Source organism: Podarcis liolepis, assembly GCF_965112155.1.
Source record: "Podarcis liolepis genome assembly, chromosome: 9".
NCBI classification, from domain to species: domain Eukaryota; kingdom Metazoa; phylum Chordata; class Lepidosauria; order Squamata; family Lacertidae; genus Podarcis; species Podarcis liolepis.
Window position 1 is genome coordinate 59,906,655 of NC_139564.1, and position 288,358 is coordinate 60,195,012.

The window sequence follows — 288,358 nt, forward strand, 5'->3', positions numbered from 1 at the left end:
AATTCGAGCTCTCATATTCCACTTTAGGCATCATACTAGCGTAGGTGATAGTTAATATCAATTTACAAAACATATTTTGCAGATGTTCCTCAAACAGCCACAGAACGTATCAGGCCAGCGATATAAACTGCATGAGAAGAGATCGTTTAAACATTTCCAAACATTTTGGAAAAGCCATAAAATAGCAAGCGCTATAAAACCAGAGCTCATCCTAAATCATCCCAGTAAACATGAACAGAAGAGCATTTTGCCAGCATTCCACATTTCTTGAAACGCGATGTCAAAAGTTTAAAGTTTCATCAAGGTTAATGAGTAGTTCACTCTTATAAATTTCCTAAAACAATTTTGCAATAGTCTTGATAGAAATCCCAGCAGATCTCAAATGACAAAACAATTTGTCGCTTTCAAGGGGGGAAGCAGAATACTTCCATTTGCAAACGAACCTCATGGCAAACGCAAAGGCTTCATTTCGAAACCTCCAATTAAAACCAAATTATGCATTTTTCATATTCACTCTGAAATATTACAGTTTTTATAACTCACCTCATGTTTCCCAAGGCATTGCCTGTAAATACACAAGAACAAAATAAAGGAAATAAAGAAATATAAGGTCAAACAATTTGAATACCATTCCCTCAATTAATCAACCAACTGAAATTCATTGGCCAATTAGAAGCTGCAAGTATGGCCATCAGAATGTGGCCATTTGTTACAATGTCAATTGAAAGAAAAGATGTGTTTTCTTCTAACAGTGAGCAATAGCTTTTACAGCACTAAGTAAATTGTACGTAGTGATGGTTGACCCAGTTACATTCATAACTGGGCTCCCCACTCCAACCCCAAAAAACCCCTGGAAGGTGGTCTCTCGATAACCAAGTATGAGCTCCCAGTTATGTCACTGGAAGCACAACAGGGTCTTATTTCACACCCAAACTCATTACATGGTGGCAGGCTCCAGTGTTGTAATTTCCTCTCCTCTTCCCAACTCCCTCAGGTGCAAGTACATCTGAGAAATTTAGAAAATTCTTGTTTATTTACTTAGTCTACTTGTCCCTGGCATGCTACATAGACAGATGAAGGGGGGGGGGCTGACACAGTATGGTTTAAAGGCAAAGGAGGCCACCATGATGCTGTAGCTAAGCAGATCCAACTCTGGTCAGTATCTGGATGAGTGACCATCTGGGAACCACATGCGGGCTCCCTTGGGATATCTAACGGAAGAAAGGTACGATAAATGTAATAAAAATATATCTATTGTAGCTATCAGACAGATAAGCGAGCTGTTGGAGTGGTACTCTCTTTTGTTTAGTGAATAGGAAACTCTCAGATATACTTTGTGTGTATAAATATGCAACAAATGCAATTCACAGGTTGTGGGCAAAGTCCAGTAATGCTGAACTTTGCACACAACTTAGGCACTCTCAGACAGGCACAATCCACTGGGACATTCTTCTGCGCAAGCTCCACCAAGTTAACACGTACTCTGCTGGATTACCGTGAGCAAATTTTGCAGCTGACAGCCAAACATGTACAGTCGTACCTTGGAAGAAGAACAAAATCCATTCCAGAAGTCTGTTCAACTTCCAAAACTTTTGGAAACCAAAATGTGGCTTCCGATTGGCTGCAGGAAGCTGCCCCATTGGACATTTGGCTTCCAAAAATAGTTTGCAAACCAGAACAGTCACTTCCGGGTTTGTGGCATTTGGAAGCCAAAACGTTCGAGAACTAAGCTATTTGAAAACCAAGGTACAGTGGTGCCCCGCAAGACGAATGCCTCGCAAGACGGAAAACTCGCTAGACGAAAAGGTTTTCTGTTTTGGAGGTGCTTCGCAAAACGAATTTCCTATGGGCTTGCTTTGCAAGACGACGATGTCTTGCGAGTTCCTGCTGGTTTTTTCCCCTTTCCCCCCCTTTTTCTAAGCCGCTAAGCCGCTTATCAGCTGATCCGATCAGCAGATAAGCTGCTAAAAGCCGCTAATAGCGCTAATCCGTCAATGGGCTTGCTTCGCAAGACGAAAAAACCGCTAGACAAAGAGAATCACAGAACGGATTCTTTTCGTCTTGCGAGGCACCACTGTATGACTGTACTAGACTGCGGATCTCCAACTGTTTAGTCTTTTCAACTGATCTGGCTTTACCTCTGGAAATAGCTTTAAAGAAAATGCATAACAGTAAGTCACAGCACAGGGCCATGCCACCCGAACACATAGAAATATGTCATTTCAAAGCATATTTTCATACTCACGTTGGAATAGGGACTTGACATGGAGGGCAAGGCAATGCTGTCTGAATAAATGTAGGCTCAGCTGACTGTTCCCAAGGGCCTGCTGGCTGATGCTGGGATGAAATAAATTTGTTGTTATACAGCACATATTATAAAAGCTAACCATGCCTATAAAAGCTAACCATGGTCTAGGGTTACTCCTACCCCCAATCTCAATCCTTTACTTATTAGAACTCAACGCACCACAACCATTAAAGTCGTGAAAACCAATCACCAGTTCTTAATGTCAGCAGTAGGGCTGTGTCAGGCAGTAAATAAGCAGATCAAACAAAAGGAGCATTCTTACCAGTTAGTTTCTTTAACAATCACAGCAAGAGACAAAGGAATGCATCTGTCTCCAGAAATGGCGTTGCTCCCAGTTAAGGTTCACCCCCTCCGTCCCCATTTTTCTACATCATTCCTACATCTGGTAATCTGAGCTTGTTGCCTCTGTGCTCTCTGTTCTATCACTCTCAAAGCCCATCTAGTCTTAGGCAAAGGGGGGGGTCAGGAAAGCTGTCCAAGGACACTGAATCTGCCAGCTGTCCCTCTCCTGGTGTTTCCTCTTCTAGCTGTTCCTCACCCAGGTTTTTCCCTCTGGACTATGCCCCTCTGCAAACCACTGTTCTAAATCAATACTGTCCTCCTGCCCTTGGGAAGGTTCAGAAAGGGGGGGGGGGCTCCCACAATTCCTCCTCAGTCTAGCCCCTGATAGGCTGTCACTTTTGGAGGGGTTCCAGCAACATCTCAAGTGGGAAGATTATATGGAAAGGAATAATCACAGAATCATAGAGTTGGAAGGGACAGCAAGGATCATCTAGTCCAAGCCCCTTGCAATGCAGGAATCTTTTGCCCAACGTGGGGCTTGAACCTCTGACCCTGAGATTAACAGTCTCTTGCTCTACCAGCTGAGCTATACCAACTGACTGATTCCTGTGGAACCAGCACACTTCTCCCTGAAAGTGGTGACACTGCTACGGGGAGCAATCACATTGTTCTCTCACCGAACCAGTCTGTTTTACAAGTGCTTCATCATGGCAAGGAGCAGGGCAGGAGTGACCACACTTCTCAAAGGTTTTCTTGCAGGGCTGGCGGCAAGGAGGACAAGGGCCGAAGTGGCAGCTGTGTTTCTCTCGAGCAGCATGATGGCAGGTAGGTGGCTGCCTAAAATGAAAACAGGAACTGTCAATAATTGCTACAAAAACTGGTTTACAGTCATTTATTTAACAAAACAACTTACTAGAACAAAAGAGCTCTAAGTGGTTCACAATAGTCATATACACAGCTGCTTGCTTTGTGTATCCCTTTTCCAAACGTGTTATGCTCCAGTCATGATGGAATGAAAAGATATATAAGCATATCACTAACCATATTATCTCCAGAGAAAACCAAATTTTAAAAAATGGTTTTGTAACATTCATAATCAAGTAACCTCACTATGAAAATAACTCGTTTCTAAAGGGAGAAAAATAACTAATTTCTGGCTTAGGAGGCAGTAGCATCCAGAACAGCAGCAGGAGAACGAATCTTAGAGAACCGGAGAGGCTATAGCAGGGACTAGGTGAAACCTAGCCTACGTGGTAAACAGCAGCCAGCAAAGAAACTCTCTCCTCTGACAATGGCGATCGTATTTCACTACAGATTACTTAAAGAAAACAAATGAAAATAAAAGAAAGCAACAGACAAAACACACCGCTTCTCAATTGTTTTAAAATGAAAACAGTTATATTTAGCAAGCTTTAAACTTACAACCATATTTTCAACTAAGTGTAGGATTTGTTGGGACAGATTCAAACATGCTTGGTAGCTTGCCCACTCTATTAAATAACATGAGCTGGAGCATCCAGTCAAGGATGCACTTTTAATGTATGGATGCCAAGTCTGTGAGAGGGTAGCTCTTATTGAGTCTTTACTACAGTTATGAAGAGGACTTCTCCCAGATACTAATAAAGCCCTCTCTCAGAAGCAGTACAAAGTTCATTTCGGGGCTTGCTTTTGACAGCTTGGATTATATTAGCATCAAACAGTTCAAATTGATGGTTTCCCTATTGCTATAGGCATGTTCTCTTATGTAGTTTTGGTGTGGCTTTAGCGTTGACACTATAGCCACATAAAGTTCTGCTCCAAGAGAATGCTTGAATTTGGACAAATAATCACAATCATAATAATTTCATTATTTATATGCCATCCATCTGACTGGGTTGCTCCAGCCACTCTGGGCGGCTCCCAACAAAATATTAAAAACACAATAAAGCATCAACCATTAAAAACTTCCCTGAACAGGGCTGCCTTCAGATGTCTTCTGAAAGTTAAATAGCTGCTTATCTCCTTGACATCGGATGGAAGGGCGTTCCACAGGGAGGGCGCCACTACCGAGAAGGCCCTCTGCCTGGTTCCCTGTAGCTTAAAGTCTCACAGTGAGGAAACAGTCAAGAAGACGCTCCTTCAAGTATACAAGGCCGAGGCCACCTAGGGCTCTAAAGGTCAATACCAAAACTTTGAATTGTGCTCGTAAACAAACTGGGAGCCAATGTAGATTCTTTACACTGGTGGTTTTTCAGAGCTGGAATGAATAAGGTGCCCTGGAACTTTAGGGGTGCTGCTATTACTACAGGAATAATTCAGCTTTGGGACTAACAGCCTTACTTGTGTAGCTACCATACCACTTCCTGCTCAACCTGTATAACTGTAAATAAGCATATTATTATGAAAGCTTTGAATTCAATTGCTCCCTCTCCACTACAAAGGAAGCCGACCTTGACACCCCATCGTCCACCCCACTGTGCTGCAAGATACTAAGAGAAGCTTGCTTCAAGTTCTACTGCTCTTGTAAAACTATTTGGAACTCAAAGCAGCACCTTCCTATGGCAACACCAGCCTTTGAAACGCCTCTCAAGAGTTGCACGTTGCAGTCTTACAGTGCACTGCATACTTCTTTCAAAACACTCAACTGTATTAATGTAGCTCCACCTGCTGAGAAGCCAATAATGTCAAAAGACCTAGTTACGCCATTACAGAATTAAACTGTTTCCAACACTAGTTTCAACAGCTAGGGGACTTTCAAAGCGGTTTGCGGTATCACACGGTGGTCTGATATTCAGGGGGAGTAAAAAATTATTTGCATTAGATTGCTATTTAATACTAACCTGCATGGCTCCTTGCACTTAGGAGCCTTGGTGGTACGTTCTCTACCACATGGCACTTTGAGAGCAGTTTTGCCGCAATTGCACTTCACATCTACAGTCTCGGGACATGGATAGCAGCTACCTACAATGCAGACAAGCAATACAAGTAGCCAACCTTGGAAAAACTTAACACATTTTTAGATGCAATCTACAACAGCAAAACTACTTTGCAATTAATTACCTGGATCCAAATAAGAAGTTATCCATTTAGTACAATTAAAATTAACAATGGTATTATGAATTCAGGAGGCATCGGTCTGGACAAACTCCACCCAGAGAACATGCTACTTATGTTCCCCGAATCTGTTTTGAATGTCAAAAGAGTTAACGCCTTTCTCTACTTTCTGAAAGGTCAGAAGTGAACATCAGATTTCTGACATTTATAAGAAGCCATTTTTTTAAAAAAGAAAAGAAATTACACTGCAAGGATGCAAACATTTCCCTTGCCCACACAAAGGCTCAACATTTGTATTTGAGTATGTCGGAACAAATATGAATATCCTTTCATAATATGAAAAATATGGAGTGGGTAGAACTGTTAAAGCATATATAGCAAATAAAAAGAATTTTTTATCACACTTTAGACAGAGGTGGACAACTTATTCATCCCCAAACAGTTCAAGTGCTCAAGAAGCCAAAGAGTAACAACTGATTATTTAATTCAAGGTATAATTTCTACCACCATGACTAGTGCTAATCAACACATTACACTCTGTTTTTATGAAAAAAACATTAATGTCCTGGATTGGACGCTCAAATATATATATAGGTTCAGAAATGCTATGATTTGAACAACATTAAAGCTATTGGCTGTAATCAGAGATTACAATATTCCTTTTTATAACAATTACCAACAAAGACCCAACTACATAAAGTTTAAAGTACCATTCAGGATGAAAGACTACAAGCAAGATTGCCTGCTCAGTCCTACCTCTGTGGCACACCGAAGGACACTTGTGATTCCGACATCCTAAAGTTCGTCCACATGCTTGATCACACGGTGGGCAATTTCCAGAACAACACTGAAACACACACGCAAGTGTTTTGAAGTACAGAAACTTTAGCTAAAGTGGCAAGCCTATGAATTACTTGGGAGTGAGCCCCAATGAGTAAGCACACAAAGTGTAAGAAAACCATTAACGGTTTGTTTTTAAAATGATAAAGTGTCAAAGAAAAATAAACATGTTGAGATGTCCCTTTCTTAAGGAAGCGCCTTCAGAATATCCTTTGCCATTTTAAAGCATTTCAGCAGTTTCACGCAGGAAGATGGAGTGTTTGTCCATTTGAAAGCAGGGATAACAATTTTCTGACAAGAAACTGATAGGGGAGTCCCAAGTAAGGGCAGGTGGCAAGCAGAAGCTAAAAGCATAAAGCTGGATAGTCCAAATCTTGCCTGGGCTAATAACTAGCTAGTCATTGTTTCCCAGCTGTTTTTGGACTACAATTCCCATCATCCCTAGCTAGCAACACCAGTGGTCAGAGATGATGGGAATCGTAGTCTGAAAACAGCTGAAGTCCCAAGTTTGGGAAACACTGAGCCAGATGGTTTTGAGCTACTATTATTTCAACTCGAGCTCCATAACTTCATTATGGTGGAAACACTGAGTTACATCACAAGAGTGTTGCAAATATTACCAAGGTGATTCATGTCAAGAACCTCAACAATCTGAGGGCTAAGTATTTTTGTTAAGCATTTTGTTTGACCTGTGTACCGTATTTTTCGCCCCATAAGACGCACCGGCCCATAAGACGCACCTAGATTTTAGGGGGGGAAATAAGGGGAAAAAAATTTATTTCCCCCCCCGGGTGCGCTGCGCTAATCCAGAAGCTTGGGGCAAGCTGAGGTCAGCGCGCCCCAAGCTTCTGCGTGCCGGCAAGCAGTCCGCTGCCGCCCCAAGCCTCCCGCACCCGGCAGGAGGTCCCGCTGGGTGCGGGAGGCTTGGGGCGGCAGCGGACTGCTTGCGCGCACCTAGAAGCTTGGGGCGTGCTGAGCTCAGCACGCCCCAAGCTTCTGCATGCCGGCAAGCAGTCCGCTGCCGCCCCAAGCCTCGCGCACCCGGCGGGACCTCCTGCCGGGTGCGGGAGGCTTGGGGCGGCAGCGGACTGCTTGCCGGCATGCAGAAGCTTGGGGCCAGCTGAGCTCAGCCCGCCCCAAGCTTCTAGGTGCGCGCAAGCAGTCCGCTGCCGCCCCAAGCCTCGCGCACCCGGTGGGACCTCCTGCCGGGTGCGCGAGGCTTGCAGACACTCGCCCGAAGCAGGGGGAGCCCTCCAGAGGGCTCCCCGTGCTTCGGGCGACAGGCTGCCGCCCCAAGCCTCGCGCACCCGGTGGGACCTCCTGCCGGGCGCGCGAGGCTTGCAGGCATTCGCCCCATAAGACGCACCCCGATTTCCCCTTCATTTTTGGAGGGGAAAAAGTGCGTCTTATGGGGCGAAAAATACGGTATATTGTACAGTGGTACCTCAGGTTAAGAATTTAATTCGTTCGGGAGGTCTGTTCTTAACCTGAAACTGTTCTTAACCTGAAGTACCACTTTAGCTAATGGGGCCTCCTGCTGCTGCTGCACCGCTGCTGTGCGATTTCTGTTCTCATCCTGAAGCAAAGTTCTTAACCCGAGGTACTATTTCTGGGTTAGCTGAGTTTGTAACCTGAAGCGTCTGTAACCTGAAGCGTCTGTAACCCGAGGTACCACTGTATTCCAAAAAGACCTCACAGATTCTACATGCAGATCTACTAATCTGCTTCAACAATTCTACCTCACTAGCACCTACAGTACCTTCAAACAGGGGATTTTCAGTCTCAGCGCCATCACCTCCTGCTTGCTTTTGAAAAACCTCTTTAGTTTCGCCCTAACACAAAGCTATATACAGCTGAATCTCTCTTAACTGTTTCACCACATTTCTTTCTATTCTTGGCCCAAACTGAAGACTTTGCTATTTTATAGCACCTACAACTAAGCACCTGTTTTAGCACGGTTTTGATGAAACTGCAATTATATTTTGCATGTTACCTTGAATACATTTGAGTTAATCAGCTTCCTTTCTACCTCTAAAAACAGTTCTTCTTCAAAAACCTGTAATCTCAGACACATAAAAGACAAGGGGAGGGACAAGCTAACAAAGCTCAGTAAAACGGTTCATCTGAAAAAGGTTGGGAGTAAAAAAAAAAAGAGGAAAAAATGAAGACAACTCTTAAATACAACAAGGACAAGACAGAGTTAAGGACCAATGAGAGACCAGTGTTAAATGTTTTCTTGTGAGCCATCCAGAGAGCACTATCATGGAGAAGGATACAAATATTGTAAATGAAATAAATGAGTAAGGAAAATGCTCCAGGGAAAGGAGATGGGAATAAATGGAATATAAAAAGCAATGGTCCAGCAAATAAAGCTTTCCAGCACCAACTACTTCACCCTTCAAGTTTCTCCTGTATATTGGATTATTGGATTTGAACTACTAAATTCATTCAGTACTTAGAAAGAACATACTTCTCTTCTTCATTACTCCCCACCCCCTTGTTCCTTTAAGCTTTTGAAAGCTATTTCATCTCCGCCTGAAGATCATACGTATCAGAGAACTAGTATATTTCTTTTCTCTGACTGCTCCAACAAGCTAGTCCAATAAGAATCGCTACTGCCACCTTCTGCAGGTATTTCACAGTGTAGGTGTTGTAAGAGCATCAGTTTTGAATTAGACCATTCTTAAATACAGTGGGACCTTGGGTTACTTGTGCTTCAGGTTACAGACTCCGCTAACCCAGAAATAGGACCTCGGGTTAAGAACTTTGCTTCAGGATGAGAACAGAAATTGTGCTCCGGCGGTGCGGCAGCAGTGGGAAGCCCCATTGGCTAAAGTGGTGCTTCAGGTTAAGAACCGTTTCAGGTTAAGAACGGACCTCCAGAACGAATAAAGTACTTAACCCGAGGTACCACTGTAACCTGATTTCTTTCTCTGTGAGTGGAACGGCAATACAGAAGAACGAAGAAATCCAATATATGTGGGGGATTTTCCCCTCCATAAAAGAACAGCAAAACAGCCATCACAGGCCACGATCGCAAGTAATGCTAAGCCAAACCACGATTTGATGTGTGCTCCCAAGCAGGAGATGACAACCCTTTTGTTCCTTCCCTGTCCATTTAGCTCAACGCAGCATGGCAGCTAAGCCAAGGTTTGGCTTAGCAGTTGTCCGAACCTGAGCTAGGTGTTATACGCTCGAGCCTCCATAAGCATGAGTTACAGCTAAGGTTTGTTACTGTCTACAACTCATGGTTAAGGAGGAAAGAGCTTAACCACAAGTGCGGGTTTGGACAATGTGCTAAGTCAAACCTTGACTTAGCTGCTGAACTGAGTCCAAAGGACTACAGTGGTAAAGGTAAAGGTAAAGGGACCCCTGACCATTAGGTCCAGTTGTGGCCGACTCTGGGGTTGCGGTGCTCATCTCACTTTATTGGCCGAGGGAGCCGGCGTACAGCTTCCGGGTCATGTGGCCAGTATGACTAAGCTGCTTCTGGAGAACCAGAGCAGCGCATGGAAATGCCGTTTACCTTCCCGCCAGAGCAGTACCTATTTATCTACTTGCACTTTGACGTGCTTTAGAACTTCTAGGTTGGCAGGAGCAGGGACCGAGCAACAGGAGCTCACCCCGTCGCGGGGATTCGAACCGCCAACCTTCTGATCGGCAAGTCCTAGGCTCTGTGGTTTAACCCACAGCGCCACCTGTGTCCTTAAGTCAAACCTTGACTTAGCTGCTGAACTGAGTCCAAAGGACCACAGTGGTACCTCAGGTTAAGTACTTAATTCGTTCTGGAGGTCCGTTCTTAATCTGAAACTGTTCTTAACCTGAAGCATCACTTTAGCTAATGGGGCCTCCCACTGCTGCCGCGCCGCCGAAGCACAATTTCTGTTCTCATCCTGAAGCAAAGTTCTTAACCCGAGGTACTCTTTCTGGGTTAGTGGAGTCTGTAACCTGAAGCGTATGTAACCCAAGGTACCACTGTACAGCGCAATGAAGCTGGTGCAAGCTCCTCTCTTGAGCCAGTATGTTTGCCTGGTCTCAGTAAGCCAAAGTTTGCACTTAGCGTGATGTACAAGCCAGGCCACTGCAAGCTGAAAACCGCTGTGGCTTTCTCAGCTGCTCCCACATGCTTACAGGCTGTGTGTCTCAGAAACAGAAGCATTTTTGGAAGTTGAACCAAACTTTTCCAAATAACTCTAGCTATGAAAGGATGGTGATGCATCCTCAATACCTACTCACCTTCCTCTTGCACTGGTGTTTTTGACAGTCCCGGATTTTGGCACACTTTGTTTCACAAAGGTATGGCTTATGGCAGGGCATCTGTTTTGTATGCTTTCCACAGTGGCACTGCTTTTCAACTTCCTGTTAAGATACACATGGAGGAAAACTAAAGCTAGGAGTTGTATGTTCAGCATGTTAAAATTATTTCCATAGCAAAAAAATGAATAGAACTCATCACAGATTAGAATTCCCGGGGGGGGGGGGGAGTAGCATATAAAAGAATTCAATGGTGGAAATGCATAGAAGAGTCTAGCATGCTGTGTGACAAGAGGCCGGAAAGAAACTCTTTCACAGGCTTGAGCTTCTGGGAATAACTAGGAATAACTAGAATCAAAAAGATGGGGCACGTCCTCATAGAAACAACAACTTAATTTGACCTGACCTCAGGAAAACTGTTTACCTTCTCATCTGCTTGTATGAACTAGGCCTAAGAAGAGACAGTAGAAAATGCAGAAGGAAAGAAACATGAGATGGTTGGGAAGGCCACCATTTTCAGAAGAGGAAGAAACTGTAGTTTAGAATATGCCTTTTCAAGCAAGTAGCAGCCAAAATGATGATACAAGCCTATACCATCAGAAAAAGGAAACTTAAGAGGTAGAGGAGCAAGCAGAGGTTGAAATTAGGGGCAGCAGCTACCAGTGGGCCTGCAGAACATGGAATCTCGCCATGTCCTCTTAGAACTATCCAAGCGGATGACAGACTTTGGGAAAGTTTACCTTTACTGCCTCGGTTGTTACAATCATCAAGCTTATTCTGAAGGACACTCTTCAATGGGATTGTTTAAGGCAAGGACATTTTGAATCCTCACAACAAAAAGCAGATAAGCCTATAAAAACAGGCCACATTGAAGCATGTTCCCACACATAAATCCAAGGCAATACAGGAACTTTATCTATTCCCTAGATTTGAAGGACAGAAGCTAGGGGATGTGGTAGCTTGTTTTTTGGTTGAGGACACAAAGCAGAGGACAGCTAAAAGAAGAAATATGTCTTTATTTTCTCTGCCTCAAGGAAGCTCATTGGAGATAAAGTTCTTCAGAAGTCCTGAAATAATGAAAAGTTATTCAAAAACATGTGACTGAACTGGAAGTGAAATGCTAACCTGTCTACAGATTTCACAGGGACCTCGGTGGCAGCGCTGGGAACATCTATGAATCCCACAGTCAAGAGCTTTGTCACAACTGTCTCCACATGTAGGCACATCCTCCGTACATGGTAAAGAAAATTCTAAGTCAAAACAAAACAGCAAACCTTCTGTCATTTATTATACACAACTGAAAAATGAAAGCTGCATTTTAGTGTCTCATTTCATGAAAAAGAAGGCTTTATGTCAAGAAAAGGAGTTACAGTTTTTATATAATGGGCCCAATTTAATTAAGCTAGGCGGGTCTTGTGTCTAACCTCATTCTGGGCAAACTTTAAATTTAACAAAAGTCTGCTATTGTATTACTTTGACTTGTATTTGAATGCAGTTTAGATTTTAGGAAGCTTAGCTATATTGGTGAACTGGATGCATGCTAGATGGGCAGAAAAGAAACACATTCTTACTTGACTTTCCACATGGACAACTCCTTTTGCCAGATCGGGGACACTCTCCACAAGAGCCAGCATGACAAATCTGTTCACAGGCATGATAACCACAAGGCAATGTTTTGCCACACACCTGTTGGGAAAACACATACAGCACATGCAAGTGAGGAATTTAACAAAGCAATGAAATACAAAAATCCAATGGAATGCAAGAAAGAAAAAGGTGATTGCTCCCTGAATTCCATATTAATAAAAAGGAATAGGTGAACTCTTCCTGAACCATATTGTTATAAGAATTAAACATCTTTTGGAGCAAAGCTTTGTTCAAGTTACATCAGCCTTATTCAGCAAGAAAAGATGACAAGCAATTACAGACTGGCCATATTCCAGCAGCATGCTAAGCCACAATTTAGTGCAATGTGTATGTGTCAGCTGTGAGTGTGCAAGTTCACTCTTCCTTCCTATGTGGCTGGAAGGAGTTTGGAAGCTTTTACTTAACCACAGTTTGTAGTTTCATCAGAACCAACAAACTCTGGAATAAATCAGCTTGGAGGCATGGAAGCTTCCGAACTCAAAGTTCATTGAGCCTCATCCCAGTTTCTTCTGGTCACACCAAACTATGGTTTAGTGCAGGCATGTCCGAAGTCCAGCCCGGGGGCCAAATCCAGCCCCCTGGTTGATTTAATCCGCCCCCCCCAAGCAATTCTGAGAAATGAATCTGTTGCGGCCCCGGAGCGCCTGCTGTTTGATTTGTACTGCCCAGGAGCCAATGCATCAATGGAGAGCTGCCCCCCCCCCAAAGGAATAAGTCCACCAATGACTTTAATCCTTAAAAAAAGCTCTGCAACTTTGGGCAAAATCCTTTTAAAAAGCTCAACAACTTTGTTCACTTCATCAAATCTGGCCCTCTTTGAAAAGGTTTGGACACCACTGGTTTAGTATGATTTTTTTAGTATGATGTTTGGCCACTAGGGAAATTTTTCTGTGACGTTACATTTTAATCACAGAGCAACGAAAGTTGGCTATTTTGCAAAAAAATAAATGAATGATGCAGCTTTCGTATTTCACTAGTGAAGCTCTCATCATTGTAACAGCTCAGGGAGGGAACTGTAGACTGCAGATGTAAAATGCATCTCAGCTCTACAGGCAGAAAACCGCACTGTACACACAGCCCTTTGCAGAGGCAAGACTGTTCACTGCCATGGACTGTATGACCAAAATTATTTATTTAATATTCAACAAAAGTAATACAGCACAAAGATATAAACTAAAACTTTCAAACTCTCAGGGGGGGAAAGCCTACAAGGAGCCGTCCTCTTGTTTTGTAACAAGTGCGGCAAAAAGGAAAATTTCTGCAGGTGAAGCTCGCTATGCCAAGGCCGAGAGAAGCTGAACGTGCTGAAATTTCCCCGTCCTCCTTCATGTGTAACCATGCCACAAAGGAGACAACAGAAAAAGAGAGAGATGTTTATTTTCGCATTTTTATGCCATAAAACGAGGAGGTCTAGGCCCTCAAAGGGGCTTTGAGACGTATAAATATTGGGTTACATCCAATGGCGTCCCCCTGCTGACAGAAGGCTCTTTGATTCAGTGGATACTTCAGTCAGTCAGCATAACAGGGAGGGAGGTCATTTTCACCAATTCCTTTCCCCTCAGCAGCTGCAGATCACCGTCCACAACTCTTGAACAGAACTGGGTTCATGTGTGGGAAGCTGCAGAGGGGGAGGAAGATCAACAAAGAAGATGATGCTTCTTCGTGTGCTGATGACGGAAGCCTCCACTGGATCAAGTAGTGCTCCGTCAACAAGAGGGCACTGCTGAATGCAACCAAATGTATTTTGTAATAACCACTGCGTCAAACGCACGCTAAACGAGGAATTATTGGGCTCTCTTGTGAAACCTTTTATTCATAGCCACTTGCATAAAATGTGGCCACAGACTCTAGTCTACAAGCTATGGCATGGATCCAGAACTGTTCCACAGAGGGTCACAGAGGGCAGCCTCCCAATTTCTCCTTCCCAACGAAGAAGTACCCTACACCATCTGAAGTAATCCCCATTCCCTGAGGAATAGGGTTCTCAAGGGGTGGGGGTGGGATGGACAAGGAGCTGGTGAGGAAGGGCCAGGAAAGCTCCAGCACATAGCATGGATACCTTTGGGATCCACATGTAGCAGCACTTGCAACCACAGCAACACAAAGTGGCTGCAGCCTGTAATCCCAGCTGAGTTGCAAGCTGCTGGTAGGTCTGCTGCTAACCATAAAGGTAAAGAGGTAAAGAGACCCCTGACCGTTAGGTCCAGTCACAAATGACTCTGGGGTTGCGGTGCTCATCTCGCTTTATTGGCCGAGGGAGCCGGCGTACAGCTTCCAGGTCATGCGGCCAGCATGACTAAGTCGCTTCTGGCGAACCAAAGCAGCGCATGGAAATGCCGTTTACCTTCCCGCCGGAGCGGTACCCATTTATCTACTTGCACTTTGACATGTTTTTGAACTGCTAGGTTGGCAGGAACAGGGACCGAGCAACGGGAGCTCACCCCATCCCGGGGATTCGAACTGCTGACCTTCCAATCGGCAAGCCCTAGGCTCTGTGGTTTAGACCACATACAGTCATGTTAAAAAGGAAGAAGGTGCTCTTTGAACTCTGTGGTTTTACCTATCAGGACGTAATAACATCCATCTGCTCCTTAGCAGGTCTTAAAATAAGGTAAATACAACCTCTGCTGAACAACAACACATGGTGTATTACACCGCGTCATGATTTATTTAACATAAAGCCAAAATGGAGAAGCCATGTGTGAAAAACTAAGCACACCCTACTGCTTCCGTAGAAATTAAGAGGCTCAGTGGGCAGACAGGTGCTGCAAAACAAATTTCCTTGCTTAATTGTATAAAGTGGGACCAAAATTGCTGTTTTTCCAAATGATGCCATTAATCCCTTATGCTTCTTCATGTTAACACATAAGATTTCTTGCTAGAGGTTGGGGCAGGGGACAGAGTCAATGCTGGTAACACCTGCCACCCTTCTTATATAATGAAACCCTATATCTGATGACAAAGAATGGCAACATTTAAGGATACTTACCCGATCACACTGCCATACAGGACTTGCACAAAGCCTCTCTGCTACTTGCCTACCGCAGATGCAAGCTTGTTTACTGACTCTTGGACAGGGCTCGCATTCTCCTAAAGGTAAGGCAGAGTTAAATATTAGAATACAACTTGGACAGAGATTGTTTTAATTTCTTCACCCACTGGGGAGAAGGACAGGGCGCGGGCGGGAGTGTTAGAAGTAACACCCAACACAGAAGTAACATCCAACACAGAAACATCTACCTGGATGACAAGGTTTCTCACAGTTGTGCTGTCCACAAGGCAGCTTTCGCCCACAGGGCAGCTGACATGACCACTCTTTGGTACTGCATCTTCGTGGCACAGGCTTAACCTTCTTGCAGTAGCAGGTTATTGTGACCATCTTTGGACAAGGCGGGCAAGGACCTAGAAATAAGAAAAAGAAAGGTTATCACAGATATGATATTCCAGCATAGAACATCCGAGTTGTCAAGTCAGAATCAACAGGGACTGGGGAGACCTTGATTCGAATCCCCTCTCTGTCCTGAAATTTGCTGGTTAACTTAGGGCAGCCTAAGCCACCTCACAAAGCTATTGAGATGATGCCATGAAAAATTCATGTGCGAGATTGTATTATATTGTGTTTAGTATGTCAGCTATACAGTAACTACTGGCTAGTATCCCAAAGTTTTCACTTATTGGCAACTTTTTAACGTGCTACCTGATGTAAAAAATCAGTTCACTCTCACATAACAATATTAGTAACCATATTACATTTTTAAATCTGCACTGTCCTAGGCTTTTAATTACAGCGATACCTTGGTTCTGGAACAGCTTAGTTCCCGAATGTTTTGGCTCACGAACACCGCAAACCTGGAAGTTGCTGTTCCGGTTTGCAAACTATTTTTGGAAGCCGAACGTCTGACGGGGCATCCACAGCTTCCGATTGGCTGCAGGAGCTTCCTGCAGCCAATCAGAAGCCACACTTGGGTTTCCAAACATTTTGGAAGTTGAATGGACTTCCAGAACAGATTCCATTCGACTTCCAGGGTATGACTGTATAGCTTACGTACAGCTACATTAACATCACATACCTGGGTGACAAAGTAGCAGGCACCTGTGTCCACAGGGAGGCTTGAAGTCTCTTTCACATACTTGGCCACAGGAATGTGGAACTAGCCAGGGATCAAGTGGCGGGTCCTCTACCTTTCTGCAGTAGCAGTAGTAGCGAGTGGGAGTCTCCGATCGCTTGTACTCAAATCTGCACTTTGGACTGAAAGATCAGAGGAAAATTCACAGAGACTTTGGTAAAGTTCAGCTGAAGTATATGACTTTACTGCAACCGCAACAGTGATGCAGCCACAATTATGGATGCTAAATGCTGATTCAAAGCCCAATGTTTACCAACAATACAAAAAACAACAACAAAAAACCGTGACACTATAACATCAGCCATTAGCAACTGAAATAGATTTATTTATTTATTTACAGGATTTTTTACAGTGCCTTTCAAAAAAGTGTTTCCAGGAAATTTACAGAGATGCATGTAAAAACATAATATTAAAAATACAGGTTCCATCCAACTGTATTCTTAAATGAATAGCTCAGTCAGTAGAGCATGAGACTCTTAATCTCAGGGTCATGGGTCTGAGAGCCACGTTGTGCAAAAGATTGCTGCATAGCAGTGGCTTGGACTAGATGACCAAGTCCAACTCTACACTTCTATGATCCTAAGTCAAAGCAGCATTAAATAGAGAAAACAGTTTAAGCAGCCCCAGAGAATAAAAGTATTTACCTGTTGCCTGTTGCCAAAAAGATACCAGCACCAGGTGAACCTCTCTGGGGAAAGAGTTCTACAGAGAAGGCACCGCAATCAAAAATACATTTTCCCTGGCTGCCTCACTTAGCAGATAGTCTTAGTTCATGGAAGCTTGACATGGAAGCAGGTGTCCCTTCAGGTAGCTAGGTAGGGCTCTCAAAAGTGAAGCCCTTGAGTTGTGTTTTGCAACAGACTGGAAGCCAATGGAGTTCTTTCAAAATCTATGAGATGTTTTCCCAGCAACTGGTCCTTGTTCCTACCAGAGCAGCTCTATTCTGGACCGAAAACCTAGTTTCTACCGTCTTCAAGAGCAGTCCCATATAACGATAGTCTGACAATAAAGTTACCAACCCACGGATGATAGTTGTCAGGCTCTCTCTATCCCAAAGAGGTTGCCTAAGCTGGTGAAAAGCACTCTGCACCACTAAGGTCACTTGGGCCTCCAGTGATATAACAGGATGCAGAGATATCCATCCCACAGGGAGGAAGCCAAACACTATTTCTTCAAAAATTAAAAATAAACCACCCACTCAAAAGAACTGCTGTCTTGTTCAGTGTATGGACTTCCATCCATATTGTACGCAAATAAGACTTTTTGTGAAACTTCAACTAACATTATGATTTCAACTGTGCACTGAATGAAGAGGTTAGAGATCAAAATTCTCACAGGGAAATTTCACATTTCCACTCTACTGCTGCTGTGCAACTGCTTAACCCTAAGCACCACTCAAAAAAACAAAACAGGGTCACATTTGCCATTAAACAAGGCTAGAGGAGAAAAGAATTGAGGTCAAAACTCAAGGGAAGATCAAAAGGGCAAATTATACCAACCAGAGTAGCAAAGAGAAGGAAGAAATTAGGCTTTCTGTCCTCAGACATTATTTTATTTTTGGTTATGTTATGTTTCAACAGGAGCATTTCCCCAGCTTTAAAGCTGTATATACTAAAAGTTCTTGAAACAGAGAACTTTCATCTGAGCAAATGGTGTGGGATTCAACTGATTTACAATGTTTTAAGTTCACCCATTACTACTTAAACGTGTTTAACTTTAGTTGGCTGTGCTCACAGAGCAGCCAAGTCATCCGTCACGGAGATGGTATTTTCATGCACACAACACCAACGTACCCTGGGATTGCTAAAGATACTTAAATGCAAAGGAATTTTTTCATTAAATGCAACATTAGCGCACACATTTTACAGCTGTCTGGCTCTTCTTTTAAGTACTGTTTTCCCACCACATAAAGGAGCTTTCAAAATAAAACCGTAAAAGCCTACCAAGGCCATGGATAATCCCTCTTTCCGAAATCATCATCTGTCAATGGAGAAGATATTAGAAAAAGGCTATCCTTAGCCCACTTCTGTATGCAAGGCATGTGAAATATGCAGAAACATCCAGAACAACTCCAGACCTAGAAGGCAGATAAAGATGTTTCAAAGGCCTTTCCAAGTAAACATGCTGATTTGGCGTATAAAATTCAACACACATATGCAACAATCCTCCTCTCCCACTGCCGCAAAAAAACTAAGGTGAATATTGGGTTTTATTTATTGTGCTATGTCCTGATGTAGATCTTGTTATCAGGCTGTGTAAAGCAGCATTTTATTTATTAAAAAAAAATTGTTAGCGTATTTACATGAATCGAATGCTCCGTTGAATCTAATGTGCACCCTAATTTTCGCAATGTAATTTGGCCAAAAAAGGTGCATATTACATTCAAATAAATACGGTATTTGAATACAGGGTATGTTATAGAGTTTAAACAAATGGAGCACAGACTTATTAGTAGTTTTAAAAAAATGTGGTCAAAGCATGACAGACACAATTTCACAATTTCTGTATTTCACAACAATCCACACTATAGTTTACCAAGACCACGTGGCCATACTGACTCCTGGAGAGCATCTTGAGCCCACCGTGTTCATCAGAGTGTTGGTGCTGACATTTAAAGCCCTAAATGGCCTCGGTCCTGTATATGTGAAGGGGCATCTCCACCCCCATCATTCAGCCTGGACAGTGAGTTCCAGCTCCAAGGGCCTTCTAGTGGTTCCCTCACTACGAGAAGTGAGGTTACAGGAACCAGGCAGAGTGCCTTGCACCTTCTGGAATGCACGCCCCCAGGTGTCAAGGAGATAAATAACTATACAACTTTTAGAAGACATCTGAAGGCAGCTTTCTATAGGGAAGTTTTAAATATTTGATGTTTTATTATGCTTTTGTATTTGTTGGAAGCTGCCCAGAGTCGCTGGGGTTACCCAGTCAGGTGGACAGGGTACAAATAATATAATTATTAATGATGATTATTATTAAGCATAGTGCAATGAAGCAGATAAGCCAAGGTTTGGCTTAGTGCGTCATCCAAACACAGGACTCTCCTCCTTAGACATTAACCAGAGGACAAACCTTGGGTACAGGCAGTGGTTAAGGAGGAAAGACTTTAACCATGATCCTAGGTTCAGACAACACACTAAGCCAATCTTGCACTGCACTAAAAAGACCAGGAGAGGAGCCTTTCTGGGAGCCAACATATTCTCACAGTCCTGGTAAGCCATAGTTTGCTTTACTGTGATGTGCAAACAAGCTCAGAGTGCAAGAAAGGTAAGTATCTCTTCTCCCATCTGTCCTTCAAAGAAGTCACTCTTCCTTGGACCTGACCCCTTTCAAAGTATGCTTGTCTTGGCTAGGATCCATCCCATTCCGAGCAAGAGCGCACAAGTGAGAGAGTGCTGAAGGCCAGAGCTTGACTGATGATTTCAACACGTGGCAATTTTAGTATCAGAAGTGGTAATTTCAATTGTACCACTAGCTCTTACTGTGGTTTTTTAGGTGGGGGAGGGGGGATGTGTTGATGATTCCCTAAATAAATGTAACGGGATGCAGAGAACAGGTTGGATTTCTGCAGCTGGACCCAATTCAGGCAGTCAAAGTAATAAAACAAAATTACTTTTTCATGCCCAGCCACAATACAAATGTCTGAAAAATGAGAGGCTTTTGATCACTTTCTGAAGCTATCAACGTCATTTTGAAAGGAATTCCAAAGATGAAATGACAGCGCAGTCGAAAGCATACTTCTTTATATGCCCTCTCTAACCGAAGAGCAAATGCATTCCAACTAAACAGCAAATGTTGAAGAAGTGGTAATGTTACAATACTCTATAGTGTAAGATGCTTACCGCTTGGTTTCTCTTAATTGAAGCAATACATATCAAGCACGTCATTGCCCCAGACTGAAAAGCATCATTCATGTACTGCCTTGTGCGTTCCAGTTCACTTGCATCTCCATCTTTGAACAAGACAGGAAGACAATTTTGTTTTTTGTACAAAGCAGTAGTCAGTACTATTTTATCCTAATGTTAGAGGACCAGTGCCAAAGGATAAATCAAAAGCTTATTTGTGAAGCTGTTTATTTCCATGTAAAACAAAATGCCACGCTAACATTTACTGATGGTCTGAAATGGAAACCATACATGAATCAAGGCCATACCTCTCTAAACCCCAAAATATAATGATTACTAAGAGACTAATGTCTGTGGCAAGACTGTTTCGTAATCAGGGGACTATCAAAGAGTAGGTCCTTTTCAAAGTTTCAGTCACCCAAATCTCCAGTGAATCTCAACTCACAGGCTGAATGATACAGGGAGAAGGGCTCCCTCTGTTAACTAGGTCCCAAGCCATTTAGGCTTGAATTAGGCTTGGTAGTGAATAGGCAACCAGTGCAGATCTTTTAAGAACAGTGTTATATGGTCTCCTACAGCAGCTGTATTTACTGTTGAACATTACTTTTGTGACAGATTGAGCTATATTTCTGAGCATACATACATACATACATACTGTATGGTTCCTATAATATAAACATTCATTAATGTGTTACTACTCCAATTATAGAAATCATTATCTGAATAATAATCTCAGTGTAGTGATAGGTAGGTCTTTATAAGGCAAGGGCATGTGAAAGAAAGAAATAAGAGCTTTACCAGTTTGATTTGTATAAGTGGTAAATGTCTTGGCCAATATTTTTCCATGTTTTCCTTTGATATCTTCATCTTCTTCTTCAGAGGAGGAACTAAATTGATCCTCAACAAGCTTTCTAGCTGCAGCTTGGTTAGCCTTCTTAATTTCATCAAATTTTTTCTGAGAGGTTAGCTCTGTTACGGGAACAAATTTTAAACAGAGTTTAAAATGTGACAGCATCTTTCAGAAAAATAAATGCAACTAATAAAAACTCTGTTTAAATATCTAACCAACAAGGCAAATATTAGATGCTTTAAAAAGATTATTTTTTTTTACAAAGGCCACACCCTAGCACGGTTTCGATTATCTTCTGGCATTCTTGGAAGGGGCACATGACTCTTCACAGCTGGTTTCAGTATTTTCTTGAAACACAGCCTATACTTCCCTGGTTCTTACTGCATAAGCAATGTATACAAGTTCATTTACACCTGCACTTCTGTTGCAAAGGTGAAGAAGGCATACAATGGCTTGTATCTAAGGGCCCAACTTATAGTTACACATAAATGTGCATAATCAAACCCTTAACAACTTTCTTTCCTGCTTCAGAAGGGGCCATTTTGGAGCAAAGCAGCAGTGGAAGGGAATGCCTAAGTCTTCATACATCCATTGGCTGCATCTCCAAACAGCTGCTTCTATTCTCCAGTGTGGGGATTCCACATCCATACATTTAAAGGTCATTGCTTCCCCCCAATAATTCTGGGAACTGTCGTTTTAAGGGTGCTGGGACTTCTAGCTTTGTGAGGGGTAAACTACAGTTCCAGGCTTCTTTTGGGGGAAGTCAATGAACGTCATGTAAGCATATTTGCATAAAATACTTGTCTAGTTTTCAAATATGTTCAGCGATGTCAAGCACAGCAACAATATTGCAAATGACCTAAATGTTCAATAATTACAGCAACAGCCACACAAATCAGGCATGCTCCCAGTTCTCAGCTCCAATGTATCAAATACCGTATTTTTCGTTCTATAACACGCACCCGACCATAACACGCACGCAGTTTTTAGAGGAGGAAAATCCGTAGGCATGCCACCCATAGGCATTCCCTCCATAACACGCACAGACATTTCCCCTTACTTTTTAGGAGGAAAAAAGTGAGTGTTATGGTGCAAAAAATACGGTAACTGAGCTGGCTTTGGAAAACTGATTGCTTTTAGTGAAGGGCTGGTGCCTTTTTATTGTAATTATGTTTTTAATGCATTTTATATTTGCCTTAATTCTACCAAAGCTTAATTGCTCATTGTTTTTAATGATTTCCCACCCAACAGTTTTCAACTGCTCTTATTGTAAGCTGCCTCCAGTCCCTGTTAGGGAGAAAGGCAGGGTATAAAACATTAACCTTAATACGGATAAAAACATGTTAAGAACTTAAGAGAGTCCGCCTTAAATAAAAATGGTCCCTATTATGAACTGGTTTGTATCCTAATGAAGATAGAATCATAGAGTTGGAAGAGACCACAAGGGCCATCGAGTCCAACCCCCTGCCAAGCAGGAAGATATACATACAGTACCTATACTTCGAACAAGATTTCAGCTTCTGCTCAGGGCGATTAGAAGCTATGCAAGGGTGTACGTAAGCCTCCTCTCCCACCATACCAAGAAGCATATATATATATATATATATATATATATATATATACACACACACACACACACACACACACACAGTGTAAAATAATAAATTAAATGCACTCATTCTTGAAGCAGCTGCAGGGAGCTGCATTCTTGCTCTCCCTTCAATACATTTTATTTCATTTTATTTTATTTTAAAAAACACCTCCTCATGCCTTTCCTATTTCACCTGGGCCCCAAGTGGAGTATGAGGGGTTCCCCCCGCTACGGTAGGTGTTTGAGGTTGTGAAAATACTCACCGCGGGCTCCTGAGGTGTTATTACTACAAGCCCCGGCGGCCGGGGAGGCGCCTCCCCTTCCCCTTCCCCGACCGCCAGGTCCGCTGCCTGCAGGGACCCCGCCGGCTCCGGCTCTCCCCCTTCCCCTTCCCCGGCCGCCCTGGCGCCAAGCCGCCTCCATCCTTCTTCCTCCACCTCCTCCCTCCCCGCCACAAGGCCCGTCGCTCGCTCGGAGCCGGGACGGAGCAGCCCGTCGCCGCCCGCCCGCTTCCAGAGGATGAGGCGCAGCAGCTGGGAGGATCCAGGTGTAGCCGACGTAGCGTTTCCTCGGCAGTTCACGGCGTGCCGGCGCCTAAACTACAACTCCCAGCATCCCTCGCGGCAGAGAATCGGAAGTGGGAAGGGCAAACACCGGAACCGTGGTGTGGCAGGACTCCGCCCCCCCTCTTTCTGTGCGGCGCATAAAGAACCGACGGCCTCCGAAGTGACCCACGGAGTACAGCACCCAGAATGCATCAGAAGGAGCGCCGTCGAGCGCTTTCGTTTTGCGCAATTATATATATATATATATATATATAATTTATAATTATACATATAGTAATATATTTTTAATTTAATATTATTATTATTCCACGCCCATCTGGTATTTAGACCCCGCCTGTTTCCCCCCGACAGGGAACTGTGCAAGGTCTCATTCGCCTGGGCTCAGACAGTTCAGTGTTTTTCCTGCAGGGTCACTTTGATCTATACAAATTTAATACATAATAAAAGTATTTCTCCACAACTAGGCGTTTGGCTGATTAACATTCTATGTTTTTTTAAATGTGTTTGTGGGAGGGGGAAGTTATTGGTTTGTTTTTTATGAAGGGCAGTAGACAAATTATTATTATTATTATTTGGCCATTAGTTACTACAGCTAAGTTTTGTTCCAGATTTGCTCAGCGAAATGTTACTGGGAGTTTATGCTCTCTGGACTCCCCAGCCCACCCCTCTGGTTTGTGTTACTTAGCAAAACCACTTGACATTAATCACATTCAGACAATCAATATGCATGTCGGGCTTCTTCAGAATAAAAAAAGTCCCATTTCAAAAGAAGTTGAAAAGCAACATGCAGAGGGAAAGGTTTTGAGGACAGTTGGAAAAAACTTTTTTAGGTGTGCATACACATACTTCAAGAGTGCTGTTTTCAGATTTCAGCCGTCTCTCCCAAGGACTGAAAAAAGCAAGCAAATCCCTCAAGCCCCATTTTTAAAATGAGGTGACCTAATCCAGACTGTAGCTAAACTGATATTTGCTTCTCTAAACACAAAATGCCAGTGTACTACAAAGAATAAACACTAATTGTTGCAGTACAAGTTCTTTTTTCTGTGTAAACCAAGAGTTAATAATTTTTTCCTCCTATTTTTGGGATGCCTAGATAGACCAGCGACAGCACAAATATTAAATATCCACAACATGTTTTGCCAAAATAGAATGAGACATGGAAAGTGCTTATCAAGAGGTTGCAGAACACTAAGGGCTGCTGAGAGATTACATCACCTCCCTGCATCAAGGTCACCTACCAAGAGACGATCAGCTTGGTCCAAACTACTGACCAGAGGGACCCCGGAAGCAGTGGCACCTACACAGCTTCCCAACCACAGTCCAAGGAAAGAACAGGGTAAAAAAACCCACATGACCTTTATATGAATTTCCAGATCAAGACTGCTGAATGGAAAGCCTTGCTTTATTAGCAGACTGACAGAACAGTGCTGCATTTTGAAATGCACATGTTCCAAAATATACCTCTTCCTGCTGCCATTTACAAACTGATGTCTTTCTTCCACCTTATCCATTTTTTACGGAGTCAGTCTTGCTACCTTTGGGCAGGGCTTATGCCTTTATTTTAATCTACTGTACCTAGGCAGTCTAGAAATAATTTAGCTATATGTTTAAAACTGTTGATAATCACAGAATATGAGGTATTTGGGTAAGAATTTACAGCTGCATCTCAAGAAACCCCTTTAGGCACATGATCCTCAGAGGTTATTTGTAGCTTGTCAATACAAACAGTAAAGTTTTTCACAAGGATTTAATTAAATATTTTATTAAACACTGTGGAATTTTATCGCATCACATTCTCCCGATAACTTGTAACTGACTGTTTATAATTACTGCTAATCTTCTGGGCTGTTGCTAAAAAACAAAGACGTTCTATCAGAGGTGACTTTGTTCTGAGTGGAAAGTGAAACAAACTTATCATCTGTAAATCAAAATGACTGCTGAGGAGTCCAGCCAACTATCTTGATACTAGGTGCATTGTACAGGGCACAATATAAAATGTAATCATGCAATACAACTGTACAAAATGATTCCTGTTCAAATTAACCTAAAATTTGATCCATTGGGATTTTAGCATATTTATCATCTAGATCAAGTGATATTTTCTGAAGTCACACTTATAACAGATAAAATGTAAATTATTGAAAATACCCTTCATGCTTGGCTTAAAAAGAAAATCAGAGAAGATTAACAGATTCAATGTTCAATGAAGCCTCCTTAATTTGTCTTTTATTAGACTCTTTATTACAGATTCGGCAGTGCTTACAATACCTACGATTCTACTCTTTTCATTCTTCAGTTTCTTCTAAATTTGATAAATCAAAATCCATAGGCGCTTTCATGATGCTCTCAAGTTGTGTTAGCCTTATTTTCAGTTTTTGCTGTGCAGCACCATATTCAGCCAGAAGTCTAGCAAACCTTGTTTGTAAACAGTCAAGCATTACTTCTATGTGGTTGACCTTTTCCTCGATATCTTCAGGATCTATTCCTGCGTTTGCAACATCTAAATCCAGCAGTCCATCTTTCATAAGGACTTGCTTTCCCTTCTCTTCCAGCAAGGCCTTTGCATCTGGGTATTCTGTTAAAGCCTCCATTAGGTCATCTTTAGACAGACAAAACAAATCTGAATAACCAATGCTTCTAATGTTAGCTGTTCTCCGATTTCCAGCTTTGCTACCTTTAATGTTAAGAATGCTAATCTCCCCAAAGTAGCTGCCATCACTTAGGACCACATATTGAGTAACTCCATCATCAGCAACCACCGCAAGTTTCCCTTCTTTGATGATGTACATTTCTCGCCCAATGTCACCTTTCCGACAGATATAATCTCCAGGACTGTACACCTGAGGCTGTAGTTTTAAGACTAGCTCAACCAGTAAGCCAGCTTCACAATCTGCAAAAATCTGGACTTTCTTTAAAGTTTCCAGATGAACATTGATGGCAATTTCTGCTCGTAATTTATCTGGGAGATACTTCAAGACTTTTCTTTCATCTACTGCCTTCTTATTTGTCCACAAATAATCAAACCACTTGATAACTCTGTTTTCTAAGTCTTTGCTCACATTCCGAAACTGCATGTACTGTTTTATAGCATCAATCCTTGCTTGAAATTCTTCCCTGGCAGCATTCATGTTGGAGATCATAGAACCAATATTACCAACAATGGTAGCAAAAATTAATATACCAACTAAGAAGTCAACAATGACAAAGAAATACTCAGCATCTTTCACAGGAGGTGGTGTTTCACCAATAGTTGTCAAGGTCAGTGTTGACCAGTAAAGGCTGTAAAGATACTTTCTAGCCAGCCGGCCAAATTCAGGATGGCTAATATTGGGATAGACCCATGTGTCTGTTCCAAAGCCTATGGCTTTGGAGATTGAAAAATACATACATGCATTCCAGTGGATAATAATTATAATATACATGACAAGATTTGAAATTCTGAATATATTTGGGTAACTTGTTCTTGTTTCTGTTTGCTGGAAGAATTCAAACATACGTGATATTCTAAGTAATCTGTTTATTCGTATTTCTGGGTAGTTCAAGCCTAACCTGAAGTAAAGTAGATCAGTTGGAATGATGGAAAGTACATCTAATTTAAATTGTACAGTTCCCTTATATTTTTTCTTGAGTTTAAGTTCTTCTTTCACCAACAAACCTTGTTCCAGGTAACCTAAAATAAAATGCAGAAATAACTTTGTGATACAATTTTGTTTTATTTTTACTGACATGGCAAAGGGCAAATATATATGATAATTTAGTAACTCCTTGGTAAACCAGTTAACTGTATTATCCTGCTAAGTGCTGAGAATTTTATCATACAGTATTTCCAGTTCCACACCAAATCAGGAATCTAGAAGCAGGTAAATGACAGAATTTGCTAAATGGACACCTGTATTCACCCACCCCCCAATGTTTTCATAATACTGTGAACTCCAATGGAACCATAACTGGGTGAAAATTCTGAACTATTCTGTTTTTCCTGTCACCAATACTACAGTGGTACCTTGGGTTACAGATGCTTCAGGTTACAGATGCTTCAGGTTACAAACTCCGCTAACCCAGAAATAGTATCTCGGGTTAAGAACTTTGCTTCAGGATGAGAACAGAAATTGCATGGTGGCAGTGCAGCGGCAGTGGGAGACCCCATTAGCTAAAGTGGTACCTCAGGTTAAGAACAGTTTCAAGTTAAGAACGGACCTCCAGGACGTTTTAAGTTCTTAACCCGAGGTACCACTGTATCAATGGGACGTGGGTGGCGCTGTGGGTTAAAGCACAGAGCCTAGGACTTGCCGATCAGAAGGTCGGCAGTTTGAATCCCCGCGACGGGGTGAGCTCCCGTTGCTCAGTCCCTGCTCCTGCCAACCTAGCAGTTCAAAAGCACGTCAAAGTGCAAGTAGATAAATAGGTACCGCTCCGGCGGGAAGGTAAATGGCGTTTCCATGTGCCGCTCTGGTTCGCCAGAAGCGGCTTAGTCATGCTGGCCACATGACCCGGAAGCTGTACGCCGACTCCCTTGGCCAATAAAGTGAGATGAGCGCCGCAACCCCAGAGTCGGCCATAACTGGACCTAATGGTCAGGGGTCCCTTTACCTTTACCACTATATCAAGGTGTGCAGAATAATTGCTTAGGAGATGAGATGGCAAACTTAGTGCCCCTTCGTTTATCTTTACAAACATTCTGAGGACGGTCAAGCAGAAGAAAGGAGCTGGTTCAAATGGAATGCTCCTGGTCCAACCCTGCAGTAGATGGAACAGGAAGTAGTGACAAGTTCAAGTGCTCTACCCCTCCTCTCCTCACTTCTCCAGATGGCAGAAGAAACTCATTGGGTTTGGAAAACCTCACAGTTTTTCCATGACACGCAGATCACGAAATTGTGGGCACTGCTTGATTACTCGTTTATTGAGAGTTCATCCTGCTCATCAAAGCATGTGATATCCCACACTTTCCAGTGCATGTTTGCTTCATCGGTGGTGACCAACCACTGGCTGAGCCAGGAATCAGCTGGCTGAGCTAGAGATCCCCTGCATTCTAAGCAGCTGCTGTTAAGAATTTACTAGGGCTGCTTGATTTTATTTGATTGTTACATTTCACCTTTGGTGGTTTAAACTATTGTTTGACCACACAGTCATTTTAATCACTTAAGCCTTAAAAGCAGACTATACATTTTCTAAAACAAATAAGGTGGTACTCCTATCCTGCCTTAATACGCATTGTCACTTATTAATGAGAGCAACCAAAATATCATTCTTCCAATAAATGCTATATAAAGGGTCTGGTGACTTCTGTTTCAGTGTATCTGAAGAAGTGTGCATGCACATGAAAGTTCATACCAATAACAAACTTAGTGGGTCTCTAAGGTGCTACTGGAAGGATTTTTTTTAATTTTGTTTCGACTATGGCAGACCAACACAGCTACCTGCCTGTATCTAGAACTATATAAAGAGACCGCCTTGAATTGGCTGGATAAGGCAATGTGGGATGTTACTATCAGAATATGATACATCATACTTTTTACATACTTTTTAAGATGGGCCATTTTCCACATAGACACTTTCAATGTCCTGCACAACCCTCCCTAAAGAAAGCTTACTAGGTTACCTTGTCTTTGCTATTCATTTTAACAAGGTAGTATAACATAAAAAGTTACTGACCATATGATTTATCAGAGCATACCCTTACCTGTCCTTGTACGTACAAACATGTCAGCAACATAGAGAATGTCTGATATATAGTCAAAAATGAACCACATCTCTAGATGGTTGCTTTGAAGTTCATCAAAGCAGGCTCTGAGTAAGAAAGGAAACAGAATTTCAAATTTAGAATTTGAAAGTAAGCATTTTGGCAATGCAGGTCTTAAACTAGGGATAACGAACCTGTGCCGTCCCTCACCCCAATGTTGTTGAATTGCAACTTTCAAAATTCCCCAGCCAGCATGGCCCAGCATAAGGGATGATGGAAACTGTTGGCCAACAACATCTGGAGGGCCACAGTTTCCCTACCTCTGTCCTACACAAAAGAACAAAGGGCATTCAGGTGATCTATAGAAATCTACTTCCATCAGTATTAGACAATTCAATGGGACTGTGGGAAGACTCTCAGTTTATATTTCCCATGATTTGTACACAATGAGTGACCTTTTTACTTCACTCTTGTCCGGTGTTAAGTGCTTGTATATATTCCACTACAAACCCATACCATGCCAATGCAAAAGAACGCTTTCCCAAAGTTTACGATGTTTTGCTCATTTGTGGTCTGAGCTTCTAGGGGAAATGGCAAAATGAAGCCAAAAATCAAATGAATCCCAACATTGGTTAAAATAATAGAAATGTCTCCCAACACAGGTCAAAGTATCTGTGAGAACTAGCGTATTCTTTGTATCTTGATCTGCTTGCTCATCAGGTTTAAAATAACCAGATTATGATATGCTGATGGAATGGATGACAGAGCAATCGCATCATCTTTTCGCCATCCGCCTGACTCAAATAAAAATTCTCTCATCCCATATGCAGCTGAGGTGAAATCAAATTTAGGGCAACAATCATTACACAAAGAAGCTCTGCATCTAAATTTATCACAATATGGTTCAGCAAATCATCAACATTTGTATACATTTTCCGAATGTCCAAAGCTCTTTGCTTACATTATATCTGCAATCATTACAGACAAGTAAGCACTGCTTTCTCCACACTGCAATAAGTGAGGGGAGAAATGGCACCGATGTTTATTGTGGTCTGCCTAAGTTTCAAGTCGGATGTAACATTTTGAGCTGAGGACTTCCTTGTTCACAGCTCAGATTAGCCAAGCACATTAGTTAGCTGCTGAACCATCTAATGGGTTTCCCCTTTAGACACTGCAGAATTGTTTTACTGTTGAAAGGGTCTTGCTTCCTTTCATTTCTCCGTTTAAGATAAAGCAAAATACCTAATATAGATCAATACGCAGCAGTGCTGTGTCGTTTTAAAGTACCTAGCAATGATCATTATCCAATTGTACATGACAGGCAGAGTGATGCAAAACAGCCAGTTGTAATACAAGTTTCCCGAGGGATCAATAACAAATACCTCTTTCTTCTCCCTAAACAGCAAGCAGAAGGAAATTAATATATTAAGAAGCAAGCGGTACATAACAGCCATAATAAATGAAAGCCAACAGCATTTTCCTGTTGATTTTAAGGAGTTTACTGAAACATATGCTGCAGTCTAGTACACACTTCTCTGAGAGTAAATGCCATCAAACCTAATAGGACTTACTCCTGAGTAGACGGGCATAACTACACTATTAAAAAGTACTTAACTTTGGATGGATCATCATGCTTTCTCCAAATCTGGGGTGGCAAATCTTTTTCAGACCAACGGTCAGATTGTTTAGTGGGCAAATGTCTTGGGCTGGCTGGATGTCGAGGAATGGTGAGGGGGCACCAGCTGGTGAACCCCCAGAGAAAGCAGGCGCAGAGCCAGGGGATTGGTGGTGGGACAACAATGCGTTGTCAGAGGGAGAAGAGGGAGCGGACTGGGAGGAGGAGGTGCTGGAAGCTAAAGAGGCAACAGGGTCAAGTGAAAATAGTATGGTAACTTCCTATGATAGCCCATAAGCCTGCCGTCGGCCTAGCCTACATCTTCCTGGATAGCAAGGGGAGCTGACACATTTCCTTCCAGATGTTGTGAACTACAAGTCTCACCAGTTCCAACCAGTATGACCAACAGTCATGGATGATGGGTGTTATAGTCCACAGCATCTGAAGGGTACCCTATTGGCTACCTATGCTTATATAGTAGTGTCACTAGTGCACTGTGAGGAACAGCCAAGTGAAAATTATAACGTATTTTCAGCCCTGAAAAACACTTACTCCTCTTCCTTATTTTTCTTCTCAGCTTTATCTTTCTGTCTCTCTTGGCTGTCCTTATTTTCCTTGGCCACTGTGTCCTTTTCTTTTTCCTTTTCGCCATCAGATTTGCTGAAAGATTGATGGAAATGATATGACTTTTACAATAAAAGTAGAACCATCCCTTCAGAAAAGTCTTATTACATATCGCAGTGCATATTTAATTCTCTTATGGGTTTTTTTCCGTTTCATTGTACCAAAGAAACACCTTTACAATCAATTGTGGAATACATATTAAAAACTGATATTGCCACTATTATTGTAACGGGGGGAGGGGAAATAGGTGTGTTGTTGGCATATAGGAGATTTGCTGCTGCAACCATATTAAAAAGTAACATTTATTTTTTGGCTGGGTGGAGTGTGGGGAGACAACAAAACTATCAGGCTCGCCTAGTTGCCATGTAGGTTTCAGTTTATACTCAACGATGGCCAATTTCTCAACATTAAAAAATATATAATATTTAGCCATTCTTTAGATCTGTCTCCAGGTGTTTCACTTGGCATTCTCTTGGCCTAGTAAAGACATTTCTTGTTACACTCTGATGAGTTCCACTATACTAACCAGCAATAATGGCTGAAGCAAATGGGCAAGGCAGAACCCTGTAAATACAAATGCTATTCCTCCCTCAAGACTGGTGTTACCAGCAACTGAGGACAAGATTTGCTCCTTCTGTAGGCAGGTGTCATGTATACGGTTCTCCCAATGGTCTCTTTCAACCTATGGCAAATTATACTGTACATTGGTACCTCGGGTTAAGTACTTAATTCGTTCTGGAGGTCTGTTCTTAACCTGAAACTGTTCTTAACCTGAAGCACCACTTTAGCTAATGGGGTCTCTTGCTGCCGCCGCTGCGCCGCCGCTGCACGATTTCTGTTCTCATCCTGAAGCAAAGTTCTTAACCTGAAGCACTATTTCTGGGTTGGCGGGGTCTGTAACCTGAAGCGTATGTAACCTGAAGCATATGTAACCCGAGGTACCACTGTACTGTACTCTATAAAGCAGCAGTCGGCAGCATTTATCCAGCTGTCCTGCAGATGGCAGCAAGGTCTCAGCTGTTTTTAACAACTAGTGCTCTGCACTGGTATAAAAATTAAAAACACCTTCCATCTACGCAGCTATGCGAAAAAGCAAAGGTAATTTGTTTATGAAAAGCTATATGCTTTATTGTGTCTATCCAAATCCATTAAAATCAACCAAAATTTGCCATTTACTTCGATGGGATGGAAATTCTATTGTTTTCAAGGGAATTTTCAATCTACATAATTGGATGTAGGTAGATGTTTATGGTGGGGTCAGTGGTCCTCACGCATGGAAGTTCTTTTGCAGCATTCACACAATGCGGCTATCTAAATGCCAGCACATATTCGCCCCCCCCCCCAAAGTTTAACCCAGACTTTCCATTTCTGGAGGAAATCCAATTACATAAAGCCTGACGACAACAACCCATTTATGATATATCAGCACGCCATTTGCAACACGCAATCCTTCTCAGTGTTGGATTGGGGAAGGGACTTAGCTCAGTATCAGAACACCTGATTGCATGCAGTAGGTCCCAGTGTGGTGTAGTGGTTAGAGCGTCGGACTAGGACTTGGAAAGCCAGGGTTCAAATCCCCGCTCTGCCCATAAAGCTCACTGACATTGGGCCAGTCACTGCCTCTCAGCCTAATCTACCTCACAGGGTTGTGGGGATAAAATGGAGAGGAGTTTAGGGATTTTAAAAAAATAGCTTTATAAACAGTGTGTCTTTGTTTCTCAATCTGACCCTTTTACAGGGTTTTGCATGTAATTGTGGTATTTTATGCATTGTGACTTGCAGTTACTTTTATCGATCATAGTTTAGTAATTATTTATTGTCATTGCTAAGAGCGAATTTCTGCTCAATTGTTATTTGCTGATGTTTGGAGAGTTAAATTTATTGTGTAGTACTATATTCTCATAGACTGTTGCTTTACTTGATTTAAGTCGTTCCATTTTAAAGGTACATTGTATTCTGATTTTTTGTATTGGATCAGATTATTGTAAGGTGTGTGTTGCATATTTTGTTGCTGTAAACTGCCTTATTCATAGTAATACAGAAAGGAGGTATACAAATTAAAAGGGAAATTGGGGGGGGGAATGAAACCTATGTACTGCCACCTTGAGCTCCTTGGGGTGGGATATAAATAAAATAAGTAAGCAAGCAAACAAACAAACAAACAAACAAACAAACAGGTTCAGCCCCCAGTCTCTCCACATAAATCTGGGGGAGACCTTGGCCTGGAATCCTGAAAAGCCTCTGCTAGTAAGGTAAAAAAGTTAAAGGACCCCTGGATGGTTAAGTCCAGTCAAATACTATTGTGGGGTTGTGGTGCTCATCTTGCTTTTAGGCTGAGGGAGCCGGCGTTTGTCCACAGACAACTTTCTGGGTCATGTGGCCAGCATGACAAAACTGCTTCTGGCGCAACGGGACACTGTGACAGAAACCAGAGCGCATGGAAATGCCGTTTACCTTCCTGCCACAGTGGTACTAATTTATCTACTCGCACTAGCCTACTTTTGAACTGCTACGTAGGTTGGCAGGAGCTGGGACCAAACAACGGGAGCTCACCCCATTGTGGGGATTCGAACCGCCGACCTCATCAGCAAGTCAAAAAGGCTCAGTGGTTTATACCACAGTGCCACCCGCATCCTCTCTGCTAGTGAATGCAGTGGTACCTCGGGTTACATACGCTTCAGGTTACATACGCTTCAGGTTACAGACTTCGCTAACCCAGAAATAGTACCTCGGGTTAAGAACTTTGCTTCAGGATAAGAACAGAAATTGTGTTCCGGCGGCACAGCAGCAGCAGGAGGCCCCATTAGCTAAAGTGGTGCTTCAGGTTAAGAACAGTTTCAGGTTAAGACCACTGTATACATCTGAGGAAGATGTACTGATTCCGTCTAAGGCAGTTTCCCAAGTTCTTATTGGTGTTGTGTCGACGAGTCACAAAACTAAAGAGCGTTTTCAGCAATCATACAGTCACAATTAAAGGATGTTCGATATATAAGGTGGCATGGCATGGCCTAGCCAAATAAAATACAAAGTTCAGCTGACGTTAAACCTTTATAAGCCTTCCTAATTTCAATTGCTGGATTGGGCCCCATGTAAGAAAGGCTGCAATTCTAAACTCACTAGGAAGTATATTTCACTGAACGTAATGGGACTTAGTGGCTAAATATGTTTTGGATTGCATTGCTTATAGGTAAGTACACATTTATCTAAAGTGCGACAGTAAAATGTGATAGCAATATTAGTGAAGGACTTAGTGGAGGATCTGCAGATCCTCCACAAAAAAATTAAAAACCAGTCAACTGGTTCACACTACTCACCTGCTTTCACTATTTCCCACTCCTTTCGTACTTTCGTTTTCGCCCTGGATAGGCAAGCTGTGAACATCTGAATGTGAGTGGTGGGTTTTGATCGCCTCTTTGGTCTTTGTGGTCATAATTGAAAGGTATTATCTGGGAGGGGACTGCAAAATGGATCCAAGATTGAAATTCAGACATTAAAACAAAGCTTGATTTTAATCTGCATTGGCAAGATCCAGAGAAAAGAAACCATGTCTCATTGATTTCAAACACCCTCCCCTTAAAACCAATGGGATTTAAAAGAGTTTGTGAGGTTGCATCATGACTGGTTTATTTAGAGTGAATAACAGAAAAATAATCAGAAAATAGAAAGAAAAGGGACTTATGTGTATGATCCAGCCAAATCTGAGCACACATAAATCCTATTGATTGCTATAGTTTAGTGAAATACATGCTTAACTCTCCCTCAACCCCTGAAATCAGGGGGATGTAGACAATTAGGAGTAACACCCTTAATAGGGATTAAGCCCCATGTTGGAAACTGTGCTTTTGTTTACTTGGATCAAACCAATTTGATCACTGATCTGGTTTCTCTACAACTAATCATCATGCATCTTGAAAAGAAAACAGCAATTTCTCACAGTATAGGCATAGTGATTGCTTCACAATGTTCAACAGCCTCAGAGAGGGCTTTTTTGTGTGTGTGTTTTGCATGATATATTGCAAAATAAACGCACATTGTTTCTTATTTTGTAATGCATAGTTTGCGCGTGTTCCTTCCAGGAAGTTGCCAACTTCAGCAAAACGGCATTTCAATATTGCCCACTCCTTAAATTCCATGTAGCATTCCCAGGCAAACTTACATCGACTAATAACCCACCACCACTTTCATTTGTGACTTTTAAACAAAACTGAGAAATGTAAATATCACATACCAACCTCATTCTATTCATTCCATGTGCTGCAGTAAATCCTGAACGGTAATGAAATTCTTCGCTTTCTAAAGAAAGTGTTTATCTAGAACAAAACGAAGAGGAGGGGAAGGAGGGAATAAATTAACTCTAGTGAAGAGGATGCCAGCAATATAGTTGCAATAAGATGGTATTACAGCGCCTGCGTGTGCTCACCTTGGAAACGTAATCTGCTGTTCTGTGTAATGAAGGCAATCCCTTAAATCGCCTCACTCTAGCAGCCATAGCCATAATGAAAATCCAAAATGAAGCTGGGAACAAATTACCCTTTTGAAGTGCAATACGTACTTTCAAAATATGCAATATACTGTATTTTTCCGTGTATAAGATGTCCCCATGTATAAGACGCCCCCTAATTTGGGGGACTCCAAATTAAGAAAACACCCCTCAGCACGACCCATGTATAAGACGAGCCCCAATTTTAAACCTAATTTTTTGGTTTAAAAAAAACATAGTCGTATACACGGAAAAATATGGTAAGTAGCAACATTCCAAGGGCAGAACACAAACACCTGGTAAAACATATTTGACCCCATTGTTGATTGAGATTTTGAGCTAGAAAAAAACGATAAGCACCTTTATTTATAGCTGTCACTCACCACACCACCCCCCAGGCACTCTGTATGTCTAGCAGTTGTGTCAGGCAGAAATTCAACACGTTCAGGTGTTTTCCCATCAGTAGTAGGAAAGTAAACTCCACCTGCAGATTTCTGTATGCCATACAATTTTCAGGGACACAGAGGATTTTAACCAGTGCTATTCCAACTTGGAGCAGACCCACTGAAATTAATTACCATTTTATTAATTGCCCATTAGTTTCATTGGGTCTACTCTGAGCAGGATTAGCACTGGCTACAAACCATAGTGTCCATCAAGAAAATGATAACAACCTAGCATCAGCTTAGGAATATTAATATTAATAATATGAATATTACGCATGGGCATTGAGAAAGACTAAGGTTCTTAGGATGGTCTCGAGTGACAGCTATCATCCATCTCTGGGTATCATATCAGTTCCAATTTGTGCTTCAATGGTCAATAAGGGCACAGAACAGTAAGGATACAAAATAGGACTTTCCCCACTTGGTTCTGTTGGATATTCTCTCATCATTTGTTCCAGAAACAGAGAAGAACAGAGAAGAAGTTTCAAAAAGAAGCAGAAGGCTGATTGTTTTGTCTGTGCAAGGACACTTTCTGTGGGAACTGTTCTTTGGACATGCGCAATATGACAGGAAGTACTGATAACAATGGTTCTGTGTAACTTGTTGTAACTTGTTGTCTCTTGCTTGCGTCTTGTGGTGAGGGGAGCAGAGAGAGTGTCTTGGACTCTTGTTAGACTCTCAGCCTGCCTTGACCATGGCAGTGGTGAATGTCCGTATATATTTGCTACCAATATGCTATTATGTCCATCAAGTAAATCCCTACACTTGACTGAATCTGTGTGTACCTTCAACCCTGAAGATGCTTCCAAGGAAGAAGATATGTTGAGATGTAACTCTACTGAGTATGGATACTGGCACACACACGCAGCGAAAGTGATGCTGAACCCAGTCCTTCTAAATCATCCATCAGAGGTTGATGGATTGACCCAACAGGTTCAACCACCCTTTGGGACACTCTATCCAGGAAACAGAGGCCAGCCCATACCTTGTTTAGCTTCCACCGGCAGCTAAAGACTTATTCTCCAAGGTATCTGTAAGTTAGTGCTGTTTTATATTATGTTTTCCTATCATTGTTATTTGGCTTTTTAAAAACAAGATATCATCACTCTTGAGTTCTCTTGGAACAGAGCTGGATTCGGAAACTTTACAGGGCTGGCGGACGGGCTGGTTGGGCTCCCTTGCCCGCTTGCTTACTCTGAGGCTGCCTCAGCTCCTGGCAACCAGCACCCCCAGAGGCATCGTTCACCTGAGGAGTTTGTAGCCAGGGCTGCTGCAACAAACAGCTGTGCAAGCCTTTGGGAGGCAGAGATGTGAAAGGGCATCAGAGGTGGGAAGGGAAGAGGGACAGAGGCCAGTGTTGCCCACGGCACCCGTGACCATCATTCAAGGTACCCCAGGGTGCCATGGCACTCTGCTTGAAAACCACTGCTGTACATCTTTCTTTGGAAGCACCCGACTCAATGTAAGATTGGGCTACTTATCCCTTGGGATGTGACTCCTACCTGGAGTCCCAGTAGTAGCCTCTGAAAAGCCAGTTCTTTGTAGTTTACTCTCATATTGCCTCTGTAGTGAATGAGTCTCCAATTCACATGTGATTTCACTGAACGGATCATTCTTTCCCACAGCATCAGCAGCACCTGGTAGAGCATATGTGTGCATACACAAACACATGGATCAGCAGTAGTGGGGGAGGAAATGTGGTGATCAGTGGCACCCCCTCACAGGAGTGTGAGCTATGAGCGTCAGTGTTTGTGTTTCTCTGAATATAACATCCACATGCCTTTGGCAGAGGCGTCCAGGACAAGAGGAAAATAAAACTTCCAGGACTAGTCAACATCTCTGCAAAAAAAAAAACAATTAAATGCTCCCCGACCCGCCATGCACACATCATGAAGCTTGTAATCTTGGATGAACTGGAGAAGGATAGCAGCAGCAGATTTTTATTTTTATTTAAAGCTATCTTTAATCTCTTCTTACATCTCGCTTAGTCAGGTCTTTTCTAATTCCTCTAAATCTCATTAAGGCTGCCACCATTCAGAGGCTTCTAGGCATTTGCGAGGAGGCAGAACTCCAAATTGTTCTGTGCTCCTGGACAGATCCTAAATGTTTTGACGTTTGACTTAGAACAATTCCTAAAGGTATTGAAGGGGTGTAATTGTAGTAAGCGCCTTCATTCCACACACTCCTTACGCCTGACTGTTAATTAAATGTCTATGTGTACAACCAAAAATACACCATCATTCTTCTTTTAAATATTCTTTTATCGATTTTCATCTCGTATAGCCCAACAAATACATCTCAATATAAAGTACTCCAAAAGAGAGGGGGGTGGAGCAGGAGGAATGGGATGAGAGGGCTGGATGCTGGAGAACAGCTGGATAATATCTGGGAGTGCTGAGCTTTGCAGTAGGGAGTGGCTGAGTGGATAGAAAAAGACCTCCCAGGCCTAATGTCCCAGCAGAGGAAAAATTGCTACCTCAACCAGGCCCTGCTCCCTATTAGAGTGATCTCCCTAGCAACCAGGGAAGCACAGAATCCTAGAACCATAGAGTTGGGAAGGACCACAAGGACCATCTAGTCCAGGGTTTCCCAAACTTAGATCTCCAGCTGTTTTCGGACTACAATGCCCATCATCCCTGACCACTGGTCCTGCTAGCTATGGATGATGGGAGTTGTAGTCCAAAAACAGCTGGAGACCCAAATCTGGGAAACCCTGATCTAGTCCTACTCCCTGCAATCTGGGCTCATATTGGATCATGAGCTGGTTGGACAGATTCTACCCTGGTTGACAAGAGCGCCAGCACAAATAGTACCAACCTACCTGCAGGTAGGTTGTTAGGTCCCATCACTCAGTACACAAACTGCACAAATGACTGTGCCTGCCTCCCTCTTCCAAAGAGGGTGCAAAGGGTGTGCATCAGGTGTTGTCTTAGTATGGGCCTAGTCAAGTACCGCAGAGCTGTGCTTTGAATGTTTGAGCTTTGTAACCTGTTCTATGTTTAGGTCGTGTAATGATTTGGAGGACAAAACCTTTGGTAACAATTGAGCAGGGTCTGAGTACTGCATCTCAGAGTGGGAGCTAAGACACCCTAATACAATGGTACCTCGGGTTAAGTACCTCGGGTACCTCCGGAGGTCCGTTCTTAACCTGAAACTGTTCTTAACCTAGAATCATAGAATCATAGAGTTGGAAGAGACCACAAGGGCCATCGAGTCCAACCCCCTGCCAAGCAGGAAACACCATCAGAGCACTCCTGACATATGGTTGTCAAGCCTCTGCTTAAAGACCTGAGGTACCACTTTAGCTAATGGGGCCTCCCGCTGCCGCGCGATTTCTGTTTTCATCCTGAAGCAAAGTTCTTAACCCAAGGTACTATTTCTGGGTTAGCGGAGTCTGTAACCTGAAGCGCCAGTAACCTGAGGTACCACTGTACAAACCACCAGAGCAACTGACCCCAAAGAGGTGTTGCAGATGTCAGTAACAAAGATGTGAGGCAAAAGACAATGAGCTATGCAGAGTTTTTTCCTAAATAGCACACAGGGGTGACTTGAGCTTGCCAATCATACAACTTCTAGGCCAGAAGTTGTACCATGGCAAACATCCAGTTGAGCACAGAACTTTGTCGATTTGTATGTCTCAAAGGATTGAGCAGCAGACTTCATGGGCGTAGCTGGGGGGGGGCACCTGCCTCCCCATTAAAAAAATCAGTAAAAATATATAGCTGAGGTTCTGCTCCCCCCCCCAAAAGGGCCTGCCCCTCCCCCAACAAAAATCCTTGCTACGCCCATGGCAGACTTTAGATAACGCAGGTGCCGGCACTCATGAGTTAATCTCCAATTACCAGAAAAAAAGAACATTTTCTCAGAGGCCAGCTTTTTACCCAGAGGGCTGAGCACGGGAACAATTTTCTTGCAACAGGAAAACCATTTTCTTGACAGACACTGTTCCAGAAATACTGAACGTGAGTACAGAACCACCACATATTGGGACAGAAAACGAGACTTTTCTAAATTTGCTTCCTTGTCAATCGGAGCTCAGCTTTGGGTGTCTTGAAAACCTTAGCTGAGGGGAAGAAGAAATAGAATAGTTTACGCTATTCAGCGTTCAGACTAGATGTTCTTTTTTCCTGTTGGATATCAAAACTGCCATTTGTAAAAGGGGAAAATATCTAATGCTTCCTTGTGATATTCCAAGTTAGTAAAATCTTTCAAACACCAGAAAGAAGCCTATAGAAGTTCCGTCTAGAAGTTCCCTCCCTTCTGAACCCAGATCTTGCTCCTCACCTCCACCATGAAGCTGTCCACAATTAGGGCTGCCAGCTCTGGCTGAGAAAATTCCTGGAGAGGTTTTTGAGCGGACATCAAAATTGTACATGTTACTTTACCCCTCTCAATGCTGGTTAGAATTCACAGGCCCAGTTCCACCTCTTCAACTCTCCTTTAAACTATAAACCTCAGGGAGAGGGGTGGGTCTCTCCAGGCAACCACCCATTTCAGCCACCCTCCTAAGTATTCTCCCTCCCTGAGGCTAGTGGCCAGCATGATACTTTCATCCTGAAGCACTGGAAAATACAGTAAATGTGAAATTTTTACCTTAAAGCTGAATTGGCTGAGTTGAGCAGCAGCAACAGCAGGAGCGGGCTTTTGACTTCCTGCTCTGCTAGGGGCTCCCTGGAGTAGTTTGCTATAGCATCCAGTAAGATGCGATAGCATCTTCTGTTTCTCTCTCTGACAGCATCTGGAACAAGGAACTGTCAATACAGGCAAAAGTGCCTATGTTTTTAAAAAGCTACTTGACAGAACAATGGGCTGCTGCTGCTGCGAGGGAAGGAAAACAATCCTCCCTTGTTACGATCACATTAAAATCAAGCATTCTGTTTTACTGGTTTGCCAACACAGCTGCCTCAGTTTATAGACACAAGAATATTCACATACTGCATCTGTAACTCACTGTCCTGAGCAACTGCAATTCTCCATATGGCTTGGCCCTCCCAGATCCCAGATCTAGAACAAAGGCCACACTTAAGCCCAATGATTTTGCTAGGTTTGAACCTCTTTGCTTTTAAAATTACACAATTTATGCCTCTGAAACAATGTCTTGTGTTAAAACTAGCGTAGAGTATTGATTTGGAGCAAAATGTGTGGCCATGTTTTCTGCCTCCGTCACGACTGGAACTCGAATGCAAGGTGGAAATTAAGGACGCAACGGGACTTGTTTGTGAGTAGACATTTACAGGCTTCTCCTGTAAAACACAGAAGGGACGTGGGTGGTGCTGTGGGTTAAACCACAGAGCCTAGGACTTGCTGATCAGAAGGTCAGTGGTTTGAATCCCCACAATGGGGTGAGCTCCCATTGCTCGGTCCTTGCTCCTGCCAACCTAGCAGTTCAAAAGCACACCAAAAAGTGCAAGTAGATAAATAGGTACCGCTCCAGCGGGAAGGTAAATGGCGTTTCCGTGTGTTGCTCTGGTTCGCTAGAAGCAGCTTAGTCATGCTGGCCACATGACCCGGAAGCTGTATGCCGGCTCCCTTGGCCAATAAAGTGAGATGAGCGCCGCAACCCCAGAGTTAGCCACGACTGGACCTAATGGTCAGGGGTCCTTTACCTTTACTGTAAAACACATACATAGTCTTTTCCCATGCATCTGCTGCCTTCCTATTTGCTGTGTATGACACCTGGAGCCCTATTCACTACAGCAGGTGCAAGAGGGGGCAGATGAAGGACTTGGTCGCTTTGCCTTCCATTTAACCAGTAGTTTGATTTGGAGCCTGGCAACTCTGGCTTAAGGAAGTGTTGCGGAATCAGGCAGCAAATTGGCAGACAATTATACAGCTGATGGTGGCTTTGTCTGAATTGTTAAAGCTTGGGGAAATTACTTTTGCTATTTCATAACTATTCTTAAACCAGAAAAACAAGTTGTGAGTTTCTGGTGGATAGACGGAGGTAAACAATATAAAATTCATGGTGATTACAAGACATTTGGAAGCAACACAACTCATGCAACATTTACTAACGGTGAAATCCTAATTACCGGTATATCTGCTGGAGGAGTAAGTTCCGTTGAATTCAATGGGGCTTACTCCCAGGTAAAGCAGGATTAGGGTTGTAGCATTAATTCCCAGTCAATTTCTTAGGGAGAGGAAGCATCAATCATATGGATTTCACACCCATGCAGAGAAGCTGAGTTACTTATGCAGTCAATTACTGGAGATGCTGCAAACCTGCAGCTTTCTGTTGTTTCTCTGAGTAAATTGCAGATTATTTCTCTATTCATGCTACCCTCTTAACCAGGTGTTCTCTCTCATATTATCTTTATTTGCCTAAATCAGTAGTTGCATAAAAATTCTGACATTACAAACCACTTAAAAATTTAATGAAGCAATTCTCGCTCCACTTATCAAAATATCAACTTAAAAAGTACTGTGTTGTTCCTGGAAACATTAGTTTGACTGGTGCTCCTATTGCTACATTTGGTTCTGAGAACAGAGCTCTACATTTGTTATCCTCCTATGTACTATTAATCAGTGCTTCTTTTATTTAAAAAAAATGTTTATGGGTACTCTCATTTTCCTACTCATATTGAAATACTGCCCCTCAATGAGGCCAAATTTAGATTCACAAAATGTTTAGGGGTATGCGTACCCCTGTATGTCCCCAGAAAAAAGCACTGTTATTAATGCTTCGAGGGGGTATTCGGGTAGCAGGGTATGCTTCCAATTGCATGACTCCCACTATATAGTTTTAAAATGGGTTAGGGGCTAGTAGCCATCAAGCATTGTGTAGCGTAACAGGAGAAGAAGGGAATATTCTTTACGTCTTTCCACTGCCAGGTCCAGGAATACTACTCTGAGCTGGTGTGAGAGGAACTTCAACATTTCATTCATTATATTCAACAATTTAGAACTACAGTGGTACCTCGGGTTACATGTGCTTCAGGTTACAGATGCTTGAGGTTACAGACTCAGAAATAGTAACCCAGAAATAGTACCTTGGGTTAAGAACTTTGCTTCAGGATGAGAACAGAAATCGTGCGGCGGCGGCATGGCAGCAGCGGGAGGCCCTATTAACTAAAGTGCTGCTTCAGTTTCAGGTTAAGAACAGTTTCAGGTTAAGAACGGACCTCCAGAATGAATTAAGTACGTAACCAGAGGTACCACTGTATAATAATTATTGTTTCATATTCACCACCTGCCTTGGTTATCATAGAGCTACATATTTTCCTAGTAAGGAGATGGACATTTCTCCTACATTTATAGGTAAATATGTCAATCGTTGCAACAAGTCAGGTTTCACTTAATAGCCATTTTGAGAGTTACTGAGGCCCAAGTAGCCTTCAAAACAAACCTCCAGAACCACAAACAAGACCACAATCCCAAAACCAATTACAGATGATCAACTACTTTTAGAATTATGAAAGACACTGGCATATACTACTCTGCTCCCCAATGGCAGCATAGTTCAAAATAAACAACAGTCCTAATAATATACCCTTTTTTGCTCCTGGACCCCTGAATCTTCTTCAATAATACTCAATATGTATGAAGTATGTATTATTTGCAGAGCCTTCATTATTGAATTCGGTCTCTGCTTAGCAGTTAGCAATACATGGGACTTAACTCCATTGAATTCCACAGGACTTACTTCTAAACAGACATGGATGTGGTTGTACTGTTAACTGATAACAGATAAAACAAAGTTATACTGTATATAAGGTTCTGGCCAGAGGTCCCCATGGTGGTTTGCAAATCAAATGAAGTTTAAGTCTGCTCTGTAGTTAAAAAGGCACATTGTAAAGTTAACTCACTGTACCAGACTAATAATAATAAATACTATAATGTAAGTACCATTAGCGTGTATGACACCTGACAGTGGGCAATAGGATACATCTCTGCCTCAACAAGTTTATGGTCTAATTTATTATTGCGATAATTAAAAGGAGAGGAATCAGTAAATTTAAAAGGAATACACAGTTTCAGTTAAGTAGTTTATGCTACCATTGTTTCTACACACACACAATATTAACACAAACCGATATCCAAAATGGCAATATCCAAAACCAGCAGAGAAACATTTGAGCCTTTAAGATAGGTACTTTAAAGGAAGACTGCAAAATGAAACCACAAATTACTGTTGCTCAAGAATTTCAGTGCTATCACTTTTGGACTGAAGGGCGTCTTGCGCTACATCTGTTAACTGGCCTACGTAAAGTCGGTTATCAACTGACAACAGGTTTTTGTGAATGGCCACAGTTAATAGTATAATCATCACCTAATGCACTTTCTGTATTTCACTTCATTCTGACCTGATCACAATTCGCCTCCACTACATATTCTCATAACTTCATGCTTCTGATTAATTAGTCTGTATTTTGTACCATAATAAATGTGTTGCCCTTTAAGGCGCCAAAAGCCTCTCCCCCACCACAATGAATTAATATTGCTATTCCTCCGGAAATCCTACATGTTAAAAGACTAAAGGTGCACACAGATGCAACTTACAGAGGTTTGCTGACTTTTTTTTCTTTAACTGACCTTCTGCATTTGTGCCTTTAAGAAGAGTTAGATCTTAGGTGATAACGCTTATCTCTTGGGTTGTGAAAAGCCAAGGCTCCCTCTCCTCAATCTGCTTACAATCCTGTTTAGTTAGCATGGATTCATTGCTTCCAACACAAATTAACCACCTGTTTTGTACTCAGAACAAAGTAAGGATGCTCAGGGATCATGGCTCCTTTTCACTTTCTGAAGGCAGACTTAAGACAGCATTGATACTAATCCCTGCTGGTGGCAGAGAGGCTTAAAGTGGTGTTTGTTTACTGGATTACTAATGCAAGTGGAAAGCCTCTATTGACTGTGCAACTCTGTATACACAACAGTTTATTTTTATTACGGTAAATTAAATTGAGTTTACTCCCTTGGTAAAGGGTGCAGGATTCCAGCAGCCTTAGCAGTCCTTCCCACACGGATGACATTTACACACGGAACAAACCTGCCTGTGTGTGTTTAAGCGTAGTTGGAGTGGCCTGACTATGGAGTAATAAGGTAAAGGGACCCCTGACCATTAGGTCCAGTCGTGGCCGACTCTGGGGTTGCAGCGCTCATCTCGCTTTATTGGCCGAGGGAGCCAGCGTACAGCTTCCGGGTCATGTGGCCAGCATGACTAAGCCACTTCTGGCGAACCAGAGCAGCGCACGAAAATGCCGTTTACCGTCCCACCAATACCTATTTATCTACTTGCACCTTGATGTGCTTTCGAAGTGTTAGATGGGCAGGAGCAGGGACGGAGCAACGGGAGCTCACCCTGTCGTGGAGATTCGAACTGCTGACCTTCTGATCACCAAGTCCTAGGCTCTGTGGTTTAACCCACAGCGCCACCTGCGTCCCATACGGAGAAATACTCAGGGCTTTTTTTTTAGGTGGGTGCCACTGCCATTCTAAGAGAACGAGGGAGGTGTTCATGGTGAGCTCCGGCACTTCTTTCCCCAGAAAAATAGCAGAATACGAATGGTATGGTTGTGGTGTGGATGCATCTTCTCAATTGCTCTTGAGCTAGAACATTAAGAGAAAGTAATTCAGATTAATAAACAAGAATAGTATTATTAAATCTGTATACTGCCCTTCGGCCAATGATCGCGGGGGCCGTTCACAACAGAAAGACACAAAATGAGAATACAAAGTACATAATTAAACCAAAACGAACCAATAACCGACCCCCTGCCCCAAACACATGTGTGTTAATCAGCCTGGTTGAAGAGAAAGGTTTATCCCCCATGACTCTGGAGAAACTGGTTTTGGGTAGGGGCTCGGATGCCTCAGCCTTGAATGATGGAAGTGCGTAATGGAAATGAGGCGAGGCTCATATCACTTATGCAAGGAGTTTCGCCATACCAGGAACGCGGGCTAGCGCGGAGTTCCCTCGCCGGCCAACTCGCCATTGTTACGTCACAATGGACCGGCGAGAAGGAGGATGGGGATGTGGAAGAAGCGAGAGGCGCTTGGGAGGTCGGCGCGCTCTGCCCTACACTCCCGCCCTGGGGCTGCGATTGGCCGGCAAGGGAGAGGCGGCGAGAAAGTGCTCCTTCTTCCAAGCGGAAAGGGGGCGGGCTCGCCTTGGAAGCGGCGAGAGCTTTCTGCGTTTGGCACGGTTGCGAGAGCCGTGCGTAAGGGGACTCGATTCTGGCGCAGCGCGCCTTTGGAGAAAGTGCCATGGGAGAGAAAGCGGCGTTCCTCCGGAGCGCGTGCCGCGAAGGTCAGTCTTTGTCGCGCGGGGTAAACCCCCCCCCCCGAAATCGCATCCCATCCCACATCCCCTTGTTGATGCCTGATTTCCACATCGAGAGGTGGAAGGGGGGGGGGATGAACACCTGAGGATATTTTGCTCCAGCCAGGGGAAGTTCTTTCTTTTTGGTTAGAAGCCCTAAATCTGCGAGTTGCTCGAGGTTTTGGAGGCAGCATGGTCTCTGCCAGGAGTGCCAGCTTGGCCCCGAGACCGTGGGTGCCCGAGGCCGTGGGGGCCATGCACCGAAATTTGTGGGTGCCCGACACCTTCATGGGGAATTTTTGGGTGCTCAGGACCCCAGGGAGTTGGCACCAATAATCATCATCATAATAATTTTATTATTTGTACCCCGCCCATCTGGCTGGGTTTCCCCAGCCACTCTGGGCAGCTTCCAACAAAGATTAAAAATACATTAAAATATGCCACATTACAGACTTCCCTGAACAGGGCTGCCTTCAGATGTCTTCTAAATGGTCTCTGCGCCTGCTTCTCCAGGCGTTTGCTTTCTCACCCCCCCTTCTTTTTGCCTGCCTACAGTGGCCAACGTTTCTTGCAAAGCTCAACAGCAGTGTTTGAAACTCCCATTGTTCTTGGCGCATTTTGCCACCGGGAATTTCATTAGCGCCAGCAGTTTCTGAGCTCTGGGCGCAGTTTTGCGCCTAAGATATCAGATTAAAACAGCAGAGTGGAAGGAAAGGAGAACCTTTTTCTGCCTCCCCACTTCCAGCTACTCTCTGAAGAATGGAGAAGAGACCCTCTTAAGAAATATTAGGGGGGTTGGCAGGGGAAGGACTTGCCCATGTGAAAAACGAACACAAGATTTTAGCTGCAGTTCATTCATTTTCAGCCTTGTATTCTTGTTATTTAAAAAAAATGTGCCTAGACATTCCATTGTGGTGCCCATAAGCTAGGTTTAAGACGCCGTTTAGCTCCTAGCCTTCATATCTTAGTTTCTAACACTGCTCAGCTGGGAGCAGAAATGCAACAGGTTAAACTTCCCTCTGGTGTGTGGTGCAGTGGTGGGAAAGCTGTCCCTGTTGATTGGGTGTCTCTATAAAAAGGGTCATGGGCAGTATTATAGATTATTTGTTGTATTTACACAGTACACCACTCTTTATAATTTTTGTGGGGGGAAATCAAAGAGCAGCTTGCAAGTAATAATATGAAACGCATGAGCCCAACCACTAATAAAGCAATACCCTTAAAATTTGAAGAAAGCACCTCTGTTTCAACTGCAGTGAAATAATGCATGCCAAAGATTGTATGGATAGCCATATTTAAGCTGTTATTATATTGTTTTGTGCCACTCCAGTCTCTGAGCAGTGTGAAATTTCAGGGTTTCCAGCCACATACCCAGGCAGAGGCAAATTTAGGGGAGTGCGACCAGTTCGGCTGCGCAGCTATTATTTAGAATGAGCGTGAGAGGCAGTGGGGTAGCGCCACTGAAATTGGAGACCCCAAGGTCCTCCACTGACTCGGGGTTCGTGTTTTCTTAGGAATGAGGCAGCAGAGACTGCAGTGTCTTTATGATAGATGGCTTATTTACACTTATGGTAGAAAGGCCCTGCATGAGTAGGTCTCGAATAAAAATGTAGTTCCATGAGTGTGGGATCATAGTAAAAAGGATGAAATAGGATAATGAGAGGACAGAAGTGGTTTTGCTCAATACACTGTACAGTCAAACCTCAGTTTTCGAAGGTCTCGGCTGCCGAACCAGGGCCGGATTTAGGTTTGATGAGGCCCTAAGCTACTGAGGGTAATGGGGCCCTTTATATGTCCAGCTGTCCTTTGTCAACAACAAATTGTCGCTGTTTTTTGTGTTGAATATATGCTATATGGTAATTTATGGACCTAATAGGTATCTAAAGCCATTTGCACATAACAAAATATGTATTTTATCGAAGTAATTGTTGAACTGAAATATATTCCATGCAGAATGCAGGCGCCCTATATATACAAATGAGCAAACCAGTGATATTTTGGGGAGCAGGCTAGCAGGCGGGGCCCATTACTTACATCACAGGAGCCTACACAACACAAAACACTGTTGCTGTATGTAGGTTTTATTTTATTTGTTTTTTATCTTATGTTTTGGAAATGTACCGTACATCCAGGTTTTATTCCTTTAAATTTTTGGGGGGCCCCCAAGAGAGTGGGGCCCTAAGCTATAGCTTGTTTAACTTATACGTAAATCTGGCACTGTGCCAAACTTTTCAGAAGCCGAAAACTGAAAACCCAGAATTGAATGTTTCCGTTTTCGAACATGCCTTGGAAGTTGAACAGACTTCCGGAACATATTACGTTTGAAAACCAAGGTTCTTCTGTACAGTGGTACCTCGGGATGCTAACGGGATCCGTTCCGGAGCCCTGTTCGCATCCTGAATAGAACGTAAGACGCGACAGTGCGTCTGCGTGTGCGTGGGTTGCGTTTTGCCGCTTCCATGCATGCGCATGACGTCATTTTGAGCATCTGTGCATGCGTGAGCAGCGAAACCTGGAAGTAACGCACTCCGTTACTTTCGGGTTGCCACGGAGCACAACCCGAAAGCGATCAACCTGAAGCACATTCAACCCGAGGTATGACTGTACAAGAAACTACATAGGGTGATGTTTGTCACAGGGTGGGGAAATGGTATAATATGATGTAATTTATTACCAGGTGGAAAGGTTTGATATTTATATCAGCAGTATAATGGATGTAGTTCACGTGCTAACTTTCAGAATTGCATGATTACCTAGTGAAAGGTTTGCCACTTATTAAATTACCTTTTATTCTTACCTCGTCAGGGAGGCATGATAGCAGGTCACATGATGGGTGTTGTCAATTGAACTGAACACATGAACATCTCTATAAAGCACTGGCAGAACCACTTTGGAGCTAATGGCTTCTTCCACTGTGGGGCACAGCGCTCAAGTGATGTGAAAACGATGTGTGATTTCTGATCTGAGACTTTTAAGCAGAGGTTGGATAGTCATGGGTCATGGATGTTTTAGTTGAGATTTCTGCATTGCAGGGTGTTGGACTCTGTGACCCTTGAGGTCCTTTCCAACTCTACAATTCTGTGATTCTATAACTGCAGTTGTTCCACAAAAAAGCTCATGTGACTAGGTTATAAGCCCTCGATTTAAAACCGCACAGAACGTATATTTGAAGCGGTGTTGCTGTGTTGATTCTAGCAAATGAGAGCCGTGTGTTTCATAGGAAGTGAGTTGGCAAATGTCTGGCCCTGAAAGCAAGATAAGTCTCATTGAAATGAAAATCTGATCTGACTCAATCTGACTGGGCACACATGCACAGTTATTTTCTATTGAAACTGAGAGTAGTCATCAAAGCAATTTAAGCAATGCGGCCCTTCTGTCAGTGAAACCGCAGCATTCTGAAATATGTAAACACTGCGAGTCATTGTCCGGGTGTTTGCTTCCTACTCCTCCCTTCATCTCCCTCCTCTTGTATACATATCAAAAGTTAGCTATCAATCATGTAGTTTGGTTGATAATTATCTCCGTTTCCCTTTCTTCGTTTTGCAAAAGTGCTTCGCAGCTGCCCATTAACCTCTGAGGTTCTAGGTGGCAGGTAGTTCAACTTGCAGGCTGCTTTGAATGGAACTTGACAGGCTGCAATTTTGTCTCTCGGTTTTTGGCGGGAATGTGAGATGGAGGTGCTCATGAGGAAAATCTTTATCTGCCCTTCTAGTTTTGAGAGGATAATTGTACATTACAGTACTTTATTTGAAGTATTTATTTCCATTAAGAAGGGAAGGAGTACATCGACCCTTGCTAACTTTGTCTGCTATTTACCCTTTCTGAGGAAAATCTGATGTTAAAGCTAACATGCTGCCAGTGATATCTGAACAGGCCATGTATAATATTAAGCCCCCTTTTGAAAGCACCAAAACACTGCTGTTGTTTTACCGGGTATCATTTTCTTTTTTTACACAACAATTGAAGTCTGCTATTGTGACAAGTGAAATTTGGATTTTATATCAGATTTTAGTGTAGAGATAGAAAATGGTTATTTACTCTGTCCTTGGTTTCTGTCACACATGTACACAGTAAATTAGACTTGCGTTGAATTCCTAACTGAAATATCTGCTCAAATAAAAACCTTGTCATACCACTTCCAGAAGATGAATTCAATGTGCTTTCTGATTTCAATGGCATTTTAATATTAAAACTTCTGTATTCTTCACAAGACAAGATATTAAAGGATTAAAATCTATAGCAATAATATAAGAGCTTAACTTATTTAATTACACTATTTGTGAGAAAAGAGGAGTAACCAAAGACATAACAAAAACATTTAAACAAAAACAACACACAAAAATTAAGCTGCTACCCAGCTGATCTCCACTTAATACTTTCCGTTTATGTATTCATTTCAGAAGAATATTGAGAGACCACTGGTCTAATAGGATTTTGCTACTGCCTGCAGCAACAACCAATATTCCGCTCTGTGTGTGTGTGTGTGTGTTACTCCAGACTACAGTTCTTTTTTTTAAGATGCAATCTTTTGCCTTGCAGATACAAATAAATGTGTATTTGACTTCTGAATGGTAAATAACTTTACCTCAGAAATGATGAATAAATAGCACTTTATACCTTGAGCATTGAGGGGAGCTGTGCACGTGACGAAGCAATCTTGCTTCAGAAATGAGATATATTCAAAGGAATACCATGTGGAGAAAGATTGCTGAGGAGGCTTCTTGTGGCGACATTAGTATGTGTTTAGTATTTGAGTGCCTTTGTCCATCGGTGCTCCTTGACTCATGCGGTTCACCTCCTAGCAGCTGAGAGAAGGAAGAAACTGGATTCTGGACTCCTCTTTAAAGAGGAGCAATAACTTCATTATTTAACTGTTTGGGGCAACTATAAAGGTAGAGCCTGCTTCTCCGCTTTTAAGGGGACCTCTCTCTCCACAACCAAGAATGTGCACTGTAAGTTGTGGTGGTATTCTCCCCCCCCCCCCCTTCGTTGTGCCAAGAATTGCATTGTTAGCTTTAAAAAAATCTTTAAAAAAAATAAAATAAATTGCATTGCTAGACGTAGGTAGAATTTGAAAAATTGGAACGAGCAGCACTGTGGTCTGCAATCTCCTCTAGCTGTTAAATCACCATCCGGACATCGTGCTGTTGCCCATCTGTAAGCAAAACCATTTGCTTAAAAAAAAAGGGAATCTGCTTTACACTCAAGTCCTTGCTGAAATGAAGGGACCATCTGTCTCCCGCTGCCTCCCATTCCCCACCCCACCCCCGGTACTTGGATGGCAGGGGATCATGATGAAAACTTCATGAATGAATGACTTTCTTCTGGGGAATGTATATTCATGAAGGGCCCACCCACCCAGTGCCAATTAACTTTTCCCCTCCAGACTAAGTAAATTCCATATTGTTGTCGTTTAGTCATGTCCGACTCTTCGTGACCCCATGGACCAGAGCACGCCAGGCACTCCTGTCTTCCACTGCCTCCCGCAGTTTGGCCAAACTCATGTTGGTAGTTTTGAGAACACTGTTCAACCATCTCGTCCTCTGCCGTCCCCTTCTCCTTGTGCCCTCCATCTTTCCCAACATTAGGGTCTTTTCCAGGCAGTCTTCTTTTCTCATGAGGTAGCCAAATTATTGGAGCCTCAGCTTCAGAATTTGTCCTTCCAGTGAGCACTCAGAGCTGATTTCCTTCAGAATTGATAGGTTTGATCTTCTTGCAGTCCATGGGACTCTCAAGAGTCTCCTCCAGCACCATAATTCAAAAGCATCAATTCTTCGGTGATCAGCCTTCTTTATGGTCTAGCTCTCACTTCCATACATCACTACTGGGAAAACCATAGCTTTAACTATATGGACCCATATTAGTTTGCATGAAATTCAACTAATGCGAGATTTGGCAACAGAACCGGTGTCTGATGCAATGCTCTTCTGAAAGTAACCTAGGACTCTGCTGATTATTTAGCTCCCTGTTTAGTCTTACATATCTCTTGGGGTGCCTGCCTCTCTGGGACAGCTCTCTAAAAAGTCTCCCCATGCTATTCAGACACAAATTCTGCCTTCAGCTATTTTCCTCCGCACGCCTCCCCCTCCCAGCTGCCTGTCAACATCACTCTGCTGCATGCTAGAGACCCTGGGAACCGGCTGCCAGTCAGAGTACTTGACACAGGGTGAGAGGGATGAGTGGTCCAAATCAGTTTGAGGCCCTGTTTTACATCCCTGTGCATTCTAAAGAAGACTCTTAGAAGTAAAATATTCTCTTTCGGTGAGGAGAGATCTGTTAGGAAAATATGTTCATATTGATTATTTTATTTATTAATGTATTTTATCTACCATCCATAATATTTATCCCAGGGCTGTTTATATATCTCCCCAGTGTTAATTCCAGGGATGGTATTACTGGGTCAGGTTTTTGTTTTTTGTGAGAAACTACATGCATACTGTTGTTTCCGTTTATAGAAATATATAGGTTGGCAATTGTCCATACAATGCTATCTATAACAGTGCATCACTGTGGTATTCTAGAAGCTGCTCCTGAAAACTAGGAACCTCTCATCAATCTTCTCCCCTCATCTTCAAACTTAGAACTGTTTTACTTTGTTGTCGAGCCAAATTCAAAATTGGGAAACTTTCCTTGCTTTGTTCCTTTGCTCCAAGACAAGTGAGATATAAAGACAAATTCCAGAGGCTTGACGTAGTTACGGCCTTCTTATGCATTGTTAAGTATCGCATTATTCTTCGCTTCCATTTTTAATGGATGTTTTCAGTGATTATTCCTGCCTTGGAAGCGGCAGTATTAGAAGATGGGCTTCTCAATGTAGTAATAAGCTCTATGAAAACCTGGAGCGGGGGCAAGAGTTTTCATTTGTTACAGATGTGCATGGTTGCTTTTAGTCTTTTGTGTGTGCGGATTTGATGTGCTTCAGTCATCAATATATTTTTCTTCTTTTCCCAGGTGACGTGTTTCCTCTGGTCTGCCCCAACTCTCATCATGCCTGGTGTCAAATCCTCAATGTATCAACGCTAGAAGCTTCTTTCTTTGCCTATTCCGGCAGATATTCCAATGAAACCGAGCTGAGTGTTTCGGTGCCCACGGGAACCAAATACAGCTTGTATGTAGGTGTCGCCTTGGCTATAGGCTCAAGTATCTTTGTTGGTTCCAGCTTTATATTGAAAAAGAAGGGCCTTTTACAGTTGGCTGAAAAGGGGTTCACTAGAGCAGGTAAGAAATACTTATTTTTTTATACAGGGCTTTTTTTAAAAGCTGGAATTTGCCAGACCTCAGTTCTAGCACCTCTCAGGTGGGTGCCATTGCTGTTATCTGAACAAGGGAGGCGTTTGTGGTGAGTTCTCGCACCTCTTTTTCCAGAAAAAAAATAGCACTGCGCTTTATAACATTCAAAGTTGTAACCAACCTCTCTTAAATGTTCAAAAGCTCAAGTCCAAAAGCATGGCTTCTATTTCTGAAATGTGTATTTGAAACTGTCATAATATAATTATAATTATAATAATTTAATATTTATACCCCGCCATCTAGGCGGCTTCCAACAAAAGATTAAAAATAGATTAAAACATCAGTCATTAAAAACTACCCTAAACAGAGCTGCCTTCAGGTGTCTTCTAAACATTAGATAGTCGTTAATTTCTTTGACATCTGATGGGAGGGCGTTCCACAGGGCAGGCGCTACCACCAAGAAGGCCCTCTGCCTGATTCCCTGCAACCTCACTTCTCGCAGTGGGGGAACCGCCAGAAGGCCCTCGGCGCTGGACCTCAGTGTCCAGGCTGAACGATGGGGGTGGAGACGCTCCTTCAGGTATACTGGACCGAGGCCGTTTAGGGCTTTAAAGGTCAGCACCAACGCTTTGAATTGTGCTCGGAAACGTACTGGGAGCCAATGTAGGTCTTTCAAGATGTGGTCTCGGTGGCCGCTCCCAGTCACAAGTCTAGCTGCCGCATTCTGGATTAGTTGTAGTTTCCGGGTCACCTACAAAGGTAGCTCCGTGTAGAGCGCATTGCAGTAGTCCAAATAGTCATAGTTGGAGTGCTGTGAAGAGTAGATAACAACTTCTGTGTTATGAATTTGTGAGCAGTTTGTTTTGGGAGCTTGCAATATTTACTCACTTTTCAGCTAAATAAGTTCTTGGCGAGGTGTGAAAATAATACAATGTAAATCTTTGTTACTGTTAATATTACTACTTTTCAGTGTTGGCACACAGTAGAATAACTGTACATTAAAATAACTTCCCTAGATTTTGGGTTGTTTTACCATCCAGCTTTTCTCTTTGGCATTGGCAGGTAGAGTAATGGAGTAAAAAACTGCTTAGAGCAAGCATAGGCAAACTCGGCCCTCTATATGTTTTGGGACTACAACTCCCACCATCCCTGACCACAGGTCCTGTTAGCTAGGGATGATGGGAGTTGTAGTTCCAAAACTTCTGAAGGGCCAAGTTTGGGGATGCCTGGCTTAGAGGTTTACTTGGATAAGAGAGCACTTTTTAAAAATATGAAAACAAGCAAGATGGTATACCTCAAATATTTTATGGCTTTTCCTTGATTCTTTTCACTGAAAATAGTGCCTTTCTCTTTTAAGGACAGGGTGGGCACTCTTACCTGAAGGAATGGCTGTGGTGGGCAGGGCTGCTTTCAAGTGAGTATTAAAGAGCTTCTCTATTTGTTTTAAAAGTATACAGGCAGCTCCACACACTGCCAAATGGCAGTTTTTTCTTGTAGGAACGCACTGGTGTTTAAAGCTTATGTGCATATACTTGTTTGGAAACCATGACTGTGCACATGCCATACATTTAATGTAGTTTAAAAGCACACTTCCTGGAAGCTGTAGCTTAAAGATGCTGGGAATTGTAGCTCTGTGAGGGTTAAGCTGTAGCTCCCAGGATTCCTTGCTGTAGCGGGGAGCGAGGTGATGTGTTTTAAATGTATGGTGTTTCCTCAGCCCATGATTTTGCCAGATTTCCCAGATGGTGCAACAGACACCCTCACTTAAGATGGGTGCTGGGTAAGATGACCACTACTATAGTTGTGTTATTAGAGAAATCTCTCCCGGTTGTTCCCACAGCAGAGGTCTTCCATAAATAACTCTGGCAGCATTCTTGTCTCCCAGCAGCAAGGTATTACAATTAGGTGATGGGGAACCTGTGACCTCTTAATCCTCACCCCGAGGATCTAAGTAAGGATGAGGCACTCTTAGAACAGAACAATAACTTCATTTGTTTACAGTCAGTGAGGTTATAGCTTAGGGGCCACTTTGGAAAGGCACAACACTTTTGTTTCCAACAAACGCTCTTTGCACATATATTTAAGATCTTTCTCAACTGATTGATTGATTGAATTTATATACCACTGTACACCCGGAGGTCTCAGGGCTGTTCACAGAAAAGATCACAATATATGAAATCAAAATAAAAACAATAACCCAATAATCCCCCCACCAAAAATGAGCCGCATTATAAAAGGGTACAGGATGTCGTTCAGGTCAACCAAAGGCCTGGTTAAAAAGGAACAATTTTGCCTGGTGCTTAAAGGTATATAATAAAGGCACCAGGCAAATTTCCCTGGGGAGAGCATTCCACAGACAGGGAGCCACTGCAGAGAAGGCCCCGTTCTCCTGTTGCCACCCTCCGCACCTCTCGAGGAGGAGGCACATGAAGAAGGGCCTCAGAAGATGATCTCAGGGTCTAGGTAGGTTCATATGGAAAGAGGCGGTCCTTGAGGTATTGCAGTACTTCATGCTTCAAAGTTGTCACTGGACGTATAAATTCTTTCTAGGTTGGAACTATTAGCACACATTTACAACAAGGTTCTTGCAACTGTCGGGAAATCTCAGTTGCCTTGCTAACAACAGTTTCTTTTGCAGTGGGAATAGGGGAAGCAGCAAACTTTGCCGCCTATGCCTTTGCACCAGCCACTTTGGTCACCCCTTTGGGTGCACTGAGTGTTCTCATAAGGTCAGTACAAATTTATTTTCCTCATAGCAACATCCAGTACACTCTATTAAGCACTCTGAAAACTGTCATTTGACTGGGCCGAAAGCAAGTTAGCAAGTTGCCAGCTCTTACACTCTTGTTTTATTGTGGATATTTCTACCACGTCTTTCAGGCAAGTTCTTGGGGCGCCTTGCCCCAGAAGCAACAAAAATAAGAGCAGGCTCTCTGAACCAGAGCAGAAGTCTATTTAGACAGTCTTTCGAAATAGAAAAGAGAATGGTTATAAGTGTACAGGTAACATACTAAAAACAGCATGATGAAAATATTAAATTGTAACAACTGGGGAAAAAAGGATTTTGCCTAGCATAAAAATTTCATTGGCAGGCGCCAGGCGACTCCAATGATTTAAATGGTCTGCAATTGTCCATCTGGGGAAAGCCAAAGCGGTGGCAGTGGTTTTACAGTCTGAATCTGATACAGCTGAGAGCAGCTTCCTTTTTACATTTCATACGTAAAATACACAGTATTTCTTCTGAGAAGAGGATATTGTCAACTGCTTAAAAATCAGCTGAAACAAATGGAAATAACCCCATGTTTTCTGCAGAACAAAGTGCCTTTCTTCGTAATGTGATATTTTAACACATGTGGCATTAAATTCCACATTAAGCCCAGTGGCATCAAGCTTTTGATTTCACTAGGTGATATTTGAAATGCTGTGCTTTGGAAACAGTGAGTCGATGAACAATTTATGGTGCTTGTCAAGCTGAGATGATGACTTGCCTTTTAGGAGAGCTAGTGTACACCTGCACCTGTCTAACACTTTCTGTGTTTTGGAACAGGTGCATGTGATGCAGGCATGAAAAGACACATGAAAAGAAGTCTTTATAAGACATTGGGTGCAGCTGATGGTTGCTAGCTCATATATGGCAGAGGGAATGGCATTCCACAGAATCAGCAAGAGCAGGAAATTTTCAGGTCACTGCCCTACAATATTCTTTAGGGTGTGGTGCCACAAATATGTACACAAACTAGCCTTATCTTACTTTGCAAATATGCATTGTATTTTCCTTTGTTCTTATTCATTGAGGTTGTTCTGAACTTCAGTTTTTCGATTTGTCATATTTATAGTTTTGACATTCTAGATACTGTTACTTGCTATATTTAAGGTGGTGTTCTTTTCGTTTAAATCCAAATAGCGCAATATTATCTTCCTATTTTTTGAATGAAGAGCTCAATATTCATGGGAAGCTGGGCTGCGTATTGAGCATTTTGGGGTCCACTGTGATGGTGATTCATGCACCTGAAGAGGAACAGGTTACATCATTGGATGAAATGGAGATAAAGCTAAAAGACCCAGGTATGTCATTCAGATGATTGGCTTGGAACAAGTAAATGCAATGCGTACCTTGTTGGAGTTTCTGCTTTACTGCAGAACCTGCTCATTCATAGGGTTGATGGATTGTGGACTGTGCATATTGTACTCTACAATGCATAGACCTCCATTGCCATGTTACATCCAATATAGGACGTTAGATGGGCCTGGATGCTAGACTGGCAACCCCACTAGGTGGATGCATCCTGTTTCCCCACTGCTCCCAGGCTCTTTGCAGTTGTGATCTGTGAATGTTCAGATCAGACATTGGTATCACTTGACATTGTCCTTTCACCCTCTCTGCTGCTAGTACCAAACAATAAAAGCAGAAGAAAGTAAACGTTGGGTGGGACCCATACTCCCTTCTTCCATGCAGACAGGTGCAGGGGTGTGTAGCTTTGCAGAGATCAGGAAACTAATTTTGTTAGGCAGTCAAGCTTGACATTACTGTGTACTCTGCCTGTTTAATTGCTTGAGCAAATATCCTTGCACTTTGGCTCTGAAGGAATTGAGGGGTGGAGGCACACAGTGGCTTTCTCTTGCTTCTGAGGCAATGTTGGACATGCGAAGCATCCTTATACCAAAGCAATTTGGCCCATTAAACCCTGTACTGTTTATTGTGGCTCCTCCAGAGTGCTTTCCCGGCCCTCATCATGCCTAAGGTTCTTTTGGACCCTGAATTGTTGGGTTCAAAGTGCATTCCTGGCTGCTGAGCTTTCTCTTGAACTTCCCTTGGCTGAGAAACTTTGATCCATTGTGCATTTGCTGTTTGCATAGAACAGCAGATAGGAACCTCCAGCCCTTGGACCTGTGAGGCCACATCAGCCAGACCTACCTTTGACGTCATGTCGCAGGTAAAGACATGGCTCTCTGCCAGAAGTGGTGTTTGCTGCCACTGCCTGTCAGCTGATCGTTGACACTTGCAAAGCTCTATGTCTTTGCCTGCGCGGGCAAACAAAAATGCTTCATCTGACTTCATAGTTATGATAGGTGGGTGACTGTCCCCACCTGACAAAATGGCCCATAGGGGTTGGGGAGCCAGAGCATCCAGTCTGCTGTAGAGTACTGGAATCCAGTTGGAGCACAGGAAAATGGTCATCAGCTTTCTTCTTAATGTACAATTGTATAGAATGCAGAGTGGAGCTGCTTTGAGAAAGCTGGCTTCTCCTGCAATAGCCCCGCATGCAGAACTGAATTTAGTTTTTTGCAAAAGCAAAGCAGAGTTCCATAGAGTCTTGGAAGGTGAAATATATTTCCCTCTGATCTAGAGCCCGATGAGTGCATACAACTCCCACTGCAGGAGTGTTAAGTTTGCACTCCTCTGTACACAAAAGCCCTTTCTTTGGTCTTCAGAGGATAATGGAGAGGTTTTTAATGTATACATGGAACTACATTTCCACACCAAAGCGGGAAGAGCTATGCTGTCTTTAATTCATGATTTTCATGCTGGCTTGAATCCAGAGCTAAAATGAATCACTCGTGGAAGAGGAGGAGGAGGAGGAAGTGATGAAGTTCCATCAACATTGCTTTCCATGTTGTTTGAAAATGTTATGGAGCAGATTTTTGAGAGCTGCTGGGGGAATAAGCAGAAATGGCCCTCCCAATTCCCTCACCAAGAATAGGAATATTGTGTGAGCTCATGGGTATCTGGATCCAGCCCGCTGAAGTGACCTGATTGTGATTTTATTAATTGCTTCTTCACACACATTAATTATATTCCTTTCTCTTTCTCTCAAACAGTGTTTGTTGCATTTGCCACTATCGTAATTGTGATCTCGCTGGTCCTCATTTTTGGTGTTGCTCCAAGACTCGGCCAGAGCAATATACTGGTGTACATTTCCATTTGTTCAGTGATTGGTGTGTTCTCAGTCTCCTCTGTCAAGGGTCTGGGCATTGCTATTAAAGACATGCTTTATCAGAAGCCCGTCTTCCGACATCCATTGGTTTATATTTTGGCAGCTGTTTTGGTGGTGTCTATCAGTACTCAGATTAACTACCTCAATAAATCACTGGATGTGTTTCATACATCTCTAGTGACACCCATTTATTATGTGTGCTTCACAACCATGGTGGTGATCTGCTCTGTCATCCTCTTCAAGGAATGGAATAGCATGGAGCTTGGCGATATCATTGGGACCTTGAGTGGCTTCTTCACCATAATTATAGGCATCTTCTTCCTGCATGCTTTTAAAAATGTCAGCACCACCTGGAGCCAGTTGACATCTTCTGTTAAAAAGGAGCCAATCTTGCCTCTCCATGGTTACGAGGCTCATCATACTTTATTGGAGAATATGGAGGCTCCAGCCTTGACATGTGATGAGGATAACACTCTCTTCAGTCGAGGAAATGAACAAAGGGGTGGCCACCACTAAGTCATCTTTGGAAAACCTATACCAAAGCACCTCTGAGTGGTACTCGGAAGGCCAGAAAGTGGTTGCGATGGTGTCCTCAATGATCAGAAAAGGAAATAATGATTTTGTGTGTGTGTACTTCCCATCTTTGCCAGCATATGAACTTCAGTGACAATTGTGGTGCTCTTGGCAAAGAGAACTGAATTGTATACATAACATATTTTCACAGATAGCACTTTATGGTTTCATTGCATTGGGGGGAAATAGTGGTTTTCTTGGCCAAGTTGCTGCTGTGTGTAAAAATCGTGACTTCCCCAAATGTTGTCACCTAAGTATAGTGGATGTTTATTATTCAGAGTTTTTCAGCAAATGTCCAAAAGGGGTGGAAAGTATCTAGTTTTCAAAATTCTTGCAAAGAACACTATGTTGGTGAAAGAGGACTCTCATATGCCAGTTAGCAAAGCACTGAATGAACTGGTATAGAAGCATATTTTCACTTACTGACATCTTCAAAGCTTGAATTTGTTCGCACATGAAGAAGGCAGTAAGAGAGATGGGGAATCAATTGCACATTACTGGAGAACAGACATGATAACCTTTTTAGTAGTTTCAGGAAAAACCTCAGGCTACATTCCTACTTGAGCACTAATTCCATTTTTTTGTAATATGTATGATCATTTTCTACAAAGTGTGCCAACTAAAGGTGACTAAAGATAATGTAAGTTATCTAAAAATGAGTCCTTTGCGTGCAGAGTAGATGCCGTAGATTAAAATTTATTTATTTTTGTAAGATATGGCATTTGTCCTTTTTTTTTTACTTAAACCTTTTTTAAAAAAAAATCAGAGAAGAAAATACCGCATTCGTTCGCACTTATTTACCCAGTGTTAACATCCTTTTTGAAATGAGCAAACATTGTATTTTAAAATCTTTATCAGAGAAGCATACTTTTATGTGCAGGGAAGTCTTTAATGTCATTCAGGATTTTTTGTGTGTGTACAAACATTTTGACTTGATACATTTGAATAAAACTTATTTTTAAGATGTTAACTTTCTGATATAAAGATTTTAAGTTTGATACTATGATGTCCAAACAAGGGGGAGGGCATTATATTGTTTCAATAAAATATGTTTGTGCCCACTTCTTTTTAATGAGAGAGAGAGAGAGAAGTGTTTTGGGGAATTTATGTTGGTTCCTGTAGGAACTTTTAGCAATGGAAATGATGAGTAGAGCAGTGGGAGGTCTGGTTCCATATGACCTGGCATAGTTGTTTTTGAATGAAGCAAATAAACAGATACGGGAATATTTTTCATACAACAATAAGGCATCCTTTCCTTGTGTACGAAAACCTGAACTGAGAAAATTTGGAGAAGGCTTATATTGGCAATTCTCTTTTTCGCTAGTTAACGTGGAGAGTACGGTATTTTTTGCTCTATAAGACTCACCCCCCCCCAAAAAAAGTAAGGGAAAATGTGTGTGCGTCTTATGGAGCGAATGCAGGCTACGCAGCTATCCCAGAAGCCAGAACAGCAAGAGGGATTGCTGCTTTCACTGCGCAGCGATCCCTCTTGCTGTTCTGGCTTCTGAGATTCAGAATATTTTTTTTGTTTTCCTCCTTCAAAAACTAGGTGCGTCTTGTGGTCTGGTGCATCTTATAGAGCGAAAAATACGGTACATAAAAAACCACTTTGCTGCCGTGATATCACTCTTATGAAGAGAGCTTTTGCATGGTTTAGTGCTGAATCAGAAAACAGTAATTGGATTTTGCGTGAACTGCCAATTGTTCTGATTTAGTGCTTAAAAGTGGGTTTTCCGGGGGGGGGGGGAGGGCAGGGCAAAGGCAAAGCCTCCTGTGTCTGTGCCTAGAAAGCATAAGACAAGCAGCAAACCTCTCAGACCCAGGCTTTCTATGCATGGGACAAGCAGAAGTTGGGACAAGCCCTATGCTGCAAGTTTTGGAAAAAGTTGGTAGTGGATAGCATTCAGCATCTTGAAAATATGTATTTTAAGAAGAGCTGCTTTCTAGCTGTGCTAGAGATACCACTTGAAAGTTTGTGTGGACACAGATTTCAGAAGCCAGCAAGGTAGCTGAAAAAATGTCTCACCTCTTCCTATGACTAGAATTTTTCTAAGGTAATACAGTGGTACCTCTGTTGTCGAACGTAATCCGTTCCGGAAGAACGTTCGACTTCCGAAACGTTTGACAACCGAAGCACAGTGGGTGGTCGGCAAATTCAATTGAGAAAATTGAGGAACGTGCCTCAGAAGCCGTTCAACTTCCGAGGCACGTTCGAAAACGGAAGCATTCACTTCCGGGTTTTCGGCGTTTGGGTTCCGAAACCTTTGGCTTCTGAGACACTCGAAAACCGAGGTACCACTGTATTATGTAAAATAGCAGTTATTCAGATGCCATCTGCTTGAATTTATGCAGGTAATTCTGCTATCCTTGGGGATATAATTTGGATACTATGGAGCTCATGGTTACAAGGAATCATAATTTGATGTAATCTGTCAGGTGGCCTACCTTTTTGAGTTATAGCTTCTCTCCTGCATCTAAGGTGGCTTGGGTGTCTAGTAAAGCAGCACATGATCCCAGGGGTAGGATGTTGCAGAAGGCTTGAATATTCCTTGTAATGTCACACTGTGTAGCGCAGCGAAACATCTTGGGGGAATCCTAATGCAAAAGTGTTAAAATTAATTCCAGACAAGCCTGGAAATAACAATCCGTGGCACAGCCTTTATCAAGATTTCAAACAATATGCATATTATTTATTGGACACATTTTTGGTACAATATTTCATGAGGCTTGCGAAGAGCATTTTATCAACTGCAGCCCACTGACCAATAACTCTTCAGTTTATAATAACGCCGAAACTTTACTCTTTCAGCTCTTGGCGATGTGTTCAACTACATGTGCAACATAAAAAGGATTCAACAAGTTGTACTTTTCAAATCTTTCAAGAAAACCTAAAGTCCCATTCATATAAATACATGCGTGCAGTGTATATATTTACAGGATGTGAACTATATATATATATATATATATAAATATGAATGCTGTGTCAAAGTCCCCCCTAAGAAGGTTTTCTTCTTTATTTACTACATTTTCCTAATCCATAGACTCAGGGTGAATTGCAGCAGCTTGTCATCCACTAGAACTTCTACATTTTTTTAGCCCACCCTTCCTCTAAGAAACTCAAGAGAATCTCTTGTCCTCTCTCCCTTTGGCCTCTCAACAACCCTGTGAGGTAGGTTAGGTTGAAAGATAGCAATTGGCCCACAATCCCCATATGCGTTTCATTGGTGAAGAGGGATTTGGAATCCAGCCTCTGCTAATATAGCGCACTATCCAGTTACCACGTCTCTATCCGCTAAGTGCTACAATGCACAGAGTAGCAGTTAGTTGCAGGACTAGCTTCTGGTCTGCCTCTACAGTTACTCTGTAGAAAAAGTCCAGGTGAGAAGATTAAAAGAACACGGCCCTTCATTTGAGGTGGCACAGCTGAGAGGTGCTGCAGTGCCAACTATTAAAGGAAGCAAAACAAAAGAGCGCTGCAAGATCATGAGCGAAAGGCAATATTTAGAGCTTTGGTGAGCCAATGTTACACTGCATTTTCAGGAAAGCCTTGGAAACATTGCTGCTGAAGAATCTAGTCCTTGCCACTCCTCAACATTGGGTTGAAAGAAGTGGGAAGAGACTTTTATAAAATCCAGTTACTGCTCTGCAATTTAGGGCTCAAAGTGTGATTCCGTCCTGTTTCTTCCCCCCAGCCAAGAACCATGTTTTCCACCTCATCAACCCTCATCAGTGTCTACCTCACAGACTGTTTAAATGGCTGAGCAAACTATGGCTATCTTGGCAAAACGCTTCCTTTTAAGGAGAAGGAAACTCTGCGTTGTTGTCCTCTCTCTGTGTGTGGCCCTTTGAAGCAACATCCAGGAGCATGGCTTTTCAGAATGCTGTCTCTGCTGTGAACAACTTTGTTCCTCTCATGCCTTCTCAGGAAGCATCCTCTGCTATCGTATCAATCATCTGCAGCAAATCCTGAAATGTAGGGCGTCCCTCCGGTTTCTAGAAATTAATAGATAGTATTATTGTGAGCTGCCAATTCTTTAACTCTGATTAAAACAATATCTTTATTAACACAACAACAAAAAAGCAGGTAAAAGCTAATAATTCAGTAGTGGAGAGGATTGCTCCACCGCTACCACCTTTCCATTAATTCACCTAGTGTACTGCTCAGATGAATCACAAATAATTGGGGGGGGGGGACAAATGCAAATGAATAAATTAAATATTTTCAAAATAACATTAGAGACCTTCAGCCCAACCCGAGTTACAGAGGGAAAATAAATGGGTAAAAAGTATGGGGATTTTTATTTTTTAGAACAGAGAGTGAAGCAAATAATTTCTCATTCTTCACTGCTATTACTAAATCATATAGTCCATCCTCCAACTAAGCCCAGACTTTAGAAGTATCAGGATGAATTGGCTAACAACGATAAAGGTTTTATTTTGTTTGATGGAAATCTTTTGCATGTATCTGATGTAAGCAATTCTACTTAATCCCCCCCCCCCAAAAAAATTGAAGGTGCAATGTCCTATAACAAGGCCAGTCACTTCTTGGTGTCACGGGTTCTCTAATTACTTCCCCCTTTCTATTTTTTGATGGCATCTCTCACCTGTGCCTCCAAAGTGATTCCATCAAGTAGGGCTTGCTCATTCTTACAATTCAGGAACCATGCAAATTCCACTCAAAAGGCTTGTCCACACTGGAGCATGATGCCCTCCCTGGTTCACCTTTCCCCCCCTGTAAATGCAGGGTTCTTTGATCCTGGCCCCTTTGGACTTTCCAATGATTGGGGAGAAATAGCATTTAAAGAGGGGAAGGTCTGGGAAAACCACGGGATGCCCCTACATTAATGGGAAGACGAGTCGGTGCAAATCCAGTTTGCTCCAGTGTACAGAAACCCTGGGTCCGTACTAGATTTCTCCTTTTAAATGATATAGAATCAGGATTTTGGAGTTGGAAGGGATCCCGAGGGTCATCTAGTCCAACCCCAGCAATTTTTTTACCCAATGTGGGGCTCAAACCCAAGACCCTGAGATTCAGAGTCTCATGCTTTTACCGACTTCTTTTTTTGCTCTGTTCTTTAGCCTCGATTGTTCTCTGTCTTCATAGTTAAGTATAAAGCATTCCTATATTGTATATCAGGGATCACATGGAGATGTACAACTAAAAGATAAGGTACTGTACCTCATGCCAGCACAACAACATCACATCGTAAATATTCTTAGATGCTAACTTTGGCCGAAATAGACGGTGTCCTTGGCTAACCATAGTCACTACTTCATAGTTTGTGTTTGTCTCAAAGGGCATTTTGCCTTCAGTAAATACTTCCCACATGAGAACACCTGAAAAATTAAGAGACACAAAAAGACCATTGGCTGATTACCAGAGAGATGTTATCTAAACTAGAACATACATGTATCTGTAATGGCAAATCTGTTAACAGGAAATAATTCCTTTAAAGTTACTTATTGTCCCTTATGCCTGCTGGTCCCAAGTCTTCTAAGATAATTTAGAACTGACACTGGAACAGTAAGAATGAGAATAAGCCATATGGAGAAAAATTAGTTGGACTGAAGAGATAAATTATGTGTAACATCTAAGAGAAGGTTTGATGGCCTATTCATGCAACCATGACTATCGCATGATGCTTTGGCTTATCAGATCTTCAGAAACCCCTCTCAAAGAGTGCTTTGAAAGGGGCTGAGACCCTTGAAGGTAAAAAATGTCAGGTGATTGAGAAATGGCCGGTTCTGCCCACCTGTCAAACCTGGTCCACAAGGGGTAGGTGAGATAAGAATCTGGCCCACTAGCCAAAGTGTTCTCCACCCCAGTTCTAAATAGTAAATACAAATTATGTGGGCAGTTTGTAGCCAATAGTAATAATACCTCCACATTTAAAATGGAATAAAAACATAGCCACCTTACCAAAAGACCAGACATCTGACTTGCTGCTGAACCTGCTATAATTGAAAACCTCTGGGGGGCACCACTTTACAGGAAACTTAGCACCTGAAGAGCTTGTGTACTGGTCATCAAGCACATATCTAAAAAAGGAAAACACTATATGATTCCTCCAGTCTGAAACCAGCCCTAGAAGCCCATCAAGAGGTACCTCCTCCAAGAGCCACACCTCCATCTAGTGGCTACTTGTAAACTTCACAAACATCATTTGAAAGTATTAACTATGGAACTAAAATTTAAACCTCCAACAACTTGTAATCTGTACAGTGGTACCTCGCAAGACAAATGCCTCGCAAGACGAAAAACGCGCAAGACGAAAGAGTTTTCCGTTTTTTGAGTCGTTCCGCAAGACGAATTTCCCTATGGGCTTGCTTCGCAAGACGAAACGTCTTGCAAGTTTGTTTCCTTTTTCTTAAAGCCGCTAAGCCGTTAATAGCCGTGCTTCGCAAGACGAAAAAACCGCAAGACGAAGAGACTTGCGGAACGGATTAATTTCGTCTTGCGAGGCACCACTGTACTTGTACTCGTATTTATTGGTCACATGTATCAGGAGCTGTCAGGAATTTGACAACCACAACTATTTGGTGTTTTTTTGTGTGTGTTTTTTTGCAGTTTCTGCAAGCCTCCATCTATGAGTGGAAAGACTTCTGAATCCACCAATCACAATGACATCATCTGATTCCCCCCCCCCCGCCCCCGGGAGTCTTCAGAAGTTGCTTTCAAAGCTGCATTTGGCTTATGCAGGCTCAGTCTAGGTACAAATTCCAGTCCCCTTGTAATTTTCACACTTGCCAATGCAAAATGCACTAGTTCCACTTAAATTCCAGGGGCCAGTACCTTGTCATTCCGAAGTCAGACACTTTCACCACCCCTGATTCGTTCACTAAGCAGTTTCTAGCAGCCTGGGGGAAAACACAGGCATGTTATTATTTACAGTGACGATACAGCCGGATAAGAATGTGCTAAGCTTAAATTTTGAAAACTGCAACTGTGCAGAGGCAACCCTGAAGGTAAAGGACCCCTGACCATTAGGTCCAGTTGCGGACGACTCTGGGGTTGCGCGCTCATCTTGCTCTATATGCCGAGGGAGCCGATATTTGTCCGCAGACAGCTTCCGGGTCATGTGGCCAGCAGCGCACAGAAACGCCGTTTACCTTCCTGCCAGAGCAGTACCTATTTATCTACTTGCACTTTGACGTGCTTTCAAACTGCTAGGTGGGCAGGAGCTGGGACAGAACAACGGGAGCTCACCCTGTCACAGGGATTCGAACCGCCAACCTTCCAATTGGCAAGCCCTAGGCTCAGTGGTTTAGACCACACAGTGCCACCTGCATGTAGCACACCTCAAGTGGCTGCCTCAGGTGGAGGCATATTTTGGATGCCAGCAGAATGAGAGGCAGGCGTATTTTCAAGGGACAGGAGCTATAGCAAATATTACAAAAAGGGATTGTAGACCCTAACAAATTTATTGCATAATAAGCTCTCGTTGGCCAGATCCCAAGTTCAGCTAGGACTGAAGTGGCTTTCATAAAATACTTAAGCCAACTTGAACATCACATACTCATATTTGGGGTGGCTAAAAATAATAGGTAGTTTTGGTGCCTCATTCTCACATGGGGATACACCTGCCTGAAATCAGTTCCCAGTCTGAAAATATCTTGAAGTTTCCACATGAAAGCATAAGAAAAAGAAAAGGCTATCTGTTCCTTAATGATCTGAGAGTCAAAATAACATATTTATTAGTTACATTTGTATCCTCGCCCATGTCCAAAGATCTCAAATAAGTGCCATGCACGACTCCTGAGCAGGAGTTTGGCTACTATTCCAACAGAAAGCAATACTTAATGATGAAGACTAACAATATCAGATGTACCAGGGACTCTTAAATCATTAGTGACTGTATCCTGTAGCCTATGCAGGCATGGGGTAACCAAATGCAAAGAAAACCAGGATACTAGCAGAGATGCCAAAGTGAGAATTTTGGCAAGTGCAACTCATCATGCAGGGTAAAGCATATTCCAGTGGTTTCTAACCAGTGTGCTATGGCACCCTGGGGTGCCTTGACTGATGGTCAAGGGTGCTGCGGGCAACACTGGCCTCTGTTCCTCTTTCTTTCCTTCCCTCTTCTGATGCCCTCTTGTGTCTCTGCCTCCCCAAGGCTTGCGCACCTGTTTATTGCAGCAGTCCTGGTTATAAGCTCTGCAGACGAATTGTGCCTCTGGGAGGGACCTCTCTTTGGGGCAAGGGGGGGGGCAGCTCAGAGACCGGGGACGGCAACAGCGGCTGCCCAGAGGACTCCCAAGGAGAGGGGAGAGGAGGCTGAGAGAACACTCCACATGGGAAGGTGTTCAAAAAAGGGGTGAGGGGTTGCCAGCTCTGCAGGCAAGGGGTGATATAACTGGGCTCCTGAGCCCCACAGGGGTGCCGAAGAAAGAATGTAGTTGGTTAAGGGAGCCATGGACTCAAAAAGGCTGAAAACCTCTGGCATATGTTAAGGGATAAGAATGTTGCTTTCCTTTCCCTTTGGTCACCCCAACTGAGTAAGACAATATTTATAAACCACCCAAAACAGTGGCATTTTGAACACTGTTTCCTTAATAATTACGTTTTCTACACAAAGCAAAATACAAAGACTCTTCAGTATATTATTTACCAGATCTCTGTGAATAAAGCTGTTTCTCTCCAGGTACTCCATCCCTTCACAAACATCCTGGCACATTGTCAGCAGATGGTCTTTCGTAAAGTGTCCACGTCTTTGCCGTAGGTAATTCAGAAGGCAGCCGTGCTCCATGAACTCTGTCACTATGTAAATAGGTCTCTGCTGGGTGCAGACACCATACAGCTGGACTAATTTTGGATGCGTCAACTTCCTGAAAGGAATTAAAATCCATATATTTAATTGCCTCTGATGAGCGACCAGCTGTCTTTGGCCATTCCCTAAAGCTGCCCAAACTATTTCTATCTCAGCTGGTCATTTATAAGACTTATCACTATGACTTTTAAGAATTGTGTCTGAGTTACGTTTTTTCCTACTCCCTCCATTTGCTTTTTCGTGCACATCATGTCTAAAAGACTGAGCTGAGGGTTTGTCTCCTGGTATTTGTGGGACACTATGAGAGTCTTTTCTTTTTTAAATTATTTTTTAATTATTTTATTTATTTTGACAAAGTAATAATCATAAATAAATAAGAATAAAAATGTGCACCCCACCACTGAGACCATTCTATTGTAGCTATCCAAGCTTCCATTATTTCAACACCTCTTGCGATGGTTTGACCCCTTTCCGTTTTAACAGTACAAATTCTACAAACACCCTCCATATCTCCTCAGAATCATTTCTCCTGCTTAGTCCCCATCTTACCTTAATGGCACAAGTTAATTTATCATTAATAGCTATACCCCACACCTCTTTATACCATTCTTCTATTTTATAGTCTGCCTGCCCCTTCCTCTTCCCGGCTATAATAATGCGTGCAGCTGTCAATAATTTTGTGAACAAGTCCTTCATAGCCTGCAAACCTTCCACTCCATCGTAAATTGATAATAATGCTACCTCTGGACGTTCAGTCAGCTCTAACCCAGTGATTTCTGTTATCTCCTTAAAGACTCTTTGCCAGAAAAATTGTACACATTTAAACCCCCACCACATGTGAACATAATTCCCTGTTCCCTGGCATCCCCTCCAACAAAACACCAAATATACTCCGAGAGCTTTTTCAGCCAAAGGGTGGAATAAAAATACAGTGGTACCTCGGGTTAAGTACATAATTCGTTCCGGAGGCCCGTTCTTAACCTGAAACTGTTCTTAACCTGAAACACCGCTTTAGTTAATGGGGCCTCCTGCTGCCGCCGCGCCGCCGGAGCACAATTTCTGTTCTCATCCTGAAGCAAAGTTCTTAACCCGAGGTAATATTTCTGGGTTAGCGGAGTCTGTAACCTGAAGCATCTGTAACCCGAGGTACCACTGTACTTTAAATAAATAAGGTAAAGGCACCCCTGACCATTAGGTCCAGTCGTGGCCGACTCTGGGGTTGTGGCGCTCATCTTGCTTTATTGTCCGAGGGAGCCGGCGTACAGCTTCTGGGTCATGTGGCCAGCATGACTAAGCCGCTTCTGGCGAACCAGAGCAGCACACGGAAACGCCGTTTACCTTCCCGCCGGAGCGATACCTATTTATCTACTTGTACTTTGACATGCTTTCGAACTGCTAGGTTGGCATGAGCAGGGACTGAGCAATGGGAGCTCACACCATTGCGGGGATTCGAACCACTGACCTTCTGATCGGCAAGTCCTAGGCTCTGTGGTTTAACCCACAGCACCACCAGCGTCCCTTTAAATAAAGAAAGCTGCATGCAAATACCTTAGGGAGAAGATACATAAGGACCGGGCTCTTTAGGGTTTTAAAAGCAAAGCCTAGCACCTGCACACGTTACTTACATCATCACTTTAGCTTCTTCTATGAAGTCCTCTTCGTACATTGCACCTTCTCGGATTGCTTTGATGGCCACTTTATATTGCGCTCTCCATTTGCCAAGGCGCACCACGCCAAAAAGGCCGCTGCCCAACTCTCTCATGAAGGTGAGCTCGGCAGGATTGATCTCCCATTTCTCTACAAGGGAGGAAAATAAAACAAAGGTGTTCAGAGGAAGACAATGTTTATGCCCCCATGGTTCCCTTTTTCTTTTTCTGAAAGAGACCCAGCCAAAACCATTATCCATCCTTTCCCACAACCAGAGAACTTTGGCACTCGCTGCAAGATCCCCACTTCTCATTCTCAAAGCCTTCCTTAAAAAATGGAAAGTTGGGACATCTTTCTCAAAGAAGATGACTCCACAGCAACTGGATCTTCAGGAATCCTCTCCACTCAACAGGTTCTTGTAGTTTTGTTTTGTTAAATAAAAATCCTAAAACTTTTTATACCTAAGCTCCCAACTTTCTGATACAGACAAATCTTTCACAGGAGACATTTTATTGAGGGCTCTTCCAAGCAGTTCTCTGCTTGACTCACGCTTTCTAGGCAGGGGTCCAAGCGGTATCCCCTCTTGTCCCTGCTCCTTTTCCCATGGAAAACCCACTATTCAGTTCTAAATCAGAGCAAACGTAAACCAAGAGAAAACCTGGAGCGCAACAAAAGGAAGGTGTGGATAGGTCCAAACCAACAAATGTAGAGTGTTCTGTAATCCACTTGCCCCTTCTGAAGCAACATCTCTCATGCTTCTCACACTTGACAGAAGCCAACCCAGCCTTTGTTTGCTAAAATACAAGAACTGCGATCTGGTACTTCTCTGGGCCGCTTCTCAAGAAAGCTTCAACCCCTAATGTGTCAGATTATGCTTTTGTAATTTAAGACATTACTCCACATCCCATCTGTCGTTAACATGGTGATTAATTCTTGTTCCAGCATCTTTCAGTCTAGTGCCAATATTTCCCCTTTCCCCCTTAGTCTAGTTACACTCTCTTATATTTCATATGAATTACTGTTGGACCTAACCTATCATAATAATCATAGAGTAGGGGAAGAGTAGATCCTACTATATTGTCCTGGGAAAGGCTATTTTAAGGCCTAAACGAGACACAACCCCAATCACAGGATTAGTGCTTGTGTTTGTTTTCTTCTTTGTTGTTGTTTAGTCGTGTCCGACTCTTCGTGACCCCATGGACCAGAGCACGCCAGGCACTCCTGTCTTCCACTGCCTCCCACAGTTTGGTCAAACTCATGCTGGTAGCTTCGAGAACACTGTCCAACCATCTTGTCCTCCCCCGTCCCCTTCTCCTTGTGCTCTCAATCTTTCCCAACATCAGGGTCTTTTCCAGGGAGTCTTCTCTTCTCATGAGGTGGCCAAAGTATTGGAGCCTCAGCTTCACGATCTGTCCTTCCAGTGAGCACTCAGGGCTGATTAAGAATGGATAGGTCCATGGGACTCTGAAGAGTCTCCTCCAGCACCATAATTCAAAAGCATCAATTCTTCGGCGATCAGCCTTCTTTATCGTCCAGCTCTCACTTCCATACACCACTACTGGGAAAACCATAGCTTTAACTATACGGACCTTTGTTGGCAAGGTGATGTCTCTGCTTTTATTAGAAGGCTCTTTTCCAAGAGGTGTAGGGATGGGGCTCTTTTAACTCTTTGTTCCTGTGGCTGCTAGTTGCTCTGGGCTAACATTACAAGTGCCAATGTCAACTTCCCTGGGGCAAATAGGAACCATGGAGGTGAGGATCTAAAACAGGACCGTGGCAGGGGCAAAGAGTTTAAAAATAACCCACCCTTCATGCAGTGGTCCTCATCCAGATTGCCCCATTCCACGGCTGTTATTTAGTCAATTAAAAACAAGCATGTAAGGGCCATCACATGACTGTCATGTCTAATTTCATCAACCGTAGGCTTACAGAGTTGATAAGGCTTTTCAGCACAGCAGATGTTGAACTATCCGTTACCAAGAACATAAGAAGATACTCAATTTCAAACAAAATTGCCTCTTTGTTGATTTACAGAATCCCCACACTTTCAAAATAAATATTTTGTTATGTAGGTGTGTAAACGTACCATAACTGAATCCTGCCGTGGTTGGGGAGGGCTTCACCTTTGGAGTCACTGGGTATCGTAACCTTGTAACAAGACCTGAAAGTTTGGGGGAAATCCATATGGAGACTATATTAGGAATTAGGAAGGGTAGTAATGTAGTCCTGCTATTATTAGTGCTTACCATGATATTGGGTTGCCATATTTTTGTTAATTAATAATCATTCACTTTGCTGTCAAATATGTTGATATAATAAAATAAGTGTTCTCAGAAGCTTAAAAGGGGGAGCAAAGCGGGGTACAGAATAATAGTCTGCTTTCTTGCGCAAATACCAAAGGTATAGTATCCAGGGAAAACACCCCAGCTATTATTTAAAAACTAAACGTGTACATCTAACTTGTTTCTTGAACAGCAGATCGCCCCAAGTGCTGAACTGCAAATTCTTTTTTGAAACTGAAGGGAGTTTTAGGGGCAAGGTGTGATAAAGCATGGAATACTACTGTAAAACAAATCCAAAAAACCCACTGGGGTTCATCTGGACTTCCTTTCGGATCACATTTCTAGGCACACATCCACACTGTAAGTCACAGCACTTTTTTCTTCTTCTTTTGCCCCAGCACTTTCCCACTCTCTGCTGCTGAATTGGAGCAAACAACAATCCGTGGAAAACCCGAATTGCCATTTGTTCCGATTTAGCATCAAAGAGTGGGTTTTCCTACAGAAAGCAGCAGGGGTGGGGAGTGCTCAGACACAGAGCTTGAAAGTGCAGACCTATGTAGTGGGCGACAGGCTCTCTAGCTAGGAAGATGTACTTGTCTCCCAAAGTTATGCAACTAGATTGTTAAGCAGCATTCAATCAAATGATAAGAAACTTGGACTCATTTACCTGCAGCGTTGTGTTTATGATACTCAATTAGCTCAGGAATGGAGTCAAATAAATGTTTTTCAGCTAGGTAGTACTGCTTTTGTGATGTCATCGTTTCTTTTATATGGTAGTGTCTTATTCCAGATAACCCTTCTCTAAAAATAACAATAAGAATAATTTGGTTTTTCATTTACTCTAGACATAATTATGTTACGTATTTTGCTAATAAAGTATTTTACTAAAACATTTACAAGTGTTTTTCAATCAGTAGAGTAACTGAGGCACAAACTTTGCCCTGAAACTGTTAACTGAAGTGAGCTTCTAAAGAACAATTACAGTCTTTGCCTCTTTTGTTCACAACGATTGTGAAAATGCAGCTACAGTAGAAGTAGGCAGGTAGCTTAAGCACAAGCACTCACACATGTGTGAGACCAACCCTACAAGCTAGTAAAGTTATTTAGTCTACCCCAGGCTTGTAATACCAGCATTTTAAAAATTCAAATTGAGACAAAAGGAAGAATAAAAAGCAACATTAAAGAAAACAAACAAATACAGTTCTGGTGAACTTTACAGCTATATATATATTCCCGATGATAGTTTATAATAATAATAATAATAATAATAATAATAATAATAATAATAATAACAATAATAATAATAATAATAATTTATTATTTATATGCCGCCCATCTGGCTGGGCCTCCCCAGCCACTCTGGGCGGCTTCCATAGACACCAAAAATACAGTAAAATATCACACGTTGAAAACTTCCCTGAACAGGGCTGCCTTAAGATGTCTTCTGAATGTCAGGTAGTTATTTATCGCTTTGACATCTGCTGGAAGTGCGTTCCACAGGGCAGGCGCCACTACTGAGAAGGCCCTCTGCCTGGTTCCCTGTAGCTTTGCTTCTCGCAATGAGGGAACCGCCAGAAGGCCCTTGGCGCTGGACCTCAGCGTCCGGGCAGAATGATGGGGGTGGAGACGCTCCTTCAGGTATACTGGACCGAGGCCGTCAGAAATTAATATAGCCCATCAGAAATTAATTTAGAGACTGTTCCCACCTTCTTAATTATTCTAAACTTCCATTACCAAAGAAGAGACCAGTTCCAACTAGCTAGAATAATAAAACCAATCCTAGGACATCATTTGATCTAATTTAGTTGACGCAATGACCTGTTTGGATAATTGAGTGGAGGCACACGTTTCAGCTTACTTCTACAGAAAAGGTTTGATGATAAAATATGTGTGATTTGTCTTAAATGAGGAAGCCAGATGTTTATATGCATACAAGCAAGAAATCGTCAAGGGGGGGGGTATAATCTGTGGATTGAGCAACTTACCCTCCAAATTTTGCATAAAGGGATACTGTATATAACCCTGGTTGACTAGAGTCCCTCACCATGAAACCACCTTCTTTATCCTAAAATCCAATAAAAAAAATGAAAACTTCATTCATCAAGCTTTTCCTATTTGAATTATTCAAGCATATGAAATAAAGTTGGTTTAAGTTTTTATGTTGTACTTGGAAACATTATAAAGCAAATGCTCACTTCATTTCTTAGGAGTTGTTCAGCTTTGCTTCTGTTTAGATTTCGACAGTACCATCTAAAGAGAAAGGAGGGAAAATAAAAAGCTGTAATATGTTAGGCTGCTCACTTTGGATGTGACATGGAACAGATCCAGTTCAGACATCCTGCTGATCCCTTAACCATGCTTAAGAATTTGGGAATAGGTTATGAGCTCCTTTGCCCATGCCATTATTCTCTCTTCTGTGTTTATTCCCTTTAAATGCATACAGAAATACACACACCACATTTCTGCTTACCGTGGTTTAGTGTTAAATATCTGCATTGTTAGAAAATGTTGATGCTAACCAGATTCTCTCTGTTAATAAAGGAGCATGATTAAGACAGACAAGGAAAATGTGTGGGAATGTTTGTGCTGAAGCGGTGTGAAGGGGGAGCTCAAACCACGAACTGCTTTTAATATCTTAATCATGGTAAATAAAATAGCGGTGTTATGTCTGTAACAAGTCACAAGGAGTTCTGAATTAGCTTTATTTCCTTGTGATGTGTACTCATATATGCATATATCAATTTTTCTTAATGTAAAATGTGAAGTGGCCCTTAGCTGCTCTACTGTGTTGATTTTCTGTGAATAAAGAGGGTAGGTATCAGTAGGTGTTTTACAGAACAACAGCTTTTATGAAGTTTTGGAACCAGTCAGGAGTGCTTTTTTAAATGTTAGCTTACTCTCAAACTAGTGAAAGAAGAATACTGTAGAAGTGGGTGTCAGAGCTCACTTGATTCAGCCAATTATTTTTATGCAGTTGCCAAAATACATACAGAAGAATTTGCTCCTGGGTGCTACATTTAAGTATTTACTTACTCATATTGATCTAGACTGTTGGACTTCTTTCCTGTTACATAGTTGCTTGGAATATATCCTTTGCTTCTAGAAGTGACCAAAAGAAACCCATGCTTAGAAAACACATATTATAACAATGTCAGAGTAATAAACTTGCATTTATTTATAAATTCCACAGTCATCTATCTAGCCCACACAGCGTACTCAAAGCAATCACAGGATAACAAAGAACGATATATATATATATATATATATATGCGCTTACTTTCAACATACGTATTAGTGCTACTAACATTTTTCTTAACCAGTGCTCATTCTCATTATAAATTAATGTGAACTCTTATTCCCAGCATCTTTTTAAAATATATTCTTTATAGCATGTTGAAGGTGCATCAATCAAATTCTGGATCCATCTATTTAATCTTCATGATAAACACAGAAGGCAGCATGTTGAATGGAGCACTTATTGCACATATTACACTTTTGCTGAAGGAACTGGTACATGCTCAAGGTCTGGTTGCTAACACACAAAGCCCTAAATAACTCAGGACCAAGTCATCTGAAAGACCACCTGTCCCTTTATAGATGCTTAAATCATCTGGGGAAATTCTACTTGTGGTACCACACCCTGCTGAATATGATAGGATAGTGACCTGAAAGCAGTATTTTCTGCTGTTGCCTCTATACTATGGAATGCCCTTCCCTCTGCCCGTTAAGTTGCTTCAGATATATTGGAAATACATCTCTTTCTCTCCAGGATTTCCCTGACCCATACGATCAGACTCTGTTTTATGTGTCTGAATCCCTGCTTTTCTACTACTGTTCACTGTTTTATGCGGTATTTTTATTTTAGTGGTATTATTTTTATGTTCTACATCACTTAGGAGATTTTAAAATACTAAGAAGTAGATAAATGGAAACCATGGACACACACGCCCCTCCCTCCAGAGACATTTTTGGTCGTATCTGGAGACGCTGTCCCCTGACATTTGTGCCATAAAGGTAAAGGTAAAGGGACCCCTGACCATTAGGTCCAGTCGTGATCGACTCTGGGGTTGCGGCGCTCATCTCGCTTAATTGGCCGAGGGAGCCGGCGTACAGCTTCCGGGTCATGTGGCCAGCATGACTAAGCCGCTTCTGGTGAACCAGAGCAGCGCACGGAAACACCGTTTACCTTTCCGCCAGAGTGGTACCTATTTATCTACTTGCACTTTGACGTGCTTTCAAACTTCTAGGTTAGCAGGAGCTGGGACCAAGCAACGGGAGCTCACCCCGTCGCGGGGATTCGAACTGCTGACCTTCTGATCGGCAAGTCCTAGGCTCTGTGGTTTAATCCACAGCGCCACCCGCGTCCCTATTTGTGCCATAGTTGTTTACTAAAAAATTATAGTTTGTTTGTTTGTTTTAAAAAGTTTCTGTGCTTCCAGAAGCTTCAGGCCAATGCCTTACGAAGATATACAATCTCTAACTATCATTCTAGAGAGCAGCCAAAGTGGTGAGAACAGCAGTTATAGATCATTATCACTTTATCAGCCATTGAAGGGAAACTACAGGAAGAAGAGCAGAAGATCTTCCCTCTCTCTCTCTCTCTCGCATGTGTATTGCAAGCAAGGAGTGGGGTGAAGGAAGCTCCCTTCTGCATCATGTGATAGAAGTCTTCTTTGTGCCAGCACATCAGCAAACATGAATCCATTCTTAGGTGGTGGCTGCCTTCAGGCAAGTTCCTGGAATGCATGCATGCAAATATGTACACAGGCATGCTGGCACACAACCTTTGGAGGGGTGCTGGCTCTTGAGCGAAAAAAGGTTGGACACCCATTCACCAACAATTAAGTAATGACCATCATAATGTAGTTACATCTATTGGAATCATTGTACCATCCATTTCTGGCAGTATTAAAAAGCTGAAATAATGGTCACATTCCTTTGTTGTCGTTTAGTCGTGCCCGACTCTTCGTGACCCCATGGACCAGAGCACGCCAGACACTCCTGTCTTCCACTGCCTCCCGCAGTTTGGTCAGACTCATGCTGGTAGCTTCGAGAACACTGTCCAACCATCTCGTCCTCCCTCGTCCCCTTCTCCTTGCACCCTCCATCTTTCCCAACATCAGGGTCTTTTCCAGGCAGTCTTCTCTTCTCATGAGGTGGCCAAAGTATTGGAGCCTCAGCTTGAGAATCTGTCCTTCCAGTGAGCACTCAGGGCTGATTTCCTTCAGAATGGATAGGTTTGATCTTCTTGCAGTCCATGGGACTCTCAAGAGTCTCCTCCAGCACCATAATTCAAAAGCATCAATTCTTCGGCGATCAGCCTTCTTTATGGTCCAGCTCTCACTTCCATACATCACTACTGAGAAAACCATAGCTTTAACTATACGGACCTTTGTCAGCAAGGTGATGTCTCTGCTTTTTAAGATTCCTTACCCATATTTATCTCTTGCTTTCCACCAGTGAATGTCATTTTTTTCAAGGATGGTATATTCTTGACCTCTTTCCAATCTTAAGTCATGAGGTTCCGTGGGCTGAAAGTCATACATGGCTACTACTATTTCTTCCTCCTCCTCCTCTTCTTCCTGGGGAACAGGGGGTGGGGGCCTTCTCTGAAAATGAAACAAGGTATTAGAAATATTTTCACTTAAAGATTCTAATCGTTATATTTAATTAAGGTTATTGTTCTAGGTGGGGGGGGAGACTAAATTCCTGGGTTTAATAAATGTCAAACTTTAATTGGAACTGGTATGCTAAAACAAGATGTCAGACCCTTCTGTCTTAAGACAGATCAGTGGGTCTTGTGTGAGACCAACTTCAAAGCCCTTGGAATTAGCATAAATAAAAACTAATTAAGTCAGGCAGACATCTTAAATGGAGACACCTCTTGATCCTAGAAAATTAACATGAGTTAAGTGTTAATTAAGTCACAACCAATTTACTTGGGAGGAAACCTCATGGGGGGAGCGAGCCATTAAGAAAACAGAAGGTTAGCACAACTGTGTTACAAAAGACCTGGGCTTAAGGTTAGCAAGTTTAGAACAGGTAGGATGTGGGGGGGAGGTGGGGGGGAGGCAAGCTGCAGGGTGTGGGTGTTTGGTTGCTAAGAATTGGCTTGGGAGTTTTTGACAGAAGAGACAGAAACCTGTTTGCACAGATCTAGCATAAACATATGCCTATGAATACTAACATTGGTATGGAAATACAGCATACTGATCTCAGTAGAATATTTAAGCATAGCATACGGTACAGCACATGACAGTCGGGGTATAATGATATGTTGCCTCAGCAGTTACATGTTTCCAAACATGTGTTTCCTGAGTCCATTAGGTATTACAACCTGAAATATATAGTTCCAATTACAGTGGTGCCTCGCAAGACAAAATTAATTCGTTCCGCGAGTTTTTTCGTCTAGCGAATTTTTCATCTTGCGAAGCACGGTGTCGGAAAAGTTTTGGAAAAGCTTCAAAAATCACCAAAAACCACAAAAAAGGCTACCACACCGCATTCTATGAGTTGCTCCTCGAAGTCAAGTTGCAACTGTATTAACGGTGTTAAGAAAAAGGAAACAAACTTGCAAAAAACGCAAGACGTTTTCGTCTTGCGAAGCAAGCCCATAGGGAAATTCGTCTTGCGAAGCAGCTCAAAAACCACAAAACCCTTTCGTCTAGCGAGTTTTTCGTCTTGCGAGGCACCACTGTATAATAGTACAGAACTGAATGTAAGTTAAAAGCATAAGACAACCCCTGCTGAATCAAACCAAAGACCCATCAAATATTACAGTGAACAGCCAGATGCCAACAGGAAGCTCAAGCAGTACCTGAGCACAACAACACTTTTTTACTTGTGATCCACAGCAAGTCAGAGATAAACCACCTCTGATACTGCTGGTAATACAGCCATCAGACTAGCAACCATTAACTCTCATCAGCTATAGCTGCTTAGTGCTCTGAATTCTCTCCTTACCTTACTTTTATCCGGCATTGATGGAGGCAAAGTCTTCATACCTAAAGCAAACCATAGAAATCACAGAGTCTGAATTTAGAGGTATCTGTTAAAGGCTTAAGTATGTAACATCAAGATTTTTGAAAGATCAGAATGGTTGCACTTCCCCTAATCATATCATGTTGCTGATTGATTAACCATTAGAAATGGTTATGGATTAACCAACACAGATGGAAGCGAGCCACAGGATTTCACGCATTCTTCGCCCCCCCCCCATGTGCAAATTTTCCACACTGGGTCTAACACATTAAGTTAATTTGGCATCAGCATTAACCATCATTGTGGTTGAAAGCAGAATCTGAAAATGTGTATGGTGACACTGTATGGTGTGGTGTGCTGACCATGCTGTCAGAAGAATCATAGAGTTGGAAGGGACCCCAAGGTCCCTGAGACCCCTGGGTACAGGATGGTATATAAATTCAATCAATCAATCAATCAATCAATCAATCAAAATAAAATAAAATAATAAAAAAACACAGGCAGAAGCATTTAAACAGGAATAGGAACCTTTATGGAGGTGGCAGCAATCACCCTGGTTATAGTATGAGTCTAAGTAGCGCCATAAATAGTACACAACAGGAATGACCTTAAAGTAGATTGGGATCTGCTGACATATCTCTGGGTGACTTGCACAAGACTGGCAAGACTGTCAATTATTAAACACAAGGGTTGCCAAAGCTGCATCCTTATGCATGGCCACAAAGTCTACGAACCTTCTTGCTCACAACTGCTTTCATCAGAGGTACCGTGTATGACACCATGGACCCGGCGCGAGTTGCATGCATGTGACATTATGCGCACACATTGCGCACGCATCACCGGGAGGAGGCTGAGTGCAGAGCCCAGTGAAGCGCAGTTTCAGTGGTGGCAGAGGGCTCCTCCTCTCTCGTGTTCAGGAGAAGCCAGCCACTGAAGCCGTTCTGCTCTTGGCTCTGCTGTGCTCAGCCTCCTCCGTCCCTCAACAGATATGGGGGAATAAGAAGAAGGAGGAGGAGGAGGAGGAGGAGGAGGAGGAGGAGGAGGAGGAGGAGGATTGGATTTGATATCCCGCTTTATCACTACCCTAAGGAGTCTCAAAGTGGCTAACAATCTCCTTTTCCCTTCCTCCCCCACAACAAACACTATGTGAGGTGAGTGGGGCTGAGACTTCAGAGAAGTGTGACTAGCCCGAGGTCACCCAGCAGCTGCACGTGGAGGAGCAGGGAATCGAACCTGGTTCACCAGATTACGAGTCCCCCGCTCTTAACCACTACACCACATGCTATGGGGTGAATACACCTCAGCACCATAGAGTTGGTGCTCTTGGCTTTCATTATATGATGTCAAGGATCATTACCATCTACCTGCCTCCAAAAGTACATCGAGGGACACGCTTCCCATTTCCTCTTTCATTTTTTGAAAGTTCATATTGGAACCAGAGCAGCTGAACATAAAGAGAAACAACTGATAGGAGAGGAAGGGGAGCAATCTGTGAGGCTGTGAGGAGGGAAACCGAACAGATGGGATAAATAAATAAATAAAAAATTGTCCAGTAGCACCTTAGAGACCAATTAAGTTTGTTCTGAGTATAAGCTTTTGTGTGCATGCACACTTCTTCAGATACACACAGGTGGGGTTAGATTCCAACACAACAGCAGCAACTAAAAAGCTTCCCCACTACCACATTAAATTGCTGAAGAAGAATGCTTGGCCTGGTGAGCTTGGTTCTGATACGGATCAAAAAGTCTTGGGCTGAAAATGTGCTCAGAGCTTTTGACTCTTAATTCTTAGTGTATGTCTACCTACCTGAGCCACTAGATTGCAACCTAGCTCCAGTTGGTGTACTTTAGGGTTCCGGGATATGAGGGCACAGATTGTGCAAGCCTGAAGTCTGGCTACCATGGTACAATGAATACAAGCACTTACCGTTTTCAAAGAGGTTATATTTTTCACATCCAGGCGCTAATTTTTCTGTTTGTCTGCAGCACTGGTAGATTCCATCTGTCCAGAATTTAGGGTGGTACTTAACCATTATATTATTGTTGTTTTTTATTTCTACAAAAAAGTAAAATGCCAACATTTCAGGCCAAAATGCCAATGTTCTGTTAGTAGTTCTGTTCTTCTAGCTTCAGCACTGTTAATATTTTAGCCTAAGGGAACCATCCTTATTGACACATCTCCACTCTTCAGAGATTAAGTACACCTGAACATGAAAAACGCCACCAAAATATAAAATATCTATGCAAACAGGCATTATTCAGACATTATTAAAAGTCAAATGATCTATCATATCATTAACGACCAAATCAGCTATGGTAAAATGAAGTTTTGGGCTTTGCTCCGAGTACTTCCTTATTTTGGGATACATTTCTATTTATTTTTTTTGGCTTTGCTGCTCTCATATTCCAAAACATAGTAGATAAAGTGGGGATTCTGCACAGTCAAAGACCTTAAATTATGCCTCAACCTCTACTTGAAATTTATACTATACCAATTTAACTATCACAGTTTCTCCCAATGGATTCTGGGAATTACAATTTAGTGAGGTGCTGAGAGTCTCCTCCATCAGAGATTCCTACTTCCTTACAGGCCCACATACAGGCCCTTACAGGCCTATTCTTAGGATGGAATTAGATGTTACTCAGCACCATGGCACTGGGAGTCCTATTTTGGCCTCGTAACATAAACATGGGGCACGGACTGCTAGGGGAACTACAAGAGAAAAAAATCAATGGGTAGAGGTGCTTAATCCCTTGTCCACTGATTCTCTCCTGCAAGTACCTTTCAGCTTTAAAAAGAATTCGCTGGGACAGTCTTCAAGATCATAAGAAGACCATAAGACAACTGCAGGGAAAATGTTTGCCCTTGAAGAAGGCATTTGCTGGTAGACGCAGGAAGGGTTAAGGAGCTTGTTATCACCTGCATGTACCATGCTCCAACATTAGCATTAACCAGAAGGGAAGTGTTTAAGGAAGATGCATTTGATGGTATCTAGATCTATTCTTAGGGTTCCCAAGAAGAGGGAAATAAATGTTGAAGATGTTGAAATATTATTTCTTATGAAGACATGACATGTACAAGTAGTTATGATCCCCCTTCTCACTGTTCTACCCCACATAGTTTTCAACTGACTTTTCCTCCCTCCCACCCAGAAATATATCACTAGATGCAAATTGCTATTTTCTGTTTTTAAATAATGGTGGCTGGGGATGCATCAGTATGTACAGAATGCACATGTGAGAAAGTTCTTTGTTAGCCTTTCGATCAGGGTTCTTTCCTTCTCTCCACTCATATGCAAATGTTATAAACAGCTGCAGTTACCTTCTTTCAAGTTCCTTACCCACTGATCTCTACTGTATGCAGTGGGAGCAAAAATATAAAGTGTGCTGTTTTCATACACAACCTGGAAAGGACGAAGAAGAGAAAAGTTATGATAAGAGTGGCAATATTGGCTGTGCTTTATTGACTACTATACAGCTCATATCTCCTCAATAAGTGCAAAATTGGTGCTTGGGATCCATAACAGACTGGGCCAGTAAACTAACGCTCAATTCTGTCAAGATGAAGGGACTGTTTCTGATTGTCTCGTTCATCTGCCCAGTTAGGTGGTTTCATCCAAGTTGGTGGCCATCACTACATCTTCTGGGAGACAATTCCATAGTTAAACAAAGTGTTGTATGAAGTACTTCCTTTTGTCTGTCCTGAATCTTCCAATACAAAACTTCAATGAGTGACCCAAACTTCTCTCAACCTTCTCCTTGCTCACTTTCCCCCTTGAACTCACAAACAGGAAATGTTGTGTTTTTCCTTATAGGGGAGTAGTCCCATCTCCTTGATCATTTGGTTTTCCTTTTCTGAACCTTTTCCAGCTCTGCATATCTTTACTGAGGCAAGGTGTACACAGTATTCAAATTTGTGGTTGCACCATAGATATGTATGATGCTATTGTGACACTGATATACCGTATTTTTATGGAGTTGACTGCGTTTTCAACCCTAGAAACTTACCTGAAATGGGTATTTATTTTGACAGGGAATAACTAAAGCATCATTCTTCACGATTTCCACACACTTGATTTTGGAAATGTCAACTGATCCTTTTCGGTACTTTTTCTGCAACATGTCAAACAAATGTGTAATGAGGTCACATTTTTTAAATGCATGAGATTACAGTACAAATTTCAGAGATATTGCAAAATTCAATTTTATGGGCTATGCCAGAAGAGGGCAGAGCACAATTCTTGTTCAAGTGAAACTTAACAACACATTGCTCAATGGCTTTGACATTCCTGAAGGTGGAGCACAAATGCATAATAATTACTGATAGCTGTTAACGACTGCAGAAGACAGAAGACACCGTAAAAACCCCTCATAGGGTTAAATTTCTTACTCAGATTATTGAAGTCATTTCTTTGTGCAATTTTCATTACTAGGAGTGTTCTTGCAAGTGACTCCCATAAATTAATTTATAATGATTCATTCTTCAGAGACTGACACAAGTATGTCAAGAAGATTTATGCATACCAATGTCTGATTCACAACTAGTCGTGTGTCTTAAACTTTCATAAGTCAATATTTTAAGCAACGATATTACAGTATTTGCTGTCTAATCATATTAACTAAGTTAAAGTTAAGATTGTTGCTATCGTGCAAGTGGGATTCAATCACATGCCAGGAAATTAAGGTTGCATAATTCAAGTGGGAATGGCAAATTTGCCCAACAAATATTTCCCCCCCAAAAAAGTATTTTTTTGCAGTAAGGAAAGTGAGGGGAAATATAGCCTAAAGTGTGGAATAACAATGGTTTGGTTCAGTGTCACAGAACTTCCTCACAAATTATTTAGTTTGCTTGGTTTGACTGTTTTTGTTTCTTTTTGAAAAATTCAATTAAGAAACTATTAATAAAAAACTAGAACGAATCTTCAGTAAATAGCGGACATAGTATAACTATGAAACAAATTTTGTACAAGTACAGGATGACTGTTCTTTTTGCAGGTCTTCTGGAAGTGATCTAGTTATGAAGATGGAAAGCATCCCTCAAAACATGCGTAAATTTATATGCTCATAAAGGACCAAAACCAGAGGAAAGGGAAAATAAAAGCTGTTGGTGCACATGTTAACACCCAATTCACAACAAAGAATGGAGCAGTACACAAAATCTTTCCACACAATAGTTGGTGGCAATAAATATGTACCTTTTTTTCCATTTACTATATACACTTTACATGGCTTTAAAGCGTTGCTCCCGGATATTTCATTTCACCCTTTTAAAAATCCAATGCACATCTAGCAAGAATTTTAAAGAGATAAACGGCTATAAATAAAATCCTCCTGCAAGCAATGCTCTGAAATCTTACGAACCATTTAAAGTCTGTTGTACAACTCCTGCTGTATGTGGGAATAGCTGTTTATCTGCCGGCTGGTGGGGAGTGAGGGTTGCAGCCTGGAGCAGCTTGGCTGGGGGGAAATTCTGGCTTCAGCGTGGTCAGAGAAGGGCAGAACCTCTTCCTCTGCCAGCTGTGCTGGCTGCTGGGGTTCCTCTGTGGTTGCGGCCAATTGCAGGCAAGCTTTGGGGCACGATTTAGACAATGGACCAGAGGGAAAACTTCTTCCCTCTGGTCGACTCCCTGGCTATAACAGCCAGCCACACCCAGCCCTCAGCCTCAGTCAATGACGCATTGCATTACTTTGCAGTACGATTCCTGTGTGGGAATGTACACCCAGCAAACATTCGTTTGAAGCGACAAAATGTTCTCCCTGCAGAAAGGCTGTTCTCTTCCCACTCTGCTACACTTCAGCATTGTCGTTGAAAAGTCTCTCTGAAAATATTGGTAAACTGCATTTGTCGCATGCTCAATCAAGAAAATCCAACAAAAACCGTTTAGGAGCAACGCAAGGCCGAGAAGCAAAAAGTGTGAACTCAGTGTTCTCGCTTCACTGCTGAGAATCAGGAAGTATGTCAGGATGCATGAATCGAGATAAAGCTAAAAATACGCATGAGAAACACAGCCTACAGTTCTTAAAAATAAATGAATAAAACACCTCAAGTTGCGCACATATCAGCACCAGCAAACTTTATGGAAAATGTCAAGGCACAACTCTGCATGTTAGCATTGTTTTACTACAGGTTCCCCCCCCCCCCGACAAGTAGTTTGGGGTCCAGTCAATCTCACTCCAATGAAAATAACGTGCTTTCTTCCCTTACATGAGCACATATATGGCTATGCGGACCCATCTTTCAACACAAGGGACCTGTGACCCTTTTGAGATATCGCTGGGCTCCAACAGCCATTAGCCGCAACCAGCATGGCCAGCTGTCAGAGAAGATGGGAACTGTAGCCCAGCAAATTCTGGTGCGCTATAGATTTCCCAATCTCTGCTTTAAAACACACATGTGGCGGTGGAGTGGGGAAGAGAAAGCTTGCTATTGTTAATGGATGCTTTTATATGGGACAACAGTATCCTGGGTAAACTTTATGTTGATTTGTCTGCTGAGAAGCCTGTACAGTCTGCAGATGACTATGGGGAGTGATCCAAGGCACACTCAAGAAGCACATCCCAGGAGAAGCCCAACGCACACCTGGACAGCTACATATTGAAGAGTGGTGGGCGAAAAAATATTTCCGGCAAGCTGATCTCACGAAGAATCAGCTATTTTATCCTGCTGATGAACTCCAAAGGAGTCCCAGGATATTTTACTGGGATAATTATATTAACGAACAGAACCAGAGTAAAATATGTACAGCATATGTGCTGCCACTCATGTCAAGCCACACACAATGTTCTCAAGAAAGCAAAGAAGATTAATTCCTCACCATGTAGTATTTCCAATATGGCATCCGATATACAATAAGTTACATGCTATTATTTGAGATGGAGGAGGAATCCACCCTATTCAATTTCCAAAGCAGATTCACCTGATTCAATTCAGGTGAATTATGACCCACACAAGATCAATTGACCACTTCAGAATCAGCAAACAGACTGGCAGCAACTTTTCCTAGTTTTATTACAGATGCTGGGTGACCATCCATTGTTAAACTGACAGCTTGTTAATAATCACAGTGGGTTGGTTGGTGCTTCCTTTGTGGGGGTTACCAAATGAAGGTTTTAATGACTGGCAATGCACCTTCAACGTGTGTATGCAGGGGTTGAAGGTGGAGAAAATCATTTTATTTTAATTTGAATAGATATAGAAGGCTCAGTTCAGACAAGGCTCCCTGCTATCTGAAAGAGTTGCGAGTCTCTGTTTACACGATCTACACTCACTAATAATAATAATAATAATAATACCGAGAAGGCCCTCTGCCTGGTTCCCTGTAACTTGGCTTCTCGCAGTGAGGGAACCGCCAGAAGGCCCTCGGTGCTGGACCTCAGTGTCCAGGTAGAACGATGGGGGTGGAGACGCTCCTTCAGATATACTGGACCGAGGCCATTTAGGGCTTTAAAGGTCAGCACCAACACTTTGAATCCTTATTAGGATTTTCAGCACCAATCCTTATTAGCACACAAGAGGAAGGGATTGAAAGAATATGTTTCTGATTTTGAACTAACTACAGATTTCGTGCCACTGGATCTTGGAAAACTGTGGCTTATTTAAATAGCAATTTATTTCAGTGCTGGTTGGAACAACGAAGGCTAAAGCTTAGTTTCACTAGGAACTGTGGTGAGTTTAAAACCAGAAACTTCTAGTTTCTTTCTCTGGTGCATTAAAACGGAGGATTGGGAAGGAAAAGAGCATGAACTCAGGCTTCACCACAGTGGCCAGAAGACAAGTGTGAAGGCAAGCCAAAGGAAAACCAATTCAGAATGCCTATTTTAAAATGGCTTTTAGCTCAGGTTTCAGAGCACTCACTGGGGAGGAAAGTCCTATTAATTAGTTCCTTCTTGCCACCCTGTGGCAGAAATTAACTCAGGTGTCTCGGTGGTGAACCAGGACATACACCCTCTAGCACTAGAAATTATTCTTAGGCACTGATGGGCTAAGCAACAACTGCCTCTTGTATCCAGACCATTTCTTATAAAAATGGTTCTGATCTTCTATCAGGTGCCCCATTTGGTATGGATATTGTGGATATGTTGTTGTTATAAGAATTTTGGTTGCTGTGGTTTAGAGAACCCAACCCACTACCCGTGTTTCCTACTTATACTCACTTCTGCATGCGCTGTTCCTGGCGATCCCGGGATCTCTTGACTGGTTGTTTAAGGCCGGCCTGTTTGAGCTTTGCTTCCTCTGGTTAACCCTGGTGGATCTCCAGTTATTTCCAGACCCTGGGATCGCTGGAGGACTGGTGGCTCCTCCTGGCAAACTGCCTGGCGCGCGATGGATCACCAGTCCTTCCTCGCTCCCAGAATCCGGGCAACCAAATGTCCCTTCATGCGTCGCCATCTGTTGTAAACAAAATCTGCCCTTCTTCCCTTATGGGGTATCCAAAAGCCCATATAGAGTCCTTACGTGGGTTCCCTCTTGGTAGGAGAAAATAACAGAGGCCAACCAGAGAATATTGAGAAGCAAAGCAGCTAGTAAGCCTGATCTTTATTGATCTGTTGCAACAGGGTGCTCCCCTCACACGCAGGAAATGAGGAGGACCCAGAACAAAGGTGTGCCTGCCCTTATATAGACATTTTAAATTCCCTGCCTTGGAGCTCAAGACCACCCCTCCATACATCACACATACATCACAGAAGGGGTGTAACCCAAGACCACCCCCACAAACATCATACCTACATCACAGAAAAGGCGGTCTACAACAGAAATTTGAGTGTTGTTGTTTTTCCTGTCTAGCAGGTTTTCTGATAATGCCTTATCTGATTGCCTCTCCTGGTAGTCCGCCCATTCCTCTGAAATGGTGATCACCCACTTCCTGAGATAATGGGAAAGTTCCCCCACCCCCTCCCTCCTTGCAGAGAAAACATTTGGTCAGTTTGGGAGTTAAAATGGTTTCAGGGAGTCAAAATGGTTTCAGGAAGGTCTGCCTGTGCTGCTCCAGACATTGGCATATTTATGAACATTTATTATATATATATGACCTTAAACTTCTGCTGCTTCCTGGTTAAGTGACTCTAACAGTTAGTGCTAGGGTGAGGCAAGCTAGCTTTGTTGTTTTCCATTCTGTACAGTACAGTGGTACCTCGTTTCTTGAACTTAATCCATTCCAGGAGTCTGTTCGACTCCCAAAACCGTTCAAAAACCAAGGCGCGGCTTCCGATTGGCTGCAAGAGCTTCCTGCACTCAAGCAGAAGCCGTGTCAGATGTTCGGCTTCCAAAAAACATTTGCAAACCACAACACTTCCAGGTTTGTGGCATTTGGGAGCCAATTTGTTTGACAACTAAGCCGTTCGAGAACCAAGGTACAGCTGTACTTAAATTCTCAACTGTATTTTTACACTATTAGCCTTTTTCTTAATTGTTTTCTTATGGGTACTATGTTCCTATGCCTATAATCTCCTTAGGAAATTGCTTCGTTTATCTTGGTGTGGCTTCTTAAATAAATCTAGCTCTAAATTGGTACTTGACTGGTACAGTGCTACCAAGTAATTTGTGGGCTTGGAGCTCAGAAGGCTTGTCTGTTTGGCTGTTGTTTTCATGAATCCCATGGATTTCCAGAAACACAATATTCCCCTGGCTCAGGTTGGGAAGCAAGCGAGTGGGGGCAGCGCAACAGCTCTACCTTGCAAGGTTGTTTTGGCCCGGTTATTTGGCACCCTCCTATAGTCCAGGGGATTGGCACCCAGGATTTAGGTACAACATTCCTGGGACTTAGTGAATGAAGAAGGGGGAACCCAGGTCTCACTTTGGGGTGGGTGTACTATATATCTACTGTTATTATAAAGACACAATTAAGTACAAGTGATCTGTCACCTGAATGAAAACTAAAGCCCTGGACCAGGCATAGGCAAACTCGGCCCTCCAGATGTTTTGGGGCTACAACTCCCATCATCCCTGACCACTGGTCCTGTTAGCTAGGGATGATGGGAGTTGTAGTCCCAAAACACCTGGAGGGCCGAGTTTGCCTATGCCTGCCCTCGACCTCACTGTCTGGTAACAGGAATGTCTAACGATATTATTAGCCTCTCAGCTTTACTGAAGCATTCCTGAACTTGGAGGAAAGTGGACAGATACAATGCACAGTACGGTTATTTCAAGGCTTTGCACTGTTTTGAAAACACAAGAAGATGACAGTGAGAACAGAGCAGCCACTTTTGCCAGCACTAGAGATACAAACCCATTATATATCTGCCTTACTTAATTATGTTGCTGTGTTTACAGTGGATTTGTGTCACCAGTACTATGAAAACATCAGCTTGGCTAAGCCACTGAATCCTACCTTTGACCCAATTTCATCATTCTTTGATGCAACATGAATCATATATATATTTATATATAACATTTTCCCAACTTTCACCCCTCCATAACTCAAAAACTATAAGGCATAGGAATTTTTTTATTCACATCAGTGGCTTTGAGATGTGAGATAATCCAGCACAGCAAATTTAATCAAAATCTGAGATCTAGTAGTTAATCGTTAAAAAATAATAATGTGGTGATCTGTCATGGAACAACCCCACTGAAGAAGATAATGGTGGTTACCCAGACCTCGCTGCTGGTTGTGAAGGAGCCCCCATAACAGCTCAAGATTCAGGGCCCCCATAATACGGGTCCCACCACTGACTGCTAGGCCAAAATTTACAAAAGCAGCTTTCTATTCATCTCCGGGTAGCCTGTGGTTTTGGTTACTGAGAAACATGGGAGGTCCCTGAAAAAGATCCACCATGATTTTGTTGCTAATTTAAAACAGAAATTGGGGATCAGTGGCCCTCCAAACGTTGCTGCTCTCATTGTGGGAATTAAAGATTCTAGCAACATCTTTATTCTTTTCCTAGCTATGCACTGGATTTCTAGTTTTGCATCAGCATTTGTTTTCAATGAATGAAGAATCTGAGAAAACATAGGGTGCCTGAGCATTGTGCAAAGTGCTTTTCCTCGTTACTGGGTAACTAGAACCAACCCACACACCCAGTGCAATGGAGACCTTTCAAAGCCTTCTCCCCATCTGCTTTTGTTGTTGTTGTTGTTGTTTACCAAGGTAATTATCATAGAATCTTCACTGTTCCTTTCCTAGACCAAGCAGTTCCCTTTCTAGACCAAAGGAGGACCATGAGAAAGATAAATGCACAGATTACTATTTGCAAAACAAAAGCAGGTTTGTGGCAGTAAAATATCGGACAGCTGGCTCAACCTGCACTGAACATGCTGACATTTTTTAAGTGACTACGTATACACACTCTGCATTCAGACATTAAGATAAGCCAGATTTTCTGGCTGATTGTGGCTTAACAGGAATGAGCAACAGGCTGCCACAGGCTGCCCTATTCCAGCTTCAGTTCTCCCCTGGTGGAAACAGGCTAAACAAACCAGGAAGTCTTGGCTTACCATGACATCTAAAGCAGAGATTGTGGTTCATTGCTCCCTAAAAAGCCAAAATCAGAAAGCCAGCAACAAACCACGGCTGGCTTTGTGTTGGCCAGTGACCATGGCTTGTTAGGAAGTCACGAACCACAATCACTGGTTCAGATCAAGGTTTGTTTGTCCCACTTTCACCAGTGGAGTGTGAAAAGGGAGTGTTTGGGGAGCATGTCCTAGCATGCTGCTTGTTCGTGGTACACCATGATAGGCCAGAAAGTCTGGCTTACTGTTGCCTGCAAACGCAGAACTGCGTGAGGGCCTGTTTCAAACCAGAGGCTCTACATCTGCTGTGCTGGTTGCCAGGGAGTTATTTCTACTGGAGAAGGGGGAAAGTGCTTGATTTCATGCTGGAACTGCTTTTAAAGAAAACTACAATGACTGCCACCTTGGATAGAAAAGAAGGATCCAAATATTTTGATTAAAACGCATACGGCTTTGAGATTACAGCACTGGGACAGCATCTGTCAAACACCAGCATTTCATTGAGCTACACTAAATCCTCTGAAAAGAAGGACCTATGAAATGCTTTAGCCAACAGAATCCTATACATGTCTCATCCTTACATACAGGAAAGCAGGCATAGGAGTGAACCCTCAATACCTCAAATCAGCATTACCTTTTCAAAATCTGCAAAATCACTTTCAAGCCTCTGGTTTAAATGGCTCTCACATTATAATAACACACAGAGTCCATCTGCACCAGCACAGCTCTGCTTAGTTGACATAACAATTCTTTTTCTTCACAATTTAAAAATGGATTTGTTGTCTTAATTCTCCAGAAAACATGTTTCCTTGCTCCTCAGCCTCCCAATACAGAACTACTGACATCTGAAAGATACCATACACATTTAACTTAAGATGCTCTCCCCACCCCATGAAAAATTAAATCCCTTGTGAATTTTTAGCTTTAGTTTCTTGGTCTTGGGTTGCATCCATCCAACCAGGCACTGCTCAGCACAAGCTCTTACATCAATGCCCTTGTGAAGTTTCAGTACTAAGTAATCATTTTCCATTTTGAAACACATTTTGCATACAATAATGTAACTGCACAAATGAAGAATATACTGTGTAGGTATTCCAGTTGTCCCTGCTTTTTCTGTTGTACTTTATAGTCACAGTAGTTCCCCAGTTTCTTCCTTAGTTTGTACTTGAGAATACTGCCAGTGCCAACCAATCAGGGATTACCAGTGCCAATGTCCACATACCATACACAACTGGAGAGAGGTCTAGAGTTCACAGTGTCAGGGATGCCCACAGTATACTCCTTGCACTCACATGGTGACATCAAAACACTCCCAGTTCATCAGCCCCACTAGTATAGCCATCAATAGGTTCTGGGGTACTTCGGTATTCACACTGAGGCTGTCTTGACTGGGCTGTCTTGTGGCTTCATGGCCTCCATGACAGCCATGGGGCTGTCTCAAGTGGTCATTGGGCCAACGGGGAAAAAGCATCCCCTCAATTTATTCCATGCCTCATGTGAAGGGCAGCAGTCCTGGATATTAGGCGGAAGGGTTCAAATTACCTCACTGTCATGGTCAGTCCACTATCTGGTGAAGTTCAGGCTTGCGATTCCAGTCCCCCTGCCCTTGCTAGGATGGTGAACCCATTATCTGCCCCAGAAATTTATGGGATCCAATGGACTCCTGAATGCTGTGGAATAATAAGAAGCTTTCAAAGAGCACAGCTAAGCACAGGTGATCTCACTTCTTGACTGCTCTCATGTGCTTTCTATGGGGCTGGCCTTGGGATTGGTTTGGAAGCTGCAACCTAGCCATGCACTGTGTTGGCCAACCAGTCTACCGGGCCATTTTCAAGGATTTTTTGCTGGCCTACGAAGTCATAAACCTGGGACCAGGGTACATAAACCATCACCTTTGTGCTATACAGATCTACTAGGGTGTTAAGATCCTCACAAGAGGCCTTGCGAGTGGGGCCACATTTTACAACATGTTGCTTGGAGATGACACAGAAACAGTTCTTCTCTTGGAACGCACGCTCTTTGGAATGTTCTGCTGCCTGCTATACAGGCGGAGTCCACGGTTAAAAACACATTTTTTGCAGCTAGCTTACTGGCCCATTTTAAACATTGTATCTCCCTGATGTTGTTTATTGCTTGCTATTGATTTTATGTATATTATTTAATTTTATATGTTTTTAACATTTGAGTGTTAGAATTTTATTCTGTAAACTGCTTCAGGTTCCTTGAGTGGGAAGTGGTGTGTAAATGATTTTAATGAATAAAAGCAACCCCGCTACTGCCAGGCCCCAGGCATCCCTACTGGAAGTGTTAGGAATCACCTAACGCCCATCACAACCACTGTTTTTGGAGCATAGCACAAGAGGGGGAGAAAGGAGAAAGGTACCCAGCAGCTCCATGGGCAGGATTCGCATGCCTGTAGAGCGCATAAAAAACCTCCTGGGACAAGGGTTCAAGCTGGGAGGGGAAGAAGGGGGAACGGCCCATTTGCCACTATCCTTTCCATAGCAACGCAGACCACGCAACCCACAATTTAAACGTTAATTAGGGTTTGTAAGGCTCTGTGGGTTTTGAGCCAGGACATGCTTTTCTCCAGTGCCTTACCACGTCTGCTGAAGGAGTTGCGGGCTGTACTGTACTACCCAGTGATGCGTTTAAAGTCCTACAATCTGCGAGTGCTATTGAAGTTGGCTATAAAAAGCCTCCCCTTAACCTTCTGTGTGGAACGCGGGTGGCGCTGTGGGTTAAACCACAGAGCCTAGGACTTGCTGATCAGAAGGTCGGCGGTTCGAATCCCCGCGACGGGGTGAGCTCCTGTTGCTCGGTCCCTGCTCCTGCCAACCTAGCAGTTCGAAAGCATGTCAAAGTGCAAGTAGATAAATAGGTACCGCTCCAGCAGGAAGGTAAACGGCGTTTCCGTGCACTGCTCTGGTTCACCAGAAGCGACTTAGTCATGCTGGCCACATGACCTGGAAGCTGTACGCCAGCTCCCTCGGCCAATAAAGCGAGATGAGCGACGCAACCCTAGAGTCAGCCACGACTGGACCTAATGGTCAGGGGTCCCTTTACCTTTACCTAACCTTCTGTGCCCTGATGGAAGGCAGAAGTGAATAAGCCCAGACCTGGGAGCCCATGCCACCAGTTCCTAAAAGGACCACCAGTCCTCCTGAGGGAACTATCCTATAATTTGTAACATTTGCTTCTTTGTTTTTATTATTTAAACTACCTTGGCTGCTTACTGCTCTTCCTTCATGCTCTGCCACTTGGGCCTTAGACTACACTGCTTTCCTTTACCCTCGTCTAGCTTCCTTCTACCTGACCTTAGGATTCCAACCGTGTTACCCATTTGGGATGTTGACTCTCAATGAACCCTGGCAGGATTTACAGTAAATGCGTCACTGACTGACCTGTACCACTTCACTTTGGCGCAGTCCTGTAATGCGGTCATGCGAGATAAGTTCTACGTCACATACAAAGTGATTTCACAACGCATAAATGTTCCAGCCCCTTTTTTAAAAAAATGATTTTAAGAAAATGATATTCAACTCCATCTAGTTCTTTCCCCCCATGAAACAATGCAGTGAATCAACATGCCACTTCCCTATTCTACACCCTGCCCGCTACAATTTCGATGCTCAGTCCTTTGTTCAGGGCAGCTGATTTTGCAACAAGCAAAGCATTTTCCAGCTTTGTCAGTGCAGTCTAACTCATCTCACACAGACAGAGGCATACCTCAGCTTCCTTGTACCTTGGCAAGGAGCTGATCGGCACCTCCAAAACCAGGAGAGACTATGGACCAGAAACTTTAAACATTTGCTTTTTGTCGCCTTTTGTGCCAGTGACTTCCTCCGTGGTCTTTGGGGTCAGATCTGGTCTGCTCCTCCTCCCCTTCTCCTCCATCAGCCCATCTGCCTGCCTTCCTGCTTTCCTCCCTCCACTTGCTGCTTTTCCCTCTGCCTCCTCCCTTCCTTTTTCCTCCTCCTGCAACTCTCCATCTTTCTTCCCTCAATGGATTGCTACTCTGATGTGCAGCCTCCCTGGGTGCTCCACTCACACTTCAACCAAATGGAGAGGGGGCCCTGGAGGGCTGCTGTGACAGCCCACACCAATGACTGGATTCCTCCACAAAGGTGCCCAGAGGAGCCTGTGCACCTTGCCTGGCCACCCAGAGCCATGGAGTAGCAGCTCAGGGAGTGGGCGGAAGTGTGGGCAGTAGGAGTTCTAGCCACTCCAAGCCAGAGTGTAGAGGTGCGATTTTTTTGTGCCCGCACTGGGCCTGCATCCTTGACAAGCGGCAACCTGGCTAACCCCTAGGTATGCCCCTGCACACAGAAGGTAAACTACTAAGATAAAGTTTATGATCCTTTCATCCGGTACCAACTGCATGAACTCAGTATGACAAGTAGCAAAGTTCAGCATCATAAATATTAAATCAGCAGAGCAAACATACAATTACCACCTCCAATACACAAATTGGCAAAAAACGAGCAATTTAAACCCAGTTTCCTACCTCTGCACGACCTTCATAATATGCTAACATGGATTTTGTAAGCACAAAAAGCCTCTCTTTGTAATTTAAAGGAGATGTCCTTTTCTTTTGTTGTGATCTTTTAATCAGAATCTCTTCCAGGATAGTGTTCATATTCATTTCAGCCACTTGATCAATCTTTCCCCAGCCATTGAAGATGCAATCCTGTTAAAAAGAATTTGAAAGCAAAGAATTATGTTGGTGTCATATTTTTCTGTAACACAGTTTGCCTTCTATTTACTGCTATGCATCTATCAGTTCACTATGCAAAATGCAGTGAAATTGCTCTTCTGACACAGTAACCCAGAAATCTAGAAAAGTTAAACATTAGGCAGAAAGGTCAACTTTTACCTTAGCAGAGGTCTGCAATGGCATGTTACCTCTAACTGGAGACCTATACTCAGAGGGTATGAAGAACAGCACATTTCAGCTGCTTTAGTGTTGAAGATGAGGTTAATATTGCAGAGAATAAAACATGAGAGCACAGACTTAATGTGCTCTACAGTCATACCTCGGGTTACAGAGGTTTCAGGTTGCACATTTTCGGGTTACGGACGCACCGAAACCTGGAAGTACCGGAACGGGTTACTTCCAGGTTTCGACAATCATGCTTTGCGCATGCGCAGAAGCGCTGAATCGCAACCCGTGCATGCGCAGATGCGGCACTGCGGGTTGCGAAAGTGCCTCCCACACAGATCACATTCGCAACCAGAGCGTCCACGGTATATTAAATGTGTTTTCAGGCAGAATGGAATACAGTGGTGCCTCGCAAGACGAAAAGAATTCGTTCCGCGAGTCTTTTCGTCTTGCGATGTTTTTCGTCTTGCGAAGCACGGTCCGTCGCAACTGCACCTCTTCAAGCGGCTTTAAAAAAAAAGCGCAAGATGTTTTCATCTTGCGAAGCAAGCCCATAGGGAAATTCGTCTAGCGAAGCAACGCAAAACCGCAAAATCTAGCGAGTTTTTCGTCTTGCGAGGCATTCGTCTTGCGTGGCACCACTGTATTGTTTCCCTGCCCCCTACCTCTGCCCCCAAATGAATAGCTGCTAGCTTCCTGCTGGAGGTCACGGTAGGAAAGGGATTGCACAAAACTGTATTATTTGTTGGGATTCATTTTTGTGTGTGAGAGAGAAAGGAGAATTTGAAAGTCATATTTTTCATCTCTAATCTGGATACAGTCCACTCTATTACCTCAGCATTCCAGCATCTCATTCTGCAGCATATGTACAGCCAGCCAGCATTAGCTTCCTTTAAAAGAGAAACTGACAGAAGATAGATGGTGGTGTATGTCTGAGTGTCTCGCCCTTGTATGCAGCCCACACACAAGTCTGCTTGGTGATTTCAGGTTTTTTTAATGCTTTCAGAAACTACTTTCTTTAAAAGAAGACATGCTGTTACACAGTACCAATCTTCCCTAGTTCGTATGGTTTAAATAAATTCTATATATTTATATAGTTTTAATTCTATCAACTTCTGGGTGTGGGATATGTCCTACAGGCTAGAAGTGCCTATACTATATTCCATTACATCTATGATACATTTATAATATTTTGCTAAACAATATGGTCTGCAATATTTGCCTCCTCAGGTAGAAATGCCTAGAGCTGTAGAACATAGGGGGAAATAGTTAAACAAGGCAAGGAACTGATCATCATCTTCCTTAAAATCATCTTAAATGAAAATAACAGCTTAAATGAAGGTGCCGTCCCCCCACATGCACACAGTTAAAACAAAAATCTCAGGTTCATCTACATGTAATAAAAGGTGTGGGATTCAACTAAGTTTTAATCAGAGTATACGCATTGGGGGTAAATGGGCCTAACTTAAGTCATGTTTGTTAATTTCAATGGATCTACTCTGAGGAAAATTTAGTTGAACACCACCCAAACGAAACAAGAAATTCTTTTCCAAATATAGCATTTGCCTATGGAACTTATTTCCACATGACCGTAAGATGGCTGATTATTCATAACCTTAAAAGGTTATGATTATACTTGGATAAATTTATCAGCAATGGTTTGCCATGACGATCAAACCCACAATATATCCAGAAGCAGTACTCTTCTAACCACCATACTTTGCACTTTGACGATAGGAAATGGACATCAATCTCATGACCTATGTATGAAACCACCTGAGCATCCTGTCTGGCAACTGTTAAAAGTGCAAAATACTGAGGTAATGGGTAAGTAATTCATCTTGGCATACAAACTCTTATATCAAATCAGTGCCACAACTTCCATTGCAACTTTTGATGTCAAAAGAGGTGAACATTTACAACATTTTTACTTCTTAGATTACCCAGTGCAGCCAAACTTACCTGCATAGACAGAGTCCAGTCTTAATATTTCTAATTTTAGTGTAGCTCCCTGCTGAAAAGCTCTCCTCACACAGCAGCAGTATGTTTTAATAACATCCTATAGAAACTGAGAGGCGAATGGCTCATCTCATTTGCAATAGCTGTGGGAGTTTCAGAGTGTGACCCGCCCCGAATTTCCTTAATTCCCAGCTCCACCAGCCCTTGCTTGGCCAGTCTGACTAGATGAGATACTAAGGACTTACAACCACAACTAGAGACGTCAGAGAGTTTCAGATGTTCAGCTTCTCTGGCTGTTGGAATATTTATGCCTCTTAACTTTCATTTTGTTTGTAAAAGCAACATAGTATGAACACGTATCTGGTGCAAGTTCCATAGGTGAAAATGTAATAGTGAAGCATCAGTTATACAGATAAATACATTTGGGTGTGCCAGTGTGTGTATCAAACTACAACAGATAGAAAACTGAAAGGTGGTATGCATGCAGCCCAAGATACAATGGTACCTCGGGTTACATACGCTTCAGGTTACATACGCTTCAGGTTACAAACTCTGCTAACCCAGAAATAGTACTTCAGGTTAAGAACTTTGCTTCAGGATGAGAACAGAAATCGGGCTCCGGCGGCACGGCGGCAGCAGGAGGCCCCAGTAGCTAAAGTGGTGCTTCAGGTTAAGAACAATTTCAGGTTAAGAACGAACCTCCGGAACAAATTAAGTACTTAACCCGAGGTACCACTATATTCTGAATACAGTCATACCTTGGTTTTCAAAGAGCCTAGTTCTCGAACGTTTTGGCTCCCAAACAATCAAACCCCGGAAGTGACTGTTCCAGTTTTCGAAAGTTCTTTTGGAAGCTGAACATCCAACCAGGCTTCCAATTGGCTGTAGGAGCTTCCTGCAGCCAATCAGAAGCCACGCTTTGGTTTTCGAACGTTTTGGAAGTTGAACGGACTTCTGGAACAGATTCCGTAACGACTTCCAAGGTACGACCGTATTGAATATCCTCATAATGGTTCACCTGGGCTTAGTGAGGTGTGCACTTCATACTTAAAAGTAATCATCAGGCTACTTGAACACTTGGAAAAACAACAGCAGTCACCTTGCATCAAGGGCCAGCAAGTAACACAGATCTTGCCAAATGTAAATAAGTTGGATTTACTAGTGATTTATATAGGGTTGTGTCCAGAGGTTGATTTAGGGCAGCGTGACCAGTTTCACGACACTGGGTGCTGAGCCTAGGGGGTGCTGCAGGGTGCTACAACTATGTCATAGTGAACTGAGCAGAACGGAAAGCAAGAGGTGAGGAGAACTGAATTTTGGCCTCTCACAGGGCGCCGCTAAAATTTCAAAGATCAAAGTCCACCCCTACTGTATCCAATGAAATCATTCCTTCTGTGCAAGGGCTTCCACTTGTCTAATGGAACTTATCCTTCCTTCCTTCCTTCCTTCCTTCCTTCCTTCCTTCCTTCCTTCCTTCCTTTCTTTCTTTCTTTCTCTTTCTTTTTCTTTCCCTCCCCAAAAAAACTGCTCTGGAAGGTAGGGGGAAACCCCAGAACAGATCTGGAGGCATGTGGAAGAGGGGTGAGAGGGAGGGGAAGTTTTGTTGCAGAAGTCCATGTGCGAACAGAGTGACTTCAATGGATACAACCCACAGTCTCTCAAAATGAGATAATACTACTGCGCTCCCTCCTACCCCTTCCTTTCATTAACCTTATAGTAATATAAAAGTAAGTTGTGCGTACATGAACCTAAAGATTCTCATCTGTACATCTAAAAGCCTCAAAAATAATCTTAGGACACTCATTTTCCACACAGGAAATTTTAACACTGGGCTGCTGAATAATCTGAGCTGCACAGGATGAGTCAATGGCAAAATCAGTTCAGGTCCTTAAAACATGGTCTTTTTGTCTCTCACTTACAGCAATCTATGAACTGCGGCGAAAGAAATTATAAGAAAAATCAAACAGACTCGCTTGTGAAGACGGAAGAAGAACTTTACAATTCATGTACCAATTAATACACAGAAATCAGCCCAGATCAGCATCAAATTCACTGTCTTTCCGCAGCTACAACCACTATCAAACAAACAGGCCAAGGCACCTTTGCTCACTTGCAATCAGGTTTAATCTTGAAGTCGCAAACAGAGGACTCTGGACCAGATCTGACCCATGGAAAGACATTAGATAGCAAAATCTCAGTCACCAACATAAAGTAGCAGAACTCCACCACCTTTGCGCCCTTTTCAAAGCGGGACTTCAGGAACAAATTGCTGCTGATCACAGGTTTAAGTGGACTGACTTGAAGGATGCAGCCATCGCAAGTTAGAAATGATTAGGCTTATTGCAAAGTTGAGGAAGGGATGATGATAGCTGGAATAGCTCAGTCGGTAGAGCATGAGACACTTAATCTCAGCGTTGTGGGTTCAAGACCCACCTTGGGCAAAAAGTTCCGGCATTGTAGGAGGTTAGATTAGATGACCCCTGTGGTTTCTTCCCAACTCTACAGTTCCGTGATTCTATGAAGATGTCTGTAATCACGGTTCAAGCATATATTTAATCCTTAATGGAAATCTCGTATATCTGTAGGGATAAGAACACAGACAACTATAGAAATATATTCAGTGGTACCTCGGGTTACATACACTTCAGGTTACACACTCCGCTAACCCAGAAATAGTGCTTCAGGTTAAGAACTTTGCTCCAGGATAAGAACAGAAATCGGGCTCCGGCGGCGCGGCGGCAGCAGGAGGCCCCATTAGCTAAAGTGGTGCTTCGGGTTAAGAACAGTTTCAGGTTAAGAACGGACCTCCGGAATGAATTAAGTACTTAACCCGAGGTACCACTGTAAACAGTACACTGTTATAAGATTAGTCCTACAGAAAACAATGTTTCTCTTTCTCCTTAAGAAGATGTTAAATACAAAATGACTCTTTGTGGTGACCAAAACAGGGTGGGGGGGAAATGCCCAAAATCAATACATCCCCTTCCAAGAGGCACGTTTATACTGCAAACAAACCAGGTGAAGGAAGCCAAAACAGATGAAGTAGCTAGTACAAAGCAGTGGGTCTGCCATGTCGAAATCCTACTTGATCTTCAGCAAGAATAGCTTCCCCAGTTATCCAATCAAGTAGGTCACTGTAAAGATACTTTGCATATAATTTGCTAATTACAGGTAGCAAGCTAATTGGTCTCTATAACTAGCCCTTTTTGACGACCGCTGTGGCCCAAACTTCAGGAAATAACTCGGATGGATAAATAAATGAGAGTATTACTGCCAGCAGCGAGGCCCACCAGTCGATGTTAGATTTCAACCGTTCTGGGAGCAAATAGTCTAAGTCTGGTGCTTTATTATTTTTAAACTGCGAAATAAGGTTATTGACTTCAGTTAGAGATACTGGAGGCCAGTCTGGTAAGTTTTCCAAAGATTCTGCTATTTGGTTGACCTCATCATCCCACCCAATGATAGAGTGACATTTTGACACTTTGGCACCCTATCTGCAAAATTTAACAATTCCAAAATGCAGGCGCACTTTCACTTTCGCAAGATTGAATGCACTGCCTTCGGCTGTACTTGACGGCCGATTTCAAAAAATTCCACTGGAAAAACGGTTATGTTCATGTGGAGGTGGCAGTATTGAGTCAGTGCCACATGTCTTTCTGGCTTGCACTCTTTACAAAGATTTGAGGAGTGAGATTATTACCCCTCTATTATTGTCCATGCCGGGCGCTCAGCCATTGCTACTGTGTTCTTCCTTTTAGCAGATCATGATGACCAGGTGACAGCAAAAACTGCAAGGTTTTTAGTGGGGGCGATTAGAATAAGATCCGTTATTTGATTATTGATGTACACCTCCGAAATGCATTTTGTATAGTTAAGTTTTCACCTCTGTCTTCAGTACATTTCATTTTATTGCTACAGCTAGTGGCTGATGCAAAATAAAGATTCTTCTGAACGAAGTAGCTTAAAATTACCGTACTTTTTGCTCCATAAGATGCACCTGACCATAAGACGCACATAGTTTTTAGAGGAGGAAAACAAGAAAAAAAAATTCTGAACGAAACAGTGGATGTATGATTTTTGTGGTTCATGCCATGGCCACAGCCATGATATGTGATTTGACGGTGAGATTGGGGTAGCCCAATGCAAAAATCCTGAGGATCCATGTGCTTTTACCTCCCCCCTCCCAGGCAGCCTCCTTTATCTCTAGAGTCCCTTATCCCTCCCAATTGCTTGTCGATCAGCTGCTCAGCAGTTTTCTTTCAACACCCCCTTCCCTCTTTCTAAAAAAAAAAGGCATGATCTGCTTTTCACCCCTGGGCAATTCGGCTCCAGGGACCACGCATTCGATCCATAAGATGCACAGACATTTCCCCTTACTTTTTAGGAGGAAAAAGGTACGTCTTATGGAGCGAAAAATACGGTAGTTTAATATTACTGCTGTGTTCTCTGCATAGAAGCAAAACTCTGCACTAGTGTGTCAAATTTAGCAACAAAAGCTGGATGCTGCCATAGCTCAGTGGTAGAGCATCTGCTTTGCATGCAGAAGGTCCTTGGTTCAATCTTCAGCATCTCTAGGTGGAACTTAGAATATTTCCTGCCTGAAATCTGTGTAGTCGGTGTGTTCAGTACTGAGCAAGATGGTCCATTGGTTTACTCTGTTATAAGGAAGCTTCCCATGTTCCTATAGCCAGCATGAATCATGCAAATCTGGCACCGAGGAATGACTTCCCTTGTTTTGCATAACGCCTTCTACAATTTATTTACTGATCTGCATAATTTTTGCTGCTTCTGCTAACTGATGAGAAAGAAAGACAAGAATCTATGCATGGCACTAATCCCCACCACCCCCATGCCTTAGGGACAGAAACACTGCCAAGCTGAGCAAATTCCTGAACTATACTGAGAATGGGTAAGGAAAAAATGGTGGGTTTTGGTTACAGAAATGGCCATCGGCATAGAATCTGCTATGTTCAGTCTTTGGACAAACCAAGGTGTTCAAATATTGTGCAACGTGTACAGAAATCAACTTTTCACTGCATATAAAAGGTAAGTATAAATCATAGTTATGACTGCTGATTTCTGGGGCATTGGAAAACAACTTTTGATCGAAGTTACACAGATACTAACGTTGGTATATGCTAAATATATATGGGCTCAATATCTATTTTCCTCCAATTCCTGATATACTTCTAATGTGACCTTTAGTGCTGAATACATTTCCACCAGTTTTTTGTACTCTCCTCCTGCTGCCGAAAAAGGTCATTTAAATATATTTCTAGCAAAGACTGTCATATGAAATGGAAACAGGAAAAAAAATGTACTAAAAGGAAAAATGCGAACGCATTACGGGACACTAAAAAGAAGAAGTCAGATCAGAACACATTCATCTGCTTTTAACAAAAGGAAATAAGACTTTGAAGCTCTCTTTTGTCTTGCAGATGCTATTCTGTTTTAAAGAATGACGAAATGATAAATAAGCATTTTCAGGTATGTTTCTAATTTCTGAACTTCAAGCTGCATCCTAAAATGGACTATTTTGCCTACAAGATGAATAATGGGCTTGATGAGTCTATATCTTTACACAGGGATACACAATACTTGTATGCATGGATGTTCATATTTAAACACGAAATATTTATGGTTGAATTATGCTGGTTTACTGTAATTGAGCTGGGAGTCAGTAACTCAGTTCACACATTATGCAAAGCCAAGCCATGGCTTAGCACACAAACATGCAAGTGTGCTGATTCCCAGAGAGGTGAGCTCCTCTCTGGTCTTACTGCTGCTTTCTACCTGGGGCTTAGTAGCATGTCATCTGAACATGAGGTCATTGTTCCTCTCGCTACAGACAAACCACAAGCTGTAAACCAAGGACAAACTCAAGTTCAGGTGAGTCCTACTAAGCAAAATCATAGTTTAGACATCAGTAGCATGGCATCAGCAGGACCAGAGAAGGACAGCAAGTGTGATCTGCCTTCCAGGAGCCTGCATGCTTGCATGTTCACACAATAAATGTAAGGCATAACAGTCTATAATATAACATTTACTGTTGTCTTGCGAAGCCCCATGCCTAGCACTTTGCAAGATCCATTAATCAGCTGTGCCTTTGTGTGCACCGTTTGATTCCATACTGTGTAGAAGCAAATGGATTACCTGACACCATTGTGATGTCAAGTGATTGCCCCTGCCAGTCTATAAAACTTGCCAATAGGTAGCTTGGCTTGGGGGGGGGGTGTTTAACAAACTGGCCAGCTGTCTGGATCTAGTTCCCCACCCCTGATTTTAACCCTCTGTTTTCCTTCACCTTTAGCAAATCCCCCCTCAATTACATTTCTCTGTTTCCACAATGTTCCCAAATCACTAGCTCAAAGTCTCAGGCAAATGTAGTTGAGCCAGACAAAACGCCACACACATTAGGAAGATTCCTCCTTTTCAAGGTTGAACTTGAGTCTTATTTCACAACAGTTACACAGAATGCTATAACCGGGATCTAGTATTTATACTGGGACTAGCAAATAGAGGTCTTTAACTGCTTGCCTATGTTGATTTTTCTTGATTTTAGTTTTATCTTTTGTAAACCGCTTTGAGGTAGCTGGGTTTGCTTGTTGTTTTTTACAATCCACAGGCATATAAACTTTATGAAATAAATATATATCAGAAGCTGATGTTGGCCATCCCTATTTTAAGGCTGCCTGCATGTTAACAATTCTGCAGAAGCAACAACAGCAAATGAATATTGTGGAATTGGTTGCAAAATCTGACTTCCTAAGGATCTTGCATCTCTTTTTTAGAAAGAGCAAATGTTGCAAAACAGATGCTTGAAAGCGTGTCTAAAGACTAAAGGTGTTGTTACAGTTTTCCTCATAGCTCTTTGTCCTTTACCATCAAAACTGATTATGCAAAAGGTAAGTAATTACACACAGCTTGTTTAATTTGCATAACTTATATATGTTACAGTATTCAGTGCTTTTTGCAATACAGTGGTGCCTTGCAAGACGAAAAGAATCCGTTCTGTGATTCTCTTCGTCTTGCGAAGCAAGCCCATTGACGGATTAGCGGATTAGTGCTATTAGCGGCTTATCGGCTTATCGGATCAGCTGATAAGCGGCTTAGCGGCTTAGGAAAAGGGGGGAGGGGGGAAAACCCGCAGGAACTCGCAAGACATTTTCGTCTTGCGAAGCAAGCCCATAGGAGATTCGTTTTGCGAAGCACCTCCAAAACGGAAAACTCTTTCGTCTAGCGAGTTTTCCGTCTTGCGAGGCATTCGTCTTGCGGGGCACCACTGTATCTGGCCTTTGTTGATACTGGATTTTTGAAGCACACTGCTCCTGTGTCTTACCAATTATTCCTGTACACACACAGTCCCATACTCTCCAACTTGTCTCAGATGAAAATAGGAATGTTCTATTCTACATCAGGAAGCTTCTCCTGCGTTTGATCTCCCACACACATATATGTCATATACATATACACATATACATGTTACCTTGAGCCAATTACAACCTCTCAGCCTAACCTACATTGCAGGATTGTTGTAAAGAAAAAAATATGTGAGGGAAGGGATCGGGTACAACACCTTCAACAGATAAATGGGATGAAATAAAATTTTATCTGTAATCAGCCTTGAGTCAGGGGAAAAGGCAGGAAATACTGCTGCTGCTACTACTACTACTAATAACAATAATACAGTCAAACCTCAGTTTTCAAACGTCTTGGCTGCCAAACGTTTCGGAAGCCAGATGCCAAAAACCTGGAAATGAGTGCTTCCGTTTCTGAACGCGCCTTGGAAGTTGAACAGCTTCCGAGGCGCGTTTCTCAATTTTCCCTGTTGAACTTGCCGACAGCCCTTTGATCCTCGGCTTCTGAACGTTTTGGAAGTCGAACGGACTTCCGGAACAGATGACGTTCGAAAACCAAGGTTCCACTGTAATAGAAACTGAGAATGATAAGGAACATACCAGAGAGTAAATCCGATTGAACTCAGTGGAACGCACCTCTGAGTAAAAATGCTTAGTGTAAAACTGCACAGTCTTTACCCAGTTACCTGGGAGTAAACACTATTGAATACAATGGGATTTACATCTGAGTAGACATGTAAAGGCTTGCAGTGTAAGGCTCAATTTACAATATAAACACTCCACATATTTCCTTTTTAAAAAATGCTGGCTGCTGAAGCATTGCAATTAAAGGATTTAAAGTGGATTTGTTATATTTTCCTTTAAAAATAAAAAAGGCTTTGTATGCCAGCTTCATTTACTGCCGGTATTTTATTTTCAGGATAAATAGGACTCTGTTTTTGCACGTACACACAGCAAAGGCTCCTGTTTCCAATAAGGACCAGGGGTGTGGGTGTGTGGGTGTGGGTGTCTGATCTCTCCACCATTTTTAATTGTATTCCTGAGATTTGGGGAAAAGGGGGAAAGAAAACCAGGACAGTCCAGGGTCAGATCAGAAACCAGGATGGCTTCTGTAATTCCAGAACTGTCTCTGGAAAATTGGGACACTTGGAGGGTATGTGGTCCTGGATAGCTCTCTTCAGACCCGGAGGTTCTGGGTCCCAGTTTTCCATTCCGTCAGGATATGATATAGGAAAATACAAAAAGAACTTTCTCACACTCCATGCATGTTTACATGGAAATAAGTCCCTCTGTGTTCATTGAAGTTGTTCCTTAAGTTCCATGGGCTTCAAGCAGGTACCCGCTTACCTTTCCAAATGAAACCATTGGGTCTTAAGGCAGATCTGGAACTTGACTAGAATAACTGCAACACAAAATTATTGTGTCGTTAAAAGAAGTTGCATTCTAGTCTGACTGCGACTCGGAAGGTGGCATGTGACATTTCACACACTGATTAGAATCCTATTGCAGGGTGAGGCAATGCCATATCATAAAATCTGCTTAACATTTCCCCTATATATGGCATTTGCAAGCACCAGGTTCCTCCATGCCAACCTCTAATCGTATCAAAATCTAAGATAAATTCCTGACAACAGCTCACGCTACCTACCAATAAACAGTTATTTATGCTAAATCTTCCACAATCAGCTGAGACCAGAAGAAGAAGGGGAAAGGAAAAGGAAAAGACTAGAGTCTTCTGTGAAAACTGCATCATCAATTCCTCTGGTTGAAATTAATCAGGAGATCTTAATCTGAGTTCTTCTTCAGAGAATGCTGTCTACCACAGTATGTAGGCACTGGATAAGATTAAGGCAGCCATTTTACAAGATCTTTTGACTTGTTTTCACAATTGTCTCCCCAAATGAGCTTCTGTAGAGTGGTACATTATTCCGAGGTGACTGAAATTGTGGTATTTTTTGCTTTCTGGAGGCAGCTGTGCCAAGCACGTGCAACTATATATTGCTTGAAAATAAACTTAAGAAGAGCAACCACCCACGCAAAGTCTTGTCACACTTTATGGAACACTAAATTTGTCTGCAAATAGAGGAAGTGTCCAGAGCAAATGCAGAATATAGTATATGGGCATGCAATTTCAAGAGATATTGAGTATTTCTAGAATAAAGAAAAGGGGGGAAATTCATAAAGTTTGCATGTAGGTCCACTAACCCAAATCTGGCGAACTTACTTTGGATCCAACCATTAGCTATAAAATTTACTAATGCAATGTACTCAAAACAAATAAATAATAATAACAATAATAATAAATGTGCATGCACACGTAAGCTCATACTAATAACTAACTTACGGTAGTTGGTCTCTAAGGTGCTACTGGAAGGAATTTTTTATTTTATTCTTTTATTATTATTTTTATTTTGTTTCGACTACAGCAGACCAACACGGCTACCTACCTGTAACTAGAAATATATTCAAAATTAGACAACACTTCAGAAAGTAAAACAGTTTCCATTCTTACATGTTTCAGCCATTATATGTCCCTGATTCCAGTGACATTATGTTGGAAAATATAGGAATTCATTTTACCAAAAGTCAGATACGTGTAGGCGTTTCAGGATCAAAGCGAACATGACAGCGACAAACCCCTGGTTCTTTTCATCCGTGTATCTCTCCTACTCACAAATAAATCACTGCCTATGTTTTATTTTTAACAGTAAAAGTAGCCTGTAGGAGAAAGTCGTTAAACCTTCCCCCGCTCCTGCACTTTACGTCTCCTCAGTTAGTCCATTGCTCCAGCCACAGTTCTGAATTCCCAGCTCACTTGTATCAGAGCCAAGGAAGAGAAAAACATGATTGGCGAAATGGACTGAGAGGCGTATTAAGTAATTTGTGCACACATGAGAGCTCAGTGTCCCTGCCCTTGTTTAACTGTTTTAAGTATTCCATTAAGTTACATATAGACAATACACACGCTGTAAGAATCCTGGGAACTGTTGGTTAAGGGTGCTGGGAACTGTAGCTCTGGGGGATAAATTACAGTTTCGGGATTATTTGGGGGAACAGATTTACTTTAAGCTTATGGTGTGTATCCAGACTTGAGCCCTCGCCCCACTTTATAAGTAGACACACAAATGATGGCCCCAGCATGACTAGTTTGGCCATGATGATCTGGCCAAGCTTTTGTTATTGAAAGGCAGAGAGAAAAGAACATAAAATGCTTATAGGAATGCACAGTAATTGTACGGGCCAGATTTTAAAAAATCACTATTGTAATACCACTGCTGCCTCACCCACCTTTTTGCCTGCCCTTTTTCTCTTCCATTGGTCTCTGATCCAGCACGTCATGGCAGCTGCACAAATGGAGGGGCGATTCTGTGCCCACTGCAGGAAACTATATGGAATAGGATCGCTTTCTCTCTCTAGCAGGAAATCAGTCTCATGAAATTATTCTTCTTCAGCTCACTCCATAAAGTGACCAACAGACGAAGCACATGGACAAAGAGGATCAAGCCTCAAGGGAACCGAGACTGAGATGAAAGACAATCAGGAAAAAACAGGGAGTAAGAAGAAAAAAAAACCACAGAGGAGGAGGGGGGAAACCACCAGCCTACCCTGTGACTATGAGAAAGAGGAAGTAACAAGCAGTAGAGGGAGGAAGCCCTTCTCAAGACGGACACCAGTGGTTTAGCTATCTGAGCGCCCATATGAAAACTGCCTGTGATGGCTCAGCATCTAACTATTTGCTAATCTCTTAAATAGGAGCATAGAAAGTGTTGTATTTAGATTGTTACAAACAGCAGCATTTTAACCTCCATATGCTGAAGTGAAATTTCGGAAGGCCAAATCCACAACATGCCAAATATACGCCAATTTAAAATTATTGTGTGGCGTTCCCCTCCCCACGCCCAATTCATATGTCTTTATTTCGTTCATACAAAACCTATCTGCGGAAAAACTGGCCAAGAACAAAAGGTTTATAGAATGCCATCTCCACTATAATACAGTGGTGCCTCGCAAGACGAAAAGAATCCGTTCTGTGATTCTCTTCGTCTAGCGGTTTTTTCGTCTTGCGAAGCAAGCCCATTGAAGGATTAGCGGATTAGCGCTATTAGCGGCTTATCTGCTGATCGGATCAGCTGATAAGCGGCTTAGCGGCTTAGAAAGGGGGGGAGGGAAAAAAACCAGCAGGAACTCGCAAGACATTGTCGTCTTGCGAAGCAAGCCCATAGGAAATTCGTTTTGCGAAGCACCTCCAAAACAGAAAACTCTTTCGTCTAGCGAGTTTTCCGTCTTGCGAGGCATACGTCTTGCGGGGCACCACTGTATGCTAAGGGGTTTTTCTGAGATGGTTGTAAGAAGTGATTGGCTGAGATGTTCTAATGCTACAGGAGAGTAGCGTAAGCAGTCAGATCTCCAGCTGCCATTGACTGTTCAGATCCTATAGAAGGTGATGCAAATCAAAGGGCCTAGAGTAAAAAAAAGCTGAAAGAACCCATGGTCTAAGATCATAGAAAGGAATGTGGGGTTCTTCTGGACTTAGCATTGTCCCTAAATGCCCAGACGTCAGCTGTGACCAAGGGAGCCTTTGCTTAACTGCAGTCAATGTACCAAGTATGCTTATTTCTGAGGACTGCAAATCTGGCTAGGTGGCAATATCACATCTGGACTGCTGTTGTGCACTCTCCATAGAGTTGCCTCAGAAGAGTGTCCAGAGAGTGATATTGGTTCCAAATGTAGAGTCTGGGTTGTTAATCCGGAACACACCTATTAATGTAATTGTTTTTTAAATAAGCATAAGGAGTGTGTGACTTCCTTACTGAAATCACTGGTCAAGTTCCAATTTGTTTCCAGGTTCATATCTGAAATGGCGATGATCTTTAAAGTCCTTTATGGCTTGGAACTGGGATATTTGAATGGGATATTTCTCCCATTGGAGCCTGCTAACTTCTTCTCCACAGACCCATGTGTGTATTCTTAGTTGAGACCAACAGCGCCAATTTAGGGAGGTGCAGGTGATTCCCATACACAGGGCACTGAGCTGAGGGGACACAAAACAACAACAACAACCTATATTTCTACGGATACCTACTGAGAAGATCTGTTTAAAAATGCAAAATAAAAATATTGTGAAAGTAAGAAATATTGGGGGGGGGGGGGCAAATTTTGTCTTTGAAAATTCCCTCTCACATCTTGCCAGGCTAGCTTCATTAGCTGCAAACACCAAAAGTTAGGATCCCCTCCATTAGTGAAGCTCATCTTGCTCCCTCTTTAACGGTTGCTAAAAGCTACCTGTTTTAGGATGCCCATGAATGGTTCTCATTTCCTGTACTGCATCGCTGTTGTTTTAAACTTGCTCCATAATGAAAACAGTGAGAATTGTTTCTATTGCCAATTCTTTCAGTGGCTGCATTGTATCTTTGTGTATTATGCTGTTTTAGTCTATTTATTTTAGCTTACTGTTACCTTAGTTTACCTCAAACTTTTTAAAGGAAGGGAAGCATATAATTTTAATGAATCAATAGATAGGTGCCAGGGGGTGTGTGGTGGAAACAGGAACAAAGAGATGGAAGAAGGGATGGTCCAGAGAGATGCAAATAATAGAAAATCAAAGAGATGAGTTGAAGGAGAGAGAATGAGAAAGACAGTAGTCAAGAAAGGGACAAAACGTAGAAACAAACCAGTCAACAAACTACACATGGATTGTAAATTAATAACCAGCCAAATCTTTCATTCCAAGCTTAGAGTATAGTTGGTTACGTTTTGTGCTAATATTCAACATAGCCAGCTTGGATTTCTTTTTCTTTCTCTTTTAATAGGCAAGACAATAATACATCAACAAATGATAGCAACATATTAATCATGCACAAGTCCAAGCTTGGTGCTCCTCTGAAAGCTCAAAAACTAAGAAAAACACAAAATTAAAACCCCAGAATAAGGTGCCTGCTTAAAACATTTTTGTTTAGCCAAACCATATACATAAATGATGATACATTTAAATTTCTTTTACTGTTTGTTTTAATTATCTTTTTAAAAATTAGTTGTTTTTATTGGCAATTTTCATATTTCTTGTAAATGCTTAGTTAGGGGTGTTACTACAATCAAGCAATACAGTCGTACTTTGGAAGTCAAACGGAATCCATTTCGAAAGTCCGTTCGACTTCCAAAACATTCAGAAACCAGGATATGGCTCCTGCAGCCAATCAGAAGCAATGGAAGCCCCGTCAGACATTCGGGTTCCAAAGAACGTTCATAAACCAGAACACTCACTTCTGGGTTTGCGGCGTTTGGGAGCCAAAACGTTCGAATCGCAAGGCATTTGACGTCCAAGGTATGACTGTAACTAAATGTTAGCATTTGAACCTTTCTGGTTATGGTATATGCTTCAGACACTACATAATCATAAGAATATCCACAAAATACCTACATACCTATGTGCCTTTCCAGATGTATTTTTTAAAAAACCTGTTTAAGGCCACTGCGCGGCATTTGGGCTAAATCTGATCTGCACCACCAGCAAGAGCCTTACCCTCACACAGTTAGCAGTATTATGCAGAAAAATCACTCACTACCCAATCTGTGTGGCGAGTTACTAAATGATGGAAGAATGAATACACAAAACAGGGGAAAGGTGAGGAAAGGGTTGTAGAGCCCTGCAGGGAAAGGGGATTATCTTGCTGGCATTTTTGGAAGGGGATCAGGAATAAAACTGCCAGTATTTTAATATCTTTATATGAATCTTTGGTATGGCCACATTTGGAATACTGCATACAGTTCTAGTAGTGGAACCACAAAAGGTACAGAAAAGGGCAACCAAAATGAGGAAGGACTAGTCACCTTTGGAACTTTTAGCAGGGGAGGTAAAAAAAGTAGTTATATGCTAAGAGGTTTATAATATAATGCACAGCTTGAAGAAACTGACTAGAGAGAAATATTTAATACCTAATACTCTGGATATTTAATTAAATTCATTGCACAGGTGATTCAAGACAGACTGGTGGAAGTATTTCTTCACACAGGGTATGGAACTGGCTGCCACAAGTTTAGCAGTCATTAAAGATGGAGTTGAGAAACCCATGGAGGATGAATTATATCAATCACTCTTAGTCATGATGGCTATATCCAACCTCTAGCTGCTGGGATGAGAGAGAAGCAGGGGGAGGCTTGGCCTTCGTGTTCCGTTTGCAGGCTTCCCAGAGGCCACTGGGGGAAACAAGATGTTGGACTAGACAGATCATTGGTCTGACCCAGCAGACTCTTCTTACACTCATTTGTTTTGGAGGTGTTAAAGGACTACAACAACACTCTCCCACACTCCAGAAGTGCGGCAGGGCAGCAACAGGCTTTAAAAGTTTCCCTCCCCTCCTTTCGTAGAATACAAAATGACATTTTGAAAATATTTAAAATGTCTGGGCTTGGCAACATGGGGATGAGTTGCAGCACGGCTCACTAATGATGTTCCTGCTCAGCTCTGGACCACCACCTGCAATAGCTGCCTACCCACTCCCCATATGCAATACTCAAGTGAAAGGTTGGCTTCTTTTTTTGAAACAACCGTGATCACAATGGGACTATAAATCTGCTTTTGTGGTGAAGGGAGGATGCAAGCAGTGGGCAGTGCTGGACTGAGACACAGGGACAGTGGCCTCTAGTGGGATATGTCTTGGGCAGGCCCTGTTGGCCCACATTTTAGCACCTGAAGCCAAGGATAAGATACCCACCCACCCACCCCTTCACATACAGAAGCAAACTACAGTGGCAGCCAAATCCTACTTTGACACTGGTCACTACATACTTGGTTGGTAGAATGCGGATTTTCTTGTATGGCATTAGATTCAGCAATGATACAGTCGTACCTTGGATCCCAAACGCCTTGCAAATCCAATGTTTTGGCTCCCGAAGGAGCTTCCTGCAGCCAATCGGAAGCCACACCTTGGTTTCTGAACGTTTTGGAAGTCAAACGGATTTCTGGAACGGATTTCATTTGACTTCCAAGGTACCACTGTAGCAGCATACACTATGCCTTTAATTATGAAATGGTTTTGTTTGGAAGCTAGATTTACATGATTTACCACCAAAAAATGGACAAGGGGCCTTTTTGCGCATGAGGCTTAAATCAGCACTTTCTTAATTCCATCTGTAGTCATGTGAAACTAAAACCTAAATTTGGCTCAGCAAATAGAGGCCTCTGGGCCAAAGATGATCCTGCAGATGTACTTTTTGGTCCTGAAACTAACAATCCAGAGGCCAAAGAGATGTGAAAGAAGTAGTATCTGTGGTATTAAAACTTGCTGGCAGGCCAGTTTGGAAAGAAAGGTGCTGCTCAGAACAAATTCAATCAGTTTAAAACCATACAATATGTAAACATAATCACAGTTACAGAAGCAGCAGTTAAAACATTTCAGATCAATATATCACAGCCAGCTAGGACTACTGAGTCTACTGCTTATAAAGCTATCTCATTAAAATAAAGCCTAAAAATACATGTGTGGTCTAAACCACTGAGTCTTGGGCTTGCCAATCAGAAGGTAGGCAGTTCGAATCCCTGCAACAGGGTAAGATCCTGTTGTTTGGTCCCAGCTCCTGCCAACCTAGCAGTTCGAAAGCACATCAAGTGCAAGTAGATAAATAGGTACCGCTCCGGCGGGAAGGTAAACAGCATTTCCATGTGCTGCTCTGGTTTGCCAGAAGCCGCTTAGTCATGCTGGCCACATGACCCGGAAACTGTCTGCGGACAAACGCCAGCTCCCTCGGCCAGTAAAGCGAGATGAGTGCACAACCCCAGAGTCATCCGCGACTGGACATAACGGTCAGGGGACTCTTTACCTTTACAGTCATACCTCGGGTTGAATGTGCTTCGGGATGAGTGCGTTTGAGTTGCGCTCGGCGGCAACTCGGAAGTAATGGAGCGCGTTACTTCCGGGTTTTGCTGCTTGCGCAGATGCTCAAAATGACGTCATGTGCATGAGCAGAAGCAGCGAAAAGCGACGTGTGCGCAGACGTGCCGTTGCTGGTTACGTTTGCTTCTAGATGCGAACGGGGCTCCAGAACGGATCCCGTTCACATCTAGAGGTACCACTGTACCTTTAAACACTACCAAGGAGGAAGCTCAGTGCTTTTTTCCTGAAGGGGACGCAGGGGTACGCATACACCTAAACATTTTGTGAATCTTTGTACTTTTGTCCATTTACTGTCTTTATTTTCCCCAATTTGAACTATAAAATGGTAATTTTCTTGAGTCAAAATGAGAGTACCCCTAAATACTTTTTTAGAAAAGAAGCACTGAGAAGTTGATAATGTATCTCAGGGGGGAGAGCTCTATAGTGGTGGGGCCAGCACAGAAAAGGTACTGTCACTTGATCTGCCCCTGCCTGAGTTCCCTTCCCAGAGTAAAAGTCTCTACAACAAATTCCATTTCATGCGGAGTAAGGACTCAGACGTGGGTGGCGCTGTTGGTTAAACCACAGAGCCTAAGACTTGCTGATCAGAAGGTCGGCTGTTCGAATCCCCGCAACGGGGTGAGCTCCTGTTGCTCCGTCCCAGCTTCTGCCAACATAGCAGTTCGAAAGCGCGTCAAAGTGCAAGCAGATACCTTCTGGCGGGAAGGTAAACAGCGTTTCTGTGTGCTGCTCTGGTTCGCCAGAAGCGGCTTAGTCATGCTGGCCACATGACCCGGAAGCTGTACACTGGCTCCCTCTGCCAATAAAGCGGGATGAGCGCCGCAACCCGAGTAGGTCACAACTGGACCTAATGGTCAGGGGTCCCATTACCTTTACCTTTAAGGACTCAGAGAAGAGCCTGAGAACAATCATAGATTTTGAAGGTACAATCAAAGGCAACTGCATCGCTAATGGGTGGACTGAAGTTGCAGTAGGGGACAAGTGGAACCATCCATTGGATGCCAACCATGAAAGGTTTTATAGCTAAGCAGCAGCAACTTGAACTGAACCATAGTGCCAGTTAGTGCTGCTAAAGCAAGACTGTCTGTATACGACTGTGCTGTTCCCTATATGCAAGGAGATGTGTGGCAACATTTTGAACTAGCTAAAACCTCTGAGTTGTTTTCAAGAATGGCCCCATACAGAGTGCGTTGCTTGGAAGTTAAGAAAGCATAGATTAGTATTGCAAGTTCCTCTCTACTCAAGAAAGGTCAAGGCATTGCAACAAACAGAGCAGAAAGAAAGCATTTTAGCTACTCTGGCAACCTACTTACCAAAGAGCAGGGTTGGAACAAAAGCAAAAACAACTCCCAGACTTTCAACCTTTTCTGTTAGGGAGATTTAGAATCCCATCAATCACAGGGAGACCTATTCCCTCTACAACTCCCTCTATTTCTTCAAGAAAAACAAACATGGACAATTTTATGGTTTATTTTTTCACTCCAAGATGAATAAGCCTGCATATATCATGTATAAGCACTTTTTTATCCCAATATGGTAATTCTTTAAAAGAAATTTAAAAACAGATGTAGGAAGTTTTATGGAATATTTTTCTACCTCAACCCAAATTCAAATTAATCATAGAAATTTAGAATTGTAGAGTTGGAAAGGACTCTGAGGGTTATCCAGTCCAACCCCCTGCAATGCAGGAATCTCAACTGCATCATACGTGACAATGTGTCTGAGAAGCCATAAATGATGTGCCATAAGAAAGGTATTTTATCTGTTTCTCTGGGTCAGTTTTTGCTTGCGACCTCTTTTAGGCCAACAAGTTAACAACTGCTAGGGCAACAAAGGATCCCATGTGAAAGATTCATTTGATTTTCCTGGGCTCTTCCTGCCACCCACAGTGCTGTAAATGGTAAGTGGCAGAAATTTGATAAATTTGGGGACATTGTTTACCACTGTGCAGGTGACACTATTATAAAAGAACTACAGAGTGATAATAATAATAATAATAATAATAATAATAATAATAATAATAATAATTTATTTGTACCCCACCCATCTGGCTGGACTTCCCCAGCCACTGTGGGCAGCTTCCAACAAAGTATTAAAATACACTAATGCATCAAACATTTAAAGCTTCCCTAAACAGGGCTGCCTTCAGATGTCTTCTAAAAGTCTGGTAGTTATTGTTCTCTTTGACATCTGGAGGGAGGGCGTTCCATAGGGAAGGTGCCACTACCAAGAAGGCCCTCTGCCTGGTTCCCTGTAACTTGGCTTCTCGCAGCGAGGGAACCGCCAGAAGGCCCTCGGCACTGGACCTCAGTGTCCGGGTAGAACGATGGGGGTGGAGACGCTCCTTCAGATATGCTGGACCGAGGCCGTTTAGGGCTTTAAAGGTCAGCACCAGCACTTTGAATTGTGCTCGGAAACGTACTGGGAGCCAATGTAGGTATTTCAAGACCGGTGTTATGTGGTCTCGGTGGCCGCTCCCAGTCACCAGTCTAGCTGCCACATTCTGGATTAATTGTAGTTTCTGGGTCACCTTCAAAGGTAGCCCCACATAGAGCGCATTGCAGTAGTCCAAGCGGGAGATAGCCAGAGCATGCACCACTCTGGCGAGGCAGTCCGCAGGCAGATAGGGTCTCAGCCTGCATACCAGATGGATGGTAAACAGCTGCCCTGGACACAGAATTGACCTGCGCCTCCATGGACAGCTGAGAGTCTAAAATGACTCCCAGGCTGCACACCTGGTCTTTCAGGGGCATGATTACCCCATTTAGGACCAGGGAGTCCTCCACACCCGCCCGCCTCCTGTCCTCCCAAAACAGTACTTCTGTCTTGTCAGGATTCAACATCAATATGTTAGCCACCAGTAGAGTGATCTAAAACAAAAAGTATACATGAGATTGTTCTAAAACAAAAAGTATACATGAGATTGTTTTTAACACCCTTTTCAGTGGTTAGGGCTAGCTTTAGAAAAGTTTGTTATTTTCCTTTTCCTTGTCGATCATAAATGATTGACAAAGAAATGTGTGGGCTGGTATGCCAAGAAAGATTAAGCTGGTTTCTTAGATGAAACTGGTCAAAGAATGCTTCAGCAACTTATTAGTGACATATAAACCCATTAGTAGCTAAATTGTCAGGGCATTTTTACAGCAACCAATAGAGGCAATTTGCACACGAGAAGGGAGTACTGTGAAGATAACTGAAACTGTGTTTGACACTGTCAGGTCAGCACTTACTACTACTAAAAGCCAAACTGCCTTGCAAAGCTAACTTGTCTCATCAGCAGTGGAAACTGCTGTGGTAAAAGTTGTAGTTGTATTTGTAGTTTTCCTGTGCATGCATATTGCTTCTTTAAATTGCAGCCTTTAATATTTTATTGAAACACATTGTCACAACTTTTCCGGAGAAGCCAAAATGGCCTTTTCAGCACCTCCTCCTGCAGCAGTTGCTGCCACTTTAATATGGCAGAAAGTGAAAGGATGGGACACAATATGCCATGTGCAAAAAAACCAGTTTGGGATGGAAGGATCACACTGGCACTGTATTCTCCCAACTTGTGATTCCCATAAACTGGCATGCAGAAGCATAATGCCTCCAACAGTGCAAAGAAAGCTGCCTTATACTGAATCAGGTCATTTATACATCTAATGGAAACATAATACAGTGGTACCTCGGGTTAAGAACTTAATTCGTTATGGAGGTCTGTTCTTAACCTGAAACTGTTCTTAACCTGAAGCATTACTTTAGCTAATGGGGCCTCCTGCTGCCGCCGCGCCGCCGGAGCACGATTTCTGTTCTTATCCTGGAGCAAAGTTCTTAACCCGAGGTAATATTTCTGGGTTAGCGGAGTCTGTAACCTGAAGCGTATGTAACCCGAGGTACCACTGTATAACTGTTGTGGCTAGTCACCACTGGTAGGTTTATCCTCCACGAAGTTGTATAATCCTTTTCTAAAGCTAATCAAGTTGGTGGGAGTGAATTTTACAGTTTTAACTTTGCGCTGTACTTTCATTTGCTTGTTTTGAATCTTCTAACATTCAGCTTGATTGGGTAGTCCTATGTTCCAGAATTATGAAAGAAGGAAAAAATCTCTCTCTTCACTTTCTCCCAGCATTTGAAACTCCCATTGTTCTAGGCCCGTTTTGTGACAGGGAATTTCATTAATGTGAGCAGTTTCTGAGCTCTGGGAGCAGTACTGCGCCTAAGATTTCAGATTAAAACTGCCACTGCTAGAACAAAAGGAGGAGCTTTTTTGCCTCCCCACTTTCAGCCACTGTCTGAGGACTGAAGAAGGGACCCCCATAAGAATATTAGGGGGCAGGCAGGGGAAGTATTTTTGCAGTCTTCAGATGAGGACTAAACCATGTGAAAAATGAATATAAGATTTTAGCTGCAGTTCATTCATTTTCAGCTTTGTAGTCTGGTTATTAAAAAAGCGTGCCTAGACATTCTGTTGCGACGCTCATAAACTAGGTTTAAGGTGCCATTTAGCTCCTAGTTTTCATATCTCAGTTTCTAATGCTGCTTTCTCCATACCATGTATAATGTGCGTCTTGAGCTCTCATATGAAAGCCCCTCCCAGAATATTGTGGCAGCAAAGTACAGTGGTACCTCGGGTTACATACGCTTCAGGTTACAGACTCCGCTAACCCAGAAATAGTAACTCAGGTTAAGAACTTTGCTTCAGGATGAGAACAGAAATCGTGCAGGGGCAGCGCAGTGGCAGCGGGAGGCCCCATGAGCTAAACTGGTGCTTCAGGTTAAGAACATTTTCAGGTTAAGAACGGACCTCCGGAACGAATTAAGTACTTAACCCGAGGTACCACTGTATAGCTTCCCTAGTCGAGCTGGAAAGCCGGGGCAGCCATGTCAGGAAGGTACAGAAGACCTAAACACACACAAACACAAAGTCCCAAAATGTGGTTGCATCAGGTTTGTAAAGAGCCACTTGCAGTGCTTTCTTTTTTAAAAAGGTATTGGTACTCACCATGAAGTTGTTATAGTTAAGTACCACTCTTTTAACAATGGGGGGATGGAAAGGTGCTGGTACTGCAAACCCTTGACTCCCAGAAAAACACAACACACTAGCCCACTTGCCTGGTTACCTTGCTTAAAACTCCGAAAATGCTAGGAAAGAATTTGCAACCTGGGGCTGAAACGGCAATGCTAACTCACTTCACCCCTGACCATTCACCATACTGGCTGGGAATGGTGGGACTTGGGGAGTCCAGCGAACATTTGGAGGTCCCATTCCTGTCATTCATCCTCTCCCCACCCCCTTTTATCTTCACAACAATCCTGTGAGACAGGTTTGGGCCAAGAGCTTGCGAATGACCCATTGAGCTTCCTAGCCAGCTAGGGAACTGAACCTTGGTCTCCTCAGCCCTTTCTCAAACATCCTCACCACTCCTGCCCTTCCATACAGCCCAGCCCTCGAATGAACCCCAGGCCGGATATTAAATGCCACCGATTGTTTGCATCGCAGCCACGGGGATAATAAACGCGAACGGGGGAGTAGAACGTCCTTCTAACTATCCCCAAGGTTGCGCCCGCAGTTACTTGACTATCCCGCTCTCGTTTCGCAAGCCAAGTCAGGCACGTAACTTGTGAATTCAATCTCTCTCAGGAGGATCTTGAGCGACGTGCACAGATAGTGAGGATGAAAATGGGGGGTATGACTGATCTCCTTAGAGTTTTCCTTCCTCTGATCAGCAGAACTTCCCTCTAGTCCAGGGTTTCCCCGAACTTGGGTCTCCCGCTGTTTTTTGGACTACAACTCCCATCATCCCTAGCTAGCAGGACTAGGGGGCAGGAATCATGGGAATTGTAGTCGTGTTCCCTTCCTCCCCCCCCCCACTCCCAAAAAACCTGGAGACCCAAGTTTGGGAAACACTGCTTTGCTGGGACTTATTTAACACACACACACTTTAAAAAAGGAGGACCTGAGGTAACAGGTGAAGACTTTCGACTTACAGAGCCGCTGCCCGACGCCGGTCCGAGGCGGCAACCCGAAGCCGACCGGTCTCCTCGCCGACTTGCAGCGCTAAGAAGTAGGTAGTTGTGAAAGGGGAGGAGCCGAGCGCCGTCGAGCTGCTCTTACCCGAAGATGGCTCCGGCCGGCGCCCGCGACGGGGAGCCGAAAGTGCGGCTCCTGAGAGAGGTGGAAGGCGGGCGTGGGCGAGGGAGCTCCGCCGTGTCCGTCCCCCCTCAGCTCACCGAAGCAGGCAGCCGCTTTCCTCCCTTCCCCTCGCCCTCTCCCTTGCGCACGCCGTCCGAGCAGTTGGAGGAGGAGGAGGAGGAAGAGGAGGAGGAGGTTTCTTGAAGCGTAGGAAAAAGGAAGCGGCGGCGGCGGCTACGAGGTCTTCGCTCGCCGCGCTTGCAGGCTGCCGAAAGCGCTTGGGTTTCCCGCCGGCGCAGTCATGGCGCCTCCTGGAGGTGCTACGCGCAAAAGAGCGTTTCGCGCGTGCGGATGGTGCGGGTCATAGGAGCCGACTCCTACGGGCCCGAGGTCCTTTCGGCTCCCACAGTAAAATATTTGAGGGGACTAGAACCCCTCCCCCAAGTTGATGGGCATTGCCATTTAAATTGTGTGTGTGTGTCATGTGATCGATTATGTGGGGCAGGGCTTGCCTCCCCCTCCCCCCATGTTATTCAAGTTGGCACCTCTGGTGTGGTGCAAGGTAAGATGTGGAGGAAAGCTGCTTCAAATTGTGTGGTCTTGGGCCTGAAAAGATGGAAGAGGATACAACTCACACAAGCTGGCCTATCTGAACCATCATTTGGCCCATTTTCTGGAACAGTCCAAACTCATAACCCTTTCCATTAGATTTTCACCTCAAACAACAGCCACCTATTTATACAGTGGTACCTCAGGTCCCGGGTTCAAATCCCAGACGAGCCCAAACACTTTTCTAGTAGGACGCAGGTGGCGCTGTGGGTAAAACCTCAGCACCTAGGACTTGCCGATCGAAAGGTCGGCGGTTCGAATCCCCGCGGCGGGGTGCGCTCCCGTCGTTCGGTCCCAGTGCCTGCCAACCTAGCAGTTCGAAAGCACCCCTGGGTGCAAGTAGATTAATAGGGACCGCTTACCAGCGGGAAGGTAAACAGCGTTCCATGTGCTGCGCTGGCTCGCCAGATGCAGCTTGTCACGCTGGCCATGTGACCCGGAAGTGTCTGTGGACAGCGCTGGCTCCCGGCCTATAGAGTGAGAGGAGCGCACAACCCTAGAGTCTGTCAAGACTGGCCCAAACGGGCAGGGGTACCTTTACCTTTACTACCTCAGGTTAAGTACTTAATTCTTTCCGGAGGTCCATACTTAACCTGAAACTGTTCTTAACCTGAAGCACCACTTTAGCTAATTGGGCCTCCTGATGCTGCCTTGCCGCCGGAGCCCGGTTTCTGTTCTTATCCTGAAGCAAAGTTCTTAACCTGAAGCACTATTTCTGGGTTAGCAGAGTCTGTAACCTGAAGAGTATGTAACCTGAAGTGTATGTAACCCGAGGTACCACTGTAGTTCATCCTTGATCCTAGGATTGTGATTCAAGAGTCCCCAAATGTGGTAGTCGGTACCACTTAAGCTATGACGTAATTTTGCTCACATCAGAGCAGACTTTTGTGCTTTCATGGTTGTGGCGGCATGTTCCTTTGAGGATAAGCATTAATATATGGCATTTCTCACCCTATACTGGATAGATCGCTCACTATAATTGAAAAGTGGGCACAATAAACATGGGCCATTGAGGTGTCAAAATAGGCCCTGGGAGAGGGCAGGGTGGAAGCTCATACACCTTTGGGAACCCTTTCCTGGGTAACCTGAATACTGACAAAGTGGGCAAATGGCCAGCTTAGGAGGTCCAAGAATGCAGATTGTAAAAGCACGGGGCTGGACCCCAACACCCAAACAAGGAACCCACTAAGTCTTCCTGCCACCCTTGAACTGAACCCACCAAACCAGGGACTGCAGCTGCAGAGTCAGATTCAGTTGAGGGGCTGGTTTCCCCATGTTTCAGAGAGGCTCATTCATCACCAGCCAGAAGCTGGTTACTGTAAATAATAAGTATTTTGTCTGCAAATTTGCTGCTGCCATGGTTATGAACCAATGCATGAATATAAGTACGAAAATTATACAGTGGTGCCTCGCAAGACGAAATTAATTCGTTCCGCAATTCTCTTCGTCTTGCGGGTTTTTCGTCTTGCGATGCACGGTTTCCCATAGGAATGCATTGAAAATCAATTAATGCGTTCCTAGGGAAACCACCTTCAGGCCAGGTCCGGGGACAGTCTGTCCCCGGACCTCTTCTGAAGGCTGGGGGGGGGGGGACAAGGGCTTTTCTTCCCACCCCCAGCATTTTAAAAAACCCTGGGACAGCGGAGGACTTCTCCGCTGTGCGGGGCTATCTTAAAATGCTGGCGGGCGGCATTTTAAATCGCCCCGGACAGCGGAGGACTTCTCCGCTGTCCGGGGCGATTTAAAAGCCCCTGGGAAGGCAGGCAGGGGGGACAAAGACTTTCGCCCCCTGCCCGCCTTCAGAAGGTGTTCCCGCCCCCCGCCCCCCTTCGGAACATCGTTCCGAAGTGGGGCGGCTGGGGCAGCTGTTCCCGCCCCCCCCCACTTCGGAACAGCTTTCCGAAGTGGGGCGGATGGGACAGGTGTCCACGCCCCCCCGCCCCACTTCGGAAAGCTGTTCCGAAGTGGGGCGGATGGGACAGGTGTCCCCGCCCCCCCCGCCCCACTTCGGAAAGCTGTTCCGAAGTGGGGCGGCGGCGGCAGGTGTCCCCGCCCCCCCGCCCCACTTCCGAAAGCTGTTCCGAAGTGGGGCGGCGGTGGCAGGTGTCCCCGCCCCCCGCCCCACTTCGGAACAGCGTTCCGAAGTGGGGCGGATGGGGCAGCTGTTCCCGCCCCACCTCCCCCCTTCGGAACATCGTTCCGAAGTGGGGCGGATGGGGCAGCTGTTCCCGCCCCACCTCCCCCCTTCGGAACATCGTTCCGAAGTGGGGCGGATGGGGCAGCTGTTCCCGCCCCACCTCCCCCCTTCGGAACATCGTTCCGAAGTGGGGCGGATGGGGCAGCTGTTCCCGCCCCACCTCCCCCCTTCGGAACATCGTTCCGAAGTGGGGCGGATGGGGCAGCTGTTCCCGCCCCACCTCCCCCCTTCGGAACATCGTTCCGAAGTGGGGCGGATGGGGCAGCTGTTCCCGCCCCACCTCCCCCCTTCGGAACATCGTTCCGAAGTGGGGCGGATGGGGCAGCTGTTCCCGCCCCACCTCCCCCCTTCGGAACATCGTTCCGAAGTGGGGCGGATGGGGCAGCTGTTCCCGCCCCACCTCCCCCCTTCGGAACATCGTTCCGAAGTGGGGCGGATGGGGCAGCTGTTCCCGCCCCACCTCCCCCCTTCGGAACATCGTTCCGAAGTGGGGCGGATGGGGCAGCTGTTCCCGCCCCACCTCCCCCCTTCGGAACATCGTTCCGAAGTGGGGCGGATGGGGCAGCTGTTCCCGCCCACCTCCCCACTTCGGAACATCGTTCCGAAGTGGGGCGGATGGGGCAGCTGTTCCCGCCCCACCTCCCCACTTCGGAACATCGTTCCGAAGGGGGGCGGATGGGGCAGCTGTTCCCGCCCCACCTCCCCACTTCGGAACATCGTTCCGAAGGGGGGCGGATGGGGCAGCTGTTCCCGCCCCACCTCCCCCCTTCGGAACATCGTTCCGAAGGGGGGCGGATGGGGCAGGTGTTCCCGCCCCACCTCCCCCCTTCGGAACATCGTTCCGAAGGGGGGCGGATGGGGCAGGTGTCCCCGCCCACCTCCCCCCTTCGGAACATCGTTCCGAAGTGGGGCGGATGGGGCAGCTGTTCCCGCCCCACCTCCCCCCTTCGGAACATCGTTCCGAAGTGGGGCGGATGGGGCAGCTGTTCCCGCCCCACCTCCCCCCTTCGGAACATCGTTCCGAAGTGGGGCGGATGGGGCAGCTGTTCCCGCCCCACCTCCCCCCTTCGGAACATCGTTCCGAAGTGGGGCGGATGGGGCAGCTGTTCCCGCCCCACCTCCCCCCTTCGGAACATCGTTCCGAAGGGGGGCGGATGGGGCAGCTGTTCCCGCCCCACCTCCCCCCTTCGGAACATCGTTCCGAAGGGGGGCGGATGGGGCAGCTGTTCCCGCCCCACCTCCCCCCTTCGGAACATCGTTCCGAAGTGGGGCGGCTGGGGCAGCTGTTCCCGCCCCACCTCCCCGCTTCGGAACATCGTTCCGAAGTGGGGCGGCTGGGGCAGCTGTTCCCGCCCCCCGCTTCGGAACAGCGTTTTAAAATGCTGGGGGTCGGCAGCGAACGCTCCCGACCCCCAGCATTTTAAAATCTCCCCGGGACAGAGACTTCTCTGCTGTCCCTTGGAGATTTTAAAATGCTGGGGGTCGGCAGCGAACGCTTCGCTCCCGCCTGCCAGCATTTTAAGATCACCCGGGGCAGGCGGGGGGGAGGCAGGCGGGGGGGGAGCAAAGACTTTTGCCCCCCGCCGTCCTTCAGAAGAGGTCCTCTTCTGAAGGCCGGCTGTGGGCGAAAGTCTTTGCTCCCGACCGCCAGCATTTCCCTATGGGCTTTCGTCTTGCGATACAAGCCCATAGGGAAATTCGTCTTGCGAAGCGCCTCCAAAACAGAAAACCCTTTCGTCTTGCGGGTTTTCCGTCTTGCGAGGCATTCGTCTTGCGGGGTACCACTGTATATATTTTTAAATTACTTCCCAAGTTGTTGCCTGTTTCTTCTTAAGAAAGCAGAGCCAGCTTACTTCATAGCTGGACTTGCTCAAAACAAGGCCTTACTGCCTAATTTCTATGCTTCCCAGCATAACCGCTGCTCAGGAATGATGGGAGCTGTAGTCTAGCAACATATGGAGAGCCATAGAGATGCGGTCTGTAGGCTTTTTGTTGCCAGTAAATATGTTCCTGCCTTTCAGTGTTCTGAGCAATAAATTGAAAGGCACTGGAATTTTGGTATTCACTCTTACATAAGTGGAAATTATGAGTATAATTTAACCCTGCTGCTAGGATACGCACACATGCACACAAAACTTGCAGGGAAGGAGAGAGAGAGCTTTTAAATGGGAAAATATTTCTATACTTGGAACCCTGTAAAAGCTTTAATAAGCTAACAAGAACTTTATTGAGAAATGTATGGATGGCTCTTGCGTCTTCATGCTACAATGTTATGAGAAATAAAGAAGTCTGTAAAGAACAGTCCTGTCCTTGTGTTTTTAAACACAGGCATGTGTTTGGTAGCAGATATCTGTAGCATGACAAGAAATGGATCATTCCATTAACAGTTCACTCATTAACAATAGTAGGAACCTAACCCAGAGGAAACACCTAATTCCTGCCAGCCAACCCACATTGTTTCTGCTGGGAAACCTTGCAAGGAAAATATGGCAACATTCTTCACTAAAAATAAAAGCAAGCTCTGCCTTTGATTCTTCCACCAAGGGTTTGGCTTTCTTGATCATTTTGGCATAGCATTTTAAGATGTGTACAATCACAGGAATACAATGCTTTTGTTCCCATCATGCTGTACAACAACAGAACATGTTCATAAATCCTAGTAAACAGAATGTTATATTCTCTTTCCCACATCAGCTGTATTCCATCATTTCAGAGCCAAGAAGTAAATTTAGGTGTGTTGAGGTCAGTATTTAGCCACATTCTTTATAATTTCACAAAAGATTCTGTCTGTGCTGCATTCTGTGATCCTTTCTGTGCTATTCTTCTAGATGGGGAACTGCGTATGAAGGCTTGGATTTCATTAAAGAGGTACAAGCTGCGAGGCGCTCAGAATGAGGGACCACAGAAATGACGAGCAGAATCCGAAACCAGGGAAGAGAAACAGCGGAAGAAGATTGGAAAAAATTTAAGGACTATTTAAAGAAGCACTGTAAAATTAATGAGTGTTAAAATGATGTTGGATTAGAAAATAAGCAGTTACCAGCGGTAACGGATAAGATAAGGAAAATGAGCAAGATTAAATTTAAAGTTAAAATAAGGGAAGAATTTGCTGAATAAACGATTAAAAATTGGAATACAGAAAGGGGAGGTATGAGGGAGTCGGGGAAGTAAATTATATGAAAATAAGATTTTGAAATTGTACTTGTTCTTTGTTGGTTTGTGTTTATTGTATTGTATTGTATTGTTTTTGTTGTTATAAAAAATATGGAAACTTTAATAAAAATTTATAAAAAAAAAAAAGAATGAGGGACCACAAAGACAGTGGTAGTCTTATGATATATGGCTTTGTTACACATATATACAACCTGAGTCTGTGGAGGGGCTCACAGCATTAACAGCCCAGAAGGTCTTGCTTCTCCCATAGCTACAGCCTTGGATTCAAGCATGTCTTTCCTTCTTAGCCTTCTCCCTGCAGCCTGCTTCTAGCCCAGTGCGCTCTCTCTCTCTCTCTCTCTCTCACGCACGTGCGCACACACATACACACAGAGGTTCTGACTTTTGTTCTTCTAACTATGGATGGGAGTCTCATCCATTTGCCCTCTGGAACAGAGCAGCTTTTCTTGTTATACTAAGAACCCATACTTTGGACCATTATGGTACTTGTCTGGCTACTTGAACAATTGAATATTAATAATAATAAGAATAAGAATAAGAATAAGATATTCCCCTCTCCAAACTATATAAAAAAATTAACCTAACATTTTCTTCTTCCCAGACGCTCTTCAATGCTTTCATTATCAGTGATTTCATTTAAAATATTTATACCTTGCTATTCAACAAAGCCAACCAAGGCTGCTTTTAATATAATTAAAATGATTATATGACTTAATAAAACCATCAAATAAGAACCAAAGAAACATAACAGTAGTTAAAATCATTAAGACTAAAAAGAGTATCACAATTAAAGAGACTGGCTAATCCAGTTAAGCAGCCATTAAATATCTAGCCTACTAAAAATGAGTTCATCCAGAGTCTAAAAGGTACTACTAACTTCAGCTTTGTTCCTCCAGATGTTGAAGTACAACTCCTGTCAGCTCCATCCAGTATGACCAATGGGCCAGGGATGACGGGAGGGCTAAAAGTTCCCTACACCTGCCTTAGAACAAGGGCCAAGCATGAGATGAGGGTCTGGAGAAGCAAGAATAGTGGTCCAGGCTGCAACTCCGTTACTATCAGTGGTGGGAAACTGAGGATTGCTTATAGCTCAGAACCAACATTTTAATGGAAACAAAGTGGAAGCCAATGACATTACTAAAGAATTGGTGAGATACAATCATTTCTTCCTTCTTCAGATTCTCAGCCTAGAACCAGATGAACTTTCCTAACACTCTTTTAAAGGCATGCCCACATAAAGCACTTTACAGTACCCAAATCTGTATGGAATCACATGTGCATATCACATCTATTAGGGTGAAAATACACATTCAGCAAGGTGTCTATAATAATTTCATAAGCTTAAAAAAAAAAAAAACCTTAGCAGAAGCTAGCCCACATTATTTGAACTCAGCCATCGGAAGGACACAACCATCTCCAGTGGCCTTCATTCTACAGCAACCAAACCCGCTGTCACTCTCGGAAATCTCTCACCACTCAGAGATTGGGGGAATTTAACAATAATCTAGACATGGTTCAACAGTATGTCACAAGACTGCCAAAGGAAAACTGGAAGTGATGCTACTATGCCACTATATCCTTGTCAAATACTTCTCTCCATCCTGGGAGCTTAAATTCATGAATAAATTTAGGAAACTTTGTGATACTTTCAGAGTTAGTTAACACACACAAATGGTTTCATATTGAGGATTATTTTTTTCTGTGTAGAGTTTCAAGTATGCATAACTATGTATAATCTGACCTCTAGTGACAGAAGTGTAGTACTTGCCAGGACAACAGGCTCGATAGTCATTTACAGTGACACCTTGGTTGTTGAACGGCTTAGCTCCCGAACAAATCGGCTCCTGAACGCAGCAAACCCGGAAGTGACTGTTCCGATTTCCTAATATTTTTGGGAAGGCGAACATCTGACGCAGCTTCTGTAGCTTCCGATTGAGTGCAGGAAGCTCCTGCAGCCAATTGGAAGCTGCACCTTGGTTTTTGAACAGTTCTGGAAGTCAAACGGACTCCCTGAACGGATTAAGTTTGACAACCAAGGTACCACTGTATATTGATATGTGCATCCCAATCTCAGACCAGTGAGAGACTCCAGGGGTTCCTGCGTTTACCCCATGTTTGGTTTCCTTGGAATGAAGTTCAGTGGAGACTGTGCTACCTTTAGGATATATGTCTTTCTTTATACATATGTATGACCTGAGCATAGGATGAAGGGGTTCATAGCAATTACATTCCAGCTGATCTTGCTTCCCCTTTAAGTTTCCAGGGAAGTCCCAAACTCAGCTTTGGGTACAGCACAGAGCAGACACACCTCTCTGTCTCCAGCTTCCAGCAGCAGCCCAACCTCACACATAACGCAGGCTAATATTCTTCTACCTTTCAAGTTGAGGTAGCTTCCTAATAGGTGAGCAGGGGTTACTCCCATTTGACTCTATGGCAACAGGGCAGCCTCTTTCTAATGTTAATAGAAATACTTAACTGGCTGGCTAAGGTTATTCTATTGCTTTAATAAAGGAAACTGGTTTGGCTGATGTCCTCTTATAGAGCTTACCATCCCCTCTACAGGATCATATATTTGGAAGGAACCATTGAGTGTCATCCAGATTGACCCCCCCAAACCTATAAAACAATTGTGTCACATTTAAGAGCTACAAGTAACATAAAGGGTTAAAGGAAGCAGTTGACAAACTCAAAAACATTGCATGCATCACAGATCCTTTGTCTCTGCAAGCAAAGAGGTTCCTGTTTAGGATTGTGTTACAAAATTATAATTAAAATTATGCTGGATCCTGTTTATATATGACATTTTTTCTATAAATACATAGATTTCATCCTGTAATACATGAGATAAAATTCCACTTTCAGACATTGGTCTAGATTTTAGGAGGTTGCAGGAAAGCATCAGAAACATATAATACATCACCAATTGACAACTAAACCTGTTCATGATCTTTTGCCTCATATAAAGCTCACATTAACTTTAGCTCTCATTAGCTTTTCAGAGAACAAAATGAAAACACTTGCATGATAAATAGGGGGAACCTCCTTAGAAAAACTTTTTGCCATCTGTAATGTCAAACAGACCTGCTTAACATTACCATTCATCTTATCTGACATGAAATACTATAATTGAGGGAAAAGTGATCTGTATATAATTATGTGTCTCCAATAATTGAATTTCTACTTTTTATCCCCAGATGTCTCAAAAGGTCTTGTAATGTAAGTTTCGTCTGGTCAAATGTTCAATGCCAGATGGTTGTGAATATCCCTCTCATTCTCCTTGGGCAATTATTTAAAAATCATGATCTATCTTGATCTTCATTTGTCATGAAACAAGACAAACAGACGTGTAAAACACTAATGGGGCCAGTGAGGTAAGAGGAAAGAGGAAGCCCTAAAGCGTACTCTCTTAAGAAAGAAACCATTAATTCTTTTAGAGATAAAGAAAACATCTAGTTTATGTTGAAGAGATGCCTGCTTGCCTGCATTGATAACATTTCATTTAAGGTTTAGGGTTGTCATCTGTTTGTTTACAAGGCAAAGCAATGATAATTCTGCTATATATTATGTCAATGGGGTAAAGAAAGTAGAAAACCAAGGGACTTGTTGGGATTGCTGTATAATCACAGGGATATTGTCACATATTAATTATTTTAAATGGACTTTTGGAGTTCAAAAACAGGTCCATGGTCTTTATAGCCCCACTTTACAGACTGATTTCCACTTTTAGAATTGATAGTATAACTATAGGTAACTTATACTATATACACACATATATAGGTTACTGAGATTGATATTTAAAACTCCAAAATCCAGGGCTCCCCCCGCTCCCCAACATAGACACACTCTCACACGGAGTATTGTGTTTAATTTTTAAGCTTAGAACAAAAGTGTGTAACAATTTTGATGTCTTCTATAGCAACAATATTTTCAAAGTCTATTATATTCATTCCAACTCACCCTTTTAATCTGAAAAATCAATGGCTCTGTTGTAATGGTGGTATCTGACAGCAAGAGAATGGGAGCAGGTCCTGGTGTGTGGCAATTAAGCCCTTGAAGATCATTTCATATGCTGCTACACCTAACTTATTATCAAACTATACAATTTTTGTAATCAAACTAGAAAATGGCTTGTGTTCGAGTAACATAAGGATTAACAGTACCGTATTACTAATTCCGAGTAAATGACCTTATGAACACTTGCCACTAGATGGTGCTTGACTACTATGGTTGTCACATTTTCTACACAAAAATATGAGTACAAATGCAAATGTATAATTTAGCATCCTCAGGTATTTCTAGAGGTTGTAAGGAAAGGCTGCACAACAATATAGGTTGTTTAATACTGTATACAGTGCTACCTCGGGTTACAAACACTTCAGGTTACAGACGCTTCAGATTACAGACTCCGCTAACCCAGAAATAGTACCTCAGGTTAAGAACTTTGCTTCAGGATGAGAACAGAAAGCGTGTGCCAGCGGCGCGGCGGCAGCAGGAGGTCCCATTAGCTAAAGTGGTACTTCAGATTAAGAACAGTTTCAGGTTAAGAATGGACCTCCGGAACGAACTAAGTTCTTAACCCGAGGTACATTCTATGAAGTTATATATTAAAAATGCAATACCTTTATAAATTAGGATCCATGTGTGTTTATGACATATTAGGTAAAAAGGTAAAGGACCCCTGGGCGGTTAAGTCCAGTCAAAGGTGACTATGGGGTTACAGCGCTCATCTCGCTTCAGGCCAAGGGAGCCGGCATTTGTCCACAGACAGCTTTCCAGGTCATGTGGCCAGCATGACTAAACCACTTCTGGCGCAACAGGACACCGTGATGGAAACCAGAACACATGGAAACGCTGTTTACCTTCCCGCCACAGTGGTACCTATTTATCTACTTGCACTGGTGTGCTTTCGAACTGCTAGGTTGGCAGGAGCTGGGACAGAGCAACGGGAGCTCACCCTGTCGTGGGGATTTGAACTGTCGACCTTCTGATCGGCAAGCCCAAGAGGCTCAATGGTTTAGACTACAGCACCACCCGCGTCCAAATGATACCTTGTGATGTATTAGCAATGTATGTGCACAGAAATGTCTCTATCTTCCCTCAAAGCCTAGACTGTAATGCTGTAGCTGGATCACCTGGCTGCTGCAAGACAGTAAGAAGTGGGAGGAGGAGGACAGACATGGCACACTGCTGTAAAGAGGGCAGATTACTACATCATATGCAAGGATGTACTACAGATTACTACATCATATGCAAGGATTCCACTTTTGGAATCTTAGTGGAAATGGCTGGATCCTGGGGGCTACAGTGCTGTAAGGTAGATGGTACCATTGTCATTTACAGCAAGGGAAGATATTTTCATGGCCAAATTTGCAGCAAGGTTCAAGGGTCCTGCCTTGCATATATTCAACATTATTTTTTTTGTTTTAAAAAACCCATCAGCCCATACATAGTAATGGAATTTGTTGTATTTAGTTGGCATACTGTGTAATAAATATAGCAAAGCAATCCACCAAAGGCAATAACCTGTGCTGTTGTTTCTATTGAAGGGTAGTAGAAAAATACCTTAAATAAATTAAACATAAATTCAAGCAAAGGGCCTTGGGCATGCACATTTAGGATTGCATCTGATGTTAGTCATACTTAAGGTTGACCCACTTAAATTACTAGTCACCTATATTAATTTCAATGGGTCTACCACTCTATGAACAACTTTGAATACAACTCTTACATTTGGCCTATATAATTGTTTATTAATAGTCATCTAGTATATAGAACCAGTGAAGCGGCCACAAAAATGAATGCTCCTGATAATCATATTGGATCTGAAACACTGTGTGTTTCCCTGAACTAGAGATGCCCTGTGAAAAGACTGCACAACCTTAAGTTGAAAGAGCAGCCTAATGAAAGGCTAACAGAAAATAGATATTTTATCAGTACATTCCTTTTAGCTAGCTCTTCAGTGTTCTTAGAGTAAGAAATTAATTTAACCACAATGCTTAAGAAGTACACCAGAGATATAATATATTGAATTTGAATTATTCTTAGCCATTTATTATTATGTAGAAAGTATTCACACAATTTTCAATGTGGATAATTTTTTGTTAATGTGGGAATTTATGGATAAATGCCTTTTTTACAGTGTGATCCTGAAATGAGTTCGTTTCCAAGTATATGCACGTGCGTTTATTTAAATATATAGTATTTTAATTACAGAAAAATGCAGTAAAACTGGTCTTTTATTAATGAAGTTGCCAACATCCACAAAGGTGGAGCAAAATATTCTCACAGCACTGGAGGCCTGGGAAGGGTGGAATCTTAGATCATAAAGTTGCCTCATAAGGGCGGGGTTCTAGTGCTTAGTACATCAGCAAATGAAATTATATAAACGAAGCTAAAAATCTTTTTTAACAGCTCAGCTGTGGATTTAGTTTCAACAATTCTGATCACTTGTAATTCGACTATACAACCAAGTTAATACTGCTATCGTAAGGACATATTTTAAAATTCTCTTCATTTCTTTTTAAATTTTGTTGTCTTCAATGTACTTTTTTTAAAAAATAAAGAAAGCCACAATCAATCCTTTCTATTCAGAGTACAGGTCTATAAAGCACTTTTATTGTTAGCCATTTAAAGACCATCAGCTAAGATGCAAATTAAGTCTAATTAATCACCATGTCCTGAAAATTTAGCCATACTGAGATTCATCACCACTTCCCAACTTAACATTTTCTCTCTCCAAAATTCCATACTTCCTTCAATGTAAATATTATCAGGGTGACTTAGTACAAACAATAAATATAATACATAAACAAAGCAGCACAATTAAGAAGACCCTATCACCAGTCAACACCCATATTACACCTGGTGCTAGGAGACATTGCAGGAGAGCATCAGATTATGATTGCAGTGCCCAACAGACCTATGTGGAGAAAGGTTTTCCTTCAAGCATCCTGGTTAACAACCCATGCAGGCTTTGAATTGTGCAAGGAAATGAAGCCATGGTCAGTTGATAATCAATTATATTTAAGACAACTATATCAATGTTCCTACCTACTGATCCTGTTCAAAAACCTTGCAGCTGTATTTAAAACTAGCTTAAATATTTGAAGAGTCTTCAAAAGCAGTTCCATGTACAACATATTGCAGCAATATAACCAGGAGGTTATCAAGACATGCATAACTGTTGTTGGGTTATCTCTATGGAGTAAAGGCCACATTGGTGTGTCAGTCTTTACTGAAGGAAGAAATTCAACTATTGACACCATTTGCGCTTCTAAAAATTAAGCAGGACCAAGGAAAACCTCCAGACTGCAAATCTGATCCAGAACATGTTGAACTCCACTTCCCTGGTCAGACCAACCACCTATCAACGTACCTTAATCTTGTTGGGATTGAGTTTCTGTTCATTGGTCCTCCATCCTAACTATTACCATTTACAGGCACCTGTTCAGCACTTCCACTGAACAATGATGCAAAAGCTAATCAGTTAGTTTTGACAACACTTCAGTCCAAATGCCTGGATAACCTTCCCCATCAGCTTCATGCAGTGACTGTCAATCTAATTGCTCTTGTTTTGTTCAAGTGGGGAGGGGGGGTGTTGAAATGGCAGGCACTTCCTTCACCAGTGAAGAGGTTTTTCAGTGAAGGGGCCTTTTTACTGTCTACCTGAAAGTAAAGAGGGATGGACTGTGGTAGCACCCTCCACAGTCAAAGAACTGCAACACAAAAGACCAAAGCTGTCATTTTACAGATTTGAAAATAAGGGACCAGCAGCCTCAAAAATAAGGGATTAGCAGCCAAAATAAGGGATTTTCAGAGCACAGCTATGTTCAACTTCTGAGCCCCTCCGAGCCAAAGGCAGAAAGCCCAGCCAGCAGCCAAACAAAGCCTCAAGCAGTGGTTCTCACAGCGCAGCAACCCGGCAAAGGGGATGCAGCAAGGAAAACCACTGTCACCTCTCTGCTGGGTAGCGCTGAGCAAAGGCGAGTCCCCAGGCAAAGCGGCTGATTTGATCGGCACAAGGCATGCAAGCTCCACCCCCCCAATCATTCTTAGACTCCTTATTGGGTGAGCAACGCAGCCAAGCAACACAGTTGGAGCCTCCCTCCTCCCTGGCCAGCAGGGAGGGAGGGAGAGGAGCTGCTTCCTTTGAAACCCGTGAAATTTAAGGGACATCATCAATAAGGGACAGTGACTGGACACGGCACTGGGAAAAGGGAGTTTCCTGCCAAATAAGGGACGGTTGACAGCTATGCAAAAGACCCTGTCCTGCATTTTCATCAGTCTGGCATCTTACAACCTCAGACAAAGATAACATAGGCAGGTTAACATAGGAGGCGGCAATCTTTCAGATATCCTGGCCCCAAGCCTTTTAGTGATTTATATATATATGAGCAACACTCGTGAGTTGAGCCTAGCCCAGAAACACATTTGAAGCTAGTACAGTTGAATAAGCTCAGTGTTATATTGTCTGTAAATTGCACACCAAACAGCAATCTGGCTGCAGCATTTTGCACAAGTTGCACTTTCCTAGTATGTACACATCAAGGACAACCCTATGTACAACATGCTGCAGCAATCTAAATGAGGAATGACTAGTGTGGGCTATGGATCCTCCCTGGATTCAAAAGTAAAATGTGGTGTCCAAGATAAGGCAGATAGAGGTGATTTTATCCTTCAAATGCTTAGCAGCCCTATTTATTAGCCCCCATCTCCCCTCGTGGACAAAGCTCTAAAACTCCTGAAACATTTGAAAGTGGCCCACTAGGCAACACTGCAAGGCCACAATGGATACACTGTGACCAACACAGTGTTGCTGCCACTGTGTCCCCACTGTGGAAGGATGTGTGGATCCAGAATAGGCCTCCACAGTCACATACGGACTCATTGTTAAAACCATATTTATGGAAGACAATCTTACTCAGCTACGAGTGATTGCCAAAGAAGAAAGAAGTTGCTGCCACTCACCAACACAGAATAAGCTCAATAATGAACTCTTACTTATGTATGACTGTATTTGTATCAAGGTTTCTGACACTTGTGCTTCCAGCATCCCTTCCTTCTTCATAGCTCCAAGCTCATTGGTAATCCAAGCAGCCAATTGAGCTTTGGACAGCAAAAGATGATTTGGAATGCTTCAACAGCCTGAGTCAGCTCTGTAGAATAGATTACAACTATTGATTAAGGAATGTCCAGCTACCAGGAACTAAGAGCTTCTGAACAAGAACATACATATTTAGACTGAGATCAGTGTATCAGTCATGCTCCATCACCAGCGCATGAGAAAAAAGAGTCAGCAAGAACAGAAACGGTTTAGAACCTGAATTATACTGCATATTTACAAAAGGTTTGTACACTCATGGTTAAACATTCAAGCTGAACAATCCTGCAAAGTTTACATAACTTTTAAAAACATGGGAATAGAACAAGCACCACATCCAGTGAGCACCCAAGCATTTCCTTCTTAAAAACAGAGTTGTGTTTTTTGAAAGGATACTTATTGAAATTCCAGAGGGGAGTATTTATCCTCCCCTCCCCCCGCTTCCTTGTGTGCAGTGTATGTAATACAAAATAATTTTTAAAAAAAAAAGTATATTGAAATAGCGCTAATTTTTAAAGGTCTGAATGTCAATTTATCAGTTAATTCACCACTGAAGGTACTTACCGATATGTACCAAATTCTGTAACTCATAAAAGACTTTATTTAAGGGTTTAGCTAAACACTTGAATGCATAAAAGAGCATGTTTAGACATGTTGATAACTTGTGTCTGGAGAGTTGGGAGGCAACAGTTTCCTATTTGGGAAGCTAAACAAACTTTTGATATAGTCCTCTTACATGGCTGTATGACCTCAAGATATATGTAGGTGCAGTTTGTTTGAAAGTGCACTCATGTAAAAATGGTAGCATTGTGTCATCAGAGAAAGATTAAGAGAATTTGTAGCCTAGCTTTCATCCAGATAGCCAACTTTTTCATGCAGGATATATGTTGTGATATGGGAGTAATTTCAAACAACTGGTCCAGCTCACACACATGAATTCTGGGGTGGTCCAATAAGGTGTGATAGCTGTGTCAAATCAGCAGAGGTAGAACTGGGGCTTTAAAACTACTGTTAATTTCCTATTTTAAAAAATTACTCTGCAGCTATACTATTGTAGCCAAAATCTATGCTAATATGTGGCTGTTATTTTTGTTTATTTAAAAAGCTAGTTATACACACCCCATTGCAATCTGTCTGAAGGGAGGTTAAAATGATGAAACAATAAATTGTGGTCAATTATAGCCACATTATATTGACAATTTTGGAAATTATACGGGGGTTAGGAACATGACCAAAGTTAGGAAAATCAATTTCTTTCTATTCAAGTCAGATGGATAATGTGCACAGTCAACCAAATGATACAGCTAGTGTGCACATTGTCCTGTTCTTCTTGACTATTTTGAAATATGGAAACATGATCCAAAAGAAGTAATTCAATTTAGCTGGATAAAGATGGACAGTTCTAACTTAACAAGTCTGTCATTCACTAATTATTTGTATCATGTGCACAGTCTCCACACTATACTTTGCCAGGGGTGTATACACTGCGGAACTCTTTCTCTATAACATTTCATCCATTTCCTTTCTTCTAGGACATGTCACAGAAAAGTAGACTGTACGTATATAATTGAATAAAATTACCGCCAATGATAATTCACAGCATTTACAAACTTTTTCACATTTATTCACACAAGAGCTCAATGCAGTAGACTATATGTCATGTTAAAGAGTATGGAGAGAGATCCATATCTGCCTTGGACATCCAGTCATAAACAAAGTAGGATTTCCCAAATACAAACCCATCAATTTATGCCCTGTATCAGCCTGATCTAGAATATTTGCAGAAGAGGAACATTCTTCTTCTAGACTCCAGCCAGCCAGAATAGGAACCTTACAGCACTGTTCAGGACTCTGGGGAGCGGGTTTCAGAAGGGGAGAGAGAGGAAGAAAGGACATCCATTTCTCGCCAATGTGCTATTCTGGAGTAGGAAATAGCTCCTTTCTTTATTCTCCCTACTGAACCATTATTCTAATCTATAGTGTAGGAAGAGGTTTTTTTAACTCAGGGAAATCATTCCTCCCCCATTCCCCCTCCTGAAATACTTACTTGAACTTGTAAGGGGCTTCAGCAGACCAATTCTTCTTCCTTACTTCCCACTTCAACTGACACTCTTAGTCTTAACAGTTCAAGTCTCAACTGCTCTCATCCATAAACTTAAGTTGATTGGAGTCTATCTGCTTTACTTACTTTGTGAAACTTCCCTGTGGAAAATAATGGAGAAATCCAGAATTTTTGCATGACTGTGATTTGGCAGAGGGATGTCTACCTTACTCCAACAAAAGGTAGCAGCAAACACAGAATTCCATTATTTGGCATTTGGTGTGATACTTGTAATTCTATCTCCAAACAATGGTCTGAGTTACTCAAGAAAGTTTTATATCTCCAGGCTCAACTGTCAGCAGTGTATCATAAATTCAGGAAGTTCACAGTCCTTTTTGGCTTATTTCTATTAATTTACTTGAATACTTGTGTGCCTAGGAGTTCCCTAATGATACAGAAATCACTACCTTGGTTTGGGATAATCCTGTTTTGCATCTGAATTGATAAGGCATTGAGGCTGCTATCCTGTATCTGTTTACCTATGGAAAAGGACCCATTATCTTCGAGGGTGCACACTTCTGAGTAGACAAGTACAGGAATGCATCATCAATCACACAATTTCACTACAGTCAAACCTCAGTTGTCGAACGTAATCCGTTCCAGAAAACCATTCAACTTCCGAAACATTCGACAACCAAAAGCTGAAAGTGGAAACTCAAAACAGAAGCTGCGTAGCATGTTTGGCTTCTGAACATCATTCAAAAACCAGAGCAGTTACTTCCAGGTTTTTGGCGTTGGGGGAAAACGTTTGAAAATGGGGCTGTTCCAGAAGTAAGGTTTGACTGTATTAGGAGAAAGCAGTACTGTTGAAAACAGAAGGCTGGATTATCTTCATATTAAGAGTTCCATCCTTTATCAGTGCTCAAAAAGAACAAAGCCCTGTACAGTATTGTCAAGAGGGCTTGCTTCTAATGTGCTTGTAGGACTGATTGCAGCCTTAATTGGTGGGGCTTCCTCAGGGGTTAGTCTGTAAAAAGAGAAGTAAAAAACAAGGAAAAGCCCATTTCCTACACGCCTGCCCTGTGGAATGCCCTCCCATAAGATGTCAAGGAAATAAACAACTATCTGACTTTTAGAAGACATCTGAAGGCAGCCCTGTTTAGGGAAGCTTTTAATATTCGATGAATTATTGTATTTTAATATTTTGCTGGAAGCCACCCAGTGGCTGGGGAAACCCAGCCAGATAGGCAGGGTATAAATAATAAAATTATTATTATTACTACTACTACTACACCCTACGAGCTCTAAACCTGTAATTCCGCATTTTCTAGAGCAGTGTCGGATTATGGGTGGTGCAAGCGGTTCCCCTACCCAGGGTGCCAAGCCAAGAGGGTGCAAACATTTTTTATAAAAAAAACCACCCCAATATTTATACCGGTACCTACTCCAAGTTGGGGAGGGCGCCCCATTTTGTCCCGTCTGTGTGTGCCATATTACCAAACTCTGCCACTGACTAGAGTTGGGATAGGCTGGCCTTGTGGTAAGAGGGAAGAAACTCGGCACATGCTCTGAGACAACCTTATCGCCAATAATAGGACCAGGTGCCGAGAACGCCTAGGAGTTATTTGTAAGTAAATGTGGGAAGGCACATTCATGACATTTAAAGTCCGGGGACGCTTTCCCAGGCGGTAGGGGGAAGGCTACGGCTGCCATTAACGGCTCCTTAAGCGGCATCAGCAGCTCGCGGTGTGACTCGAGGACTTTGTACGAGTATGAAATCATCGCCCGCCACTATTGTCCAAGCGCCGCCCTGCGCGCCTCCCTCACGGCTCAGCCCCTCACGGCTCGGCCCCGTCTTCGCGCCTCAAGCCCAGCCAGGCCGCTCGCCGGCCCGAAGCTCGGGGCTGTGGAAGGGAAAGCTCCTCTCCCCCCCCCGCCAATACACGGAGAGAACGGAGAGGGAAGGGCGGACATGGCGATGGCCGCCGTCCTCAGGGAGGCCGCGGCCGGATATGCGTGTACGCCTCCCTCCGCTGTGGGCCGCCACCGGCGCAGCTGACTCGGCCCGGCCCAGCCCAGCCTGCCGAGCAGGAGCCGAGAGAGGCGAGGCTGCGCTTCCCCGCCCGGCCATGTAGAGGGGGCCCGCCTCGCTTAGGCCAGCTCAGGAGACAGCCGGCCGCCTCAGCGTGAGGGGAAAGAAGGGGGGGGGGAGCTTCGCCTGACAGAGGGAGGGACGAGAAGGCGGCGGCGGCGGCAGCAGCAGGAGCCGCGCTGCCTTGTGAGGCGAGAGGGTCGCGGGGGTTGGGTGGAGCCGCGGGGCGCCATGGAGGACATTAACTCCAACGTGAACGCCGACGCCGAAGTGCGGAAGCTGCAGGAGCTGGTGAAGAAGCTGGAGAAGCAGAACGAGCAGCTCCGCATTCGCAGCGCCGCCGGGGCTCCGGGAGGCAGCCCCAAACGGCTGCTGGGCAACAACCACGGCGGCGGCGGCGGAGGGTCGGGAGCCTGCACGCCGCCTCTGGCCTCCGCGGCTACCGGCGCCCCGCAGTCGCCTTCGCCGCCGTCGCCCGCCACCGCTGCCAGGAGCAGCCCTCTGCTGCTGGGGCTCGAGAGCCGCTGCCTCGGCCCCAACAAGGCCGGGCCCAGGCGGCCTCCGCCGAGCGAGGAAGGAGCCGGAGGAAGCGGCTCGGAGGTGTCGGGGGGAGCCGGGGAGAACGCCAGCCTCCTGGACGAAGTGGAGCCGCTGAAGCCCGACGAGCTGGAGCGGCTGGCCGGCTGCGGGGAAGACGAGACCGGCTGGTGAGGAGGAGTGGGACGCGGGGCTGGGTTGATTTATTCCGGTTCAAATGCGGTGCCTCCTCCAGCTTGCACGCAGTTGGGCCGCGAAGGCTCCCTGCTTTGCGCTTGGGAGGGTTAGGATCGCACGCTGCTTCTCAGATCGGCGACCCCCAAGATTGAAGGCCTTGCCTTGCGGGGTCTCCCGGAGGAGAGCCATGGTTCCCGGAGCTGGCGCAGCCCAAGGGGCCCGAGAGAAGCGGCTTCCCTGCGGGCTCTTGGCGTGGTTTCTTGCACCTGGGAGGCTCCGCACAAATCTGGGAGTTGCAGACCTTAACCTTCTCTTGGAGGAGAGCCTTGTTTTGGTTCCTTTCTAGGGAAGGGAAGGGAAATCTGCCCAATACTCCCGCGGGGTGGAGAATCCCTTTGTCCTTACTCCTGCAAGCGGCGGCTTCAGGGTACTTTTGTTATAGCAACCCAGAACCACAGCGGCAAAGGACACCCATTCAGATATTTTTTTTGTTGGGCGGTGCACTGGGGATCTTCAGATTTCTAAATGATGAGATCCGGACTTGAGCGTTTAGCGGCCTGCTTCTGTAGTCTCTGAAATATTTCTCTGAAATTCACAAGTCCATAAATTCTCTTATTTCCACACGTTCCAGGAAAAGGGTGGTTAAATCCTTTACTCATGGGCATGCTGGTATTACGTGATCTAGGTAACTAAGGATGTGATTCCAGGATCGTAGTAAGGTTTAGTGCTTTGGGCCCCTAAGCTATCTCACTTTAAAAGTTACAGGCATTTGTGCCCTTCCTGAATTGGCGTTCTCATTCTTCTTGAGCGAAGATTCTCGGCATTTCATTTTAGTGAAAAGAATGCTTGAAGCGAACTCAGAATATGCCTGCAAAGGATATGGAAGATAGACCAAGAAGACTGATCAATATTCTTTAAGACTTTTTGAATCCTTTACACACACACACACCCCTATATATTTTAGTGATTCCCAAAATGGTGGCTTAGAACTGATAGGTATATGAATGAAATCTCACGGGCAGGCTACCAAAGCAAACTACCTGACTACAAAATACTCTATGATTATCAAAGATCTATGTGCACATGAAATCATGCCTTTTCCCTTTAAAGGAGATGTATGGGATATCTTTCTCCTTTCTTGTGAGCAGTGTAAGCTAAGTTTGTACAGGTTGTCCCCCTCATAATGTGTGGATATACATGCATTTTGCAGTTGTGTACCAAGTTATTTTATAAGAACCGATCCTTATGTGTGATGCAGTGCAAGAGGGAGTTGCTTCTTCTTAAACAGAAGTATTTTTTAAAACAAAGCTTCAACTTCTGGGGCATCACTTTTATGAAAGGTTTTTGGAGCTAGGCTGCATTATAAAGGAGAACCTTCAGGATTGTGTAGTATATTACAAAAAGAGTTGGTTTATGTTAGGTTTGTAAATTCCCTTGAAACATATGTAAAACGTGATTCATAAATTGTGTTGTTTTAATTACTTATCAATTTAGTCATAGCTAAGAGTGGCTTAAAATGAAAATCCAACTAAGTTCATTGATTCTTGGGTTCTTTCCAAGCCCCTCCTATTGCAACCTGGTTCATGTAATACTAAGCTTAACCATGGCTTAGCATGAACAAGCAAATGTGTAGATTCCTAGAGACAAGGTCGTGGGCTCTTTGCTCCTCTGCTTGTCCTGTCACTGCTGCAAGCAAGGTTGTGGTTTGACTTATTATTTAAGTCCAAACCCAGACTTGTTTATCTTGATCCAGTAAAACTATGACATGCTGTGAAAGTTTGTTCTTTGGTTTTCCACTAGTAGTTTATCTGATTGAGACAAACCATGAGCCTAAGTTCAGACATAATACTGCTAAACCATGGCTTAGGTCGCAGCAGCAGCAGCAGCAGCAAGATCTGTGAAGAAGTGAAGTGACCATGATCTTCTCTCTCAGAACATACATGTTTGTGCTAAGTTATGGTTTGAATTAGCATGGTATGTGAATTGTTCTTGTATGCCTTTATCCAGCCAGGAGACAGTGTAAATCTCCTTCTCCCCTTCCCTCAGCCACTGAAGGACAATGAGATTGCTTGTTTTTGAGGGACACTGAAATAACCAGACCTAATTCTGTTCCTGCTGTGTCTTCCTCTTGACCCACACGGCTGTTTCCCCGCCCCTTTCCCCCTTGGACTACCTTACCTGATCAAGAGGGAGACGAACCAGGTGCTATTTATGTCCATTTTATCATCTTCAATACATTTGAAATTCTTATTCTCATTTTCTTGAAAATTTCTAGATAATGGTGAATATAATGACAAAGTAGGAAGTACAGGCAACGACCATTTTGCACATGTTCAAATAATGTAAAGGTGCATCGCCACAAACCCAGAAGTGGCAGGAAAAGTGGGTGGGATGGGGCGGGCCTCTGCATACTCCACAGTCACATGTGTTGACCCAGAATGCAACCCCAGCACAAATCGGAGATTGCCTATAATTCAGATATCTCTCATCTCAGCAGTTTGGTACTGCTGCTGCCGGTGCTTCCATGATTGCTATGCAGAGTTGTAGGTGTCAATTACTCTGATAAGCATGCCCGACAGTGGTGAGTTTCCGAATGTGGAAACACAAAGATGAGTCCGTAGTCCAGTGGGAGAAAAGGTCCTTGATTCCTGACCTCTCCAGGTAGAGCTGGGAATGTCCCCAGCCTGAAACCTTCATGAACTGCTGCCATTCAGTGTAGAGTACTGGGCTAGGTTGACTGATGGTCTGATTTGGTATAAGGCAACCTTCTTTATTTTTCAACACCAGGAAGTCTTCCTCAGTCATAATAGGCAACAAGTATCCTTGGAAGTATATATTGTACCTGAAATTAGTGCCACCTTTCTTTCTGTGTTGCTTGGACCAAAGCACAGTTTTCGTAAGCAGCATTTATCAGTTTTAATTAATTTAGTCATGTGGACTGCCTGAATGCAAATTGCATTTTTTTTGTATCTTTACCTCATTTCAAACTAATTAAACCACATCACACACGTGTGTGTGTGTGTGTGTGTGTGTGTGTATGAGTAGCTTTTCAGGCATACAACTCTGCTGTCCTCTTAAAATACTGCATTCATTTTAAATGGGTACAACCTTCTAATTAGATTGACATGCTTATAGTTGAGGTATTAGAGCAACTGTGCTGTCTCAGTTAACAGCAAAGATGAATCACTAGACTAATTTAGTGATTGTGAAGCAGTTTGTGGGTGAGCTTGTTCTAACTTTATTTTCTAACAAACTCACTGTGTGTTTTGAATGCTCATTGTGAAATGAGCCACTCCAGTGCAAGGCAGATATTTCTCTGACATTTTGACATCTAAGATTGTCTTGTTCCAATGTGCCTTTGACAAGCTTAACTGAAAAGTGTTGGCTCCTCATTTTATGATGTGGCTCTGTTCCATCATTCCTTGTTTTATTTAGGTTATTTATGTAACTTGTTTTATTCATTAAACTATGCTTGTTAACTGTTTTGGGGTCCCACATTGGAAGAAAAGGTAGCACTGTATATAAATGTAATAAATAAATAAGGCCTGGGAGAGTACAAATGTTTTCACCTGGCATTGAAAAGGTTAACATAGGCCAAAGTTAAGTCTCTCTGGTAAGAGATTTCCAAAAGTGGGATGCTACAACCGGAAAAGCCCTAACACTGATATTTAACCACGAGAGAGTGAGATGGAACTCCTTGGAAAGAGAGGCATTTTAAATATCTGCCTGTCTTCGGGCACTTCTAGACTAGAAACTAGAAGCTGAAGAATAGGAAGTCATATCTCTAAGAGAAACAGACTTCCCTTGTGGAGATTGCTCTTCTCCTAGGAGGGGGATGAGCACAAGCCAAGGAGGAATCATGTTGGTAGAGGAGAATGAAATACACTACTACACAGAGCACTCACATTCTTCCTTCACATCACTGAGCATATTGCACTTAGGTGAGTATGTCTACTTGCTAGTCAGCTTCTGATATTTCATCAGTCATCTCCTATCCATTAGCACTATCATCCTATGGGGAAGAAGAACTGTAAAGGATGTTATTTGCTTGAAGTCAATGTCTTCGTTGTGCTAACTTCTACACTCTTGACCAAAATCTTTTCTCATACAGAACCGCAAATCCTTGTGGTTGCAGCTGGGGGTGCTTTCACATAGCAGTTTTCTATGGACTGTGTACTCATCGAACATGCATGTTTCTTGCAGTGCCACAGAATAGTGTCTTCATCAAAGTGCCATCCCATGCTTTCCAACTTATTTATTTTTTAAATAATTTTTATTAAGTTTCATATTACCAAATTAAACACATCAAACCAATTAGTCCAAATTATAACAATACATATCATAGGTACCCCCCACAAAAATTTATAATTTGGAAAACCATGCTTTCCAATTTAATTCGGATTTATTGTTTCAGGAGGTTTATTTCACTTACTGCCTTTTCTGGGTAAACAGTAAAGTCAGGTTAAATAGGAAAATATGGGATGGCATTTGGTTGAGGTCTGTCATCTGTGACACTGCACAAAACCACATGCATTAGCAGCACCAAGTCCATAACCAATTGCCATGTGGGATTTTAACCTAGGTTGGTCTTAGATAAAACTTCTATTGCATGAATGCAATAGTGACTCAGTCTAACACTGTCATGCAGATTGCTCTCAAAGCATGACCTAAGCCTTGGTATCATCACACTAGTAGAAACACCCAAGTAATTGTATTCAAAAGCAAATACTGTCCTTAACTTCTTTGTTTTGATTTTAGTCATCATAAAAAGCAAAACTGAAATATTGGCCTTGCTGTACCACAATGAGCTCGAGGTGATATAAATGGTTCTCCTCCTCCCCATTTCATCCTCACATTATCCTGTGTTTTCGTTGGTGTTGTCTTTTGGGAACTGTTCTGGAAACTTTCTGCTGAAGGAGCAGTAGAGAAATCCCTTAAATATGCCACATAAACATGGGCCCATCCAGGTTTACCTGCTAGTGACTTAAGTTCTGCATAAGCCAGAAATATTATCCATGTTTCAAAATGGCTGTAACATTCCAGATACTAATACAGCATAATGTTACTAAGGAATGGGTGGAAACTTATAACATAAACAGCAAATGATAGGCACTATTACAGTCAACACTGATCCTTCATTGGCAGTGAGGGATAGTTTGGAAATTTAATTGGTCCATACCATTCGGTGACTTGCAAGTTTTATTTATTTTTACAAGCTGCTATTTAGTTGTATAAGGGACGCGGGTGGCGCTGTGGGTAAAACCTCAGCGCCTAGGACTTGCCGATCGAAAGGTCGGCGGTTCGAATCCCCGTGGCGGGGTGCGCTCCCGTCGTTCGGTCCCAGCGCCTGCCCACCTAGCAGTTCGAAAGCACCTCTGGGTGCAAGTAGATAAATAGGGACCGCTTACCAGCGGGAAGGTAAACGGCGTTCCGTGTGCTGCGCTGGCTCGCCAGATGCAGCTTGTCACGTTGGCCACGTGACCCGGAAGTGTCTGCGGACAGCGCTGGCTCCCGGCCTATAGAGTGAGATGAGCGCACAACCCTAGAGTCTGGCAAGACTGGCCCGTACGGGCAGGGGTACCTTTACCTTTACCTTTATTTAGTTGTATGGCCATGCTGATTCAAAAATACCTTGCAGCAGCACTACTGTCTATCTTTAAAGACATTTTATAAAGTATGCATTTTTCTGTCATTAATGTAGTCCTCCTTCCCCTTTTACCTGACATAAATGCTCTGGAAATGTTGTTTACCTTTTCTTTGACTCCAGGGTGTTTTCATTCATGATGTAACTAGAAGGCATTTGCACCAGCTTGTCAGGTATCACCATCAAACTATGTTATCATCATGCTAAAAAGTATATTGAAAGAAATATTAGCTAGCCAAGAAACTGGATCATTAAAACCCAGTTTAAAGTCTTGAAAGTTAATTTTGGGAGGACCCAGGTACAGATTGTAATATATGTACCTTTAAAAATAAAAAAGCAGATGACATTTTTATCGACTAACTACAGTTTAGTGGAAGTGAGTGACTTCCCATTCTGTTGTTTTGGTCTTTAAACAGCTATAGAAACCCTCAGAGGTTATTTGTATCCGGAAAAAGTTGTGGACAAGGACAGCTTGCTCATCTATTTCCCCACTAACTGCTTTTCCACAGACGTTTGCTACTCCCAAGATGTTTCCCGGTTGTTGGTTTCAGCCCAATGTTTTTTTCACAAACATGGGGCTGGAACCTAGGTAGTAAATTTCAGGATGAAAGTTACTGGCAAGTGAAGGGTTAAGCACTTGTTTGTCTCCCACAGCTTCTTCAAGGACGAAATATTTACACGCCTGTGACGTAACACTTAGACCTGGTTCATAGATCACATTAAACCATGGCTTACCATTACATCTGAACACAGCTCAGTGCTTTAACTATGGTTTGTTAGTGAAAATAAGCCAAAGTTTGTCTGCTTACTGACCTTAACTGTGGTTTGGTGTTGCATGTGCGCATGGGGACCATCTTAAGAGTGGTTCATTTCATTACCCTGCCCAAATTTCTCACCAAGCAACAGAGATGCTTGGTAAGAATGCTGGAAAACAAAGAAGTCCTCCTCTCTTCTTGCTGCTGCCTTTCCTAAATCTGATGTAGTGAGGTGACAGCGAAAATAGATGTTTTTGGGTGGGGCATATTATTGCATGCCACCCAAATCTCTGAGCAGTGCAATATTTCAAGGTTTCCAGGCACTTACCTAGGGTTCATGTTTCTTTTGGAATGAGGCACAGCGGAGACTGTGGAGTCTTTATGATAAATGGTTTACTTACACATCTATACAATCTGAGCCTATGATGGAGGGGTTAACAGTATTAACACCCTTAAAGGATCTAGCTTACCTCATAGTCACAGCCTTAGATTTCAACAAAAATCAGGCATCTCCCAGCTGCCCAGCCTGCAGCCTCCCAGCTTCTAGTTCACATAACAACATTCAACTCTAGCCTTTTTCTTTCTAACTACCAGCCAGTTGAGGGAGGGGCGGGCACGTATTTTGTATCTGGCACAGAACCTTTTCCTTTGTTACCTTAGTGGCCCATACTTGGAGGGCCATTACTTCAGCAGGAAGTTAGCATGGCTGTTCCAGGAATTGAATCCATGCTGAATTAGCATACAGCCTACCCCCCTCCCCAAATTCATAACGTTATTAACATTTGCATTTATTCATTTATGCTGCAAAGGGTGTAATTAGATTAAACAAAGCCTCATTCTATGGTTTATCTTTCTGTGCCAGTATTTGGAGCCCTCAGTATATTGAGGAAGTCTATTTAATGTTGTAATTTAGCTCCTAATATGATCCTGTCACTTTTATAATTGGTATTAATCACCAATATATTCTTCGAAGTTAGCTCAGATATGTGTGTGTCTGACTCTCTACCTAACTTGTTAAATGTTTGAGGGTTCATTGCTGGGAAGTTCCGGCTTTTACTTAATGAGATTTTATGTGGCTTTTTCTGTTTAAGCTGCTTTCATATAAATGTTCCAGATTAAAAGTTTGAAGCTGTAAGAGGCCCAAATATAGTTTCTGTGCTCCATTTTTAGCATGTTATGAATACTTGAGGCATGCAGTGCTTAGTGTTGTAGCTATTGCTTGGTTTATTGGGGTTTTTTTTGACTAGTTAAAAATCATATATTTCACAGATGTAAATATTTGGGTTTACAGCATGTTGGGCTGTTTCTAGACTTGCACATGTGGAAGTCCTATCTGTGCAGTATAGCTTTTCTCACCACCTTCTCCCTCTTCCACCCCCTAACTCCCTCTCCTGAGCAGGGGGGTAGGGACATTTGGGACTTGCATGTGATGTGGCATAAGGGGAGCTCCATTAACACATTCCTCCTCAACTCATTTTAGCCATTTCCTCCCTTCCTGCTGTACCATCTCAAACCACCTCCCATGCCATTCCTGATAATTTCCTAACCCTCAGGAGAGACTTGGGGGTGTGCTAGAGGCAGCAGCAAGAAGCAGGAGGCAGGGAAGCCCTGTGATGTGAACAGATTCCTGCTTCTGTTTGGAATCCACATTTTCTTCATTCAAATTTGACCTCATTCATACACACACACACACACACACACACACACACACACTTTAAGCTGCAGATCAAATCTGCCTTTTCTCATCCATACCAGTGGGTGTTCCCTTCTGCCTTTATCCCTGCATTCCAAATTGTTGATTCAAATATGTAAATATGACACAAAACGGCTGTGTGTTCATGAATTAGAGCAGTTTGCACACCTTTTTTTTTAAAAAAAAATATATGTGCCCACCTAGGAATTGCACAGTAGCTCACACGTGGGAATTTCCAGTTCCATACAAATTTGGTATGTCGTCAGTTTACCTTATGTTCAGTTCTAAAATGGCAAGTATTTCCCTTTCCAAAAGAGTAAGATGGTTGTCGAAGAAATCCATGCAGTGAAATCAAGGGGAGAGGGAATGAAGCAGGGAGATCTGGAGAAATAATGGTTTTTCTGTATTGCACAGATCTGATTGTTGTTGATTTTAAAAAACCAAAATCACAACAAAGGTGGGGCTTCCAGGAAATAGCCCCCCCCCCCGTGGGACAGAACTGACATTAAGGAGATAAGGTATATAAAAAAAGAAAAGGGAAAGGACCCCTGGACGGTTAAGTGCAGTAAAGGCGACTATCAGGTGCAGTGCACATCTTGCTTTCAGGCCAAGGGAGCTGGTGTTTGTCCACAGACAGCTTTCCGGGTCTTGTGGCCAGCATGACTAAACCGCTACTGGCCCACGGAACATAGTGATGGAAGCCAGAGCGCACGGAAACACCATTTACCTTCCCACCACAGTGGTACCTATTTATCTACTTGCACTGGTGTGCTTTTGAGCTGCTAGGTTGTCAGAAGCAACAGGGGCTCACCCTGTCGCGCGGATTCGAACCACCAACCTTCCAGTCAGCAAGCCCAAGAGGCTCAGTGGTTTAGACCACAGTGCCACCCGCTTTTTTTTAAGGCAGCTAGAGGTGCTGAAATATACAGAAAGTACTCCTTAAATGCAGATTCTTCTGATCGATTTGAATCTTTTTGGAAGCAGAAGCCATAGGCTCTTCCTTATATAGATATATCTATATCTATTGAAAGTCACCTACAATCAGAAATGCATAGGTACTTCATTGGCCAACCATATCTGGACATTGTGTTGCAATGGGAATTTTCCTTATTTTATATTGTCTTTTGAGGCCATGGTTTCAAGAGAGCAGGGATAACCTACCACAATCTGATACACATTTTCTTGCTTACATTCCTATTGTCATTCAGTAGTGTATCTGCTGTTGGTTATTCAACTGTTGACTTGTTTTTAGGAGTACTGAGGACAGCACAGTACTTGACCTGTGTTCCCTTCTTAAAGGAAGAAAAATCATGCAAGTTCCAAGATTTTAATTTATGTATTTTCATTTAATATTGTGGTGTTTCTGTCTTCATTAGGTTGTATGCTTCGCCAAAGAAGAAAGTGACTCCATTGCATAAATGTATTAGCCCACTGGTTTGGTGCAGACAGATATTGGATTATCCAACTCCAGATATTGAATGTGCTAAAAAATCATTGATCCATAGGCTTGAACAGACAATGTCAGGTGAGTTTGTGAATAAGCGTTATACTAAGAAAATATACAAAATAATATCAGAACTTGATTTTTTAAAATAGTTATGATCCTGTGAGAGTTAGTTTTAAATTCACTTGACTTCAGGGGGAATATATACTTGAAGTTCTTGTCATAATGTAAAATTTCTAGAAATTTTTCCAGGTTAAAAAAACAAAAACAGGTATAGTTTGTTTAGAAAAAAATTACAAATGGAATCTTTTTTAAAAGTTTTTGTTACAAATGGAGCTGTAGGGTGCTGAAGCATAAGGAACCTAGCATCTCTGTGGTTTTGCCAGTTTATGGTTTTGCATCTCTGTGGTTTTGAGGAGCAGGCAAAAAACAATAAAACCAAAACGACCAACATTATAGTTAAAAATATATTATTTGCTCTGAAAAATCTCTCTTAGCTGTCACTATTGGTTTGTTACTTCATATTTGCCAACATATTTACCATGGAGTTCTAAAAACCGAAGGTTTGCCCAGATTGAAACAAGCTTCTGTACTTTCATATGTCAGTTTATTTCTTTATCTGGTGTTTCCAAACATAGACCAGTTTATTTCACATGCTGCAGAAGATGAATCTGGAGTACGTAAAAAAGCAAGAGGGGTTGGGGGCTGTGTTGTGCAAAGCCCTTGCCACCACGTTGCAGGAGGGAGATGCTTGCCAGAATCCCAGATTGCATTCATTTGCTAAATAGGTGAAGATGTTCTATACTCTGCAGCACATGAAAGTACCTTTCTAATATCAAGCTTCTTGATTTTCCTTATGAAAATGGTTGAAACCTCATTGGCCCAGGACCCTTAATTCTTTTCCCTCCTTTAATGTCACAACTATTCAAACTGAAGTATTTAGCTCGGTACTTGTTACTTGTTATTTATTCCATTTTCCTGTGTTCTTCCTCCACTGAGCTCAGAATGGTTTGTGGTTCTTTTAATACTACATGAGATTAAGACTTACAGCCTTATGACATTTAAAGTAAACAATTAGCACTGGAACACTGTTTTCCGCCCTCTCTTTTATACAGCTCTCAAGAGACACAGCCTTTATAGTAATCCGTTCAGCACTGTCAATTATGCAAACTCCTATACTCCAAATGCTGGCAGTCCCGACAGCAGTAGCTTCAACTCTCCTTCCTCCACACCAGTGAAACCTCCTTTAGTAAAACAGCTCATACTTCCTGGAAACTCAGGTAAGGGTCTCAAAAATAATGATCAGATTGTAAAACAACTGTGTAATTCCTGTTTTGCTTTATTCTTGCAATAGTCCTGTGAAATATATAAGGCTACCTTAGACCACAACAAGTGGTCCCTTCCATATGGCCAGAAAGACAGCTTGGACAACATTTATTTAAATCATATTTTTGTGTTCCATGCCATTGCTATTTCTGAACAACTATGGTCAGTTTCAAAATGTGCCACCTTCAACCCATGAGCTATGAAGATCACTTGTTTAAACTAAACTGTAGTTGGTGATAAACCATGGTCCTGAATTTGGATGCACTAATAAGGCAACTTTAAAGAAAACTGAAAGTACATTGGTACCTCTGGTTACATACTTAATTCGTTCTGGAAGTCCGTTCTTAACCTGAAACTGTTCTTAACCAGAAGCACCACTTTAGCTAATGGGGCCTCCTGCTGCCACCGCGCCGCCGGAGCACGATTTCTGTTCTTATCCTGAAGCAAAGTTCTTAACCCGAGGTACTATTTCTGGGTTAGCGGAGTCTGTAACCTGAAGCGTATGTAACCCGAGGTACCACTGTAAATTTTGTGTAAGCTGCTGTCTGGCCACATGACAGGAGAGGGAAGGAGGGAGTGCTTGAATTCAGTGTTCTCTCTGGCTTGTTCTACTTCATGCAAATTGTGTGCGAGATATGTGAATGTGAATACTATGGTTCTAAGGTGAGCCATGAACTTCCTGCAAACCTGAGCATGTACAGAGACAGTACAAATGTGTTCTAGGTGGGTCACGCTATTTCTTTTATTTGGGCAAAGGGTGGGATATTTGATTCTTACAAATTTATTCTTCTTTAAAACCCTGAAAGCATAATTTTGAATGATCGTTTTTGTGACTGGATGCCCAGATCCAAGTTAGGGGCAAGTACTCTTTGGTGAGAGAACCTTGGCAGAGATTTAAAATCACGAAATATGCAGCATGGTAAAGCTGTGTATCATTCTCTTAAAATATGTCTAAGTTCCTTCCAAAGTTCCCGCTTCTTTAGCACAGAAAAAGACCACACATTTGGTAAGTTTAAAACTGCTTAATTACAATCTCCAGAGGTCAGATTATGTGCTTTTCCATACAGCTTTCAGAAGACACAGGCAGCAAAACTTGGCTTTGTTGCAGTGGTGAAAGTTTCTAAATTATTGGTTCAGGAATACAAGAAAGGTTTGTTAGAGCCATGTGGTCTTGAGTTTGGAGCAACCAGCTCACACCTCTTTAAAAGCTGCGCTTCTCAGGTAGACTGAAGGTGAACAATAGGTTTGATTACCTTCCCCCCAACCTAGTTAAGGCTGGCAGGACAGTTTACTCTGTGGTTATCCCATGTTTTTGTCTTTACTTAATATCAAGGAATGGAGTGTAACTTAATGGAACCTGAATACACTTTCAGAATGGTGAATTGAGTTGAATTGAAGCCTGAATTGATTACATAAATTAATGGCACTGTAAAAACATTTCAGTGTTTCATCCAACTTAATTCTGTTTCTTCAGTGAAGTGAAGTCTTCTTCATCTACACTAAGCAAGGTTAATGCCATTTGACTCATTGTAAATTGATCTGCACCTAAACAAAGGAAAAACGAATTTGTGGGTCAGCTAGCTTAAGTTGCTTTTTCTAGCACAGTCCCCCCCCCCCCAATTAAATTACTGAGACAAGTAATATAGTACAAAACAGTTTTAGATTTTTTTCTATTTTTTCCTTTTCTTATAGGTCATTACAAAAATTCAGCAGATAGAAATCCTCCGTTGAGCCCACAATCCTCTATAGATAGTGAATTAAGTGCTTCAGAAATGGATGAAGATTCAATTGGTTCAAATTACAAACTAAATGACTTAACAGATGTGCAGATTTTAGCACGGATGCAAGAGGAAAGTAAGTATGCTTGTGGGTCATTTCAGTCACCAATCGACTTAGATTTTTGGAGAACTAATTCTTGCTCTTCATTTCATATGAAATGTATATGTATCATAATCCATAAAGTTATTATCTGAGATGTCCTAATGTCTTCCTATTTCAGAGACTGAGCAGAGGAAAGTGAGGAATCTTGGAAACAAATAGGCCAAGAATATATTTTTTGGGGTGTGTGGAAACAACATCATCTAGTGTGAATGGCCACTTAGACCGAGAGCTCCAACCCTGACTGCCACATACATAGGTTTCAATCCCAAAAATCTGGATTCCTGCTTTCTTTGATTTATCACTGTCAGACATGTGATGGGCTTTCCACTGATGCAAGAATGGTTCCTAACTGCATTTTTTAAAGCAAGGAATCTCTGAAGGTGGGGCAGATCCTTTGAAAGAGACATCTATTATGGCAGGAAAGGTGGAATACCCAAAGGGGCAGGTGGAGTTGAATCTGCCAGTGCATAACCGGGAGCCTTAAAGTGCACTCTTGGTTGTGCATTTGTATTGACAGCAAATCTCTTTGCTAATAAGCTGATAGGTGCTGATTTCAAACACACTGAGATTTGCTGTATTCCCTGAGAACTCTGTAGCACACCTGATCCCAGCAGAAAGCAGAGCTTGAAGTCAGCACTTTTCCACAGACTTCAAGTTCTACTTTTTTGCTGAGATCAGCTGGCTTTAGAGTCCACAGCCAGCCAATCACAGCAGAAAAGCAGAGCTTGAAGTCAGCTAATTGTCAGAAACATCTTGGTTTTAATTTTTCTTTCTGGCACAGCTTGTCATGCTACAAAGGAAAGATGGGTCACCCAGTGGTATAGTAACAGTGTTAAAATGGCCTACCAAGGGTGGAAGAATGCAGGATTGGCCCACTGGCCAGATCCAATTTCTTACTCCTCCCTTCAGCAGTCTGAATTATTCTTGACTGATCCACCTGTCTTCCAGCTACTGACATGCATGCCCTGGTCACATCCAAATTGGACTATTGTAACACACATTACATAGGGCTTTTTCTGCAAATAATTTGGAAATATTAGGTCATGCAAAATATGGTGGCCTGATTAATTTCTGAATCTGATTTATCTTATCACATCACCCCAGTTTTGTTTCAGCTGCACTAATTTCCAGTTCATTATTGGACAAAATCCAGTTTCGGTTATCCCTCTCTTTTAAGTCATGTGAGCTAAGAAGGCCTTTTTATTTTACTGAGTTTTTAATTTGGGTTAAACTACTTACTCCTGATTTTATGCAGAATTGTTTTACATTACTCTTTGTGTCAGTAATGAAAACTGATGTTAGTTATTTGAACAGTTTTGTTTTGTTGTTTGAACTGTCCTTGCGGTATTTTTTTTTTGTAAGCAGATTTTGGTTTATTTTATGAAGAAAAGTAGGAAATAAAATTTTAAAATAAATAATTTCCAAGTTAGATGCCCGTCTTCCTTTGAGGAAGAGAAGCTCTTTGTTTATACAGTGGTACCTCGGGTTAAGAATTCGTTCCGGAGGTCCGTTATTAACCTGAAACTATTCTTAACCTGAAGCACCACTTTAGCTAATGGGGCCTCCCGCTGCCGCCGCGCTGCCGGAGAACGATTTCTGTTCTCATCCTGAAGCAAAGTTCTTAACCTGAAGCACTATTTCTGGGTTAGCGGAGTGTGTAACTTGAAGCGGATGTAAACCGAGGTACCACTGTACTAACTTAGAGTGACTTCAGAATCAAATGGGATCAGACAAGCGAATAGAACTTGAGTTCAGACAATGTCCTTACTGTTGTTAGGTCTCCGGCAAGAATATGCAGCTACTGCTTCTCGGCGTAGTTCCGGCTCTTCGTGCAGTTCTATGAGGCGAGGTACATTTAGCGACCAGGAACTTGATGCGCAGAGCTTAGAAGATGAAGAAGACAGCTGCCATCATGCGGTGCACCCGGCTGTTAATCGGTTCTCTCCATCACCACGCAATTCACCGCGGCCTTCACCAAAGCAGTCCCCACGGAATTCTCCTCGCTCTCGATCACCTGCCAGAGGGATGGAGTACAGCAGAGTGTCACCTCAGCCTATGATTACTCGTTTGCAGCAGCCTCGTCTTTCACTTCAAGGCCATCCCACAGATTTACAGACTAGCAATGTCAAAAATGAAGGTAAAGGGCTTGGTCTCAAATTTTGTGTGTTGAGCGCCCTAGGAAGTTGCGCGGTAGGTAGTATTTAAAACCAACTAAATGGTGTGGCGTTTCTGCTGAATCTGCTGAGAGTCATGCAAGAACATGTAGAATAAGCATCTTGACCATTCTTTTCATTAGGGCGACTAGAAATCAATAAGCTTAGAAAGTAATTGAGCTAATTGAGTTTCAGATAGATATAGATTATTGTCATTCTGTGGCTGCTTAGTTTTCAAATTTCTCTAGTGCTGAGCAGTTTATCAGAAAGGCAGAATATCTAGAAGAAGAGTGACACAAAACCGATGCAAATATAAAATATTTACTACACATAAAACGGCAAAATAAGCATGGTTTATGTGATAAAAGACAAAACCAAACAACAGAATGACAGATAAATATAAAGTTTGGGTTGGAATGCTTTAGCAAAGAAAAACACACACAAATGCTTCCCTAAAATGCTATTTTCAAACTAGATGACAGAATGAGACCTAGCTAGGCTTACCTGTGGAAGGAATACTACAGGATTGATGTCAGATCTGAAAAGGACCTGCCCCTTGCATTCAGTCTTTAGCCTGGTCCACCCTCAACATGAAACCACCTTTTAAAATAAACTTTTGTTTAATGCACAGAAGTACTTGCTTCTCTCTTGCTTTTGACAGTGCCATGCATGGAAGGAAACGAGCTTGAAGCAAGACATTTTGGCTTGTTGTGACATGCAAAACTGGACTGTTTTTTCTTCTGTAACCAAAACCGCAAAATGAAGCTAAGGTTTGTTCTTGGCTTACTGTTTATGGTTTATGTGGACAAAACAAATCACAAGCCCAGGTTCACATCAAGACAATCCAGATCTGGGCTTGTTTTCTCCCCTCCCGCTGCACAGTCAGGAGTAGGAGAGGAGCAAGGTGCTTAAATACATTAAAGGTAAAGGGACCCCTGACCATTAGGTCCAGTCGTGGCCAACTCTGGGATTGCGGCGCTCATCTCGCTTTATTGGCCGAGGGAGCCGGCGTACAGCTTCCGGGTCATGTGGCCAGCATGACTAAGCTGCTTCTGGCGAACCAGAGCAGCACACGGAAATGCCGTTTACCTTCCCGCCAGAGTGGTACCTATTTATCTACTTGCACTTTGACGTGCTTTCGAACTGCTAGGTTGGCAGGAGCAGGGACCAAGCAATGGCAGCTCACCCCGTCACGGGGATTCAAACCACCGACCTTCTGATTGGCAAGTCCTAGGCTCTGTGGTTTAACCCACAGCGCCACCCGCTTCCCTTTTAAGTACATTAAACCGTAGTTAATACTAAACTACAGTTTAGTATTAGAACATACGAAAGAAAAGTATATATTTTCAAGCAGGGATGGTGAACCATTGTCTGCCTAGAGGCTGTAATCTCTTCTAGGCCACATGACTGTGGGTGGGGATAGAAGCCCAAGTGGGTAGAGTAATAAATACTATTTTTACCTTTATACAATAGGCTTGTTTACACATACTTCCCTCTCTGGACTCCATCCAGACAAGCAGGATTCATTATTAGAGTTCAAGGATACCTTCTAGCAAGGCACAAACATTCAAGGAGGATGCAAAACAGGGCCAGTGAAGGGTTTGGCACTCCTGAGAGTGTCCTGGCCCTGAGGGTCCCCACCCTTGAATCAAAGCAACAAGTTCAACGTATGCTTGGCTTTTGGCTGATCTAACATATGGGAAACATTGCATGAGGATTTAAATAAGGCAGCTTAATTTGATTCTTAAAACTCTGTTTCTGACATCTGGAAATGTAGAAGTTAAACTTGCGGGAGGAACATGCGCATTCTAGTATGGTCGGTTTTACAAAATACAATAATAAGATTCTAAAAAAACACACATTCCTGACATTTTTCTAGTAACAAAGTTTCTCAAGTCATTTTCTCCAAAGGACACAATAAAATAAATATTGGTTAGATAGAGCTGTATGTGTATGTTCCCCAAACCATAAGTTCATTACAGAAGAAATAGGTCGCCAAGAAGTTTGTTGCGTCAGCATTTCCATTTTAAAGGATGTTACCATTTTGAATGGAGTTTGACGAGGTATGTAGAACCGGCACTTGCTTGATGATCACTCAGCTTGGCTTCTCACTTATTACGGAGAGCTCTACCCTGAGCCTGTGCTAGGAGATTCCACAAACAATATTTGGCAGTGTTATTTTTCTGTTGTTGTTGGATGTTCCTGTTCCTCAGCTTTTCAATTGCTTTCGATATCTCGAGGCATGCCTTCAGATATCGTGCATTGCAAACTCTGCTTTGTAGAAGGGGAGGGGTAAGACCAGTTCACTATATAGTAAGTTTGCCTGTAAATGGATCCATTAACACAGCTCTTTAAAGCTTCCATGTTCCTGTTCACTCCCTTCAGTTCCTTGTTTTTAAAGCTTTGAGTTCTGTACATCCTCTGCATCACAACCCTTGCTAATGCTGCCATCGCTGAATTGCATGTTCTTTAGGGCCTATGTTCAGGGGACAGCCTTAGAAATTGAGGCCTGGTGAAGACAGGTGGGGTATTTTGTCTTGTCCTCCCAGCACCTTTACCCATGCCCATTAGTTATCGGCCATTTGTTTTTTCTTTCAATAATCAACATAATCCTGTGGCTATGTACAGATGGTACCTTTTTCCCAAAGCTTGAAGGTTATAAAATATAGAAACATTATTGCTCACAATACACACGTTCTCTCCCTGTGGTATCTGTCTAAACAGGTTTTGTCACTATCTCCTGCACATGCTCTAAGCCCAGAATGGGTCAACTTTATAAAATGTAACAGAAGTCCTCTTGCAGAAGTCCAGTAGAAAAGAATTTACAATTCTCAGAGGGGAGGGATGTGCTTTGACACTGGCACCTTGCTAACCTTTTCCTTGCACATACTGGTTAAAGTCTCCAGCTTCTGGAGAAGGTTTCTATTCCACTTTCTGCACTGAGATTCTACTTCATCCTTTTGCAATCATTATCAAATGTGCTGCCTGCTATTGACTGTTCAGGGTGGGTAGAATAGGGAGCCAGAAAAAAAACTGAGATGGACTCTAGAAAGGTGAGTAGCAGCAGTGGTGCTGAGGCACAAGATCAGGTTGTGATGTGTTGAACGGGGAGGGGAGACAGATAATTGTATTCCTGTTCTGCAGAGTTCATCAAAGCATGTGGTCAGTGCCATGTTTGCTTGTTGCACCTTGTGGCGCTTGACACTCCTGATATAGCAAAAGTAATAGCGTGGCTGGAAAAAACAAAGCTTTCCCTCATTTCTTTTCACGTTCTCCTAGCATATCCCATGCTTTCTTGCATGCGCATATACCTATGCACCATGCTGCTGGTTGAAAGAAACAGACAATTCTGAAATCTGGTTCAGACAGTAGTCTGTTTCCTTCTCCCAAGTCTGGCTAGACAGTGCGTTTCCTCGGTACAAATGAAAATGCATGTTGCTGCTACATTTTTTACTTTGGTTCAAGAAATGCCTAATGTTCTCAATGCTGAGTTAAGGGCCCTCGTCTGCTTTCTACAGTAGTGGACTTGGGAGCTAGGGAAAAGCTGAGTGCTGCTACAGTTGTCTGTCCATAGAGATGTCAGAGTGTCCCTGGTGATGCTGCCCCACATTTCTCTGATAGTGCGCTGCTGCTGTAAAAGGCCATAGCTTGTGTGGCAAGGGATCCTGTCCAGTTCTTTCCTACACTATAGCAATACAACTGCATGTGGTGGGAGTCCGTCTGCAGGGGTGGAATTTACTTTTATATATGTTAGGCAAATAAATGAAGCTTCTGAAATCTATTTCTGGTATAATTTTTGGACAGGATGAACCAAGCTTCTTTGAACAGTCCTGCTAATCTTTTCTTTTCCCCTTACTTGCATTATTTTTCTTGCTTTTGAACTTTTCCATTTGTTTCTCCTATACTGCCCTCAAAAGCAGGGACACACCAACAACCAACAAGAAATTTTGCTATCTGTCTTAAAGAAATCCCACAAAGTAGATGGGAAATGGGTGTGCCACACATGAAAACTTGTGGAATCAAATGTATTTGAATGATGTAAATCGTAAGGAGACAGACATGCCTCCAAAGCAGCCAAGGGTGCTTGACTTCTTTATTCCCAAGTCTGTTAAATTTAAGAGGTCATTCAAGGAAGTTGTTGAATGTTATGTCTGCCCACAGCCTTACGTCTAATTCCATGGCTTTATTTTACTTAGTTGGCCAGTAACAGTTGACTTTTTCAATGTTCTGATGACCAATTCAGCACATGGCCAGAGACTATTCTACATATTCAAGTTTGCACTTCAATTTACTTTCCAAGAATTTTCAGACATAGGGATATAGTTGTGCACTGTTCACTTTAATGTAAAACAATCACAACAACAATTAGAAGAATCTGCCTTTTGGAGAAAGCAAAAGTTAACATAAACCAATATTTTAAAAATCCATGTAGTAGCACCTTAGAAACCAACTAAGTTAGTTATTGGTATGAGCTTTCGTGTGCATGCACACTTCTTACCAATAACTAACTTAGTTGGTCTCTAAGGTGCTACAGGAAGGAATTTTTAAATTTTGTTTCGACTACAGCAAACCAACACGGCTACCTGCCTGTAACTATAAACCTATATGCGCTGTTGTTTTGAAAGCATGTTTCCTTTTAGGAAAAAGTCAGAAAAGAATATAATTATGCTTGTTGAATGGTCCTTTCAAATGTGAATCTTACCTAAATGTTAACCATAAATATCATGAAGAATCAAAGTGCAGGTTGATTAGATACAACCATAAAGTTGATTAGCATGAGCAAAGACTTTAATGTCTATGTTAAGTTGAAACTAAAATAATGTTAATTTATTGGATTCTTCATGTCTAAACTCTGATTTCATTTGAGGACAGTAGAACCTCTCTCATAATTTTAATGTGGTTCTTAAATAATAGTTTTATGTCATCGTGAAGGTGAATATTAGTGATATCTCTGCATGGTGGGACTTGTAAAACCTGAAATTTTCCAGTGAAGTCCCATTTAGCTGATAAAGCAAGATGCATTGTATTTTTAAATATTGTAAGCCACGTTGTGGAAGATTTCTTCAAAAAGCAGAGTATAAATCAGATAGATAGATAGATAGATAGATAGATAGATAGATAAAATGTTTGTTTACTTTCCCAAAACAACAGTGACATATGTTTTATGTACAAAAAGATATTCTTTGTCGGACATATTTCTTTCCTTGTCTCTCCTTTCATTGGTCATATTCTCATGAAATAACTGTCATGAGCAAATGATGGTGGGGAGAAGATGAAAGGGCAGGCCCTGACCTATCTACAGGGAGTCTGCATGCATACTACCGTATGTGTTTTGGGCTTTCTTGGTACACATTTCCTCACCAAGGTTATGTTGAGATATTAGAATGGAATAGACCAGCAGTTTTCTTACTTCTGTACCTTAAATCCTAACCCCTCCTACCAGACAGCAAAAGTTAAGTAAGTTTTGCTCAGGATGAAAAAAATAGACAAATTGTACTTGCTTTCTCCGTCTCTTTCTCTTTTTACATTTTTTAAATCTAGTAATTTTATGTCTTACTAGATTTAAAATTTCTTAGATGTAATTTTGATAATGTAACATTAGGCAGATACCATTTCTTTTATGCAGATTTGTAGCAAACTTTGCCCCCTCTCATCCTTCGGGTTTCAGGTTGCCATGATTTTTCAGTCTCCTGCATCAGTTGGTATGTTGTGGTGTTCTTGTTATCTTTCCTTAATACAGAGAAACTAAGGCGTAGTCTTCCAAACCTGTCCAGGACATCTAACATCCAAGTTGAGTCTGTGAAAAACAGTAGAAGTGACTCAAACTTTCAAGTGCCAAATGGAGGAATATCTCGTATTCAACCTCAACCCTCAGCCAGTAAGTATCTTTACAGTGACGCTGTAAACACAGCTTCTGAGCGTCGGCTGAAAACAATTAGCAGCGTGTTTACAGTTTCATGGTAAAGGGATTAGACATTTCATGCAGATAATGCAAGCTTGGTCAGATCTGATGAATGTTGGGCAAACGAGCATTTCAAAGTACAGTACTGAACAATGAAGTACGTGTACATCGCCTTCCCACGTTACTTCTCAATATTGATGGTTTCCTTAATGTCTCCTGTCCTGAAGAGGAAGCCTTTTCTCCAACGGTCTATCTTGAACATTCCATAAGCTTGGTCTCTGTGGTGCAGTGGGTCAGTGGGTCTGGCTGTTAACCAGAAAATTGGTGGTTCAAGCCCAGCCAGGGACGGCTGTGTTCAGAATTCCTGCATTGCTGGGAGTTGAACTAGATGACCTGAGCTCAGGATGCCTTCTAACTCTTACGATTTGCTAATCAAGTGTAACTTGCATTTTTTATATTTAGCTTGCATTCATTATCCTATAACATCCCTAAGCAAGGAATGATAAAGTCTTCTGAATTGCCCCTAGCTGTGTTGCAATTTGCAGCTACACGCTTTTGATTCCCGTAGGGTGATAGTAAAAAGTGTACTAACGGTCCCATTTCCATCTTTTGCCATTTTGCCTTGGTACAAATTTCAGTGAGTATCAAGCAGTTGAAGTGAATATGAAATGAGAGTCAGGATTTCTGTTACCTCCAACAGATGAATGACTGAAAATTATGACATCAAACTCAAAAGCGCCTGCCAGCCTGAAAGATGGATTATAAATTTTAAAAGAAAGAAGTTGCATTTTCATATTGTTATTTTCACTTTTCAGTATTCATAACGGAATTACTCGGATCAGCTGCATACATAAACATTTGCAGAGGCATACACTTTTATAGCCATAAGCTTGTCTCCTGAATTGTTTTGAAACAATAATTTTATGTAGAAAATATAAAAATATTCACCAAAGGAAAATGTCCTTTTGAACAAAGTTGGCACTCCTTTCTGCAAATGACAAATTGTAAATTACTATACATAATGCAATAACCTGAGTATAGTAATAGAACTATGGGATCAAAGAGTAATAAGCTCTTGTATGAACAGGTTCTTTTATTAATAGAAGTTGAGGAGTAAGTGTTTACACATCCATGTTGCCAAAGAATCAGCCTCTCCCTTAATGGAACTTGTTTGAAAGGTGTGCCTATATAAATGGAGATCTGATTTTTCAATTCCTGATCATAATTTCCTTGTTTGTAAGGAAGGATATGAATCTGGTCCCTATTGTGCAAAAATAATGTAGGAAGTGCTTTCCTATTTTGGGACTGAAATTTACATTCTCCTTCCCTTTTGAAAAACTAACAAATGCTTTCTTGGAAGCTTATAGCCAAATTACACACAAATACATGGTTTAACATTGTGTGTACCTTTGTTTAACTGCATTTAGCAACCACTCAGGCGGCCTAGTCAGTATTTGGCCTATGGTTGGTAGAGAGAGGGAGCTTAATCACCCTCCCTAGTCCTCATGAAAAATCCCCCCAAAAACTTTTATTTTCATCACAAGGGAAACTTCTCTAAGTGTTAATGGGAGCTTCTCTGTTTTTTTAAAAAAACAGCATGTCGCTTATATTTTTTTGTTGCTAAGGGATGAGGTACCTGTTAGTTGACCTTGTGGCTGGTATTTATAGGAGTTGGATTCCAACATATGTAGGGCCACAGGTTCGAATCCCTGTGTATATATAATTTTGCATATGGAGGTTCTGCTCTTTGGGGTTTTCCTGTATTTACTGGTTTTTATTTGCTTATTTTTGCAAAATACTACTGTACACTTGCAGTGGTCTTCTCACTCTTTCCTCAGGTTGTTGTACTGCATGAGCTTAACTTGGGAGGGTTGCTTTAATTTCTGCCTTTTCTTGCTTCTAGTTCACTCCCTAATTTATACTTTCACAAGCTGCAATACCTAACATATGGGTGGTGGTAATGAAAAGTATGTCGGCAGTGTATCAGTGTAGTTTAAGCTTGTATAAACATAAATATATTTCATTAACATACCTGTAGAAGTCTTGATGAAAATTATTTCAAACCTTTGCAAATGTAAGTTGAAATTTTGGATTTGTTTGGCTTCATTTTTTGTCCTGTTCAAGGCTTGTTCTAGCTCATGAAAAATTCTATACCTCTCGTACAAGTTAGTAACCTCCTTATGGTTCCATTTTCTTAAGTGTGGTTTATTCTGAAACCTTATTTTAAACTATTAAGTAACAGAGAAGGCAAATTTTGCAGTCTTCTACCAAACAAATTGTAGAATGAAAAAGGTGTTAATTTAGCTATTCACTGATACAGTGGAATCAATGTGAGCAACTTTATCAACAAATGTATTACTGAAGACATAAGTCATGCACAGGAAATGCCACCATAGCAGATCTGTAAGTTCTTAGACTCAAAACGTTAAATTTCTGATTTATTAATTACAATGCACAACTCGCTACTAAAATCACCCTCCTTTCCAAAGGATTGGAAAGTTGCCAGTGTAAAACAAAGTGTTTATATTGGGGTCAGTAGTATTTAACTTGTTCCAAACTTATTTGGACATTTTGCATATTACGCCAAGCTATTTCAAATGGTATACGCTTAAGCAGATTCTGTGGAACTCTACAGCTGAATTAGTTAGCAGTACAGTGGCAGGTGTTTGATCATGTGCAAAGCTGCTTTTAATTATAACTTGATGTATACATTGAATTGATTCCAACTACCTGGGAAACAGATTGTGAAGTTAAAATAGAAAGCTCAAGGAGGTGTGGCAAATTCAAGGTTAGGAATCTCTAATGGGTTGGAAATAAAATAGCTGTACAAGTTGGTAGTGCACCAGTATTTGAAACACTGTGTCTTATTCTGGTCACTGGTCACTCAGTCTCCAGAAGGATATCTTAATTCTAGAAATGCCACAGAAAACGTGTGGCAATGATAATTGGGGGCTGGAACAAGTATGGAGCAGCATGTGTGTGAAGAGAGAAATTATCTCAAACTCTAGAACTGGGATCATCCAATTAAACTCCAAGTAGGTTTAGAATATACAGAGGAAGCATATATTAATGCAGTCTATGGAATGAATGGTCACAAGATGTCTCTTTCTGAACCAAGACATACCTTTTTTGTGAGATTCCTAAATGCCTCTCACCATCACTGAAGGCAGATACTAGGCGGGCTTTTTCTGGCATTGTTTAGCGAGGCAGTTCTTGCCATGAGTAAATACTTGATTTGAAACTGTATTTTGATGTTACTTGTCAGAGAAAGTGTTGGTTGGGTAACATACCCATGGCTTTTTAATAGAGCATTAAAGCAAACAATATATCCTACATGTCTATCTATCCACTATAGAAGGTCGTGGGTTTTTATATTTGAATAGTTTTTTCAGTCCGTAAGATTATTATTTTTTAAGTAAGCCACACTTTTTAATGGCATTATTGTTGTTGTTTATTAGATTTATATATGTGACTTAATAGTGGAATCATAAATACAACCCCCCTTGGCTCTGTAAGGGGAGTTCAGGAGAAAACAGTGCGTGGGGGGAAGGAGAGGAGAAATTGTTCCATTGGGCGAGCAGAAATGCTTACGCTGGTGGAACATTTGCAACAGTGCAACATTCAATTCCTCCCCACAGACTTGACTTCTGAAGAGCCATGCTTAAGTTTGTACCGTCAGAAAAAGTGGACACATCCATTTATCCAAAGCAAAAAGAACACATTTCTCCTTGCTGAAGGGAAGGGAGATGGGGAAGCAAAGATAAATAAGTGCTGGTTGGTGTGTTTTAACAATTCAATGCAGCAGCAGTAGAACACAATTTCCTCAGTTACACTTTTATCTAGATAATTCTCATTCTAGTTCTCAATGCCATGTTGCTCAGCATAGTCATAAAACTAGAGAAGTGTGGGGCAGGTTTTTGTGAAGCCTGCTTTTGACTTGATCTGCATTTAAGGAGAAGGCTACAGGTTCTAAATTATTCTGCAGTGCCTCAATTCTTGCATGATTCCCCCCCCCTTTGTCTTCATCTATCTGAGTTTTGTTATTTGCCAAGCTGAGTTAAAACAAAACTCAGTGTGCTAGTAAACTGCTGAGAACCTGGCTTTAATCAGGATCCTTAAAATCGCTTGGATTTTAAGGTCATATCTCATTTTGTTTTAACCTGGATTAGCAATTGCCAAATGCAACACTGATCCTTGGTAATAGGGTATGAGATATTTCACACACAAGAAAGATGGGGAAAGCTTGGCTGAGTTTCATGTTTCTTTCCTACAAGTCACTTAAGTTTCTTTAATGTATATGTGACTCAGAAATATATATATTTATTTTGACTTAAGTTAGAACTGTGTCTGAGGATGACAGTTGCAGAGGACCATCATATTGTGTTGAATTCTCAGCCATACTTGAATGCTTTTCAAGCATTGATTTGCATATATGGTTCTCTCTATCTATGGCAGGCATTAGCTTACAAGAGACCTCTTAGATACAGCAGCTGGCTTTAGATGACATTTTGTTGTTTGAGCTTGTTCCTGACTCTTCTTTATAGGTCAGAATTACAGTTTTTGATTAAAGCAGAAATACCAGCTTCAATAAGCGATCAGTCTTGTGTGAATTCCTGTGTATAAATATGCATATATATATATGTACATACACATTATGACACATTTTCTTCAACTTCAGAAGAAAGAAGCTATGTTCCTGAATTGACTATTTGGAGCTGAAATGTTGTGTCTTTTGTTGAGTTAAATGTGACCGTTGTGTTCTGAAACTTAACCTTGCACTGATTTGGCTGTGGCATGTCTGGCTGGTGGTTTGTTTTCACTTCTGGGCGTGTGGATTATTTTTGCCTCCTTGGGCTTTGGCCTGCAAGAAACTCTTTGCCTGCTAAAACGCTTAACACAGTTTGTACCATGAAGCACCTGACGTTTACCTTTGCAATCCTTCTTAGTGTGGTCAGCATCACTTCTGTAAAGCAAAGCAAAGCACTCCTCCTCCACTACTACTACTACTACTGGAGCCGTAACAGCTTTTGAAAACTGTTATGCTTTTTTTGCTTCCTGATTTTTCCTAGGTAGATAAGGTCCTAAAATCTTAAGTGAACTTTGAATTCATTATCTTCTCTCTTTAGACAGATATGACATGTCTTTGTTTCAACAGCTCTGCAAAGGCAGAAAAAAATGCCCCGTGTTGCCTTCAAAACCAAACAGCTACTTCCTACTCCAGCTACCAAAGGAGGTAAATTAGCTTACAGCCATTTAATGAAATCCAGTTAAATTCAGAAAATTGTTCCCTTGTGCTTAGACTTATGCAGTTGAACTAATGCAACTGGAGTCTAACAGCAAGTGCTTTTATTGGTGAATGTAATGGCATAAATGCTCCTTTATAGAACATTTCAGCATTGACTATTGGCTAGCTGTTGACTGTTGTGATCTTCCTTCATATGCTTCTTATGAAAATAAATGCTAAGTTTTAGCAAGCTTTGATCTTAAAACTTATTATCAACACTGCTTTAGGATTGCTTAAATACCTTAACTGATAAAATAATCAGTTGTGTTAGAATTTATCCTATGTTCTGCTTTAGAAGAATAAGAGTAGGTTATATTAAGTTGGGGCAAACTCGTGTTTTCTAGGTTTAGAGATGGTGCCTATACCTTTGTTTTGGGCAATAGCACTGCCCACTGTCTTGGAGTTCTCAAAAGACTGGGTATGATTTTAAAGAACTCATTGATTACACTTACCTCTTAATGGTTTTACAATTCAAGAAAAGTTAGTGCTAAGCTAAATTCTAAAGAGAACAGCTATTTAATTCAACTTGCCTTCTTCTTTATTTTAAAGTAGCAGGCATATTCAGAACAGTTCTAAGGTTGCCTAATACTCTCCAGATAGACCTTTAATTATTGGGTCCTTAGTTGTCATTTTTATTCAGTCTTCTTTGTAGCCTGTTTGGGATAGCTGAACCAAATTCTTCAAGCCTGGAAAACTTGGATACTTTTCAGAAATTAACAACTGCTCCTGGTTGAAGGTGGAGCTGTTGGTTTAGACTTAGGCAGATTATCTATCCCATTGTGTTGCCCTTAACTTCAATATTCTTTGTATAAAATCAGCACACATCATTTAAAACATCTGCTTAATACTTTGGTTCATAATACATAATTTCAAAATATAGCTTGCATTTGTCATTGCTAAATGAGATATTTTAAAGAACGTTTTTTCTAAGTATTTTGAAGCAGAAACATTTGCCAAGTGCAGTGCATTTGCAGAATACACATGTAGCATTTTCAAAGAATTCTGCCTTACGTCTATTATTCATGTCATTTTGGTTTGGCTCCCTATTAAAAGTTTATAATCTTAGCCAAATTACCTTTGGAGAGGCTTCTTCATGTTCATATTGCTATGACTAGGTATGTAGAAAGTTTTTGTGGGTACAGTGTAAAGCTAGTCAGTTCAGAATTTATGTGATTTGGTACAATAGTTTTTTGAAAGAATGATTTCTTTAGACGCAAGGTCTTGAAGCCCATTATCTCAGTTCTTTTTGTTCTTGGACCATAGCATTGTTCTAATTATTTATTGATGTTTTGTGATACACTCAATAGCAGTCCAGACTATTTGATCATTCACAAAGCACATTTTGTCTCAGAATTTTATTTTGGACTTTAGGGCTTTCTGTGTCCTTACTCCTGAAACACCAGTCCTTTTTCTGCTTAGAATGGTTAATGGATGGATAACCTAAATGTCTTCTTCCACCTAAGTTCAACAATATGCTACTTCTCTGGCTCTATAAAATACCTCTAACAATCTCTTGCATTTGTTTTAGAATACTGTAAATTCCTTTTTAAAGCAGGAAATGACAAGTTTAGGTTGTGTGGCATACTTCCCTGCAGTTATTTACAAGAAGCTATAATTCTCCTTTCCTTCTTATATCAGGATGTTGCTTGCTGATCAATACTCTGGGTGGGTCGGTCGGTAGACACAGATAGATTATACCTATAGGGCTAAGATTACGCAAGGTATTTATTCTCAACACACGTGTTGTTGTTTGTTACTACATATTCCTCCATTATTATTATTTTTGCAATGCTTGCCTTAAGTGAAGGGCCATTATTATGTCATATATGGGAGACCATTCAGTTTTGCCTTGAGATCATTAATATTGAAAAGTATCAGTGTGGATAGTTTCTCTAGAAGTGTGGATGTTCATAGATGTTTTGTAAGCAAAAGGCTTCTGTGTAATGGAATTAACTAGGCAGTCTATTAATAATTACATAAAGCTGGTCAGGGTTTGGAGCTCAAACAAAGAAATTCTTTTTTGAGCCACATGCTTCCTCTTGTAAAGGACCTTTTGTTACAGCAAAATTCACAGCTGTGCGCAGTAAGTGGGCAGAGTGGGGTGTTGGAAACTGAAATATTGTATAAAGTGAGCTTGGATGGTCTTTCTTATAATTTGAATAGAAAGGACTAGGGAATCTAGTTTTTGTTTTATTTTAAAGGGTATGTGAGACTGTAAGAATTTCCCCCAAAAAAAACATCTTCAGTTTTATTCATAAAGCTCATGTTATAAACATTGTTCAGTTGTTCCAAAAACCTTTTTCTGTAGCACACTGAAACTCCACCCATTATTTCATTACAGGTTCAAAGCCTTTTAAATCCTGCAATTACATTTGAGGTTTCTTGTACTTTTTTACTTTTCTTATTTAGGAGTTTTTGTAGTTATTGGTCTCTTCTGAAACAGCTCACTTGCTTTTGGCTTTTTGTTGCCTGGGGGTGTTTGTTCATTGTCTGATCATTGGCTTGTCTTGTTCCATAATGCCACTGTGGAATGTTCCCCCAGAAACATGCCAATAAGGATTCTCTATACACCTTTATAAAGATGCTGTAGCCTGTGTAATTTGAGGGTCATGGGAGTTTTCAGAGCTTTAAGAGCAATTCAGACTTGGTTATGTGAATTTAGATTCCAATAATTTCTAGTGTGAGTTTGTAGTATTGTTTTTTTATTTATAAACCCTGCCTTCATCATATTGATTCCAGCATGTAGTTCACCTCTGTGAAACACAAGGTCTAGCTACACTGTCTGTGAACTATAGATATACTTCCTAGATTTCTTAAAGGAATAGCATCTTATATTGTCTGTGATTAAAACCTTCTCCATTGCTTTTAACACTCAGACATTGCCTCATATTTATGGTATACTCCCTAATAAATGTATTTTCACAGTGTACAGAACAAATTCAGTAGCAATGGGCATTTCTCATACTAAATACATGTTTTTTTAAAAAAATCTGCAGTGCATTACAAACTCTGCTAGGTTTGCTACATCATCTTATGAATAATTTGAATGAGAAGGACTGTATGCATAACACATATCTACCCCCAAAGAAAGTGTTGAAAACGGTCAGACCAAAATAGGCACAAAACGATTTCTCTGTCTGTTAGCATAACTGATGATAGGTGTTCATTTTTATACTGCCACACATCAAATGTCAGTCTCCTTCAGTAGAACATTGTGAGTGTGTAGCAGGCTATACACAAACTCTGACCTTATAAAAAGATGTCTAAAACATCAATACCTCTGTGTTGTGTGAATCTGTAGTACATTGCAGGTGCTGAAACAGTTTCTGCCTATTGTTTAAGCTGCATTTTGTTGTTTCTTCGCCATTGAAAATGACATTCTTGTTTTGCTGATTTTCCAGTTCCTTCTCCCAGTAAATTCCGGTCCCCAGCAGCACCATCTCCTCTGGCTCTGAGACAGCCGGTAAAAGCGTTTAGTAACCATGGACCTAGCTCTGCTGTTCCAGAAGCTGTCCAGCTTTCACATAGCAGCTCTTCACCAGGGCCTTTAGCAGCTCCCAATTCAGTCTCTCCAAGCCCAGCCAGCAGCATCAACAGTGCTACGCTTACAAGACCCACAGGGACAACAGGGATGAGGAGTGGTTTGCCAAGACCTAGTGCCCCCTCCGCTGGGGGTATACCAGTGCCTCGTAGCAAACTTGCACAGCCTGTTCGCAGGTGAGTCTTGCTTTCATTTTAAGATTTCATACTGCAGAAGCAGTCTTCCGTAGAAGTGCTTGCATGTCTCGAACTCCAATAGTGTATCATTTGTGCTGTGCATTAATAGCAATCCCAGTTCTCATAGTGCTGTTTTTATGTAGTCAGAAAGGCACCACTGACCAACAAGATAGAGGTATTTGCAGAGTATTGGGGGGTCGGGGTACAGGACCTAAAGACTGAGAATGAGCGTTCTCAATGGTCACAGAATGCTGGCTGAAGTGGGTTGGGCTATGGAAAACCAGGGAAAGGCATCTTTCAGGTAACCTGGTTGCAAGCCATTTAGAGCTTTATAGGTCAAAACCGTCACTTTGAATTGCACTCCCAATCTAAGAGAATTGGCAGCCAATGTGGGTGATACAAAAGGGGAGGAATACGAGCATTAGATTTCACTCCCATAAGAAGCCCGGTTGCAGCATTCTGAACTTGTTGAACTTTCCAAACTGTTTTCAAAGTCAGCCCTTCCTCAAGATAAGAGATGACTAAGGAAGCGATCACTATAGCAACATCAGGTGGTTTCAGAGAGGCACGCAGCTCAGCTAGTGCACCCATCTTAATTATATAAAAGAAGGCTAAGGCCCTAAAATCCAGATATAAGACTGGGTTGAATTCACCTGCAAACTGTGAATCCTGCCTTTTCTGTGGGAGTTCAGCCACTTTAAATGCTGGATGAACATCCAAACTGAAGCCTTTTGCTTTTGATCAGAAAACCCTCTGTTTTGCATAGTAGTAGTAGTAGTAGTAGTTGTTTATTAATTGAATTTACATACTGCCCTATACCCGGAGGTCTCAGGGCGGTTCACATAAAAAGATCACAGTATATAAAATAAAAATAAAAGCAATAACCCACTAATACCTCCCCCCAAAAGGGCTACATTTTTAAAAGGTATGAGATGTTGATCAGGTCAACCAAAACCCTGGTTAAAAAGGAACGTTTTTGCTTGGTGCCTGAAGGTGTATAAATGGAGGCGTCAGGCGAACTTCCCTGGGGAGAGCATTCCACAGACAGAGAGCTATTGCAGTTCCCATTTGCTAGCCCTCACTGAGTTCAGTATTAACACCAATCATTTACCACTTCTCTCTCAGTTGAATGTAAGTGGCTTTTGAGCTAAAGAGGTTGCTGTTGCCACACTTAACTTCAATACAGAGGTACAGCCAAGCTTATGCTTTGTTATTTTCACTGGGCGCAGCTCACCAGAAGCCATTCCATTGGAACTCTTGTGTTTTAATGCAGTTCTTGTTCATTTCAAGATAGCTTGCACAAAGATAAAAGCCCCAGTAGAATGTGCTGTTTGTGGGCGGGTCAGTTTGGATTGATTTTGGTACTAGGTTAAATTTAAGAGAAAACAATTGGAGCAGTCTTTTCTGAAACCTGACCTACCTGAACAAAGTGAAATGAAAAAAAGATCAGGCAGTATTTATGATAATTGCCTTCCTGGATCAGGCTAAGGTCTTATCTAGTCCAGCATCTGCTCCCAATAGCAGCCAGCCGGATGTATCTGAAATGCTAAAACTGTTTAAATGTTAATGTTGACTGTTAGTTACTCCAAGCGTATATTGTTAAAAGTTAATCGAATATTGGGGATAACTTCTTAAAATGAACAATAGTTGGTGCTAATACCTTCAGTGAACTGTAATTTTAAAGAAGCAGTTGCACTTGTATATTATGGTCTAAGACTTTCGTGGGAATGTATTTTTGTGTTTCAGAACATTGCCAGCTCCCAAAACCTATAGCAATGTGAAAGATGAGAGTTGGAAGGACGGCTGCTACTGAATTGCAAAGCAACATTGTTCAGTAGGTACTCCTTCCCCAGGCTAAATGACAGATCAATATGCAGACTGATCAGATAAGACTTTGGGGGTTTGCAAATCCCCATACCTCTGTCCTTAATTAGCACAAGCTGGCAGAGATTATAAAACAGCACTTTAATGACATTAACATCAGATACTTGGTGATCACTCAAATCACTTTTACATGAATCACTTTTCACCTCCGGAGCTTTCTCTCCTCTGCTACCTAAAAATTGTTATAAATGCTCTCATGGATACAGTGGTCAACATCTGGGCAAACACCTAACACAATGCCAAAGAAACATCTATCCTGAAAAACAGCATGTAAAATCGTAAAAATAAAATTAAAAATAAAATCTAAAACATCCATACGTGACTTGATTTGATTTAAGGAAAATAAATTTCTGGAGCTGTAGTATGTAAACATTAACATATTAATCAAAGGGGGGGGGAACGGCTTGCCAAGTGCTACTGTGGTAGTGAAATCCTTTTAAACAATTGTGGAAGATTTGGATGGAGAAATTGCTGAGTCGCAGCAGGACCATTTTATCTGGAGTCTCATTTGGGAGTGGTAGGGAAGCCATGTCATTGTTTTTTTTCTTTTTGGGCAGTCTAGATGCAGCAGACCTCATATATCTGGGTTGGATGGGTTGCATCTTTTTATGTTGATTTCTTGACCCAAACTGGTTTTGTGTTGTTTCATTTGGATTGCCAAAAGGGCTTAGTATCAACTGTACAATCTTTCTAAACTTAGCAGTTCCTGGCTCAGGAAGACGGCCTTTGCTATCACAAACGACATTTTGAAAAACACAGCTCACACTATTTTGAGAAGTCCTTTTTCAGATGAAATTTCCTTGAAAAGGGAGAAATTGTCCATTAAATCACACCTCAGTGCTTAATAGCCTGGAACTCAACTGAACATGCGTAGAGTTAACATAAAGAAAAGATGACTATGCACTTATGCCCTAGAGATACTAAGGAAATGAGTTGTACTGTTGATACCAAATGATTATATTCATGTGGGTAATGTTTCATGGTATGAGGGAGTTTTCTTTATCTTTCTTTAAAGAAAAAAATGATTAGCTTCCTAAACTAATTTGTGTTTAATTGTAAATACTTCTTCCGAAGTTATTGCCCATGTTAGTATTTTAACTATGTACTTTGCCTTACACCTGTATTTTACATTGTTGGTAAGAGTTTAAAAAACGAAAAAAACAACCCAGCCATATATGTTTACAAGATATTTAGTTCCTCTAGTGGCTGTCAAACTAACCAATACTTATCACTATTTTTACTTGTTTGCAGGGTTCCCTGCTCAGTTAAAATACAAAACAAAACCCTGCTGCCATTGACACCCTATTTCCCTCCCTTCACACACATACATACCTTTAAAATGTTTTTGTTTTTTGCTGCATTGAACGACTGAAGATGTGAAAACAGCAAGCTGGGAGCAGGTCTGCTGTAAATGTCTCTATGGATGGGGCAGTCTCTCAGTATGACATCCGCTGTGAGTCTGCAGCACTCATGAAGTTCTTGTTAAAACAAGGCAGCCAGGATACTTTTTATGTAATGACTGAAGAATCCAACAGGCTCTGTTGGAATGTGTGGTAGGTTGCCTTTGAACCTCATTCATGCCTGCCTCATAATATTGAATTTTGCAGCAAATGGTAATTCATCCTAGAATTTCACAGTCCTCGGATTTTTAGTTTTCTTAGTTTAGTGGATTAAAAGCCATGCAACTTTTACTTGAATTGGATAAGTGAACAAGACAGAATAGGACCAGATCTCTGATCCAGCAGTATCGTAATCCGCGGGCAGTCTTTATTGGTTAAACAAGAAGCCCTTCATTTTGCCATGTTTAAGTCATGGGATTCCTACTGCAGGAGTTTTTAGGATGCTGATTTCTAAAGACACATTATGGGAAGAAAGGTTTATGAACAGCTCCAAGTACCCAAAAAGATGGGGCATTCTTTCCGATTCTCGGTTTAAACAGGTCTTCTAAGTAGATTTCTTCACAATTCTTTCCAATGCTACTTTTTTTATATGGTGGAATGATACGCACTGCGAATCATAAGCACAGTCTGGGAAGTGGAATTCATTTTAATTAAAAAATACTTCCCCTGATCTTTACATCCAGTTAAAAGTCTGCCTGGACGAAATCTACTGATCTGGTGTGTCTTCCGAAATCAAAGTAGCCCATAACCTGTGGGAAACCTGAGACAGGATTAACAGTGTTGTACTGTTAATCCAACACATGTGATGTTGAGCAAAAAGAAAAAGAAAAGAAAGCGAGGTACCAAAATATTTTAGGTAAAACTATCGGGCTTCATTTTTCAAACTTGGCTCTAATGAAGTAGATGTTGCAATCTTCAGAAGTGAGGAAATTCAAATTTGTGCTTTTATTAGGAAAATGTTTATTTTATGTTGTTCAGAAATTCAGATGTTACCTTTTTAACCAAGGTGCATCGCCTTATTTTATAAACCACTTTTTAAAAATCAAACTCAGCTGTTCAATCATTTTGAAGGTGTATTAAGTTCTGGAAACATCCTGCTGCTACATCATAATAAAAATCCAGCAAATACAAATTCCTGAAAAAAGAAAACTGCCAGTTTACTAGGGGAGATTTTGTGCATTACCAGTTTATTTGATTACCAGGACATCCTAGGGCTTTATGTGTTTAGAGGTTTGGGTATATTGAAGAAGTGTGGAAACATGAATTTGATAAACTAGTGCCTATGATTTTCTTAATTTATGTTTGATAATAGTAGTAAGGGTTTTATGAATGTGGATTATTTTTAGTGCCAACAGCTCAGAATTGTTGTATGTATGTAGGCAGAAAAAGGAATTCTGCTTCCAAAGTTATTTAATTTTTTTCTCAGTGTTTGAATGTTTTTGTAAGTGTTAATAAAAAAGTTTAAAAAAAATGGAAAAAATATAAATATTCTTACCACAGCATTCTTTGACTCTTTTTAAAAAATAAAATAAAATCTGTATATACAATTCAGCATTTGAAGTTAATTTAATTACTCTGGTCATCTTCATTCTTTAGAGATGTACTTAATATTGGACATCTGTGATTTAGGGCTAAGCAGCAAAACAGGAGTAAAAATTCACAGGCATACAGGGTTGCGCTTGTTCATTTTGCTGGTAGGACCAAATAGCTTTGTAGGAGGGATTTCCAGTGGGTAGGTTAAAATCCCCCTCCCCACTTGCCACTTTGGTCTTCCCCTTACTGTGTTTTATAAAAAAAAAAAAGCATTGCAAATTCACATCAAAGAACTTGTATATGTTGTTTCTGATTTAATTGGGGGGAAAGTTGCTGCTTTGCCTTTTGTGTATGTATGTGTGTATATATATGTGTGTGTGTGTGTGTGTGTTTCTGTATAGGTGTGGGTAGGAGAAGCAATTCTACATGGCAATGGTTCTTTTAACAAGAGAACACACATAGCTTTAGAACAACATCTACTGGCGATGTTTATCTTCCTTTCTGTGTAAAGAAAAAAGGCCCACACATGGTTGCATGACAGAATTAAGCAGGCAGATTCACATCTGCTTCCCTTATTCACCTAAACAGCTGCATTTGCCTTTGCCTATACAGAGCTTGTTTCAATTCAAATATTTTTCCTCAAATAGTTAATGTCTCTTAGAAGTGTCTGTTTGAAATAGCCACTATGTGTCTGTGAAAATTAGATTGTATCCAACTGAAACAGATGCTGATAATATTTGTAATGGTGCATTTTAAGTGATGTTAATTAGAACTCAAAGGCTTTCTGGTTAAATTACCAGCATCCAGTTGATTTGTTAACAGTCAAACATTTCAGTGTTTCCACATAGCTGGCCCAGAGGATTGCTTAGAAAAGGCAGCTCCTTTTGATTCTTCATTATTTGGAAAACTTGAGTGAAGGGAAATGTACAATCAGTAGTAACACTGCTGGCACAATACAGTGGTACCTCGGGTTAAGTACTTAATTCGTTCTGGAGGTCTGTTCTTAACCTGAAACTGTTCTTAACCTGAAGCACCACTTTAGCTAATGGGGCCTCCTGCTGCCGCTGCACCGCCAGAGCACGATTTCTGTTCTTATCCTGAAGCAAAGTTCTTAACCTGAAGCACTATTTCTGGGTTAGCAGAGTCTGTAACCTGAAGCGTATGTAACCTGAAGCGTATGTAACCTGAGGTACCACTGTACTTAGTTTCAGAAGATGGAAGAAGCAACAGCGAAAAATTCCCATTTTCTGCCTATAATACGTTTGCAGCCAGAATATAAATATTGTGTTCCTTTTGTAGGCCTCATTTTAAGCAATACATTTACAGGAGAAGGAACCTTCAGTGAGAATGAACAATTTCAGCCAACAACAATTGTTTCTATTTTATCTGACTTCCGTACCTCACAACCAGGCTAAAATCTTAATAGCGGGAAACGAACCTTTATCAAAAAGGCTTAACGACTGTACTCTGCACTGAGTGCTGGAGAAAGAACCATGCTGCTTTGGGAATATACTACCATATGTGGTGGGGTTGCCCAAAGATTCAAGTTTTTTTGGGATAACTTGTGGGTAAAATGTAGCAAATTGGTTAACAAACAAAACTATACTATTCAAAAACGTTAATCTTTTTATTGGTGGCAGCAAGACAAATAATAGGAAAGCACTGGATTTAAGAAAAAAAGAATTGTAGAACTATGTCTGAAATAATTCACCAAGTGAAGAAACTAACCAGATGTTAAGATGTCTCGAGTATGAAGATGATTTTGTGGACCTGTAGGTTTTCAGTGGGTGAAAAGATCGAAATTCTTCCCTCCATACATAGCACAATCTATTGTGGTGAAGGTAAGAAATTGTAGCCATCTCTGTCAAATCCTGATGTGTAATGTACCACATGATACTGTTTTAAGGGTTATAGGGATTTGTTTAAAATATATTAAAATGTGAACCTTTCACAGCCTCTGTTATACAGCACCATGTAAGCTATTGCCTGAAATGGGGCCTTGTAGCCCTTATCTGCTTCAGAAGATGAATCTGCTGTGCTTCAGGTACAAGAAGTTCCAGGGTAAGTTAACCACCCTTTGCCATCTCTTTGGTAGTGCCTTTTCCTCCCCTGTACCTGTCCACAAATGTATATGCAGCTAAACCTAGCCACTCTACAATAGCCTTGCCTTTAACTCTGAGATAAGGTTTCCAACAACAGCTGCATTTCCCAGTTCACAAAATACAGATCCCTTGGGAATCTCCTCTGATGTTGGTCAATAGGTGACCATACTGCCTTCTAAAAATGCCATTATCTTATTTTCTCAGCATTTTTGCCTAATACTTCGTCACCAGAAGCATGTGTGTGTTCTGTGCCCCTTTGGAGCTACTGTAAGCTCATGCTTTGTCAATAAAGAACAAAACTACCAGCCATTTGTCCTCCTTGGGCTGAGTGTGCTCAGGACAACAGGGAACTTCACATCCCATTTGTTTTCATTGGGGGAAGACGCCTTACAATTCTGGCCTGCGTGGAACTGTGTGCATCCAGGGATGCTTGCAAGTTCTTCAGTCAACAAAATAAGAAAAACGATGGACGTCAGCCTGCCAAAATCATCTTGGGCTGATAAAATGAGAGGACTAGAGAGCAGAAATGGAAAACAAGTGTTGCACATACCCAGAGTTTGTCTAGAAGCTAAAGGACTTGGGCAATATGAGCTCAAATTGATGCTTAGATGTAAAGGCACTAGACGTAGTTGTGTCACTGCGCCTCAGTTTGCTGTTGCTTAAAAGGTGGTTGCGATGACAAGCAAGCTGGAGAATAGGCCACTTTGGGGCATTAAAGTGCTATAGAAATGGTGAATCGAAACGCCACAGAAAAAAGTTACGCATCTGTTTAATATGGTATTAGTGGCCATGTGTTCCATTGGCAGTGACACATTGGCTATGATACATAGACATGCAAACAAGTGGCATGGATTTTGAAAAAAATAAAAACCTGAAACTGTCTAAGGTAGCCTTGGGCAGTTAATGAAAGAATGGAATGATGGAGGGGGTTGAGATTACACTCGCACATTAATCTGTCTTTTTTAAAGGTGTTGTGTTGTTTCTGTACCCAGCAAAGATGTATGGGTCAGTTCACATTGAAACCGTGCAACTTGTGACCTATTTGTAGAGTTGCCAAGCAGAATGTTGGATGAATGTCCCAGCAGCCTGCGGCAGTGGGGCTGGGGCAAGGTAAGGCCAGTGGAGACAACTGTGACCCCTTCTAAACATTTTCCTTGATACAATATCTTTTCAGGGCTTATATTAATTGCAGCTGAACAATTAAGGCAAGATTTCATGCATATTTACCAGGTAGTGAGACTCACTGAACACAAAGTAAATGCGCACAACAGCAGATGGTATGCTTGCTATATAAACCAATAATTGACTTTGATTTTAGCACATGCTGTGAAATATTGCACCGTATGCTTCAAGATTCACAACATTTTAGAGGTATTGTATCATGGGGATATAATGCAGCTTTTTGTTTTGCCATCGTAACCAGTTCTGTAGTAATAGTTCAACAGTTTGGTGCAGAACCAAAGGAGTTAATAGTAATTCATCTGAATGCACTGGAAAGCTCTTAGTGACATCAGCACTATTACAGATCCCAGCAAGCCTAACGTCCCTTGAGACTATTGTTATAATTTATTACTAGAAAGACAGGAGCAATTAAGGACAGAGTGCTGTATTTCTAAAGGAACAAAGGAATGGGAAAGGTTAGTCATAGCTTTCAGCAGTGAGGTCAAGAGGGAGCAGTCTGCAATGCACTGATGCACTGAGTCAACATGTCAGGTAGTACATTGAATCCAGTGGCCATATGGCGGCTTTCCTTTTCAGGTGGAAAGGAGGACAGGCTCTTCCTTTCCCTTTGGCATTTATGCAGAAATCTCTCATCTGAATGTCCTTTGTGTGCAGTACTGTTTTACCTTCATGCACAGAGTATTGAGTTGTTTTTGCCACGCTGGTACAGGAGACAAGAAACCCAGAAGAATGTAAAGGGAAATCTTTTGTGGGACTTTCTCTGTTTGGTGGGTTAAACCACAGAGCCTAGGACTTGCCGATCAGAAGGTCGGCGGTTCGAATCCCCGCGACGGGGTAAGCTCCCGTTGCCCGGTCCCTGCTCCTGCCAACCTAGCAGTTCAAAAGCACATCAAAGTGCAAGTAGATAAATAGGTACCGCTCCAGCAGGAAGGTAAACAGTGTTTCCGTGTGCTGCTCTGGTTCACCAGAAGCGGTTTAGTCATGCTGGCCACATGACCCGGAAGCTGTACGCCGGCTCCCTCAGCCAATAAAGCGAGATGAGCGCCGCAACCCCAGAGTCGGCCACGACTAGACCTAATGGTCAGGGGTCCCTTTACCTTTACCTTTAAGTGGCCCACACCAACTAGGCTCAGTGATTGTAGCTGATGACCGAATCCATCCCTCCAGATCTTGGATTCCAACTCCCTTCATCCCTGATCATTTGCTAGAGCAACTGATGAGAGAGTCCAGCAACATCTGGGTAGCCATAGGTTCTCCACCCCACCCCTGGATTTTAATCTGTTAGAACTATTTGGCATGGTGGCTCCTGTTAGAAGATGGATCGATGTGTCATCTTGAGCCAATAATGAGGCTATAGGTTTTGATGGCACCTGAGTGACATTTTATCATAATTAAGAGTGCAGTGATGGATTAAAGGTTTTCTCTAGAGCTCCATAACGTTTTGATCATAACTTCCCATTCCTGTTCATTCTTAACACAGATTTGAATTAGAACAAGGGTCATCAAGCTGTCTTCATAAATTCAAAGGGGGTGAGGGGACAGCATTCTCTGGAGCTAGCCTTTTATTTTTATATAGCAGCAGTCACAGGTTGCTTGCTGGCTCCTAGTCGAATCCAGATTTTTCACCTATTTTCCATAATGCCTAGGCCTTCTTAGAGAAATGGAGTTTATTTTGGGGGCGGGGAGAAAGAAGCCACCCTTATCTGCAAATAAATCTCATGTAACATCTGCTCTCACAAACTCGGGTTTCAGTAGAGTTTAAGAGCATCTCACACTCCTCACTAGCTCTTGGCTTTTAATCTAATTCATGCAGACATTAGTATAGAACCCTGCTTCACAATAACATTTTTGTACACGAAGATACCTTTGCAGAGGAGAATAAAAGTTGAATGTAATGTTGAACTGTACAATTATTTTTGCAACATAAATATATCGATTAGTATGATTGACTCCTAATTTTCCTGGGTGCAGACTATTTTCCTTTGGAAAAACTAATCTCTGAAGTCATCTTTAATATAGAAGCAAATAAATATATATCCCCAAATGCAAGCTTTACAGCAAGGAATAAGCAAGCAAATAAAAATAACTCAGATGAAATATTACTCGTCCCTCCCAGGCCTACAGCCATATAATTCTATTCTGAACATATGAACACACAGATTCTGATGTTCAGTTTACGGTATGTTTGGCTTGTATACTCTCGTTCCGTCTCTTTCCACATTAGGTATGTGTGCTTTGGGAAAGGACACAACAGAGGGAGCTATTGCTTTCCTTTTGTAATCTCTAGATTTCTGGTTGAGTTACAGAGACTTCTTTGCTTCATTCTTTCAGATGTTGGGCACTGTCTTGTGCATCAAGTGTTCATGTTGTATCTCCCCTCCCCATGTTTTAAACTTTGTCTGAATAATGTGGCCACTTACTTTTACTTCAACAGCAGTGTCAGAATTATTTCCATCCTAGAGGTGCATTATTAATCTCACATGAGGCAGGAACACACTACGAAACCTGTAAAAGCACCACATTATCTTTACATCCTCTTTAGTTATACCTAAACTGCTGTTGCTTTTAGGTGAAAGGATACCACTCCATTTACATATCCCATTGTCTTCCCCTTGCTGCTCCTAAGGAGCCTGCTGATAATCTCTTGACCAAATGTCTCAAGATTCCTGAAGCTGAATGTTCTGCCATGGACTAACAGCAATGTTGGTGATAATCACGTTTTCACCAAGGCATCAGCTTAAAAGAATCATACCATCTTTAAATTTGGGATTTGGCAAAGAAATAGGACGGTCTTCTTAGGGTTTTATTAATAATAATATTAACATGCACCTCTGAGAACAGAGCCTGCCAGTTTTTATCACTGGGCTCTGTTGCGTGTTCTTAACAGATGGTAATTAACCTGAACACGCAGACTAAACACAGGCTAGTTTTACTTTTCCCAGTAGAATTGTAAAAAGTAGCCAGACAGATTAGAACAGGCAGGAAACTGACTGTTCTCTAAAATGGCATTAAATTTAAATGTCCCTTAAATGCCCCCTTGAAAGCAGCAGTGCCTGTTAGTTCCTTCTCTTACAACTTCATTGGGGTGTATGTATCTATATTTAATAATATTCTACACAAATTAATGATCGCCCACATGTTTATAAGCATGCTCCACGCAGCCAGCATAACATTTAGAACAGTGCTTTATGCACAAATTCCATGTTGCCCAGCCAGTAATATCATACATGCAATGCTTTGAGAGCAGCAATGCTAGTTTATTTTAAAGGTGAACCAACGTATATCCTGGATCTTTGGCAAGTTGAGAGAAGGCTATATCGAACCTTACAGGAGAGGAAGTGAGAAGTAATGGAGGGGTGAGCAGAATCCATCAAGGAGAATTCTGCAGAAATTCACAGCAAGGAAAAATGGCAAGGGCCAAGAAAGGGTTACTTGGGGGCAAAGAAGCTTGCCTCGATAAAGTGGTCCGATACTGATCTGTGCGTCAGTATGACTTGTCCCTATACAGTCTTTCTGTTTTTGACGTTTTGTTCCTAGCATTTCAGTGTCCCCAGTCTCAACAGGACTTTTGGGTGGCAAAACAACAATGGGCAAGGAACATGTGCTTTGGACGAAACACATCTCCTTAATTAAAAAGACACGCTCCGCGCTGTTCTTCGGTGCTACATCCTGTGCATCCTGGCTATTCATCAAATCATGCCCCTCTTCCTTGACTTGATAAGTCTCTCCTTCAGACCTCCTGATTCATCAGTGGCTTTGATGGCTCAAGGCTTTCCTTTGAGCCAAGAGTCATCAAGGCTCAGCTCCAGAGCCTCTTTCCAGCGCCAGACTTCTTCCACCAAGGACATACTCGGTAGTAATAAAAATAGTTACTTGGAGCATGTACAGAGCATATTTCATGCCCAGTGGCTAGAAGGAATTAGCACACATGTAGTATCTTAAGTGAAAGGATATTATGCTTTGTCCTTGAGCCATTTATTATACTGTGTGCATGGGGAGGTGTGTGTATTAAAATTTCCCTCTCAAAAAGAGAGGTTATAATCCTAAAGTACAGATATTTCTGCAAATATCAAGTTACATTACAATACCTAATAACTTGAACCATGTTTATATTATAAGTTAAGCATATTCTTCACATTTTCTGCATGGTCTTCTCCCAGCTTACCCAGGCAGCTACAGGGGGGCTAGCCGAGTTTTTTTGCACCGGGGGGAGCCTCCAGAGAGGTGCCACTGAGACTCCCAGCCTCTGTGTGTGTGTGTGTACACAAATGTGTGTGAGGGCGTGCCAAAATGGGTCTTTGACCCAGGTGAAATAAAGCCTAGTTTGGCCCCTGCATACACATATAAGATCCAATCTAGTTGCCATTGTACAGTGGTACCTCAGGTTAGAGCTTAATTCGTTCCAGAGGTCTGTTCTTAACCTGAAACTGTACTTAACCTGAGGTACCACTTTAGCTAATGCGGCCTCCCGCTGCTGCCGCGCAATTTCTGTTTTCATCCTGAAGCAAAGTTCTTAACCAGAGGTACTATTTCTGGGTTAGCAGAGTCTGTAACCTGAAGCGTCTGTAACCCAAGATACCACTGTAATTTGTTTTAAAATATATTAATCCTGTATTTTATATTGCTGGAACCCACCTGAGGACCTTCTGGTGAAGGGCAGGTAATAAGACTATTCCTCATCCATGGATGGCTGAAAGGCTCTGTGCTCTTCACACACACAGCCTTTTTGCTGTTAAACACAAGTCCTACCCACTCTCCATAACTGGGAGCATTACACCACATCTCGTTTGGAAATGACTTTTCCTTTATCATTGTGAATCCTTCACAAGGTAAAAGGTGACATATATTGCCCTTTCGTGGGCCTGACAAAAGTCCTGTGCCCAAGAGCAGTATTGGGCAGATGGCCATGGATGTAAATGGGAAGGACTGACGGAACAGTTTTTAGAACACTGAGTCCTCCTGAGTCACTGTGTTCTCATTTGCTGATTAATAGTAGGATTTAAATATATATATATATCAGGAAACCCTTAAATACGTGACAGCCATTCTTAGTGGCTGCATATGGGTGACGAGCCAACGGCACATTAGCGACTGCGAGTGATGAATGACAATAGGGTCCTTTCTCTGCTCTTAAAAAGGGAGGCAGGAGAGAGTATTGGGCATTGTGCTCTAAGTGTCAAGCTACTACACTGCTGTTGGTTAGCTGTACGCATGAATGTCTTCTGAATGTTTGTCCACAATTGGAGGCAGTTTCAAGGTGGCATGACCAGCCTGCTGGCACTGCGTCCCATGCTGCCGGGGGTGCCAAAACAAGGCTGCAGAATGGAGCGTGAGAGGTGGGGGACAGATTTTAGCGCTGCACAGTGTGCCACTGAAATTTGAGATCCCGTAAAATATGTGGGAGGAAATGATTAATAATAGGACCCACAAAGGGGAGGATGGAATTCCAGGCGATTCCTTGGGATCTTGTTTTTATTATTTATGTTTGAGTGAGAGCTGGGCCATAAGGAAGGCCGACTGCCGAAGAATGATGCTTTTGAACTATGGTGCTGGAGGAGACTCTTGAGAGTCCCCTGGACTGCAAGAAGATCAAACCCATCCATTCTGAAGGAAACCAGCCCTGAGTGCTCACTGGAAGGACAGGTCATGAAGCTGAGGCTCCAATACTTTGGCCACCTCATGAGAAGAGAAGACTCCCTGGAAAAGACCCTGGTGTTGGGAAAGATGGAGGGCACAAGGAGAAGGGGACGGCAGAGGACAAGATGGTTGGATAGTGTTCTCGAAGCTACCAGCATGAGTTTGACTAAACTGTGAGAGGCAGTGAGAGACAGAAGTGCCTGGCGTGCTCTGGTCCATGGGGTCACGAAGAGTCGGACACTACTAAACGACTAAACAACAACACATCTCTGTAAAACTTTAAGTTGAAAAAGCAAAAATTTAAATTTATTTTTTTTAATAAATTTGAGAGCCCAACTTCTGTCACTTCTGCAATCTCCTTTTCCACCATTTTTAGTTAAGGCCCAATATAGATGTTGCACACCAGACATGGTTAACACCCTCCCTGTTAAAAAGGAAGGAGGATTTAAGACGTTGCAGCCCTCCGAAAATTGGTGCTGGAGAGAAAGAGTCAAATGCCCCAAGAAGCTTCTTGAAGCTATGAGGGCAACAGCTTGAGGGGATATGTGTGCTCTGAACCCAATTCTTTTCCTTTGCAGAAACCTCATTTTTTTACTAGTGAATACCACAACCCCAGCTGGCTCATGAATCTTTTCCTACTTCTCTCTGTGGCACAGTTCTGGCCTCCCCTCAACCTGTCTCTTTTAAAACCTTCAGCTCTACTCAGCTTACATTCCCTAGAGGCGGATAGACTACATAGCATCCACCAAATCTTAGTACACAAACGGAGGAAAGTTTGCTGTCTAACCCTCTGACAGTACCATATCTCCTTGCCAGTGACACCCTGGTCACTTTCTCTCCAAACCCTCAAAAAGTATTATGCCCACTTTCTAGGCTATATGTAACTCCTGCAATTGGCTGCTCAGAGCCAGTGGTTTTTTTCCTCCTGACTATGCATATTTACTGTCTCTCCCACTTACCCCTTTTTCATACTCCTTTTAAATTATTCTCTTTGGGAAGGGAGAAAAAGAAAGAAAGAGGCATGAGATCTCATTCACAAGTTGGACCCTCAAATTTCAACACAAGGCAGAGTTTGGAAAGTTTGCATGTGAAGGTTTGCTTACTGCAGAACACAAATGTAGCTTAGAACATGCAGTACTTGGTAGCAGTGATAGTAGTAAAGACCTCTTAACTGTCACCACCATATCTGCTCAAAGTCATCCAGCATACCATTATTTTAATAGTTAGAGAGCTAATTCAACCCAGGGTCAGTTGCCAGAGAACCCTTGCAAGCTTAATGCGCTGTGTTTGCTGACAAGAATTGCTCACTTCCAATCTGACGTATATTGCTTTTTATCACATAGTCTAGGGTAGAGTGTTAAAGCTATGGTTGAATTATGGTGCTGGAGGAAACTCTTGAGAGTCCCATGGACTGCAAGAAGATCAAACCTCTCCATTCTGAAGGAAATCAGCCCTGAGTGCTCAATGGAAGGACAGATTGTGAAGCTGAGGCTCCAATACTTTGGCCACCTCATGAGAAGAGAAGACTCCCTGGAAAAGACCCTGATGTTGAGAAAGATGGAGGGCACAAGGAGAAGGGGACGACAGAGGACGAGAGGTTGGACAGTGTTCTCGAAGCTACCAGCATGAGTTTGACCAAACTGCGGGAGGCAGTGGAAGACAGAAGTGCCTGGAGTGCTCTGGTCCATGGGGTCACGAAGAGTCGGACGCAACTAAACGACTAAACAACAACAACTAGGGTAGAGTGGTCCAGGACATTGTCTTACCAACTGATCAGCTTCAGTTATATTGTTACCTGTCAGTGTACAGAGTGCTTTACATAGGGAGATGTTCCCTATCCCCTGATGGCTCAACCCTTACCCTGCTTGGCTTATTAGATCTAACAGGGCAAGACTGCCTTGTTCTTTTCATTTCGATTTGCTTCTTTCGGTGGGGGCCATGTTTAATCTATACTGAAAGAACCAGTGCTGCAGTGACTGTTCTTGGAGAGAGATTGCGCAGACAGCAGCACAACCAATTTGTTTCAGCCAGTTCTGCTTTCTAAGAACAGCTGATTTACCAGAACTGAAGAGATTAACCAGAGCTAAAAATGCCAATAAAATAGCATTGCAGAATAGTGGCTGGCTTTGGACCAGATTTGGCTCACAGGCTGCCTGTTGCACAACACTGCCTGTTTGATTAGCAAACCCTTTTTGTGATAGTTTACTACACTGGTTAAGAATGGAATACTCAGGGTGGTATAGTGATGATTGAATCACTATGTCTTTTTGTCCTTTAGGGCGTATCAATTTCACAAATGTTCTCTTATTATACTTGCAAATGTGCTCTCACAGATGAGTTGCTTCCGCCTGCCTTCAACATAACATTTACCCTACAAAACTCAACTGCAAATAATAAAAGGTAGGTTAGAAACTGGAGTGAAAGGAGCAATTTTATTTACTCAGTGCAAAGCTGTCCTCGCTAAAATTGAGTGTAAAAGTTCCTCTATAGCTAATTCTGCAGAATATGGCTGTGCAAATATCTCTAACACCAGCCCACATTTCAGAAGTCACATTTGTTGATAAAAAGGACTGCACACTTATCTTGCCCTCAGGGAAAACTGAAGGAACATGTTTAGCCGGAAGAAACAAAGATTAAGTGGAGGGAGGAGGGCAGGAGATGGGCCAATATCTAAAAGATTATCAGAAAGAAATAGTAGAGGAGAGGGCTAATAACAGTGGGTTTAAATAACAGGAGGGAGGCTTAGAAAAGACAGGTTCAATTGATGTCTATAAAACAAGGATAGCTATGTGCATCACCAAATAGAAATATGTTTTGTCTGCTAATGTTTCTTCCACGCTAGATATATTGTGTGGAACACTTACAACTTTTCTTCCTGTAGTGATTCGGTTTTGGAAATATTATCCAGTTTCCCCAGCAAATCTCACAGCAATGCATTGCTGGCTTGAAAAAGCAATCTTCTTCTTTCTCATCCAGCAGCCCAGCAAACATTATAATTATTTATTGCCGTTGACATAATGGAAGATCACTGCTTGACAGGCACCTATTGGATCATGCCTGTATCACAAAGAGCAACATCCGCCCACATCATTTTGTGCTTAATTTGCCACCCCCTCCCTTTCCTGGGCATGCTGTCATATTCCTTATATTCTCAGACCCATTGATTCATCTAGACCCAGTATGTCTACACCAGGGGGCAGCAAACTTTTTCAGCAGGGGGCTGGTCCACTGTCCCTCAGACCTTGCGGGGGGGGGGGACAGACTATATTTTGGGGGGGAAATAATGAATGAATTCCTATGCCCCACAAATAACCCAGAGATGCATTTTAAATAAAAGCACACATTCTACTCATGTAAAAACACACTGATTCCTGGACTGTCCGCGGGTCGGATTTAGAAGGTGATTGGGCCGGATCCGGCCCCCAGGCCTTAGTTTGCCTACCCATGGTCTGCTCTACACTAACTGCAGTAGCTTTTCAGGAAGAAGGCTTTACTCAGTCAGGCCAGGAGTTGGGACTGTCTGTGCGCAACAGCACAAAAGGATGGCTGAACGATGACTGGTGCAAACATAGGAAATTGCCTTATGCCCGCTGTCAGGCATTGCCCATGTCGCCCCATCTTGGCTACTTTAACCACCAGCAGATCTCCAGGATCTCAAGCAGCAGTGGGTCTCTCCCAAGAGTTACTGCCTAACCCTTTTGGCTGAAGACAACAGCGTCTGACTCCAAGGCTGTCTGCATGCCAAGCATATGCTATTATACCACCAAGCTATTACCACCCGCTCCTTTTTCCAGCCCACGTGCAGGAGGAAGCCTTCATCCATGTCTGTGTTGTGAGCTCTTAATATGCTTTACACTTAAGGCTGTAGTGCCATGCATTTCTTTAAAGAAACAATAGCACTATTTCTTGTAATGGATGGGGGCAGGGAGAGCATGGATTTGGAATAATATATATATATATACACACTCCCTGGAAAAGACCCTGATGTTGGGAAAGATGGAGGGCACAAGGAGAAGGGGACAACAGAGGACGAGATGGTTGGACAGTCTTCTCGAAGCTACCAGCATGAGTTTGACCAAACTGCGGGAGGCAGTGGAAGACAGGAGTGCCTGGCGTGCTCTGGTCCATGGGGTCGCGAAGAGCTGGACACGACTAAACGACTAAACAACAACAACATATATGTGTGTGTGTGTGTGTGTGTGTGTGTGTGTGTGTATAATGTAGGTAGCATCACTGGCATTCATGCATTTTATTCCTGTGCTCAGGTGGCATTCAACCTTAAAGGATAATTTTAAGAAAGGCTCAGAAAATGGCAGAGCGCGAGTGTGTACAATTGGCCCCTGTTTTTATGCGCCCAATCTGCCAGACGCTAAGTGCTGTGGCAGAGCCACTAATGGGGCTTGCACACCCACGGAACCTCATTTCTCACGGCCGTCGTGACACTGTCGGATGGAATTATTGATTCCCCCACCCCTTGTATAAAAATACTGTAGCAGAAGGATGGAGAACATGCACTCTCCCTGTCACAGAGGGGAGGACCTTTGAATCGATTAGGCTGCAATACTAAATGTTCACCTGCGAGTAAGCCCTAACAAATTTGACAGGACTTCTTGAGTAGTCATGGTTAGGACTTGTGCTGTTAATAGTTGGAAACGCTGTCAAATTTTGCCCAAAAAAGGTGAAATATCCCAAGCAAATTTGGATGGTCCTGCTCGGCCAAGATGCCAAAAAAAGTGAAACATCCAAAGAAAATTTGGATAGTCCTGCTCCGCCAAGATTACTGAATAATTTTGAGGGAGGAAAGGCAGAAAGAGTCTCACTCTGCTCACTTTCCAGGGCAGAGGGGCATAGCTATCAACTTTTCCCTTTTCTTGCGAGGAATCCTGTTCGGAATAAGGGAATTTCCCTTTAAAAAAGTGAAACGTTGACAGCTATGGAGAGGGATGAAATATCGCCTGCATTTGTAACCAGGAGGTGCAAAGAATTTGAAGGTTTTTCAGGGAAGTGGCACTAAGTTTTCTTCTCAAGCGGGAATTTCTCTGGAGGGTTTCAGCCATGGATTTCTCTCTCTCTCTCTCTCTCTCTCTGTGTGTGTGTGTGTGTGTGTGTGTGTGTGTGTGTGTGTTAATTTTGAAAACGAAATAGAACAAAAACCGCAGTTTGGGAACGAGATTGGGAAGAAGGCGCCTGTCCTTTGTAGAGAAGGAGCGCAAGGTACTCACTGACACGTGATGCAATGCCAGAAATCCATCCGCCGCCGGCGGGAAAGAGCCAATAAAGCGGTGAGTTTGGCGCGCGAGAGCTTCCCAAGGATGCGGCCGCCGGCGAGGCAAGGTCCCGAAGTAGCGGCGGAGGGCGCCTGTTGCAGTGACTGACAGACGCACAGACAGCCTCCTCAGCTGCTTCCCCCTCTCATTCGTCCACCCGTCTGTCTGTCCCCAACTGACGGGGGCTCCTCCGGCGCGCCTCACTTCTCGCCTCACTTGAAGCTCAGCGCCCGAGGGAGACGCACGCACGCCTGGAGAGCGCGCCTGGGGCCATGGACAGCTCCTGGGAAGAGCGCGGGAACCTCACGGTCCCCTCAGGCAGCGGGAGCGAGAGCCCCGTCCCCAGCCCGGCTGCGTCGTGGGCGCCCACGGCCGGCTTGGCGCCCCGGGAAGACAGCGGCTCTGCGTCTTTCTGGAACACCCCTTTGAACCAGGCTCTGAGCGTCTTCGTGGCGCTGGCTCTCTTCGTGGCCATGCTGGGCTTGGGCTGCACGGTGGAGCTGAGCCAGCTGGGCGCGCAGCTGAGGCGGCCCCTGGGCTTGCTGCTGGCGCTGCTGTGCCAGTTCGGGCTCATGCCCTTGGTGGCTTTCCTGATGGCGCTGGTCTTCGCCCTCGACGAGGTGGCAGCCGTCACCGTCCTGCTGTGCGGGTGCTGCCCCGGGGGAAACCTCTCCAACATCATGTCGCTCCTGGTCAACGGGGACATGAACCTCAGGTACCCGAAGGGGAAGGGAAGGGAGGGCGAAGCTGGAGGCTGGGTGGGGGTCCGCTGGGCAAGAAGAGCCAAACGGGCTAGTAACAATACTACTGCTAATACTACTACTACTACTACTAATAATAATAATTTATTATTTATACCCTGCCCTCCCCAAGACCAGGCTCAGGGCGGCTAACAACCAATAATAAAACCAAGTTGATTAAAATACAATAATAACAACAACAACAACAACAATGCTGCTGCTGCTACTACTACTACTAATACAAATAAATAAATACATACATACAGAAATCTTATTATTTATACCCCACCCATCTCTGGGGCAGCGAACGCCCCACCTAGGGAAAAGGGTGACAGCGAGACTGAGGGCGTTTCTCCTGCAGGAGGAAGAGGGGAGGAGAGAGATTGTGGGTGCTTCTGTCTGAAATCAGTTATTTTCCCTTTAACACACTGTCTAAAGTTGCATTGTTTCCTGGCAGAGCTCCAACGCCATTCACATTGGGACGGCGAGTAGACATTCAACAGGTGTAGCGCCCTCCTCTCCCCCCCCCCCAATGGAAGCCAAATCCACCCGTAAAATATCTTATCCGTCACAGCACCTGCTCAAGGCACGGAGGTCCTGCGAGGAAAAGGAGCGGAGAGATGAAATGTAAAACTCCCGAGCAAACGTCAGATGAGTTGTTATGTATGCCCTGTTCCCAGAGGGTGGGGCAAAGAGGGAAGTGCCACTGAGCAAGTGCAGAGTGCCTGCACTGGAGTTATCTGTCTTTCCTAATGGAAGTTTCACCCGTCGCTGCATCTCCAGCCTGATAAAAGATGCACCTGTTGAATGTCTGCCTGTTACACACCCGTGAAAAGTGCAGGGGCTCTGCCAGGAATCACCCACAGACCTGTGCATTTGGGCTTGGGGAACAACTTTCCCTGCAGGCTTTAATCCCCACCAGCTGTTTCTATGAATTAAGAATTAATTTTTGGGGGGGAGGCAAGACAGGGCTATGGGGTACAGCCAGACAATGTGGGCAGCCTTCTCCTTTTGCACAGTACATCTTTTTGTAAGCCGCTAAGCTCTTGCTTCTCTCCCTGCTTTCCGAGACCCTCTAGTTTCACTTGCAAGCCGGCACAAAGAGGAGAGAGAGCTGTGCTGCCAGTGTGCGCTGTGAACCTTGATAGCCAGACACGCCCTGCAGGCAGCAGTGCTGGAAAACAGCGTTTGGGGTGTGCGTGGGGAGGAAGTTTTTAACGATGGGGAGGGAGGGGAGAAAAGTGTGGACTGTGGGGAAGAGAGATAATGTGTTTAAGTAAAGCCTGCACTGGACAGATGAGAGACAGCCGCATATCATGCCATGGCGAGAACAGTGCATTGGGAAGGGTGCCTTTCTCTTTCAAAAGTACCAGCTTCTGCTTCTGCAACACACACACAAAGTGTAAAAGGCAGAAATCACCCATATAAAATTAGCAGCCGAGCAGGAGGTTCCCACTGACAATATGAGGTTGGAAAGACCAAAGGGAAGAGGCTTCTGCAATAAAATGTGCCGTCTGAGCAGCCCGTGGAAAGTGAATGGGGCGGTGGAAGGAACTTCAGTACATCACGTACCTTTCCCTCTGGGAACTCTGTTTTTTCTCGTCTCTGGCAGTATAATCATGACCACGTCATCTACGTTGCTTGCTCTGGTCTTGATGCCTCTTTGCCTGTGGATCTACAGCCGAGCCTGGATCAACACCCCGTTAGTGCGCCTGTTGCCCCTGGGCGCCGTCACCATGACCTTATGCAGCACTCTGCTCCCCATCGGCATTGGGGTCTTCATCCGATACAGGTTCACCAGGGTGGCAGACATCCTGCTGAAGGTAAGCCAGGCCCCAGATGCCCACCTTTACAGGGGACACAGGGAGGAGCCTTAATACAGGCACTGACTACAGTTCCATCTAGCTAGAACCAAGAGCAGTGGTGTAGAGTGTCGAACTATAGGGCCATGGAGACCTGGGTTCAAATCCCCAATTAGCCCCAAAGCTCGCTTGGTGACTGCCTCTCAGCCTACTCTTTCTCACAAGGATGTTGGGATAAAAAAAATTTAGGAGGAATATACCACTTTCAGCTCCTTGGAGCTAAAGTGGTATATATGAATGTAAGAATGCAATTTTAACAAAGAAATTAAAGTGTTGCTCCAGTGAGGCAGTGGGAGAGCATATATGTCCTGAAGGCACAGGACCCCTTTGCATTATTTGCCGAGTGCCATGTTTGCTTTCTAAGTGAAGAACTACTCTAGCAGGGCTGCCGGTATCTGAGGTCTTGCAGAGTTGTCAAAGAAGGCAACGCTACGCTAGAGGGACCAACAGTGTAAACTGCAACCAATGATCCCCCGTCCAGTATTGTGAGATGAAATCCGGCCTTGAGAGCATTTTTTTTGTTTTGTTACAGAATTTACACAGAAGGAATTCACACACAGTAGTCCTCCTACGACATTGCCATATGCATAGTAGTAAACCCTATTTCTAAATTTCAGCTGCTTGCAGTTTTCTTTCTGGGAAAATAGAAGTGGCTTGTGACATAAAATGTGTGTTTTTTTGCCATTGTGGTGCATTTTTCTTTTTTCTTTTTTTGGGGGGGGGCCCAGTATAAAAAGGGTGGGGTAAAATAAATACCCCATAGCATTTTCCAATAACACACATGGTTTTCTCAGGGGGCATTTTACCACCCCAAGATACACTGGAATTTGATTTGGAGTAGCAAAAGGTACCACTTCAGTAAAAATAAATAAATAAATTGGTAGCAGATGAAGGCCACACTAGTAATTTGCAATTTATCATGAATATTTATTTATTTTTAATTATTTAAGAATCACATACAACCATTGCTCTCTCGGTGATTTAACAACAGATTAAAATATAGAATAACATACATCATAAAAACAGTAGAGTATTAAACGTGATTAGATAAAATTGGCTTTCTAGAAATGTTTACTTAAATAAAAATGTTCTTATGGCACATAGGAGTCACACAATGCCATCATCTGCCTCACCTTCACTGAATGTTCCATATTGCAGGGGTTACTGAGCTGGGTACAAATATATTTGATTTCTGAGGTACAAGGTACTTCTGAAAACTCAGCTCCTTATGATAATAATAATAATTTATTATTTATACCCCGCCCATCTGGCTGAGTTTCCCCAGCCACTCTGGGCGGCTCCCAATCAAGTGTTAAAAACAGTACAGCATTAAATATTAAAAACTTCCCTGATATCAGTGAGCTAGTTGGCCAACTGAGAGTGAAGCACTCTGATTCCAAGTTGTTTAGGCCTTTGTACACTAGTACCAAAACCTTGAACATGGCCTGGTAGCATACAGGCAGGGAGTGCAGTTCCTGGAGCACAGGTGTTATATACTGTCAGAAAGCTACCAGGCCTGAACCATGACTGAGATGTGCTCAGATGATCAGTTTTCTCCAGCAATTCCTGCAACTGATCCACCATGACCATCCATTTTTGTTTTAAAAATGCTTTTGCATTAATTACATAGATTGCTTGTGCACCTCTGCATAATTAGAATGGGGAGGTGGTGAGAGAACCCTTAATTATTCTATACTGGGGTAAGTTTTTTTTTTTAGTATTTCTCACCCCAAAGCATGTGGTATATGAGCTTGTTAAGAGTGCCCATTAATTCTCTAGCTATGTTGCAATCTTGCTGCCTTATATTGTTATGGCATTTCAATGAACTCTACTGTATATTTTGTTTTAGTGTATCATTCATTGCTTCGGGGGGCCTTGGGCAAAAAACAAAACAAAAATCAGTATATAAATAAATTGGAATAAATAATAAATTGAAACAGAACAAGCAGTTCTACTGTTAATCCTGCTAGTTCTGTCTGTGATCACCAAATATACACCTTCTATTTATATAACAGCACCAATACACATTCTTATGCTTTGGCTAATGAAGCAGTCTTATGTGTCTTTTGTTTTAACAGATTCCGTGCTTCCCTTGATGCTTGAAATATATTTTAAATAACCTGTATGCTTACTGATATAGTAATATGTAATGAAGAGCAGTGGTCCTCCAAAATCCTACTCTATCTAATCCAATGCTTTCTTTGCTAGGTTTCATTGTGGTCCCTCCTGGTATCCCTGGTGATCCTTTTCATTCTAACCGGTACCATGTTGGGACCTGATCTGCTGGCTACTATCCCTGCTACTGTCTATGTAGTAGCTGTGCTGATGCCCTTGGCTGGCTACGGCTGTGGTTATGGCATAGCAACCTTATTTCACTTGCCACCTCACTGCAAGAGGACAGTGTCACTGGAGACCGGCTGCCAAAACGTACAGCTCTGCACCGCTATACTCAAACTGACCTTCCCTCCGGAGCTTATTGGGAGCATGTACATGTTCCCCTTGCTCTACGCTCTCTTCCAGGCTGCAGAAGCTGGTCTGTTTGTATTGGCCTATAAGGTGTATGGCAAGGATTCCTACAAACAAGAGCCTCTAGTAGGGGAAGAAGAAGAAGATACGAACATTTCCTACAAAAAACTGAAGGAAGAGGAAATGCCAGATACTTCCTATGGCACTGTGACTGCCGAAGGCCATTCCTCAGTGCTCATGGAACCGATGCAGACTGCCCTCTAGAGGAAGGGAGGACCTGAACTGGAAATCCTGTTGTGGGATAATGTAGCAAACTGTTCAGTCAAAGCGGGAGGCAGGGAGATGATGGCACAAAGCAGTTGCTGTAATCTTGATTCCCTCAGCATATATGGTTTGTAAAAATGCCAATAATTTTGTCCACGAATAGCAAGTCACCTGTGACCACCTCCTCAGCTACCACAAAGAATCAATATGAGCCATCACAATAAAGTATACTGAAATGCAAGCAAGCAGGAAGGCTGCATGCTGAAGAGAAGGGGTTTTATAAGGTAATTTTAAAGACTAGTATGAGAGGGAGGGAAGAGAAGAACAGGGGGATTAATGCTGATAGTATTTGTTCTTGTGTAACTGAATGTCACCAACAACTGCTGTTTAAAAGCTTTGTGTCTGTTTTACATTATTCAGCTTCTGTGTATGTGGAAAGGTTGAACTCATGTTGTATATTTACCACTGATTAAATTTCTTCTGAAGATACCAAGCCATTAAGAGGACTTATGAGACACTGTCTGCTTCATCTAGTTGATATCAAAGCTGTCACTCTTTTCACAGACAGAAGAGGAACAAGATCTCCCTCCCACTAAGCGGTAGACAAGAGAAACTCTCTTCCGAATGAGTGGGGGCCTTTTTAAAAACCGAATGCTCCTTGGCATTATTAACTCTTCAGAGTAGATAACTGGGAGCAAAAATCTGCAATCTGTTTTAACAAAGGAGCTGGACCCGTGATGCAGATCTATTGTAACCATTCTCTAAGATGCCAAGTAAGGGTATTTTTTAGCCCTTTAACCAGAGAAGCCAGCAACTGAATTCTGTTCCGTTTGCATGCAAAGCATACATCACTATGTGGTCTCCTATTTCTGTCGGTCATGTGGACTTGCTTGGGAATCAAAGCTAGGATTTCATTGGTTCACCAAGGTTGTAATCCCAAATATATTTACCAGAAAGTAAGTTCTACTGAATTTAGTGGGATTTACTCAATTAACTATGTTTAGTATTAGACTAAATGGGAACGTATTATGTGTATATTGTAAAATACTACCATATCATTAAAGTTTGTGGGACCACTTCAGAGGTAACCAAGGTAAAATAAATCACATGTGGGATGTGGCCTAGCAGTGAGATTAAGAAATAATATACAGTACAGTGGTACCTCGGGTTACATATGCTTCAGGTTACATACGCTTCAGGTTACAGACTCCGCTAACCCATAAATAGTATCTCGGGTTAAGAACTTTGCTTCAGGATGAGAACGGAAATCATGCTCCGGCGGCGCAGCGGCAGCAGGAGGCCCCATTAGCTAAAGTGGTGCTTCAGGTTAAGAACAGTTTCAGGTTAAGAACGGACCTCCGGAATGAATTAAGTATTTAGCCTGAGGTACCACTGTACTTGGTATACATATAGCTCAATCCAGTACAGTGGTACCTCGCAAGATGAATGCCTCGCAAGACAAAAAACTCACTAGACGAAAGGGTTTTTGGTTTTTTGAGTTGCTTCGCAAGACGATTTTCCCTATGGGCTTGCTTCGCAAGATGGAAACATCTTGCAAATTTGTTTCCTTTTTCTTAACACCGTTAATACAGTTGTGACTTGACTTCGAGGAGCAACTCATAGCACACGGTGTGGTAGCCTTTTTTGAGGTTTTTGAAGACTTTGGTGATTTTTGAAGCTTTTCCAAAACTTTTCCGACACCGTGCTTCGCAAGACGAAAAAAATCGCAAGACGACAAAACTCGCGGAACTAATTAATTTCGTCTTGCGAGGCACCACTGTACATGCCCATTCAGAAATAAACCCATTGAGTTTCAACAGTTTACTCCCAGATAAGTGAATGCAGGGTTGTAGCCCTGAATGGTTTGAACGGCACTGATTTCAAAGTACGGTAACTCTCTCATTTATGGGCAGACCTTTAGTACATTTACTGAGAAGTAAATTCTGCCGAGTTCAGTTGTTCTTACTTCCATGTAAATGGGCCTAGGATTACAGCCTAATTAAGCTTACTGTCCCCTTTCAATGCGTTTTTGTAGACCATATGGGAATTTTAACACAGGGCGTTTAATCATTTCTGCTACTTTCTATTATTATTTGTATAAGACATCAGAAAACCGGTTAACAGCCGAGTCCTCTGCATGTTTACTTGGGAGAAAACCCTACAGCGTTCGGCGGTGTTCATTCCGCAGTGAGGCTGCAATCCTGCCGACACTCATGGGAAGAACGCGCCGCTAATTCGAGGGGCCTTTTGTTGCAGAGTAAACCACCTGCTGCTGCTGCAACAACACAGCGGGCCGCGCGCGTGCATGCATGCATGCTTCCTCCAAGGAAAGCACCCGACGTTAATTGGCGCTTGCTCCGAAGTAAGCTCTCATAGGCTTGCAAAGCTCGCTCCACGAGACCCGCACAGCTGTGCCGAGTGACTCTCATTTGGGTCTCCCGGGAGAGGAGGCTCGCTTGGAGGCGGCCCGCCCAGGGGGCTATTTAAGCCTCGTCCGTGATGAGCGCAGCCCGGGGCAATGGCCGCTTTGGTGGACGACGCCATGGAGAGCTACTCGTCGTACCCTTCCTACAACCCTTACTCCTACCGCTACCCGAGAGGCAAAGGCGGGCAGGGTCCTTGGAGGCAGCGGGGCGGCTACTTCTCCGGTTATGGCGAGACGGCGGCGGTGGCGGCCGCGGCGGCCGAGTACTTCGACAACTACCAGCGGGCGCAGCTGAAAGCCATCCTGTCCCAGGTGAACCCCAACCTGACTCCCCGCCTGCGCAAGGCCAACACCAAGGAGGTGGGCGTGCAAGTCAACCCGCGCCAGGACGCCTCGGTGCAGTGCTCGCTCGGGCCGCGGCCGCTCTTCTTGCGCCGCCGCGCCGTCGAGCAGGAGCAAGGCAGCCCTGTCAGCGGCGGCTGCCGCTCCGTGCGCTTCCCCAGGACCATCGCCGTCTACTCGCCCGTGGCTCCGCGGCGCCTCACCACTTTCCTGGAGGAAGCCGAGCCGCCCGACGGCCCCGCCGCGGCCTCGACGCCGCCGCCGAAAGCCGACGAGGCGCGCGCCGGCGGGGAGAAGGCTGAGGGCCCCGCCGACCTGCAGGAGGAGCAGCGGCCGCCGCGCCCCAAGGAGAGGAAGGAGGGCTCGGGCCCAGCACCCGAGGGCGGCCTGGAACAGCCGGAGAAGCCTCGGGAGGACGGCGAGGGGGCGCCGCCCCAGCCAGAGGAGAAGCGGGGAGACGAGGCTGCGGAGAAGCCCTCGGAGGGGCCTCGAGAGGAAAGCAAGGCCCGCGTGCGCTTCCAGGTGGGTCCCTCGCCTCAGCTTCCCGCCTGTTTCTTGCTTGTTCAGGAGACTCGCTCTTCCTTATTTCCCTTGTGCGCCAGCGGAGGGTTGGGTTTTCTTTTTAATAATAATAATACTAAGGATGCTAATGTTTAAGTTAAATTTTATAAGAACTGTGATTTGGAAAACCGTTAAAAGGACATGCAATGAAATTCAACCAAGGGGAAGCGAGGAAGTCAATTAACAAAGTTAAAAAGTGTAATTTAGTAAGCCTTTTAATAAGGCTATGAGTTATGTTTGTTTTATGTGTTTGTTTATAATGTTGAGAAAACAAATATTTTTTGAATAATAATAATATAAAATAAAATAATTTTTTTTAATTAATTATACCTGCCCACCTGGTTGGGTTTCCCCAGCCATTCTGGGCGGCTCCCAGCAGAACACTAAAAACACCATAAAACATCAAATATAAAAACTTCCCTAAACAGGGTTGCTTTATTTTATTTTATTTTATTTTATTTTTTTGCTGCGCTTCAGTGAAAGTCTCAGGGTGGCAGTCAAGAATACGGTGAAAACACGTTTATTTATTCCTTGAATTTTTATACCGCCCTATAACCGCAGGCCTATGTGCAGAACAATAAACCAAAGCAGGAAGGCATAAAAATGGACAAAGGAAGACATAAAAAAGGACATAAAAATTCAGCTGAGTGGATGAAACTTAACCAGCCCCTTCTGCCCTATGGTGTCTGGGGCTCCTGTGAGAGTCCTTATTTGTGGGGTGGTAGTTAGTCTGCTTAGGCCAGGCTTGGCCAAATTGTGTAGCGGGAACAAGCCTTACTTTCCTGAATGAAGAATAGAGCTATCCTTCCGCTCTTGTAAGTGAAAACTTGAGTTTTAGAGAGCCTAAGGGCCCAACAACAGGTTGTGCATTTTTGTACATAACTCTTCTTGGACATGTTTGCTTAAAACCAGAAGCAGCCTCTGGGGGGCTTTAAAGTCTGGGCAAAAGTTTACACTGTAGGAGCCAACGCCAAAGGGCCTTTCTCTCCCCCCCCCATAAAATAAAATATTTGAGGGTGTCAGCCCCCCCCCCCAGGTTGATGGGCATGGCCATTCAAATGGTATCATGTGATTGAATATATGGGTTGGGGTTTATCTGCCTCCCCAATATTTTATTCAAGTTGCCCCCCTCCCCCGTGTGGCAGGATGAAATTAACCATTTCCCTCTCCCAAGCTGGGACTTGTTGTGGGGGGCGGGGAGTTACCTGCAGGTGCCTTCAGGTTAAACAGAATGCACAAGGCTGTATGCTATACATCAATTTTAGTCTTGTAAGACTTGTACAAGTTTGGCACCTGCACTGTCCGTTTTGGCATGAGGCTGATTGTGATGTGCTTCATTGGGCAAAGGCAAGCTGTCCTAGGCTCTTCATGCAGGCATAACGAGAATCCTTGGGTATCTGATTCAGAAGAGCAGAGGAATTACCTGCCTATGGCAAAGGGAGCAAAGTTGAATATTGGCGTAGAGTAGACCCAGTGGTGTTGGTTTTGTAGGAGCTTTTTGTACTTTGTGGGTTGTTGGCTTGGGCCAGTGGTGGGGAACCTGTGACTCTCCAGATGTTGCTGAGCACAGGTAATGCTGGCTGCGACTGGTGGGAGATCAAAACATCTGGAGGGCCACATGGTACCCACCCCTGACTTTTTACAGTTGCTCATGTGCAAGGAGGAGCACAGAAATGCAGTTAATTGAAAGAATCCCTTCATAGTTCTTTGTGGCTGGGCTCTGAGCCTCATGCATTATTGTGTATGGAGAAACTAGACTAGCCGGGAGACATAGGATTGTGGGGAGACCCAAAAGTTCCATTTAGTACACTCTCCCTGCTTCTGCATACCAAGCTGCATCCCCACTACTCCTCTGGTGTGGATTGGCCCACCACATCCTGAGAACATGTGGATGGAATGGAGAGCAGAAATGACTGGTTTGTTTTCCCCTTTGCAGAAACTTGTTTCAAGCTGTGACACCCTGTCTTCCTGTGGTGAGCAATCAAAGTGGCTGGCAGTAGTTTATCAAGACAATTCCAAAAAGCCTAAAATGCAGCCTGTGCAATCAAAATGGCAGAAGACACGTGTACCAAAAAGCAGTGTCCAAGAAGCTCACTGAACGCAAGTCTTTGCTTGTGTTCCAGTGGGTGGAAATGGAGCCAAATATCTCTGGGAAGGCTATTCCAGTTTCTGGGCACTGTAGGAATAAAAATGGGGGTGAGAGGGCCTGCCTGCTTGCTATTTCTTAGGGTGGGGAAGTTGGAGCAGGCCTTAGGCAGTTTTATGTGAAATAAGCTGGTCTTTAAGATACTCTTATAAACAAATGAAACAACAAATAAATTGGTTTCCAACTTAAATTGTATAAAATTGGAGTAATGTGACTTGATCTACTGCCTTTAGTCAGAATCCTGGTAGCTGTAGTTTGAACAACCTGAAGATGATTTCAGAAGCTCCAGACAGGCTCATTAGAAGTGTATTACAGTACGTAACCTAGAGGTGATTAGGGTATGGAAGACGCAGACCAGGTCTGGCTGAGTTAATGAATAGGAAGCTCAGTTCATAGAACTACCTACATTGCTATGGGGCACTGACACTCTTCACCTCCTAGTGAAATAATAGTGTTGCTTTATTTAAGAGTGTGAAGAAAATATTGCAGGGAGAAGATCGGCCAGTTCTTACCCTCAATATAGAAGGTATTGAAGAGAGACGAAACTCTCTGGACTTAGACTGAAAGTGTTGCTTAAGCTGGAGATTAGTTGGTTACTGTTCTTCAAGGCAGTGTTAGAAACTCATAATCTAGGTGCCAAATGGCTCCTTAAACCAGGGTTAGTCACCAAACCGAAATGTCTAGTTGCCATTTTTGGGCCAGAAAGCTGAAAAATGGTATTTTTCAATACAACTTTTTGGTTCCTGAAATTCATTCCGATTGTGCAGATAAAATACAATGTAATGGATAGAATTCTAGAGGATGGGTTATGAAAAGTCATGATCCAGTGATCCCCAGGCATGCACCTATGGGTGGTGGAGACGTGATACTCCCTCCTGGTACCTGGGCATCTTCACTTGGTCACAAGTGGCCGATAGCTGGGTGCAAAATGTGCCTGGTGAATTTTGAACACTGCCTCAAGCAATTAGAATAAGATCCATTATTTGATTATTGATGTATACAGTGGTGCCTTGCAAGACGAACGCCTCGCAAAACGAAAAACTCGCAAGACGAAAGAGTTTTCCGTTTTTGAGTCGTTCCGCAAGACAAATTTCCCTATGGGCTTGCTTCGCAAGAAGAAAGGCCATAGGGAAATCTCGGGGGACCTCTTTTAAAATGCTGGCGGTCGGGAGCAAAGACTTTCTCCCATCGCCGGCCTTCAGAAGAGGTCCTGGACCTCTTCTGAAGGCCGGCGGGGGGCAAAAGTCTTTGCTCCCCCCCGCCTGCCTTCCCGGGACAGTGGAGACTTCTCCGCTGTCCCGGGCGATCTTAAAATGTTGGCGGGCGGCAGCGAAGCCTTCGCTGCCGACCCCCAGCATTTTAAAATCGCCCCGGGACAGCGGAGGCTTCGCTGCCGCCCGCCAGCATTTTAAAATCGCCCCGGGACAGTGGGGGCTTTTAAAATGCTGGCGGGCGGCAGCAAAGCCCTCCTGTCCCCGGAGCTTGCGGGGCGGGAAGTGGGGAGAAGGGCTTTTCTTCCCACCGCCAGCCTTCAGAACAGCCTTCTGAAGGCTGGTGGTGGGAAGAAAAGCCCTTGTCCCCCCCCCCCAGCCTTCAGAAGAGGTCGGGGGACAGACTGTCCCCGGACCTGGTCTGAAGGCGGTTTCCATAGGAACGCATTGATTGATTTTCAGTGCATTCCTATGGGAAACCGTGCTTCGCAAGACAAAAAACTCGCAAGAAGAAAAAACTTGCGGAACGAATTAATTTCGTCTTGCGAGGCACCACTGTAGTTAAGTTTCTACCTTCTGTCTTCAACACATTGTGTTTTATTTTATTGCTGTGGCTAGTGGTTGGTGCAAATAAAGATTATTCTGATTCTTGAAGCTTGTGAGGGAAGCTGCTGCCAGTTGCTCTTAAGGCGCACAAGGTCAGGGCTTGCAACAGGCTGCTCAACTTGAGATGTCAGTTCCCTTACTTTTTGGTTTATGCTCTCTAGTTCCTAGAGCAGAAGTATGGCTATTACCACTGCAAGGACTGCAACATCCGCTGGGAGAGTGCCTATGTATGGTGTGTGCAGGGCACAAACAAGGTGAGTATTGTCACTAGAGCAGTGGAGGGTGGTGGTCTTGTCCTTTGGTAAGGACTTGCCTTCATGCTTTTCTCCTTCTCCCCACCCACCCTCAGGTTTATTTTAGGCAGTTCTGCCGAACTTGCCAGAAATCCTACAATCCCTACCGTGTGGAGGATATCACCTGCCAAGTAAGCAACTCTTAGGAGGCCATTGAAGGCAAAATACTTTCCAAACATACTGTTTTCAGGCATTAGATATCTCTCTGTCTGTGTCTCTTCTACTGCTTGTATTTGGATAGCCATAGTGCAGTATAGAATACTTGTGCCCCTGTGAAAAACAGGTGTGCTTATATAGAATCAGGATGCAGCATCTTGCTCAGTTGGCCCTTGCCGACCCCCTATCAGATTTTTAGATGTGCACTTAGTCATGAAGAGCATGAAAACCCTCTAAACTCACTAGAACAGCATTTATAGTTTAATGTGTACATTCTGCACAGCACATGCACATTCTGTACTTGAGTATGTAGATTTAATTGGTTCTCTTTCCTGTGCAAGATCAGTTCTCACTAGTGGTGATACCTGAATTTAATGATAATTTAATTACCCTTTAACTTTGATTACATCCGGATGGCTAATAGGAAGGATAAGTAAATTGGAAGGATGGGGGAAATTGTTCATTGAAAATGCTCTTAATCTGTTGTACAGTGTTGGTGATCTTATAGCGGTTTTGAGTGAACTCAAATCAGTTTCTTGGTTGGGAGGTCATGTGAAACACTGGCTTAAGAAACCAGGATATTTTAATTGAAGCTGGGTGGGTGATTGAGATGGAGGTGCTTGTTCCAGAACTACTATTAAACCATGTTATATTTGGCTGATGATTTAAAGTCCAAACAAGGCCATGGCGTTTATCTTTAGTTAATGTGGCCCCATGATTGGTTCATCTTTGGATACTTTGCGGAGTAGTTTAGGTTTAATGGAGGCATGTTCTACATGTGGTGGTAGAATGAACTGTTGCTTCAGACAAATGAAGGACTTTGGAATGCTCCCTGTGTAATTGTTACAAATATAGTCCAGCCCTTTGCTTGCTCTCAGTTTGCTTGCAACTGGAAATGAAGTTTTAATTATTATTTTTTTATGTGGGAAATTTAAATATCTCATCCCCAGCTGTGCATTCTGCTACATATGTAGGGTTTAAGTTCAAGATGCATCATTTCCCCAGTGGGCAGTCTTAAGAGCCTACTGGATCAGGCCCATCTAGTCTAGCATCATGTTCTTCCAGAGGCCAACCCAGCTGCCTTGTGCAAAGCCTGAAAGCAGGACCTGAGCACAACAGCAGCACTCTTCCCACTTGTAGCTCCTGACAGCAACTGATATCCAGAGATATACTGCCTCCGGCAGTGGAGGTAGAGGTAAGACATATAACCATGGTGGTTACTATCAGCTGACAGCCTTCATGAATTTGTCTCATCTTCTTTTAGAGCAATCCAAGTTGATGGCATTCGCCACTTCTTATGGGAGCCTTATACAGTACTTGGAACTGATCTTCATTGTTTTGCCTAGAGAGAAATTGTGCTTCTGTAGTCGGGGTGTGTGTGATGGAGATGCAACAATAATAGTAGCATTAACAGTTTGCTTTAGTAGTTGTTGTTGCATCCTATTATGCATGAGTCTTCCAGTCACTGAAGAGGCCCCCAAACAGAAAGCAGTGCTTAGGCTGGAGTTTAAAAAAAGGCATGGAACCTGTGACCCTTATAGCTATGCAGGCTCCTAAAGCATATTTTATCTGCGGAATTTGTACATGGATGCTTGTAGTAGTTTCAGATACTGTGCCTCTTTCTGTCCCATTTCAGAGTTGCAAGCAGACACGGTGCGTCTGTCCTGTGAAATTGCGCCATGTAGATCCCAAGAGACCCCACCGTCAGGATCTCTGTGGAAGGTGCAAAGGCAAACGTCTCTCTTGTGATAGTACATTTAGTTTTAAATATATTATTTGAGCAGGATAGTAGCGGAAGAATCCTTAATACAAATTTGCAATGACGCAGATATTTTGTTTGGAAACAGCAGGCTGCAGCAGTGGGAAGCCTGCCAATGAAGCTGTAGTAAAGCAATTGTGAATCCTAATGCAACCTAATGTCCACTTCATTTTTTGTAATTGTATTAAGGGGGAGGGACTCTGCCTGGCATACTGTGACTCAGCTAGATTTTTTTGGAGAGAAGACTTGAAAAGCAAGTTCAGCAAAAAGAGGGTGGTGTTGCTGGTGATGGGAAAGCCTTATTTAAACGTTCCTACCCATCTGTGTGGAGGAATGTGTACCAGGCTTTTCCTTGTTACCCTCTTGCTATGAAATGCTTCTATGTAGAACCTAATGCACACTTAAGTGGCCCCAAACTGGGAAATGTAATTGTATGTATGAGTTTCACGTTGACAATTGCTCTGTACAGGGCAGGTAAAGTTATGGGAAATAGTTAAAATTTCTGGAGAATCAAATATATAACTGATATGAAAAGGGGTGGAATAGCAGTGAATTGTTTAATGCTAGAAGTAGGAGGCAGTGATGTATAGTCCTTTAGATTTCTTCAACTGAGATGTACTTGAATGGTGCTGGGTAAAAACTAGACAATTGTTCTGGATCTAAGTTGTATGCATAACTGAATATTGATAGGTACGGTGGGTACAGTATTTGGTACAATGGGAGAACTATTTCCGACCAATGCCAGTTTAAGTTTGTAGGTGAGTGGCAGGATATGTCTAATGGCTGGCCATCATCCAAAATTGAGAGATTAAGATTCTCTGTCTTGAGCCAAGACAGTGAATGGCACGCTTCTAAACGTTACCTACAACTTTAATGATGAGGCACTATCTGAGTGAATGTATAAATAAAGGGATTGTGATGCTTCATCATGGCTTGTAACTATTTCATTTCTCTATGTGGGTGTTTTCATTCAAAGCGAGTCACTTTTTCCTTTGACCCTTGCATTTAAACCCCCGCCCCCCAAAATGGAACTTTGACCTGAACCCCCCCAAAACGGGGGTAGATCATTGGCAGATTTTAATTCTGAAAGTAGATAGCAGTCTCTCGGGAGTTGGCCACCCCTGCATTACAGTGATCCCTGGGCTTCCATGCCACCACTCCTGTTAGGAAGTGAAGCTTAAAGCTTCGATTTGCCATTGTTTCCTATTACAGTGGTGCCTCGCAAGACGAAATTAATTCGTTCCGCAAGTCTCTTTGTCTTGCGAGTTTTTCGTCTTGCGATGCACGGTTTCCCATAGGAATGCATTGAAAATCAATTAATGCGTTCCTAGGGAAACCGCCTTCAGACCAGGTCCGGGGACAGTCTGTCCCCGGACCTCTTCTGAAGGCTGGGGGGGGGGGGAAGGGCTTTTCTTCCCACCCCTAGCATTTTAAAAAACCCCGGGACAGCGGAGGACTTCTCCGCTGTCCGGGCAATCTTAAAATGCTGGCGGGCGGCATTTTAAAATCACCCCGGGACAGCGGAGGACTTCTCCGCTGTCCGGGGCGATTTAAAAGCCCCTGGGAAGGCAGGCAGGGGGGACAAAGACTTTCGCCCCCCCGCCCGCCTTCAGAAGGTGTTCCCGCCCCCCCCCGCCCCGCTTCGGAGCACCGGGAGAAGCGATCTCCCCGCAGCCCCTTGCTTCAAAAGAGGTCCGGGGGCAGTGGGAAGCACTTCCCGCTGTCCCCGGACCTGGGGCTGCGGGGAGAAGATCGCTTCTCCCCGCCGCCCCTTGCTTCAAAAGAGAAGACCCGCTGTCCCCGGGGCAAGCTTCGTTTTGCGAAGCAAGCCCATAGGGAAATTCGTCTTGCGAGGCAACTCGAAAACGAAAAAACCTTTCGTTTTGCGAGTTTTTCGTCTCGCAAGGCGTTCGTCTTGCGGGGTACCACTGTACATCTGAAAACAGAAGTCTGTTGGTGGTTGCAAATGGAAGCTTTAAACTTTCTTTTCTAGTACTTGGACAGCGTATGAGCCTAAGGCTCACTGTTGCACATTCTCAAATGGAAACCATGCTTTGCTGCTATAACTGTTACATGCTATACTATGTCAGTATAGTTGATATAGTGTAACTATTATTTATGGAAGGCTAGGGAAATTACTGTTTGGTTAAAGCGGTTTTAAGATTATCAGAGGCAGCTGAAACTGTCACTGGCCACACTACTAGAACTACATGATCCGTGCTGCAGTCATTTTAAATACTAATATGTAGTGTCGTTTATACTTCCAAATTGCTGTGTATTGCTAAATACCTGCTTTCTAGTATCAACTTTAAGTGCTAAGGTTCAGAAGTTTCAAATGGCTTGCTTGATACACCTTACCCAGGGCTTGCTTCTGGATAGAAGCTACTATGATTGCAAGAAAATAGGTTGTAGTGTTAACTGGGCACACTCCACTTCCTCTTTAATACCTCCCATCAAGCAAAACTGCCCCATCAAATGATTACTTGTGTATTCAATGTGTGTCATGCATCTTACAGATTTTGTTGTACAGCAGTTTGTACAGCATGTTTTTCAGTGATACAATATATTTCCCAACTTTTTAAAAAGTCCAGCAGTGCCACACAGGAATACGTGTTGCAATTTTGTCCTGCAAATATTTCCTTCCTGGTCAGCAACGGGAGTGGGGATGTGGGATATTGAATTCACTAAGGGATGGGAGATTTCTCAATAGTCAAGGCCTTGTCCTACTGCTAATGATCCCTTCAGCCACTCAAGCGCCTTTCCCTATTCTGTGTAGTAGCATCTCCTTAGGCCCAATCCAATGAAAAGCATCTCTGAAGTCCCAGTGATTTCAGTGGGAGAAGCTTATAAATGAAAATAATGTTTATTGTTATCTCAGATTGTTCCAAGTACTTGCATGCAGATCCACCTTATACATCTTACTCACCTTGCCTGCGTTTGAACTAGCACTCCAGGCTCCCAAGGTTATGGAGATCCTTTAACTGGAGGTACCAGAGATTGAATTTGGACTGCAATGCATTTATCTATTATATTCTACCACTGATCTATGGATCTCCCCCCCCCCCAAAAATTGGCACAAAAATGAGTTTGGCTCAATTCTGAACTATCAGTAACATATACAAATAAATAACTCGGGAGAACCACCACATCATGCAGAGTTTTGGAGCAGCTCCCTCTCTACAGCTCTTTTATTTATTATCTACACTTACACCTAGTAAATCATGCAGTGCAATTACAGCACTGCATACATCATGTATGTTTGGTTAGAGGATGTGTATTGTATCTTTGTCTCTTATTATAGCTAGTCTATTTATAAGCCTGCTAAGGTTGTCAAACCGTATGCAGGACTTCTTAGGGATATCACTTTTATGCTTTGTTCTATTTAAATGTTTGCATACATACCCCAAAATCCTTTTCAGAAAATACACAAGGTAGCAGATATGAGATTTTATTTTACCAACCCCTCCCCAAAGCAAAAAGAAACACAAAAAGGCCAATAGAAGATGTAAAAAGTATAATACACCACTAAAAACTACACATCCCCCTTTTAAAAGTGTATTAAATAATTAGGAACATAATCTACAGTACCACAGAGCCTTCAAAATAATTAAATTATATCAGGGTAAAAAATAATACAGTGATTATGAATGTGTGGATTTTGAAAAGTAACAGAACTTGTGTCAGCAGTCCAATGGTATGCACAGTGCCTTAATTTAATGTATTTCAGCATAATTACATGTCTACTCCATTTCCCCAGTGGAAAAAAGGCCATGATAAGAGATTTCATGTCTACATTCTACACCCTGACATTTCAGAGCCCAATTTTTTTGCTTTAACATCACAGTGGGTAGGAGAGATGCATAAAATACAGGGCATTTGTTCCTTCAGGAATCATGAGACATTCATACTTTTTTGCTTCTAAAAAAGTTTTGGTTCCAATAGAATCCAGTTTATTTTGTGCTACAAGATTTTGACAAGGAATTCTAAAGTATATTGTAGGTTTTGGTAGTCAGTGGTCTCTCCCTTCTACAGTCCCAAATTCTTAAGCGTTATCATGAAAATACAAGCAAGTTTACACCTTTTCTTGAACTCTAGAATACACAGATGTAGATCATGTATTCCTTTAACAGCCACTATTCTCTCCCCCTCCCCCCCAGCTTTATACACTATTCTCATGTAACAGTGCATTGCACAATTGTACAAGAAAAATACTGGATTTTACACTATACAATTTCTAGAGTATGTACAGAATAAAATAAGTTAACTTTTCTAATGAGTTGCTGAGGAGCAACATATATCTTTTAATATACAGTTTAAAGTCTCTGCAGGCAGCTACTTTTTGGTTAGTCGTTATCAATATTTGTAATAAGCGCTGATCAGAGAACTGAGCAGCATTCCAAACGAGTTAGATATATTATTTCTTTTTGAAAACTGGATAATTCCAGTTTAAAATATTATTAAATGCCATAACATTTACAGACTAAGGAGTTAAATCTAATAAAATATTTTTTTTCTTCCAAAAATAATCTTGCAGTGCTTTTTTAGGCATGCTCAGACCATATCAAACATCCATACCTTCAAAATGCAATTGTCAGATATCCATTCATTCCTACTTTCACACATAATTCACCATTATAGACGAAGGTAGAGTAAATACAACATTGATAAATCAATGGAGTCTGCAGTCTTTCCAGCTCCAGTATGACAGCACATTCCTCATGACATTGCCAAGTGTATTAATTTGGCATCACCTGATGATTTATTTGCTGCTTGAAAGCGAAGAAGCCTCGCAGGTCTTCAGCCAAAATAACCAGCCTTGATTTTTAGCCTCATTTACCTGCTTTTAATTGTCTCACTATCAAGAGGCCATTATTGCAACAAGTCTTACATTTCTGTTTTTGAAGACAATAATGCATTTGTAGGCATTGTTTTTAGCCCTTTTCTTCTAATGCAGTTTTGTATATAGTTATTTTCAAAAAGTGTCCATACTGTCCATACACAGCTACTGTTTAAGAAAAAGTTAAGGTGATGGCTATGAGGTTTCAAAAACCTTCATTTCTGAATAACATAGCTTGCTCCCAGTACTTCACTGGTCATCACAGGTATGGTTTCTGTCACAAACAGCAAGTTTCAACAGATATGAAAAGGTGCTTGATAATATTGAGACCATTTCAGTTCTTCTCTGTGGGACAGTAGTTCTTAAAATCCAGTGCTCAAACTTCCCACTGCTGTATGTTTTGCCAGAAGCTGATAAGACTGCACCATGCGCAGTGACTCCCGGATCTCTAAATTTAGTTCCATTAGTTTTGAGCTGGCTTCTGACATATCTTGTTTGGAGCCAACTACTGCAAAACTGCCAGTCTGGCCCAGGGTCTGATGACGGAAATATATCTGCAACAATGTTTGTACTGGGTCATCTTCAGAACTGCCAAATATGTCATTGGGCCAAATACATCTGGAAAAACAGAAAAGATGCATTTAATGTCTTATAAAGAAGTTTATCATATTTCCATTTTTTAATAAAGTAGGCTTGCTTCAAAATTCTAGGTTAAAAACTATTATGCCTTACAGTTATGAGAGAACTTAACTCCATGTTTGGAGTTACCTTACAATTGTATTGATAAAATAAGAAATATACTGATGTAAGTAAGCCATTGCATAAAGGTCCCTCTCAATTTTATCCTTTTCAAATGAGAATATTAGCAAATTGTACCTGAAAGCTTTGACCTGTACTATAGCAGACATAAACTCTTTATTCCTCAAAGTTTCAATGAGAGAATGAATGGCAGTCTCAGTGTTGGCTTGGGAAGCTTCTGGAATTTCCATTTCTTCAATACCACTGTCAGAAGCAGACTCTGCTTCCTTCAGAAAGGCTTCTAGCTGTGCAAGCTCCTCTGACATGTTTATTACCTAAAACAAAAGAAGATAAACTTAAGCTTTTGTACTAAAAACAATTTAAGCAGTGGGGAGAGGGGGTTATTTTTTTAATTTGTAATCCGGGCATATTTCGGGTTAAATGCTTGCTCACAGAAGTACCTCAAGCACTTTATTCTGCCTTGATCAGACCACACCTGGAGTACTGTGTCCATTTCTGGGCACCAAAATTTAAGGAGGATATTGACAAGCTGTAACGTATATAGAGGATAGTGACCAAGATGGTCAAGGGTCTGGAAATCAAGCCTTAAGAGGAATGGTTGAGCATGCTTGGCCTGGATCAGAGGAGACTGAGAGCCATCTAGCTAAAAGGCTGTCACATGGAGGATGGAGCAAGCTTGTTTTCTCCTGCTCTGGAGCATAGGACCCGAACCAATGGCTTCAAGTTACAAGAAAGAAGATTCTGACTAAATGTCAGTAAGAGCTGTTTGACGGTGGAATGGAGTTTTTAAAACAGAGGTTGGATGGCCATCTGTAATGGATGCTTTCATTGAGATTCCTGCATTGCAGGGGGCTGGACTGGATAGCCCTTGGGGTCCCTTCCAACTCTTAACTGCTTACAATATAAACTTGGAAATTTTGGTATACGTGTATCAGAAACTTTGACATGAATCCAACTGCAATTGGGTGATGGTTGAAATTATAAAGTGAAAATTGGTTATGTACCATTAAATGTGCATTAGAAGACAGAGTACAGAATGCTCATAATGGATACTGATGTCCTTTACAAATGTGATTAACCTTGTAAGTCAGATTGTTTTATCCTCTTAAAACAAAATTGACCATCTCAAGCAGTTCACTTTTAACAAACACTATTAAAAACGTTGTGGTATTTTCTTTACCTCTGCCTCTTTTTTAACTACATCCACTTGGCTGATAAGTTTACAATATGCTTGGAAGAGAAGCAACAACTGGAAATGCAACTTATATAGCCTCCGGCACAACTCCAACTCCTGTAAATGAAAAAAAAACCAAGGTTATTATCTTAAATTCAGTATATTAATCAACTATATAATAATCAGACAATAAAGTAACACACTGCTTGTCTAGTGAATAATTTGCAATATAAAAAATAGTTATTTTCACAAGCTAATGCAGTAAGAAGCTAATGAAAGCTGTAGATGTATAATTAAAAAGTGGTGTTGCCCTTATAACTTTACCTTTTAAGAAAGGCAATTGTATTTACAACAAAGAAAACAGAAAGGGATTCTCATGACATTTCAGAAATGTCATGCTCTAGCAGGGAAGAAATTGCTTCTATTTCTACTGGTGATGTCAGTTTTAATTCTAGGCCACATATCAAAATATGGTATTTATGTTCAAGCACATTGTTTCTTCCCACAGTTAATACATTTATTAAAATATACACTCTTAAGCTTTCCAGTTCTACAGTAGCATGACAACTGTAAAAGCAATAAATTCCTGAACAAAATTGCAATATTACTTCTCTGCATATTTTCACATGTATGTATCACAGGGGAGATGGGTGTTAAGATTGTTTTACACCAAAGCAGCAAAGCAAATGGTAATGGAATCACTTGCTACTAATCTACCATCTAAAAGGGGCTGGCATTTTAAGAGTTAGAACTATAGAGGTAAGTGAAGCAAACACTATTTCTGTAATCTAAATGAGACACAGCTATATCACAAATGGACAAGAGACAAAAATGAAACCAGTTTCTTTACTGGCATGGTTAAATATTTGATAAATCAAGAGCCATCACTTACTGCTAGAATTTCCAAATGCTAAGCAAGAACGTGAGCAGGTCACAAAAATACAAAAAGGAAAAAAGATAATGAATTAGTATAGAAGATCATTTTAAATAGGGTCTCAGATGTCCCATATAAACTAAAAGAAGAATAACGTTCAAAGAAAGCTTCACTGTGTGTAAAAAGTCTAGGCAGAATTCAAAGATAACTGAATTTGTAGATGTACTACTTGTCTTGCTTTCATGCAATATGACAAAATTATATAGCGTAAAGTAGAGGGCATTTGTAAAATTCTCACATTTACCGTATTTTTTGCTCTACAGGATGCACCTGACCATAGGACGCACCTTGTTTTAGAGGGGGAGAACAAGGGGGAAAAACTCCTCTCTGCGCAGCGCCCCTTCAGCGAAGCGGCAAGCGAAACAGAGCCCCTTCCATTTCTCCTCCCGCTTAGCTGAAGGGGCACTGCGCCTTAGCTGAAGGGGCACCTACCCTTCAGCGGAAGGAACCTGAAGCCTCTGGAGCTTGGAGGGAGCGCTCCCACTGCGCTTCGGAGGCTTCGTGTTGCTATCGCTGAAGCCAAGGAGCCTGCATTCGCTCCATAAAACGCACATACATTTCCTCTTAATTTTTGGAGGGGAAAATGTGCGTCTTATAGAGCGAAAAATACGATAATTGGAAAGGAAAGAGCTGCATGCATATATTCCTTAAAAAATATAAAAAAAGAAACCTCATGCATTTTAAGGCGTATCAACACAGCCAAATGATTTCCTGTATTAGCAGACTACAGAGTTTATGTGCAGATAGACTGGGACCCAAAATGGAGGGAGAGGGAAAGGCAGGATAGGTTTTCTACAAGACAGCAAGCATTCATCCTTGCAGAAATAAATATTGGGGAGGGATCCCCCCCTTTCCCCTGAAACACACACGTACAAAAAACAACAACTGGGGCTAAGGGCAACGTATATATCCTGCTCTCAACTGGCCAGGGCTGAGAGGAAGCAAGAAAACCTGCTTGGAGCCCTAACAGGAAGGAGGGGGGAAGGTTTGGCTTGGAGGCTGTGCACCACATAGCAAGCGTTTTCTCGGCCAAAAAGTTTCACTTCCAAAGGATCTTTTAATACAGAATAAAGGAATCCCATGGCGTATGTGGAGAATCGACCTTAGAGGATGAACGGTCCCTAGAGACCAATTGTCCCCCTTCATCCACGAAATACTTTCTTGTAGATAAATATAGCTAAAGGTAAAGGGACCCCTGACCATTAGGTCCAGTCGTGACCGACTCTGGGGTTGCAGCACTCATCCCGCTTTATTGGCCGAGGGAGCCGGTGTACAGCTTCCAGGTCATGTGGCCAGCATGACTAAGCCGCTTCTGGCAAACCAGAGCAGCACATGGAAACACCGTTTACCTTCCCGCCGGAGCAGTACCTATTTATCTACTTGCACTTTGACGTGCTTTCGAACTGCTAGGTCGGCAGGAGCAGGGTCCGAGCAACAGGAGCTCACCCCGTCGCGGGGATTCGACCTGCCGACCTTCTGATCGGCAAGTCCTAGGCTCTGTGGTTTAACCCACAGCGCCACCCGCGTCCCCGTTGATAAATATAGCTTGCTTCTATTAAAACTCAAGTACTGGGCCTCAGTTTTGTTGTAGGTTTGTCCCGCAGCCAGCTCTGCTCCCTAAGCCTCTCCACGCACCTGTATTCAACATTATGATCTTTGGCACTGCAATTGTGTTTCAGTGTTAGCAGAGCTGTGGGAGGAGCCCCATTTACCTAGCAACACCTCACCCATTTCCCCACTCTTTCTCCAGCTGGTGGTCTTGCATTGCAAGGAACCTTTACCTCACACCAACAGAGCAGGCAAACCCTGCTAACCCAGCAAAGGAGGCGATAATAGGGCCAGAGGAATGGGGCAAGGTGTCCCCCCCCTTGCAAAAGATGCAGAGGATCAGACTCTGTTTCCCAATACATTTTTTTTGCAACAAGTGTTTTTCAGTAAAAGTTGGGGAGGGTGATGAAGCAAAACCTTCCAGAGTGCAGGTTCTTTAGAAACTTCCGTACATTAACCTTTGGTCTGCCCCCACAAATGTTAGAGGATAAGCACAGAAGACAATACTGTCACAAGCAGTTTCATCACCCTGATGCAATTATGCTCTATGCACCACCGGTATTCCACTTTCATCGTCAGCTTAAGTTATATTTATTTATCCTGGCTTTGGGGGCTTTCTAATGCCAGGTGCTGGGCCATTTGTTTCTCATTTTGCTACTGCTTTGTGATTATGTATTATTTGGGTTTTAATGTATGTAGCTATTTTTATATTGTATTGATTTATCTCAGGTTTTATTTGCAGTGGAAACCACTTTGTGATTTTCTTCTTTTTAGCGAATAGTCAACAAATACAATTAAATAATAAATACATTCATTAATAAGGGGAGAAGAAGGGGGGGACAACCAGAAGGTATGAAGTAAAAAATTGAGAAGCCTGCTGAAAAGAGAGCTCTGAGTAGCTCTACAAAAACCCTGCTTCTAGCTACATTTTTTTGGCCCAAGCACAAGGGAAGCCCCATATAGAGTGCCTTGCAATAATTAAATCTTGCCTAGTGCCTGAACTATGGTAGTAAAGCTCTCCCAGTCCAGGAACGGCTGAAGCTGTCATGCCAAGTGCAGCTGGTAAAAGGCCCGTTTAGGCACTGAAGCTACTTGGGCCTCCAGTGATAAGGCTGGATCCAGAAGTACCTCCAGGCTGTGTAGCTGCTCCTTCAGAAGGAGAGCAGCCCTGTCCATGGCAGGCAGTCAACCAATTCCTTAGACGTGGGAACAGCTCACTCACAGTGCAACCATCTTGCCAGGATTCAACCTCAGCTTATTTCCCCTCATTCATCCCACCATTGCATCTAGGCACACCATATCCTCTCTCGAGTCAAATATTAGAGAAGTATCACCAAGTGTCATCTACCTACTGATGGCATCTTGCCCCCAAACTACTCCCAGCTGATTCATATTGATATTAAATACCATCGGCAGCACCCCACAGTGTAACCATCAGGGTGCTAAAGAGCACTATCCTCATAATACCATGACAGTTGCAAGCATTTACTTGAAATATTGTTCTTGTTGTTGCATACTTGGTAATATTGTGGTATTAAGTATTAAAAAGCCTTAGCAAAGATGTTCCTGTAGTGCTTTCTTTCATGCACCTATTAGTTCCAAGTGCTACAGCTGTATTGTTCTGGAAAGCCCTTTGCAAATACAACAGGCAAGATTTTCATCACTCCAGTAATTGTTTTAAATGTACCCTTCTAGACGGGTCATAGGTATGTGCCCAGGACTAATTAGATTAGATCCAGCACGGCTTCTGGTCCAGACAGTAATTTATCTGATGAGCAGAGATGCAGCATACCAATTCTCTCGCTTGCAACAGCAGCTGCATAAAAGGCAGACGTGTTTTGGTACGCAGATGCTATCTGTCCTGCTTATCTGCTCAGTGTTATTAAGCCCAGACCCAGAGCCTGGCTCCTCACTTCAATAAGATGGAGAATCCATTATTCTCAGGCCAATGCTTCATAAAATTCCTCAGACAGTTGTGATAACTGAAATGAAAACCTTTACAAGTAATCTTTAATCAGTCTGGGAATATGACTGCTACTGTGGCATACACAAGGTTTTCATATTAATGAATGGCATAAAATGGACCCAGTGACCAGGGCCTGACACCTACCTGAGCATCTGTAGTGGTTCCATGAATACCATCATCTGTACCAAATGTCCTCTTGCAATCTTTCAGCCACTACAAAATAAAACACAAGCATGATTACAAAAAACAACAACAACACAACCACCCAGTGATGCTTGCAAGAGCCTGAAGAACAGAGAGATTGTATTTCGTGTGGACCACAAAATTATCATAAATACAGCCTGCTGATATAATGGACATATTGGACATCTTGTCGGGTAACATCCTTATTCTTTCATATTTGAGATGTTTATTAATGGGGGTGAAGGAAAGGTTCATTTTTAGCCAGGTAGCAGAGAGGACTTGGCAGAAACCAACTTTTGCCAACCCGCTCTTGCAAACTCCTTTTGACTCTCATCTTCCTGTCTCTCCCCCCATCAAGTACATCTCTGGGTACAGGGAGGGGGGCTGCATAGGAGAAAAGGAATTGACAAAAGAATGCCCGCCCCTTCTTCCTCCAGTGGGAGTGTTGACAATGATCCAATGTAATAATGGTTTCTTACTAATCACGTAAGTATAAAGTGAAAGTTATAAGAGAGAAGAAAATATCTACCATGCACAATCCAAACGAGTCTAATGGCAAGTAAGTGAGCTTGAAGCTGACCTCAAGAGGCAGACAGGATTCTCTGACATAGCTGACTCCTAGAGGCATACTAGATTTTGATACCACCTGCTCCACTCCTGAACATTAGGCTAAGTTGGAGAGCTTGCACAGGGGGTCTTGGCTGAATCTCAGCCTGCCCAAGTAAAAGTGATAGAAATATGAGGGGACAAGCAGTAGTGCCAGCTGCAGTTAAGCTACTTCCTCCACTTTAATATACCAGAACGCAATACTGCCTTTTCACACATGGGCTGGTTGCAATCCAAGACACTCTGTTTGCCCAAGCTGAAATGCCCATGGAGTTGCTCAGTGAAGAGGTTTTGCCATTGTCTTTAATGCTGGAGCCACTGTGTGTGTCCTCTCACAGATCCACCCAGCACAATGGAAGTGCTTGCATACATAGCAGTTCAATGTATACATCTATCTTCCTACCTGTTTAAGGAGCCTCTGTACTGGGTTAACAGTTCAACTGTAGTGAATACAGTATTTCAGGGAACTAACACTTTCCTAGCAATACTTGCATTCTAGCACAACTAGATGTGGGGCATTGTTATTTTCTGTGCATTGCTATTAACTGACAGTATCCAAGTCATCTGTGTATTGTTTATGCACAGAGAGTCCAGTGTCTGGTAACTTCAGAATGACCTCTGTCATCCTAGTGTACCAGAAGCTCTCAACATGAGGTTTCTGTAGTGATGGTGTCAAAAGATTGCCCGGGGATCTATTCCTGTATTCTGCCTATTTTTCAGTGAAGAAATGGTGAGTGATTAGGGCAGGGCAAAGGTTTGAGTGGGTCGCAGGAGTATTTTTGAAGCAACAGAAAGCCTTCAGGTTTGAATTAATTTCAATGTTTCACCCAGAAAAACAACCTCTGTTCTTAATGCAAAGCCTATGTCCTCCCAACCCTATCATTTACAAGAATTCTCCATTGTATCAGAATCATCTAACATTCTGAAAATATTTCAAAGCTCAAGGTTGTTTGCCTTTAACATTGTTACTTTTTAAAAGTCTTATGATACTATTGGTACTTGCCGTGAAGCGTTCTCTTGCATGTATGTAACATGTCATCAGGTAAGAGTAATGCTCCACCTAGTGGTTTAAGGTGGAAATTGCTGCTCCAGTTGCAAAAACCTGAGACCTTACCATGATGACCTCCGCCAGTTTTTATTGTGATAAGCCAAGACAGCAAGTGCCAAAAACAGAACAGTGGCATGACAAAAAAAACCCAACATGTGACACTCCCTATCCAGGAAACACGAAGTAACACAGAAAATGGGCCACCAATCATATGGAGAAAGGCAGCCTAGAAAAATGGTGAAACCCTTATGTCAAGCTACATGCATGTAGAGGAACCATTCAAGGGTAAGTACCAGTAGTATCTTTTCCATGTATGTCATGACATCAGGTGTGGCATACCCAATTTGACCTGAATAGGGTGGCAAACAATTGAGAGAATGAGATGCTGCCTATTGGTCCAGGAGGACATGGCTCCCAAAGGCTGCCTCTGGAAAAGCACAGACATTTGCCTTACAGTGTTTAGTAAAGGTTTTGAGACTAACCCAGGGAGCATTCAAGGAAAACGCTGTCCAAACTAGTCAAATGGGTCATGATTTTGGTTGGAGGAGTCAAATGCAAACCATTATATGCCAAAGTACTACAGGCTTTCAACCATCGTTAAAATAGCAGAGGATACTTTCTTGCCCAGAGAGACACGGGAAAATGAAATGAAAAAGGACTGAGACTGACGGAAAGGCTTGGTACAAGCAATGAAGACCTTCAGAGGCAACTCAAGGAAGAGGAGCAGAGGTGGGCTGGGCAGGAGGAGATGAAGGCTTAGCTAGATCTGTCAGAAAAAGCTTCTTTCAACAGGTGAAGAACCCGGAAATCAACCTGTAAGGCATTCACAGGAGCAGTTGCGTAGTAGAAACAGGCAGAGACTGCTGATACCCTGCAGTGTGGCTACACAGGAAGAGTCCTGAAACCCGGAGAACTGCCGTGGGGAAGCGTCCCTAGTAAAAAGCTGACCAAGGTTTGCCTGGCTTCCTTCCTCATCACAAAAATTAGCAGCCACTTTATGCTGCCTGTGCACCAAACACTGAGTGGGCTCAGAGCCCTTACCATTGCTGGAGCCGCCAATCTCCAGTTAAACCAAGGGCTCTGTCCAGGCATGAAATGACAAGGAGCCAGCAGTTAGCACAAAAGAAGTGGATGTAACGGAGGAAGCAGCCATTCCTCTCTGGGGATCTGACACTGGGGCCATAGCAGAGGCCTGCGTCTTGGCAGGTAGACAGCAAAGGGTAATACAGTAATGGCAGACCTCTGTTTGTATTTGCCCATAGGTGTGTGGTATCTTGCCCGGAGCAAATGGGAGCACCTGAAGATGAGACTTTTTTTTACAGTTTTAAATAATCAAGGAAGGGAACAAAGAGAAAAGGTGAGAGAGAAAACATGGTGGCTGGTGGCAGGAGAGGCTCTGAGAACAGTGCAGCAAAAAACAAAGGGCAAAAAACCACAGAGCCAGATAGAGGAGGGGGATAAAGGTTTCCAACATTCACAGGGACAAAAGGCAAAAAATTAACAGGCCTGAGCTGATGACAAGGGGAGGGAGCTGAAGCCAGCAACAGAGCAAGGTGAGGCAGAAATTGGAAGTGGATGGGGTTGTCATGGTAACACTTCAGTTTTTTGCAATTAGAGCAACGATTTCTGCCTTCAACACCTAGGGAGAGCAGTACTCCCACCTGATATCAGGATGTAAAATGTAATATTCAATATTAAAAAATCATATGGATTGACAAGATATAGAAAAGACAAGATATAGATATACATCTCTTTGTATGGATAGAGTCATTCCTGGTTTACAATGATAAGCTATTTTAAAATGTCCCCAAGGATGTATGTGAGAGCTCCAGAGACATTAATGGTGAAATCAAATATTTTAATGTCGTATATTGGGCACACCCTACTAACCGCCCCCCCCCCCGCCCTAACATGGAGCATCCCCTCCCCCAAAAGTGAGTAAGAACTGAGCATGCTCAGGGGACATGAGAAGCTTACTGAGTGTTGGAAGGAGGAAAAGAAAAAGCAGAGGGAACAAGAATGTAGTGGAGTGGCTCAAACCCGGAACAGAAGCACTTCACACTGCAATTTTTGTTGTTGTGCTCCATCTATTAGAGCAGAGGTGGGTAACCTTTTTGGCCTGGTGGGGAAGGGAGATAGCGATAGCTAATATGAATCTAGTGTGGGGCAGCTGGGTGTGGCTTGGGAAAACTGCAATTTTCAGCTTTTTCCTCTTTCCACACAATGCAACAAGCCAGGCACCACAATACATTATTTACCTGTTCTGCTGCCTCTCTTTTAGCATTGTAAGTATCCAGATGTTCTTGAAGTTCGAGCACACTGAATTTCAAGGTTTCCAATAAGCCATAGGACATCAGCTGTGATATAAAAATAGCCTTAATTATTGCTATGTATTCCACTTATGAATCACTTCCCATAAAGTATCCCAAAGCAATTTCAACAGTAAAAACCATTATTTTTACATATGAAGTTGTTTTTAATTTCAGATCCAATACAGTTTCAGACTGGGATAAAGATCTTCACTTAAAAAGCAGGTTGGAAAAAAGAATGGCATGGAATAGGCACTGAAAACACAACAGATACGGCATCTGCCTGAAGCGTAATGGGAAGCAGTTCCAACTGACAGGTGCTGCTACAGATGTTACAGGAATGGAACACATACACACTTATAATTTTGGTACTAAACATCTTCATAATCAGAGATCCACTGAATTTGAGACTTGACTTTCAACCTTTTAACTGTCAAACGTTATTCAGATAGATGACAAAATTCTGGACATTTGAAAGGAAAAAATTACTTGAAGCAACCACAGAGAATTTAGGAAGCCAAGTCACCTTCAGCCAGTTTATGCACTGAAGCTAACATTATAATATTTTTAAGTGGAGTGATTCTTTGCACATCTCAAATCACAGAACATTCTGTACCTTAGTAGCAAAGTTCACTAGACATAGGCTCAGCATGTGTTAATAAACGTAAGATATTACCGTTTCTGCATCCACAAAAACTGTTGGGCATTCAGAACACATCATCATAACGTCCAGTGAACTTTTGAATTTTGTTCCAATTCGCTGTAGATTCTCCCCAAGAAAACTGATGGATTCATGTGTTATAGCCCCAAACTTCCTTTGAATGTTCTAGACACGGGAATATTAGAAAGACAGAGAAATATTTTCACTTCCTTTTCTTCAGCACGGCAGGCAACATTGCTAAATAGGAGTTCACATGTAAGCCTAAATTTCCCTTTTTCCTGTGCTTGGGGGTGGGATTGTGCAGTCTTAACAGATGGGACAGGGCAAATCAGTTTATCCTAAGGGAGAGTTATCACCATATTACACTGAGAATATCTTCTGAAGCACTCTTCTAATGTTGCATTAAAAGGGGCCTGGTTGTTTGAGTGTACAGTGGACCCTCGGTTTCATTACCTTCGGGTAATGTAACTTTCGGGTTGTAAACAAAGCAAACCCAGGAGTTTGCGGGCGAAGGCCGGGCCTCCGGAATGGATCTCGTTTGTAACCGGAGGTACCACCGTACAGTGGTACCTCGGGTTAAGTACTTAATTCGTTCCGGAGGGCCGTTCTTAACCTGAAACTGTTCTTAACCTGAAGCACCACTTTAGCTAATGGGGCCTCCCGCTGCCGCTGCGCCACCGGAGCACGATTTCTGTTCTCATCCTGAAGCAAAGTTCTTAACCCGAGGTACTATTTCTGGGTTAGCGGAGTCTGTAACCTGAAGTGTATGTAACCCGAGGTACCACTGTAGTGCCAATAATGCCAAGGTTGCAGGTTCGATCCCCATATGGGACACCTGCATATTCCTGTACTGCAGGGGGTTGGACTGGATGACCCTCAGGGTCCCTTCCAGCTCTACAGTTCTATGATCAACATGGTAATAGTTCTAGGTAGGGACAGCCAACTCTTATACATGGAGATGTACAGGAACAATACTTTGCACCTCATAAGCATACCTATGCAATGCCACAGTCACCTGACAATACATGATGTGGAAAGTCTCACCCCTAGAGACGGCTATCCCTCTGATGGTGGCTAAGGGAAACAAGTAGCTTTCTAACAGAGGAATCGTAAACAGTGACAATTTAACATCCCTGCCCCGCTTCCCCAAAATCAGATACACACCAACACAAATGTTTCAGTACTAGATGTTTCAAAATAAAAATGGCAAACAAAGAGAGATTGCGGATAGTTACCTGAAACAACCTAGAGAACACATGAAATGTATAGACAGCAGAAGATCCATCAGTGTCTGAGAGCATCTGATTAACGTGGCAGCGCCAAGCTTCCTCTTCATCATCATATGCCTGTGGCTGAAAAGCTGCCAATATGGCAGAAAGAAATGGGGAAGGAGGTGGAGATGTCTGGACTTCTGGAAAACCATCCTGTTCTTCATCTTGACTGTAAATAAAGCAAAAACAAGCCTGCTAAGTAAATGCTGTTTCAGATCTTTTGACTTACTGCCCTTGGCATTGTGCAAGGAGTTCTAAAACGGGCCTGTAGATCAGTTTGAAATGATGTCAGAAGCAGGGCCAAAAACAAAGAGCAAGTTGCTGTTTTGCTAACTTAATTATCAAATGTTTCAAACATACAGCAGATTCTACAAAGCAGAATTTTAGAAGAATGTTGTTCAACTTAACAAGGATTCACGGAAACTGAATAAATTCTTCCAAGCTGTAGGCTAGTCTCCCCCCACCTGGAAAAAAAATTAGTGACATCTGGGGAGGAAACCCTTCATTACTCATTTTAGGACTTTATCTAAAAGCAGTTTAGGAAAGATTTATGATGCCATTGTCATGTCATGAGCCCAGTTCTCATGTCATGTACAACCCTAGTTAAAAACAAACAATGGGTAATGTGAATGCACAGTGTGCTGGCGCATGTTATTAAAAAGTCTCCCACTCCAGCTGCTGCCATGAAACAAGCCACAGTTTGCTTGCCATGAGATCCAAACCTGGGCTTGTGGTTGGTTTCTCTAAATAGCCACAAGAAGTTTGGCTTACCACTTGTGATTTGTTTGGGGAAGCAAACCATGAACCCAGGGTTAGTGCATCATGATAAGCCATATTCTGGCTTTTTTCCTGGCAGGGCAGCAGCAGTAGGAGTGAGGAAGGTGCAGACAAATTTGAACTTTTCAGCAGCACGGACCAGCAGTAAAACAACCCCAAAGCATCACAGAAATTAGAGGCTTGGAATGCCACTGGCAGCGTAAAGGTAAAGGGACCCCTGACCGTCTCCAGTCACGAATGACTCTGGGGTTGCAGCACTCATCTTGCTTTATTGGCCGAGGGAGCCAGTGTACAGCTTCTGGGTCATGTGGCCAGCATGACTAAGCCGCTTCTGGCGAAGCAGAGCAGAACACAGAAATGCCGTTTACCTTCCCGCTGGAGTGGTATCTATTTATCTACCTGCGCTACTGCAAATAAACTGGTCTCTAAGGCAATAGTGAATGAATCAATACTGATATTACTTTAATGAAAGAAAATACATATGGCTTCAAATCAGTTTTACCTAGACAAACCAGAGAAGTCAGCTTCTTCTTCTTCACATCTTTCATCTAACTCTTTCAAGGCAAGGGTAACATCATCTTCACAGATCGATTCAGTATAACTATCAGCAGTGGGGTGCTCTGGAATTTCAGGAGTTTCTTCTAGTTCCAGGGGTTCTTGACAGATCAAGGACTCTTGCTGCTCTTGCAAAGCAAATGATCCAGTATCTTCACTAGCTGTACTAACTTGTTCATCCTTTATTGGTGAACTGCCATCCTGCAAAGCAAGCAGCAGAGTCTTAAAACTCACCCAGAAGTAAAATGGGTTCATCAAATACTGCTAAGGAGCAGTGTCTCAAAATCCCAAAATGTTAAATTGCATTATTTCTTGACAGAGAAAGAATATTCTAAAACTCAGCAAAGTGTATCAGTCAAAAATAAATAAATAACCAAAGTAGGCAATGCAAACCTTCCCCACCGTATTCTAAGGTAACTAATTATATTTAATGTATCAAAACACTGCTCACAAAAAAACATATTCCCAATATCTTTGTTGCTTAGTAAGCAGAGGAAAACAATCTTCTGCTGTCAGCAGCAAGCTTCTCTTGTTAGGAGACTTCATCTTTCCGTATATAAACTGAATCGTGAAACTAGACAGCTAAATGCAAAAAAGAGTAAAATCCTGAGGATGGGACTTTGTTCCTTTTAGCATCATTCAACAGAAATTACGTCTGCAGCTTCTAACAGATGTGCCTTACTGATTGTACCGAGGCTACAAAGAAGAAACTGGCAGGATAAGGGGTGAATGCTTCTCCCACAGTATGCACAATGGAATGCAACCATGCTTTAGTCCAAGCAACAAGATACAAGCTCACTTAACAAAAGACACCAAATATTTTGACGATTGTCATTTTTTTCTGTTCTCCAAGAATAATGACATCTACTGCCTTCAAACAGTCTATATTTTTAAAAGGTAAGTGCAATTTCCCCAAACAGAACACACACATTATGTTTACCCTGTATCAAAACAGGATTCTTCACACTCGTGACAATTTAAGAATCATAGTACTTATTGCAAAGGCCAGCAGGAAAAAGCCCTGAATATGATGGCTAAAGGTTTTTGAAGGATTCAACAAAAAGTTGTATCCAGAGCTATCTGTGCTGAAGTGGAACTGACATCTGCTTGCCCAACAGGACTCCCTCTTCTTCCCTTGCAGTCCCTTGTTGGCCCTCAAAATCTGTTTTGGAGGGTAAAGTGAGCAGATTTTTTTTTGGGGGGGGGGTGCTGCAAGGGGGAAGAAGAGGCAGATAAAGTCCTGTTGCATAGGTGGAAGTTCAGTCTTGCAACATTAGAACCTGCCCTGTATAGCAGACTTTTTGTAAATGGCACTGTTCATCATGCAATGTAGCAAAGTTAAAGCTCCTAAATACTAGCTCTATAGGGCAGCGCCCTGTCACAAGCTCTCTTATTCCTCTCCAATTGTTTTAGGGAGACTGCTGTGCTATCACTTACCTTCACCCTAGTTACTGCTGCTAGTGCAATTCGTGTCTGCATCTGATCAGTTTGCAAGGCTGATAAAAGGGGCAAATAAGCTCTTTGCAACTGCCTGGAAACATCAGAATGAATTAAAGGCCCTATCACCTGCAGGTTGAGCAAATATGTCAAGTTGAAGGGGCCCATTTGATCTGACCCTCTAAAAGAGGGGTAGGGAAGTTCTAGTCTGGGGGCTTCATTTGGCTTGACAGGGATCCTAACCTGGCCCACAACACCATTTTCCCCAAATCATGGCCACTTAACCCCATACCTGATAGCATATGTAATGTGAGGTGTGACAGGTATGGAAATAGCTCCAATGGAGCAGGATCCTAAAGTGAGATTGTTCCTTGCAAGTGGAGCTATCTGGAGAGATCCATTAGGATCAGCTGCGCTCGACAATTTGGCCCCGGGAACTCCCCAGTGCAGTCAAGGCAGCTCTTCTGAAGTAGGATGCATGGAAACTGTTTGCTAAAACACAGCTTTCTTCCTCTGCAAAGCACCTTGTTGTTGCGAGTGTGCCGTCAAAGAGGCATTGCTCCACTAGTGCAAAGCGGTTTGCATTGAAACGGCTTGCTAAAATGGGAGGGAGCTCTTGTTTGCACAAGCAGTTTCAATGCAAACCACTCTGTGCTAATGGGGGAACCCCCTTTGAAACTGCACACCTTCAAAGGCGGCCACTGTAACTGCCCATCAGCTGAACTTTGAAAGGTGTCATCATCTGATGCCATTATGATGCCAGGTGACTGGTGGGTGGCCACATCCATCTGTCAAAACTGGCCTGTGGAAGGTGGGGAACTTAGCCTAAATACAGTGGCTAGATCCAGTTCCCCACCTCTACCTTAAGAGGCCATAAGCAGCAGTTGATTGCTTAGTTTTCTCTCCAGAGCTGTCTTATGATGGCTCTGAGTGGCTCAGGAAAAGAGGAAAAACAATGTGTCATTAACTACTCTTGTACAGATTAGTTTAACTCTTAGTTTTTCCAGTAAGAACTACAGATCAGAGATGGACTGCTTCATCTTTGAAGTTATTGCATATTTTTAAAAAAAATGTTTGCAATGGCAAACACAAACTTAAAATACTCACTGATTTCTTATCAGCTACCAGCTGGGAATCTGGCTTACTCCATATAGCATTTCCATTAAGAGAAAAAAAATGCCACTAGCATATAGATCTCCTGTTCAAATGGACTAGCTGAATCAGCCAGTTGCTAACACAGCTGGCCTGAGGTTCAAATTTCAATGAAAGCACCCAATCACAAAGACAAAGCAAAAATGGGGGGAGGAGGAAGGGGGGGGAGGGAAGACCACAGGAAGATAATTGCTGCATCCAGAAAACCATCTTGCTTATTCAATTATTGTTCTGCACCACAAAATATCCATTATTAGCCCTCAAACCTATTTTTAATCTTTGGTGAACATCTTTAGTTCATGAAGGAAATGATTGGTTTCCAGAAAACATTCTCGTTCCCTTATGCCACCACAACCGGTTCAATTAAACAATCAATTACAGAAGAAAATGCTTTCGGAAAGGAAGCAAAGAGATACTATACAGTGCTAGAAAGAGCCCAAATCAGCCATGCACCAGCAGCCCACATTATTCCCCACCTCAGGCAGCTGGTTGCTAGCATTATCTAGAGGGGAAACCTCCAAACTTGGGGTCTCAGCTCTGATTTGAAGCACTTCTTCTGTTCCAACACTGCTAGTGGAATCTTGGGACTGTTGCAGCGACCCAGAATTATCTAGTGCTGTGTCATCAGCAGCTGAGTCACTGTTTACCTAAGGAGACAAAAATAAAACAAGGATCAGCAGAAAAAATAAATAAACACAAACACCTCCAGCTAATTACAAAGCAAAATACAGGCAAAATTTTGCACTACTTACGAATTCAGTTACCACCTTGTGTATATCTACCATGTTGGAAACACATATTGAGGATTGGAAACTTTTTATTCTTAAAGCAAAAGGCACATTTCCATTGATAAAGCACAATGGAAACACACTTTCCATTTTTATTTATTTTTTAAAAATCTTATATCCAAAAAGGAACTCAAGATGGCTGAAAAGCAGAAATATCATACAATATTTAAAACATTTCTCTCAGAAATCAGGAGGACCAAAATTTTAATAAGGACTGGGGGAAATTTATGATTTATCTTAAAAACCATTGTAAACGGTTAAAATCATTAGTAGGGCTGGACTAACACTTGTAGTTTAAAGTTGAATTTTGGATATAATGGAGATGGAAAAGATTTGGATTATTAATAAAAGATGCAGGAGGAAACTGATTAACAATAGGACCCACAAAGGGAAGGAGGGAGGTCCAGGGGATTCTTTGGGATCTTGTTTTTATGTTGTATCTTGGATATGGATTGTGAAATATTAATCTGAAAAACCAACTAAATATTTTTTTAACTTTCTCTCTTACACACCCCATTACAGTAGAACCTCGGGTAACGTAAACTTTGAGTTATGAAAGCAGCAAACCTGGAAGTATATTTCCAGGTTTTGCCACTCGCACATGCGCAGAAGCACTCTACATGCTGAGCACACGTGCAGAAGCGGCACCCCCGGTTGCGGAAACCTCAGGATCCAACCGGAGCTCTGGAACGGATCCCGTCCACAACCAGAGGTACCACTGTACTAAAAAACAGAGTAATAAAACTGCAATATTACCATTGCAACTGAACAACAATTAGTGGGACCACTAGTGAGAATTGGGCAGGTATTAAAATGAGCAGGAACCACAGAATATTTAGCCGAAAGTCTTTTACAAGAGCCATGTTGTTGTAGCCTGACATATCTCAGTTGGCAAGGGGTGAGCAAGTTATGCCAGAGCAGCATTCAGCGGATCACTCCTGTTAGCTGTCATTCAGGCAACTAGGAGGAAAGCAAGAGGCTGCATACCAACTTATCCAGTCACTGGGGTCAGCTGATCAAGCCGTCCTGGACAGCCTGCATCTGGTGGAAACCAGGGTCTTTTTGGTGCCCTCTTTATGGAATCGTCTCTCTGAATTAAGGCAGGTGCCAAAGCCAGAAGCAGCTTGATCCGAGCGGCAGCGCTTGCTTCCCAATAGGCGTGTTGCTGCCCATTACTGGGAAAGGGGCAAGACAGGAGGGAAGTTGATGTGGTCAATGTGCTTCGCAGTCTCTCTGGTGGAAGTGCCACAGGACCCAACCAGGGGAGCTGCTTCTAACTGACACTGGTATTAAATTTAGGCACCTGCCAATTACATCTGTGTAGGCCACATCTAGCTTTTAATACAGACTGGTTTCAATTTGCCTCGGGTTGGTTGCTCCTGTTTTGTACATCTGTGTTAACTGTTGTGCATTCTTGTTAACTCTTTACAGTGGTACCTTGGTTGTCGAACGGCTTGGTTCCCAAACAAATCGGTTCCCGAACACCGCAAACCCGGAAGTGAGTGTTCTGGCTCGCGAAGGTTTTTTGGAAGCCGAACATCCAACGCGGCTTCTGATTTGAGTGCAGGAAGCTCCTGCAGCCAATCAGAAGCCGCAGCCAAGTTAGCCACTGTAATGTTAACTTGAGATTTTTATAGAAGGCAGTACAGAAATGTTTTAAATAAATATATACTGCTGTACTTAAAACACCACACTTCTCCATGCCTTCTGCAAAAGAGAGACCAAGTCAAAACTCTGAATAATTTACACACTTGATAGTACCATTCGAAGGTTAAAACAAGGAGAAAGCTATCTGAGAATAAATGTTTTACCATCTGTGATCGTGATAATATCTGACTTGCGGTCAGGGCTTCTTCCTCTGAAGATTCATCAGTATCTTCCTGATTGGTCAAGTTCAAGCTTGGGGTACTACCAGAATACTGATATTCTTGGAGTGATGGTGTGTCTCCCTTGTCAATACTATCCAAGGAACGCCTACGGACTCCCCAATTGAAGTTGTCCATACTTTCACCCTGTAATAAAGGTAATGTTCATTCTAAAGCTCTCAGAATACACGTAATACTGAAATGAACACAGCAAAACAAAGCCACACAAATACTGAATTAATTGGGAGCAGAGTTTCAATCAGCCCTTCAAGTTAATTGGATATATAAATTCAATTAATGCTGTTTGTATTCAAAGTGTTTTAATACATGGCAAAAACAATTTCCTTAATGTTCCCTTGCAGATACCTTGTGTCTGGATGGCAATAGCTCAGTGTATTATTTTCTGTAGCCATATATCCTTAGCAATACAAGGTATCTGACTACCAAGCACAGACAGACAAATACATCACAGATGACAAGAGATGAAACAAGCCACTGCACCAGGCTGCAACTTACCTGCAGCTCCTGGTTCGCAAAAAGAAAAACACACATAATTAGAACGAGGACAAACACTTAAAGATACTTTACAATGGGGGCATTTTCTATACTGTATGCTTGCCAACAGTAGAAGACTGATTCAAGCTCTGGAAAAGCTTTTGCCAAAAAACCCTAACATTTCATTGTCTCCACATTGCAGTAAAATCAGCTAAAAAAAAACATTATGAGACAAACACTGAAAACAAGATGGCTATGGTACATTTTCTCAGTGTAACATATATTAAAACAAATTTAGCAAATTGTTTGAGGGTAACACAGATGAGATTTTAAATTGACTTTATCTACATTTACAGGACAAACTATAGAATGCATAAATTTTACTCACAGTGCAGGAAAGCATAAATGTTTTTAGATAGTGTTATGATTATTCATGTCCTCAAAACATGAATGTTTTCTTCAATCCTGAAGTAAAGAACTTTTTAATTCCTTGCTAGGAATGGGAATGTGTTTTAATAGCAGCTTGCTTATGGGCCTCTTTGAATGCTACCCCTATGTCAAAGGTGGCTGACTCTTCAAAGGTTGCTGGATTACAAACCATCATCCCTGACCCCTGGGCCATGCTGACTGAGGCTGCTGGGAGATGGGAGGGCCACAAGATCCCCTAGCCCAGCTAAGAAATGTACCGTATTTTTCCGTGTATAAGATGCCCCCATGTATAAGACGACCCCTATTTTTTGAGCCCAAAATTAAGAAATAATTTTTTTAAACACCAAACAGAACAACTTTGATATTTTATTAACTATTCAAAACACCGGTATATTTAGTACCATATATTTAAACAAACAACTGTGAGGCAAGCTGTGTAATGGCGGCTGCTCCTGTCAGCTCAGTGTAACTCCACTGTAGCTGCAGCTCCAGCTTTCCTGCCTGTGTGTTGCACTTTTGTCACAGTATTTACGGTATGTACCGTATTTACTCCACGAGCGCCGGCAGATGCGAATGCTGATCGAGGAGCTGCGACTGCCAGAGCTGGCTGAGTGAGTGCGCTTGGGGAATGAGGGGTCTGGGTAGCCAGGGGATGGCTGAAGGAACCAGGTGGAAGGGACAGTATCTGGAGTGGGGGCTGATGGGGGGGGGGAGTACCAGACCAGGGTTTGTCATGAGGCTGGGGGGGGGGGAAGAATATGGATGGCGGCATGTATTTATTTATATATTTAATTGCAACATTCCGTGTATAAGACCACCCCCAATTTTAAAAATATCGTCTTATACACAGAAAAATACAGTATTCAAAAGCTGTGGTCCACCAGCAATAAATTGTCATGTCCTGTAGCATTATTATTATAAATATTTATGTATTAAGGAGTCTGAGCCCCCACCCTTTCCATTACTGTAAGGCTCCTGATGTTTGGAGGTCCTAGAAATGAGACCAGTCAACTTATTGTTAAATTCACTATTAACAGGAAAGGCTGGAATGTGCCCTACAAACAAAACAGGTCAACTGCTCAATCATGGATGGTCCAGCTGGAAAGCCTTCATGTTTGCTCCTCAGTGTTTCTGACACACAAGTTGTACCCTTCCCACAGTTTGATAACTCCTAGCTCTATTAATGAGATATGTCCTCTTACACTCAACTGCTACGATGTGTCTAAGCCAACTGAACTTGGAGGTACTTATATAAAAGATAATGCAAATATCTTCCATAGCAAATGAGTGTAAAAATAAATATATCCAATTATTCTTTCTCCCTCTCCTACCCCTTATGTGTGCATGTGTATAATCTGCAACACCTTCCACTTGCATGTGGCTTGTTTAAAAGTGAGAAAAATAAGCGAAAATTTCCTTTAAGAGTCAATAATGCTAGTGAGAATTTCATCTAGTAACAAAGCTTTGGGACACTTATGTGAAGGCGATTTCCCATGTTCTCTCTGATCTTGGGACCCTTCAAATTCACTAGAACTTTGATGAATGCATGAGTGAGAGCTCCTTCACTGCCTTCAGTATCACTATGGCTTTATGCCTGCAACCTCTTCACAGCAGTGGAACTACCTGCAAACAGGTAAACCTATTTTCATGAGAATTCTAAATAAAAACTGGAGTGTTTATGAAGTTCTGAATTGTGAAGGAACTCCATAACTTCTTTGGCTAAAAATGTAATTGAAGAGGGCTCATACACATCTACTTTAAGCAAAGTCTGGGTCCTGCAGCATCCTTACGTTACAATTTTAGAATAAAAATTGCTTACAGGCTATACCTGTAATTTAAACCTTCTGTGTGGGGATCAGCCCTTTACCAGGGCTGTATGTATTCCATGATCACACTATAAAATGCAGAAATAGCTAATGAACACCAGATAATAGCAACCTCATCTCTGTTAGGAGCAGAATTATACAAATAAAGAAATATATACACTTTTGCTTTTTTAAAAATATAGAGACATGATTCTGCCTTCCTTGAAAAAGGAACTACTGGTTATTCTAATTGCTGAATATACACAACTCTGCCCTTAATCTTCCATAATGTGCATTATTATTTGAAACCAGCTCATGTCAAAAATATGTATAGCAAGTCCAATTATAAAAAAAGATATTCTGCTATCTCTTTTTTCTGCCTGTACTTTTGAAACCTTTAGAAAAAAATGTGGTTTACAGTATAGCATTGCATTGGTCCCTAAATATGATTTCCATGCACTGCAATGTTATCTTGCATACTGGAACAGTTAAGTTTTACTACTTCAAAACAGAAAAAATGCAGATAAAGATGACAAATGCACCATGAAACCAGATACAGTGTGAATGGATAAAGGTCAAAGCAATTCCAACATAAACCTTTTGCCAAGATAGTATTACAGCATACCATGAGAATAGAATTTCATTTAAAATGTTCAATGGAATAACTTTTGCTCAGGCGTTGATGGTACTAAAGGCTATACTTCATGCTCTGTGTAGTTACACTGGGCAATGTGGTCTGTAGTTTTAGGACTGTCACTAACCACCAAATATTGACATTATGTTTCCCAATGCAATATCCGGTATGGAATCGACAACCCCTCAAAATATTCCTACAATAAAGCCTATTGATAGTCCCATACCAGCAGAACTGATCCAAGATAAATACCAGTTCATTTTCCTTCCAGACAAATTTAAAGTGCACAGATACTGTGAAAATAACTTTTCTTGGTCTGTCAAAGAGCACGAAATCTTGGACAACCTGCTCTTCCAAGAAAGAGATCTCAATTTTGCTAAACTATGGCATTTGCTAGATTTATCAAAGGCTTTGATTAAATACAGTACATCAAAATGGAACGAATAAGGTCCCCAAACCTTTCTTTGCTTGAAGGATAGCCTTGTGGAAAAGTCTCAAAGTAGAACTACTGCTATATGGACTTACCTCTGCATCTTCCAGTTCAACATCTAGAAAGTCAAAGTCTTTAAAAACTCCAAACTGCTGTTCACTGGTATTATCTTCTACAGCCACTTCCTCTTCCTGAATTACTTCTTCGGTTGCTGAAATAAGACTAGTTTGTTGGTCCCCAACTTCCAAGTCTTCATTAGAAGAAAAGACAACCTAGAAGGACATCCATAATATAATGTAACAGAATACAGAGGAGTTTTCTTTCTTAATGATGCACCCCTGAAAAATTAGGAGTCAAAGCAACTTGAAATCACACTAGTCACTATAATATGTCAAACCTCAGCTTCTGGAATCTACAATTACTTACAGATGGATTTTTGGGAAGACCCGATTCTGGACCACACAGAGAAAGTACATTCATTAGCTTCTCCCTGGTTCTCCGCTGGAAAAAATGGAAACCATGTCACTTATTGGAGACAAAAGGGTTTTGATTATGCAGGCGTGCCCCCACCCCACTTATGCGGGGGTTACGTTCTGGACCCCTGCGTGCATAAGTGAATTTTGTGTGAGGAGCACATTCTAAAAAAGCCTCTAAATGCCCGTTTTTTTCCTTTCTCTCCTGCTCTCTCTCCCTACAACTCTCTCTTCGGCTAGACTTGAAGCTCTGGGGCTGGGCTGGAGACTGGAGGCCACACAGAAAAGCTGCTACTGCTACTGCTGCGCTTTTGTGTGCGTCAACTGCTAGGCAGGGAGGCTGAGCAGCCTAAACAAAGCCCTGCTGTGCCTCTGAACTCTTTAGGGCTTCCTCTGCCCTCACCGCAGTCCTCTTTGGGCTCCAGGGAGGGTCTCCTTGCAAGCCATGAGGACTCTCCTGCTCTCTCCCGCCATTTCCTGGTTTGAATCTATTTATTTATTTCCCAGTGCCACATGTCTACACGGTCATGCACAAGGTGATGGTTTGGGGGGGGCACCTGTGCTATCATATTCAATTAGCTGATATTCCCAAATGTTGAAGTCGTATTTGTTGTTAATAGTGCATATTACCATTGCTACAGAAAATGCTACAACACCCCCCCCTCCCTGCAATATTTTGAAGACCTAGGGAATGTGATGTTACTTCCAGGTAACTCACCTGGGACAACTGTGGCCTCTTCCAGCTGACAGGTACCAAGCCATTAGAATTTGATCCTGAGGAAGTTGAAGAAGTGCTCCTTGTAACAGCAATGACTTTAGGCTTTCCATTTCTGCCAGCTGCACTGTGCTGATCGCCATACTTGTTCCCAATAATTGGTGTCTATAAAGTGAAGAAATATATAAATGTGCACCTTAAATTCTTCAGCTCAGCACATCTGCCGTACAATTCTCACTTTCATTGTGTATTGCAAGGCAGGGCAAGGGGCATCTTGTGGGGAGATGAGGACTGTTGGCATTATCACATCTGAGGTTCCTCTGTGACGTTGCAGGGGGGTCCGCACTGCACCATGGTTTACTGAGGAATGGTGGGCAATGAAGCAAGCTGGGAGGATGACTGCAGTGCGGAAAACAGAAAACTCACTCCAAAAAGAAACATTAAATAATGGCTTGGCTTAGCATTACTGTGAACCAGCTCACAGTATTTGTTTGGTTTTTACAAAATACAGCCCAAGACAAAATTCTAAGCACAGAGATGTTATATCCAATATGCCCTTACCTCTGAAATGTCAAAATGAAAATCTAACGTTTTCCCTGGTAGTTCTTTGGAGACATTGTTAAATATTTTTGTAAATGAGATTTCAGGAGAGCTTATGTCGCCACCGTAAGACTTTGGAATATCATTAGGTACCACAAGACTTGCCGATCGAGATACCACCAGTTTCAAAATATTAAGGGCTTCCTTCCAGTATGGACTCTAACAGGGGAAGAAAAAGAGCATACATACTGCAGTTAATGTCAGTAAAAACAGAATTATAAGAAATTGACTAACCTCACCTTTAAATGTGAACATGATCTGCATTAGTCATTAAAAGACTGAGGAAAAATACATTAATATACTTCTAGAGAAATGAAGTTAAAATATTCAATTTATGAAACAGGTCAGTAGACCTTACCTCATATTAAATATATGACTGGGAACCTTAAGATACAGAAGTTTGCCATCTACTACTGGAAATGTTGGAGAATATCCACTGTGTATGCTATAATGTCTAGCACTTCATATGCTATGTTAGAATCCAAGAAGCTTCTATAGTCATTTTTAAATTATCCGATTTGTTAATGTAACAGTATGCTCACAACATGACAGATGGAATAAGTGGCTTTTATTTTGCTAGAATGGCTGCTTCAGTTGTCTTGGTGTGATTTAGAAATGAGTATACTAGTTCACATGGGGTCAGACTTCAACTTTTCTAGGAGCAATCAAGACAAGAGAGCACAACAGGAAGACTCTAGACTAAGTGCATTCTCCTTAATTTCATTGTGACAAGCCTCTAAACAGTGGATTTATCTGATTGAGAGGTCAGTAAAAGGAAAGGAAAAAGCAGAAATCATGTAGTGAGAGAAAGAGAAAAGAAAAGAAAAACAACGGGGCTTGCTTTTAAGTTGTTGCAGTATTTTTGAATCCTACAATTGTAAAGACTTCAACTTGAGGTTGACAAAAAGTATTAAAAACTAGAACCTTTTATCACAGCATGCCTTATCACAACCAACAAGAACACACACACAAATGCCCATCACATACTGTGCAGATTCTGATTATCATGTATGGGCTTAATAAACTGATATCAACAAGCCTTCTACTAATAGGTGGAACCCCTTTGATTAAGCCATGATTAAACCAGGAAGTGTCTAATTAACCATAGTTTTCCATTTCAGAAGAAATGGAGAAATACTGTTACTAACTTTGACACAAGCCAGGATACTAAAACAATGACCCTTCTGGTTTAATTGCAGCTTACACAAATTGGGCAGTGAACAGGCTGTACAAATGGACAAAAGATTCATTCATAGTTTGTCTTATTAAGCTCAGATATGATTGACTGAAGTAGGACACTCTCTTTCAGAGCTGTAAATTCAGAACTGAGTAGCTTGATATTCATATATCAAAACATTGTTCAGTATTCTTTAAATCACTGCCCATAAATTTATATATTTATATTTTTCTTCTTACCAAGAACAGCTGGCACCCACATTTTTCTTACTTCACTTAATCAACTTAGCCTTTAATATCAACAATATGCAGATTACCAGCCTTTTATCTAGCTGAAGTATTGATTAAAAATATAGCCAATGAAGCAAAAGGTCCCTTAATCTTCCATAAGAAATGTTAGAGGTGAAAGGAACAGATGGCAGGCTATAAGATCTCCAACTACATTGATCATCTACTTTGCTTAATGTTTCCTGACAAGAATACAATAACTTAAGTGCTTATCTATCAATGGCCAAAAATGCACGGAGATAGACACTAACCATTTTTCCTGGTTAATTAGGATTAAGGCATTTGTTGTGCTGTAGTTCAAAGGTAAAGGATAAAATTGGTAAAATGTATTATGAAATAATTGTATGCTCCAGGCATTCTTAACAACAACAACAACAACAACAACAACAACAACAACAACAACACTTCTGCAAAAAGGCTAAATAACTCCCAGGGATTGTATTTTCAATGAAATCTTGAAAGCTATGCTTCTAAATGTAAAACAATGAACAAGTTACTGGGGCACAACTTGATGTGTGTGCTATCTAATAAAGCAATGCACTCAGATTTCATCACAACAACTTCAGTAGCTTTATCTATATGAGAAATGGCAACACAGGAAATAATTCAAGCATGCTTTTAACTTCAGTGTCTCTTCAATGACCTAGTGAGCTTGAAAAAATATTATGCAGAATGTGGATTTATGCATACAGTATTCCTTTTCCAGAGTTGTGTTTGGGAAGCCTATTTGCACATCTCTCACAGCTGAAAAATTGTACAGATTATATCTGTGAACATGTTATCTGTAGTGTCCCAAATATTATCAGATAATTTAGAATATACATAGAACATTACTACAGAGATGCTTTATGGGAATAAATAAAATGAATAAAAAACAGGCATTGATAAAATAGAACTGGGCCCCCCATTGTTCACTAGAAAATTCTATCTAGCATCTTTGGTCTGAGTAAGCGCAAAATATCGGTGAAAATATATAGTTATACACATTTTCAGATTAGGTACTTCAAAATACTCACCTGAACATATTTACCAATGATTTTTATAATTTCCAAATTGAACTGCTTCACTGGTGCTGCAGACAGGTCAATGTGACTCAAAAGGCTGTAAATGATTTGCAGTAAAGATTGCTGCATGCTGGATAGACCTTTCTCTAGCAGCTAAAAACAAATGTATAAAAATTGATTTAATCTGTTGTCTTCAAAATAGCAGAAATTTGCTTTAAATTAGTAGTTTTGCTTATGTGACATTTTTTTTTCAATGTAAAAGAATTCTGATACTGGAAACAGAAAACTATTGAACTAAACTGTATTTTCCAAGTCCAATATTTTTTTTTAAGCAGTTCCAACCTACCACCTTAAAAGGGAAACCCACAGAATTTACCCACCGGGAAACCTGTCTGCTTGAGATCTGAAGCACACGTGTTTCTGTAGGGGAGACCCATGCAAATCCAGTGGCAGGAGCAGTGGACTAGCATTTGTATCACCTTAAATTTGCTGCCACTGCATCTCTTCTACTCTCCATCTCAGTATGCTGGCTGCAGACTCAGCCAGATGATGGTCATGTAGAGAGCACAGCAACACCAACCCATCCACAGTTACAACTAGCTAAGAATATTGGACTGTGACCAGGGAGATTAGGGTTCAAAGTCCCAATCAGCCATGAAGCTCACTGGGTAACCTTAAGCTAGTCACTCTCAGCCTAAACTACCTCACAAGGTTATTGTGAGGAGCTCTATCTTGAGCTCCTTGGAGGAAAAGGGGGCATATAAATGTTACAAATATAAAATAAATAAAGTGACACAGGGTTCCAGGTAAGGCGAGGGGGAAGAAGATGAAGGAACAGTCATTCTGGACTTTCTGTGGATAGCAGGGTCCCTGTCTCTTTCCAAATCATGAAACCGGAAGGGAGATAAGCATTGCCAAGTCAATAACATGAACCACATTGGAGTAGATCAATCTCTTACACAGGAAGAAAATCCCTTACTCCAAACCTATTTGACATTTATCTATGAAAGGACAAAATGCTCAGCTTTATTTAAGTGGGAAATAGTATAGCACAGGCATGTCCAACAGGTAAATTGTGATCTACCGGTAGGTCACTGGTAGATCATTGGCTCCCCCGAAAGAAGCTGAACAACTGTGGCTCCCCTAAAAAAAAAGCTCAACATTTTCCCTCCTCCCTGAAAAAACTCAACAACTTTGACCTGAACCCAGAAAAAGCGGGTAGATCACTGGTAGTTTTTAACTCTGTGAGTAGATCACAGTCTCTTGGGAATTGGCCACCCCTGGTATAGCACAATTGAGAGAGACACTTTAAATCATGTAAAATGATATATTATTTCATTACCTCCGCAAGGTATGTTATAAGATTAAAAGTAGTTTCTGAGAAGGAGTCATGCAAATATCTACACACTACATTAATCCAGTTAGAACAGTCTCTGGAATAACTGTGTGTACTGTATAAACTCATCATATGAGCCAAATTAGCAAGAGTTGGCGACTTCTCCTCTGCACAAACCTATGAAACACAAAACGCAAAAATATTTGTTATGTGAACATCTTTTAAGTATAGTTTTTGAATTTACAAAAGGCGAGGCCTTATAAGAAGCTTATGGTCAATAAAACTGAGGACGTTACTATGAAAATCTGTAAGACTGCTGGTATGCAGCAATACTGTTAGAAAACCAAATCATAAAGGCTATTTCTAGGTTTATATCCAATAAAGTGGATTGTACCAGAAATATATCGGTCATCAAACAAGAGTTTGCGCTGTAGCATCAACCATCAAATCATTCAGCTATTTATCTAGTGCATCCTCTACAATGTTTGTCTTGCACATTATTTCCAATATCTGATGGTGTGATTTCTATCCCACTCAGCCCGCCACACCCTCAATAAAAAAGTGCTCCACCACATGGCCACATTAACATAACAATCAGGCCTTCTTTTATTATACAAAGTAGTCTGAACTACCATTGTTGAATTGTTGCATAACATATTATCACCATTATGTGTCTCTAAAATTTTAAGATTAAACTGCAATAGTCAGTTTGAAGTAACTCAGCTTCCCTAGATAAACTTCGGAATTGTTCTTGGTTCTGTGATATTTGCATAAAGTTTGACTAACAAACATTAAGGAAACACTTCTCCCCCCTTTGACTATTTTAAGAATAAATATGCCCTTTGGGAAGAAATTTAATTACACTCTGGCACCTCATTTAATGTGGTTTCCCAAGTGTTCTATCATTCATTCAGGCAGACTATTACTGCCTCACCCCTCCCTGCCTTGCCAACATATTGGGAGAACAAATAGCTCATTAGTAAAAGCAGATGTTTAATCACATTTCCATCTCTGCCTTCACTATGGAAGCCAAAAGTAATTTTCTGAATGGTGTCAGTCTGCTACATACCTTGGCTATTCTGTCGGCTGTTTCTTTACAGAACTGAGTTGGGTTATCAAAATGTTGGATTAGATGAGGCAATAAACACAAGATGTTAAGAGGAAATCCTGCACGGAAAAATATGAAGCATAATTTATCTGTACAAAAGCATTCCCAGTGTTTTCTGACCACTTTCTCCAAGAATTCTGACCTGGAAAAGCTATCTAAAACCACTAAGTATGAAACTTAATTCTCTGAGAAATCTTACTATATCATGCCATTATTACAATGTCTCTCTGTATAATATTTGTCTTTTACAAAAAACCAAGACAAGCCTGCTGGATCATGCCAGTGGCCCATTTAGTCCAGCATCCTGTTCTTACTGTGGCTGCCCTGATGCTTATAGGAAGTGGGCAGGCAGGACCTGAGGGCAACAGCACTCTCTTGTCCTGCGGGGCCCGGCAACTGGTCTTCAGAAGCATACTGCCTTTAAAGCTGGAGGTGGGCAGTGGACTGTTGTCCTGGTGATTGTCTGAGCTGCTAAGGGAAGTAAGAAGTACACAGACTGACCCTTGCAGGAATCGACCTCAGTGTCCAAATGGGTCACCTCAGGAGGAGCAGGATGGAAGAAGGAGAAAGTGAGAGGAAAGAAACTGGGGAGCGGTGGAGAGGAGGAGAGATATTGCTGCCTTTTGGTAAGAAACTGTGGGTGGGAGAGAGCGTATTTTGGGAGGGGAGAGGAGATATTCTGCCCCTCGTGGGGTGAGATACTGTGATCTGAAGAAGAAAGGACACATTGCAGTCTTGGGGAAGGAAACAGTCAGGGAGATGGAGGTCAGTGAGTGGAGTGACAAGGGAATATAATCTTAATCTAGTTCTGGTATCTTTTTCCTCTACACTGTTATGAACTTTTCTTTTATAGTGCACCATTCGTTTTTCAAGTCAGTTTTACACAGTTCCTCAATTAATTAGCTTCACAGTTCAGTACAGCGTGGCTCCATACATTTACATTTTAAAAGTGTACCTGCTAACTGGGAGGGATCCACCAACGTATGTTTGGAGACTGTGATAAGTTTGCTGAGCAAGTGAACAGTCATTTCCTGCGTAGAAACAGAAGTAAAACCTTTCAGGAACAGCTGCTGAAGGCCTGGAAAGTTATTCCATTTTAATTTACTCTGCATCTTCTCAATCTTTTCTCTACTCTCAGATTTATCCAGAGGCAAGTGAACAAGAAGTTTGTTGAGCAGCCTGAGAGCCAGGAGGTATTCATATTCATAATCGGATTCTAGCAAAGACGCGGCAATCCAAAATATGGTAGCCATCAGGTTCATCGGATCAGTAGTGGGCTGCACATCGTGCATTCCTCCCTCTCTCAGGGAGGAAAGGCTTCTAGTCCTTGCTAAGCTGTTGGGATGATTTATCCTTCCATCCATTATATCCAGTGTGTTGCTCCTGCGACGATCGCTCTTCCGATCAACTATTAAACTCAGTCTCAAAGAGTTGCTTCTCATGTTACTATAATAGCCTAAAAAGTTGCCACTGCTAATGGGGCTTGTGCTTAGGTTTATCTGACCAGTGCTTTTCCTGTTTGCTGCGTATTTGTTTCCCAATAGTGGATCGTAATATGAAGCGCTGAAATGAAAAGAGAATATGGCACGTTAAGAGTCACATTCCACACTCACATAGCACTAAAAAAAGGGAGGTTAACATCCTTTAATTTCAGATACTGAATGAGCAACCTTGTACAATCTGGTTCTTTTGCTTGCTTGATGATACTAGAATAAACTGCATGTTTCTTGTCTTGAACAGAACAACAAAACTTTACTCCCAACATTTTAAACACCAGCAGGTCTAACTAGAGCTTCAGCACAGGAAAGAAAAATGCTGATTTCTTCAGATCACCATGAAACACTGGTAATCTAGACACTTCTCTATTCAGAGAGTTAGCTCCAAAATCCTCATGCACAAACAGAAGAAACATATGAATGTTTATGGGGATCGTGTATGACACCCACCTCCCATTCTAGCTCACTGTATTCTATCACATCCTCCTCTGGAGCGTCTTTGACCTTCTAGAATTGTTTTTCAGGTGGCTTGGCAAAATTCCATTTTTCTTTAAAATATTTATATCCCATCTTTTCAGATAAAATCCTCATGAGGTGCCTTATAGAATCATAAAATTGCAGAGATGGAAGAGACCCTCAGGGGCATCTGGTCCAACCCCTTGCAATGAAGGAATCTCAACTAAAGCATCCGGACAGATATTTTAAAAAACACTAAACTGAATACGGTATATAATCCAAACCAAATTATGCAATATACACCACAAGCCAATTAAGAAAAGACTTGACAAAATTAGAACAAGTCTTCATGGCCTGTCTAAAAACAACTGAAGAAAAGCTTTACAAAGCTCTTGGGAAAAGGAGTTCCAAAAATGTGGGGCCACTGCAGAAAAGACCAGGGGGGAGAGAAATCAGTTTTTTGTTGTATATATGTGTTTGGATGCACTCTGAATGATAAAAGCGTCAAACTTAAGCATATGTACCTACATCTTTTGAAAAACAATGGGCCTTACTTGTGAGTATATATGCATAGGATTTCACTGTAAATCCTACATTCTGAATTTACGAACTTATGGTTTATGTGTATCAATCATGCCAGCTTCAGTCAGTTTTTGCACACTTCAGAGTACTTTAGCTAGTGGAAAGGAAAGGGAATTGTGTATGGCAAGCTGTGTTAAACAGTCCCCCAGCCAACAGTTTTGGTCAACAATTCCATTCATTTTGGGGTCTGCAAGTAGATACGTCTGGGGTTTTTTCAACTTCTCTCTGCAACTACGACAGTCAGCTTCAGGGCCCATGCATCCCTTCCCTATCCATTACAAAGCAATTTCATAGCCAAGATGTTGCAAGAAACATTTCAGAAACAAACGAAAGTAAACTACCAGCAATTCTTACTGGGAAAGCGCAGCGAGAAGATCATAATGCTTCATGGTGTCTGCTAGTGTATCAACAGCTGACTCCAAGGTGAGAAGTAGTTCTATGACAAAACCCTGTAAAGGGGCGGGGGGGGGGGGAGAAAATTAGTGCTAGAGACAGAGGACAGAAAGTATATGATATATTTTATCAACAATGTATATTTCTTCCTTTGCTAGAAACTGAGATTGCACAGCATCTCTGACTTTATTTTCTGATACTGAGAACCCAGAGGGGAGAGTGCTCTTGTGCTTAAATCTGGCTTGCAGCTTTCCCACAGGTATCTGGACTAGATGGGCCAATGGCCTGATCCAGCAAGTTCTTCTTATGTTCTTCAGTTAGATGTGAATCCATCTGCCATTCTCTCATCCATTTAGGATGTGCAAAACATTGGGTCACACGTCACACCAAACCATGATTTAGTGAGATAAGGAGTCCTTGTAGGTCTCAGGGTTGGGTATTCCCCTCCTAGGTAGTTGGTGGTGTTTGATAGCCCCTTCTCCCACCTTTGGACCTGAACAATATACAGTGGTACCTTGGTTCTCAAACACCTTGGTTCTCAAACAACTTGGAGCCCAAACACTGCAAACCCGGAAGTAAGTGTTCCAGTTTGCAAACTTCTTTCAGAAGCCGAATATGCTCCGTTTTGAGTGTTATGCTTCCGATTTGAATGCCACACTTCTGTTTTGAGTGTTATGCTAAGGTCTGCCTGTTTTTGCTATTTATTTTGTGTTTTTGCAACTTTTTTGTTCTGTTTTTTGTGACTGTGTGGAACCCAGTTCAGCTACTGATTGATTGACTGTGTGACTGCAGTACATTGTTTATTGCTTTCATTTTATGGATCAATGGTCTCATTAGATAGTAAAATTCATGTTAAATTGCTGTTTTAGGGGGTGTTTTTAAAAGTCTGGAACGGATTAATCCATTTTGCATTACTTTCCATGGGAAAGTGCACCTTGGTTTTGGAATGCTTTGGTTTTGGAACAGACTTCCGATTAAGTTTGAGAACCAAGGTACTACTGTAGTATCATCAGCAAACATGGCCATCTCACTGCTCACCCCAACTCTAGATCAGGGGTCAGCAACCTTTTTCAGCCGTGGGCCGGTCCACTGTCCCTCAGACCATGTGGTGGGCCAGACTATATTTTGAAAAAAAATATATGAACAAATTCCTATGCCCCACAAATAACCCAGAGATGCATTTTAAATAAAAGGACACATTCTACTCATGTAAAAACACACTGATTCCCAGACCATCCGCAAGTCAGATTGAGAAGACGGCTGGGCCGCATAAGAATTCATTCATTTTTTTTTCCAAAATATAGTCCAGCCCACCACATGGTCTGAGGGACAGTGGACCAGCCTACAGCTGAAAAAGGTTGCTGACTCCTGTTCTAGAACGACAACTCTTTTCACTACTATCTGCCTCAGTTCCTCAGACTTCCTTCCTGCAAAAGTTAGTTCAGTTGCTGGGATCTGCCTTCTATCTTCCACTGTGAAGACAGAAACAAAGAATTCATTCATCTTCTGTGCAATCTTTTTATCCTCCTTTAGAACACTTTAGACTCTCTCGCTCCTGAGAACTAAAAGCTGCTGAAGTTCTCCCCTCAATCTGTTTAGGAGGAGAAGAGGGGAGCAAAGGAGCGTGAGCTCTAAGTCACATTTCTGCTTATGTGCAGCTTCCTATACCACAGTTTAGTGTGATGCGCAAACTGGGCCTTTACCTTACAGAGTCGTATTTCTGTCTGAAGGAAACTTAGGCCTGTTTCAAACATCTGGTAAATCGCATATTTACACCATCAAGTAATGAGTGAACAAGGAAAAAAGGTACTCTTTAAAACTGATCCAAAAGAAACAATAAATGCAAATACCTGAGCTTCTTCTCCTGCATCTCCAACAGTTTCTACAAGCCTAGATAGAATGTCAGAAAGTGTGGCTGCAGAAAGAGGTTGCTTCAGTGCTCTGAAAATCTGAAAGGATCTTCCAGCATAATGCCGAGAGGAGCAAGAAAGTGCAGTTTGCAGAGCAACTTCGCTGAGATGGTGCTCTAACTGAAATCCAACTGTAAGATAAAGTTAGTAGTAAGAATGTGGAGTGAGGACCGAGGTTCAGGAAGGATTCTGAGTTCACAAGCAGGCTTTACCCGCAGCCATAGGCTGTGTAGACATTTGCAAACAGTGAGTGATACCTTATTCTCAAAGCTTGAAGCCAGGGTCAGAGTTGCACAGGAGGGAGATGGCAAGAAACACAGATTACGCATCCTCAGTAGCAACGAGACGGTTGTACTTACTAGGTATATATTCTTCAATAAACCCAATATTCCCCATTCTGCCTTCATTCCCCTGAATACTAGGGGAAATTAAACATATACAGTAATATCTCCGCGAATGTCCACCTTGTCTAGCGTCTGCTTCAGCGAACGTCTGCAGCAAACCCAGAAGTACTGGAATGGGTTACTTCCGGGTTTGCCACTTGCGCATGCGCAGACACAGAGCTTTGCCCTGCGTCCTTTTCAGCTAGCAGCCGGGGCTCCGGAACGGATCCCAGTCACAAAACAAGGTGCGAATGTATATCTGAACATATATCATGAACATTTTCTTATATAGGAGCTGTACAGTATTTATTTTTAAGGAATGTTCTTTTACTGAATTTACTGAATACTGTACCATACTTCAGCTTTTTCAACCATACCCATACCTGAACTTGACTGTTTAAATGCAGAAACAACATGCTTTAGGAATACAGTTAACTGCTCAGCGCTCTTTATGCTTGGATTCTTTGCTGAAACATCTTCATGGTTCCAAAGTGGTCCTCGTTTCCTAGGAGTAACAAATAACCAAGCCCAAATCTCATTTCTCAGAAATATTAGGAACATTCAGCATAAAGATGGAAGGCTTCCTGTTTTACCCACAAGCAATTTCCAATATAAAATGCAGTCGCTGTTAACAAGTATACAGCAATTCTGAAGACGTGTAAAGCCTTCTTGTCCGAAATGATACTGCGACATTTCTAAACACCACCTGGATTATTTTTTTGGTCCTAGGAAGTGTTTATCAACACTTCAAAGAAGAACAGAATTCTAAGATTGTATGAGAAATTCAAGGTGGGGAAACATACCAGTAAGGCTGCCAAAAAAAAAGAACTATGAAGGGCTTTACTTATGAAAGATAAATATAATATACTTAGTAGCTTTCTAATAGCATAAGTGTCCTACAAAGCAAGATAGGTTAGCCAAACTGATCACTACTCAATGCAAGAGCTTTAAACCATAATGTACCTCCTGAAAGCTCTGATGTTAAAGCACAAGCCTATTTGCCTTTTTCTCTTTACATTCACAATGGGACTGAAAACATTGCATGCTTGTATTTTCATACAGATAAGTAACAGCAGCTGACTTTTAAATGTTACCTTGAAGTAATAAACTCCATAAGTGATTTCATTTTCTCCTCTTGCTCTCCTGAAATGTCAACTTCACTGAGGATGGTGCTATGCATATGAGAAATGGCAGCACTGGTATTTCCTAAACTGATGCTAGAAGAGGTAGAACTTGAACTGAGCCCTGAGTCTGTCATTGGGGAGGGCTGGTGATCCGGTATAAAATCATTCACACCTAATTATAAAAAGAAAAAATGAGTTCCCATACAGTAAAATGGCAGTCAAGATCTACTTTATTAATTCATTCAATTGAAAGCATTTTTAGCAGCTTAATATTTAAAAATCTCTAAAAGTGATACAAAAATACAACAGAAAACAATAAATCAGTGTCATATAAACATAAAGAAACAAAAACCAGCAAAACAGTATTTAAAAAAGCAGGAATTTGGCACTAGCAGGATTTAATTTAATGGGTTAGGGAATTTTTGAGCAAAACAATGCGTCTTCACAAGTTGTTACTAACATATGTTAGAAGCGCAATTTAATAAAAATAGAAACAACAAAACCAAATATTTTCGTGAGATCAACTACTCTTTGTGATTATATTGTATGACAAAGTGCTGCCATCTGCTGGAAAGTAATAGAGAGGGCCCAACTGGTGGGGATATTATGAAGCCTTGAAGGGGTCTGGAGAGAGATCTTCTCCCCCGATTTGGTACCAGCCTATACATGCTTTGCCCGTTGCTCTCACCCTGATCCATTCTGCAGGAACAAAATTAATCCTCTCTCCACTGTGCAGGAGGAAAAGAGGAGACAGAGGGGCATACAACCCAAAGGCTTGCCTAGGCTCATTTCCTTCTCCTACCTTCCTCAGTTGACAAGACCCATCTGCTCCTCACTTCCCTCTACAGCATGTGCAGAAACCCCCTTCTTGACCGTTGGATCCACTGTTGGTCTCATCTGCTCAATGTGCCAGAGCCTGTCTTCTGACGAAGAGGAAGTCCCTATCTCACTGAAGGTTTGAGACCCATTGGCTATTTTCACCTGGTTTAGCCGGCCAATCGAAGCCGTTTCCCAGGGTGTGGCCACTGACAGCTTCTAGGAGCCATAGGTGAAAGCTGAGTGCAGGGAATGGACCAAAGGTGGGTAAACCCTAGAAGGAGCACCATGTGTCCCCCACTAGAGGTACTATCCCTTCTTAACGGATAATGCACCTTCATCAACCAGCTATGCACTGGTGGGAAATAGCTTTTATTTTCAATGGCTAAAGTGTATGGTGTCATTGGCATTATAACACTTTAATCTCATTACAATATAATGTTGCAATATTTCTTCAGAAATATTTAATTCATTTAATGTACCTGTGAATATGTAATCCAAATGTGCTGTTTGTTTGACAGTGAGCACCCGGGGTTCATTAAACTCCCTGTTCCTGAGAAGGACAGAAGCCACAGACTGGACATTACTGTTAGAGCCCATCGCTATCAATAAATGCAACAGGAGGCGTTTACAGTGTTCGTATACTTCAGGATGGTGGTGATCAAGTCCTGTAAGCAATAAAGTTAATGTTAGATGTACCACAGCAACAATGACATCACCCTTATGATCCTTTGTACTATTATAATTTAAATGCAAGTTTGCTACACTAAACGTATCAAGAGGTCTACCATGGGGGGGGGGAGTCAGTGACGTATATAATCTCTCATTCATTATTATAATGTATACAATGCGCAGGAGTTATAAATATGTGTTTTCAAACTACAAATATTTTTATGCAATATAAAAACAAGAGTTCTCCCCCTTGTGATCCTTGGCTACTCCATTTCAAAATTTGTGCTTTACCTCCGATTGCCAGAGTTGTCTTACTTTAACATAGATAAGCCACCTCTTTTGTAGTGATTAAAAGGCAAGAGCACAAAACGATGAGCTAACATTGTCTCTCAGTTTTAATAAAGATGTCATTACCTATAAAAACTGCATGAAGCAAGAGGTGCAGATAGGTTCCCCAGTCAACCTTCACACTGTGGTCAATTATCAAGTCAGTCAACAAAATCACTGCTATGTTACACCTACAAGCAAAAACAATTAGTAAGGTTAAAAGAACAGAACGCAGAAGCAGTTTCTTTTAAAGATGCAATACTTTTAAATGAAACTTTGATAGTAGTCTAGTTACATTATTACTATTTCCTATAAAGTTCCCACCAGTCAAAACAAATCTGATTCTTTCAGGAAAATTGACTTGAAAAGCATTAGTTATGATGATACAGACAACATTTGAATACGAAGTATGCCTTAATATGACCGTGCCACAGCTTAACTGCTTCTATTTAGGAAGCAAATCTGAATTCAGTTTTCTGATCATGTTCAGTGCCGAGGCAATACAGAATCAAAAACTTGTAAAGGAAGGTTTAGTACACAACTATTGTTACTACTCTTTCAGACAGGAGGGATACTCAGAACGTTGGTGGTCACTAACATCTTAACGCTAAGAGCAGCCCTGCAAAAATAGACCAAAAATCCACCCAAAATCAGAACAAGGGAATTGTTTCCAACAGTGGTTAGGCAGATGCATTTGGGAAGTCCTCTCAGGTGAATAATTCAAGGGTTCTCTCATGCTGTACAGACCTAGGAATGAGTATACAGAAGTACCAATAACTCTGAACATGAAGGCTCTATCATGATTAATAGTTGTTGATTGACAAGAATTCAGACCTAGCTTTGTCAAAGGACAGGTCAACCCGAATTTTTACTTCCACCATACATTTGGGAAAACAAAAGTTAGAGCAAAAGGCCTCATTGCAGAAAGCCATTTGGAGCTGAGGAACCACCTGCAACCTGAGAGTCTTCCTGGGTGAGATTTCCCCAAGATAGTAACAAGACAATAGGCCCTCTGATTTGGAAAATGGAACTTCTCGGTCGTGGCGCCCGCCCTGTGGAAAGCCCTCCCATCAGATGTCAAGGAAATAAACATCTATCTGGCTTTTAGAATACATCTGAAGGCAGCCCTGTTTAGGGAAGTTTTTAATGTTTGATGTTTTATTGTATCTTTAATATTTTGTTGGAAGCCGCCCAAAGTGGCTGGGGAAACCCAGCCAGATGGGCAGGGTATAAATAATAAATTACTACTACTGCTACTACTACTTTGGCAATGTGACCCCAAAGGCAGAGAGACTCAAGAAGCATGGGTTGAAACTTTTCCCCTACAAAGACCATAATTTAAAATATCGGATACTAACCATTCCTCCTGTGTAAGGCGCAAACAGCTGACCTTCCCATCTCTTCGGGAAGGGGCAATTGTGACATGCACGCTGAATATTAAAAGGAACTTGCATTGTTTCCATTTACTTTTATTGCTTACCTATGAAGAGACATGCCTGGGGAGGTTGTTTCAGGCAAATAATCTACCAGCGGTGACCAACAGCCCCCTGAAGGTGGAAATGGTAAAGGCTCCCCTTCATTGTGCTCCATCACTTTCAGCCGCCAGTTTGAGTACAGTGGCATTGAATCGCCTATCAAAAGTATTCATTTTATAGTTGAATATTAGAGTTCAGTTTAATGCATTCATGTTAGCAGAAACAGGTTCTTTTCAAATATGCATTCAGTACCATTGCATTCCATGCAATTCCCAATACTGTTCTGCATTCCAAAAGTTGCTTCATACATGACAGTCTCTCTCCCCCCACCACACACAAACCTATTATATGTTCTGAGCTGATCGCATGGAAGGATGTTCCCATGTGTTTCTGGAAGCTATTACCATGAAAGCCTGACACTGATGAAAAAAGAACCCGCTCACAAGCAAAGAAGAGAAATATAAAAATGGCACAGGAAGAAAATCCATACATTCAACAACAGGGCAATTTTAAAAAAAATGATTCCAATGGCTTTCCACAAAAGAGAGTAAAATAAAGGTAAAGGTAAAGGTAAAGGTAAAGGACCCCTGGATGGTTAAGTCTGATCAAAGGCAACCATGGGGTGTGGCGCTCATCTCGCTTTTCAGGCCAAGGGAGCCGGTGTTTGTCCACAGACAGCTTTCTGGGTCATGTGGCTGGCATGACTAAACCACTTCTGGCACAACGGAACACCATGATGGAAACCAGAGTGCATGTTAACGCCATTTACCTTCCCACCACAGTGGTACCCGTTTAGCTACTTGCACTGGTGTGCTTTCGAACTGCTAGGTTGGCAGAAGCTGGGACAGAGCAACGGGAGCACAGCCGATCACACAGATTTGAACTGCCAACCTTCTGATTGGCAAGCCCAAGAGGCTCAGTGGTTTAGACCACAGCGCCACCCGCGTCCCTTTTACAAAAGAAAGTAAGTTGTACTCAACCTGTTCCAACCATAGACAGGATTGGTCTGGGGAGGGGAGAGGCTCCCCTCCCCCCAGATAAGTGGCAGTAGGCTGTTTAAGACCCTGCCTGTCACCCCCAGAGGCGTCATCCCATATCAGAGGAATCCGGTGTCTGGATCCAGCAAAAACAACCATTTTTGCCATAAACTCTTTCAGCTGACACTGTTCATGTACGTAATTAAAACATGCATTACTAAGGAGACTGTAAAATTATTATTTTTACTTTTCTCTTCTTCATATGATCCTCCAGAACTGCTGCTATAACGAGATTCTAGCCTGTGGTGTTGGCGGTTCAGATTGCTGTTTAGTCCACTGTAGATATCTAGATGTACATAGCTAAAGGAATAAAAATAATGGTGTCAACTAGAGATATACATTTGTTTCTTAAAATGTAGCACTGTCATCTTTTGTTCAAGGTCGATATATAATATTCATAATTATTCAACATTATGTCTCATAATTTACAACCATCCCCCTTCAACCTCCACGTTCTACTAAGGGACCCGCAACAAGCCATTTTAAAAAACTGTGCCTTGACTGGCTACATTTTTTGTAATAAAAAAGGCTTATTTTTATTCCAGTTCCCAGTACTGTTATTCTTTGAGGTACTACTTACTTTTCATCAATGCTATCTTTTGCATGCTTAATGTCAGGATTACCATCAGTGGGCGCCACCATTGTATTGCTACTGGAAGTGGTTCCTGAAATTTGAAGTAACAGCGTATTTAGGATGAAAAACTTATGAGATGTACATGAATTATGGAAGTTACTTAAACATCCTGACCTATTACTTTGTTTTGATCTGCATATGAACCCTACTTTTCAAGCCTGTGCAAATGAAAGATGAAAGCCATGCAGCTAGATGTGCATCCCCAGATGTGCTTTGGATTTGTTTTTCTTGAAATCCCCACCCCATTCCACCCCCGGGCACAATATAACATGGCAAACCTTTGAAACCATTTGTGACTGGGTTTGCAAATAAATGCAATACATACTTTCAGTGATCCTGTTCCTGATTTTTTTAATACACATTTTTAGGGACGAAGAGAAGAGCTAATGCTTATCTGCTCTTTTGTCGTTGATCTTTCAAAGCTTCCAAACATTATTTTGAAATAGCGCTGCATCTAGAGCTCATCTTCTCCCTTCCCCAGTTCTTTGAAATGGTGAGGGAGGCAGCACCAGGTAAACTATTCATGTCACCCAAACTCCTCCCAAACAAGTATTTTCCCTCCATTGTTCATAACACAGGTATTTAACAATTCAGATTTTTTAAAAAATAAGGTTAAAATAAAGCTTCATACTTAAATAACGTAAAAATTTATACCAGGCTTTTTATCTAACAGACCTGCAGATATAGGGTGGTATATAAAGTCTATCAATTAATCAATCCCAAATATATCCACTTAAGTACAGCAAATGATTGGTTAAATTCATACCCTCACCTGAGGTGACAGAAGGGATTTTGTAACTGGAAGTGATGCGATAATATGGTGGATTATCCATATGAGTGACTCCAGAACTGACTGGATCAGTAAGCTGCAACTCAGTCACCAGCTCTTCCAAAAGCTGCATGGTTTTATCTCTACCCAGGTAAACAATGACTTTCTTCACCTGCCATTCAAACAAATCACTAAACATGAAGTCTGACATTGCTTGTGTATAAATATTAAGTTAGGAAAACATTTATGTCTTATATTGGCAATCAAATTACATAAATACTGCCCCACCAGCACACATAGATCTTAAACCAGGGGTGGCTAGCACATGGCCTGGGAATGTATCTTGCCCCTGAAAAGGTTTTGTGCCCCCCAGAAGCCCCCTAAGATGTCATTGTAATTATTCTAGGGTGTGGTTTTTAAAAAAGTTATTGATTTCCCCAGTAGGTTCCCTCCTATGATACCTAATTTTTTGTCGTCTCCAAATTCCACTTTTCCAAATAAAAAACATACAATTAACTTTATTTTTTACAGGCTGCTCCTGTGATGCCCCCAAAAGTTTTTATGAGCTTCCAAGCATCCCTTAAATATGCTCATTGCATTTCTTTTCCCCCATGTTTTACTGACTGCTCCTCTAGGTCCTTCACTTTGATGCCAAAAGTTTTTGGGGGGACTCCAGTCCTCCCATTTTTGCTTTTTTACTGACTACACCTGCAGATCCCTTGCTGTGATTCTGTGATGCCAAAAAGCTCCTGTGACTGCACCTAAGACCTTCATGAAAATTCTGCTTTAAACTTTAAAGAAGAAAACGTTTAAAAACTGAAATTAAGATTGAAAGACAATGATTTTATATAGTGTAGAAGACTTGACATGTCCGCTTTTATATGTGACTCCAAGGGTTGCTCATGGGTCAACGTGGCCATTAGCCCCCAAAACGTTAATCTTCCTCGTCTTAAAACATCTTATAGCAACTGAATATTTTTCATTCTCTTTAATATTAAAGGATGTGTTCAATATAAAGAGAACAAAATAAGAACAAAAACCTAAATAAAACTCCACACGTATAATCAATATCAAAGATTTCTTCTTTACATCAAAGTGATTGAATATTATTAGTACACTTAGTTTTAAAATGTTATACGCAAACATTATTTCAGCCTTTGATGTTGTACTGCAATATTTCATGGAAGGGTCAATCAATGGCAATTTTGTAATTGACTTCAAAGGGTTATGGATTACATTCTCATAAAGGAAATACATTCTGGAAGTATTTTTCTCCTCCTCCAAAGGGCTACACAGAGTTATCCCATTTTATTTTTACAACCACTATACGAGGGAGATTGGACTATGTGTGTGAGAGAAAGTACCTGAAGGTGAGCTTTGGTGAAGCACAGATTTGAACCCAGCTGTTCTCTGTCAAAAAATTATCCCTTAGAAGTTATTCTTAAGTGAAACAGGGACATAACAAAGAGCTTCAGTGTCACTTACGTAAGGCAAGAGGCTAGGTTCACTGTTCACTCCACAAATGCTGATCAAAAAATGCAGAATTATTTTCAAATTCTTTGGCCAACTGTCTGCTAGAGTAATCCAGACGTTCTCGATTTCTGACCATGCCACTTCATCACCATACTAGAAAACAATGTTGAGACATTCATTTCCAACAAGTTCAACAATCTCATTCATATATGAGTGTTTGTGTATCTACCTGAAGAAAATAATTTAGTATGAGATATGTTTCAAAGTCAACAGTAAAAGAAACGATAAGCTTCATTTAACCAACTTAAACCCACAAACATTTCTAGGACTCTGAAGCTTGTTTAACAAACAACCATCAGGATTAAGTGTGTTAAATTTCACAATGTCATTGTTTGTCCTGTCCTGGCTTCCAAACCTGAGCCTTTCCTGTGCACACACCTTCTTCTGCCCTTCCTTCTCAGTGCACCACAATTAAACCCAGAAATCTTCAGATAACCATAGTTTCCTGTAGCATTCAAACCATAATTATAGTTTCTGGCATGTTTCAAAGCTGGTAACCAGTTTTTCCAATGTGAATGAAACTGGAAATGATGGTTCAACTGAAAAAGTTCTGGCATATTTTGGCACACTGAGAAGACAGCAGCAAAAGGGTAGCACAAGAATGGGATGTGCATGCAAAAGCATATCTGTGCTTATCTCCCCACCCTTTCTATCTAAATCCACGTTCTGAATCTAGATGAAGGCAAACAAATTGAAGCTTAGCCCAGACAAGCCAGATGTGCTCCTGAGCAGTCAACCTGTCTTGGATGGAGAAAGAAATCATATTTAGTGGTTTAGGTGGGGGAAGGATGGGTCCCTAAGCTTGAACCACTGGGAGATAGCTCACCATGCAAATTAGCAGCACTATGATATACTAATGAACTTTCTCAAAGTAAGTTTTAGCCTATTGCAACTCCTCTGTAACTTTTAGAACAATTTTGCAATTGAAAGTGTGAAACATCAGTGATTTGAGTTACACAGTGAAGTTCAGTATCCAGTACTAGCATTCCTACTAGCAACTGTATCACCTCAAAAAGGGAAATCCACTTAAGACCCAACCCTTTAGTTTACCTTTGCTGTCATATACATGAGGTTGTTTAAAACCAAAGCAGAAGCCTGTGGTGATCCCCAACCTTCGCCTCTTAGCCAGCGCCTGCTGTTCACCATCAGCTCTCTATCTTTCAAGGAATCCTCTTCATCTTCATCTTGTCGCCGAATTGTGGGCAAAGGTTTCAGATCCACCAATTCAATATTATTCATCCACGGTAGAAGATAGTGTAGCATCACCTGTCTTCCAGAGGGGTGTGCCATTTGAATTCTCTGGCTTACCTCTATATTCAATAATTAAAAGACAAACAAATCTGTGTGTTATGAGAAAAGATGCATTTTTGTTCGATTTCTTAACTGCAGAAACCCATGCTGAAAAATGTGAACTACTAGACTGAACAGAAGCAGTAAGGAGAATTATGTGCTTTAATCATACTGGTAGGAGGCTTAGATCAACAGTCATGGTCATATGAAAAAAGATGCGGTCTCATTTGTATGAATTCCTGCCTCTAGAGAGAAAAGGCAGCTGTGCAAAACTAGTGGGAAAGTACAAGGGCTTATGCTTTAGACAATCAAACATTGACTTAACAGGCTGAGAGATATAAAAAAGCATTTGACCATACACACAGCTCCTTTGTGTGACCTGCAATTAAACCAGAAGTCTATAAGTAATAAGCTAGTAATAAGTTTCCCAAATTGAATGAAACAGGATGATCAAAGGGACTGTGCACATGGGCAAAAGGAATAATTTGTGTTACCATTAAAAGCCTTCCTTCTTAAGTGTCAGGATTTGATACTCCTTACAGATCGAAGGCAGGAAACACTGAAATAAGGGAAATTGTTGGTGCTCATTCACTCCTTCGAATCTTCATTTCCTGCCTTTGCTCAAAGCCAAATACCAATTAGAGACCAAAGGGAGAATCCTCAAATCTTATCTTGCTTGTTAAGTTGAGGCATGAGTTTCACTTCAAAGCAGGCCAATGACTTGCTACACTAAAATAATGCACAATTGGGACTGTGCTATGCTATCAGAAATCAGTAAGACTACTTTTAACAATAAAGAAAGTCAAAGAGAGCTTGAAAGCACAGTAAAATGTATTCAGATAAGTTTAACGTTTCCTAAAAACAAACATCCTAGCATCGGCAAATGTTCTAATATACCTGAAAATATTGCAAGTGTTAATTCTGGGTATGTCCTTGCTAATTCTTCAGAAAGTTGATAATAGGACACAGAGTACAAATGTGGCAAAGGCGAAGGCTGGCTCAATATCCCATCTGTTCTTTGAACCTCAAGTTTATGAGCATAGCGAAACATCTTCGGCTCTAAAATCTAGAAAAATAAGATGTACAAAAAATTGCCTTGGGATATTAATTCAACAACGAAGAATATTATTTTAAACAATAAACATTGTTCATTCATAGAATACCAATCGGACATCTTGTATTAGGTCGGGGTCGGAATACTGATATTTGTTACCATGTTAACATTATGCAACAATATTATAAATAATCAATCTCAAACACTTATAGATCTTAATTTTCTAAAAGCCTTTCATACATACCTGTAAGAGCTGCATAGCAACTTCGTAGATAGCCCTAGAAGAGTCAGCTGCTTTAAATAATATAAGATTGAGAAGAGTAACTGTGTCACATTGGTAATCCCTGTAAAGAAAATGAAGCACAAACCACTTTGAGATGCTTAAAATGAACAAGCAAATTAACATTTAAAAAATAGTAACATCCATCTTAACTGATTCCCCCCCCCCCCCCCCGTGCTGTAACTTTATCTAATACCTGTTTTGGAATACACTGGCTATGGCTTTAAAGCATCCAGCTGCCACCCGCTTAGAGCCTGTATAGCAGCGATCTACAGCCCAGTACATGAGGTTACTCTGGTCGGGGTTGAGTTCCAACAGCAACATAACTGCCTCACAGCCAAGCTGATGAACCTAAAAACAATACAAGAAAAAAACTCAAGAGTTGCAACCAACAGTTTTAAGTTATTAACTGAACAAGAACTACAGAAATTTTATCTACCCATTTCCAGCAGTAAAGCTTTTAAAAATAAGTAGACTGATAATAAAGGTTTCTGGAATTAATTTACAAAAGCGTTTTGCCTTTTCCAATGTCAAGTCAGTGGTTAGATGAATTGATATTGTAAGGATGTTACCTTTTACATTGATAAATTATAGCTGACACCCCCCTCCATTGTCTTTTAACTCTCTTAGCAGATCTAACTCGTCTTTAAATTTGCCGGACTAATTTTAGTGCAGTGGCGTAGCGTGGGGGGTGCAGGGGGGGCCGGCCGCACCGGGCGCAACATCTGGGGGTTAGGGTTAGGGGGCGCAAATCCACGGGTTAGGGGGCACAAATCCATGGGTTAGGGGGCGCAAATTACTTGCCTTGCCCCGGGTGCTGACAACCCACGCTACACCACTGTTTTAGTGTGGCAAGAGAAGGAACTATACATTTTGCAGGTTCCTGAAATCTCAGCCACAGATTATCTGACTACAAACCACTCTTTTTAAGGTCACTGGTGCTTATACATTACCTTCTTATCCTGCGAATCCAAAATATTATCCAGCCATTTATACAAATAGCCGTCTGATGAGAGACCTACATTATCTGCAACAGGGCCACAACAAAGTACAGCAGACATAGCCTTTAAAGAAATGGGATAAAAGAGGTTGTTATTGTTTTACTTTAAAAAAACAAACTAGGGTTGTAGTAGGGTTGCCATGTGTCTGGGAATTCCTGCACATGTCCTCTTTTGAGGGTCCTACATGCCCATCCAGGGGGAATTTTACATTTTAAAGCAAATGTCCTGGATTTGGGGTAAAATAAAAATAAAAATTGTGTGCAGGCAGCTCTGGCTCTGTTCGCCTGGGCTCTGGCTCTGGCATGGTCAGGTTGGGCTTGGCAGTGGGGCTATCGGGCGATTGTCCTAAAAAAGCTCATCAACTTTCTGTGCCCAGATTTTTACCTCTTGAAATATGGCAACCCTAGATGTAGCTAATGTTAGTCCTACTCAGACCTACTGAAATTACTAACTTGAGTCCAGTAATTTCAACGAGTCTATTCTGAGTAGACAACCCTCTGGATTTTATTCCAAGGACTAATAAAAGTGAAACATTCTTTTTCTGTGTAAGTTGAGAACATTAAACTATTTACACAGAAGGCTGATTCTCTAGATCCTTGTCATTTAGTGTAACTGTTGCCTGAGGACAAGTTGCAGCAACTACAAACATATGGGAACATTAATGTTTTAGGTGCGAGTGCAGGTTATCACAATCTTGAAATCAAAGCTAATGATATGGCAGCTGATGAAATATCACTATTAGTAAATATATGTTGGTAAAATATGTTCTTAAGAGTGTTACCTTTAATGCACAGTACTGATGTCTGTTTATTTGCATGTTTCTATCACTATATCTGTCCAGAGGAGTAAACATGATGCTGAAAGGTCCTGCCCAGTGACTGAACAACATAAAGAGGCTGTGTCGGAGGCTCTGCTGTGGAAAGACACTTCTTCTCTGGTGAACTACAAAAGCAACACAGATGAACAAAACAAAAATCCTTTTACATAAACCAAATATGCCAACGATAGACAACAAAAACTTAGCTTGTCTTTTAAGAAATGAACAAACATAAAGGTGAACTCTCTGAACCAGGGTTGCCTTCTATTCTTTACTGTCATCAAATCAAAGCTGTGCCTTAGACTGTTCTATGCAGAAATGTAACATTCCTTACCCAAGAGATAGATAAACCAACATATCTTTACAATGTGTAACCTCAGGAGAGAATGGAGAAGTTAAATATATAGATGAAGACAAGGAACAAAATGCCTTTGAGTTGACTTGAAAAATGAGTGCCTACTGCCTTTACACTTTCACTGAATGCAAACTCTGCGGCAGCAATTGTAGCTAGGCCTTTTCTAGGGTCTTGTTTGCATCTAACAGTAATCGGCAGCAAACCTTGGTCTTGAATGCTAACTCCCATCATCCAACACAGCTGTAAGGCATTTGTGACGGACAGATGAGCTAGATCAGAGCCTGGTCCTCAGAACTCTGCCAGAGTGATGGAGCATCTCTCTGATTGGCTACCAAGCCAAAGGGGGTGGAGACAGCAAAATAAAAGCAGTTGTTTCTAAGAGAATGCTCAGATAGAGAGACGGTTGGAAAGAGGACAGGTGGTTTGGATATATGTGTAACATCCCCTCTGAGGAAAGTATCTACAGCTAGAAAAAGGAGTCACTGAGCTTAGATTTAGGGTTGCCATATGTGTGATTTCCTGGACATATCCAGAATACAGTAGTACCTCGGTTTTCAAATGTAATCCATTCTGAAATGTTTGAAAACCGAGGCACAAAGGGCGGCCTGCAAATTTAATAGATAAAATTGAGAATAACATATACACTCAGCAGAAGCCGTTCAACTTCCAAGGCAAGTTCGAAACCGGAAGCATTTATTTCTGGGTTTACGGCGTTCGAAAACCAAAACATTAGTCAATGGAGACGTTCGAAAACCGAGGTATCACTGTACTGCAATCAGCAGCAGTATCTGGGAGGAAATCAGCAAAATATCTGGGAAAATCTGGGCTATTGTCGGCAGTGGCGTTTTTTGCCATTTCCCCATAAAAACAGCTCAAAAACAGCAGTGGGGTTCTTTGCGATGTCGCCAAAAAAGTTCATCAATTTGAAAAATAGCTCAACAAACAAACATTTCTGTCCAGATTTTCATTGTTTGAAATATGGCAACCCTATTAGATTGGCTAACAAACCTTGGTTTGTTAGAGACAAACGAGCCACTATCCCAGGTTTGGCTGTAATACAAAGTATCATCTTCCTAATTTGTGTGAAGCAATGAGATAAGTGACTGGGCTTCATGCATCAGCGCAAACCATGGTTTATTAACTTACCACTACATGTGAATGCAACCAATGGAAAGCTGAACTGGAATGGATAATTTTAAAATATAGTAAACTTGGAAGAGCAAGATTTTTACGATCATTAGCACACTCCTCAAATGAAGAAATAAAAGCACAATTACTTATGAGCATGACCTTTATTTAGGCTTGATTGTACTAAAATGGAATCAATATGAAACCTTTTCTGAATACCTGGAACATTCTGAATGATATTTGCCACTAAGGCACTAAAATGGCATCGGATATCTTTCAGTGTGTCAGAGTCCTTTTCATTTTCTGCTTCTAGGAGTTGCCTTGTTAGATCCACATACTCCAATAAAGTGTTGTTGAGGGAATGTGTTTCATTATCAAGGCCACCACTTGCACTATAAAGAAAATTACAAGATATACATATGAAAACACAGTCTTCTGGAATTGTAAACATTCCCAAAGTTTCAGAAAACGTTTTCTAAGAGACAGAGAGCATTGGGTAGGAAATATTTGAGCTACCAAGCATTTGAATCCTATAAGCTGCACCTCTGCAACTAAAACCATTCAGATGTCATTTTTTGCCAAGCATATTCTTTAGTACTATGCAAAGCAACTATGACCACAGTACGTTGAGCTGTTCTGCATGCCTTAGTACAAGACATATAGAAAGCTCATCTCCTTTTGGTGAAGGTAATCACCAAAGGTGGGCTTCCCACTCTGCCCTGTTTCTGAATAGCTTGGCCTGGGGGAAAATGGGGTGAACATCTGGCCAGAGTAGTGAGCCGACCAGATCAGGGGGAATGTATAGGCTTCAAAAACAAAACAAAACAAAAAAGAGCTAGAAAAAATGTCGGGAAAATGAGAAGGGTTGAGGCACACACAGGAAATGATAGACTAATATAACACAGTCACTATACAACCACCCAGGTGAAGGCAGAAATAAAAACTGATCTTAAAGGGCAATGAAACACAAAAGCTTCTTTAACTTTAACAGTGATTTCTGCCTTCAACCACTTGGGGGAGCTCAACTCTCACTTGATTTCATCTTACCTGCATGAGATACTAATAGACATGGGATGTATATATATTGCTTCGTACACTGAAGGTATATGCAACTTTTACACTTGCACATCCCATGCCTATACCTATGCTCTGAGCTCACACTCACACACACAAAGAGAGGAAGGTATCCTCCTTTCCCTGCACCCAGATGCCATAGGTAGGTTTGGGCTTCACTTTGCAGCATGTTAGTACTGCAGCTAAACCTAGTCGCATTTGGCAGAATCCTATTCAGAAACTTTGTGCTTACCTGTGACTAATGACACCAGCATCTGCCAACAGTTCAAATATCCGTACAAGCTGTACACGTAAAATATCTCGACGCCTGCGCCGTTTCATGTTCTGTCAGGAAAGATAAATAGAGCAGCACAGTTAAATTACAACTGAATATGACAGAAGGCTTCAAAACACCTGTTTTAGATAATATGCCATTTGGGGCATTTATTTCCTAGCTGGACAAAGACAAACTAAATGAAGCACTATGTTGACAATTGCAATCTTCCCTTGATATTGCTATTTCCTGGCATTAGAATTTCAAAGCGATATGCTATTTTGCAACGTGTTTTTTATACTACCAGAACGACTAGATATGTCTGCTTATATTTGCTACTAGGTTTCCAAGATATGTTCGGATAATACTTTTTTAACATTTAGCATGAAACTTTGCCAGGATGGGCTCTTACTGCCTATTCACTATTGACAAAGAGGGTGGCACAATAATTACAAATCCAACAAAACTCAGACATGTCCAAGGAAGTATTTATCTTAAGCTCATCCAACAAATGGCACATGGGAAATAGATACTGTGCACAGCTCCTCTCTTGGAAAGTGTTAAAGGGAGATTTTCAATCAAAGTTCCTGATGCAGAACTCTCAGAGCTCAAAAGTCACTTGTACAGCCTAGCAGTAATATAATAAAAGAGAAACTTGTCACAGTAGTAACCTCCAGCACAGTTGACTAGAAGCTCGACTTAATCAGTCTATTTGATCTATGCTAGCGCCTAAGCACAGCTATGGAACAAGATTACGATAATTTAAATGTCATACAGCAGAAATGCACCCACATTATATATTACTACACAGTCATCACAACAGTCTCAACTGTGACAGGTAGTAAAAATAAGAATAGCAATGTCTGTCACTCAAGTGAACAGGAAATTTGAGTTTTCCCTAAGCATACAATTTGTCCCTGCTGTGCAAATGAAGAAAACTCAAGCCACATTCAAACATCTGCTTTGTGTATGGATGCGTAACTCCATGTAAAATCTCATAGGCAAGCTTGTTTTCTCCTGCTCTGGATGGTAAGACTCGAACCAATGGCTTCAAGTTAAAAGAGAGGAGATTCTGAGTAAACATATGGAAAAACCTCCTGACAGTAAGAGCTGTTCAATAGTGGAACAGTCCTCCCCAGGAGGTTGTGGACTCTCCTTCCTTAGAGATTTTTAATCAGAGGTTGGATAGCCATCTGTCATGGATGCTTTAGCTGAGATTCCTGCATTGCAGGGAGCTGGACGAAATGACCCTTGGGGTCCCTTCCAATTCTATTATTCTATGATTTTATGATTACCTCTGGCCTTCTTTCAAGTGCTTCTTTAATTATAGGATGCAACTCTTCTATTAATTCCCTGGAAGAAAATTACAAATCATCATGAGAATACTGTAAAATCAGTAATTATGTCTCCAAATATTACAAGCAGGCACATTCAGATATCAGTTTATGCTTTGATACAGGTATTTAAAATCGCTTATGGTAACCTTAGGAACATATCTATCTATATCTATATTGTGAATTTTCATTAAAGTATTTTTAAAGATTTTAAATACTTTTCTGCGTTGCTAGCCAAAGCAGACCCAGAAATCTGACCCTGTTCTCAGAGGAGGCAGAAGAAAGACTGGATCGATGCAGGAAGTGGAAGATGTTGCCTATTGTAGGCGCCCAGTCTTTTGTTCTAGGAAAGAGCCTGCCTACTATAGACAGTGAAGAGAATAGCCCAGTGATCTAGAATTCTAGTGGTGACAAGTAGTGAGATGTACAGCTTATATGAGAAGTGCATGACTAACACAAGCAAGGGGGGAATTGAATGTAATTTAGATATTCAACTATGTTTGACAAAATATAGCAGATTTCTAAATCCAGGGATTCCGTTGCTTTTCCCAATGGCGAGAAGTTTCTAAAAACATGCACATACAGACTAACATCCAATAGTACTGGAATCCTCTTATGCTGATGGTATTATCATCTACTATCTACTTCACAGACTTTGAGAACCTTACAGAAGTCAATCTAAGCATGCAAATAGTGGCTCTCCAAAACAGTCAACCAATCATCATCGTAAAACTCAGAAATCCTACACTGTCTTACTTTTTGTACAAGAAGAGTCATGAATCAATAGGATATATAGGATATATAGGAGACAAATTGCATGCTAACCAATACAATCTTTCAGCCATCACAAAGTGCTGGCAGTGTCTCCCAATTTATAGTACTATTTTTAAATGCAAGCAGGGGGCAACTCTGCTCGATTTGCTCACCAACCCCACCCACTTCCATATTAACTCCTTCCCATCTCATGCTAGTACTCACTTTTCATTTTCCCAAGCCTATTCTTGAAGCTATTTATATTGTCTATTTTGCAGCCCTGCTTTGCACATACATTCAGTGATTATGTATGTTTCTATTCATCTTAAAACATCTTAGTATCAAGCTGGTCAGTCAGCTTTTTCATTTAAAGAAGGTTCAATTCAGTTGATGTACATATGAGTGTTTGCATGTTAATAAAATACCTGTTCTGAATTATTACACTCAGTTGAGGGATTCATGTTAAAGACAATGCATAATACACGGAGTGAAATACATCATGTGAAGTTATTATTGACTATTTGAGGACTCTGCATCTGTTATCTCCCTCCCACGAGGCAGCTAAGAAATGGAATAGGTAGAAGTTTGAGTAAAGTAGAGGTGGAAAGAGACTGAGAGGAGAAAAGGGGCTGTTTTAAACAAGTTTTGAGTACAACGAGAGTTGGGAAATGCTCTGATGTGTATTTTTCCTTGTTAAGACTGTTTTTTAATATAAAAACCCTCAGTGCCTCTCCAACGCTGCTTTATTCAAGCTTCTGCTATTGTTTAAAACCACAATTTTCACTGTAGTGTATCTCTATTTTTGCTTTACTCAAAAATTCTGCTGTTGTTTAAAACCACTTTTTTCCTCTCAGTGTTTCTTCAACCCTGCCGCTCTTTTAAACTACCACTTTCCTCTGCTTAGTGGAGAAACTGTGAAACACAGAGACCCTTCTTTCTCTGCCACCAAGGCCTTGCTTTAACCTGCCCATGTCATTTACTACAGACATGAGTGCTCTCCTTTTCTGCCCTGCCTCTTCCTTCCCCTTTCTTGGCCTTTAGATCCTTGGGAAACAACCAATGAAAACAGTGTGGTGATGTGATATATTGTGTGGTGCTACTTTAGGTAGTATTAGGAGCTTTATAAACGGCCTACTAAATATACACCAAAATGAAAAGAATATAAAATGGTTACCTAAAAGCACCTGGGCTGGTCCTGCCAAGGCCCAGCACAAGGGACTCTGTAATTTCCATGCTTTCAGAGCGCATCATTGGAACAATGTGCTTAAACAAGGATGAAGGGGATGGAGCGCCAATTATCTAGAAACAGAAAGAGAATATCAGTACCTACTTATCATAATTCAATTTGTAATGATGTTTATATCATTATAATAGAGGTCCAGAAGAAGTCGTCAGCTTCAAATATTTTTGCTAACAGCTTTTGACAGGCCTCAAATTTCTCTAATCATTTTTCAACCCAAATAGACCATCAGCCTTCACAATTTTCTACATTAATGAGTCAACAATGACTTTATATCTAATGCAGACATCCTTTCATTTGACTCCAAAAGACTGCTGCTTATTATTTTCATCAACTCTTCTAGCTTTTATATTTACTATTTTATTTACTTATAGGAAAATTTATATCCTGCTCTTCTGCTGCTTATGTTCTATACAGGGTAGCTTACAATTAAAATCAACACAAAATACAATAAAATCTTGGGGGGAAAGAGTGCCATTTATGATTGAGGATGGCTTCAGAGCGGGATCAATAAACCAACCTTGCACTTTGCCATTTCTTTTGTTATCATATGAAAATAAGGGAATCACAGATTACATTGCCTATGCATTTCTGATACTTCAAAAATTTTCAAGTTGCTTAGAAGCACTGAGTGAACATACTTTTGAATCAATGCTGTAGCCACTATCTGGAGTAGACGCCAGCGTCTCTGGAGGGGAGCATCTAACAGAACCTGCAGATGCAGAAGAGGATGCAGAAGTTGCTGCACTGCAGCAAAGAATCAGGTAATTTCTCCAGAGCCCAATATAGGAGTCGCTGCTTATAGCAGTATTTACTTTCTTGGCATTGATAGGGCTGCTGTTGAAAAAAAGAAGAGAAAAGGAAAGAAAATGGATTGTTGTTGTTATTATTTTTTAAAGAGCTCTTGCAATGTACTGAATGTCTCTGGTTAATATGATCTCATTATTCAACAAAGATACCACAAAACTAGGAATGTGCATAGTTTGCCTGCATACATATTACGAAGTCTGGCATAAGATAAGCCTTCGAAGAAAATCTTTACACACTGTTCTCCGGACTGCAGTGGGGAAATCCTCTACCATAGTTTTTCCCAATTCTGTATAAACTCCAATAATGACTCAACCTTTTAAAAAGTGCATATATATTTTGTTCTAGCTTTCCACATACTTTCAAGAATGTCCTCTGTTTTTATATTGCTTTATCAAAAGAAATTAATATTAGCTAGGGTTGCCATATCCCACCAAAACTGGTCCGGGGAGATCCCAGACGTAAGGCAACCCTATGTTAGCAAGCTAATGTCAATGCAAGACTTCCATGTTCATGAATGAAACTGGGGGTATTGTTTTTGTTTGTTATTATGGCATGTATTTTTGTATTTTTATATTATGATCTTTGGATGAAGGGTGGTATAGCTGTTGTAAGAAGAAGAGAAAGAAAAAGTTATATTAAGAAAGGCACTTACTTTATGTCAACCTGTGGAGACAACAGTTGGAGTCTGGTATAAGCAAACATCCAGGCATAGCTCACGGCTGTAGGGCAGTGCTTTGGAAGATATTCCTGTTTCATAAAACTGGAGAGGCTAATAATCCAAGGGTCTTGACCCTGAGTTACATGTGCAAATATCCATATATGTGATGGACTGACAACATCAAACTGATGGCTGATAGGAGAGGAGCTCCAGTCAGCTAATGTTTGTAAATCTATTGAACTGGGGCAGTACAGTAACGTAGTCTGTGTATATAAACAAAAATAAATCAGTTTAGTACACATGAATTTAATTTAAAGTGTGCCTTTGTGGCTAAGAAAGAACATAATGCTGCCTCTCTCTTAACCGTAAGTTAGCAAGTGCGCTACAGGATTTTCCTCCCCTGCCCCCTCTCCAGCATGGATTCTCCCCACATCAACAACACTAGCCATGAGTAACAGTTTCTTTTTTGGGGGGGAAAACCCCACCATACCTGATCAGCACCAGTGAGATGTATGAAACTTTCAAGAATAGATGAACTCAGTCTGTCCATTACATCTATTGCCAACTCTTCATCACCCTAAAAATTACAAATACATGTTGCATGACAAAGTCAATGAATATTAAGATAAGACATTTCAGTACATATGGCAATTAGCTTACCTTAGAAATGTCTAGGACTGTGAACAAGGCCCTTATCTCTTTAAGACAACTGACAGCTAATCGTCTAGTGGCAGATCTTGGGCTACAGAGAATGACCAATGCAAATCCTTCTACCACGTGGAATACACTTGAATAAGGACTCTTTTCCAAGGGAAGGGTAGGAGCTGTTCCATTGGCTACACCACGCTAAAAGGAAAAACAGGTGTTACTGAACTCAACGGGACTTATTTATCTGTATTAATTATTATTAGCGCATATGCTCACTCTTTCCATTTTTATTTTCTGTGTATACTAGGACTACAGAAAGCGAGGCAAAATATTGCCTCTAATTACACTATTGCTATGATCCTCCTACTCAGAAGCAGCAAGATCAAAGAAACAAGCAGTACCAAAGCAGTTAAGGAATAAAGGAAAAGGATGGGGAATGCAATCTCTGTACCCCTTACAGCAAACTTTTCTAACATGGTGCCCTCCAGATCTACAACTCCCATCAGCCAGCATGGTAAAGTTAAGTAACATTTGGCATGCACCATATTGTGGAAGACTGCTTTTAAGCCTTTCTATAAGCAAGATATTAAATTGTTTCCTAAACAATTCAAATTCATCCTAAATTTCGTAACATGTTTCTTCTTCTACTTCGCTATTCCTGTGTCTACAACCTGTGTCATTCTTTTTCTTATTTTTACCAGTATTTCCATTCTGACTAGTCTCTAGTAATTTTTCTATCTGAAGAAAATATAACTTTGTGACACTGGTGGGGGTTTTCCCCCCCGATATAATTTTTTATTGAATTTTCTGTTTTACAATTTAAAGTACTCATTTACATCCTTAAGAAATCTATCACTTCCATCCTTCTCTTTCCATGGTTCATTTTACATATCATAAATCCCTGCATATTTTACTAAAAACTATACCATTCAGTATTCCATTATTGCATATATCAAAACTTATTTACACTGTTGAATTTATCTTAATGCTGCCAGCGTTTTCAGCTGTACACAATTATTTCCCATATATTGAATAAAAACTTTTCAATCTTCTTTAAACTTTAAAAGTTCTTGTTCTCTTATTCTGCACATATTCTGTCAACTTAAGCTGCCATTCTTTTTTGGTTGGGACCTCGTTTGTTTTCCATTTTTAGGCTAACGAAACATGGGCCGCAGTAGTGGCATACATAAATAACCTTTTTTCACACCTGGGAATTTCAGTCTGAATTACCCCAAACAGAAAGGACTCTGGGAAAGTACTTTTAAACATTTTTTTTCCAATTCATTATGAATCATTCCCCAATACTCTTTTACCCTTTTACAAGTCCATGTGACACTGGTGTTTTGATAAATGGTGAAATATAATGCAACTTAGTCCCAAATAACTGAGGCATTTATTAAGGCATAGGTGCTGACAATAGCTTCGTGCAGCACAGTTGTACCTGAGCTTCTTGGTTCTTATTTTGCACTTGGACTGCTTGTTTCCACTGATTGATTAGCTGCACTAGCATCTTGACTGCATTGTCCAGAAGTGTTGGATGAACATCAGTGACTTCACGAACAATAAAATATACAAATCCTGACAGAACATCTTCCCTCCAATCTGGAAAATCCAGCATTAATGCTTGCAACGTATTGAAAGCCAGGGCACGCAGTTCCTCATCCATGTGAATTGTCAACCTGTGGGGAACCAAAGTTGCTGTTTAGAACTAAAGGGAAGAGTTAACACATTACGGAAACATGGTTCAGGATGGGAAAGATGGACGGCAACAGTAGTAGGGAGAGTGGTGGGGCTCTGCCTGGCCTCCCTCTAAGTCACTATTGCATACCGTGACAGGAGGCAGGGGAAGCGGTGACAATCTTATATTAAGACTGTAAGCCACCTTGCAGACCTTGAGTGGAAAGGATTGTATTCAACTAAGTCCTACTCAGACTAAACCCACTAAAATCAATGAACCCAAGTTAGTTTGCATTTCTTAGTGCAGAAAGTATTGATCTGATGTGTAGAGATCTTTCCTATTCTAATTAATTCAAGAGGGGTCGGGAAGCTTCTGGAAGCTTCTCTGCGTGAAAGAAACAAGCAGAAGGTTCATGATGTTTGGGTTTCAGAGAAGTTGAATACAGCTGGCTTAAACTGGTTCTCTTATCTCTTCTGTCAAGGTCATGCTGACTATAAAAGTACAGTAAGGCCAGAAGGAGCCTGGGTTTCACTTTCTATTTCTTTTCCTTCTGGTGTGGTGTTCTGCACATAGTATGCTTAGTGTTAAGGTTTGGACTTCTTAAAAGTTATTGTAAGTTTAAGTTAAGTCTGCTGTAACTGGATTTCTTATGGACAGTGCCAATCCTGAATGTATTGGATTTGTGACAGTCATGCTCATTTGCCTTCAGTAGCAGTAAAGCTCTACTAGATGAAATACAATTGCCTCTGGTCTATTTTTTTGGGAATCCTGCAACGTGTTTAAGTTTTTATCCTGCTAACTATACATTAGAATCTACTCTGGATCAATATTGAGTAACTTTTAATAACAGTCAGGTCCATTCACTTCAATGGGCCTTCTCTGCATAGGACTAGCTTTGAGGACCACCCAAAAGGTTCAATAATCAATCTATTCTGCCCTATTGCAAAAATATTAATCATTCAAATAATATACTGATAATTTTAACCACAGTTTCTGAAATTCATCTTTAATACTCATTAAAGGTTCAGTCTCTACCTTGCAAGCAGTTCAATAAGGTCAGTTCTGCTCATGCCATCTGGAATTAGCCTTGGGATAGCAGCAATACAAGTTCTAAATAAATCAATTTTCGGTTTTCTCTCACCGCTGTGAAAATAAAGCAGGTTTAAAACCATCAAAGGAGAGTTGACATAGAGCTCATTAGCACATTAGATACATGCATTAGGAATTCAATTGTGGATTTTAAACATTTTTGATGATAAACTGATACACATTTTATTGTAACTTGATTTCTATAGGCGCAGTTCTAGAACTGCTAAGCCCTGTTGACTACAGTGGAGCCTAACAATGCTTAACAATGCAGGATCATGCATCAACTCTCTTTCAGATATAAGGAGTACTGCAATGAATCAGATATAAGCATGATTAATTTGTTACGTACGTGATCATGTCTTCCGGTTCCTTGTTAGACATCTGAATACTAGTCATGCACATTGGCCTTCCAACTTCTTTGTCTAGATGTCTAAGGATACTGTCCAGTGCTTTTCTTACTTGAGGATAGTATATTGACATTCCTGAAGAGGGAACACAGTTCAACAGCGCTTGATCCTCAACCGTGTACTTTAGTTTAACTTTCACCTTTTTTGAGTCATACTAGATACTCATTTTTGCATTGATCCTGAAGCCACCGTTTGATGGTGAATTCCACTGAGGCTTAGTTCAAGTAAGGTGTTTTTTAAAGATAAAGGACATTCCAACGAGAAATAAATTAGCCTTGGGACAGGCTAATCTTTTAGAACAGAGATATCTTGGTAGTCAAACAAAAACTTGTGGATGCCACACAGGTCCCTCCAACTAGGTGGGGTGTGTTCCTGATACAATTTTGTGTCCTGAAGGTCAACTTGAAGCCATAAAACTCTCTATTCTCAGGGATCTCAGATTTTTCTTGCAGTTGTAGTGTACTTTTTAAGAACTACATGTGCATAAAAAATGCAGTGCGCGCGCGCGCACACACACACACACACACACACTTATAGAAAAATCCTTGGGCTCACTTGGATTGACAAAGACACCAGCCAGGAATATAGGAGCAAAGCAGCAGGCTGTAGGCCTGATCTTTATTCAAAAGACTCTTGCAACAGGACTTCCACCCACCACATGGAAGCAGCAGCAAGAAGCCTCGAACAAAGGATAGCTCCAACTTTTATAAGTTTTCCCTTATACCCATAACACACTTAGTGAAGCATCATGCACACATCACAAATACATCAGGGTTATGTCACATTATGGGAGGGGGTTTCTGGCAGAAATCTGATCATCAGGTTTGCCCCCATCTCTCCCTTGCCCTATATTTACAAGTTCCTGAGTTTCCCAGTCAGGTAATCACACTTCTTTGTCCTGACTGAGAACCTAATCTGGTTAGGGGTTCTGGCTTTGGCTACGTTAAGGACTGACAGTCAGGGAATGAATGGGTATGGATGCGTATGATAAGTTTCTAGTTCTTAAACTGGAAAGCTCTGAGCAAGAGAAAGGAATGCATGGTTCATATTTCCACTTTTTATTATCCATTAATTATACTTGTACACTGCTCTTCAATGACGCTTTATGGATTGAATATGGGGGTATATTGTATTTAATTATGGGGTATCAGAGTTTTTAGGGGATTAACCAGGCTGGGATAGCAGGTTTGTTGGTTCTTGAATGTCTGGTGTAGATTTTTTCAATTTCATTGTTCTGTATGGGACAGTGACAATAAATATTATCGTATTGTATCGTGTGAGATATGCACTTCTACTGGCCCTTGCAGTAATAAAAAATATGATCCACAGGCTGATTTAATTTTAAAATGCACTATTAGATTTGTTAAGAAATAAAACACTGCGCTTTTTTGTACCATTATGATTCTTATACATTCCATTCTTCCCCTTCAATACCATCACCGACTAACCTATAACTTTTGCTTCTTCATCTGTCAGAGTTTTATTGAGAAAAATTTTCTTGACCCGGAGGGTGTTTCCTGAGGGAAGTACAACACCTGTAGTTGGCATAGGTGGTTCGCCGTCCTTCTGTTGTAAACTGTCTGCTATCACAAGGAAGACTCTGAGCCCTATATTCATTCTCTGCAGAAGGGAACATTTATTAGCAACCTAGGCATGCTATTGCAACTCATGTTAAGTTACATTTTACAATATGAATATTCTTCTCTCCTTCTGCAGAGGAAGTGCTCAACAGGCCAAATATCTCCACAAAACATCTTACTAAATGACCATTAAAAGTTTGCTAACCTTTGCAAAATAATGTATTCTAAAGAAGATATAAAAACTCAAGGGTTCTATTGAGTAAACCAGGAGTGGCCTATGTGATGCCCTCCAGATGCCGATAAGACTACAACTCCCATGAGCCTCAGCCAGCATGGCCAATGGTTGGGGATAATGGAGGTTGTAGTCCAATAACATCTCGAGGACACCAGGTTGGCTAACCCTTTGGTTAGCCTCAAATCAGGTTCCTGTGCAAGTCAATCCCCAAAGGACACATTGCATGCGTGTACCAACCCAGCATCTGGCAGACAAAGATGCAGTCAAACTAGTCCTGCCTACATGGATTAGGAGCATATATGCTCAAGAATATAAAGACTGTAGACACATTCTAGATCTGAATTGTCTGAAAACATTGGCAAAGTTCTGGAATTTCTAAGGAAACGCACTGCTGTGAACCTGCTTCAGAACTGCATATGAAATTGACTGCCTTACAAACAAACTTAAAAACACAACAATTATTTTTAGCTCCAATTTTGTTTTACCTCTGGATTAATAGTGAAGGTTTTAGGTGATTTCCCAACGCTGAGAAGATCAAAAATGATTTCTTTCATTGCGAAATCCAAGCGTTCCTAAGAAGAAAATCATGTCTTCGTAAGACTTTTCGTAAACTGTAGCACATAATCAAAGCCAATAAAGTGAATATTAGAGCTTTGTGTTTTAGGATAACTGGCTCAAAACTAGTTACTATTCTTAAGTGAATTCTCTATAATGCAGTGTACCAGTATTGTTTTTATTTTAATGCAAATTATTTGAAAGCAGTAAGTTTTTCAAATGTAGATTGTTTTTAAATGCTCTACTATAGGAAAAAAGAGTTTCCAGTGATGTATTCAAAACAGTGTGTGTGTGTGTGTGTGTGTGTGTGTGTGTGTGTGTGTGTGTGTGTCTTGCAAGCCTGCCAACTCTTTTGGCAAATAAGAGTTATGCAAAGGAAGGATTTTGCTCTTGCTCTTGTCAAAAAGCAACAGCTAGAGCAGTGGTTTTCAAATTTTACTCTGGAACCATGGGGTTTCTCAGAGGCTTATTATGGGTTCCTCAATGAAGATATCAGCGGCAGCAGACAGGCTTCACTCAAAGACAGCTGGCCTATCACCACTGACTATCCCTGCTACATGAAATCAAAGGGGAGCACTGAGTGTGTTCTAGGCTTCCTTTTCAGTTCACTAATGAATAACAGACCAACATAAAGCAAATGTGCATCCTATAACATGTTTGTAAGTTCTCTGAAACTGCAGCAGGTTCTTTGGTAGGCAATATGGAAAGGTGGCAGATTTGAAAATAGGAGTGTTACTGTGCATTGAAACAAACTGCAGAAGGGCTCACCTGAGCAATGAATTGAATTATTTTTACAAATATGTTCAGAGGTGTGTCTCGAGGGACCACACTGCGGGAGCCTTTTGGGAAAAGTGCCGATACAATGCTCATGAGGCGGCTGCAGAGGAAACAATTGAGAGAGCCGCATTGAGAAAACCCAGCAAGAGCATTATCATAAAATAGTCACGGTACTTTTCAATTTGAAGGAAAAAGTTACAAAGGTTTCAAATATACTGAACCAAACCGCTTACCTTTGTGTCACAGTGTTGCTTTCACATTTTATTCTAATAACATAAACCCATAATAATCTGTACAGCGATTCCAGTGCAACTCGAGACATTTTGGGATCTTTATTCTGTTTTAAAAAATTTTAAAAAAGAGAAATATTATGTTATGTATAGGACTTCATGTCGAATGGATATTTTAAAAACACTATTAAAACGCTAATTTAAATAGCTTACATTTCATTATTGGAAATCTATGCAGTAACGCATTTGTGACCAAGAGCCCTTACCACAAACAGCATATGTATGATGTACCGGCTGCCACACAGGGCTTCTAGGAAATGACGATGTGACATAAGCACTGATGCAAAGCAGAAGGATAATCACAGGCCTGCCCTTCTACAACACTCAGTGAGCAAGAGCAAGTGCAGTGGTCCAGATCACTTTCTCCACCCCATCCCACGAAAACTGTACTAGTAGAATCTGAGACCAGGTTCTAGGAAGGCAGGAGTGGTATTCTGAGCTGGCTGAAGCACCCACTCCCCATTTCCCTCCAGTAAGACTGTCTTGGTCTCTTCTACTTTCAGGTGCATTGGGGCTATGTTGTAACCAGAGTGGAAGTGCCACGTGTATTGGAAGCAGGAGCATTCCTCTTCCCCTCTCTTTTGCCAATAATAGAAGCTGGCTGTTCCTTCCACAACACAACTGCTTTCAGTCCGGTCCTGGTTAATAGGTTCTATGAAAATTACTCCCAAGTATGTGTGCATAGAATTGTAGCCTTAGGGTACAAGCGCATTTGAGATTAAGTCCCCAAACTGCATGGGACTTACATCTAAGGAAACAATCACAGGAACAGCTTATTAGTTGTTCTGAGCCAGTGAAGGAGTGTCTTACAATTCTTACCTCCCTTGCTCCCTGTACTCTTAACTCCACAGGGCTCCCTTTCACTTGCTCACCAATAAGCTACTTATTATTGGAAATGATACTGTAGAGTTCTGACACACAAACGACATTTCAGAAGGTGGGAGGCTTTTGGCTAGGAAGCCTGATATGGAGAGCTATAGGGGACCAGGTTTCACATAGCAGTTGTAATTTAGCAACCATATTTTTGGTGGAAGTCCTTTGGTTAGAATTATTCTACATACGTATCACATTCACGCTGAGACAACCTCACTAGTTCTCAATGCTGACTTTGTTGTGCAAAGCCCTAGTGTGTTTAAATCACACATTCCTTGTTCACCATTTCTTGTCATTGTTTGCTTGCTCTGATCACCCACCTGCACATACCAGAGTTAGGAACCATTAGATGGACCCAAACTATGTTAGCTGAACTTAGGTATCACTGAAATCAATCAGAGGAGTTAACTCCAACTTCAGCTGTACTGAAAGTATAGCTACCTTAGTTTGGATTCAACCCTACACTATTATAGTTACATACATACTAATGCATTGGGGGGACTGTGGGGTAAATTAATTAGAGGTTACTTTTCTCCATTTTCAGCTCACTTCAGTCTGATGAACCTCTCTCTGACAAAAGACACCCACCAAAATAAGGCATTTATCACCAAAGAGTAAATAGTGAAAATTTAGGTAACTATTTTAGCAAATATTTTGCGGGTGAAGAAATAAATGAAAACAGCTAAGGTCCCCCAGTGTTCTGCCAACACAGAATAGTTGACAGTTCTCCCTTTTTCATGTTTTTCCTTAAGAGGGACAAGCTCCTGGAACAAAATGAAGCCATTGCTAACACATTTTCATTCTGGTTAGGCTTCTCTCAAAAACATACGCTATTATCCCTCTTCTAGAAGAATCATTCAGAATAGCAATCCATCAGGTACATCACTTAACATGTTCAAGAAGAAGAGTATTAATTTTTCTTACTTCATAAAAATTCATGGGCAGTCATTCACTGCAAAGCAGAAAAGACCTTATCGGTTTAGGGGGCAAAGGGGGGGATCTGAATGCTCAATAGCTTAGCAAGCTGCTAGCTTTCTAATGTTGTCTGCAAGGCTTCAGGTGGAGAGTGGGAGCTATTAAGAGGCCTCAGCACCTGATGTGGGCAACAACAAGCAAGCTCCAAGCTCCTGCTGCTCTCTAGCAATGTATTTAACTCCTGAGCAGATTAAGAAATCTGCCTACTTAGCATTATTTCTCTTTGGGAGACACCAGCCAACAAGGCACGTGTAAAGCAACTGACTCCATGATTCACTTAATCCCAGCAGGTTCTGCACTACTATGTACTACAGGGAAGAATTGTACAATATCTAGTCCTAAGTTGTACCTACTTTGTTTCCACATTAGTTCACTCTTTTAACATTAAAACTTGAAATGAGATAACAAATACATTATTGATGAATGGAGTGTGTGTTCATGCCTGTGAGAATGGGTGAAGGGCGTGTGAGAGAGAATGGATTACTGTGAGACATATGTGTCTTGTTTTTTATGTGCACGTACATGTACAATGGAAGAGAATCAGAGTGGATGGGGTGTACGTAAGAGACAGAACAGATGATGGATGAATGGGGTGTGTGCTTGTGTATGTGAATGGATAAACTGATGTGTGGCAGGAAGAAAATGAATGAAGAATAAATGAATTTTGTGTGTGTGTGTGTGTGTGTGTGTGTGTGTGTGTGTGAGAGAGAGAGAGAGAGAGAGAGAGAGAGAGAGAGAGAGAGAGAGAGAGAAAGCAGTGATGATATGGGGGCATCAGGTGACTCTGGCCCCACCTACTGCTGGCATGCAGCAGACAGATTATCCCTGAGAGAATGTGGCCCTTGACAAAGGGCAACCACTCTTCCTTTAGAAACTAAACTCAGTCACTGCAAACAACAGCATTCCAAGAAATAGAGATTAAAAGGAAGCCAATATTGGTTCAATCCTCAGTACCATTCTCCCACTGGTGTCTTTCAAACATTTTCAATAAGCTCAGAGCAGATCCACAAATAAAGTTACGTAGTCTTCTTTCTTGATTAATGTAAACATGCTTTGCTTCACTCCCCTGCAATTGATCCAAGTCAACTACGTATAATGAATGGTGGTGGTTTTCCGTTATACTTACAAGCTACACACTGAATCGGGGAGCTCAGCATCATAAAATGCTCAGTTCAATCCAAAGCACAGGGATGAATAGAGCAGAGATTGGGAACCTGTGGATCTCCAAAGGTTGATGGACCTCAACTCCCATCAGTACTAGCCAGCATGGCCAGTGGTCAAATATAACGGCAGGTGTAATCCAAGAGCATCTGGAGAGCCACAGGGTGCCATATCTGGAACAGAGGATGCAGATATGAAAAATCATGCACATACCACCTCATTCTTACAATGCCCCTGGCACGGTCTACATGTTCTCATATTGACAAGGAGAGGAGAAAGGGAGAATGTGGTATGAAAGCCATAGCTCCCCCCCCCCCCGGAGAAAACTTATTTCTTTGTGCACTCACATACATGAAGCATTTTTAACAAGTGCAACAGGAATGTAATTAGCGTTAAACTATACCACGTGTGCAGCTGTTTCTTCTATCCACTGAAACTAAATTACTCCTGATTTTCCTTTCAAAGATTAGCTACTATTTCTGAAGTTGCTTCTTCACACTGTGATTGCAGTTTGCATACAACCAAACAGGACATACAATGCAACAATCAACCCCCCCCCCCAATAAGTCAGACAAAGCTATTTCCTACTTTGCTAATACAACATATTAACTTACCTGGAGAGTTTCTATTTGTTTTCTGATACTGTTGTTAGATGGCATCTAAATAAAGCAATGCAAGACAGCAAAACATAACAAACATGAGAACGGGAAGCACATGCATGTTAGATGAAAAAATAAAATAATAAAAAGCACAAACAGAAAGCTGCTTATGGGGGCTCTATTCAGCAGAAACACTTTTCTTTTTGCAGATAAGACACCACTGCCAGCTACCTGCAGTAGTGGTGTGGGATGGAGAACATAATCTTCCTCCTCCTCCTAGTGGTAATGGTGTTGCTCACCAGAACAGAGACAGGGTAGAGTAGGAGGGTAGTGACGTTGCCACCTCCAACCCAAAGGTACCTGCTCTCACCCTGTAAGTGGCAGCACCACTGCCACCAGGAAGACACTGATGCCACTCTGTCCCAGCCTTATGCTTATTAGCTCAGACTGCAGAATTGAAGGCAAGTGTACTCTGGTCTCTGCCACTAGTCAGGTGGTCATGGCAATTTGAAGGCTCCACTCCTGCCTTCCAGGAAGAACATCATGCCAAAGGGGTGACCAATCTAGCTTCATTCATGAGCCAAAGGAGCTACAGACCATTTGCTTCACTCCTCCTTCAAGGAAGAACACTCTGCACCAGCTGCCAGTTACCCTAGGGCTTCAGAACCAAAGGAAGATATACTCTAGTCTCTGCCATTAGCCAGGGCACCAAGGACCACTCTATGTTTTTTAAAAACATAAATAAAAACCCGCCTTATATTTTCAAATTATTTCTGAAAGTGGAAGAAATTCAAATCAATTGTTATAGGCATTTGCCAATTTAAAAAAAGAGAGAGAGAGATCAAAATCTCAACATACAGCAGGAATATTGTTGTAAATTCTAGTCTGAAAGTTTGAAATCTGAGATGAAATCCTCATATACAGTTAGTCCTGTAAATGTTATGTGCCATTTCTGTTGAACAGAGCCCCATAATAAAATGTTGTGTTGTTAAGGGTCAACAAAACTATGTTAAAGTATCAAACACATGCTTTATGAGTTCTAATTAAAGTCCCTAACAACAGAAATTTTATGCATTCATTGCCAGCAATAAGGGTTTTTCTAAATAAAAGAAGTGAGAGATACCAGCATCCCTCCTCTATATGCTACACAGAGGAAGCTTCAATAGCAAGTAGACAGAGACAAACAAAAAGTAGACATTGCAAAATAGCTGCAAATGTGTAAAGGAAATAGACAAAACCTTGACACGATATAAAATTATAAGTGGAGATGATCCTACAATAAAACACCTAGCTGCTAGATTTTGCATGTTTCACTATTATTTACGTAGTTTAAAACAGGTACAATTCTGAAGTTTTCGCAAAGGCAGATGCAAGAAACACTTATAACAAGATGAAATACAAGACTCCAGTCGTTAATATCAACCTATCACCAGCAGAAATTCATTAAATTGCCTGTATACAACATAAAATTCTTGTTAAAACCATTTTATCAAAGGAATGAAAATATATATACCCTGTGAAGTCCTTTGAATTCAGTAACAGGGAAAACATGTTTTCAGCTCTTCCATTGAAATAAGCATGACTCAAAAGTGGTCAACTGTGGCCAATTTCACCGTAAGCAAGTCTTTGGACCATACCCTAGCAGTATGGAAATGGCATGTTTACTAAGCCCATATGACTGAACCCACACCATTCTCTATAACAAAGTGTTATAGAAACCACGTAGGAAGGCAAGATTATGCTGGAGAACCATCTTATACATAACCATTCTAGTCTCTGATGCTAGTGTATTTCTTCATGTAGAATGCTCTCCCTTGTTGTCTTAGATGGGTGACATTTGATGCATGCACAGGGCGATATCCCCCTCTAGTGACAGATTTTCATGCCTCATGGAGCACTCAAGAAGGCCCCAAGATCATGAGCATAATAAATTGGTCACGAATGGTTTGTTGCCTGAGCAATTTAAGTTGGGCTGGGCCTTGGTGTACCTTTAATAGTTAACTTGCAAATAGCTAGGATCTCAATGCGTACGTTATTTAGACTAATCAAATTAAGCAGATAGAAAAATTCACAGCATTGGAACAAATATAGTTTCTTGGTTTGGTAGAATTTCAGTAATTAAAATGAAAGTCCTCCCAAAATTTATTTTCATCTTCCTGGCTTTAAGGATTCCCATTCCACAGAAGTTACTCAGTAAGAGTCAAACATTTTTAATCACCTTTTAATCACCAAAGAATTGGCCTTCATAAAATGCAGAAACTGAGGTTAGAGGGATTGCAGGCACCAACATAATAATTGTGCATTGGTGGCGGAAAGAATGGAAGGAAGACATGACGTAGAGGAAGAAGGAATGTGATTTTTCTTGAAAATATTGTATTTAAAAAACAACAACAAGATAAGCAAAACAATATCAGGTATTATTAAAATTTGGTCTAAATATCAGGATCTTTATCCCAGAAATTTCACCTGAATCTCCTCAAGTTTACTCTGATAAGTAATTTTACTGGGTGGAAAGTAACGTATCTCAAAATTAATGCATGTAGCTTTTTGACATTTGATCACAGTAAATAAAAATTTCTGGAATTTATATCTAACGTCAATATTTACAATATTTACAAAGCTAAGAATATGTTGTTGTATCCAACTAAGTGATACTCAAAGCAGACCCAGTGAAATCAATGGGTTTAAGTTAGTCAATGGGCTTCAACAGATACAACCCATGATTATGATTCAAAGGCATGAGATTAGGAGGAATCTGACAGATTTTAAATCTCTATTATATAATGAACTCGCAGGTAAAGATATTATATCAAGGAAATATGCAGTTATTGATAAAGCGGGAAATAAAATCACAGAGAATCAGGACTGAAATTACGCAGATTTCATTTATTTTGCTAAACATGACGATAAAGGGGAAGTGTCATAAAGTTATTTACCAATGGTATTTTATTGCTGCAAAAGGTTCTGCTGCATGGGTGGTGGTCTGCTGCACTCACACACAGACATTCATAAATATTAAGAGAATTGTCCTTACCTTTAAATGGGACAAACAGTTCTGCAGGAAGATATGCCAATTATTTAAAAAAAACTGCTTCTGACTGACACACAACAAGCAGGTGATCAGTGGATACAAAGCCTGTTTGAGGAGGAAAATAACTTGTCAAATTTATCTTTCAGAATTACAGCACGCAAGAGAATAATTGAAAAATTTCCATACAGAGTTACGGAGTTCTGCGGTTTAAAAAGCTGTTTCACTAAACTTGGGGAGGGGGAATAAATCAAACAATCCTCAAATCAAATAGACTACAGCTTACTGCTCTACTTCTCAGTCATTCAACTACTGAGTCCTATGTCGCTGGCCATTCCTGATATCTGTGTGACTACTAACCTCCTAGTGGCACTGCAGTAAAACTGCTAGCACATTTGCAAAGCTAAGTGGGGCTCAGTAGGGTTTCAAATTGAATGGGGGGGCTGCATGTTGAGATTCCTGCATTGTAGAAAGTTGGACTAAAACAGCCTCAGAATCCCATCCAAGACTACAATTCTATGCTACTTTGCTAAATTGCATGCATGAGTTCTGGACAAATATAACAAACATTTTCAAATACCAATGAATGCTTCTTTCTTGAGCTCAGGTCAAAGGTAGTCTGGTAAAGCATTTCCACAAAGTTTTTCAGACATGGCACATTCACTTCATTTTTAACAGCCTAATGTCAAATAAAGAAATAGACCAAAAAGAACTCTTCAGAAAAGGAAATGAAGACACTGAAATTCACAACATGATAAAAGGATCTGAGAAATAAGCATTTTAAATCACCTTACAGATTTCATTTAAGTCTTGCGGCTCACATGAAATGAATGTGCAATAAATCACGCAGCACTAAAGTTAGTCAAGCAATAAACATTTACATGTACTGTAATTAGGTTTAAAAATAATACAACCCTATCAATGGATAAAAGTGATTCTGAATCACAGGCTCTTGTATGCTTCATTCCAATCCACTAATCAGGACCGGGAAGAGGGAGGGTTCTTATCAAAGTTGTACTGCATTTTTTAAGTGCTGGGTACCTAGAAATAATGATATATGCTACAGTTTGGATCAGATCCTACTTTATCCCCATGGTATGGCTCCACATATGGCCAAGACTCTCACTAGGTTGAAGTTAGTCTTAGTATGCAATCATTAAAGAGGCAGCTGTATTTATAATAAGGCTATCAATATATTTTAGTTGGTTTTAATCAAGACATTGGCTGAAATTTGCATGCATCCACATACATAAACAAACAATACTTTTTTTGAAGATCCCGAATCAACAGAGTTCTATTTTACATAATAATAATAATTTAAAAAAACAAAATTGAAAACAAAGATTTTAAAAATATGTTCAATTTTGTAAAAATGATTTTGCTTTCATTCAGATTCAACAAAAAAGGAAAAAAATATTATTTATTTCACCAAAGTTGTAAGAGAGGTAATGCTTTGGTCTTCTTTTGTTTACAGGTTTAATGGAAGTTTTGAGACAACTGAAGCAACTAACTTTGGATTAATTCCCACCATAATTTAAAGCATACACCTGCAGGCCTGAACAGACCCACAATAATCACTAGTATGTCATGGGGAACAGAGCTGGTTCACATGTAACACTAAGTTAAACTATGGGTTAGTGTGAATCTGTGAGCGGGAAGCCTCCTGGAGAGAATATCATCGCCATTTTGCTTCTCCTTCTGCTGCACTATGTCATAATGTGGGCTTAGTGACTTGTCTGAACCTATGTTTGTGGCTTATATTGCTTTAGATACACCAGGAGCTGTAAACAAAACTTGCAAACCAAGGTTTACAGTTTGGAGTTTGCGTACATTAGACAAACCACGAGCCCAGGTTCAGATGATATGGCTTAGTTCACAGAAGCGCAGCGCAAGGGGTGGCAGACGTAGAAGCACATTAGCTACAATCTCCTTTCCAGAAACTCTCATGATTGCGCATTCATGCTAAGCCATATTTTGGCTTACTGCTATTACACACGAACCAGATCTTTGTCTAAGCAACACAGTCAAATGGGGGAAGAAAACATGTGCACACGTGCTTACACACACACACACACACACACACACACACACACACACACTTCTTCTGTGGAAGAATGAAATCTACTTACAGCAGCAACAGGAATGAGTATTTCTACAAACAAACCAGCCAGTGAGTGCTTAATGTCTTTGTCTTTTACTTCCAAGAAGTACTGTGCACATTCCTGTAAGAAAACAAGTTGACAGATTATGAAGAGCTTCCCATGTTCATATATGAGAAATCCAAACACTGGCCTTTTAAAACCAAATGTGTCTATGCAGTGCCAACATTTAGTATGCATTAGCTACAAATCAATTGAGCCCAATAAAGCTCTGACACGGAACCATTAGGAGCAGCAGCTTCTCCATGCTGTTTTATGGGAAGGTGCATGGCTCAGCAATACAGGACATGCTTTAAATATAAAATGTCCAAGGATCAATCCCTAATTGTTTTAGAAGACTACAAAAGAATCCTGTCCATGACCTTCAGTCCTCAGATTTCACCACCCCCAGCATCCAAAGGTCTCCTCCCCCCTCAAAAACTCTACCCTTTCTCCTTTGAGGGCCTATATGCTTGGAATTGCCTCCCTGTTTAAAGGATTCTTTTTCTACCTCTCTTTCTTCAAATCCCTCCTCAAAACCTGCTTTTTGTGAAGTCATTAGCTCAGCAACCTAGATACAAAGCCTGTAGCTAAGCACATGCTATGGAAACAATCACATAAAATCATAGAAATGTAGAGAATGGGTAGGCAAACTAAGGCTCGGGGGCTGGATCCGGTCCAATCGCCTTCTCAATCCGGCCCATGAACGGTCCGGGAATCAGTGTGGTTTTACATGAGTAGAATGTGCCCTTTTATTTAAAATGCATCTCTGGGTTATTTGTGGGGCATAGGAATTCATTCATTTTTTCTTCTTCAAACTATAGTCCGGCCCTCCACAAGGTCTGAAGGACAGTGGAGTGGCCCATCCAGTCCAACCCCCTGCAATGCATGAATATGCAGCTGTCCCATATGAGGACTGAACCTAAAACCTTGACATTATCAGCACCACACACTAATCAACTGAGCCAGGTTAAATATTCTTCCACTTCTCTCTCCCACTTCAGTATCTCCTGTGTCTAATTTCAGATAGTAAGTTCCTCAGGGGCAGAGACCTGTGCCCTTGTGCTCTGTTAAGCACTGTTCACACTGAGGGCGTGAAAGAAGTAAAATAAAATAATTTACCTGCATGAACTGAAACGATGCTTCAAAATCTTCTACAGGATACATTTTTACTCTGAAAAACTTCATCCCCATAATTAAGCTGATGATACTTTGTACCACATGAGGACTCTGTTCCTTTTGTCGCAGTTCCTTTAATTCTGTGACAAACTTCTTTCTGACAGCTTGAAACCTAGATCGTGGAAAGGCAGACACAAAGGCTGTTCAATATTCTTTAGATTATTTATATTTAGATTATATATTTAAAACAGATTTTCTGGTCCATATGTATTATGCTCTGCCATTAAAAAGCTGGGTAGCCATGGGTCATTTGGACAATCTGGGAAAGAGTCTGGGACTGCTCCTCAACAGCTGTCCTTTCCCTACCATTCTACTATGGTCCAGTTCTCAGATTACAAACCATACATTGAATGAAACCATGGTTCACTGTGAACAATCTGAGTGCTACTCTATGCTGCTCAAAAGAATGTGCTTAGTGCCACCCCACTCCTTCTTTTCAGTGTGCCATGGAGGAAACAAGCTGGAGGATGGGCTGCCTTCATGGGCAAACCAGAACTTGTGGTTCATTTCTCTCCTAACAAACCACAGTGGTAAACAAAGAACAAATCTTGATTTACCAATGTGGTTTGTTAGGAGAGAAACAAAGCACAAGCACTGATTCATCCATAATGGCAAGTTGGCCTTTGCCAACTTTGCTGAAGCGGAAAGTGGAGAGGCAGGAGCACCACAACTGAGCAGTGTGCACTCTTGAATGATAGTTTCAAGTGATACATGAACCAGGGTTACTTTTCAAGTGTTCTAAGAACTCGTTTGCACCTTTAATAGTGCCAGCTGTTTAAAAAAAGTGTTTTCTATTCAAAATAGGAAGCACTTCAACAGAGAAGCTGCTATGGGAATATATCTATCAGGCAATGAACTGCTGTCACAAGACGTCACATATTTAGATGCTATTGTTAAGATAAGGATGCACACAACCTTCAATCACCACTCATGAAAATTTCCATATGAACATGAGTCACAAAGGAGAATGTTCCAAATCTTGGAAACCTCGTGTAAAAAGAGCAGCTTACTTTGATTGCGCAAGAACCCCTATTACTTCTGCGTATAAATCTGCAATAATATGCACATTCCCAGTGTTGGTTCCTGAATACCTGTGAATAGAAGGAAGTACACAAATAAAAACTACAAACTTAATACTCAGTAATGGCTACAACTGATACAATGCTGCGCACAATGATAAAAGATACACCATCTACTAGAAGGAAGGTGTTATATATATAGATGGATAGATAGATTGGGGCAGGAGAGAACAAAATTATATTTGCACTGCCACACTGATGACAATATTTAAGCTCAAACTTATAATTGAGGTTTATAGTTCTAGATCAGGGTGGGCAATCTACAGCCCTTGAGCTAGTTTCAAAAGTCGTATGCAAACATAGTTCAGATCTCTAGCAAGAGCAATCTGTCCCTTTTCTCTGGCAGTCCACAGAGTGGAAATGGAAGGAGGGGTGGGAGGGAGAAGGTCCACCCATAACTGTATTCAGTTCCACCCATTACTGGCCTGCTACAGGAAATCCAACCCTGACAGAAAAAAGTTGCCCATCCCTACTAAAGATTAAAAGAATTGTGACGAATTTCTACACAGGATGCACTTCTATGTAGTAGTAAATAAGGCTGGCAACCTGTGTATTGACAATTAAATTTGATAACATGTACTGCATAGTTGGCTCCATAGAATAATGGTGTACACAATGCACCAAAAAACTAATATTCACACACATTTTATCTGTCATTCTCTACATAGAAGTAGGGATTTTATCATATGTAAAATGGTTCAAAGCCACACTGATTTCAAAGGAATTTCCTTTTAGGCTTCAAATTAATATCTAAATAAATGGAACATAATAAGGATAGAAACAGAACTTATTTGAAATTGGGCTAAACGTCCGCAAGCTGCTTTTGGCATCATTATAAATAAGCAATATAATATTTCTTGTATATCCCTTTATGTTACATCTAGGCCTTATTAGATTTTGAAAATACTACTTAACAAAAATGTAATTAAAAATTAGCAAACAAATAACAATTTAAAAAATATATTCACATCTTAAACCTGAAGATTTGCAATAGTGTATCTTTTATCTGTGATACCACAGTGACCAATGTCCACTGGGTAATCAAATCAAAGTTAAGAACTTTTGAAAGAAATGTAATTTTTTTTGCCAAATGTGCTTACCCTTCCTTGTGTTTAAAGTGCTTAAAAGCCAAATTTAGAACTTCATGAACTAAAGGGTCAGGCACTGGATGAACAGGTATCTGTAACACAGAAGGCACATGTTGCTAAACATTACTTCTTAAATGTTGTGTCAGGAAATAACTTGCATGTTAATTAGATAAATACACATCAACTCAGAGAAGAGTGCTTTATATCACTTATACACCAAAATGGCTTCCAAACAGTTTACAACTATATAATCCAGGCATGTCCAAAGTCCGTTTTGGGGGCCTAATCCAGTCCGCCAGTTGGTTTAATCTGGCCCCTGTGGCAGTTTATTTCCTGGGGTAAAATCCTAAAAAAACCTTAACAACCTGGCCCTCTTTGAAAATATTTTGGACACCACTGATATAATTAATCCATAATTAAAATAGGCAATAACAAATCCATTGGGACATGAAACATCCTTAAGCAAAATAGACAATAAAACAAACAATTAAAAAGCACAACCATTAAAGCAGTTAAAATAACAACATCAGATGTTCAGTTTAGGAAAATGTTTGCCCAAATAGGTGTGTTTTCAGGAGATGGTGGGATGACAGCGCTGATGGAGCTTCTCGAATTTCAGCAGGGAGAGCATTCATCAGTGGTGCCACCGGTGAAAAAACCCACCTCCATGCTACCACAGGCCAATAATCATCAGGCTGTGGGGAAGTGGAAGAGGAAGACAACCTGGCCCAGTGTTACCTAGGGCTTTGTATGTCAGCAGTAAAACCTTAAAACTGGCTTGGTGGCTAATAGGCAGTCATTGCAGAGCCCCTCAGTGTGGGCTTGAGATGTGCCTGATAAGGAGTGCCACTCCCCCCCCTGCCTCGTGCAATGGCATTCTGTACCAGCTGCAAGGGAAGCCCCACATAGAGTGCATCACAGTACTGTAGTCCAGATGTGCAGTTGCCAACTCATTTGCCACGATGGAAAGCAGGGATCTAAATAAATGAAGCTATATCCTACTACTTGCATCTCTTTATTCACTGACATAGGAGATTTGATTTAATGGATCTAGATTCTAAATTGTACAGTATAAGAGAAAACAGCTTAGGAAGCAAAGAATGTTTTGGACAGCTAAAAGGATTACTGTAATATCACATGTCCTCTGCTTACATAGGCCTCATTTTTGCACATAAGCATTTAGGCAGACTACACAAATACTCAGTTCATCAAACAATTAAAATAAAAAAGATTACTAGAGATAGCGCATAGATTGCAAAACTTAAAGCACTTACCTGTTTTAGAACTTCAACTAAAACTAAACAAAAAATAAAATCTACAGCTAAGTCTCTCCTTTCAAGTAGATAATCCCTCTCACGCTGCTGCTCATCCCTGAAACAAAAACAAACATAGCGTAAGACTCTTTTCCTCTTAAAAAAGACATTTATACGATGCATACTGTGGTTTATATTTTTCATTTGTTGGCCCGACCACTCAAGTGAGTCTTTTCCATTCAGTTCCCCATCCTGCTATTCCACACTATCTGGAATTTCATAGTAGCAGAAAAGAAAAGAAAAATGTTATGAAGGAAAAACCTACTAGGAAACTCTTGTGATTCTACCAACCTTATTTTTAGAAGCAAAGTTGGAAATTATAGCAATAATAAGATCATTCATGATGAAATGCTTAATTATTGAGGCAGCAAGTTTAACACAAGAAATCATTATATCCTAAATGTAATGATCACAGACATCCACTCACCCCTTGGATTTTGTGCTGGATCGAGGTCTGTACTCATAAGATTCATCTTCAGTTCCATTTTGGCGTTTGTACCAATCAAACAAGGTACGTAGTAAGGAGGGGAGACAGTGCTCTGCTACTGAGCTCATAGAGCTTATCAACTGTAAAGAGGAAAAGTTTGGGTGCATAAAGTGCTTTTATTTATGCAGCATCTTTTCACAGCATTCCCCCTTCTTACTTTTTTGGGATATGACACACGTACTATAACACATCAACACTACATATTGCAACAGCCTTGCTTTGTCATTTTTCAACCCTGAATAAAAATAAACGTGTACATAATGGGAGTTGGGAGACCATGAAGATACAGAGAGACACAGGTTTCCCATCCCTAATGTGAGTAATCAGTTTTCACAAATGTTGACAGAACTAATGTTGCAGCATTGCTTTCCTGTTATTTTAAAGATACAGGATTGCATCCAACAATGTCGCTCAGCTGGTGGCAAGTCTTCCATCAGCAGAATGGGAAGGAATTTCCATCTCTTCCCTAACACTTTGGAGCAGATTTGAGCAGGTATAATCAAGACCGAGGAGCTAAAAGTAAGGGCAAAAATCACCTAAAATTGCTTCCCTCCTTGTCTGGCTAACAGCTGCACATGCACCTCAGTGGCTTATTAATGGGATTAAAAAAGCAAGGTTTTTTAAAATAAATAAATTCAAAACTCATGCTTTAATGCAACTTTAATGGATTAATTGATCAACTAAGTCTCATATGTTTTAGGGTGCTCCTAACTGAATGACAGTCCTACCTCTAAAATAATTTCAAGACAAGAAATAATCCAAAACTAGATTTGACCAACAAGTGCAGCCACACTTGTATTGGCCAACATGAACAGGAATTAAAATATCCTTAACTAAGTCACATCCATTAGATATTAGTCTTTGAAAGTCTTCTGTGATTTCTTCTGCCATACCCTCCCCCAAATTTCAGAAAATGAAACATTTGAAAATGGAACACAAATGAAAATTTTAAAAAGTGAATTAAACATTTAATTCATTATTTAAAATTTTCATTTATGTTTTTAGCCCATTTTATGGAGACGAAATCTATTTTCAAGGAAAGCAACAAATTGTAACAGAAAGCTTCTCTAACCTGGTCAAACTGAAGATCTTCACCTCTCTGAAGAGATCTGGACAAGAGCTTTTCCTAGAAATAGAATAGTGAGTTAAAGCACCAAGTTGTACCCAACAGATCAAGCACCCCAAATGCGAAATAATTCAGGCTTATCCCTGCCTTCTTTTCAGATTGGTTGGGCACTTGTAAAGTAGAATGGTAACTTCAATTGTTGAATACACTCCATGTGTCTATTCCATATGGACAAATCTGGGACTTTGGTCCACCACACTGCCATTGACAGCCATCCAGCTCCAATGCAGTAAAGCAGCTGAAATTAACCACGGAATAGGATACCATTCTATATCAATATTGCCTAAATGAAATGTCTGCTAAGGGTATGAACCTTAATAGCTGTAATTTCTAAGCATTTTAGAGATTGAGTGAACATAGAAAACCCTTAAAACAAAATGTTAAAATGGAAGAGATTTTTTTGTTGGTTGAATTAGATGAAGTTTTTGAGAAGGCTGTACCTATAACTCCCTCATCACGCAAACTTGAAATAGAAAGTGCTAAACTCACTGCAAAAGGGAAGGAAGGAAGGGAGGGAGGGAGGGAGGGAGGGAGGGAGGGAGGGAGGAATAACCTAATTAAATAAGGAATCACACACTATTTATAAGGACAAGAATTCATGTGCACCGACATGCGTCCCAGCTAATGTCACCCAGTGAACTGGTTGTTACAGAGAAAGAAGCAGCAACAGCCAGCAAAAGTTGGCAACCCCCACATCCTGTTAAGGGGAAAAAAGTTAGCAACACTTCTATTTCACTTCTTAGAAATTTCACTTAATAGCCACATTGAAGGCATAGTAGAGGAGTCACATATGCACATCCCTTCATCCTCCATCCAGTTGACCAAGAGGCATTATTGCCATTAAAGGACACATTTCAGACTGGATAGAGAGGGCGGGGGGGGGGGGTACTTGGTCCCTGGGCTATGATTCCCCAACCCTGCTTTGAGGACTATATTAGGTTTTCCAAGGAACTATACGAACAGCTACAAAAGCCCACAAACAGTGAGCATAAAGGTAAAGGTAAAGGTACCCCTGCCCGTACGGGCCAGTCTTGACAGACTCTAGGGTTGTGCGCTCATCTCACTCTAGAGGCCGGGAGCTGGTGCCGTCCGCAGACACTTCCAGGTCACATGGCCAGTGTGACATCGCTGCTCTGGCGAGCCTGCAGCAGCGCAGCACACGGAACGCCGTTTACCTTCCCGCTATAAAGCGGTACCTATTTATCTACTTGCACTTTAAGGGTGCTTTCGAACTGCTAGGTGGGCAGGAGCTGGGACCGAAAGACGGGAGCTCACCCCGCCGCGGGGATTCGAACCGCCGACCATACGATTGGCAAGTCCTAGGCACTGTGGTTTTACCCACAGCGCCACCCGCGTCCCTCACAGTGAGCATAGTTGGGCAATAAAATTAACAAGTACACAGGGGGCATTACATTGAAAACACCAAGTACAAAATGCTATACAAATGCCCACCAAAGGCCAGTTTCTTCTTTATTTGTACTAACTCCACTTGAATGGTCATAATTAGCAGATTTTAGCTTACACTAAGCTTCATTTCAATTCTATGAGGGGCAGAGAAAACCATTAGCACTTATCCTTGTCAGAAGACAGTATGACCTTTGCAGTGCTGACTGAATGAGGAAGAACATAGTGTTTGCCATTCTGAGAATTACTTTCCTTTTACCTTTCCTCCTTGTGATTTTTTTTCCACATGATAAGCCACTCATAGCATTCCTTTGAATCCTGAAAACAGGTCTTTACATTGTTTGTTTATTGTTTAATAATACACAAATACAAAATGGGGGGGGGAATCCAGTATGAATTATTGCCTATCCCTCCCCTGCTGTTTCACAAAGCAGTTTTCCAGTTGCTTTTCATTATTGGTTTTGTTGTTGATATTCTGTTCATGCATTTGCCAAGGTACGATCTCCCTTTAGGATGCAACTTTATTGACAATTCCTACAGCGAGAGCAGACACTCCCTGC

General features: G+C 42.0%; 7 protein-coding genes and 1 long non-coding RNA gene across 35 annotated transcripts in view; 5 read left to right on the top strand and 3 right to left on the bottom strand.

Annotated features, from left to right (window-relative positions):
- Window positions 1-40,281, bottom strand: part of NFXL1 (nuclear transcription factor, X-box binding like 1) — a 72,517-nt gene extending 32,236 nt beyond the window's left edge. Inside the window, exons 1-20 of one of the 4 annotated variants that reach the window (XM_083459832.1) lie at window positions 40,067-40,281; window positions 35,492-35,569; window positions 34,574-34,716; window positions 31,188-31,295; window positions 30,263-30,415; window positions 29,021-29,127; window positions 21,132-21,302; window positions 20,331-20,440; window positions 18,435-18,568; window positions 16,435-16,613; window positions 15,605-15,766; window positions 15,354-15,454; window positions 12,289-12,403; window positions 11,843-11,967; window positions 10,700-10,822; window positions 6,380-6,470; window positions 5,410-5,530; window positions 3,268-3,427; window positions 2,246-2,337; window positions 544-565 (exon numbers count right to left, since the gene is read on the bottom strand). In XM_083459832.1, the coding sequence (XP_083315958.1) occupies window positions 544-565; window positions 2,246-2,337; window positions 3,268-3,427; window positions 5,410-5,530; window positions 6,380-6,470; window positions 10,700-10,822; window positions 11,843-11,967; window positions 12,289-12,403; window positions 15,354-15,454; window positions 15,605-15,766; window positions 16,435-16,613; window positions 18,435-18,568; window positions 20,331-20,440; window positions 21,132-21,302; window positions 29,021-29,127; window positions 30,263-30,415; window positions 31,188-31,295; window positions 34,574-34,689 (2,190 nt within the window). In that variant the 5' untranslated portion in view covers window positions 34,690-34,716; window positions 35,492-35,569; window positions 40,067-40,281. Of the gene's footprint in view, window positions 1-543; window positions 566-2,245; window positions 2,338-3,267; window positions 3,428-5,409; window positions 5,531-6,379; window positions 6,471-10,699; window positions 10,823-11,842; window positions 11,968-12,288; window positions 12,404-15,353; window positions 15,455-15,604; window positions 15,767-16,434; window positions 16,614-18,434; window positions 18,569-20,330; window positions 20,441-21,131; window positions 21,303-23,037; window positions 23,408-29,020; window positions 29,128-30,262; window positions 30,416-31,187; window positions 31,296-34,573; window positions 34,717-35,491; window positions 36,444-40,066 lie in introns of those variants that run through there. The other 3 variants (XM_083459831.1, XM_083459833.1, XM_083459834.1) reach the window with 3 other exon arrangements.
- Window positions 40,282-46,177: 5,896 nt separating this feature from the next.
- NIPAL1 (NIPA like domain containing 1) lies at window positions 46,178-61,522 on the top strand. Its single transcript, XM_083460059.1, has 6 exons — window positions 46,178-46,431; window positions 53,395-53,661; window positions 55,031-55,087; window positions 56,312-56,402; window positions 57,578-57,738; window positions 59,494-61,522. The coding sequence occupies exons 1-6, from the start codon at window positions 46,389-46,391 to the stop codon at window positions 60,123-60,125; spliced, it is 1,251 nt and encodes a 416-aa protein (XP_083316185.1). The 5' UTR covers window positions 46,178-46,388; the 3' UTR covers window positions 60,126-61,522.
- Window positions 61,523-62,840: 1,318 nt separating this feature from the next.
- On the bottom strand, window positions 62,841-139,378 carry TEC (tec protein tyrosine kinase). 8 transcript variants are annotated; one of them, XM_083459945.1, is made up of 19 exons: window positions 139,166-139,378; window positions 137,638-137,792; window positions 95,816-95,998; window positions 83,868-83,972; window positions 83,182-83,263; window positions 81,787-81,915; window positions 79,843-79,883; window positions 78,313-78,488; window positions 75,913-75,978; window positions 75,075-75,129; window positions 74,865-74,944; window positions 73,547-73,680; window positions 72,684-72,758; window positions 70,576-70,747; window positions 68,792-69,008; window positions 66,976-67,040; window positions 66,103-66,221; window positions 65,362-65,519; window positions 62,841-64,175 (listed from the first exon to the last, which is right to left on the bottom strand). In XM_083459945.1, exons 3-19 carry the CDS (start codon window positions 95,951-95,953, stop codon window positions 64,104-64,106), a joined length of 1,884 nt encoding a protein of 627 aa, XP_083316071.1. In that variant the 5' UTR covers window positions 95,954-95,998; window positions 137,638-137,792; window positions 139,166-139,378; the 3' UTR covers window positions 62,841-64,103. The 8 variants fall into 8 exon arrangements, with proteins under 8 accessions (XP_083316071.1, XP_083316069.1, XP_083316070.1 ...); XM_083459943.1 differs by having other exon boundaries at window positions 139,077-139,364; XM_083459944.1 differs by lacking the exon at window positions 139,166-139,378 and having other exon boundaries at window positions 137,638-138,748.
- Window positions 139,379-139,393: 15 nt separating this feature from the next.
- On the top strand, window positions 139,394-172,433 carry SLAIN2 (SLAIN motif family member 2). 4 transcript variants are annotated; one of them, XM_083459967.1, is made up of 9 exons: window positions 139,433-140,430; window positions 149,906-150,054; window positions 151,089-151,253; window positions 152,992-153,153; window positions 154,958-155,317; window positions 161,074-161,211; window positions 166,391-166,468; window positions 169,921-170,236; window positions 171,983-172,433. In XM_083459967.1, exons 1-9 carry the CDS (start codon window positions 139,955-139,957, stop codon window positions 172,047-172,049), a joined length of 1,911 nt encoding a protein of 636 aa, XP_083316093.1. In that variant the 5' UTR covers window positions 139,433-139,954; the 3' UTR covers window positions 172,050-172,433. The 4 variants fall into 4 exon arrangements, with proteins under 4 accessions (XP_083316094.1, XP_083316093.1, XP_083316095.1 ...); XM_083459968.1 differs by lacking the exon at window positions 166,391-166,468 and having other exon boundaries at window positions 139,394-140,430; XM_083459969.1 differs by lacking the exon at window positions 161,074-161,211.
- Window positions 172,434-189,214: 16,781 nt separating this feature from the next.
- SLC10A4 (solute carrier family 10 member 4) lies at window positions 189,215-195,074 on the top strand. The gene is made up of 3 exons (XM_083460065.1): window positions 189,215-189,956; window positions 191,594-191,804; window positions 194,052-195,074. The coding sequence occupies exons 1-3, from the start codon at window positions 189,514-189,516 to the stop codon at window positions 194,571-194,573; spliced, it is 1,176 nt and encodes a 391-aa protein (XP_083316191.1). The 5' UTR covers window positions 189,215-189,513; the 3' UTR covers window positions 194,574-195,074.
- Window positions 195,075-196,456: 1,382 nt separating this feature from the next.
- ZAR1 (zygote arrest 1) lies at window positions 196,457-231,812 on the top strand. Of its 4 annotated transcripts, none has more exons than XM_083460083.1 (4): window positions 196,457-197,862; window positions 202,026-202,118; window positions 202,214-202,288; window positions 229,904-231,812. In XM_083460083.1, exons 1-4 carry the CDS (start codon window positions 197,092-197,094, stop codon window positions 230,039-230,041), a joined length of 1,077 nt encoding a protein of 358 aa, XP_083316209.1. In that variant the 5' UTR covers window positions 196,457-197,091; the 3' UTR covers window positions 230,042-231,812. The 4 variants fall into 4 exon arrangements, with proteins under 4 accessions (XP_083316209.1, XP_083316210.1, XP_083316211.1 ...); XM_083460084.1 differs by lacking the exon at window positions 229,904-231,812 and adding an exon at window positions 226,985-227,879 and having other exon boundaries at window positions 196,458-197,862; XM_083460085.1 differs by lacking the exon at window positions 229,904-231,812 and adding an exon at window positions 219,614-220,104 and having other exon boundaries at window positions 196,459-197,862.
- Window positions 206,010-212,087, top strand: LOC310686425. The gene is made up of 2 exons (XR_014515892.1): window positions 206,010-209,153; window positions 209,210-212,087. It is a non-coding gene; the product is annotated as an uncharacterized lncRNA (long non-coding RNA).
- Window positions 207,507-288,358, bottom strand: part of FRYL (FRY like transcription coactivator) — a 141,050-nt gene continuing 60,198 nt past the window's right edge. For 4 of the 12 annotated variants that reach the window (XM_083459511.1, XM_083459510.1, XM_083459506.1 and 1 more), the window contains 61 exons: window positions 286,341-286,394; window positions 285,209-285,348; window positions 284,743-284,839; window positions 283,481-283,560; window positions 282,312-282,392; window positions 281,245-281,413; window positions 280,114-280,206; window positions 278,565-278,663; window positions 277,991-278,092; window positions 274,972-275,016; window positions 271,292-271,395; window positions 271,050-271,158; window positions 270,212-270,298; window positions 269,360-269,531; window positions 267,854-267,986; window positions 267,451-267,558; window positions 266,179-266,416; window positions 264,750-264,935; window positions 264,580-264,666; window positions 264,084-264,352; window positions 263,263-263,458; window positions 262,556-262,680; window positions 260,590-260,647; window positions 259,274-259,365; window positions 258,187-258,359; window positions 256,449-256,609; window positions 255,620-255,730; window positions 254,863-255,017; window positions 254,631-254,730; window positions 254,230-254,398; window positions 253,093-253,352; window positions 251,995-252,135; window positions 250,513-250,681; window positions 249,687-249,771; window positions 249,294-249,406; window positions 248,075-248,225; window positions 246,682-246,785; window positions 246,078-246,263; window positions 244,750-244,951; window positions 244,039-244,160; window positions 243,213-243,403; window positions 241,324-241,418; window positions 239,391-239,998; window positions 238,397-238,494; window positions 237,334-237,504; window positions 236,004-236,144; window positions 233,485-233,682; window positions 232,927-233,088; window positions 232,162-232,236; window positions 231,831-232,007; window positions 227,889-228,089; window positions 225,766-225,936; window positions 222,648-222,901; window positions 221,333-221,537; window positions 220,113-220,262; window positions 219,386-219,484; window positions 215,435-215,503; window positions 211,735-211,752; window positions 210,849-210,959; window positions 209,786-209,982; window positions 207,507-209,527 (listed from right to left, as the gene is read on the bottom strand). In XM_083459511.1, coding sequence (XP_083315637.1) covers window positions 209,272-209,527; window positions 209,786-209,982; window positions 210,849-210,959; window positions 211,735-211,752; window positions 215,435-215,503; window positions 219,386-219,484; window positions 220,113-220,262; window positions 221,333-221,537; window positions 222,648-222,901; window positions 225,766-225,936; window positions 227,889-228,089; window positions 231,831-232,007; window positions 232,162-232,236; window positions 232,927-233,088; window positions 233,485-233,682; window positions 236,004-236,144; window positions 237,334-237,504; window positions 238,397-238,494; window positions 239,391-239,998; window positions 241,324-241,418; window positions 243,213-243,403; window positions 244,039-244,160; window positions 244,750-244,951; window positions 246,078-246,263; window positions 246,682-246,785; window positions 248,075-248,225; window positions 249,294-249,406; window positions 249,687-249,771; window positions 250,513-250,681; window positions 251,995-252,135; window positions 253,093-253,352; window positions 254,230-254,398; window positions 254,631-254,730; window positions 254,863-255,017; window positions 255,620-255,730; window positions 256,449-256,609; window positions 258,187-258,359; window positions 259,274-259,365; window positions 260,590-260,647; window positions 262,556-262,680; window positions 263,263-263,458; window positions 264,084-264,352; window positions 264,580-264,666; window positions 264,750-264,935; window positions 266,179-266,416; window positions 267,451-267,558; window positions 267,854-267,986; window positions 269,360-269,531; window positions 270,212-270,298; window positions 271,050-271,158; window positions 271,292-271,395; window positions 274,972-275,016; window positions 277,991-278,092; window positions 278,565-278,663; window positions 280,114-280,206; window positions 281,245-281,413; window positions 282,312-282,392; window positions 283,481-283,560; window positions 284,743-284,839; window positions 285,209-285,348; window positions 286,341-286,394 — 8,973 coding nt within the window. In that variant the 3' untranslated portion in view covers window positions 207,507-209,271. Of the gene's footprint in view, window positions 209,528-209,785; window positions 209,983-210,848; window positions 210,960-211,734; window positions 211,753-215,434; window positions 215,504-219,385; window positions 219,485-220,112; window positions 220,263-221,332; window positions 221,538-222,647; window positions 222,902-225,244; window positions 225,937-227,888; window positions 228,090-231,830; window positions 232,008-232,161; window positions 232,237-232,926; window positions 233,089-233,484; window positions 233,683-236,003; window positions 236,145-237,333; window positions 237,505-238,396; window positions 238,495-239,390; window positions 239,999-241,323; window positions 241,419-243,212; window positions 243,404-244,038; window positions 244,161-244,749; window positions 244,952-246,077; window positions 246,264-246,681; window positions 246,786-248,074; window positions 248,226-249,293; window positions 249,407-249,686; window positions 249,772-250,512; window positions 250,682-251,994; window positions 252,136-253,092; window positions 253,353-254,229; window positions 254,399-254,630; window positions 254,731-254,862; window positions 255,018-255,619; window positions 255,731-256,448; window positions 256,610-258,186; window positions 258,360-259,273; window positions 259,366-260,589; window positions 260,648-262,555; window positions 262,681-263,262; window positions 263,459-264,083; window positions 264,353-264,579; window positions 264,667-264,749; window positions 264,936-266,178; window positions 266,417-267,450; window positions 267,559-267,853; window positions 267,987-269,359; window positions 269,532-270,211; window positions 270,299-271,049; window positions 271,159-271,291; window positions 271,396-274,971; window positions 275,017-277,990; window positions 278,093-278,564; window positions 278,664-280,113; window positions 280,207-281,244; window positions 281,414-282,311; window positions 282,393-283,480; window positions 283,561-284,742; window positions 284,840-285,208; window positions 285,349-286,340; window positions 286,395-288,358 lie in introns of those variants that run through there. The other 8 variants (XM_083459502.1, XM_083459509.1, XM_083459507.1 and 5 more) reach the window with 5 other exon arrangements.

What these genes read in the sequence shown, in the direction of transcription:
- NIPAL1 (XM_083460059.1), top strand. Translation starts at nt 46,389, where the DNA reads ATGGGAGAGAAAGCGGCGTTCCTCCGGAGCGCGTGCCGCGAAG. An exon ending in CCGGAGCGCGTGCCGCGAAG is followed by an intron (nt 46,432 to 53,394) that starts GTCAGTCTTTGT and finishes TTCTTTTCCCAG; the next exon opens with GTGACGTGTTTCCTCTGGTC. An exon ending in GCACTGAGTGTTCTCATAAG is followed by an intron (nt 56,403 to 57,577) that starts GTCAGTACAAAT and finishes AAATCCAAATAG; the next exon opens with CGCAATATTATCTTCCTATT.
- TEC (XM_083459940.1), bottom strand. Translation starts at nt 108,846, where the DNA reads ATGACGTGCTGGATCAGAGACCAATGGAAGAGAAAAAGGGCAGGCAAA. An exon ending in AAAGCAAGAGATAAATATGG is followed by an intron (nt 75,979 to 78,312) that starts GTAAGGAATCTT and finishes GGTCACTTCTAG; the next exon opens with AAGCAAAGGATATATTCCAA. An exon ending in GAAGAAGCTAAAGTGATGAT is followed by an intron (nt 69,009 to 70,575) that starts GTAAGTAACGTG and finishes AATTCCTTTCAG; the next exon opens with GAAGTTGACGCATCCAAAAT.
- SLAIN2 (XM_083459967.1), top strand. Translation starts at nt 139,955, where the DNA reads ATGGAGGACATTAACTCCAACGTGAACGCCGACGCCGAAGTGCGGAAG. An exon ending in TCAACCTCAACCCTCAGCCA is followed by an intron (nt 161,212 to 166,390) that starts GTAAGTATCTTT and finishes TTGTTTCAACAG; the next exon opens with CTCTGCAAAGGCAGAAAAAA. An exon ending in TACTCCAGCTACCAAAGGAG is followed by an intron (nt 166,469 to 169,920) that starts GTAAATTAGCTT and finishes CTGATTTTCCAG; the next exon opens with TTCCTTCTCCCAGTAAATTC.
- SLC10A4 (XM_083460065.1), top strand. Translation starts at nt 189,514, where the DNA reads ATGGACAGCTCCTGGGAAGAGCGCGGGAACCTCACGGTCCCCTCAGGC. An exon ending in AACGGGGACATGAACCTCAG is followed by an intron (nt 189,957 to 191,593) that starts GTACCCGAAGGG and finishes CGTCTCTGGCAG; the next exon opens with TATAATCATGACCACGTCAT. An exon ending in TGGCAGACATCCTGCTGAAG is followed by an intron (nt 191,805 to 194,051) that starts GTAAGCCAGGCC and finishes TTTCTTTGCTAG; the next exon opens with GTTTCATTGTGGTCCCTCCT.
- ZAR1 (XM_083460082.1), top strand. Translation starts at nt 197,092, where the DNA reads ATGGCCGCTTTGGTGGACGACGCCATGGAGAGCTACTCGTCGTACCCT. An exon ending in AGGCCCGCGTGCGCTTCCAG is followed by an intron (nt 197,863 to 202,025) that starts GTGGGTCCCTCG and finishes TATGCTCTCTAG; the next exon opens with TTCCTAGAGCAGAAGTATGG. An exon ending in TGGAGGATATCACCTGCCAA is followed by an intron (nt 202,289 to 203,949) that starts GTAAGCAACTCT and finishes GTCCCATTTCAG; the next exon opens with AGTTGCAAGCAGACACGGTG.